This window comes from Acomys minous (genome assembly GCF_964271855.1).
Source record: "Acomys minous genome assembly, chromosome: 1".
NCBI classification, from domain to species: domain Eukaryota; kingdom Metazoa; phylum Chordata; class Mammalia; order Rodentia; family Muridae; genus Acomys; species Acomys minous.
In genome coordinates, this window is record NC_140483.1 from 53,559,934 (window position 1) to 53,840,319 (window position 280,386).

Here is a 280,386-nt window from a genome sequence, read left to right on the forward strand (position 1 = left end):
TGGCGGCCTTTGCCGTGGGCCTGCCAGGCAACGCCTTCGTGGTGTGGCTGCTGGCCAGGCAGCGCGGACCGCGCCGGCTGGTGGACACCTTCCTACTGCACCTGGCAGCCGCCGACCTGGGCTTCGTGCTCACGCTGCCGCTGTGGGCTGCGGCAGAGGCGCGCGATGGCCACTGGCCTTTCGGCGACAGCCTGTGCAAACTCAGCAGCTTCGCGCTGGCCGCCACGCGCTGCGCGGGCGCGCTGCTCCTAGCGGGCATGAGCGTGGACCGCTACCTGGCCGTGGGCCGGCCACTGAGCGCGCGGCCGCTGCGTACCCCGCGCTGTGTGCGAGCCGCGTGCTGCGGCGCCTGGGCTACGGCGTTCCTGGCGGGTCTGCCCGCCTTGCTGTACCGCGGCCTGAAGCCGAGCCCGGACGGCGTGGGCAGCCAGTGCGTCGAGGAGCCCTCGGATGCCCTCCAGGGCCTCGGTCTGCTGTTGCTACTACTGACCTTCGCGCTGCCTCTGGCTGTGACCCTGGCCTGTTACTGCCGCGTGTCGCGCCGCCTGCCGCGCGTGGGTAGGGCCCGGAGCAACTCGCTGCGCATCATCTTCGCGGTAGAGAGCGTCTTTGTGGGTTCCTGGCTGCCCTTCGGCATCCTGCGTGCCGTCTTCCACCTGGCGCGGCTCCGGGCGCTGCCCTTGTCCTGTTCGTTGCTGCTGGCGCTGCGCTGGGGTCTGACCGTTGCCACCTGCCTGGCTTTTGTCAACAGCTGTGCGAACCCGGTCATCTACCTCCTGTTGGACCGCTCATTCCGCGCCCGGGCCCTGTTCGGGATGTGCTCGCGAACCCGGCGTCAGGTGCGCAGGATCAACTCGGCCTCCTCTCTCTCCGACAGCTCAGTGTTGTGGGGCCGGTCTCCGAAGGTGAACGCTGCCTCCGCTGCCTCGTAGCCTCCCCCGGGGCAGAGCAGGTAGAGCAGCCACGGAGCTCCAAAGAGAGGAACCACACTGAGGGTGACGGTGCTCCCAGATGCGCCTGGGGACTGTCCATTGGCTTTCTCAGAACGAAGACTGGCTGTCTCACAGACTGATAGGGACAGGGAAGGATGGGGGTTGTTTCTTAATTTTCCCCAGAGCAAGAAAGGTTGTAGACACCAACCTGGAGGTGGGAGGGAAGGGGGTTCCCTTGTTCAACCCAGACTCTGAATGGCCCTTCTTGTCTCTATTCTTCGCCCTGCCAAAGCTGTCTTCTGAAAAGTTTCTTCTCTGTGCCAGCTCTTTAGCAGTGCCAGGAGTGCTCTCTCGCTCTGGTCAGGGCTCTGGTTACCTGTGCCCATGTTGGCTTTTAGTTTTTCAAAGGCTCGCCGAAGACATGGTGACGAAGCCCAGGGTGAGCTGCCTAATTTGGTCCTTCCCACCTGTTCCCTCACAGTACCTCCCCTGGAGGAGTGGTGACGTTGTTTCCCTTGTGGACTCTGTGGGACTCACCTTGGAAGTTGTTCAGGCCTTCCTTTGAATGCTGGGATCCGAAACTTGTCAGTGGGTATTCAGATTCCCCCCTCACTCAACCAGGGACCCCGGGTTCTTCTGTGAGTTCACATCTCAATAAAAACTTCTGTTGTAATAATATAAATAAATAAATATATATATAAGAAAAAAAACGTTTTAAAAAAAACAAGCTAAAAAAACAAAAACAAAAACTCTAGTTGGCGACCATGTCTTGTACGTGAACAGCCAGAGGGAAATGGATGGCAGAAAGTGTGTCACACGGTCAGGCCAAACGCAACTCAGTTGTTTAGACACTTCAGGGGAGGGCCAGCTGCACCTGAGAATTTGTCTTTTAAAGGACATCTCACATCTTGAAGGTTGCAAGATGAAAAGGGGGAAAAAATGAGGAAGATGTACAGCATCTGCCTGCCAGGTGTCATTTCAAAGAAGAGATGTCTAAGTTTGATTTTTAAATGTGGTCCAGCACCACCACCACCCACTCACCCACCAACCCATCCTCACGCTCTTGGGAGCCCTTCCGGGACAAATGTTTGGAATTAACCGTTTCAGACTCTGGTTTATCCTCTGAGGCTTCTGGAAGACTTATAAAGTAAATCTTTGTATTTGAGAGGATTTTGGCTTAGGAACATTTTGATCATCGAGAGAAAAGGATTCCCTGACCGGAGCAGCTCTCAGGAACACCTGGGAAGCACATCCCGGCTGGGTTGGGGAGTACCCACACGGCCGGTGGTCAGTGCTAGGTTGGGTCTGAAGACTGGCATTCTCTCAGGCTGTTTGCCCTTTTCTCGTCCAGCACCACTGCATTCTCGCTAGCACTTAGGACCATTGGCTTTGGGTATATTTAGCATCACAACCCACTTTGACTCCATCTTGCTGCTGCTGTTGTCAAAAAGAACATCTCGGCACGTCACCCTCCGTGTCCTGTGAGCAACAAGGCTTGTAGCCTACAGGTCACTTGGGCCAGCAAGATGTGCTTTGGGCACTTTCAAGTCTAAGAGCTCAGTCTATACCATAATAGCCCTTCCTATCCTCACCAGTGCTTCCTGGGGTGAAGGCCCCAGGGGTGTTGGGACAGGGGTGCTGACCCTCATCAAGGTGTGTGTGTGTGTGTGTGTGTGTGTGTGTGTGTGTGTGTGTGTGAAGACCGAAGCTTACAGAGCAAGTGTTGCTCTAGGCTTCTAGGACAGCTCTGCCTTCTAGGTGCATCTTCGCTTTCTCAGCTGAGCTCCCTAAAGACAAAGACAGAGAAGGCTTCTGGAACCCAGAACCCACAGGAAGTTTTTATCTGCCCCACCACCCCCATGCTTACTGAAAACTGACAGTCTGGGCCGCCCCCCTCTGCTCCCAGCACAGAGCTGTGCACTGCATGAAGAGCAGGTCCCTGTCTTGGGGTGCAGCACTCAGATGGGCTGTCAAGTGCTCCTTGGAAATCTTTCCTTGTTCTGTGGAGAATGAGCTTCCACATCCTGGTGATGGAGATGAGGCGTGGATGCAGGAGCTAAGAATAGCTTGTGGAGGGCAAACAAACTAAAACCTTATGGTGAGCAGCTGTCCATCTTCGTCAAGAACTTTAAAGACGCACATATTCCTATCCCTTAAAAACCAGACTCCTGAAATCTGGTGCCCCATATTTGATCACGTCCCCTGGATGGCGAGGCCTGGTGGCACTCAGAGGAAGGACAGCAGGTTACCAAGAAGAGACTTGATACCCTATGAGCATAAGCAGGGGGAGGAGGTCCCCCTCAGTCACAGACATAGGGGAGGGGAGTAAGGGGAAAATGGGAGGGAGGGAGGAATGGGAGGATACAAGGGATGGGATAACAACTGAGATGTAATGTGAATAAATTAATAAACAATATTTTTAAAAAGATGTCCAGACTCCTTAACTGTATAATTATTTACTTCTACTCTTTCCCAATTCAATAATCCTAAACAATGAAAGATGGATTGCTGAGTAAGAGAAGTTTTTAAAGATTTAAACCTAAAAGGAAAAAAAAACCTAAATTTCAAAATGTAATGCTATGCTTTCATGACTATGAGAGACTAAAATGCAAATTTTAAGATGTCATTCGAGGAGAAATCAGGAAATGTTGACGGGTAAGTTTCCAAGAGGAAGAAAGTAAATTTCAGAAGTTAAATAACCTCCCTACACTTTGATTCTAAGGATGGAAAAATTGTCAGCACTGGTTTTGTTGGGGGGGAAATGTTAAAGTGTCCCTTAATTAGGGTTTTATTGCTGTGATAAAACACTATGCCCCCAAAAAAAACTTGGGGAGGAAAGGGTTTATTTCAGTGTACCGTTCCACATCACAGTCCATCACTGAGGGGAGTCAGGGCAGGAGCCTGAGGCCAGGGTTGATGCACAGGTCATGGAGGATGCTGCTCACTGGTTTGGCCCTTGTGTCTTGCCCAGTCTAATTTCTTATACCATCCAGGATCACCTGTCCTGAGGTATCACCATCCACAACAGGCTGGGCCCTGAAATATCAACCACTCATTGAAACCCCCACAGGCTTGCCAACAGGTCAGTCTAGTGGGGGTATTTTTCTCAATTAAGATTTTTTTTTTAAGCACCGGGAGTGATGCACACCTTTAATCCCAGCACTTAAGAGGCAGAGGCAGGTGGTTCTCTGAGTTGGAGGCCAGTCTGGTCTACAAAGTGAGTTCCAGGACAGCCAGAGCTATACAGAGAAACCCTGCCTCAAACACAACAACAACAATTTTTTTTTTTTACCTCCAAAGACCCCAGAGCTTGTATCAAGTTGCTATAAAATTAGGCAGCACCATCCTTTGGATCAACATAATCTTTTGTTCTTTTGTTTGTTTGTTTTTGTTTTTTTCCAGACAGGGTTTCTCTGTGTAGCCCTGGCTGTCCTGGACTCACTTTGTACACCAGGCTGGTCTCGAACTTACAGCGATCCACTTGCCTCTGCCTCTTGAGTGCTGGGATTAAAGGCGTGGGTCACCACTGCCTGGTCTTTTGTTCTTTCTTACCCTTTCCCCTTGCTGTTCACTAATAGAACCACCAGATATTTTATTTGCATGTTTAACCCTCTGATAGGAATATGTACTCTATGCGTACAGGCATTTTTCAGTTGATATCATGCTGTGTCCCTGTGCTGCATGCCTAGAGCACAGTCCCCATGCAGCAAGTAAATGGCCAGTAAATGACTAGATAAATGACAGGGACCAGGTCATCATGTGACATAATGTGAACAGTGAAAGAAACGATGTTGCATTTTATGTCTGATGATAGTTATACTTCATTAAAGGGCACAGGGAACAGCTAGAAGAAAATGCAATAAGTGTGAGCAACATCTGTGTTAGAATAAGAGTGCCACAGAGCCTTTCCCCTGCGTTTATAAGCATTTTAAGGGCCATTAGCATCTATTGATACTCCCAATACAAAGAAGCTAGAATTAGACCAGGACCTGGCTCCCGCATGGTCACATTCAGTTGTCTGTCCCTGGGCCCCTCACCCAGGCTTCTAAACTGAAGCTGGGGTGATCATATCTGCTCTGCTCTATCACAGATCAAAGGAAATGATGTTCTTGAAAGTGCTTTGTAAGTGATGGTATTTCAGACAGATGTTCCCTAAGAGCATGTCCTCCGGTTAACATGTTCCAGGCCCTGCTGTCCCTCTCCATCCTTTTACTGTGCAGGGACCCATGGGGCTGCCCTGGAATCAAAAAGGTCAACATCTGGCCCCAGGCTGATCCCTAACCCAGCAGGTAAAAAGCTAGAGTTCCTGGGGCAGGAGGATGATGACAAAGGGCCGGGGGGTGGGGGGGGGGTGGGGGGGGTGAGGGTGGAAAGGGCAGGACTGGGAGGGAAGAGGAGAGAAAGAGAGAGGGAAACTCCAGGCAAAGGCTGGCACATGGGCCCTGTGTCGTTCTTAATTTGCCTTTTGTGACTAATTCCGACCTTTCCCTCACCTCCCTCGACCCTACAGGTCTGTTTCCAGGGCACAGTGTGGGAACTGGGGCCCAGACTGATGAGTGATCTGGGGAGTTCAGAAAGCTGGCAGAGCCAGGGTGTATGTTAGTGGTGTGTGATATGACTCAGCTCCCCTCCCCACCGACGGCAGAAGGACCCCGGACGCTGTGAAGGCATCACACTTGTGGGATTTTTATCAGGTCTAAGCCCCTGCTCTCCCTCAGCTGAGAAGCCAGCAGGAAACTACTTACACACCCCACCTGACCCCTGACCCCAGATTTAGCAACCAGGACAACAGATGACCAGATCAGGAGATTCTGGTAACTTGGAGGGAAGGAGAAAGCAAAGATGTGAAATCACACTCCCTCTCCATTATCTTTAAGATCAAAAAGAATTTGCATGCTTGTGTTACTCCACCTGAGGCGTGTGCTTACAAAACCTCACAGGATTTTAGCACTCTGGCTAGTTTTGTCCGTTCAAACCAAGCCAAAAGACAAAACAAAACAAAACAAAACAAACAAACAAACAAAAAAAACCCTCACAGCTATGCCTCCATTTCTGGACTATAGTTTGCTCCAGATGTAGTCAAGATGACAACCAAGAAAAGCCATCACAGAATTCATGCCCACTACTGAAAACATGGTCAAACCCCAAGGCTGGGTAAGTCAGAGACCCAAGGAGAGGACCTGCTGATGTGCTGCTAAGTGGTCACGTGCTCAAACTCCCTTCTGAATACTTAGGTTTACGCTCAAACACTTGTGCTCCTTTCCCTTTTGTCAAGGAACTTTTTGCTGCAGTGGGTGGTAGTTAATGAACAGTCATTACCGCTAAACATGCCCAGAAACAACCAAAACAAACAACAAAGCTGGGAGGTGTAGGCGCACGCCTTTAATCCCAGCACTCAGAAGCAGAGGTAGGTGAATCTCTGAGATAAAGGCTGAGTTCCACAACACAGAGGCTACACAGAGAAAGCCTCTCTCCTCCAAAAAAAAAAAAAAAAAAGTGCTGAGAAGAAATGACTAAGTACCCAGCCTTAACTGAGACATTTATTTCAACCCTCCCCAGTAAGGATCACAGAACAGCAAGGAGAGTGGAAGGGCCAGGGGACTGGAAGTGCTAGGACACGCCGTCCTCTGGACACGGCTGCTGCGTACACAAGTTGGTAGCAGCTGTGGTTAACTGCCCAGATCAAGTCAGTTGAAGATTTTAGCATGGAGGGCTAGGGCCTCCAGTAGCTCCCTCTAGCTGGGGAGCTATTGGCAGGTGATAGCTGGCAGGGAAAAAAGAGTCACTTTTCTTGGGGGGCGGGGGGGCGCGTAGCTGGGGAGGTAGACTAGCCTTGCCCCAGAGGATGCCGCCTGACCCATCTGTATATGGGCAGCACTGACTGGACTCAGTGGGTTATAGAGAAGAGGGCGTGAAGTTAGGAGAGAGATGTGTTGGGAGGCTCCAGAGAGAACTGGAGGAGGGGCAGCGACGGGTATAACTAACGACGCATTATATACGTGTCGTATAACATTTTCAGAGAATAAAAAATATAGAAAGGGGAAATGCAAAGAAAAACATGAAGACATATCACGCTATCACAGATTACAGAGCATATTAGTCTTTTCCTTAAAGTTTTTTTTATCTTCTATGTATATGTGTCTGTGTGTGTGTGTGTGTGTGTGTGTGTGTGTGTCCACAGAGAACAGCAAGTGCTTTTAACTACTGAGCCATCTCTCCAGCCCTGTGTGTGTGTGTGTGTGTGTATGTGTGTGTGTGTGTGTGTGTGTTGTGTATACTACATATATAGTTAGCTATAGAAAAGAACATATATAGTGTCTTTTCGACCTAAGTTGGGGCAAATTTATATAAACTACTATAAGTCTGTTGTGCACACAAGTATGTGTAGTTTCTGGCTCAGGCTTGGTATTAAAGTAGTTACTTGTTAATATAGGTGTGTGTGTGTGTGTGTGTGTGTGTGTGTGTGTATACAAAGTAATGCTAGGGCTTGAACCAAGACATCCAGCCTTGCTAGGCAAGTTCTCTATCACCAAATTACAGTCTTGACCCTGCTACTCTACGCAATACACATTATAGCCCAGGCTAGCCTTGAATTCATGATTCTTCTGCCTCTGTCTGAGTGCTGGGATTATGCTGTGATCCCCATGTGTAGGTTGCAGTTTGCCTTTCTTAATAATGTTGCCTTTTATTGTGTCTTTAAATATTGTTTTAAAAGAAATAATATAAACTGCTCATTTTTTTTGTTTTTGAGATTAGGTTTCTGCGGAGCCAAGGATGGCCTTTAACTCATGATCTGCCTGCCTCAGCTTCCCTGAGGCAGGGATGTGCTACCATGCTCAGCTACCTTTTCAAGTTTTACTCATATAATTTAACCCAATAATTCAGGATAAGCATCCTTGTATAAAATTATTTATGCTCAGAAGCCAGGATGAGGCGAGGAGGATCATGCATTTAAAGCTGCTCTGAGTTATACAGTAAGACCCTGTTTGGGAGAGAGAGGCCATATTCCACCCTGGACACATTGCTGGAAGTGAAATTATTCATTTTTTAAAGAGTCTTTTTGCATAGTTCAGTCTTGATCTCAAGATCCTCAGCCTCCACATGCTGGGGTTTTAGGAGCGTACTTACACATTTTTGACCCTTAAAGCAAACATTCTGTAATGTTAGAGATTCCAACAGCCTGAGGTCTCTGTGTGTGTGTGTGTGTGTGTGTGTGTGTGTGGTTTGACCCAGGGAGATGTGATAGATAGGGGTGATTCATAACAGCTCTCTTGCCTGTTCTCCGTGATGTGTGTGCACTCCCCATCTCCACTCCACACCCCTCCCCCAAACAAGTCTGGTTGGGGACCCCCCTACTCTAGATTCTAGAATCATGACGCCACAGCAGGGTGACTGGCTTACCAGATCAAAATCAAACCTCCCCCGTCCCTTCCCCTTGCTCTCTCCTTTAAACAAAGTGCCCCCAATCTCAAGTCTCCACCTCTAAAAGTATTATCACTACAAATAAAGCTGTGATAGACTGAGACAGCTCAAGAGCCTCTGCTCTAACTGCAGCAACTTTCCCTTCTGTACATCTTCTGTAGAAACCTTCTCCGGTGTGGGTGTGGTCATACGTTACACTGCTGCACTCGTGTGCCGTTTGGCTTTTTCTTTCTAGATGTATTTTCTTATTGTATGTGTGTGGCGTTTTGCCTGCAGGTGTATGTGTATACACGGTGTGTGTGCTTGGTCCCTGAGGAGGTCAGAAGGTGTCGGATGTCTTGGCTCTAGAATTATCAGTGGTCCTGGGCTGCCCTGTGGATGCTGGGAATTGAACCCAGGACCTCTGCAAGAGCAGCCAGTGCTCTTAGCCTCTGAGCCACCTCCCTAGGCCCCGTGTTTAACCTTTTCTTTTGCAGAGCACTCTGTATGATTTTTTCCTGTGTCTCAATCTAGATTTCAGAACTGTCACTCTGAAAGCTTTGTCTGTGGCCAGAGCCCAGTGTGACCAACCATGCCTCCTTTCCTAGACAGTGAAGTCACTCAGGAGATTTTGCTATAATAACCATGGTTATTCCCTCTCGTAGGGGAATGGCTTAGAACATTTGTGTCAAAAGCCAACAGACACTTGCTGCCTGCCCCTCACCTGGGCTCCTTCCCTTTGCTGGTCTGTGTGACAGTATCACACAGAAGATAGAACTGTCCACGGCAGGGACTGTGGGCTGGTGAAAACACCGCATGGAAAGCATTTCGAAAAGCAGCACAGCGCGCTGACATTCACAACTCCTTCCGCCACTGCCTGCGTTCAAGCCTCGGCTCTGCATCTCACTGGCCTTGTGACTTTGGCTAAATTAGCTATTCTCTTCTGTCTCCCAATCCTCATTTATAAATCAGGGATAATGTCTACCTTAGAAGGTGGATGAAAAGGTTAAATGTGTTCCTATCTGGAGAATTTAGAATTATCTCGAACATAATAAGTGTTGTATGTGCTGTAATTGACAGTAACGAAACAAACAACAGACTATTTGCTGAGCGGCATCACATGCTACGGCGGTTCTGGATTATTGTCTCTCACAATTCATCAAGTAAATGAGACTCTTACTTTGTAATTCCATGTTCCAGAAAGCAACAGACTACAAACAAAGCAATGTTTCTATGGATAATTTGAGTATCCATTCATTCACAAAAAGACAGAAAATGCGGAGTTAGTAGTACAGAAGAGGGACATAGAAGCCTATTGGCCCTTAGCTTGGGGTCAAAGGAAAAAAAAATCCCACTGAAACTAAAACTCATGTGATGGCTTCTAAACTGTGAACTGGTCTCCTGTGTATTTCCTGGGTTTCTGGAGAGTGACTGGTCAGTGTGTCCGTGGGATAGAAGGTCATGAGTGGACCAAGGACACTTTGTCTCCCCGTTCAAAATGTCCTTCCAGAGGCTAGAGTGACAACTCAGAGGTTAAGAGCGCTCGCTGCTCTTGCAGAAAACCTGGGCTCAATTCTCAACACCCATGCGGCAGCTCATGGAGGCCCAGGAGCATCTGTAATTGTAGTGCCAGAGATCTGACACCCTCTGCTGGCCTCCACGGGTACCAGGCACATAAACACCCATGCATATAAAATAAAATTGCAATTGTAGCCTTTATTTATTTATTTACTTACTTGCTTGCTTGCTTACTTTTCTGTTCAAGGCAGGGTTTCTCTGTTTAATAGCCCTGGCTGGCCTGGAACTTACTCTACTGACCAGGCTGGCCTCGAACTCACAGAGATCCACCTGCCTCTGTCTCCTGAGTGCTGGGGTTACAGGCGTGTGCCATCGCACTTGGCTTAAAATGTTATTTTTAAATATGGCCTTCCAGAACTCAGAGAGAACCCTGAGCTGAGAGGACCTTCTGTCTCCACAACGACAGCTCCAGTGAAGTGTCACACCCCCCACTGACAGCCTGCTGCCCTCTGTCCTGACACTGGGACAGATCAGAAGACTTCTTTGTGGTTGGATAAAAGGACTTCCTGAACCCCTTATAGCTCAAGTATTCCAAACATCCTGCCTGCCCATGCTCCTTCTCCAGATACTTATTTAGCATATTGCTTTTATGAAAACCTTTTTTTTTTTAATTAAAATGAGTATCAACAAGAAAATATAGGGCCCTATTAATAATCACTAAGTCTGGGGCTAGGGGTGTAGTTCAGCCGGCACAGGGCTTGTCTCGCATGTGCAGAGCCCTGGGGTTGAGTCCCAGTACCATTTACCAGGCATGATGGCTCACGCCTGTAATCCAAGCACTGGGGAGGTAGAGGCAGATAGACCAGAAGTTCAAACTCATCCTCTGCTACTCAGCAAGTTCAGGGCCAGCCTGAGCTACATAAGACCTTGTCTCTCGCAAGTCTACATGATCGGTAGAAAGGAATTCATTAGACAGATTGAACCCTTCCCCTGAAGCCCCGTTTCCTCACCAGCAGCTCCCCACTAGAACTCTTTAGTATGTGTGGCTATGAGCAAATAGACACACCACCGCTTTGACTTAAGTGAACTCACAGAGGCCTGGGGATGGGCAGGGGTTGGGGTCAGAGCTCGAAGACAGAGGGAGGAGGAAGTCGCACATGGCCTATTTCCACTAAGTAGACAGCTACTGTCTGACCTCAGTGAAAACCACCTTCCTCTTTTCTCCTCGTACCTAAGAGACCTTAAGAGAGACCAAAGATGTTAGGTATTAATTTGTTGCTGGGGGACCCAGCCACAGCTCCGGTTTGGCCCCCGACACAGGAGGTGCCTGGCCTTTTGAAGCAGCCTAGTCACGAAGCCACAGGAAGTGGAAGATGGTTACTGCCAAACAGGTCTGGATCTTCACAAATATAACCATGCAGAAAGCTAAGCATTGTTTTCCTGAGGGTTAGAAGTGAGGAAGAAGAAAATGGGGTATTGCTTTTGTAGGCTAAAAATGTAAGAAAACATCTCTTTAAAAAGCACTACCATTTACTGGATGAGTACTATGGGCAAAGCATAATGAAGAAGTGTTTTATGTGTGTGGGCTCACTGTCACGGCCACAAAGGCGGGCAGGAGAATGAGGATCCCAACCCACCTACTTTACAAAGGAAGAAATTGAGGGTCTCTGGCATAATTTCCTGTAGCTTTCTATAGAGTAGGTCGATGCTACCACACTGAGCCCAGCAGACCAGACTGATAGTCACTCACCAAAGTTCAGTAGCATGGAATCAATCAGATTTTCTCAGGAGGAAGAGACAAGAGCTAAATCCTCAAACTGGATCTTTTAACTAGGAAGTTCCATGGAGCTGCCCCTTAGGTAAAGTGACCAGGGTAAATTTCCCACCAGACGCTCGCCTTCAGCCCCTTCAGCTGACAATCTCTCTGCTTACCCGGGTCTTACAATCCTCCAGGGCAGCCGGGTGTGGTCGCACATGCCTTTAATTCCAGCACTCAGGGAGGTAGAGGCAAGTGGATCTCTGTGAGTTCGAGGCCAGCCTGGTCTACAAAGCCTGTCCAGAAGCACTCTGATGCAGTACAAACACACGTGGGAGGGCCGGTCGTTAGTTTGCAGCCCTGATGGGACCTGGGTCTGTCCTCTGGCCTGGAGGGGACAGCCACTGCCAGGGAGGAAACAGGCAAGACTAGACCAGTGAGTCCCGAGACCCCATTGTAGCTGACTTCAAGGTTTTCCTGAAGAACCCAAAGGCTTTTCCCGAGGGGCCTGTGGAAGGCTTAAAGCTAAACATCCTTGGGGGCCAGGGGTCCTGTGTTGGATGCAGCCCCAGATTAACATCTATCTCTCCACTACTGCATTTAGTTTCACCTTAAAAACAGAACAAAACGAAACACAATTCACTCTTACCTTACAATTTCAAATCTTCTTTGGGCCTCCAGAAATGAGAGGCTGAGAGAAGCCACAGGGCTTGGTGGCAGGTGGTCCTCAAGGGGACAGAAGCTAGGTGAGGTCCAAGTCTCTATTAGCATGGACACAGGAAATGAGGTATCCCAGCTGGGATAGACCCTCAGCCCTCTCCCCATCACTTCTATCACCTCCTGTGGGTGGGTTTAGACCTACAGAAGACCTTGGATGCAGACCAACTGTGGCCAGGACTCGTGGCAAGCATCACCTCCTAACGTTCTCGCCTGGGAGGATGAGCTTGAATAGGGACAGCAGGAAATATGTCAGTGATCAGTGACCCACACAGAGCCACAAGGACACTTGTCTGTGGCCTCTCAAGTACTACAGAAGCCTAGAGGGCCAGGACGGAAGGGCTGGAGAGGAAGGGAAAGATGGAAGCAGAAAGGGTGGGGAAAAAACATGCAAGAGAAGACTAATGGGAGCCCTGGAGAGGACTCAGAAAAATCTAGAAGCTAGAGCAGAACCCGATGGCCAGAGGGTGCTGGGGGAGTGGCCTGTCTCATGAAAGTCTGGGGTATGACCTCGGGGCTGGGCCTGTCCTGTCTTCAGCAGCAATTCAGACTCAGTGCCCTGGCCACTTTCAGTTCTTGTCCCTGTGGCAGCCAAGGGAAGACCCCGGCTTGGCCCTGCAAATCAGTCCTTCGCAGTTCATGGAGCTACCTACCCTCCTGGAGCCCAGCTTGGATCAAGAGTTCTAGCTACAGCTGCAGAGGTCTCCAGGCAGTGGCTGCTGGGACCTGCCCCAGCTTGCAGGATGCGGTCAGAAGAGGAAGCAGGCTTTGGCCCAGTCATTCTGGGGTTTCCAGAGAGCTTGTTGCCAAGACATTGATAGGACAGTGTCTGGGTGGCTAACCATGGCCTCTCTTCCCTCACCTGGCTCTTAAGCGTCCAGGAGGAGACAATATGGAGTGAGCTTCCTCCTCTACCAGGCCTGAGGATGGACAGACAGAGCAGAACAGCTTCTGAAGGCAAGACAGAAAGGGCCAGGGGGTGGGGGTGGGGGGTCCTCCCTCTGAAGGAGGCTGCTGAGGTACAGACGACAGGCCCAGCTTCCAGAGGGCTGTGAGAGCTCCCTGTGCCCGCGCCTGCACGGTGGGCGAGAAGTCAGTTTCCAGTCTCCTTCTAGACAGTCCATCAGCTAGAAGAGGGTGTGGGCTTTGACCCTTTCCAAACCTACTTTATTTAGGGGTTCTTTAATGCTTACACCTCCCTTCCAACCCACCTACCCTAGATAGGAGAGAAAGGAGGTTAATGGGAACAGGAGATAGAGACCATTTTTATACTCAGTTCCTGGGGGGGGGGGGGGCAGGGAGCAGGGCAATTCCTCTGCCATAATTGGTAGGATTTCAGCAGACCAGCAATTCCACCAAAGTTGCTCCTGGAACCTGAAACAGCAGCCGGAACCTGGAGCAGCAGCCAGAGCCCAGAGCAGCAGCCGGAACCCAGAGCCTTGAAGCCTTCGCTGGAGTGATTCTCTCTTGGAGTGTCTCAAAGTAGAGTAACGAACAACACAATACCAAGACCCAAAAAGCCTTGCCTCCTGTTTGGGCATATATATAAATACATGCAACATACATACATACATATACACATATATAAATACATGCATACACACACACATACATACACACGCAAGCACACATATATATCCTCTCAGAGTCTGTACTAAGATGTGTTTCAGCTGGCAAAAATCAAGCCGCCTTCCCCCCCCCCCCCCCCCCCCCCCCGCATGAAGTGGTTCCTCTTCTAGTGGATAAACATCACCTGGTCTGTTCCCCATCCCACACTGGGGATCAAAACAAAGCCATGTGTACATCCACTACAAGAGAGCCTTTGCCTCTTCAGCTAAGCAGGAAGAAGAGAAAATGAATGGAGTTTAGCTGACTCTCCCAGTCTGCACCTTCCATGTACTTCCTGCTGGTCTGAGCTTGGGTTTCTGACCCTAGAATTCCTGCTTCTCCTCTGCTTCTCCAGCCCTGGGTTTTGACAGTGTTCAAAGCTCCTGGGTGCTAGGCTTGGAAGGCCTCTGCTGCGACATGGACAGCAGCACAGCCTAAGGGATAAACATTTATTCAACTGCTTGAGATTTTGTTTGTTTTTTGAGACAGGGATTCTGTGTGTATCCATGGCTGTCTTGAAACTCAATCTGTATATAGACTGGGCTGGCTTGGAACTCAAGAGTTCTGCCCGCCTTTGATCCCAGAACTTGGGAGGCAAATGCGCGCACCACCACCACCCAGCCAACCGCTTGAGTTTTAGCCAAATGACTCAACATGTCTAGCCAATCTTTTTCATGAAAAAAAAAATGCATTTCCAGCTTTTATTTAAAAAAAAAAAAACAAAAGTATGTCCTTGTGATAGCATTTGTGGTGGCTGCCCCACGACAGCCCGCATTTTCATGCTGAGTTCCCTATCTACTTTTGGGCTCATCTCATCTTCCTTCACCAACTCAAAACCAAAGCTAAGAATGAGTTGCAGGACCATAAACAAAACAGTTTGATGCTTGAGGGCCAGAATTCTTATACCTGACATTTTTTATTTCTTAACCACTCAGTCCCTTTGGCATCTAACGTTTTCAACAAGCGCCGAGCCACAGCAACAGAAGCTGGGTCGTCACATTCTAAGCCAACTTAGTAGTTGTGCACTCTGGCCCTTAGTTTCCTCAGATGCCAGATGGTAACAGTAGCACAGCAAACCTTACCCTACAAACCTAGACCCTTGTGTTGAGGTTAAGAATCACCATGGCAACAAGCCTCTGGGCAAGTCTTTGCCCTCAAAGACTTCTAGATTAGGTTAACTGAAGTGGGAAGTCTCACCCTAAATGTGGATGGCTCCATTCCATGGCATGGAGTCCTGACTGCATTAGAGTGGAAGGGACTGGCTGGGTACCAGCTAGTACCTGCTTTATCACTGTGGATGCTCCTGCCACAGAGTCTCCCCTACTATAATAGACTGCCTTGCACTGTGAGCCCAAATAACCCTGTCTTTTCGTAAATTGCATCTGCCAGGTGTTATTCTCCCAGCACTGAGAAGAGTAACTAACATAACCACCTTAGGCCAATCGGCTGATTAATTACTCTGAGACAGAGTAGTTAAACAAACAAACAAACAAAATACTGCCTGGTGTAGTGATATACAACTTTAATCCCTTGGGAGGCAAAGGCAGGCAGATCTCTGTTAAGTTGGAAGCCAGACTTGTTTACATAGCAAGTTCTATGCCAGCCATGGCTACATCCTGAGACCATGTATAAAACAAAACAAAAACAACAGTAACAAAAACCCCAAACAAAGAGCACCAAAACAGCATGGTGCTGGTATGTGGCAAGGACCCTCTTTAGCTGCAGCAGGATAAGGGCATCACACTGTGAGAGGAGCAGACAAGCTATCAGCAGGCTCTTCAGCCTCCAAAGCCAGCAATTACCACACTGAGGGCCCCACCTTCATGACCTCATGTTGCGGGAGCTTTTTCTTCACAGTCCCAATCTCCTGGAGTATGAAATTATGAGATGCATTAAATATTATACAAATGCCTAGGCCATATTTCTAGGTTCTTCTCTGACTAGCTCATAACTTAAAATAATCCACTTGTTCTAATCTACATTCTGCCATGTGGCTGGATACCTGAGCCCAGGTCCCACGCTTCCATCCTCCTCACATCCTGCTGGCTGAAGCTTCCTTGCTTCGCTCTATCCCAGAATCCCTCTGTCTACCGGATGTCCCACACCTCCTATTTCCTGTGTAAGCTACAGGCCATCAAATTCATAACTGACATTGGTACATCCATACAACACACAAGATACTCCTTCTACAAACTCATCTAATCCTGATTACTACCCAAGACTCCACCTTTAAAGTCATCGTTTGAATTGGGATATCAGCTTTGTAACACATGAGCTTTGGGGGTAAATTATTCAACAGACAGCACATATAAATTGCATTGGTTTTTTTTTGTTTTTTTGTTTTTGTTGTTGTTTTTGTTTTTGTTTTTTTATGCCTAGGAAGGAAGAAATGGTCCTTTTTATTTTAAATGTAGAATCTAAAGGCTTAGGGAAGGTTAGTGTCTTCAGTGCTCTAGGCTGCTGAGGACTCTTGTTCCTCATGCTCAGCAAACACACAGAATCTCAGACTCCATCAATGCAGGCGATCTGGAGCCCAAAGCTCTCATCCCTGCTGAGGTTCTGTCACTTCCCAAGGACATGCTGTGATGCGATGCTCGGGACACACAGCGTTTGCACTCCTGTTCTCAGTGTATCTTATCACTTTCCTGACGCCCAGAGACTCCCATCCCTACCTCTGCCCAGAGTTGGTACCTTTAGAAGATTGTACTTCTCACCTAGAGCAAAGGTATCGGTGAGTATGTGGTGGGGCCAGGGCTGGGGCCGCAGATCTGTGTTTTGTAAGCCATCCTATTCTGACTAGTTGTAGAAACTTGCTGCTGTGATAAAATACTTGACAACAGCAGCTGAAGGAAGGCGTTGCTGGCTCCCAATTTGAGGATACAGCCCACCATAGGGAGGAAGATGCAGTGGCAGGAGTGTGAAGTGGTGGGCCACAGATCACTGGACCACAGTGAACCCACAGTAAGGAACCGCAGAGTCCAGCTCATGGAACACTACCAGCCACATTTAGGGTATGTCTTCCCAATTCAGTTAAGCCAATCCAGACTCTCCCTACAGATGTCCCCAAAGGTTTTCCTCACAGGTCATTCTAGGCCCTGCCAAGCTGACAATATTAGCTATCACAAGTCTACCTCTTGTCACCTTGACACAAACATTATGATAAATCCATAACCTACTCCTCATCCTCATAGGCTCAGGGCCATATCATAATGAAAACTGGACTTAGTCTAACTTCAAAAGTCCCCATAACTCTTAGCATTCCCAATACTGTTTTCAAAGTCAATTTTTCCCCTGATATTCAAAGCACCCTCGAGTTCCATTGAAATAAAAATACATTATATATTTTCAATATACAATTGCATGGAATGAATATCCAACTGTGAGGAATGGGGTCATAGGAAGAAATGATGGAACGAGAGACCAAACCCAATCTGGGAAAACATCAAATCCTGTAGCAACATGACTGGCATCTGGGGCTCCTGATGGAATCTCTGGATTCCATAGGGCTTGGGTAGCCCTGCCTCTTCATTCTCTGTGCCTATAAAACACATAGTCCTCTCTCTTTCTCCTGGGCTGGCTCTACTTCTTGGCAGATGGCCCACTGTATTAGTCAGGGTTCTCTAGAATCATAGAAGTTATGGAATGACTCCCCCAGATAGAGATATAGATATAGATACAGATATAATTAATTGGAATGACTTACAACTGCAGTCTAGCTAATCTAACATCGGTTAGTTGTGCATGAAAAGTCTAAGAACCAGTCCCAGGTTGGATGTCCCAGCCAGTCTTCTGTATATGCTGGAATCCCAAGAAGTAGGTTCCAATGGCAGTGAAGGAATGGGTGTGCTAGCAAGGCGAACAGACAAACAGCAAAGTTTTCCTCCTATGTTCAAATATAGACTTTCAACGGAAGGTATGGCCTATATTAAATGTGTCTTCCCACCTCAAGATTTGGATTTAAGGTGTGTCTTCCTACCTCAAAGGTCAAGACTAGAAGTGGAGTCATACACTTCCAGTGAAGCAGAACATCTCTCCCAGGTGTGCCCTTCATTTCTGGATTATAGTTCATTCTAGATATAGTCAAGTTGACAACCAAGAACAGCCATCACTCCCATATCCTTTGTCATCTCCAACATCCCCAGGGGCTCCACTGCAAGCAACTTGGGGCCTCACTTTTACAGCCATGTGCAAAAGTGTCTTGAGGCCTCCTTGCAAGGGACTCTGACCCTTCTACACCCTGCCTGGCTGATTGGCTTTTAGGGACTTGGGAGCAAGCCTCCATGAACTCCCTCATGCTTGCATCGTCTATGCCTGGTAATTCAGTATTGTACGGATAAAGTTACACAGTTCCGCTGACAGCTTGAGAAGCAGCCAGGGCCCCCTTTTGGTGGTGGTGGGGTGCAGTACTCATACTTGTGTGTATCTTTGGACTTCGAACTTTGTGTATGACACTTTCTTAGGAAAACTGTTTTGAATCAGAAACCATTTCAGGGCTGGAGAGATGGCTCAGTGGTTAAGAGCACTGTCTGCTCTTCCAGAGGTCCTGAGTTCAATTCCCGGCAACCACATGGTGGGTCATAACCACCTATAATGTGATCTGATGCCCTTTTCTCGCATGCAGGTGTACGTGCGGATAGAGTGCTAATATATAAGTAAATCCAAAAAAAGAAAAAAAAAGAAAAAAAAAAAAAAGGAACCACTTCAGTGGTATTCTTGGTTCAAGTGATTTTCTTTTGGGTACGTTTGCATTTTCCCAAGTTGGAACCTTCATTGGATGGGATCTTGCCCTTAAGGAATCTTTGGTTGTTTATTTTTTGAGACCGGGTCTCATTTTGTAGCCAGAGCTGGCTATGGAACTCACAGAGATTCACCTGCCTGGGCTGAGGATAAAAGTATGCAGCACCACCCTGGGTAGAAAATGTGTTTTTAATGGTGCTGACCCTTTAACAGTTACTGCTGCTTTCTTACACTCCCTGTGGATAACTCTAAGTGTGCACACATATTTCCTTGCAAACTTTACATTCTTCTTCCTTCTGTTCATCCTCATGATTGATCCAAATGATCACTAGGAGCAGCCTGCGTGGGAGAAGGCCACAGGCCGAATGCATGCTTCTATCTTGGGAATTCTCCCATCAGACACGTTAGCAAGTCACTTCTCAGTTCAGCCTCAGGGCACGGGCAGAATGAAGACAGATTCTTTGACTGAATGTAACTCCAACGGCCTGGGGCCTTGTTCCTGGTGGAACCCTCGATCCCCTGGGAAACCTCCTCAGTTGGGCCTCCACTGTTCTGTTCTTTTCAGCACTCTGGCTGTCTTAGTTATGGTGAAGAGACACCGTGACCAAGGCAACTCTTACAAAGGATAGCATTTCACTGGGGTGGGCTTACAAGAGGTTTAGTCCATTAACATCGTGGCAGGAAGCATGGGGCCGTGCAGGCAGACATGGTGCTGGGGAAGGAGCTGAGAGCTCTCCATCTTGATCCACAGGCATCAGAAAGGGCCCGTGTCCCACGCTGGGCGGAGCTTGAAGCATAGGAGACCTCAAATCCCACCCCCAACAGTGACATATTTCCTCCAAGGCCACACCCACTCAAACAAGGCCACACCTCCTAACAGTGCCACTCCCCGTGGGCCAAGCATTGAAACACAGGAGTCTGTGGGGGCATTCCTACTCAAACCACAACACTGGCCTTTTTAACTCCTACCAGAACTAAGCTCTATTTACAGCACTACCAGTCTATGGCTTCTGGAGTTTGAAGCTGCAAACTCTTCCATATTACTCCTGAAAACCAGCAAGCCTACAGTTCATAAGGTCAGCCTGATCACAGCAATGGCTTCTGCCCCCCCATCACCCCCCACATCTTGGTTTCAATTTTCTATGTTATTTTTCTAGCTGTTGTGGCAAGATGCCCAACAAAAGAAAGCAAGAAGGAATTGTTTATTTTGGCTAAGAGTTTGAGGGTCCCAGCAACCACACGGTGGCTCACAACCATCTATATGAGATCTGGTTCCCTCTTCTGGCTTGCAGGCAGAACACTGTAAACATAATAAATAAATAAATGTTTGGTTAAATTAAAAAAAAAAAAAAAGGCCAGTGTGGTGGCCATGCACTCATGAGGCAGAGGCAGGCAGATCCCTGTGAGTTCAATGCCAGCCTGGTCTACAAAGCGAGTCCAGGACAGCCAGGGCTACACAAAGAAACCCTGTCTCAAAACAAAACAAAACAAAACAGAGTGTGAGGGTAATAATTCTTTATCAGAGGAAGATGGGGCAGCAAGAACGTGGCCGAGTTGCATCCACACTCAGGAAGCAGAAAGCCTAGAAAGTCCCTGGCTGCCATGAACAGCAACCCATTTCCTAGGTGAGTCTGGACCTGGTCAAGCTGATGATCAATATTAGCAATCACTGATAATAGTGGCAACCCCAAAGGTGTCCTTTGCCTAGTTCTAAAAGTTCCCAACGTTTCCCCTCTTGGGTCTTTTCTCATTTTATAGTTTTCCCACATCATCATGCTAAGGGCTCCTCAACTTTTTCCCTCTACCTTTTCTTGGGCTTTAAAGCTGACTGCTCACCAGGCAGGACAGGATCATTGATATTCTAAAACAAATGCAGCTTAAACTGAGCTCTCAAGCCAGGAACGTGGGACTCCGTCCCCCATCCCTCCTTGCTGCCCACTGAAGTCCCTTACCAACTCAAGCCAGGTCCACCTCCTGCACAGCTCTCGCATCGCCCACTCCCACTCATTGCCATAACCTAGGCTTAGACCCTAGCCCCTCACAGATGGCCTGTGTGACTAACCTTTCCTGGGAAGATACAACACATGTCTACTTACGCCAGATAGGGAACCCAAGACAGGCCCAAGTAAAGGGTACCACTAAAGTCCAATTTGGTGAACCAATGAGTTGTGTTGGGGTTACTGACAGGGGCAGAAATGGCTCAAAGACAAGCTGCATCACAAAAGCCCACCCCTAGCATGGCAGACAGCTCACAAAGCCAGGAACAGGCTACTGGCCGTTCTCAACAGGTTAGAGAGTATCTTTTTAGGTACCTTTAGTCTAAACCTCTTCCAGGCAACTTGGTTAGTTTCTGTCTCTTCCAGGCAGCTAGCTGGTCTGGTCTCAGGGTTTTTACAGTTTTGCTTGTCAGAGAATTTCCTTTGTAGCTGAGCTCCCTTTAGTCTAAGAGGGAACCTCAGTTTTTATAGCTTACTGTAGCATGGAGGAGCCGAGTGAATCTGGTCAGTTTCAGGGACTTCCTGAAGTTGTTTTGACTTGTTTACCTTCTTAGGCAAGGAACTTCCCTGCAGTATGGAATGTCGAATGTCTCAAATGTCTGGAGGAAATTGTTACACAACAAAAGGTCATCGACAATCCAGATTTCCTTAGAGCCAGGGTCTGCTCTCCTCCGCTCCTACTCAAAGTCATCTGATTAATGTGTTGCCTTGCTCACATTACCTCCTGGGTCAGTGGCCTTCAGGAAAGTGAAGATTATTTTTTATCATCTTGGCTAGACTGCAGAACACAGGATAAGTGGTCAAACATTGTTCTGGGTGTTGTGGTGAGGATTTTTTTTTTTTTCAAAAGATGAGATTAATCAGTGGGATGTAAGTAAAACAGACTTCCTTCCATGGGTAGGGTGGGACTCATTAAATGGCTTCGTGTGCGTCCATAAGCCACGCTCTGTAGGTTCCGCACTTGTCAGGGTTCACATTCTGGTGACTTCCCCCACCTCTTACCAGGTCTGTTTCTCTTAAGTACCCTTACTAGTACATGTAGTTTCTCTTAGGTTTCTTCAGTCAACTTAGTTCATACACTCATCAGGAAAAGGCATCCAGCCAGAAAAAAACAAAACAAAATAAGCAAACAAACAACACCGGTTCCAAATAAGCCCATATCTGACTACAGAGAAATGACTGGAGCTTGGGTGAGCCTTCTAGACAATTCCACACAACTGCTCGCTCTGCTCTCGGATGGGTCTCTGCCTGTCGCAGCCTCCCGCCTCTTCTCCACCTTTATCTTAACATTCCCTACAGCTCCTAGGACCTGCTGAGTTCCTTTGCTAAGATGTCTTGTACATCCTGTCTGTCAAAGTCCGCCTTAAGATAGCGCACTCCTCTGGCCAGGCTTTGGGGACTCTCAAGTAGGGTCGGCCTCTACTATCCTTGGTTCATGGCCTTCGAAATTACACTTGCTTGAACTCTCCAGTGAAGGAGTCTGAACTTAGAACCTCCATGCTTGGCGCTGGCAAGGGCTGCACAAATGTAAATAGAACCAAGGAAAAGAGGAAAGCGCAAGTTTGAATGAATGGATGATTTCGCCCGCACGCCGCAAGCAGCAGGAGGCGCTGCCTAGGAGTGTTATGCCCTGCCTCTCTGCAGCCAGGGCTCTGCCGGCCGCCCCCAAAGGTACGCGGCTACGGTCGCAGGAGGATAAGCGACCCTAGGTCGATGGCGCCGCTGTCCCCACCGCGAGAAGGGATAAGGCGAGGAGGGGAGGGGCGTGCCGCCTCCTTTCGTTCTTCCAAGCAGGGGTCTCCGGAATGAAAACTGCCTCCAGCCGGGCCTGAGCGAGGGGATGAAAGGCGGCCCTAAGACCTCTAGCCGAGCCTTGTCCCGCCCGGATTTTGGAAACCAGCCTAGCCGGGGGTGTCCCTCCACGCGGCCGCCCGAATGCGGGAGATAGGGGGCAGCGCCGCCCCTCGCGCTGTTGCTCCCGCAGAGCGCACACATGGGCTGGCACTGACCCATCTCAACGTGAGGCCCCGCCCCGCTCTTGGATCGGAATCTCGAATCCCTTGTAGCATCTTCCCCTCTCTCCACTGGGCCTTTGGTATGCCCCAGGGGACAGATGTCTTGGGATCTTTAACATTTGGGATGCTGCAAATGCCGAAGTTAAATGAAATACCTCCGGGGAGGGGAGGCCCGGGGGAGCCTTGGGAAGAGGGAAGATGGGCGGGACCAACAGGTCTTGAAGCAGCGCGCCGGGCGCGGGGGGCGCAGGGGCAGGCGCTGGGCGCCAGAGCTCGGTGGGACAGGTAAGGCGAAAAAGGCGGAAACTTAGTGAACGAAGCGCGGGAGAACTGGGGGAGGGCGGTAGGATCGAGCTCCTGAGCCGTAGACTTCATCTTCAGCAAAGGGGGTCTTGCAGGGAAAAGAGGTACTTTTACTAAGAGGTCGAGAATTCCCGAATTTCTACCCCAACACTGTTTCCAACGCCTCAACCTTTCTCCTTCGACCCCCTTCCCCAGGCCGGTGGGTCTCCTGGCCAGGTTCCGGAAAGCCAGAAAGCAGGCAAACAAAAGGAGCCGGAGTCCCAGGCCGGCCAGGAAGGAGAGGGCGCAGTGGGGGAGGGGCTGGGGGGCAGGACAAAGGGGCTTTTTACGGAGAGCCTTAGAGGTTTGATTTCAGGGTGCATCCCCGGCTAGCCCGAGTTCTCCACCCTGTCTCAGTTGAGGTGAACACCTTTCCCAGTGGCCCGAGAGAAGAATGGAGAAAGAAAATAGTTACGGAGGGGGGGATGGTCTTCCACCCCTCCTGCCGGGAGAGTCCGCGACTTATTTCCCTTCCTTCTTTTCCCAGCTGTGGGCTCCCGAGGCTGGCCATTGATTTGTTAATTAATTCATTAAGTAAAGTTGTGGGAATGCTGGTAGCTGTACTCTGCCGGGTGCTGTTGGGGATGTGGAGATGCTAAGGTTGAAGGACTTGGTTTTAAAAACGTTGACTTTTACCGTATTAGAGAAACCTGAAAGAAGAAATGTCGAGGTAGCGGGGAATGGGTGCAGAGGCTGAATATGTTTGGTTACAGGTCTGTGGAAAAGAGTTTGGGCATGAAGGGCTGCCTTTCATCAAGATCGAGTTCCAGTGCTAAGCAAGGAAACCCCACTTCCTCACCTGTCGTTGGTCTTCCTGGCTGCCCAGTGCTCTGGGACTTGGGATCAAGAAAAATGTCAGCTTTCTGGTTCCTAGAGTTGGGTGCTGGGTTCCAGGTTCCAATTGACCCCAGGAGTGCCCACCTGCTCCTTGGTGTTGTCTCTCCCCAGCCTCCTTGGCAGGAGGATTGTTGGTTTGTCAACCTCTGAGATTCTGTTGGGTTGGGGAATGCTAAATGTGATGTTGGAGTATTTAAAAAGTAGGGATCAATGCAAGCAGGTTGGTTTGTAAGTCCATTGGTGTGAGCAAGGGCCTGTTAACCCACCTTCAATAGAAGCCGGTACCAGCACTGGGTTTCTGCAAGACAAGCTCCATTGCACAGTTTACCTGCAAGGAGGCGGGGTGGGGTGGGGTGGGGTGGGGGGGCATAAGCAAAACTCTTCCTGATCAGTGCGAGGTGAGGAAGTTGCCACTTGGCTGCCAGGCTTGCCTCTTTACAGGTTGCATATTTCTTTGGGTTGGGGGGAGTTACGTTCTGCTTGAAGGGGTTTGAGTTGGTGATGTCCCTGAACTGGCTTCTGCTCAAGTCTGTTCTTGAAAAGCTGGTTTCAGGCGGTAAGAATCGTTACTGAAGGCCTGGAGGCTTTTCCTGGAAGACGGTTTAAGTAATTTATGTCCTGGTGTGTAACAGGCCTTAACCTGATTTCACTTTTTTTGGTCCCTGAATTCAGATGGGGTTACCTGAGGTCAGAGTTCTTAATTGGGTCCACAACTTACACCTTAGGCTGGCTGCAGCAGTAGAAACAATACCTGTGACTTTCCCACGAGGTCGGTTATATGTAAATGGTTTCGTACAGCGGGCGGTTTGAAATGTCTTGTTTAATGTTAATAACGAAGTATCCATGTTACTTTTTTTGTGGTTTGAGAACTGCATTTCAGAATAATTGGACTTCATAACTGGTCTTTATTTTATGCCTTAAAAAGCTGAGCTATGAGCTACTTCTAGAAACTCTACCATGGTCCCCAGCTGGAATTGGGGGTGGGTGGTGGGTGGAGGGCCAAGGCGTCTTAAGCCCAGGGTCAGCCCCTCTCAGACACTGGAAGAGCATGCAAACCTGTTGGGGGATGGGAAGGGACTGAAGTATTGTGGAAGACTGGGGAAGGGGGAGGGGAGGGGCTGGGCTGGGCTGTGCATTCTTTGGGAGGTTCAGAGAGCATGCTCCCCACAGTGGGGAGGGACTGTCCCCTCAGAGGGCCCCTGGGCCTCTGCATGGAGGAGGTGGTCAGCCTGTACAACTCTGGGGCTAGCATTGTTTGGAAAGAGGGTGTGTACAGGAATGTGAAGGTATGGGAGGGAGGTTTGTGTGTAGAAGGAATTGGTGAAGGGTGGTGGCAGACTGAGACAGAGCTCTGCACAGGGGAGTCTTAGCAGCCGGCTAGGGCTTGGAGAGTGAGGGCCGGGCTCTGTAGGGCCTGGGAGAAAGAGCAACTTGGGTGTGGATTGAGCATCAGGGTCTTAAGAGGTGAAGAATGAAAGGTGATGGGACAAAGACGCGAGAGATGCAGGCCAGTCTGCTGTATACACTTGGAGCCTCTGGGAGCAGGCAGCCCTCAGCCTCAGCTCTGCTCAAGCCTCCACAGCAATGTGCTCTGAGCAAGTTTTCCTTTGCTTGAGGGTTTGTGGACTGAGGGGCCTGGAGGCTGACTTTGCAGGGACCAACTTCCATCTTAGTGACTGATCCCTTGCGTTTGGAGAGTGGGCTGAGGCTTGGAGGCTACTGTGGCTCTTGTTTGGAATAAGGGATGGTTAGGCTGTTTGGGCCAGTGCCCCGTGGACAGCTTTGCTGGGTGTTGGAGTAGATTACAGATGTGATGTGATGCTCTTGATGTTGCTGGGATTAAAAAAAAAAAAGCCCAGTTTGGTCCTCTGTCTCTAGCACTCTCTAGTCTCTGCAAAAGCAATGCTGGTCTGTTTTTGTTGTCCATTTGGTTTTGTTTCTTTTTGAGGCCCTGGCTTGTACTCTACTAGTGAGTTAGGGATGCTCACAGCTGTCTTGTCCTTCCGGTTTGTTTTTGTTTTTGTTTTTGTTTTTGTTGAGATCAGATCGTATCATGCTCCGTGGCCCACGCTGGTCCTCAGTCTATATGGGCTCATGTGATCCTCCTGCCTTAGATCATAGGTAGCTGAGACTTCAAGTGGCTACAGGTACCTGCCACAACCTCCAAGTCAGGCTGAGGTTTTTAAAATCCTAATCTGGGAAAGACCGACTGTGGTCCATTGCTGTGTGTAAGGAGAGCAGTGACCCTTGGGAGTCTGTGGGTTCCTGGTAATGCCCCCTGCAGACAGTGACTTTTTTACTTTTCTGGGGGGAGGCGCTTAACATTCCTCAATTTCTAGAAAGAGAAAGTGGGGTACAAGGGAAGCAAGAAGAGCTATGCGGGACAGGAGGGCCCTGAAGTATTTCATAGCTCAGCATACTGTATTCGGGTTCTTTGTGGCTAAGGAAACTTGATTCTATTGCCTTCTGGTTCTCTTTCATGGGGAGCCCCTTTTCCCTGCTCCCCTCGGCCCGGAAGTGCAGAGGCCTAGGAGCTGCCTACCTGCAACTGCCAGCCGCCAGATTAGTTCAGGGAAGGACTTGCTCACCTGCTCCTCCCCTCTGACTCAAGTCGTAACAAGTAACCTGGTTCCCCTGGCCCGGCAGCCTGGGAGGGACAACAGGCAGGCGGGGACCTGAGGAGAGGGAGAGCCAGAGGGACGGCCAGGCCAGCAGTGTGTAGAGAGCTTGCCGGGAGCAAGATCACCAGGTGGCCTGCTTGTGACCTGGGAGACCCCGAGTAGGCATGAGAGGTGCCTCAAAGCCCTGATCTGGGAGCCGGAGTCTGCCCTGATCTGGAGTGAGCTCTGGAGCAGGTGAGAGTGGGGCAAGGAGAAGCCGATCTTTGGGGTTGACTTGCAGGCAGACCAGGAAATGGAGGGAGTCCCAGCCAGATATGGTTATCATTCTCCTACCCCTAAGGTCATATCTGGGCTCAGATATAGTAGGGGACTCCTACTGGGTTTGGAAACAGGGACTCTGTCTCTATGAGCTGAATTTCCAACAGAGATGAGCTGGGACAGAGAGGACCTGGCTTTGTGAACGTATTAGTAATGGGGAGGACACCCAGTGACTTCCGTGAGAGAAAGTATGGTGGCCTTCTCCTTCCTTCCTTCTAAGCCTGGCTTTCTCTGGGGACAGCTTGGAGTAGGCGAGTTGCATCTGGGCTGGTCAGTGAGATGGAGACTCCTGAGTTGGGAGGGGGTGGGGGTGTTACCTGAACTGTCCTTATCTCCCACACCTAGGCCCAAGCTCTCCTGGGTGGGGCCTGGGCTGCCCCTGTGGACTCTGGGTAAAGTTAGAGCTGGGTTCTGTGGTCTGTGTCTGTGTGAGTATGGTTCTCAGCCTGATATTGCCCAGAAGGTCCTAATTCAGACGTAGGGGCTGGAGAAGGCCTTAGACCTGTCTAATTGTTATTGTCCTTGTGAGGCTAAGTGGGGCCTAGGGAGGCAGAGACTTTCCTTGCCTGTCTCTGGAAGCTGCACAACTGAGTGTGGAATCTGGGCCTCTGAGCCTTTGCTCTTTTCCCTCCTTTGAGCAGCATGTGAGCCCAGAGTTGACCCTGCATTATATTGGGTCCATTGTGGATCCCAGAGCCTAAAGGAGAGAAAACCTGAAGAAGGGGAAGGCACGCTAAGACACCCTTTAGCTCAGAACAAACACCCCTCTTGCCTGCAACAGTCTGAGACCTCCCTTCCCCCTGCTCCCCCCCCCCCCCCCCCCCCCCGCTATAGACACACATACATCACCACTGCCCGGCAGAACCTGAGTTGTTTCAGCCTTTCAAGGCAACTTCTTAGTGGTTAATAATTAATTAACGAGTGTGACTAATTGATGGCTTCCCCTCCCTCCTCCCTCCTTCCAAAGCAGAGGGCTCCAGCTGCCAGCTGCCAGCCCTGCTACATAGAGTCTTGGTCCTGTTTCCTAGTTTTAGATGATCGTGCCTCATCTGGGGAGGGTAGGAGGAAGGCCCAGCTGCCTGCTTCTCTAGGGTAGAAAGAGTAAGGATGTGAGGTCAACGGACAGTCCAGGGGTTATGGGCCAGTCTTCAGTGTGCTTGTAAAGCCGCCGCATCAACTTTTATTTCTCTTATTCTCAAATTCATTTCTCTAGTCTTGCTCGGAAAATGGAAATCCGAGAGGACAAAGTACATGCCACGTTTCACGGTTAGCGTTGCTGCTCTCGGAGCATTGATAAGCTGTGCTGTTTACCTAGTCATTAAAGCTTTCTTTCTGCCTCAGTTGGCAGACATGGGGGGGAGCTTAGTGGACAGGGGGTATCGCCTCCTCTGCCGCACTACTCCGTTGTCTATGATGCAGAGAAGCGCCCCCCCCACCCCCTTACTGCAGCGAGGTGGAGGCAGCAGGATGAGCCCCAGACAGAAACTCTGAAGGACTCTTGGACTCTTGCTCAATGGGCTGACTCAGTGAGGAGGTGGCTGGCCGGCCTCTCCTTCCAGACCTCCGCCTGGGTTCCACCCTCCCCTCCCCACTCCTGTGCTAGCCAACAGCTGCCACCCCTGGCCAGCTGGGATCCCACGGAGGGCGTGGGTTTGGGAAAGAGATAGGGGTGGTCACAGGTGGTGTCTGTGTGAGCCGTGTGCTGGGCTGTACCTACACCACCAAAGTGCCATCCAGCCGCAGGGAGGCAGAGAAGCAGATGCTGTCCTTTAGGCTGCCATTGCCTCCACCAGCTCGTAGCATTCCAATAGACCGCCTCCATCCTAACCGTGGGGTATAGGGCGGGCAGGTTGACTGCCCCTTGAGAGGTCTCCTAGGTGTACTGGTGATTTGGGATTAAGTACAACTTCCTGTTTCCCCAGCCTACAGGTGAATGACCAGCTCCAGACAACATGGTGCCCTGGTCCTTGGGCCCCACACCAGCCTTGGCTTCATACTCACTGTCCAGACATTTTTTTCCCCCAACCAGTGGGACAGTAGGCCATTCCTCATGCCTCCCATGCTCTCAAGCTGAGGAGAGCCATACCTCATGAAGACATCCTCTCGTCCTCTCCTTGCTTTGCCATCCTGTCCCACCCTCCTGACTCCTCCTTTTCTTCTTCTTTTTTTTTTTTTTTGGTTTTTTAAGACAGGGTCTCTCTGTGTTAGCCTTGGCTGTCCTGGACTCACTTTGTAGACCAGGCTGGCCTCGAACTCACAGCGATCCGCCCGCCTCTGCCTCCCGAGTGCTGGGATTAAAGGCATGAGCCACCACGCCCGGCTCTCCTTTTCTTCTTGACTCTGTCCTTTTTCTTGTTTTTTGTACGGCCACCAGTGCAGTACACACCCCTTTGAACCCATAGGACTTTCTAGGGGAGGAGACGTAATGAGGGAGGAGAGAGCTGCACCCTCGGAATGTCCCTCCACCCAAGAGAGTGCTCTGAGAGCCCCTTACCCCAGATCATTCCCAAAACAAACTCCTCACTTTCATCCCCCCCCCAACTTCTTCCACCCCCCACCCCCAGCATTGAGCCACAGGAGGCTTCATTGTTCTCATCTTCTCTTAAAAGCTGGGGAAACTCCAGACTACCTATACATCCTGGCCCAGGCTGGGACCGGCGCAGCCCCTCCTTCCTCTGTGCCCCCTCCTCCCAGAAACTCATCATGGAGAGTAGTAAGGATGAGGTCAGCGACAGCGACAGTGGCATCATCCTGCAGTCTGGTGAGTGGATCTAGGAAATTCCCCTGCCCTGGTTCCTGACTCCAGAGTGAGTCCCCAGGCCCTTTGGTTAAAATTCCCAAAGGGCTGTGTGGGGGAGAGGGAGGGGCAGAGGTGGCACGATTGGAAGATCTGGCCCCTTAAGGAACTGCAGTTTTCCTTGCTGGGAGGCACTAGGCAGGAGTTTCCATCCTATCTGGAGCAGGGATCTGTGCTGTCCACCTTTAGCCCCAGCACTTACTAAGACGTTAAACTTTTCTCCAGCTAGTGTTAATGTTCTGTCTCTCTACTAAGCCTGGGCCTGTGGGTCTGGGCTGGCCTGGTTTTGGTAGACAGAAGAGGAGACGATGCAGTTCTGATCGTGAGTCCTTCACCTACACAGATCACCTGGTGGGACAGCTCTCCCTTTGAACTATAACGATACCGACCTTGGGGCAGCCAAGAGACATGATCTTTTATGGTTGTGACATAAACCATAGCAGCTAGGCTATAATTTATGGGCAAGCATGAGACTGTATGGGTGTGTACGCCCCTAGCGGTGGTCAACAGTGTCCTAGGGAGGCCTTGCTTCAGCGTTCCTGAGTGAGCGTCCCTTGTCTTCCTGCAGGCCCGGACAGCCCTGTCTCTCCAATGAAAGAGCTCACCAACGCAGTGCGCAAGCAGCAGAGGGCCCTGGAAGCGAGGCTAGAGGCTTGCTTGGAGGAGCTTCGCAGAGTCTGCCTGAGGGAGGCGGTGAGGCCCCTAGAGTCCCTGTCCCCACAAACTTAGGGTTCAGTTGAGGAACCCTGAACTATGTTTTGGGATACCAAGGACAGGAGGGAAGCCCCATCTTTGAGGGGATTGGAAATTAGACTGAGGTCTGAGCCTAGACTCTCTCTCGTGTACCTGGACACTGCATAGAGTCCTGAGCAGGGGTCCAGGTACAGGAAAGGACGGGATGAGGAGCTGCAGAGGGACCAAAGAGATGAAAACACATTTGATAATTGTACCTGGGGTAAGGGTAGCCCTCTGGAGGAAGTGACCAGAGGGAACGAGAAGACAGAAGGGAGAGAACACAGTGCGCTTTAAGGATAGAAATAAAGGGCTGGAGAGATGGCTCAGAGGTTAAGGGCACTGACTGCTCCTCCAGAGGTCCTGAGTTCAATTTCCAGCAACACATGGTGGCTTACAACCATCTATAATGTGAGCTGATGCCTTCTTCTGGTCTGCATGTACACCTGCACTATATACACAATAATAAATAAATAAATAAATAAACAAACAAACAAACAAATAAATATTTTTTAAAAAAGGATAGAAAGAAAAAGACAACTGTGACATGGTGGGAGGAAGTGGGCAGGGGTACAAGTGGCCTGGCCATTTCAAAGGCCTCTAGAGTGTCAGGCCCATGCAATGTGGGGCTGATGGCAAGTTTTAAATGGTTGACCAAGGGCTGGGCAAGTGGAGAGGAGCCTGACTTGACTCTGCTTCCTTCTAGGAGCTGACCGGTTCTTTGCCAGCAGAGTATCCCCTTAAGCCAGGTGAGAAGGCCCCCAAGGTCCGGCGCAGGATCGGAGCAGCGTACAAGCTGGATGAGTGGGCTCTGCACAGAGAGGTGAGGGCAGGGCGGCTAGCGGAGGTGGTCACTGAGCCTTATCCTCAAAGGCTGGCTACGGAAGCAGTCCAGGGCTTTGGCAATCTCTATCACCCATTGTGGGTGCTGGCTGAGTTTCTCATGAGTAGTCTAGATGGCTCTGAGTAAGCTTGCTACCTCAGCAGCTGGAAAGCGAGTTGGGAGCTCAAGGGAAGATAACTAGGCTTGGCTCCAGCGGGCAGTGGATTAAGAATACCAATAATCAGCCAGTGGTGGTGGTGCACACCTGTAATCCCAACACTCGGGAGGCAGAGGCTGGTGGATCGCTATGAATTCGAGGCCAGCCTGGTCTACAAAGTGAGTCCAGGACAGCCAAGGCTACACAGAGAAACCCTGTCTCGAAAAACCAAAACAACCACCACCACCACAACAACAAAAAACCCCAATAACCAACCCAAAGAGGTAGTTGCCTGTTCAGGGCGGTTGGTTGGTGTGGCGAGAAGCCTGTCTTTTCTCTTCCTATTTGGAAGGAGGGCGAGGAGGGTGGCTCTGGTCTTAGGTGACCTTCCCCTCAGAGAGATTCCAATGGGTTTGGTCCTTTGGTGTCAGGAAGGAAAGTGTCCCATTTAAGTCCTCTCCCTGCCTGGCACAGCGGCTAGCTGGGGTGAGACAGTCAAATCAACTTTTCATGATGACGAGTTGCCTCTGGGCCCCTCCCAACACTCCATCCACCCTTTGCTGTGTGTCCCCTGGACACTGCTGTCTGCTCACCACTGGGTCAGAGCTGCTGGAGTCTTCCGTCCCCCAAGCACCAAGGACCCTCTTGGCCCTCACTGCCAACCCCTCCTTCAGGACCCCCTGAGCAGCCTGGAGCGCCAGTTGGCTCTGCAGCTTCAGATCGCCGAGGCGGCTCGCAGGCTGTGTACAGAGGAGAACCTCAGCCGACAGGCGCGCCGGCAGCGGAAGCACGCTGCTCTGCAGGAGGAGAAGAAGCTTCGGGAGCTTCAGCGTTGCCTGGGCGACCGGCGGAGGAACAGTGAGCCCCCTCCCACCACTGTGCCCTCCCTGGGCAGAGGTGAGCTCGCTGTCCTGAGCCATACAGGCCTCACACAGCTCTAGTGGGACGGCCAGCACAGCCCTGCACTGCGTTTTGGCTTAGTGCCTGTGTTAATTGTTTCACGTTAGCGCCATCGTGGGTCCTCCTTCCTGGGTCCACACAGAGCTCTCATTCCTTACCTTAGTGCCCCACCAAGGCATCTCCGCCCTGCGAGACATCTCCATTACATTTCTTCCTTTTGCATACCCAAAATGCATCACTTCCACAAGACTTTATAGACAGAAGGCATTCTTTGCTTGCCCATAATCCAAGAGTTTGTTCAAACTCAAATATTATCTTCTGGGAGAAATGCAGCAAACCAAAGACTACTGTGATGCACTTTCCTCTAGCTCAAATTAGACATCTTTTGTCAGCAACTGTTGCTATGGTAGCCAATTACTAATGGATTCAGTGCCATTTATTCATGGGTATTTAGTCTGAAATCAGTTGTAACCCCACAGTCCCCTCTATGTCTATAACTGGCATGGTCAAGGGTGCTGATCGTTCTTGTGGCTTAGTGCCTAAGCCTTGACCCAGAAACGAGACTGTGGGGCACCCCAGAACCAGAGCCAGCCAGAAATGACTTCAGTGTGTCCAGTCTGGTGAGCTTCTGGTGAGTGTTGTTGAGCCCCGAGGTGCGACTCTTTTCCTTTGCCCTGACCCAAATCCTGCTTGTCAGGTCAGGACTTGGGTTTTTTTGTTTTTTTTTTTTTTTTTTTTTTTTTTTCCCACTCCCAGCTCTGCCCTGCTCCCTGGAATCTCTCGCCCTGGCCCTGGCTGTGTCTGAAGGAACTGGTGCCTGGGACCAGCTGCTGTTCACCATAGCCTTGAGTCAGAGCCTCAGGCTCAGCTTGGAGAGCAACAGCCTCCCCCCTCCCCCCCCCACCCCCCCACCCCCACCGTGCCCGAGTATCTATTCCTGCACGACATCTAGTTCTTGCCCAGCTGTGCTCCTTTTCCCTGGCTAGACACACAGTGGAAGCCTGGAGGTCCTCTCCGGTCCGCATGTTCCATTCCTTAGGCAGGCATCACTTTCAGCTTCTGTGACCTCTAGTAAGAACTGTGTGAACAGACAACAGCCAGGTCACCCTTCCTGGTTCTTCCATATCATGGCTGACCAGAAGACCCTGTCGAGCATTACACTGACCTGGGGCCTAGTGGCCAGACCCTATTCTGTTTCCAGTGGCTCTGGCCCCAGTACAGGACACCACTCTCACCCCCCCAAGACTCTTAAGAAAAAAAGGTATTCTCTGTCTGCTCTCCCTCAGGCCCTGGGTATGGTAAGAAGCTGCTGGCTGAGGCATAGTGGTCCCCAAGGGCTACCCCTGTACTTGAAGGAGCCATTAGTGGTGGGATGTGTCCTGTCCCAGTCGTTCTGCATCCCTCTGGTCTCTCTCCAGCATGTACTGTTTAGAGGCTCCTTTGCCCGTAGGTGCTCCCCTTGCTAGGAGCTTCTGCTCAGAGCAAGACTTTTGGGGGGCAGGGATGTGAAGGTCACTACTGCCGCCATTGGGACTGATGACACTCTTTGTTGGAAGTAGGGGAGCAGGCCAGGACTTGCCTAGGGCTCTGGCTTGCCCCTGTGTAGGAGGGAAGAAGGCCAGAATTCTCAAGGCCTTTAGTCCAAGAGAAGAAGAGTGAGTGCAGGGGAACCAGCTGGCGCAGCCAGTGACTTGTGTGGCTCCAGCACACACCCGGCCCTCCAGATGGGCCTGAGGTTCTGGGTTCTAGTGTCCTGACTTGGGAGATAGTTCTGGACTAGTCAGTCCTGTTTTGTGGCTCCTCTGTCAGTTGTATTCACCTAGAAAGGAGGAAGCCGAGAGAGATTAATAATTAGTTTGAGGCTAGAGGGTGTTTTGAATTAAAAAGGAAAAATAAACAAACCAAAAAAAAAAAAAATCAAAACGAAACCCCACCCACCCCCTTTGCACACAAGGGTTATTCAATTTGAGAAAGTTATTAGCCAGGTGAGGGTAATTAGCTAGCTCTCTGCAGGTGGCAAGGATCGGTCAGGTGTTGAGCTATTTTTTATGATGAGCGAGCCCAAGAACCACCCCCTTGTACTCTAATGCAATGGTTGCTCAGTGTTTGGTGACTGACAGTGTCAGTCTTGAGCAACCCTGTCTAATAGGAACTCTATGGTGATGGAAATGCTGTGCCGTGTCCAACACGGTAGTAGCTAGCTGCATGTAGCTACTGAACGTTTGAACTCTGCCTCTGTGACCGAGGAACTGGACTTTTCATTTGAATTGGTGTAGCCTCGTACTGTATGGTTTGGTTTGTTGGGCAGCGTAGCTTTGTAAGTCTGGCTTCATAGTCACATCTTTACCATGGCTGCCCAGGGAGACTCATGGTAGACGGAGGAGAGGGGGATGGAGGGTGGGGGTGGGGGCAGAACCAGGACTGAGTTGGGACAGGGCTGAGACCGTGAGCGTTTCAGGAGCCACTGGTGTTTGGCAGCTGGCCCTCCCAGTTTCTACCCCTGCAAAGTCAACTTGTCTCCAGACGTCCCTCATAGCATTGAACCTATTAGCCCACCAAAGTGATGGCCTTGTTTATGTGACTGTTAGAGGTGACAGGGAATAATGCCTTTCTTCCCAGACCTTGACATTCTAACCAAAACCTACTATTTAAACCTGCATTGTCTGAGAGAACAGCACTTGGATAATTTCTTCAACTTGACATTTGCAAAAAGTAAGATGCTTATCTTTAAAGATTTGGTAAAAGACACAAGAGAACCAGAATTCAATAAGAGGGTTTCTCCCACGGACCCCAAAAGCAAAAGTTAGCTGTTGCAAAGTCTCAGCTGGCTACCGGGGCAGCCCAGCCACAGAGGCTAAGAACTGCCATGACAATTTTCTCCATAAAGATCTGGATAGTAAATAATTTTACACTTTGTGGGTTATAGAGTGCCTTATCACAGCCAACCCTACCGTGTTAGTGCTGAAGCAGTCGGACATCACAGATAGGGAGCTGTGTCTCAATACAACTTCACTGGTGAAATCAGCTCTGGATTTAGTGAACTAGATTTGGTCTGTGAGCCAAAATTTGCCAACTACCCCTCCCTTTCCTTTTTCATTTCTTTTTAAACTTTCTTTTTTTCTTTCTTTCTTTCTTTCGAGACAGGGTTTCTCTGTGTAGCCTTGGCTGTCCTGGAACTCACTCTGTAGATTAGGCTGGTGTCTAACTCAGAGATCCACCTGCCTCTGACTCCTGAGTGCTGGGATTAAAGGTGTGTGCCACCACTGCCCAGCCATACCAGCCTCTCTCTCTCTTAATAGTAGGTTTCAGGGTGGTTGGTACTGTTTATTCCTAGAACTTTCTGGTAATGACCTGACCTGTGCTGGCTGACAGGAGAGCTAATCAGGGGCTGTGGCTCAGAGCACAAGCTCCAGTGAGACTGTCTGGGCAGCCTTTTTGGTGGATTGACCCAAACCTCCTTGCTGGGTGGGGTAAAGCTTGGTTACATGGACATGTATCTATCTTAGCTGTCATGGGGGTCACATGACTTAGTGTATGCAACATATTTAGGAAAGTATTGGCACAGTAAAAATATTAGCCAATGTTAATCTTTTCTCACTTACATTTTCAAACACTTGAAATGACTTCTGGGCTCCATCGGGGTCACGCAGATTTAGCGTCAAACTCCAAAGCATTGTATCCGTTCAGGGGCAAAAAGCAAAAATAAGGTTCCTGAGTGACAGCTGCTGTTGTTTCACATGGAACTGCCATGCTCCATTGCCCTCCTGCTGCCCACAGTCCAGATTCCCGCCCCCACTGCTTTCTCCGGTACTCTAGGAATTCTTCTATTTGAGACGACAGGACTGAGTTGTGTTTGTGGTGTTTGAAGATTATAAACACACTGGCGAGGTGCTTCTCATCCTGTGTGCCTTCGAAAATGGCTCTTGGCTTTTCTCTTTTATTACCTGCCAGCCCTGCTTTTGTTGGCAGAGGACACTGTGTGGTCCAGGGCATTGAAATGGCTTATTCAAGGTCGTGTGGTTAAAGTTAGAGCCAGGATTACAATTGCATCTCCTGTCTCCCAGCCCCTGGCTTGTGAACCTTTTTTCAACCTCTGAGGAATAAGTTCCCCATTCACACATCGGTGGCCATTTCCCCGTGGTGGTGGGGGACTCAGTGGCTGTTCTGAGAGAGGACAAACCCTGGGCTAGCGGTTGCTCACTGTTGCCTGACTCTGGGCTAATCGGCTCACTTCTCTTTCCCTCCCTTTTGATTGGTCCAGAGCTCAGTGCTTCAGATGACAGCTCCCTGTCTGATGGGCTACTCCTGGAGGAAGGTAAGATGGACAGTTTGGGGACACAGGCAAGACTGTGGACATTTGCAGAGTTTCCTAGAGGGGACCCCCGGTGAGACTGGAAAGTTCAGGGTGCTGATGAAGGCAGGGGTACCAACTAGCTCTGATGCTAGTTTCTGTGTGCCCAGGCACATGCTCCATTGAGGGCAGGGGATGTGCTGAGCTCCTCTTTCAATGGATCCTTTTGATGAAGAAGGGGTGAGCTCTAGCCAGGCCTATTAACCCTGGGTGTCTCCCCTTCACTCTGAGGTTATACTTTTGGGTGGAGCCGGTTAGGGAGAGTGAATGGTCTGCTTAAAGCCATTGCCATGGTTGAAAGGTAGCATCGGGGAGGAAGTACAAGGCTGTGGATTAAAGATCTCGTTTAAAAACACTGAGAACATCAGGGTCAAAGTGGACTGAGAAGGTGATGCAGGCGTGCCCAGGGTGTGCCCAGGCCAATAAGGAAACAGGGCACTTAGGTGAGGCAGGAGGAAGTGAACTAGTTAGCTGCAGATGGGCACCCAGAGCAAATGCTAGAAAGTGGAAGTGGAGGAGCCGGAGGGGGGTGGGGTGGGGGTGGGGACGGGCGACACAGGTATAAGATTAAAATATGACTGGGAGGGAGGGATTCCCGAAGAAGCACGAAACAGCTTTTCTTATCTGGGTTTGGGGCTATGGCCTGGAGCAGTAGGTCAAGGTGTTGAAGAGAGAGAGCAAGGCAAGGGCTGTGGAGGTTCTTGCTAAGCCGGTTTCCCCAGCCTCTGTCTTTTCTACTCCTGCAGAAGACTCTCAAGTGCCAAAACCTCCCCCAGAGTCCCCGGCACCACCTTCACGGCCTCTCCCACCCCAGAGCCTCGAGGGCCTGCAACCAACAGGACCTGAATCTGGCGGCCTGGAACGGGCCCCCATCCAAAACAGTCCGTGGAAGGAGACCAGCCTGGACCACCCCTATGAGAAGCCTAGGAAGTCTTCTGAGCTCAGTAGCGAGCCCAGGTCAGGTTGGGGAGGAAGGGAGTAGGGGAGATCCCAGAACAGATGGAAAATGCCAGGGTGGCCCAGACAGGGGATATAGGTCAAAGGAGGTGATCGCTCTTTAGTCATGTGATGCTAGAGGTGTAAGAATTGGTAGCTTGCTGGGGGTGCTGACACATTGCACTGCTCCCTTTGGGGATCCCTGTCTCTTGAGTCTTTAAAGATGTTGCTGTCACTGACTTATCTCCAACCCCTTTGCAGCAGTCCTGCCACCACTCCTCAGGACCAGCCCAGCCCCTCCAGCCTGTGGCTGCTGGATCCTGCCTCCTACCATGTGGTCCCCATCCGAAGTGTTCCTGGCCAGCGGCAGGGCCGCACCAGTGCCCCAGCCACCCCTGAGATGCAGGGCAGGAGGGGCCAGTCGCAGTCTCTGAGGTAAGACAGCTGCCCCCAGGGGTTTGGGGGCCTTTCCATTCACACTCCAAACTACACAGGACACCTGAGACACGCTGGACAGTGGTGGGTGACACATGGCCAGTGCCTTGGGAGCTCTTTTGCATCCGTCTCTGGGGAGCCTCTCCAAAGAGGCTGGTCTTCAGCAGAGCCCAAAGCATCTCATCCACAAAGGATGCACAACTTGACTTGAGATTTCCTACCTTGTCCTGTTTTCTTGCACTGGTGGATATTGGTTTATTGTCGGTCACTGACAATGTGCAATTCTCTCTTTCAGTTGATGTACAGTTGGTTCTCATTATTCATGGTAGTTACGGTCTATGACCTTGCTGTAAACACAGTCTGCCCATAGCAGCGGTTCTCAACCTGTGGGTCATGACCCCCTGGGGGGAACTGAATGCTCCTTTAAAAAAAAATATTTATTTCTTTATTTATTATGTATACAGTGTTCTGCCTGCACACCTGTCCACCAGAAGAGGCCATTAGACAACATTATAGAGGGTTGTGAGCCACCATGTGGTTGCTGGGAATTGAACTTAGGACCTCTGGAAGAGCAGTCAGTGCTCTTAACCTCTGAGCCATCTCTCCAGCCCGTGGATGCTCCTTTTACAGGGGTCTTGTAAGACCATGGGAGAATACAGATACATTACGATTAATAACAGTAACAAAATTACAGTTATGAAGTATTGGGAAGGTTGGGAACCGCTGGCCTATGGGGAAATACAGGTTTTGAGGACAGTGTTGCTCATTAGCTGATTGGTGTATATATCCTTGTTGAGCATGAGTTTCTGTTTAAAGACAGTTTACTTTGAAGGACATTTTATTAATGTGTCTGTGGCTTCATTGACACTGAGCCCATGCCCAGTGACACGTGAGTCAGTCTGAATGAAGTTGGCCAGCAGCCTTACTCTTGCTACAGGGCACTTCACAGTGTTCTTGGGCTTTAGAAACTGCAGAGAGCACTTCGGCATCACTTGAGCCATTCTGAATATAAAGTAGCCAGGTATGGTTAATCCCAGCACTCAGGAGACAGAGGTAGGTGGTCCTCTGTGATTCCAGGCCAGCCTAGGCTACATAGCAAAGCCCAGGATAGTCATCAGAACAACATTGAGAGACCCTGTCTCAAAACAAATAAGCAAGCAAGCAAACGAATAATAATCATAAAGTGACATGCCCCCCCACATACACACACAATAAATAATACCATAGGAAGTAAAAAGGAGGAAAGTACATGAACTTCTATTTAGCTCTATTTCTGGTGGACCACAGCTGGGACTGTAACCTCATGAATGATGGAGAAGCACTCTGCATGCCCCCAACTGTATTTTTTTGGTTTTGTTGTTTGTTCGTAGGTAAGAGTCCCATATATAGTCTAGCCTGGCCTAGAATTCACCATCCTCTTGCCTCAGCCTCCCTGGTGTTGTCTGTCCCTTTATACTTCTGTACCAAGTAGCCTCTGCTGGGGACCTATGTATTCAAAGTAACCCAAATCCTCTGCTGCACTCAGTAGGCGTGAACACACCCCAGTCACTATCCTCATTCAGTGCTGGGACAAAGTGCCCAACAAACACAACCTGAGGAACAAAGGTTTTAGTCTGCCTCCCAGTCCCAGGTGCTGCCCATTAGGAGTCAGTTGGTCATAGTGCGTCTGCAGTCAGGATGCAAACAAATGAATGCTGGCTCCCAGTTCACTCTCAGTCCTTTTAATTCGCCCCAGGACCCTGGCCCGTGGGAAGACGCCAACCATATTTAGGTTGGATCTTCTCACTTCAACTAACCCAGTATAGAAACCCCCTCACAGACGTATCCAGGGCTCTGTCTGGTAGGTGAGTCTGGATGGAGCCTGCCACGTTGATACAATTGCCCATCACAAAAACACTGCGTATATGGATTTTGGAATTAGCAAATCGTTTTTAGCAAGTAGGTGGGTTGGCAAATGCTAAACCTTCGGATAATGAAAATCATCTGTATGTTTCTTTCCAAGCCTGGGCTATCTGGTAATAGTTTGAGTCAATGAAATATGAAAGGATAGCATCAGTCATAGTGACCTGGTACCACCAAAGCCTTATTGGGTAGCATTGAACAGCTCAGAAGGAAAACAGTGTATGCTATATTTTATTGACTTATCAAGGTTACTTTATAAACAATATCGTTGTGTAAAAATTTTAAAGGACAACCCAGCCCCATACCCAGAATATAAGCCGAGCAGGGGCTTGATTTTAGACCTCCGTGATCCTGCCCTCTGGAACACATGAAAGCTTTTCACATTTAACTTAGATGCTTGACAGTGTCTAACCAAACAGTCTGTATGAAATGCTGCTGAATACAGTGTACCCTAGATGGCTGAAAATCAACATAAGGGTGCTGGAGTGATGGCTCAGTGGTTAAGAGCATTAGCTGCTCTTCTGGAGAATTGGGGTTCAATTCCCAGCACCCACATGGCAGCTCACAACTGTCTGTAACTCCAGTCTCAGGGAATCTGACACCCTTACACAGACACACGTGCAGGCAAAACACCAATGCACATAAAATAACACCACTTAAAAGAAAATCAGCTTATATATCGAAAATGCACAAATTATTTTTGCCAGACTAGAACAGTATAGCAATATGGCTTGAAGGGAGGGAATAGGCAACCTCTCCATGTTAGGACAAGACTGGGTTCTCTGATCTGAGGACGTCTGACCTCAGTCAAAACTAGCACAAGGCCAGTACCTTGGCCTTGGGATATAACACTAGCCTCCAAGGTCGTTGTGGCCCCCTCCTCAACGCTTTACTGTTTTCCTCTTCAGGGTGGACTCCTTCCGAGCTGGTGCGGAGGGCCGAGGGCGCAGCGCCTTTCCCCGCCGCCGCCCCACTCATTACACAGTGACTGTGCCAGACTCCTGCTTTCCACCCAGCAAGCCCCCGCTGCCACACCCTGCCTGCCACTCCTGCTCTGAAGACAGCGGCTCTGATGTCTCCAGTATCTCCCATCCCACCTCGCCCGGCAGCAGCAGTCCCGACATCTCCTTTCTAAGGCCCCTCTGTCCTCCTGAGACACCTTGTCACCGTGGGGCCTGGGGCCCAGCCTATGGCAGAGAGCTGGCCACTCACTACCCTAAACTTCTGCTGCCGCCTGGGTACTTCCCAACGGGGCGCTATGTGATGGTGGCCGAGGGCCACCTGCCGCCCAGTGAGTGGGAGCTGTGCCGTGCAACCCTGGGTGCTGCCTATGATGAAGAAGGTGCACCCCTGCGCTACCAGCGGCTGGTGCCTTCCCATAGCCGCATTGTGCGCACGCCCTCGCTGAAGGACAGTCCTGCGGGCCGGGGACTCAGCAAGGCAGCCGTCTCGGAGGAGCTCAAGTGGTGGCATGAGCGGGCACGCCTCCGGAGCAGCCGTCCCCACTCGCTCGACCGCCAAGGGGCTTTCCGCGTCCGGAGTCTGCCTCCTGGGAGGGAGAGCTTTGGGAGGGCCTCCGGACCCCGGACACAGGTATACAGCTTTCCCTGGGGAAAGACATTAGACCAACATACTACTGGCCCCGTAATCCCCAATTAGGAAAATCTGGCAGGAAAGAAAAAAAAAAATCTGTCTTCTTGGCTTTGGAAGGCACTTCTGACTTCTCTGAGGTGCCTCTTAATTGTTCCTGCTGTGCCTAGTGTCTAGTGCAAGAGTACACACCAATGTGCCCTGGTAGAGATCATCCACACAGATAACACAGATAGCTGAGAGATTCCCCTCCTGCCCCCCCCCCACAATGGCTTCACAGATGATCCACAAAACAGATAAACTTCCTCATAACCAAATGTGCAACCCAAATTAGCCCCTGGAATTTCCTGACTTGAAGGCCCAGGACAAAGGGAGAACCGGGGAAAAAGGGTTTGTAAACAAAACAAAACAAAACAAAACAGCTCACTGAGTGGCAAGCTGAGAAGTAGATGGTCTCATAGTTAAGAGCTAGAGTACCAGGTTCGAATCCCAGACCCGCTTAAACTATATGGCCTCGTTTACTTAACTCTTAGGCTTCCGCTTACAACAGGTAGAGTAAATGACCCCACTCGCAGGGTGGATACGAGGCTAAAATGATTTAAAGCAATGCTCAAGAGTGCTAGCTCGGTGCTAGCTGCATCACCGAGGCTCCCACAGGCCAGGGGGGTCGGTTGTTGCGGAAGTAAGTCGGATTAAGAACACTGACTTGGGTGCAGCCTTGGTTTCTGTAAGCCCCATTTCTTCATTCTGGGAGTGAGGTAGCAGGCATGAATCCTTCCTTTATTCTCCGGTCCTGATTCAGAAGCCTCTGCAGGGGACACGCTCTAGAAGTTACCAACAGGCTGCTTCTTTGAGACCCCAGATTCCCAGCAGCCCAGCTGCAGCCCCCTCCCCTCCCCCAGGTTCTTTGGGCTGTTGCAGCTGCCATCCCTGGCTGGGCAGCACCCTGGCCCAGTCCCAGGCTGTACACCCTCCAGCTGACGTGCCTTTCCCTTCCTGCGAGCTTGGACCTGTCTTTTGGTCTAGGCTTGGCCCATCCCAACCTGTCAGACAGGGACCGCCCAGGAAAGGCAGGGAAGGAGGTCAGGATGTCCCATGCACACTCCGAAGAACCTAGAGTGGTGAACAGATCAGGGGTGGTGCCCTGGGGCATCATCCCCCTGGAGGGCCAGAGCAGACCAGCAGGGCTTCCCTGGTGATGGTCTGTGTCTTTAAGCATTTCTACCCGGTTTGCTCAACTGCCTCTTCTTTCTCTCTTCTGCCTGACACAGGTGCCCCCGGTGTGTGTACTCCGGAGGTCGCCAGACGGGGCCCCCGTGCAAGTCTTTGTGCCTGAAAATGGAGAGATCATCAGCCAAGTGTAACTCCTCTGGAAGCTTTGGCCAATGCTGGAAAAGACTTGTATATTGGAGCTGGGGTTGAGACACCCCACCCCACCCCATCCCCCAGACTTAAGTGCTTCTTTCGTCTCTCCCCATCTCATCGCAGGCCGATGACTCCGAGCTCAAACCTTTGGGTCTCTTTTTTTTTTTTAACACGTGTTTTTCAGAAGTCCTGACTTGAGGATTTATGTCTGTGATTTGTCTTCAAGGTTCCTATAATATGATTATGCTTCGTTTCCCCCCAGAGTCTGGCCTTCTGGATTTAAGGTCTCGCTGGGCTAATAGACAGCATTTGTCTCCTTATGCAGGACAAGTGACATAGAGGGCCCCTTGAGATTCTGCAGACGCTCTGGACCCTCTTTTACTGCTGGAGGCGGGATGTGGTACTCTCTCAACAAGGGCTCTTGTTTCCCAGATGCTGGGCGGGACTCTCCTCCCCCACTTTATGTGCTCTATGATGCACACCCAGTGGCAGGTGAGAGGCCAGTATAGCCTGCCTGGTGGAGCCTTCTCTTCTGATATTTTCCTGACTCCACACGTCCCCATTAGTGTCCTCACCACTGTTCTGTCTCCATACCCGGACCGCTGAACCTGGAGTCTGAGGCTGCTATATACTGTACAATCAGGGGCTTGCATTACAGGGCTGGTTAGTGGGGAACGCCTCACTCACACAAGCCAGCCACTTCTGGGCGTTGTGAGGCTGGCTGTCAACTGTGCCCTCTAAAAATCTTCATAGTCCTAAAAACCAGCACCTTGAAAAAAAAACTATATTAAATACCACTTCTGTGGCTTGTTTGAGGTGTGAGGAGGCGGGCCCCTTCAGTTTTCTGTCCAACCAGCTTCTTGCTCTGGGAAAAATCCTTGTCCGTTTACATCTGGAGCAGCTCATCAATGACTCCTGAAGGATTGTCTTTAGACAACGGGAATTCGTTGTCCCAGCTCCTGAGGCCAGGCAAGCCAGGAAGCTGCCTGTGCTCAGACCATTGGTGCACTCACCCGTTTGATCTTTCGCTGCCAGGTCGGACAGCCACTTAGGCATCTTGCCTAGGAGCAACTAGAAAGGTAGTGATTGTGATTTTGTGTGGCCTTCCCCACTCCAGCACTTCTCCCCCAGACTGAAAGAAGCACTGATGCCTGATTTCTGCGTTTCTCCTGCTGGAGAGAAATCAGGGTGGCCATTACACTGGGCTTGGCGGTAGGAGCAGTGCCGGGAACTTGGGAGGCTAAGGGGGCGTGGCAGGATGCACAGAGCATTTCTGTCATCATATTCTCGCCACACCGTACTGTGGTCCCAGCCTCTCCACATGGGGTTTGACTGCCCTGCCTTGTTTTGTCTGGCCTCTGAGCCCCCTCCCCACCAGAATATAGATGTCCCCACCCCGGTGTATTCTCTGGATCCCTAAGTGCCTTAGATCCTAAGTCACAGAGCTGGGAGACCTCCAAGCGCTGGTCCATCTGATACCTCAGCGTCCTTCACATTAACTTATTGGTCTTCCCTAACAGCTATTTTCATGTGGTTGCCCTGTGGCAGTGCCCTCAACCGCAGGGCTGAAACTGCCACATTCTTCAATAAAGTCTGACTGGCCCAGCTAAGGATGAAAGATTCTCTGTGTGTGTGTGTGATGAGTTTTTTGAACCAAGGCTGTGCCCATCTCCTTGAGATGTCTGTCTGACCTCTCCAACTGGTCTGGTCATGACCCAAGGGAGTAGGAGGGGTGGCAGAGGGAGAATCAAGCTGCTTCTCTGCCCACAGGGAATCTAGCCCAGCCTTTTGAGGTCTCCAGGGCCTGAGAGCTTGGAAGTCACTTCCTCAGAAAAGATGAGGCTTTGTGACTGTCTCATCTTTGGTTTTGAATGGCCCAGACCAAACAGTGTTTAAGAGGTTTATGAAAACTGTTCCTGGCTAGGTGGTGGTGGTGGTGCACACCTTTAATCCCAGCACTCGGGAGGCAGAGGCAGGCAGATCGCTGTGAGTTCGAAGCCTGCCTGGTCTACAGAGCAAGTCCAGGACAGTCAAGGCTATACAGAAAAACCCTGTCTCGGGGTGGAGGGTGGGGTGGGGCGGGAAGGAGAAAAAAAATTGTTCCTGTGGCTGGAAAAATAGACTTTCCTTGGGTAAGGACCCGTTCTGTGTTTCTGCAAAGAGCCATAGTGCCTCTCTCCACCAGGGTGGGTGGGGGCTGCAATTTTCCCTGCTGCCCTGTAGGGGGTGCTCAGGCCCTGGGAGCAGAGTACCTGCTATGGCTACTGCTGGAGAGCTTGTGGCCTGAGTCTGAGGTAGCCCAGCATCAGGTAAAGGGGTCTCTGTTTTGCCTGTTCCTCTCCACAATCAAGGAAGAGGTAGGTCACAAAGGGTCAGGCAGATGGCTGCTCCACTCCTGCACTGGGTGCCCAGCCCTAGAGACTGTGGAAATCTGGCCTTCAAGAGTCTGGCTTCGCTTCGTTAGGCCTGGAGGTGGTATGGGAACAGAAGACAGTTCCAGGGCCTCTGGTGAAGTTGTGGATCTCCTTAGCGCAGACCTGAACATCAAGCTAATGATCAACTGTGGCCAGTAGGAGGGACTTGATTTTGGATTTCACTTATTTTGTGGTGAGTTTGAACTTTATTTTGCTGTGTTGGGGATAGAGCCCAGGATTTCCTATATGTTAGGCAAGCATTTGAGTTTGTATTTTAGACACTTGTTATCTGTTAGGCCCAAGGAAATGTATTTTTAGACAAAAAAAAAATGTGTATGACTTTTTCTTGCATGTGCACCAGGCGTGTGCAGTGCCCACTTTGACTAGAAAAGGGCATCAGACATCCTTGAACTGGAGTTACTGTGAGCTACTGTGAGGGTGCTGGTAACAGGATCTGGGTTTTCCAGAAGAGCAGCCAGCACACTTAACAGTTCCCACCCCCAACTACAGGAAAATCCTGACCCAGTATCAGAGGGTTCTGCTATTGATAATCTGTCCAGGAGGCAAGACAGGTTGCGGGTGGGGCTGGGGGTGGGGTTAAAAAGAAGAATAGCAAAGTTCTAAGCAGCCAGCTGTGAAAAGTGCCAGTGTGAGGTACTGGTTGGGCAGTGGTTCTTTCAGTTCTGGTTCCCGGACTGGTTCTGTTGGGCCATGTCTGGAAGGAGCAGGCATGTGGAGCACTTAACTCTCCTCCCAGGGACGATGAATCCCAGGCAAGAAGAAGCCTCTCTGCCAAAAGCAGCTTCAGGATTTGCCCTTAAGACATCTAGAGCCATAGATGGAAAGGTCCCCAGAAGCCAGCTTGAGTCGGAGGTTGCCACAGGAGATCCTTGGATGGAAGATGTCCACATAAGCCATAAGGAATCAGGGTCCTTTCAGGAGGTTGTGCACCTTCCCCTAAAACAGGGGAAGCTGACCACAGGGGCCCAGCATAGGCACTGTTTGGTCACTTCTTGTAGATCTGTTGTTTGTGAGGCTCTGCCCCCATGCTGTGGAGAAATTTAGAGCCCCCCACACACACACACACAAGCTAAACAAATGCTCTGCTATCTCCAGCCCAGTCCTTTTCTTGTACACAGTCAGGCTGCCTCCTGAAGCCTCCCCCTAAACTAAACCTGCATCCTGCATTGCTAAGAAGACCAGACTCTCAGCAGCCCTCACTGCTGGTGCCATCGCAAGCTGGTGGGTCCTATCCTGGGTGTGCAAATGAATCCACAGCCCTCGGAGAGAAATCTGAACAGAATAACATTTCAGCCGTCACTTAATGATGTCATCTTAAAGCCAAGTTTATCAGGTAGGCAGTTTTCTCTAGGCCTGGGCTATCTCTCATCTTACTGCAGCAGTTTGGAAGTGATGATGGTAGCCTGGCCCCTTGCTGGAGATGTCACGCGAAGGGCACATGTCTGCTTCTTCCACCTGCCTCTACAGGCCTGACCCTTTTGCAGGCTTGCCTCCCTGAGAAGCCTGGAGCTGAGCTGGCCGCTGATGTGGTCTGAGATATCTGAAAGCTCACCTAGAGACAACTAGCTGTTCAGGGGAGCCAGAGCTGGTCTTTCCGTACCACCTACAGGCCAGCAGCCTCCGAACTGACACCTGATGTTCAGACCAGCAGTGTCCAAATTCCAAGTTCTTATGCTCCCAGTCCTTGAAATTTTAATTTTACTTTATTTATTTATGGTGTGTGTGTGTGTGTGTGTGTGTGTGTGTGTGTGTGTGTGTGTGTGTGTATACATGTGTACAATGTCCATGCATGACATGGCATGTGCGGAAGTCAAAGGACAACTTACAGGAGTTGGTTCTCTCCACCATGTGGGTCTAGAAGACCAAATTCAGGCTGTCATAGTTGGTAGCTAGCATCTTTACCTATTTTATTGTGTTGGCATCACACATACACACACACACACACACACACACACACACACACACACACACACACGCACACACACTTTTTTCTCTTCCCTCTTCTTCTAGACAGTTTTGCTACATTACTCAGGCTCAAACTCAGGCTGTCATACCTGGTAGCATCTTTACCTACTATGTTATTCTGTTGGACTTTCCGCCCCCCCCCCCAACCCCCCAACTCTCTCTCTCTCCTCTTCCTTCTCCTTTCCTTCTTCTAGACCTACTCTTGCTAAATAACTCCAGCTTGTGATTCTCCTGTCTCAACCTCCTGATTATCTAGGATTACAGGGATGTGTCACCACGCCCTACCCAAAAGCCTATTGACATCTTCACTTTGATGGCAAGTAGACATCTCAAAATCAACATGGTCCATGCTCCAACCGAACCCTGTCTTTATTACCACCTTCAGATTCCCTCAGATCAACAAATGGCAACCGAATCCTTCTAGTTTCTCAGGCCAAATTTTCAATTTTTTCCCCTTGAGGCAAAGTCTTGCTATGTGGCACAGGCTGGCTCAGAGTTCACTTTATAGATCAAGCTGGCCTCACACTTGCATTGATTCTTCTTCCTTAGCCTCTTGAATACAAATGTGTGTGTGCCTATTTGTTTTGTTTTTGTACCTAATTTTACTTTTTGAGACATAATTTTACTACGTAGCTCAGGCAGGCTCAGAACTCAACTTTATAGCCCAGGGTGGCCTCAAATCCAAAGCTGCCCTACTTCCCAAGTGCTTGGATTACAGGTGTGTGCCACTATGCCTAATTATTTTTGTGTTTAGTAGTTGTATTAATGTTATTTTTCTAAAACTGTATTTGTCTCTTAGTTTTGGAGGGTCCAGGAAGCAATATTGATATTGAACCAAGGTATTAATATCAAATCACTATGTGTGTCCTGTAGCTATTTGGCCCCCTTGTAGGGTCTAGCTTGATTCAAAGCCAGCCAGCCTGTGCTGAGGGTCCAGCTGTATCTAAAAATATCCCACTACCCCTACCCCTGGAATGTACTTACCCCTCCCAACTAGCCTGCTAAATTCTGCTTTTGCAAAAGATATAAAAAGCACTTGCGCCTGCTTTTCAAGGTCTTCAGCTTGCAAGAGCTTGTCAAACCCCGATGAACATCTGCTCAATAAAATTCCCGTGTGTATTGCATCGACATCAGACTCCGTTTCTCTCCGGGGACTCCGGGTGTAGACTAGAGATCTCTCTGGAGGTCTCAGTCTTACAGTTTCTCTCTTAGCTCTGCTATCACGCAGATAATTGAGACTCATATTTTTCAATAAGCTTCACAGAGCAATAACTAAGCAGTTATTACTCTATTCTTAACCCTCTAAGCTAATCTGGTTTCCTCCCAGGGTACAGCCCAGATATACTTGCACTTGGTAGCTTTCCCTGCTCCAGCTCCTCTCCTGACATCCCCTGGACCCCTCTTGTGGCTCCATCCTCTCTTCCTCCCCTCCCCCCCCCCCCCAGCTGGCGGGAAGGCCAGCCCTATTCTCCCCCCTCCTCAGCAATTGGCTGTAAGCTGTTTTGTTGGCACACCAGGGGACAGTTGGGGAGCAGGGTTTACACTACATTGAGACAGATATCTCAAAACAAGGATTACAGCCAGATATGGGCAGGAGTGGGGCTGGGGGTGGGGCTGAGGGTGGGAACAAAGGAATCAGCACTTGAATTACAGAGTAAGCTTATACCTACATGGTTGTACCAGGGCCTTCAGCATGTTAGGCAAATGCTCTACCGCTGAGTTACACTCCTAACCCTAAAAAAATCTTGACTTCTTTCTAGCTTTCATACTCACATCTTGTCCATCATCTATTTCCACTGATGATCAAAATAGATACCAGGCCCGAGTGCTTCCTGTGGGCACCCATCTCCCTCTGAGGAAACTACCATTTCTCTCTCTGGGTTATTGTTTCCGTTTCTCAACTGATCCCCTTGAAGGATTTTTGTTTTTCCTGTTGTTTCAAAGACAGATTTCCTTACTCAGTCCAGGCTGGCCTTGGAGGCTCGGATATTAGCTGAGGCTAACCTTGAACTCCCGGATCTCCATTCTCTATCTTCCAAATGCCAGGATGGTGGGTGTGCACTCCAGCACTGGGCCCACAGGTGGGAGTGGGGGTTAATTTACTGAAGACCCCTCTGCCTGGATTAGTTTGTTGAACCCCACGCCACGGAGGCCCATCTTTCCCATTGCACAGCTGAGGAAGTTAAATTGCACAGCTGAGGAAGTTAAATTGAGAGTTTCATTCGCTGCAGGCCGTAAGGCTAAGCCCTGCCTGGAACCTTGTGTCTTCAGGGGGCACAAAAAGATATGAAAGGGCAACAGAGACCTGAACTCAGGCCCATTATCTACACTGCTTTGTTCCTGCCATGGCCATAGCCTTCAGCTCTTTTGCCTTATCCCTTCTGGACTCAATGTGGGATAACCAGGCTTTTCTCCTAGCCCCCTTTCCTAACTTCCGTCTTCACTTCTCATTGCTGCATGCCCTTAAGGCTGTACGCATCTCCCCTTAGTTGGCAAGTCCCAAGGCTGACTTGAGATGCAAAGTCCATTCGCGATCGGGTTTCAAAGCCAGTGTTGGACAGTCCTAGAATCTGTGGGACACCGAGAGTGACTTAAAGGTGTCGCTCTTCCCAACCATTCTTGCATCAGTGGCCACCGTCTGATGCAGAAAGTCTCTTAAGTCTCCACCTGGATGCTTTCCATGCTGGCTTCCGTGTGTACATGAGAGGCGCCTCATATGCCCATGCTGCACCTCAGTGGTTTTCTAGTCCTCTCAGTGGAGGGAGAGGAGAAGGGGGGGGGGCTGATCCCTTCCTAGCCCCACCTGACACAGCTAGCTAACCTCCTCCAATGACACCTCTTTTCAGGACTGTGCCAATCAGAAAAGGACGCCTATAAGTTAGTTCTGGAATTTATGGAACCGGGACAGATGGTAAGGAAATTCTTTGAGACTCTTTGAGAATTGAGGAGCCCAGTGGGAACACTTGAAGGTCCATGCTGCCCTAGCCTACGCCCTGGAGCCACCTGAATGTCAGCTTGTTAGTGGCTCTTGAGCTGGAGACATCTTGGGCGCCAGGGCCTCTAGACAGGGTGGCAGTACCCCTTGCTGTAGACTCTTTGCCCCTCTGACCTCAAAAGGCTCCAAAGGCTCAAAATACCAGTGATGTCTAGAGCTGGGGCATAATCCATACTTTGCGCTAGTTGAGTTGAGGCTGGGCATAGTGTGGGGTGCAGGCTTCAGGTTCTGCCCTGAGATGCGTTTTGTCTTCTGTCCTAGTCCCAGTCAGACAAGCTCAGTTTTCTGAATGCCGTGGGAATTCTGAGCAGTCTTGTACGTGACCAGGCAAATGGCAGCATGAATAACTACTATCCTAAAACTCTTCTGGCCAAGAAAATTGAGGTAAGAAAGGACATAGCTCTGAGTTGGTCACTCTGGCTTGAAGGTGACAGTCCTAAACCTAAGGGTGGCATCCCTCTTTGAGGTAAATTCTCATCTTTCCTGGTCTTTCCAGACATTCATCTTGGAAGAATCCACCGAGATCTTGGACAATAATGTGCGTCAGCAAGCCATGCTCAGCATCGTGGCCCTGAGGTTTCTTCCCCGTGGGCCCTCTCCTGGCCTCTGGGACTCTGATCCTGAGAGCATGCGGGTTGGGAGGACAGGCAAAGTTTGGGAACTTGACCGGAGGAGAAAGGTGGCAAAGTCTATGGCTGCCACTTCATCTGCCTACATCCTGGGACCAGGGAAAGGGAACTCTTGGGAATCTGTTAGGACCTCTAGTGTAGGAATCCCCCATAATCGATGTCCTCTCACCCTGACAAGGGGTCACTGGAAAGTGGCCTACAGTTTTCTGTGCCTCAGAGAGTAGCAGAGCAGTTTTCCCCCAGAGGGTTCTGAAAATATACCTCAGCCTCACACAGGACCCCCTAAATCCCTTGTTATTCACCACTTCTCCTCCAAGTCAGGTGAAGCCGCCTTTCCACTTATGCCAGAAGCTGGATCTGGTCAACACCAGCATCACCAGCATATTCTCCCTGCCACTCATCATGCCCAGCCTAGACCGAAAGGAGAGCGCTAGTCTCTACTTACAGGTAACCCCCAAACTGTCTCTTGCCGAAGGACTCCATGGGGACGAATTTGTCTTGGGGACCACCTCTTGTTGGCTTGACTTCCTGGCCTTCCTCCTACTCTGACTCCTCCCTCAGGAGTCCAAGGCCCCATGGTCTCCATTCTCCTTGCTGTCATCTGGGTTTCCCAAGGAATGGTCACGTCCCGTATCCATTCTCTCTGAAGCCCACATGCTATCCATACATAGCCTTAGAGAGTCTAGCATCAAAACCTATAGATTATAGAGAATAACTGGCAAAGGGACTGACTAATTTCCCCAAGGATATTTGGTTTTAAAATGGGGGCTGGTGACATACCTCAGTGGTAGGGACGTGCTTAGCCTTGGGTCCAAGAGGCCTTGGGTTCAGTTCCTAGAATTGCAAAGATAAAAGTGGCAGAATGACTCGCTAATGCTGAGCATCCTCAGGGGCTGTCTTAGTTGGGGGAAAAAGTGCCCTACAGCCTGTATTGCACTATTGGCTGCTATTGGAGATGGGCCTGGTTCTACCTTCAGTAAGGCCAAGAAAGGTCAATACTAAGGAAACTAAGGTGTGTGAGCATCTACAAGGACAACACAACCACACTGGCTCTCTCTGTCCCTTCACCCTGTGGAGGAGATGGAGGGAGTGTGGTCAGGAGGTTAGGCAAGCATGTGCCAGTCAGTCTACTGTGCGCTCGTGCCTTCTCACTTCTCAGACCAGCCAGGCCTTGGATGATATGCTGCAAGCTCTTGTGATGGAAGCTACGAGCCCCAACATGCTGATGCTGCAAAACTTCCTGGAGGTAGGTATCTGCAGATGCCAGAACCACGCCCTCTTTCCTGTGCTCTGTGCCAGGTAAGGTAAGGAAAGGAACGTGATGAGAATCTGGGTGTCCCTCCAGTTTAAAAGTTCCCCGGCCTGAGCATGCATGAGTGTCACCGGAGGATGCAGTCCCCCCAGATGTTCTAAGGATAACATTTAGGAACCCCAGCCATCAAGACCCTTTTCTGTCTAGAACCCGGTCCTGTTGGAACATTAGCAGTGATTGTAGTTATATCCAGGTTACACTTGACTCTTCTTAGTGCATTTTTGCTTGACATCACTGCTCTGCGATGGGCAACAGTGTTCACCCCTTAGGCTGCTCTTTGACTTTTTGATGAGTACCCCTAGGAGACCCAAAGCATTACAATGCACTCCCCACACCACCACCTTTACTTGATTTAAAACATTCTGTTTTGACAAATTTTGACCTCCTGAGGACGAGATTGAATTAGGAAAATAGCCAAGAGTCCCTTGAAAATAAAATTCGTGAGCAAAATGGTTATTGATCATTATGCAAAATACTGATATTTTGCATAAGATTCTGTATGACTACAAGTAAAGAGATAAGAGTGTTTAGGTATCTTACAACCAGACGAGACATTTATTCTCATTTGGGGGGGGGAGTGACGTTGTGCTTTTGAATGAACTGTTGCTGCTGTGTCTGCTGAGAGGCATTTCCGTGCTTTATAGACACCTCATTGTGAGCGCAATAACAACCCCTCTGTTGTCGCTGGAGTTCATGGGGGAAGGGAGGCGCTGAGTCCTGGTCAGGGTGAAGTCCTCAGGATTCATTACTAGGCTTCTTGTTCTCCGAAGACAAATGGTGCCAGGCGAAGTGTGTGTGTGTGTCTATAAATACAGCACTGAAATACAGAAGTAGGGAGATCGTGATGAGTTTGAACTAAATAGGGGGACTTTGTCTTAAGCATATATGTAATATATATTTATATACACTACACAATAATAAAAATAACAAAAATAGCACCATGCAAAAGTTTTCAACCTTTCATTAAAAAATGGGTTGTTTTTATTTTTTTATTAATTTTTCAAAATACCTGCCTGGATTTTATTTCTCTCTTTTTAAAATTGAAAATAGATTTTGTTTCTCATACAATATATCCTGATCATAGTTCCCCCTCTCTCCACTCCTTCCAGTTCCTTGCTATCTCTCCTCCCCTCAGGACCCACACTCTGTCTGTCTCTCATCAGAAAAGAGCAGGCGTCTTAAGAGACAAAAGCCAAACATGACAGAATAAAATACAGTAAGACGAATCAAAACATTCTATATCAAAGTTGGATATGGTAACCCAACAGTAGGAAGAGTCCCAAGGACAGGCAAAAGAGTCAGAGATCTGTATGCTCTCTTAGTGAAGAGTCCCATAAAATACTATGCTAACGAGCTTATGACGTATACGCGGAGGATCTGGTGCAGACCCATGCAGGCCCTGTGCTTGCTGCTTCAGTCTCCGTGAGCTCATATGCACCTTCATCCCTGCTGGCTCCTACAGTCTTTCTGCCCCTTCTTCTGTGGGGTCCCCTGAACGATGAGGGGGAGGCATTTGATGGAGACATCCCTTTTAGACTCTATCTCTGCGTAATGTCTGGCTGTGGGTGTCTGCATCTGATCCCATCTGCTGCCAGAGGAGGCCTGTCTGATGATGACTGGATGAGGCGTTGATCTATGAGGAGAGCAGACTATCATTGGGAGTCATATTGTTTTCTTCTTTTTTGTTTTTCTGTTTTTTTCTTGCTTGCTTGCTTTTTGTTTTTTGGTTTTGTTGTTGTTGTTGTTGTTTTGTTTTGTTTGCCACACATGTTTGGTTTTACACTAGGTCTTCAGGCTACCTAGTCTCTGGTTCTTGGTTACCCAGTTTTAGTTCCTTCTCATAGAGTGGACCTTAAGGCAAATCACACATTGGTTGGTTACTCCCACACATTCTATGCCACCTTTGCCCTAGCATGTTTTGTAGGCAAGAGAGATCATAGGTCAAAGGTTTTGTGGCTGGGTTGGTGTTCTCTTTGGAAGCCTACATATTACCTTCCCACACTAAAGAGACTAGAATGTAGGCACCAGCTTGATTTCTGTGTTTCCTGTGAGTCATGCGGATGTTATCCTTAGCACCGGAGCCCTGCTATCAGTCTGTGGAGAACAACCCTTTGTCTTAGCCTCAGCCTGGGTTGTTTGGGGAGTTCCACGGAACTCTCTCAGCCAACAGCTCAATTGAATACAACATAGACCCACCACTGGAAGCCTTGCCCAGCTATAAGAGATGGTCAGTTGAGACTCTGAATCCCTTGCTACTAGGATTCCTCATTAGGATCACCTTCATAGATGCCGGAAGTTTCCACCCCACCCCACAAATATCCCTCAACTTCAGCAGTCTCCTTCCACACCCTCTTCCTCCATCCCGTCTCCCCTGGCCCCGATCTTTCCTGCTCACATCCCCATCTGTGTCTAGCTAGATGATGTGGCACACACCTTTAATCTCAGCACTCGGGAGGCAGAGGTGTGTGGATCTCTGAGGGCAAGACCAGCCTCTTTACTAAACAAGTCCCAGGACAGCCAAGGCTACAAGAGAGGCCCTGTCTTGAAAAAAAAAATCTATTCTATTTACTCTTCCAGGGAGATCTATGAACTACCTCCTCAGACTGTCCCTCATCTTTACCTAACGTCTCTGAATGTATGGATTGTAGCTTGGTTATTATTTACTTAACAGCTAATATCCACGTATAAGTAAATACATACCATATTTGTCTTTCTGGGTCTGGGTTACCTCACTGAAGATGTTTTTTCCCTCATTCCATCCATTTGCCTGCCAATTTCATGATGTCATTTTTGTTAATAGCTGAGTAATACTACATTGTGTAACTGTAGCACATTTATCCATTCTTCATTGAGGGACTTCTAGGTTGTTTCCACTTTATGGCTATTATAAAAAAAAAAAGCTGCGATGAACATGGCTGAACAAGTGCCCTTGTAGTAAGATGGAACATTTTTTGAGTATACAGCCAAGAGTGGTATAGCTGGATCTTGAGGTAGATTGATTCTCAATTTTCTGAGGAACCACCATATCGACTTCCATAGTGGCTGTGTAAGTTTCCACTCCCACCAGCAATGCAGGGCTGTTTTCCTTGCTCCACATCCTCATCAGTGTGAGCTGTCACTTATATTTTATTGATCCTAGCCATTCTGATAGGTGTAAGATGGAATCTCTAAGTAGTTTTGATTTGCATTTCCCTAATGGTTAAGGATGTTGTACATTTCTTTAAATGTTTCTCAGTCACTTTGAGATTCCTCTATTGGGAATTCTCTGTTTAGATCTGTACTCCATTTTTAATTGGATTATTTGTGTTTTTTAAATATCTAGTTTCTTGAGTTCTTTATATATTTTGGATATTAATCCTTTATCAGATATGAAGTTGGTAAAAAATATTTTCCCACTGTATAGGCTGCCATTTTGTCCTGTTGGCAGTGTCCTTTGCCTTACTGAAGGTTTTCAGTTTCATAAGGACCAATTTATTAATTGTTGATCTTAGTGTCTGGCGCTCTGTTCAGAAAGTCATCGCCTATGCCAATCAGTTCAAGGTTCTCCCTCACTTTCCCTTCTCTCAGGTTCAGTGTCTCTGGTTTTATGTTGAGGTCTTTGAGCCACTTAGACTTGAGTTTTGTGCAGGATGATAAATATGAATCTATTTGCATTCTTCTACACATGTAGACATCTAGTTAGACCAACATCATTTGTTGAATATGCTGCCTTTTCCTAGTGTGTATTTCAGGCTTTATCACTAAAAAAAAAAAAAAAAAAAAAAAAATCAGGTCTCCATAGGGGTATGGGTTTATCTCTGGGTCTTCAATTTGATTCCACTGAACAATGGGTCTGTTTTTATACCAATACCAGGTAGTTTTTATTACTATATCTCTGTAGTACAACTTGAAATCAGGGATGGTGATACTTCCAGCAGTTGTTTTACTGTACAAGATTGTTTTAACCATCCTTTGTTTGTTTGTTTGTTTGTTTGTTTTTGTTTTTCTATACAAAATTAAGAACTATCCTTTCAAGGTCTGTAAAGAATTGTGTTGGAATTTTGACTGTAATTGCATTGACTCTACAGATTACTTTTGGTAAGATGGCCAGAAAATGGGTTATTTTATATGCAACAAAATTTGGATTATATTTGCCACCTTGTTTAGAAATTTTTTCCTATAAAATTATGGTAATGTAATGTGACACAATTTATTTTAATTTGACTTTGAACAGTAGAATAACACGATTTTTTGGGGGGAAGAAAAGCTACATAAAAACCATATATAAAGAATTTAAGCGGAGCTCCCCTATGCAGAGGGATAATACCTCTACCAGACACCATAGGCTGTCAAACAAAAATCCTAGTGCCGGGTGTGAGTTTCCTTCCTTCAGGTTGTTGGTCAAGGGCACAGCCACAGACCCCTCAACAATACAGTCTCCTGCCGTTGCTCTTGGTTACTCAGCAGCCTTGATGGTAAGACTCTATTGTTATAAACACTACAAACTTGAGTCATTGCACATGAAGAAATAGAGCTTAGGGCTGCCTTGGACTCACAGCAGTCCTCCTACCTCTATCTTCTGAATGCTAGGGTTACCTGTGTGAGCTAACCAGCACAGTTCAATTCTAGATTTTTAGTATACATCTGTGACATGTCTGGATTACCAGGTATGAGTGGCGCTCTCCCTCTCTGTCTCTCCCCCCGCCCCTTCTCTCCTCTTCCTCTTTCTTCCCTGCCCCCTCTCTTCTATTCTCCCTAATTCGTGGTATTGAACCCAGGTCCTCAGGAAAAGGCTAAATCACTGAGTCACAGTTCCAGTATATTTGTTTGTTTGTTTCTTTTCCTTATACATTCTGGTTTTTTTTTTTTTCATTTCTTTTTCTTTTCTCTTTCTCCCTCTTTTCTTTCTTTCTTTCTTTTTGTTTTTTCAAGACAGGGTTTCCCTGTGTAGCCCTGGTTGTCCTGAATGCACTCTATACACCAGGCTGGCCTTGAACTTGAAGATTTGCCTCACATTGCCTCCCAAATGCTGGGATGAAAGACGTGAGCCACTGCTGCCCAGGCTATCCCTCTTTTCACATGACTCTCTATGACAGGGTGAGCGGGGAGCTGTTGCTCAGCTCTGATCCCAGATCCAACTTTTCAAAAATGAGCAACCAACCAGGACAAAGGTCCCTTCCTACTGGTAGGAACTCAACCTAAAATAACAGTAAAAATGGCACCTCACTGGACAGCCGGAGGAGGATGTGAGTTCTTGTCCACAGAATCCTTACTGGAAGCACATTATTATCGAGCCCTAGAAACCACTGGCTCTGAGTTCATCCCTCAGAGAGCATTTCACTCCTGAGCCTGGCCTAGGGTCGGGGTTATTATATATGCTGCTGAGATGTCTCCAACTTCCGCTTCCTCCTGTTCCTCCTTGTCCTTGAAGGTGTACCTCGCTCTCTTTTGAAGCATTTCCTGTGTGAAGAGACTCACTCAGAAGGGAACAGACTGAGTGACTAAGAACTTGCCTTACCAAGTTCACGGGTCCAGTACTCCTCTCTAGTGCCCACTATAGCTTCCTCCTGCTCATCTTTCTGTCTGTCAGCTGTAGACACGGGACAAGCTAGGAAGGGGGCCCCGCTCCGCCGCCATGTTGATGTGTCTCTCTGTGCCTTCTGCAGATCATCTTACCTTGGTTAAAGCTGTCAGACAAAGTGCATGTGCAGATCCGAGCCTTGGGCACTATTTCCCGACTGCTGAGGTTTATTTGTCATTTCCCTGATGTGTCCGTGAGTATTTCCCGAATAGTGCAAGGCTGACCCAGCATGCCTTGCTCTCGGGGCAGGGGTGCTGGTTGAGCCCCCTGAGTTTCTGCAGGGGCAGCTGGGGGAGTCAGAGTATGTGCTACTTCTCTGCGTCCATGTTTATTTATGTCCCGGATGACCAAGAAGCTTGATTTGTTCTTTGGTTTGTCCTGGAGTTTAATAAGCTTTGATGAGCCTGGTTGGGATCCTTGGCCTATAACAGGTAGATGGAGACCCGCTGAGTAATATGTTTCAGGGCTCTGGCTGTTCCTTTTTTTTTTTTTTTTTTAAATATTTATTTATTTATTATGTATACAGTGCTCTGGCTGCATGTACACCTGCAGGCCAGAAGAGGGCATCAGATTGCATTATAGATGGTTGTGAGCCACCATGTGGTTGCTGGAAATTGAACTCAGGACCTCTGGAAAAGTAGTCAGTGCTCTTAACCACTGAGCCATCTCTCCAGCCCCCTGGCTGTTCCTTTTGCTGTGTGTTGGCAAGGGAGGTTTTTCTTAGCCAGGACAGTGTTGGGGTAGGAAGGGATGGGACACACAGAGGCAATAATAAAGGGATGCAGAAGGAAGCAGTTTGGCATGGGTGACCTTAGGCGGGAGAAGCCCCCCCCTCCCCAGGATGAAAAGAGGTAACCATGTCTGCTTCCTGTCAGCACATGGCATCGTTCTCCATCACGGGGAAGCTGATAGCCACCTTCGGCCTCTTCTGCCTGAATCCCAGCCAAGACATCTGTGCAAGCGCATTAGAAGCCCTGTATTACGTGTTCACCATCCTTGGGCTTCAGAGAAGTAAGTGACCTGCGCTCGGGTGGCCGCTTGCAGCTGGATCCACGGACTCAGTGGATACCCGCATTGTTTCAGGCATGCCATAAAAGCTTGGCCCCTCTAGCAGGGGCCTCTGAGATGTGGCATGATATGCCACGATGCCTAGAAACCAGGTCATCAATTGATCAAATCTGGAAACTTTACTCTGATAAATGCCAGCCCTATCGCTATGCCCTTTTCAGTGACCTTCTTGGGAGGGGCAGCTAAGCTTGAAGTCACTTATGAAGTCCACTTGGACCCTCAGTACTCCCCATCTCAGCCATATGCACAACACTAGAGAAGTAAGCATCTTTTCTTGGTGGAAGGACTGTGGAAATAATAATAAAAAAAAGATTTATTTACTTATTTATTATGCATGCATACAATATTCTGCTTGCCTGTACACCTGAACATGCACACCAGAAGAGGGCACCAGATCTCATTATAGATGGCTGTGAGCCACCTTGTGGTTGCTGGGAATTGAACTCAGGAAGAGCAGCCAGTGTTCTTAACTGCTGAGCCATTTCTCCAGCCTCCGACTGTGAGGATTTTTTTTTTTTTTTACCTAGCCCTTCTGTTTCAAACGGCCATGATCATATGGGTACCAGGGAATTTGCAAACTCCCCCAACAGCAGTTTCAGAGACCCCAGCTTCTTATGATTTGGTGGGTGCACTCTGCTAAGCACACAGGAATGACTCAGTCCACAGGGCGGTAACAGGGGCCAGCGTGAGCCCCAACCCACATCCTCCCTTCACCGTTCACTCCCTCCACTCCTTTGGGTCAACACTGTTTTGTCCGCTTGTCTCTATTGCTCTCAGAGGTTTGGAAGAGAGATGGGACGTGGTTCGTTTTCTCTCTTAAGCCCTCGCCCCTTACTTGCTGTTTTTGGATTGGAGGTGTCAGGTCGAGGACAGAGAGCATCCTGAAAAACTTGCAGAAGCATTTCCGTGGAAACTGGCTGGCCAACATGCAGAACCTCACACTGGTAACCCAGATGCTCACGTGTGTGGGATGCCCAGAGCGGGAGAGAGAGAGAGGATGCTGGGTAGTAGATTATAGACGTAATAATCCCCACAAATGGGAGTGTTTACAGAGTCCAAATTCTCAGGGACAGGAGGCTAAAGGTGTAAAGTCCGTTCTCTCCTAGTGACACCTGAGTTGTGTCTCTGAGGTCCCCAAGAGTGTTTGGGGAAGAAGGGATGATGTCCTCAAGCTCAGCTAACCCAGATCACCTCAGTCAGATATACAGGAATCACCCTTTGGTCCTTCCTCCCCACATGCAACTCCATAGCACCCCTGACTGCCCTGCCTCCTCAACATCACTTCAGTCTGTCCACCCTGCTGCAGCCCCACATCGCTTACTCTGAGTCCCCCATCTTTTCTTGCCTGGTGACTACAGCAGCCTCTTACTGAATATTCCATTTCTAGCCAGCTCTCATTCATTCAGGAAAATGTTTCTAAAATACAGGCGTTAGCTCCCTTCAGACTGTATGCGAACTCCCTATTGTCCTCCTCAGCTGGTCCACAAGGACCTCTGTGGTCTGGTTCCTGCCTTGCCCTTATTCGGTCTTCTTATTCAGACTGCTGGCCCCAGTCTTCCATGCAGGGCATTGTACTCACACAGAGGTCCTTCCCACGGCGGCCTTCACGTAGTCCACCTCATTGCTGGAGCCTGCTACCCATTCTCTTCAGGAGTGGATGCCAGGAAGACCCTTTCAGTCTTTCCAGCTAGTTCCAGTGCCCTGCCTACAGCCAGTATTAGTATTTCCCTTCACACCACCTTCCCCCTTCCCTATCTGGGATAATGGTGAATATCCCAAAGGGCAAAGACATGGAGCATCTCATTCACAGTCCTCCCTAGATCTCAACCATGGAGCCACATACAGTGCTGGTACCCATGTTGCCTGCAATAAACATCACATGTGCAGATTTCTGTCAGAGGCATGGCTGGCTTTCTGCTTGCTCTGGAATTCTGTAAAGTCACTAGGCATAGGACATGTTTCCAGTGGCCTCATCTCACTGCACATCAAGCTTAGAAAATGAAGGTCCTTTAGCATCGTCCTCTGTGTCATATTGTCTGGACTATTGCTGTTTCCTGGGGACATCAGAGTTGGTGGCTCTCTAGAGATGACTCACACCACTGAACCCTGCGTTTTGGGTCTTTGCGGATGCTGGATGCTTTGGGGCAGTCTTCAAGTGGGATGCTGGCATGGAGGGCTCCTCTCTTCTCTCAGTTCTTCAGGAAATTCCTGACCCCTGAGGAGAGAGCCGATGTGATCTTGGTGTCCATGGAGGCCATGACCAGTAACATCAGGGAGGATGTCCTTGCCGCCGCTAAGATGTTAAAGATGATCCTGAAGTACCCTCTTGCAGAAGTTGCCAAGGTAGGCTTTTGGGGGAGTCATTGCTTCGGTGTCCTTCTGCTCTGTTTTGGGGTCTTGTTTTATTTCCTATCAGCTTGAGCCTGAGGAATCCAAAGTCCCTTAGCCCCAGAGAGAAGAGCCTATATGGCAAGTTGTTTTTGCAATAGTGCAAAAGGTAGTGTTTTTGTGTTTGTGTGTGTGTGTGTGTGTGTGTGTGTGTGTGTGTGTGTGTAAGAATGAAGTAGTGATGACCAGGCCTTCATCTCTACTAGGAAGGCAAGAACCAGATCAAAGTTATAGTAAAGAGTACCATGGCCTCACAGGACCAGAAGAGACCTTGGTCATCCCTTCTCTTCCAGAAACTGTAAATGTGTATGTGTGTATGCGTGTGCATGTGCATGTGCTGTGATGTGTGCAGTGGTTCTTTCATGTAGGCGGAATTGGTTGATGACAGGTGGACATAGCTGATGAAAAAGGTAGATACAGTTATAGGTATTAGTGACCAACCAAATGCTTGACAGAAACAACTTTAACAGGGAAATGTAGCCAGGTCATGGTGGTGCACACTTTTAATCCCAGAACTCTGGCTTAAGTGCTAGCATAAAAACAGGCAGATCTCTATGAGTTTGAGGCCAGCCTGGTCTACAGAGTGAGTTCCAGGACAGCCAAGGCTACACAGAAAGACCTTGTCTTGAGAAGTCAAAAGGGACAGGGTGGGGTGGGGTGTTTTGGTTTACAGTTTCAGAGAGTCTCAGTCCACCATGACAAGGAAGACATGGCAGAGAGTCTCTGTACATGGCAGCACTAGTGCTGGAAGAGACTGTTCCGATGGCAGTTGCCCAGGAACTAGGGCCCAAGTTGCTGCCTTCAGAGGCCTGCTGCTAGCGCTCTCTCTTCAGTAGCTAGGTCCCTAAAGGTTCCTCAGTCTCCCCAAATAGTGCCACCAGCTGAGCAACAAGTGCAAAGCCTGAGCCCATTGGGGGCATTTCTGTTTTGAGACAGGGTTTCTCTGTGTAGCCTTGGCTGTCTTGGACTCACTTTGTAGACCAGGCTGGCCTCAAACTCAGAGATCCGCCTGCCTCTGCCTCCTGAGTGCTGGGGTTAAAGGCATACACCACCACCGCCTGGCTCATTGGGGGTGTTTCTGACTCATGCCTTAACAATCTGGGTATCTGTAGATGCTCCTTGACATCTTGATAATAATAATAAAATAAGAAGAATAAGAATAAACTCACTGAAAATAGTGGGAGCTGAGAACACCCCTAGCCCACCAAACAGCCTGGCTTAGCAGCACACTGTAGTGTTGTCCGTCTCCTCTTGTCATCTGGAGGCTAACAAACCTGTAGCTCCCTGCCACCACCCAACATCGGCAGAATGCTGTCCCACACATATCATCTCCCCAGAGAAGACGAAAGTTAGTTCAGAGTCTTGTTTTAAGGAACGTGCGTTGCTTTCCTGCCATCACGAAGTCGGGAAACCACAGGGCAGGAGCTGGCTGTGTGTTTAACGGAGATAAACACTTAGAAGATACAGCCACAAATAGGAGTGGAGTGCAGAGACCCCTCTGTCAGAGGGAGGACTAGGACTGCTCTCGATGAAAGTAAGACAGGACAGTTTCACTCCAGCTGTTCTGGTTATTAAATCATTTTTAAAAAGATCTTAGGAATTGATAGCCCCATTGTCATTTGAATGGCTTGACCCGCCCCCCCCAACCTTCTCTCTTGCTCACCATATCTCTTTAGAGGGGCCGATCAGCTTTCTTGTTTCTGTTGTGTCTCTCTGGCCTGCAGAAGTATCTGGTCATTTGCCTCAAAGCAGACCGCCGATGGGCCTGTAGAGCTGAAGGTGAGCCTTGTGGCAGCCAGACTCCTCTGTAAGCAACACGGTCACTGCATAATCAGAAGTCAATAATGTACGTTGGAGTTATGCAAGGGGGAAAGGGTGAGGCACTTGTCAACTGTCTTAGAAGCAGTCCTGAGAATGTCATTCCATATTTGCCACTGGCTTGTGTTCCATCCTCTGCATCCTGCAGAGAAGCAGTTCTCTGTTTTTTTATCATTTTTCTCCTGTTACACTCAGGCATGGATTGGGTCCTTGGTTCATGGTGTAAGGCAGAGATGAGAATACACCACAATCTTACTCAGACTTTTGAGCTAGACAGGTTCTTTTGTGTGTTTTGTTTTGTTTTTTGAGACAGGGTTTCTCTGTGTAGCCTTAACTATCCTGGACTTGCTTTGTAGACCAGGCTGGCCTCGAACTCACAGTGATCCGCCTCCAAGTACTAGGATTAAAGGCATACACTACCATCGCCAAGTTCTTTAAACAGAGCTTTTTATTTGCAAATGGCTTACTGAAAAACAATTAAGATCAGGCTGGAGAGATGGCTCTGTGCTCAAGGGCACGTACTGCTCTTCCAGAGGACCTGAGCTCAGTTCCCAGCACCCACACTCACTTGTAGTTTCAGCATCAGGGGATCCTTTGCTTTTAGCCTCCACAGTTGCTCTGTGTGTGTGTGTGTGTGTGTGTGTGTGTGTGTGTGTGTGTGTGTGTGAATAAACACAGAGTAATAAGAAAATGCATGACAGGCGATGTTCTCCTCCAGTGGATCTCAACCTCTTTAATGTTGCGACCCTTTAACACAGTTCCTCACATTGTGGTGACCACCTCCCTCCCCACTATAAAATTATTTAATTGCTACTTCATATTCGTAATTTTGCTACTGTCACAAATGTAATATGACCCTTGTGAAAGAGCCATTGGATCACCAGAGGGGTCTCGACCCACAGGTTGAGAAGCCATGTTCTAGCCAACTCACCTGTGCAGATGCTGAGGCAGATAAAAACGGTCCCTCTTGCTTTCTAAGCGAGGATACAAAAGACAGGGAAGATGGAAGTCTTCCTCCGAGTCACCCAGGTAGTAAGCTTGGAAGTGACATTCAAATCCAAGAGGTATGGTGACCCCAGAGTCCATGCCACGCAGAGTGCAGCAGCCTCTGCTCCGTATGCCTGGCAAGAGAAGGCGGTCTTTTAAGGCAACGACCATATGCTCTTGGCTCCTGTTTCCCAAGTCATTCTTCCTTCATTCCTCATGCCATGCTTTCCAGACATGGCACAGCCTTCCACGGCTGCTTTCTCTCTGCCCCTCGGAAAGTGTGGGGGCCACAGGTCCACAATGGGAGCAGCTGGCCAGGCCAGGGTGCAGCAGGACAGAGATGGTCAGACGTCAGGACTTGGAGCTGACACTAGGCACTATACAGTCTACAGCAACCACACTTTAAAACAGTGACCTGTGACTCCGGCTCAGCTGGCGTTGCGGTCCAGGAAAAAAAATAAAGCCTCTCTCCTGCTCTTCCAGGTGCCAGAAATCATCCACTTAATTTACAACGACATAGACAGAGTCACCGAGAGAGAGGCCCAGAGCACCATAAAGATCGTCTTCCAGCTGCTGGTCCAGTCCTACACAGACGAGGTTATCCTGACTCTGTTCAAGATAAAGGACCAGTCACAGAAGTGAGCCACTCTGTCTGCTACAAACTTACAAGCCGCTGGCTGTCCTGTAAATAGCTTATTTGTGTGTGCACGTACATGTTCACATATGTCTGCACACGTGTGCAGATCTGTACACATGTGTGTGGACGCTAGAGATGACGTCGTGCATCTTCCTCAGCCACGCTTCGACTTTATTTTTCTGACACAGGTTTTCTCACTGAACTTAGAGCTCACCAGTTCAGCTCGCTGAGCTTGTCACCAGGCTCCAAGGACCTGGCTCTCTACTACCCCCACCCCCCCCAGTGCTGGGGTCACAGATGTGTGCTGCCGCACACAACTTTTTATGCGGGCTGCAAATAAATCTCTCCAGCCCCTGGCTTATTCTTACAACATATAGAACATTGAATAATTTTTTGTTTACTCTGAGCAGAGTGGTTCTAAGAGCTATATGCATGCTTTACTGCAGAAAATCTCAGAAGCACATAAAATTTAGAAAAGGCAAAACAAAAAAAATGTATTAAATTTCGGCTGATAGCACCTTCTGTTATCATTTGGGTATGATTTATAATTTGTCTGCCTTCTGAAAGGAGCATTTTAAAAAACTATTTATAAAGCCAGGTGTGGTGGTGCAAGCCTTTAATCCCAGCACTTGGGAGGCAGGAGCAGGTGGATCGCTGTGAGGTTAAGGCCGGTCTACAAAATGAGTCTAAGACAGCCAAGGTTACACAGAGAAACTGTCTTAAAAAACCAAACCAAACCAAAAAAACCCCCTATTAATATATAATATATGTATTGCATCTACATATATGTATACAATGTATATGTAATAATATATAATATAGAAATTACAATATATATAGTTAAGCCCATACGGTATTTACAAATTTGTGTGTTTTTTCATTTAATGTTTTATTACAGAATTTCCTAAGTTAAAACCCTTTATTAAGCAAAATTGTAATGGCTTCTTGATCATATGTTGTAAGGCAGTTAATACCAAATTTACCTTTCTGATGTATAGTTATTTGAATTCTCTAAATGTATAGTCACAATAATCGTCACCACAGCCATGATGTTTGTTCATGATCACGCTCCTCAGCTCCCTTGTTCTACCTTTCCAGGGCCAGCCCCTTCTGTTCTCTCAGCTGCTGGCAGCCACTGGTCTGTGTTTTGTTTTGCTTTGGTTTTTTGTTTTTCAAGCACTGGCCTGTCTTCTATCCCCATCATTTTGCCTCTTCTAGAATGTCCTGTATCTACAACCGTATAATATGTGAATGGCTTAGCAGGTAAAAGTGCTGCTACCAAGTTTGATGACCCAAGTTCAAACCCCGGGACCCATGTGGTGTAAGGAAAAACAGATTCCCACAAGTTGATATATATATACACACACACATAGTGTGTGTGTGTGTGTGTGTGTTTGTGTGTGTGTGTGTGTGTGTGTGTGTGTGTGTGTGTGTGTGTGTGTGCATTTTGTCTGCATTCATGTCTGAGCACCATGTGCATGCCTGGTACCAACAAAGGCCAGAAGAAGGTGTTGGGTTCTATAGAACTGGAGGTTGTAAGCTGCCATGTGGGTGCTGGGCATTGAACCAAGGTATTCAGAAAGAGCAGCCAGTGCTTTTAATGGCTGAGCCACCTTTTCAGCACACTGCCCATAGAAGCCAGAAGATGGTGTTAGGTTCCCTGGAACTGAAGTTTTAGGTATTTGTGAAGCTGTCTGGTGTTACTACTGGGAACTGAGCTTAGGTCCCCTTTCTTGTGCACGATGCGCTCTAAACTGCTAAGCCATCTCTCCAACCCCCCCAAAAGATAAAGCATTTTAAAAAGAAAAAAGAAAGTTTCTTTATATTTGTAGTTTGTTGAGAGTGTTTATCACAAACAAGAATTAAATTCAGTTAAACCTTTTTATTGTATCTATTAAAATGATTGTGTGGTTTTTCTTTATTGCCCTGTAACTGTAGCAAATTGTGCCTTTTAGACTAAGACTCATTTGTTTTTCTGTTCTTTTAACTAATATCTATCTAATACATGTTAACTAATATGTAAATAATAGATCTAAAATCAGTCTCTTTTATGTAGCATGTAGTAATATCATTTGGGTGTTTGGTTGTTGTATGTGTTTGTGTTTTGTTTTATTTTTGTTTTTGTTTTATGATAGTGGGGATTGACCATAGAGATTCATGCTTGTTGATCAAACACTTTATCATAATACTAGATCATGTTTTTTATCCAATCTGAAAATCCCTAACTTTTAATTTGTATATTTAGGCCATTTACAATTAATGTAATTAGTTGTTTATTTGGATTTATGCACCACTTTGATTTTTTTCTATCTGTCTGTTTTGTATATCTATACCCTGATTTTCTGCATCTTTTTGAATTACTTGAATGCTTTCATATATTCCATTTTTCTTTACTCATACATCCATTGAAGTAGATTTTGCCTTTAAGAATTTATATGGCCACACTGATGTCTGCTAATAGCTAATATCTATAACTTTAAGAAAAGGCACTCAGGAGACAGGCAGATCGCTGTGAGCTCGAGGCCAGCCTGGTCTACAAAGTGAGCCTAGGACAGCCAGGACTACACAGAGAAACCCTGTCTTGGGGGAAAAAAAGACAGACAGACAGACAGACAGACAGAAAGAAAGAAAGAAAGAAAGAAAGAAAGAAAGAAGGAAGGAAAGAAGGAAAGAAAGGGAAGGTCTTCCAACAGCTTCCTTTGGCTTCCTTGCTTCGCATGATAGCTGTCATTTACCTCATATTTACATATATTGAGGAAACTGCCAAAAGTTTTTATTTTTAACAATCATGCATATTTTTTAAACTAAGAGGAAAATATTTACTATTTCTGTTGCTTTTTATAATTGAAGTTTCTACTTCCCTATAATAAAACTTCTCTGCAGCTTAAAACTTTTTATTAAAATTTCACCAAGAATGTATCTCTGGGTAGCCATTGCCCTTAGTTTTCCTTCAAATGAGACTGTTTCATATTTTACATTCTTCTTAAAAGATTATTTTCACTGAATATAAAACTCTGGGCTGACGGTTCTGTGTCTTTCTCACATAGCTTCCTTTGTCTCAGGATTATTTCAGCCTCATTCTACACCTGAGCAACCTGAGAGTGACAGTGGGGTTTGTGTTGGCTTACATGCAGAGCCAGGGCATCCCACACTTGCTGCCTCTGAAGGATCTTTTCCCAGGTCTTTTATGTTCTCTTTGTTGATACATAGCACAGTTACCAGGGAGAGAGATGGGGGGGGGGGCGGAGAGGAGAGAGAGGAGAGAGAGGAGAGAGGGAGGGAGAGAGAGAGAGAGAGAGGGAGAGGGAGGGAGCCAGAAAACAACAGTGACAATAAAAGGAAGGTCTAGGCTGTGGTCAAGTCGGTGAGGCCTTCTGAGGGTTGTATAGGCCCTGGCAATTGATCCCCAGAACCACAAGCACAAGGTAAAACAATAGAACAAACCCTCAACAACAGTCAAGATGTTTTCCTTGCCCTACCTACCAAGCACATATTTTTGTGTTCAGCCTGCGGCTTCTGCTGGGCAGCTCTGCTAGTCATCCAGACAGGGTTTGGGAAGAGAATGAACAAAGACCTACTCATGCTGTCTGACTCATAGGGGCCCATTTCCCCACTGCTCAGGGACACAGAATTTCACCAAGAGGTTCTGTTGCCTGTGTCTGGGGCACAGTTTTGCTCTGGGGTCATATGTAGGTCAAAGTTGGGAGATGAAAGAGAAAAAATAAAATCAAATCTGGGGCGCCTACTCAGTACATCAGCTTTCCACATTCTGGCTTCGTTCTCCAACCTGTCTGCTTTTTATTAATTTTTCAGAATCTAATCCAATTAAAGTTTTATCAGTTAGATTGAGATAGTTGATATTGTTATCCAAGGCTTCTGTATCTTCACTAATTTCTGTCTGTGTATCTGTTAGCCACTGAGAACAGACTGATGAAAGATCTTTGTGTTTGTAGTTATAATCAGTGGGAGCTAGACTAGAGAAAGCTTGCTCATTCTTGGTAGACAACAGAAACTAAAATCACTTGTTATTATTCTAATGAATGTTCTTATCATGACAAGAAAGTTTCTATTTTATACTGCTAGTTTAAACAAACAAACAAACAACAAAACAAACAAAAATACCCCCAAACCAGGTATGATGGAGCACGCCTTTAATCCCAGCACTTGGGAGGCAGAGGCAGATGGATCTCTATGAGTTCAAGGCCAGCCTGGTCTACCAAGAGAGTTCCAGGATAGCTGGGGCTACACAGAAAAACCCTGTCTCAAAAAACCAAACCAAAACAAAACACCCCAAACCAAGAATCAACTTTAAATTTCACCAAATGTCCAATGACATACTTGTACAGATCTTTAGCAATTTTAAAATAATGATTAGGGAACATGATTTTTAAACCTTTTTAGATTCAGATTTTTGATGTGTACAGACTAATAAGATATGGTTATCAATTTTGTTATGTGTTGAATGGACATTTGAAATAAAATGTGTAAAATTATTATACAAGACTGTTTAAAATGTATTAGTAAGTTCTCTACATATGAATATACTTATCTTTATATTTATTTGATCTGTTAAGTTCTTGATATCATGTTGCTAGATTTTATCCAATCTGTCAAAGCTAGGTATTGTCCCCTTAGATTGTTTTTTAATATTTCATTGTGTGATTATTCCACACTTTATCTTGCCCATTCTTTTGCTATTTGCTCTCAATGTTCTTGCTGGTGTTGTGGTGCCAACATTCTTGTGCTGACACTGTGTTTAGATTTACCACCTCATTTGGGTGTCATCCCTTCTTAAAGAGTTATTTATTATTATGTATACAGTGCTCTGCCTGCATGTACACCTGCAGGCCAGAAGAGGGCACCAGATCACATTATAGATGGTTGTGAACCACCATGTGGTTTCTGGGAATTGAACTCAGAACCTTTGGAAAAGCAGGTAGCACTCTTAACCACTGAGCCATCTCTCCAGCCCCGCCTTCTTTGCATTCCATGCTTTCCTTGTGAAATGGTTTTTCCTCTCTCTTGAAGTCTGTCCTTTATTTACTCTCCAGTAAGATTCTGGCCCTCAAACCAGACATTTGTCCATTCATGAAGTCCTCCTTAAACAAGAGACTTTCTATGAAACCCATAGGTTGACATCTTGTTGTTGTCCAACCTTGGGAAGCCTGACCTCTGACTCTTGCTCTCCACTGTGGCTGTTAGGAAGTGGCTGTGAGTCTAACTGCCTTGGGCAGCCATTCTTTACTTTGCCTTTGTCACTAGAGCACATGTTGTGCCAAAGACTGGCTTTGACACCAGAGTGAACTGAAGCCGGACACAGATAGACAAAAGGGGGCCAAAAGGTAGTGGCTCCTGGCTTCTGGGGAGCCAGAAGCTGGCTAGAAGCTCTGAATTCTCTTTAACTCTTTAGTGGTTAGAGCTGATGGCTCTAGCTATCACATCTTCTGGTTGTGGTGAGAAACTCAAGGGAAAGGGAAGGGGAAGGGAGCCAGAAACTGATGGCTTCTGGTGAAAAAAGAGGGGGTTGGGGGGGGGAAGCTCTCAGGCTCGAGCAGCTCCAACACTTCAAGTATACATATAGACAGTCAGACATACAGACATGCAGGCTTATATACATTCATTATATACAGACAGACAACCAATTAGACAGACAGACACATATTTGATGGATGGTGGATTGAGCAAAGCTCTAACTCCAATCAACTACTCACATATATACAGACACATCTGGTGGATGGAGCAGACCTCACAACCTTCAACCAACAACAGCATCATATATATATAGTGTTGGTGGATAGAGCAAAGCTCTGACAAGCAGGCTCTAATACATCTACCACAGACAGACACATTCACACGAGTTTGATGAGTAGAGAAAGTTCTAATGAACTGGCTCTAACAACTTTTATTATTGTCGTAGCAAAGCTCTGTACATCAGAAAAAAGTTACCTCATGGCAGTAAAAGTAATTATCACAGAAACAGAGAAGGTGTTAACACAGAGGGAGTTACAATAATCAGGATTATTTACTACATGTTTCTCTATTAAAACCAACCATTTTTAAAGGTTTATTTATTTATTAATATGTATATTAGTGCCCTGCCTGCATGTACACCTGCAGGCCAGAAGAGGGCATTAGATCACATTATAGATGATTTCAGGAATTGAACTCAGGACCTCTGGAGGAGCAGTCAATGCTTTTAACCTCTGAGCCATCTCTCCAGCCCAAAACCAAACATTTTTTAATCTGTATCTTCATTACATAAGTTTATTGTGAATTCAGAATAACAGCTTTTTTCATATCATAAGTTGTCAAGGTTTAAGATTAACAAGGTTGGGGAGGGGGGCACAGCAGGATTATTGTTTGTTTTTCCATTAAGGCTTGAACTTGACTAAACATTTTCCAGCTATCTCTTAGTTCCAACAGTTTCTTATAAGTTCAGAATAATATTTCTGTCTATGGTTCCACAATTAGTTAATTATCTATTTTCTGCTTATGGCTTATCACGGTGCACACTGAGACCCAATGACTTCATTTCTAGCCTAGAGGAATGTTTACCTAGGTCATAAATCTGTCTCAAGCCTGTTCTTCCTAGTGCAGTTTATGTGTCAGTGATGTGTAAAGATTCATAGACTCTCAGCAGTTGTTGTTATTCTGCAGAAGGGTTTAAAGCCATCTGAATCAAATCAGGAATTCTAGAAAGTCATTATCAGGAATTATGAAATCATCAATTCCTCTAAACATTATTACATGGAAGTACATCTTCAATTTGATCTGTAGGAAATCTACTTAACCAAGTGGATAAATACATAGCAAACAGTACACAGTGAAGGTCTCTACCATACCAGAGAGATACAGCCATGACAGGCATGGAAAGTCACTGGGGCCTGGCTGCACGAGGGCAAACCCATAGCAGGCTACGCAAAAATGGTGGGCTGCCAACAGAAGCTCACTTGCTTGCCATAGGCCCTTTCTGAATGCATGGCTCCTGACAGTGTTGCCCACAATGAAATTCTCCTCTCTGTGTTTAGTGTGTGTGTGTGTGTGTGTACACGCGTGCACATGCTTGCATGCGTGAGTGTTTATTTAGTATGTGTGAAGGCCAGAGAATAGCTTGCAGGAGTCAGTTTTCTCCTTTCACCTTGTGGGTCCTGGGGATAGGCATCAAATTTGTCAGGTTTTTATAGCGAATACTTATACCAGATGAGTCATCCCTTGTCTCTTTTGGCTGTCCTGGACTCTCTTTGTAGACCAGGCTGGCCTCGAACTCACAGTGATTCGCCTACCTCTGCCTCCCAAGTGCTGGGATTAAAGGCATGTGCCACTACACCTGGCTCATCCTTTGTCTCTTAATCATCTTTCTTTCATTTAATTGTTCTTATCTGATCTTTCTTTCTCTTTCCTTTTTTTTTTTTTTTTTTTTTTTAAAGACAAGGTCTACTCTGTTTGTTCCAGAACATACTCTATAGACTAGGCTGGTCTCAAACTCACCGAGATCCACCTGATTCGGCCTCCTGAGTGCTGGGATTAAAGACTTGTGACATTACTCCTGCCTTTTTTTTTTTTTTTTTTTTTTTGGTTTTTGGTTTTTGGTTTTTGAAGACATGGTTTCTCTGCACAGCCCTGGCTGTCCTGGACTCACTTTGTAGATCAGGCTGACCTACAGCTGAACTTATAATGATCCACCTGCCTCTGCCTCCCAAGTGCTGGGATTAAAGGCGTGTGCCACCATGCCCGGCTACTCCTGCCTCTTCTCATGTTTCAAAAAGTCCCAGGAGACTTCTGGAAGGTATTAAACAGGGTTGATTAGAACTTTTACTAAGTCATTTGTAAGAAATATTTTTTCAGGCATTTTCTTTATTTTACACATGGTTTTGTCAGATCTGGATATGGAAAGATATGCAAGGTGAAGAAAACCAAAGACATCTGTGCAAGTGTGACTTAGAGAGGACACTGTGGAGCGTGGGACTGAATGGGTGCTGGGAAGGGAAGCCACCAGCTGGGCCTCAAGTCACCTGCTTGCACTGGGCTTTCTAGGCTGGAAGGATGGAGGAGTTTGGAAGATTTTCCTTCTTCTCTCTCTCTCTCTCTCTCTCTCTCTCTCTCTCTCTCTCTCTCTCTCTCTCTCTCTCTCTCTCTCTCTCTCTCTCTCTCTCTCTCTCTCTCTCTCTCTCTCTCTCTCTCTTTGTGTGTGTGGGGTAGGGTCTTGTGTAGCTCAAGCTGACCTCAAACTACCTATTTGGTTGAGGATGACCATGAACTCCTGAATTTTCCTCTTCCACCTCCCAAGTGCTGGTATCATGGGTGTGGACCACCACACCAAGCTCGTGTAGCGAGGTAGACTGAACCTGCCCGGGATCATGTATACCGGGCAAGCATGCAATCAACTGAGCCGTATCCCCAGTCCCAGATGCAATGTTGGTGGGAGTAAGGCCGGCTTAGACACAGCCACAGGGTAGGGACCTGACCTGATGCACTCAAGAGCACTCAACAAGCCTTGGTATTACATGTTTTCAGGCCCATAGGCTAAGTGAACATTTTCCTAGTTTGCCTGTATACAGTGTAACAGAAAATGGTGAGGTCTGGAGGTGATAAAATAGTGGGAAATTTTTTAAAAGAGAAGTGACAGGATAATGACGAGGAGACCCGGAAGGGAAGAATGGAAGCAGGGAGCTGGGGCGGGGCTAAGAAGGTAAAGATCCTTCCAGAGAGCACTGTAGAACAGAGGAAGGTGGGTTGCCTGTAACTAACTGTTGGTGGCTTTCTGACTCTACAGAGGGACATACAGATCCTGGGGGATCCTGGCTTCCTTTCCAAAAGCCTACGAAATGATCATGCGTTATCTGCTGCAGAAGCTAATTTCACCCCAGGCACCGAAGGCCCGGGAGACTGGCCACAAAACACAGATCTCAAGACTGATTGTACGGAGGGGGAGGGGGAGGGGGCTGGGCGCTGGGCGCTGGGAAGGAAGCACGCTGGGGTGTCTGCTGGGCTGGCTGGAGCGCTCAGAAGTAGTGCCATTTAGGGGACGCCGAGTTTACTTGGGCATTCTAACAGCAGAGTCTCCAAGCTGGGTTAAAAAGAGAGCTTTCAGCCAATTGACTCTCCTGGAACAGAAGAACCAGATTCTGTCTCGGGGGGTGGTGGAGGTGGGGTGGGGGGGGTGGAGATGCAGTGGAGTGAGGCAAACACCCCAGGCCTGACCGAATGCTCAAGGACACTGAGAGACTAAAGCAGAGCCGTAGCCACAAGAGCGCATAAAGAGGTTCTAGAAGCATCCTGGCTGATGCTCAGGCTCCACTTGCTAGCAACATGAGCGACTTCGTTGGGCAGGCCTAGCGAGGTGATAGGGACTCCGGGTGATAATAAAGATGACGACAACACCCTGCACCCCTCTTCACTCCAGGCCACCAGGGCCATCCATGAGTTGCTGCTAGTACCCAGCCAGCAGTCGGAGGTGCAGACTTTCTTCGCCTCCCTGTTCGTGGCCCTACTTTTCCGAATCTCTTCTCTGGTGATTGAGGGGAACACTGCTGACCCAGATAACCTGCATGAAACTGAGTCTGTGGACCCTGTGAGGTACCGTTGGGCCCTGGGCCAATGTGCTAGGGTGCAAGTGTGGGCCCCCAGCGCCTTGGCAACCTCACTAACCTGGTGCTTTCACACCGTCCACACTTAACTTTATTACTTACGCATGGAGTCAAGAAGCCTTCCTAGACTTTCTTGAAAAGATTCTTTAAAGTGGCTGTCTTTTTGGAGGAGAGAGGGAGGATGGGAGGATGGGAGGATGGTGGCAGGGGTGGGGGTTGGGGAGTGGGGGTTGGGGAGTGGGGGTTGAGGGTGGCAGGTTTATAACTCACAGGATAGGTGGGAGTCCTATGTGGGGTTAGGAGGGCGTGGCTGGCAGTGACTCCCTGCTTCCTGCTCTGTCCTCAGTTCTTCCATAGAGGCCTTGAAGACCTTAATGCGCACCTCTGGTTACACAGACCACATGACTTATATTCAGACACATGGGGGCTGGGAACTGCTTGTCAGCCCTGAAAGACACTATAATGGAATTACTCTGCTGGCCAGGTGAGCTGCATCCAGTCCCAGGGTGGAAGACCTTCTCCTGTGGCCTGGGTTTCACTCTGAGCACCCTATTGCTCTCTCAGATCCCTGGTGGTGATGAACTGCTGGCACAATCGCCCCGTCTTCAGCTTCCTCATTAGGACCCTCCAGGACCCAGAATGTGCCAATTACTTCACAGCCCTGGTGTTCCTGACAGAGGTGAGTGGAGAAGAGTGGGCAGAAGGCAGTGGAGACAGTGCCATGGGAAGCAACTGTACCCAGGGGAACCTCACCCCCCCGCCCCTCCCACCCCCCCATCCCCCACCACCACCCCAGAAGGCTTCCAGAGAGCGAAGTGGCCTGGTCTGTCCTTGCCACAGATGGGCTGGGGCACACGGGGAAGACTTCTTTACTGGCTTCCTTTGAGTCATATGCCATTAGCCTCCTCAGTGCCAAGACTTTGACTCTGCCTCAATTTTGTGCAGCATCAATTTTTGCTCGTCAATGACTTCAACTTTGACTAGCTGCCCTGATTCACTCTATAATTCAGACACTGGGCAGGGGAAAATGTGTAGAAAATTAAGAGATGTGTATAAATTGTATAGCACCGTTAATCATTACAGGGCCTAAAGGGAGCCACTCTCATGCTTTTGCTTGTATGAAGGTAGGTGTGTGTGTGTGCGTGCATGTGCGTGCGTGTGTGCGTGCGTGCGTGCGTGCGTGCGTGCGTGTGTGTGTGTGCGTGCGTGCGTGCGTGTGTGTGTGTGTGTGTGCGTGCGTGTGTGCGTGCGTGTGTGCGTGCGTGCGTGCGAGTGTGTAAGGTTGAAATCATTCTCTGATATTCTATGTCTGGCTCTTTTTATTGCATTTTTTTTTTTTTTTGGTTTGTTTTTAAATTGAGTTTTTGGTCAGTCTATAAGGAAATGGGTTTCATCGCAACAAGTGCTGATAGAATATTCTGTTTCTAATTTGACAGTATAAACAATACTGTAATAAACACCTCTATGCAAAACCTTTCCTGTATTCTAGATTATTGCCTTCCCTATTGACTGTAATATGTGGAAGTATGAGTTTCAAAAGTGAGACTGGCCTCCATGGCTTTTGATACAGAGGCCCAAGTGCTTCCCTGACGCCAGGATTGGGTAGGCTTTTGAGATCAGTTAGCTTCTTTAAAAATTCAAGCTACCTGATTATAAAAGTTATTACATTTATTTGCTTGTTTGTTTGCTTGTTTGTGTGTGTGGGGGCACACATGTGGAGGTCAGAGATAATAGGCAAGAGTCAGTTCTGACCTTCCACTATGTGAGTCTCAGGGACGAAACTCAGGTCTCAGTCTTGGCAGCTAGCACCTTTATCTACTGATCCATTTCACTGGCTTTAATCCACCTCAAACAAAAGAAAAAAAAAAGAGAAGTGGGTTGCTTTTGAATGCTGACAATATAATATGATAGCAATAATACTAAGATATAAACAGTGCTCTTCATTCTAAGATGCTAGCAGACGCTTGCCGAGTAGGCTAAGGATTCTCTTGGAGGATGCAGAGGCCTGACTAGCTGAGGATGCATTCAGGAGTGGGTCTTGGACATTGGTGTAATCAAAGGGCAGACAGTTAGGTCCTTAGTCAACTGTGACCCCCAAAGGGGTCTGGATCCACAGGTTAAGAACTGCTGCTCAGGTGGGTGTGGAACTCCACACCACCTCCTCCTGCTTCTGGGTGCCTTCACTCTTCAGAATTGCTCTGGCATAGGTTCAGGCATTAATCTGGTAGTAAGCTCCCTCCCTAGTTTATAGCTGTGGTCTAGAAACAGCTGGTCCTGAGGAACACTCTAGAAGCTCCCTCAAATGCTGATGCCCAGCTGAAATGAGTAGACACCCACATAAGCACTCGCTCGGCTGCTCTCCTTACGGGAGCACAGGCTGGAGTGGGGTTAGCCTGTTTGGGGTAGGGCTTTCAAGTAGAGAGACAGGTGAGACCCATTCTCCGCAGCTGGAGGGAAGCTTAACAGTTTTACAGCTGGAACTAAAGGGACTTAGGTACTAGCTAAGAAAGTAGGTCCAGTTCTATAGGTGAGAGACCGTGGGTGTGAACACTCGGGAACATTTTACAGTCTCTTATAACTCCTTGAGCATTGTTAAACTCCATCCAAAGGCAGCAGACTTTAAAACAGACAGGGCTGTATGCTTTATTTCAGAGTACTTAAGAAACTGAGTCCGGGTGCTCTAATTCTCATTTTGTAGAGGAGAAAACTCAGGCTCAGAGAATTTAAGAGATTTGCTCAGCTAGCAAATTCTGTATATCTGTAAATTATGGTATATCTGACTGCTGGCCTGACAAGAACAACAACAAAAAATCTTTGCCTTGAGGTCCACATGGTAACACACACACATCCACACACCCACACACATACACAGGCACACATATGCACACATACACAGATGCACTTGCACACACGCATACGTACACACACAAACACATACACACAGGCATGCACGGTCCTCTGTCTTCTGCGAATCCTTTCCCTGTCTTTTGCCCATTATCCTATTGAATTATTTGTCTTCGTATCTAAAGACTTGGGCTTCTTGAAGTTCTCTGTATCTTCAAGTCCAGTTCAAGGTCTGCCTCCTTTGTAAACTCGCGTTCACAATGCTTTGTAGTCTGTGGCATGTTGGTGTTTTCTTTGAACTATTCTCCGGGCAGCTCGTGATCATGTCTTTAAAGGCTCCCCAACTAAGGCGTCAGGATTGGCGACTGCTACGTGCATTTCTTATTTCTGTCACTCATCATCCCTTTTCAAAAATGAGCAAGGAAGACTTGCACCACGAATGAGTAACTGAGTGGTGAACTTGTCGTTTAAACTTTGGCCAGGGCCCTAAGAATGTTCTTTTACTAACAAGACAGAATCCAGAATTGTCCCCTTGCCTATCTTTCTGTTATTCTTGGCTTGCTCTTGCCAGCTGTTCCACTGTCCGGATGTGGCAGATGTTGTGGATGAAGTTGCCACCAACATTATGGCAAATTGGTTCAAGTGTGAGGACCTAGCCATAGCACGCCTATTCCTGCAGATCACAGAAGTCTTCACAAAGCACAAAAACACGGTAAAAATGGGATAGGGGCCGAGGACATGTCACCCGGAGAAAGTATAGATGGACCTGGAGAGACAGCGTGGCTAGTTATAGAGTGACATACTCTTGGAGTTAGAATACAGGTCCTCTGGTGGCCAGTCCTCCAAGCACAGGATCTGGGTGGGTTTGAATCATTCATGCTTCCTCCCACCCAGGAAAGATCCTGGAAGAGGTCCATCCATAAGTCACTTCAGAGAATAGATCCAGCCAATTCCAAAGTCCCAGACGTAATACTATCCAGGTCTCTGGAGCTTGGCATTGCCAGGAAGTGAGGAAAGCAATGATATGGGGGAATTTACGGTGTAGTAGACAGAAAAAAAACTGTCTTCTGACCTCTGCTCATAGAGTGCAAGAAGGCTCGTGGCCAGGTCCCTTTTTGGTAGCCTAGTTTGACCACCATCCAGTCTAGGGGCCATTCCAGGGTGAAAAGCATAAGAGCTTGTGCCCCAGTGGTCTACCTGAGGGGCGGGGTTGGTGGGACGGGCTGGTGGGGAAAAGTTTCCTGACCATACTTTTGGGCGGCTGTCGCTCTGCAGATAAAGCACCTCCAGATCCTGCAGCCCTGTGTGCTGAGCTGCTGCTACTCCTCCAACAGTGACCTGGTGATGGAGGCCTTCTTCATGCTGCAGCGCATCCTCAAGGACCTCACCTGGTCTCAGGCCTCCCTTTTCCTCCTTCAGCTGACCTTCACTTTGGTACACTTCTTTGAGGAGGTAAAGCCCCAAAGGGGTTGAGAAGTTTTGCTCTCCTGCCCTAGGTGGCTGTGACACAATGGAGAAGGCCTTTCATTGACCCCAGTAGTGTTCTTGGGGGTGTGTGTGGACTGAGTGCATCTTTACTTGTGCTTTATAATAGTCAAAAGAGGAGGGCAGCTGAGAGCAGCGCAGTGAACAGAGCTGTGCCAATAGTCAAAGTAGATGGGGGGCACGCATGCAGGAACCTGGTTGGTGGGTGCTGAACTTGGGGGTCTTCTGACCTGGGTGACCAGTGCAGGTACAGAGGTGTCTGTGTCTTCCCAAGAGTGTATCTTCTTACCCCAGGAGTCAGAGCAGCTGCGCCTGATAACCTTCAAGATCTACGCAAGTATCCTGGCTAAGGTCTCGAAGACGACCCTCATCTTTCCCTTGAAGCACCAGATCCTCAACCTGCTGATCCTCCTTGTGTTGCACCTGAGGGACACAAATGCCGACGTGGTGGAGGTGAGAAGCCGGACGGTGGAGCCTGGCATTCAGTTCTCGCTGGAAGTTAATACAGAACATGGTAAGCCCTTGGACAGGGCTGTGACAGGATTGTGTGACACCGAGGGGGCCCACTAGACTTTGGATGCTGGAGAGGTTCAGTGACATGGTTGGCTGTTGTGCTGTGTCTCCCCCTGCTCCAGTTAGACCTAGCTAGCTACTAAGTCCCAGCAGACATTTGTGGGCATGCAAATTCTGATGTAGGAAGTCTCACGGTGGCACTAGCTCCTCTCTCTGCTGCTTTGCCTTGGCCATGTGGTCTTTCTCTAGACTATTCTGCTCTTGTCTTACCAGTGAGGGGAGTTGGGGGCTCCCACAGTGAGAGAGCTCCAGTCAGGAGCTGAATGCTGGGCAGAGCAGAGAGACCTGGCTTTTGATGGGCCAAGCTCTGGGTGCAAGAGCCTGGAAGAATGCACTGCCGCTAAACACTTGGAAACTGCTGACTTGATTTGTAACAGGAGATATCTTAGCTACATCCAAGGATGCTGCTGAGCACATGACAGAAAGGATGAGTCCCTCCTGAGGAAGTCAGTGATATTCTGGCCAAGCCAACCTTGCTGTAGAGCAGGGACCACCCAGATGAGGACCTAAGACACTGAAGGACCTGGGTGAGGTGGTAATACTTCTGTGAACCCAGCACTCAGGAGCTTAACGTGCTGATTTGAGGCTAGCCTGGGCTACACAGCAAAAGCATGTCTCAATGGGGGAGAAGAGTTTAAAAAAAAAAAAAAGACTTTGGAGACATTTGTTTTCAGGGAGTCTGCTTTGGGGCTGGAAAGCCACAGGGCCAAAGGGTGTGCTGGAGAGAGTCAACATTAGAAGTGTCACTTTGACTTCCTCACGGGAAAATAAGAGGTTTTCAGTAGAGCCAGATGCCTGGTCAAGGCTCCACCTTTCTCTTAAGCCTGGATCCCTGCAGGTTCCACCAAGGCCAAATGAGCTGCTACCTGTCTCCCTCCAGGGTCCCTCTGCACCTTTGCCCAACCTCATTCACAGAATCTCCAGTGCTGAACCTCTTATCTCCCCAGGTCTGCAGGCTCAGCCTCTGCAACATAGCTGCCATCCTGGGCTGGCCCAAACTCAAAGGGGTCTTCGCCAAGAGTGACGCATTTACCATCCTCAGTGCCCTGGTAAGCCAGCAGCTAACTCTTCACTCTGCCCTGTGCAAGGGAGCCAGCCCCTGACCCCACCCCACCCCCCACCCCAGCCCTAAACCGTCTGACTCAGTCTCCTCCCTGTAGCTGGGGTTAGCAATTATGCATCACTTACTCAACAGGGCATCTGCCCCGCCCATCCCCCTCACCCCCAGTGCTTTCTGCCTCCCCTGGAGAGCTAGGTAGTTGGTTGGTAATCTCTGAGTACTTTGGCAAAGGGTCAGGGAGAGAAATGCACTTTCTAATACAAAGGCAGGGCATTTGGGCCAGTTTAGGCTTGAAGAAAGATGACCTGCCGCCTCCCCCAATGACCAGAGGAGGGGTCATCTTCATGGGGGAGGGATGGGAAATGGGTAATGCTTAGTGTATTCATTCCTTTTCTACTGCTATGATTAAACACCACGGAGAGTTTAGTTGAGCTGACAGTTCCAAAGGTTTAGAGTCCACAGTGGTGGAGGGAAGGTGTGGCAGCGGCAGCGGGAATCTGAGGGCTCACATCTCAAGCCATGAAGCAGAGAGAGCAAACTCAGAATGGCATGAGTCTTTTTTTTTCTCACTTTTTATTTTATTTTATTATATATATATATATTTATTAATTTTTTCATATTACATTTCAATTGTTATCCCATCCCTTGTATCCCCCTATTCCTCCCTCCCTCCCACTCTCCCCCTACTCCCTTCCCCTATGACTGTGACTGAGGGGGACCTCCTCCCCCTGTATATACTCATAGGATATCAAGTCTCTTCTTGGTAGCCTGCTATCCTTCCTCTGCCTCCAGGCCTCCTCATCCAGGGGATGTGGTCAAATATAGGGCACCAGAGTTCGTGTGAAAGTCAGTCCCCACTCTCCACTCAACTGTAGAGAATGTCCTGTCCATTGGCTAGATGTGGGTAGGGTCACAAGTCTTTAACCTGCCTCCAGTGACACACTTCCAGCGAGGCCACACCTTCTAAACCTTCCCAAGAGTGCCATCAATTGGAGACTAAGTATTCAAGTGCCTGAGACTATGGGGGCAAGTACACCTAGACACCAGTAGAATTGAGGACTCAGTGTCTGGGGGCGCTTTGTATACCTCTCCATTCCCTTGGCTTGGTCAATCTAGGAAGGCTTCATGGTAGCAAATAAGGTTTCAGAAGCTGGGTGAATTTTGTTTGTTTGTTTATGTTTTTTTTTGAGACAGGATTTCTCTGTGTAGCCTTAGCTGTCCTGGAATCACTTAGTAGAGCAGGCTGGTCTTGCACTCAAAGAGATCTGCCTGCCTCTGCTCCCCAAGTGCTGGGATTAAAGGCGAGTGCCACCACGCCCAACAAGCCGGGTTCTGAAAGCAAGTGTTCTGCAGTTGGGATGTTTTCCGTCTACCGCCCTGCTTAGATTGTCTAAGAGGCAGGAGAATTGGGCAGCACACCCCTTCAGCTATGTCATCTGACGCTGCTTCTTTCAGCTGAAGCAGGAAAGGAGAAGGGCGCTGTGGTTTCTCAAGCAGAGTGTGGCTCTCTTCAAGAGCCCGCAGGGCTCCATCCGCCAGGTGGCTGTGTGGTTTACAGGTATGCCGGGCCTCTACCTTCGCGGAGCCACTGTCTCTTTGAAGTTGGGTTTTTCAAACCGATGGAGGGCTGGGCATGTGAGGAGTTAATTACAGGACCCAAGGTAATTATAAAGTCCCTGGTACTGTCCTCCATCTGCTCCCCTTCCCCACGAGGAGCACCTGGTTGGGGAGAATATCTATTAGCAGAATGGGCAAACTCCTAAGAAAGCAGGGCAGCATAGCTCCCAAAGGGTAGAGCGTCAGACCTGTGCGTGGTCCCTAATGGAGGACATTCAAAGACAGGTGGGCACTACCTCCTGCCACGCCTTGGACAAGCATCTTTGGAGTGGAGTTTATTTATGCCTTTACTTGGTCCAATTGCTTAGAACCCTTCGCAGAATCGGAGCAAGTCCAGCCCTAAGGCTGGTAACCAAGGGTGAGAAAGACAGATAAAGGGACAGGGTGAAGACTTGTAGCAGAGAACGTACAGGTAGGGCTGGCTGGCCCCTTGTGAGGCCACTGAGTGCCTTGTGTGCCCCTGTAGGTCAGATCCTCCGCATCCTTGACGGGGACGAGAAATATGAAAGTGAAGCAGAATATGCAGGTGAGTGGTCACCTCATTGCCTCGTGCTTGAATCTTATCAGAGGGGTGGGTTGGAAATGAAGGCAGGAGGGTTCATAAGGACCATCACGCTGAGCCGGGAGGTGGTGGTGCACGCCTTTAATCCCAGCACTCGGGAGGCAGAGGCAGGCAGATTGTTGTGAGTTCGAGGCCAGCCTGATCTACAAAGCAAGTCTAGGTCACTGTCTCTGTCTCTGTCTCTCTGTCTGTACAAAGCAAGCCTAGGGCAGTGTCTGTCTCTGTCAGTCTCTCTCTCTCTTTCTCTGTCTCTGTGTCTCTCTCTTCTTCCCACATTTCATGACACAGTGACTCCCCACTCCCCCATCCTCCGGTGTGACTGTCTTGGGTTGCAGTTCTCCTGGGGGGGGGGGGGTGTCAGAGGACTTCACACAGAATGGAGAAGGAGGCCAGAGCTAGGGAGGGACGTGGGAGGACCAAAAGAGCAACCTGTCTTGTGTCTCCCTGAGCCTGGGGTAAGTTTGGGGTCTTGAGTGTCCTGAGTAGCATGGACTTGTAGAAGAAATTTTATATTGTACAAGATGGGAGTTTGCCGCGTTCTTCCAAGTGATGCCGGGGCCCTCTTGCCCAACCCAGTTACTTTTCTGTTCACTGTACCACCCCCTCTATCTGTTACAGCCTTCAGGTACATGCAGAGAGACTCTGACCCCATAGTCAGTTGCCTCACCGTGCAGACTTTATACATCCTAGAAGCCATGGAGAAAGCGGCGCAGGCTAAGACCCCTTCTTCCTGTCCCTGGATGAGCAGGTTCCAAAGGAGACACTGCTGAGCCCCACATGCTAGGGTCCAAGACAAAGGCTCACCACCAACACCATGACCACAGGCTACCTCCCCTGAGTCCTGCACTGGATGTGGTGTGTTCCTGTAGAACTCGGCCAATAAAAAGAGAAAGTGAACTTTTTTTTTTCTTTTTTTTGTGGAGCTGGATGTCAATTTGTGGCAATGAGCTGACTTGTATGCAGAAATTGTCTGGGTCAGGCTGGGGGGTTTCTCTGCTCTGCTATCTCGTGCCCACTCTCTTTGAGCCACGTGACCTTAGGTGGTTTTCTTTGGACCAACTTGAATTACAGGCTACACCGTATTAGACTCATGAGATATCTAGAGTTCATTTGTATGGGCAGTTGTTGGTTTTGGTTTTATACATTATACAAAGTCTTGCCATGTGGCCAGGCTGGGCCTCAAACTCAGGACTCCTGAGTGCTGGGCTTGTAGGTGTGTGACTCGCAATACCCAACCATAGCAAGATACTGTCTTGCTGTGTAGCCTGGGCTTGTTTTGAACTCTTCTAGTGGTAGGGCAGTGTTCTTACTGATAGATGGCGGTGTACCCTCTGGCTAGTTGAAGCAGGGAACTTAGGGGTGTTTTTGGTGTTTGTTTTGCGAGCTCACAGAGAGTGTGGTCAACTGTGGTAGGTAGGATCACTCTATAAATGCAGCACCATAGCTGCCCCTGGGCACTGCCCAAACAGTGACCGTGGCAGAATAGTCACTGTTCTGCCAAAGAGCCACACGCGTCCTTCCCCTTCCATGATAAGGGGACAATGCCTGCTCATCCTCATGCTCCCCTGTTGCAATCATTCTGAGATCTGCCCGACATTGGGTTCTTGAGGTGAGGAGGGGTCTATTTGGGGGTCCCCTGTGGCTCCTATAGCCCCTCTCCCCTCAGCACCCTGTCTCTTATCCTCACCTTCAGCTGCTGGTAAAAGCTTGCAGAACAATGAGCTAATTTCTTCAGACAAACGCAGGCTCCATCACAGCCATCGCTGCGAAGAAGCCTGGTGTCACAGGCTCAGGCCGTGACGTGCCCACCTGTCTTGTCTCAAACAAAACATCTAGTAACAGGCTTTGGGATTAAACCCTCCAATACTAGGTGTCCCCTCATCATACTTGTGGGGCATGGCGAGTTAAGTCTACTCTCCCAGAACCCACAGAAAAGAGCAGAGTGGGGCCTGGGGGGAGGGGAGGAGGGGAGGGTGTGCATACGTGTAACCCAAGCACTACAGAGGCAGAGACAGGAGGATCCTCGGGGCTTCCTGGTCAGACTGAATCAGCAAGATGTTAATTAAATGAGCCCTGTCTCAAATAAGGTGGAAGCCAGGCGTGGCGGCACATGCCTTTAACCTCAACATTCAGGAGGCAGAGGCAGGCACGGCTCAGTGTGTTTGAGGTCAGCCTGGTCTACATAGTGAGATCCTATCTCAAGAAATAAAAAATAGCCTGGTATGGTAGTGCACGCCTTTAATCCTAGCACTCGGGAGGCAGAGACATGTAGATCTCTGTGAGTTTGAGGCCAGCCTGGTCTACAAAGCGAGTCTAGGACAGCCAAGACTACACAGAGAAACCCTGTTTCGAAAAATGAAAAATAAATAAATAATATAATATAAAATAAAAATAATTAAAATACAAATACATAAACAAGGTGGGGTATGACTGAGGCCTCCATATGCACATACACAGGCATGGATACTCACACACATATGTGTAGAACACACACACATTTAGAAATAAAATAAATCTTTAAATGTATTTATTTATTTAGAGATAGGGCTTCTCTGTGTAGCCCTGGCTGTACTAGAACTCACTCTGTAGACCATGCTGGCCTTGAACGTAAGGGATTCACCTGCCTTTGCCTCCTGAGTGCTAAGAGTAAAAGTGTGTACCATCATGCCCAGCTTTAAATACTTTTAGCAAGATCAGCAGTGTTCTTGACCACTGAGCTGTCTCTCTAGCCCTCCCATATTTAAGAATCTCTTAATTTTGGATCCTTTACCGAGGATGTTGGTGTCCCAAAAGGCTGACCTGAATTTGGAAAACCTGTTGCTGCCAACCCTCTAGGACATGAGGGGAGGAGTCAGTGCAAGGAGGAAGCTGCTGAAGGGCCACCCTCCATTATCCACAACCTCCCTCCTCCCTTCATCTACACACCCAGCTCAACAGCAGCTGGCCACACCCAGTTGTCACTTCCCACAGTTCACAATGGGCTGCAGCTGCCTGTGGAGTAGAATAGAATCTTCTGTAGAATATAAGCTTTGGGGAGTAGGGGTGGGGCCGGAGGCTGGCATGGGTGGGGCTCAGTTGGCCAGCCAAAATCAATGATCTTCACCAATGCGGCTGTCCCATTATCCAAGGCAGAAGGCTCTGTCCTTGCCCAAGAGGCTGGGGACATAGGGCAGGACTGTGCACAGTGTCTCCCTTTTGTAGCTAGGGGGCCCCTCCCGCTTGCTTCTCTGCAGTAGAAGAAGCCTCTTTCAGAATCCCTTTCCCACTCAGCATCGAGCTCTGGCTTGTTGGGTTAACCTAAGCAGCAGGGGCTTGCGTGGGCTCAGAAGCCACTTGCTTTTTTACTTGGGAAACAAAGCAACACAAGATGCTCCTGGCTTCCTGGCTCCTCAGAAGTGATGAGGCAGAGCCTTCTAGGTTCAGATGGTATTTAGGAGCAGGCCAGACACACAAGAGTGTACAGAGATGGCTAGGTGACAAAACGATGCACTTGGGGCTGGAAGGGTAAATCAGCAGTAGGCTGTGTGTGCTTGGCGTGCATGAAGCTCTGGGTTCCATTCCCAGCCCTAACAGTGATCAACGGTGGTGGAAAATACACCTCTCCAAAGACTGAAAATTACTGATCCAGTAATAAAATCACAAGCACCGCACAGCCGGTTTTGTATATGAGTATTTCAGTATATTTACATTTCTGTCTTCTCTCTGTAAGTGAAACAAAACACGTCCAGTATGTACCACACATGGGGAGCCTCAAGTCTTAGAAAAAGCATGCATTGTGTTAATGAAGGAAAGCAGGGGCTTTGATGGGGCAGGCTGATCAAATCCCAGCCCTGCCCTGAGAGTCACTCCCAATTCGTGACTGTTCTAATTCCATACAGAAACCATCACCTATTACCAGGGATAGGGACTGTCTAGCGAAGAATGCACTGAGCAGTACCTGTGGAGGGTGGACTCAATGCTATGCCTGCTCTTGAACAACTGTCCCTGCAGGCCACATGAAGGGTTGGGAGGAGAAGGTAACGTACCCAAGGAACCCTAAACCCTAAGCCCATGGGGCCCAGTCACAACGGCCAGCGTCATACACCTGCCCCTATATAACATCCCACCCCTAAGAAAGAACCACCAGTCACAGGCCAACAGCCTGCTAGGCACACTTGTGTGGACAATGGTCATTCGCTTTTTATTTATGACAAGTTCTCAGAACACACACATCCAATTGCAGAACAGAAATGTACAGCATGAGGCTTAAATAACTTTCATACACTATGTACAGTCATCAGCAGAGGTACAAAACATATACACACCTTGTGCTACCACGTCACAGGAGAGCGCATGAGCCAAATGAGACCCTGCAGCCTGGGCAGGGGCAACGGCAGCTGTAAGAGCTAGTGGCGAGGCAGGGCAGGGCAGGGCAGGGCGGGGCACCAAGACTTCAGCGGTCTTTTTCTGACTTGCAGCAGCGGCAGCACCACCACCAGCCTCCCACTTTCTGACAAAGCCTTTAGGACGCAGGATTGAAGGTGGCGGGGAAGAGGCAAAAGGAGGTCAGCTGGGTGCTAGAGATGAAGAAGGGTAGGCAGAGGGACAGAACGATGATGTCAAAGAAACAGAACGGTCTTGCAGAGCGGTGAAGACCCCGGAGTCAGGAGGAGGGTGGGGACGGCTGGGCTCAGGAAAGCCTGTGGGAGTGCTGGCTGCTGAGCTCAGCAAAGGAAGCCGCAGGAAGAAGTTTCTTGTTTGAAAGTACAAAGGGACAGGCGCCCCAGGTTTGGGCCACATGAAGGGAAGGAATTCAGTGCCCCTACAGGGCAGATCCTGCCCACACAAACATACCAGGCACAGCTAAGAGGGCGTGCCTGTACCCAGCCCAGACTCCAGGGGAGGCCTCCAAGAACTGGGAGAGGGCAAGGCAGAGATTCACCGACTTCACATCAGCTTCCCGCCTGGGCTACCGCCACAATGAGAGGCTCACAGACACCCCAGCATCTTCCCTGTGTGGTTTTGTGCTTTAAACTGCCCTTTGCCCACCAAGCCACACAGCCTCAGACCACTGCAAGCCTGCAGTTGGGGCAAGGCTGGGAGGCCACTTCCTAATCCATAGCTGTCCCTTTTCAAGTGGCTGGTGATGGCACTCTGACCAACCACATGAAGGGCTGGGCTGGGTCAGCCTCTTGGTCTTTGCTTTCTCTCCCCCTCCTTTGGACAGTCTCGAAAAGCTGCCTCCAAGCATAGCCCTTCCGGGAGCTGGCTGCTGTAGAGTCAAGTCTTTCCAACAAGAGCAAACACTGAATTGGTTAATACTGGAACCGGTCCTGGCCCAGGATTGTACATAGGAGGACTAAGAGAGCGGGGACAGTAGACACTGTCCATCCAGATGGAAGCCAACCAGCTTTGGAAGCATGGATGTGGGGGTTAGCTCAGGAGATGGGAGCCTGGGTCCAGGCTCTTCGGGCTCAGTATGGTGAGGTACAGCTATACTCAGGTTTTTAAAAGCTTGGGGTATGTGGGTTGAGGGAGGGCCCCACAGCATACAGATGTGGCCTGGGCCTCAAGTCTCAAGATGGTCACAAGAAGTAAGTATGACAAGTCCCAGAAGTGCATGGCTGAGTCGGCTACAAGGCATGACATCCCCAGACTAATTTGAGACTCAGCCCATCTGGGAGAAACCACCTAGGCCCAAGTTTGCCCGAACCATCTACCCTGCTATTGTGCTCAAATCACAACTAGTTTGTGCTTTTAACACTTAGGACGTTTGTGCAACGAGTGGAGCTGGGGGTCCTGCCCCTGACTATGAACCTTGGACACCCGTGGAAGAGTGGACAGGGGCTCCCACATTCCCAGAACACAGCTCAGAATGGCTCGGGGACAATGCGCTCAGAGCTCTGAAGTATTTCAAGTTTAGTCAATGACACTTGCTGGGACAGCATAGCAGCCCCGCCATGAGGTAGTGACCCATCAGAAACGGCAGAAGGGGCAGTGACGGTGAGCACCTCTCGCGGGGCTGTAAGACCACACACTTGGTATAAGAACTGGCCTTGCAGCTATACAGTACAGGTACCCCAGGCTGGGGTAGCCCAGCCCATGGGGTCGGGACATAAGTCTTACATTTTTTCTGTAGTTTGTAAACAGTCATGCAGATGGGTTCTAGGTTTTCTTACAGGGTGTAAGATCCAGGCTTTCCGTTCAGGTGGAGATAGGTAAAGGAGAAGATGTGGTCACGTCTGAGTGCTAAAGACATTTCTTAACACTCCCAGGATGAACAGAGGAAGGAGGGTCTCTGGTCATTGCAGACAGATTTGTCCAGGTTCCAGCTGACCCGCTTTCTAGGCGCGCCGCTCTGAATATCCACTTACCCAGACTTAACACCATGTCCAAAAGGGCCACCGATAAGCGGGACAATCTTCTCAATCTCAGCCTCAGACACAGCTCTGGGATGGCTCAGAGAAGGCCGCGGCGTCCACAGGCCCTAACTTTCCCATCCCAGGGCCACGTGGACAGGCACCAACGTACCCGCCGTAGAAGAGCTAAAAGTGCTGATGCGCCACGCTAGCTCTCCAAAGTCTGCAAGTCCTCTGAGTGGAGCTGGGGTTCGTGGCTCCCGGAATGAGACCAGGAAACACAAGATCAGCGAAGCAATCAACTATGGACCAGCTCAAGGGTGGGGAAGCCCCTCTCAAGGCCAAGTCCTATGAATTCAGAGTTGTTCCAGTAGGGGGCGCCAGACACCGGCTCCACCTCATCCCAGCAGCTGAGCCCACAGCACCAAGGGAAGAAGCAAGGACAGACTCAGTACCTCCTCATGTTAATCTAAAAGGGAGGGCCAGTCTGGTTTTAAGGCTTGAAAACCTGTTTCTAGAAAAACTAAAGGAAAAGAAGCTGAGGAGGTGCCCTGTCCCCATGGGATGGAAACATAATTGGCTGGGGAGAGGGGTTTGGGCAAAGTACCTGGTAGTCTTACTATTCAAGCCTAGTGGGCATTCCCCCACGCTACATCCCACTGGGCCACACAGGACTCTGGGGAGCATTGGTTTCCTGGTCCTGGGCTGTTAGGGTGCAGTCTCTGACCTTCAGGGACTGGGGGCACAAGGCCCAGAAGTAGAAGACACATGTGGGCTGCGGGCATGGCAGGCATAAGGCTGCCCAGCATGATGCCAGGCCTCAGGATGGAGGAAGGCACTGTGGCATCAGGCTGCCTAGAGACCTGGCCTATGCTAGAAGATATGCCGGGGTGGGCAGCACGAGGGCAAATGGCCAGAGCTGCAAAGGGTGGAGGGGAGCTCTCCCTCGTTTGCAGAGCGAGCAGAGTCGGGGGGCGGCCTTGGAGTGCCAGAGAGAAGACTTCCGCCAAGGGCGGAGGGAAGAAAAGGGGAAGAAACTTCAAGTCAGTTTTCCAGGAGGCAACAGCAAAACATAAAAATAAAAATAAATCAATAAATTAAATAACTGCAGTATCGCTGACCTTCTCCCCAGAGGAACTGTTTAAGCAGTTCCACTGAGAGACTCCAGCAAAAGGGGACTTCAAAGAATGTCTGGGCCCCCTTGGGATTGGTTCTTGGTGGCCGTTGGGTTTTAGGGTCAGCTGCAGGACTCAGCTGCTTACATCTGGTTTCCATGGTTACCTGAGAACTACCTTGGTGGGCTCAGAGGCAGGTGTAGTGGCTCCAGCGGCGGTGGCGATGGGGACACTGGAAGAGGCTAGCTTACTGGCAGATAGATGGGTGGGGTCTGGAACCTGCTTCTCCCTCAGTCTCAAGCTAAGCTGAGAGCCTGGAAGAGGGGCAGGGCTGGCTCCGCAGGAGGCCATGTGGCCAGCTGGGAGAAGAGCAGGTGATGGGGACGGTGGAAGGGTGGGGTAGGGGAATCATGCCCTTTGGCTTCACAGCTTGATTCCCTCCTCTGCCTCTCCTCTCATAGGAGGCAGGGGAGGGACAGAGGGGACAAGAGAAGCAGAGCAAGAGCAGGGCCACACCCTCTGTCCTCAGTACATCTGGCTGGTCTGATCTGGTCAGGCCACAGCTTCCTGTCCATGCTGTGTAGGCTGCTGGGTCTGAGGTCTGGCCAAACTCGGTTCCAGCTTCAAGGGTGGGCTGCTGGTAGCCTCCGCATGCTCCAGAACTTCACTGTCAGGTCACTGCAGAGGGGAGGACAGGGGGCGGGGGGGGGGGGAGAGGGTGCTCAGCTGCCAATGTGAGCCCAGCTGGCTGCCCCCAAAAGTAAAGGCTGGGCAGATTCCCCACCTCCCTCACATATGGCTGGGCTATGGCAGATACAGCTTAGGAGCAGTGGGGAGCACACAGGGAAGGGTACCAGGCAAAGGGAGGGCCTGGGTTATCGTCTCAAGACCCTGCAGGACTTTCCTGTGGTTCTGTTTTGTCCAGGCCTGAATGCCTCCCCTCTGCTCTCCGCTACCTAGGGTTCCTTCCCCGCAGCTCATGCTTGCAAGAGGGGCAGGCAGGGCAATCTGTTGGGTCGAGCAAGGCACGGAGGGAGAATAAGAAGGTCAAGAGTAAAACAATCTCATACCGTGAAGAAGCAGCTCAGATCGAGGTGGGGGAGGGGAGGGGGGAGACAGGAGAAGGCAAGAAGGGGGAAGAATGAGAGAGGACACAGGGAAGGCCGGGGAGGGTCAGGGCAGGGTGGTGGCGCGGCCCTTTATGGCCAGGACTCGGCGAGGAAGGCAGGGAGTGAGTCCTGGGATGTAATTCCACAGCTTTACCCGGCAGTCACTATGAGGGGGGAAGAGGTAGAGAGGCATAGAGGAGAGGTAGGAAGAGATGGGAGGGGAGAGGAGGGACGTGGTGGGAACAAGGAGAGAAAAGAAGAAACCCAGCTGAGTGGTGTCCCTGGGGTTGGGGGCCTGGCACTGCCTGCACAGGGGGAGCAGAAGTTTGGGAGTGGCAGGGCGGTCCGTAGCTCCTGCCCAGGAGAGAGACTGGTTGGGATCGCTGGGAGGGCAAGACCTGGTTTGGGGCCCAGGGGCTCCCTGATCCCCTGCCTAGTGCAGCACCCAGGACATTGGGTGCTGGGTGCTTAGTGCTCAGTGACGATAAATGGCGGATAAGCACAGAGGAGAAGCCCTGTGGGGTTCTGCTCCATGAATCGGATCTGTGGGGACAGCTGCCCAGCCCCGAGCTCTAGCAAGGGGGACGGGAGCAAAGCGGCTCTCTCTGCCTAGCACCCACCTGGAAGCCGTGAAGATGTGCTTGCTGTTGGTGCAGATGGCATTGATGGGGCTGTCATGGCCCTTGATCTCACCAATGGGGGTGAAGTTGTCCACATTCCAGACTTTGATGAAGCCTGCCCGGCAGGCGCTCAGCAGCATGGGCCGGCCAGGAACAAAGGCCAGGGCACACACCCAATCCTTGTGAGCATTGGGGATTTGCTGTGGGAGGGTTCAGGGATGATGAGGTGCCTGCACCGCCCCACCCCCAGAGAGGGGTGGGGCAAGGAGCACACATATCCATCCCTCTTGCTAGCAGTGAAGGGATACCACCTGGCTCCTGGCATCTACAGCTATTATGCAGACAGAACTTATCAATTCCAGGAGCCAGGCTGAGCTATGCTGTGCCAGGGGACTCAAAAGCCCAGAGAGGGTTCATCTGCCCAGTTCCCACATTCAGACATCTGAGTCTGTGCTGCCGGAGAAATCATCAGCTCACAGAAGAACTAGGCTAAAGTCACTAGGTGCTTCACATTCATATTGGAAGCAAGGGCTTTGTTGAGAGCACGGTACAGACGGCACGGCCCCAGTGCCATCACCATAGGCCGCAGGGAGAGCAGGAGGGTGGGGGCTGGACAGCAGGCAGTCTTGGAGGGGCTCTGCTAAGGTCTGTGGTGGGGGAGCAAGGAGGGAGGGACGTGCCCTGGCTCATTCCTCCCCTCCCTTCCCCCGAACCTGAATGAGCTCCTGCTGTTCCAGGTCCCACTTCTTGATGCCGTTGTCCCTGGAGCCACTGAACAGTATGTCTCCTTGGATGGCCAGGCATTCGATACCATCATAGTGAGGGGGCTCAAAGTTGTGGGTTGGGCCAATGGTGCCTACCACGCAGTCGCCCAGCTGGAACATCTGCAGAGCCCAGAGAGGGGCATGCTTGGGGGCGGGGCTTGAACACCGTGGGAGGGGCAGAGCCCAGAGAGGGCAATGCTCAGGGCGGGGCTTGAACAGCGTGGGAAGGGCAGAGCCCAGAGAGGGGCATACTCGGGGGCGGGGCTTGAAGACGGTGGGAGGGGCAGAGCCCAGAGAGGGGCATGCTCGGGGGCGGGGCTTGAGCACCGTGGGAAGAACATTGCCATAGTCCCACCACCTCCATCTCCTTTTACTGGCTTCTTTCTACTCTCTGGCCACACAAAGTATATCCATAGAGAGCCAATCCAATGAGTGGGTTTTGTAGACTTTGTACCCCCACCCCCCCACCCCATTTACCATTTTAATGGTTGCTTCGTTCAGAGGCTCTACCTGCAATCTTCACACATTTAGGTTGTTAATTTATCATCATTTACAGACTAATTCTATGCCCTCGACTGTCTACAGACATCTATCTTCCTGTCTTCTCTGAGATGCCCTCTCCAGCAGCGGTTCCCAGAAGTCTCGTTGTTTACTATGTGTTCCCCAGGTCACAGAGGGTAAAGGTAGAAATGGAAAAATAGTGAGAACAGAACAGCACCATTGGGGCCTCAGAGCAGAGGCGGCCCCAGCTCGTGTCGAGGCAGTTAGCTGTAGGTACCTTGACATAGTGGTCCTTGGAGCCAGTCACCACGAGGTCATGCTGGTTGGAAGTCTGGGTGACTGTCAGGCACATTACTGGGCCAATGTGGCCGGTCAGTTTGCCAATGGGCTGGAATCTGCAGTGAGAAGAGGCCCAGCCGGGGACAGTGGGTTGGAGAGAATCTGACCTGGAATAGACAGGCCTGGCCAGTCTCCCCTTCAAAACAAGATCAAGGCTTGCAGAGGCTAGGGGCAAGCTCATAAAATTGGGACTGGAGGCACAGTCCAGGGCCTGCCCATCCCGGGGTGGGTCATCCCATGAAGAGGCCTGTGGACCTTCCTTGGGCCACTTCTCAAGACATTTCACTGACCTGTTGAGCTCCCAGATGCGGACAGCATTGCCAGAGGCAACGTACAGCATGGTGCCTGAGGGGCTGAGGGCCATCTGGTTAATCTGATGCTCCCCCTGAGCACTGGTGATGGCGCGTGTGGATGCGGCTATACAAGCATCTCCTGAGATCACCTGGCCTGAGGACCTACCCAGAAAGGGGGAAAAAATCAAAGCTAAAGGTCAGAAGGATCTATCCATATAGGCCAGGGAACAAACAAACTTCATTCAGGTCAGCTGGAGAAAGCCACTTCTTCCAGGACGCCTTCCCTATCCAGGCAGAATAGCTTCCCCTAGAAGCAGGGCCAAAGGGAGAGCTACACTCTACCACACTCTACCCAACCGGTCTCTATGGTCTGTTGGTGTGCGCGGATGGGTTTGACTGCAAGGGACGCATCCTGAACCTGGCTCAAGTCGAAATCACTTAACTTCTCTGAGCTTCCGTTTCCTCAGTCTCATTTTGTGTACTACCCACTCCCCACCCAAGACCTCATAGAAGAAGAAGAAGAAGAGGAGGAGGAGGAGGAAGAGGAGGAGGAGGAGGAGGAGGAGGAGGAGGAAGAGGAGGAGGAGCAGCTTTAGGTTCAAAGCAAAACTGAGTGGAAGGGAGAGTTTCCCCACACACCTCTTTCCTTCCCAGCATGTAAGCCTCCCCCATTGCCAACCCCCAAAGCACAGCCTCTGCTACAACAGGCAAACATGACGCATCGTCACCCAAGCTCATCGTGTATAGTGGGGCTCATTCTGCGTGTTCTACATTTTATAGGTCCAGGCAGATGTGTGACATTCCCTATGACTATTGCCTCATGCAGAATAAGTTTCACAGCCCTAAACATCCTCTGTGCTTGCTTTTCAACTCTCAAACGGAACAGTTTGTGGCTTATAACATACACGTAAGGACAAAGCCTGACTTCGGGAGGGTTTGCGTCCTGACACGCAGGACCATGCTAGGTGGCGCATCTGTGAGGCAGGTGGCTGGCCTGGCTTTGGAGGCTGCTGCCACCTGCTGGCTTTTGAATTCATTGGGACATAGGCAGTCCATCGCAAATGGTAGATCTTGGAGGGCTGAGACAAAGGTGCAGGCCTGCCTTTGACCAAGTAGGCCAAAAGCTCCCCAACCTGCTGTTCAGAAACTGACCCCCAAGCTACCATGTTCCCCTGGAGTCAAAGCAACTCTATGGGCTAGTAAGGACCTTCATGCCCACCTAAGAAGGCTGTGCTGTGCTTAGTGGTCACGTGAGCGGGGAAGCACTTTTCTCATGGATGGACGTAGTGGGAGGGTACTTACGTGAGTGTCCGAATGCACTTGGCTGAGTCTCGGATGTCCCACACCTTGATGTAGGAGCTGGACACAGAGAACACCAGCCCCGAGTGGCTGCAGTATTTGATAGACACCACGTTGTTGGGGTGGCCCTTGAGAGCTGCGATCTCCTGCCCTGTTACCAGGTTCCACATCTTGCAGCTACGGTCTGCCAGAGACAGGGAAAGGACTATGAGGAGGAGGTGACGTCAGTCGCAGGGTGGGCTGGGAAGCTCCCCGAATGGAGAGTAGGAAGTCATGTGTAGTGTGGAAAGTTAGAGAGACATTTCAGAACTCCAAGTCTCAGAAGAAAGCATGCATACGTGTATAATCTCATAAAAACTCGGGAAACAGAAAAGGGGCTGAGGGCTTGAAATGACAGTCAATTCTCTAGACATTGCTGAGGTGTCCTGGGCTGAAAGAAAATGCCTACAAGCCTACTGCTTATTAAATGGCCAAGTAACAAGCAACACAGATTGAGCCAATCAATCACACCTCAGTTGTGTGTGTATATAAATGCGTACGTGTCATATATACATGTACACATATTCACATATGCACACACAGGCTTCTACTGTGGACTCTGCTGGGAACTTGTTCTTTCTTCTGGTCAAATCTTTAGCTTTGTGTGTGTGTGTGTGTGTGTGTGTGTGTGTGTGTGTGTGTGTGTGTGACTCAGACTGTGAACTCGTGCTGCTTAGACCAGAGGAACTGCATGGCACAGACAACACGGGTGCTGGGTGATATTGGGGAAGAGAGTTGAGATGTTGTAATTTCAGAGGAGCTTCTCAAAATGTCTGAAGGTGGCCTGGAGGGGCACGGGGACAGAAGTACAGCTACCAGGATCACGTGGAAGGGAAGGCTCGGCTAGGGGTGTGTTGGGTGGGAACCCTGAGCCAAGGCAAAAGAGAAGAGTGGTAAGCAAGTTCTCCTCACAGCGTCAACTCTTGGGGAACTCTGTACGCTGTACCCTTCACAGCCCACTTGGGGAAAGGAAAGTGGAATGGGTTAGAAAACCTAACCCCGCTGGCCCCCACAAGTCTCCACGCACCTTTGGACCCTGTGAAAAGCAACTCATCGGTGGCATCCAGACAGAGGATGGGCTTGGTGTGGCCCTCGGCCATGGAGACACACTGCAATGGGGCCGTCCGTGCCCCCTTTACTCCTCCAATGGGGGTGATGATGCCCCTTCCCAGGAGAGAGGGAGAGAAGATGTGCCAGTCAGCCAAGCAGACCATGGCCAGGCCGACTGAGGCACATGTAAGAGAGGGGTCTGGGCTGAGAGGGGACCATGAGTAATGAGGGATTCCGGGGCTGCTAGCAAAACTCCACCAATGTCTGAGAGCCAGAAAGAGCTAGGGTTGCCGTCCTTAGCGCTGCAGGAGAAGCCCATGCCAGGCGCACTGGAGGAGCAGGGTGGGGAGAACCAATCTAACTTGAAGCTAGAGACAAGCATGCAGCTAGCTCTGCTGGGGCAGGGCGGAGGCCCAAGTGCTAGAACTGGCCTCTGCAGCTCCCATCAGTCTATAGGCTTCTTTGGCAATCAAAAATGGGGGGACAGGACGAAAGAGAGAGCGAAGGATAGCCAGGCTGTCACCCTCCCTACACTTCATTTGGCAGCCAGCGTTCTGGGGCTGGCACCTTCCAGAAGTGAGGCAGATGGACACCTACACAGAGCTCCCCCAGTCGGACCAGCATAGCCAGACCTGTGCCTGTCATTTACAAAGGGATATGTCAGGGCTGGGCACACATCCGTTATCCCAGCACTTGGTAGGCTCAAGCAGGAGGATTGCTATGAATTTGAGGCCAGGCTGGTCTATATAAGGAGCTCCAGGCCAGACTGGCACATACAGGAAAACCTTGTTAAACACCAACCAACCAACCAACCAACAAACAAAAAATCCTCAAAAAACCCCCAGGGGATAGATCACCTCAGGGGACTGCAGCCCAGCTGGGGGCTGGAACCAGCCAGGCTAGACCAGGAATGGCACCTGCTTGCTCTGCATAGCACTCTGGGAGCAGGAATAAGGCTGAGCCAAGTAAGCATGAGGGTTTTGCTCTATCTACCTCTTGGGATTGTGGGGATGATTTTGTTTCTCTCAGGAAGGTCTTTTGGGAAGAGCCCCAGCCAGGTTACATCTACAACCACATTTGAGCTCTTCAAAGAAGAACACTGTTGCTGACAGTGGCGCAATGGCTGGGGGGTTTACCAAGGTGACTGCTGTCCCACTCGTAGCACTCTTGAACAACCCTGGCAGACTTGCCAGGTACAACACCAGGATACTAGTCAGGCATGCCCACTTGCCAGATAAGCACATTCAGAAATAGCTCCCGGAGCTGCTTTTGCTCCCGCCTTGTGATGTCGGTTTGAGCTGAGTTAGGCCGGGACCGCCGTGAAACTGTATAGAAAGGAGTCTGCGCTCTGAAAAGGCTGGTGTATTACAGGTAACATCTGTTGGCAAGGTCTCACTGCACCGTAGGATCAAGCAGTGGTGCTAACCACAGGGCAGGCAGAGTATGGTGAGCAGAGAGCGTGCGTAGAACGCTAGAGGGAGCTCTTGGCCTTTAAGAGAGAGCCTTCTACTGCCAGGGTCCCAAGGCTCACCCCTTGCTGTGTGTGTGTGTGTGTGTGTGTGTGTGTGTGTGTGTGTGTGTGTGTGTGTGTGTGTACACCAGCCTCTGCTTGTCCCCATGGGCGGAAGGGAAGGGAGACACCCACACACTGCATGCTAAGAGATACAAGCAGGGGCATTGCTTCCCTTGGTGCCCCTCAGAGCTGAAGTTTGCAAGACTCACCCACCAACACAAGCTAAGTAACAAGAACTGCAAGCGCAGCCACCATAGCCAATGACTAGCAGGCCTCATGGTAAGAGGCCCTCGCAGGACCTCTTAAAAAAGCTGTGCTTCCACTCCAGCCCAACCCCGGCCTCCATGTCCCTCCCCCACCTTGCCCAGGGCAGGAGGGAGAAGAGAACAGAGCTAGCCACAAGCGACTGCACCCTCCCTCCCCCCACAGCAAGCTCTTCGCTCTAGCCAGGCATGGCATAGACTGAGGCCATGGGGTCACCATGAGAGGAAGGAACCATGGGGCAAGTATGGGTCTCAGGTGGGACACAGATGTGGAAGAGGCCGGGGCCAGGAGAGGAGGGGCTGCATGCTGAGGACAGGTGTACAGGCAGGAGGGGGCTGGTGCAGCATGAGGCAAAGAGAAAAAGAAGAGAGAGGAAGAAGGGGGAGCAAACACGAGAGACATTCTGTGTGTACCTCAGGACCTCCGACAAAGAGGAGTCGCTGTCATCAGACCTGGGAAGGGCAGAAAATTAGCTGGATTAGGGGAGAGAGGAAAACACACATAGGAATGGAGGTAGTAGCGGCAGCAGCAACAGCGCAGGGAGGTCAGAGGGCGGTTATTCTCTTCGGGGAAGGCAAAGAGAGGCAGGGAGGAAGGCCTTTGAGGAGTGTGGTGGGGTTGGGGTGGGGACAGCCTGGCCTGGGAGCTGGGAGAGTCCTCCAGCAGTTGACTACCACCGGGGGTCTCTCAGCTAGCAGGGTAGGGGTGAGGAGAGGGCCACAGGAGGTGTGGGAGGCCAGCCCACTCTTGGGGAGATGGTTCCAGGTCTCTTTGCTAGTTCCAAGCTCTATGGTTGGCCCACTGCATAAGCTGGGGCCAGCTGCATCACCCCAGCAATGCTCAAGCCCATCCAAGGCCACAAGGAGGCCCCACTGCTCTTTCCTCTCCCTGAGACCATGTCTAGAAGCTAACTCTGTGTTGCATGTGGGTCCCAAGACTAGACCACTGGATAGGATCAGAGACCAGGTTAGGATGGACAGGGAGGTGAGAGAGAGAGAGAGAGAGAGAGAGAGAGAGAGAGAGAGAGAGAGAGAGAGAGAGAGAGAAAGAAGAAGAAGAAGAAGAAGAAGAAGAAGAAGGAGGAGGAGGAGGAGGAGGAGGAGGAGGAGGAGGAGGAGGAGGAGGAGGAAGAGGAGGAGGAGGAGAGAGGAGAGGAAAGGAGAAAAGGAGAGGAGAGGAGAGAGGACAAGTTTAAGTTGGCTGTAGCAGCACATGCCTGTAATCCCAGCACTCAGGAGGCTAAAGGAGAAGGAGAAAGGCTTGAGACTAGTCTAGACACATGACAAGACCCTGTTTCAAAAACAAAAGATACAAACAGAAAGAACTAAGCAGTGAACGAAGTGACTACTTAAGTCAACTGCATGGCCCAAGGGAGGGCCAGGCGTGTCCACAGCTCCTTTTGTAGGAGATGAGCTGAAGTAAGTTTGTCGAAGGACAACATCCAGGATGCTAACCCGGGAGCAGCATTTTGAGGCAAAATGGGATAGTTATCTGAGGGGCAGGGCACGGTGTGTACTGGGGGCAATGACAAGCAGTCTATAACTTGGGCTCCCCTGAAGGTCACAACACCATTGCTTCTTGTGGCAGAAAATGTTTTAGGGGAAAAGAGAGGAGTCCTTTGGGGGAACTACAGAACTGAAGATGCTCACAGTGGGCTTTGGGGAGCACAGAAATGAAACCAGGAATGATGGGGTCCTTCCCCAAGGAGAAGTCCCACTGTCAGGGTTAGCTAGTTAGAGTCAGTGGCCCCAGATTCTGGGCCACTTTCCAGGCAAAATCCCCTGGGCTCTGCTTTGGACCACATTCTTATGCCAACCAGGGAGGGCAGACACTTCTCGGGCTGATTGACAGTTCGCATGGAATCATGTATATACAGCAGAGCAAAAAGCAAGGTTGAGCACCTTCTGAATACAGGGATGGCTGTGAACAGAATGACCCCCATGACAACCACAGCATAACAACAGGAGCTGAGAGTGCAGGTGGAGCCGAGCCTGCCACCTGTACTTACACCTCAGGGCATCACTTGGAGGTCTCTGTCCACTGGGGACAAGGATGATCCTTGTGTAAAGCCTTTGCAATCAGGGAGGACAGTAGTTGGAGTGTAAGGAAGAGCTTCAGAGGACAGCAGAGACAACAGAAGTGGATAGAAGAGGCATTCTAGAATACCCGCCTGGTATGCTTGCCCCACATGGCCGCCACTCCTGACTGTCCCACCCTAGGAGGTAACTGCCCTCTTTTCCTTTCCTGACATCCCAACATGCTTGAGGCGGGGAAGGAGAGACCCTTGGTCAGTACAGAAGAGATGAGAGTATCAGAGCCTCGTGGCTCACAGGGAGCTGGAACAGGATGGGATGGAGCGAGTCCGCCCAGTTAGCCTGCCCCCACAGGCTCCCTCCCAGCCTCAGTGTTCTCCTTGGCTCTCCCTGGGCCTGCTCTTACTTGTCCAGTGCCGACCCCTGGCTCTGATTGCTGGTGAGACGAGAGAAGACATTTCGGTCATTGCGGGGCCGGGTGGGAGGTGATGACGGAGGTGTGAATCCCATGTCTGCGGATCTGGTAAACAAGGACGGAGAGAGTCATCAGTGATGACACCCGTGCTCCTCAGTGCCCATCGTCCTGAGCTTCCAGCTTCTGAACCCCTCCCCCCTGCCCCGCCCCCCGCCCGAGAGGACAGGGCCTGCTGCATAGTGACCTTAGAATTCCTTCCCAAGTCAAGATCCTAGAAGCTGTTCTTTTAAAAATGTATTTTACTATTTTATGTGCGTGGACGCTCTGCCTGCATTTACATCAGTGTACAATGTGTGTGCAGTGCCTGCTAAGGCCAGAAGAGGGAATCAAACACCCTAGAACGGGAGTTACAGGGAGTTGTGAGCCCCTGTGAGAGCTGGGAGTTGAACCCAGGACCACTGAAGAGCAGCCAGTGTTCTTAACCACAGAGCCATCTCTTCAGCCCACAGATGCTGTTCTTACAATTACATCCTCATAGCCAGGTGCGGTGGCGCACTCCTGTAATCCCAGCGCTCTGGGAGGCAGGGGCAGGAGGGTCTCTGTGAGTTCGAAGCCAGCCTGGTCTACAAAGCAAGTCCAGGACAAGGCTTGGCAGGACAAGCCTTGGCAAGCAAGCCAAGGCTACACAGGGAAACCCTGTCTTGAAAAACCAAACCAACTGGGTGTGGAGGCACACACCTTTAATCCCAGCCCTCGGGAAGCAGAGGCAGGTGGATCACTGTGAGTTCGAGGCCAGCCTGGTCTACAAAGCGAGTCCAGGACAGCCAAGGCTAACACAGAGAGACCTTGTCTAGAAACAAAACAAAAGGAAACGAAAAACCAAACCAAACCAATCCCTCCCCCGCAAAAAAAAAAAAAAAATCACATCCTCAGTGTATTTGGAGATCGACCTACTTTGAAATTTGTCTGTCACCCCACAATCACTGCTCCTGGTCATTTTCTGTGTGATCCTCGGGCTTACATCGAGCTATGAAGAGTTTGAGTAACTCAAATGATTGCTACCAGCTGAGGCCGTTTCCACCCTGGTTCCGGAAGCACGTGCCCTGTGGATGCCTTTATTTATTACTGGGTCGTTGGGCTTGTTAACGACGGTTTTGATTTCTGTTTGTTCTGACCCATGATCTCACTGTGTAGCCCTGGCTGGCCCAGAACTCACTGTGTAGACCAACCTGGCCTCGACTTTGCAATGACCCTTCTGCCTCTATTTCTGGCTACCGCGCCTAATTGTAGCATAGTGCGATGGTGCTCTCCGATGCTGCTAAGCCTTAGAAAACTGGGGAAGATCAGACAAGCTTTGTTGGGGCCTGAGTTACAGTGTTGTGGTTGCGCTCAATATGAACAATCAATGGTATACAGTGACCAAGGTGCCTTTAAATAGACACAGACATAAAACAAGGTGATGCTGACATCATTTAAAACATGACTGGCTCTTCACAGGAACCTGGCCCTCCATCTTCCCTAAGACCAGTGGCTCTGATTCACCGATTCAGTGTTGAGATCATGCACCTGTGAGCCATGGGAATGGACAGTTCCTTTGAGGAAGAGTCTCTGACCTTGACAGCCTGCTCATTCCTCTCTTTGGAAAGCTGTCATTACACTCGCCTCACGGGTCAGACCATGAGTTTAGCTTCATCCTCAGACCACAGCTTCAGCATGTTCTCTGAGTTCACAGATAAGTCCATCAGGGTACAAGTGTGCAGGTGTGCGTCCACTCAATTCCTCTCCGCTGACCACATGCAAGCCAGTGCTATGGGCATCTGCTTTGGTGACGAAGGAAGGCCGGGGGAGGGGGGGGGTCAAGAGCAGACTTTTTTCTTGCCTCTCACCAAAGCAGGCTGTGATGGTCACCCTGAGGCCCCAAATGCCTCATTATTTAGCTGGGAAGACCACCAAACCTCTTAAGGTTAAGTGTATGACCATGGGGCCATAAAGGGTCATATATGTGGGAACTCTACAGAGCTGGGTCCCTGTGTGTCTGACTAGCAGGAGACGTCTACATGATAGTCCCAGCTCCCTTCATAGGAGGAAGCCTTTGAAAGAGTGGAAACTACCAAGGATTTGAATTCACAAAAAGGGCCAAGGCACATTAGGATGATACCAGTCAAAGCTGCTGCAAGCCATCTAGGTGAAGTGCATGTTGGGAGTTTTCAGCTCATGGCTTAGCTATATGCTTTCAGGAGCCACGTGGAGATGGCGCAGGCGAGGGCTCATGGCAAAGCTGAATGACTGAGGCCAACTAGGCCATATTTGCAAGTGTGTATGATCGTCCACAGAGAGGAATCTCACAGCCACTCATGCATGTGTGGCCTGGGCTGGCAGTAACTCTGGAGCAGACTCTAAAAGACGTTCTTACCTCATGGGCTGTCCCCGGTCATAAGACTTCCTTCGGGTGAGAGGGGATGTGTCTGTGCCACCTCGAGACTGCCGAGGGCTAGAAAAGAAGGGGTCCAGTGAATCTGAGACCTAACTTTCTGCCCCTCTTAACCCCATGCACCTGGATCCCCCTCCTTACAAAGTGCTGCCCCGGGTGGGCAGGCTGACGGTGCGCGAGACCTTGTCCCGGTAGTAGGGGTCCCGGATAGAGAAGCCCACTCCATCCTCTTTGATCTCAACGAGGGAGGCCAGGGACTTGGTGATGTTTTTGGTGGAGCTGTCCAGTGGGGGTCCCAGGCACTCCGCAGACACAGCCTTCATTTGTGCAGATAGCCTGGGCTCACCCTAGGAAACGAAGAAGAAGGAGTGAACCAATCTGCCCAACTGATGGACTGACCCTAAATGGGAAGTGCAACCCTAGGCCCACGGGAGCCTGAGATTCAAGCAAAAAAGAAAGCCTGGTCTACATAGCAAATTCCAGTGCCCACCCCCCCCCCCCCCGGATTCCAGGCAAGATCCTTCTTGGCAATTTCATTTGGGACTGGGCAAGGAGGGGAGAACTACAGTCATAGGGATCAGGCTGTGAGAGGCTGGCCCTGCTAAGCCTGATTTCCAGCATAGCTTACCTTGAACTTGAAGTCATCATGGCTAGTGGAACCTTTCATGGTAAATGACTGGGAAAAGCTGAGGAGGAAGGCAAGAATATTTAGGACCATGATAATTAAACTGGAGCTCTCTAGAACTTAGACAGATGGGTCCCAAAGAGCCTGCAAACCCAAGCTCAGCCCTGGGGCCCTGTGGCAGCCCCTCCTCCACCACCCCCCCAGGCACATGCTGTGAGGCAGCCACTGACTCCCTAACTTGAAAACTCACCTCCCCTCAGAGAACTCTGAAACTTCCTCATCTGTGCTCGCATAGCCATTCTCTGAGAGAGGGAGTGAAGAAAGAAGGAAGAAGGAGGTTGAGAGATCCTATCAGAGTATGGGGAAACGGGGTCACAGCCTGTCTCCAGCATCTTACCCACTAGGATTAGACCAAGGCTTCTGAGAGGAGCCTGAGGCAGGGGAGCTTTGGGAGCCCCGAGGGCCTTCCCCACACCTAGGCATACCGTGCTGCACATTGTAGATGAGGGCCTGCAGCTCAGGGTGTGCCTCGGCCTTCTCACGCAAAGCATCCAGGAGCAGGTGGTTCTGGGCAGCGCCTGTCATGTCTGTTTGCTTTAGGCGTCCTTCCAGCAGCCGAATCTGGGCTTCTTTCTGTGCTACCTGTAGTCCCTGGAGGCAAAGAGCAAGGCTTGGGCTTACCCTTTTCCTGGCCTGCGGTTGATGATGTAGCCCCTAGACTCCTATACACATATTAGTGACTTAGCGTATGCTCTGTTACGGGTGGACTTGCGACCCTCACTCATATGCAGAAGCCCCAACCCATGTCATGATCCCTCATTCATATGTAGAAATCCCAATCCATGTTACCTCAACATGTGACTCTACTAGGAGACAGGTTCTTTAGAGTGGGAATCAGGGTGATACGAGGCCATAAGGATACGAGGCCTAATAGAGTATGACTGATGTCCTTATAATAATAGATGATGACAAGCCACATAGAGGGAAGAGCATTTGAAGACATGGGAAGGCAACTACAGTAGAGAGAAGCTTCAGAAAAAAAGCACACCGCTGACACCTGGATCTTAGACTTAGTAAATCCCTATTGCATCAGCCGCCCAGTCTGCAACATTTTGCCATGGCAACTGTCACACACTAATACAGTCCCCTAAGACACAAAGCGACACTGAGAAGCCACTTGGGGTCTAGCTAAGAGTCGGGCAGGGTGGCCTCCCAACCTCTTTCCAGTTAATTATGTGTACACTGGCTGGTGTCTATCCCAGAGATCAGGCCCTAGGACAGAAGGAAACATATTCTTTGGCCACTGATTAAGGAGGTGGGCCCAAAGACTCCAGGTGTGCTAGTAGGCAAGAGGTGGGGTGAGGTGGAATGTAACATTGTTCCTGTTCCCCAACCCCTGATGGACACACACTTCTCCCTCTACCTCCAACAGACCCAAGCCTAGTCCTGTTGTGGATGGGCCTGGGCCTGGTCCCCTTTAATTGAAGCTCTGTAGTACGCCAAGCCCCTTAACGTGCAGCATTCCGCACAACCAGCTACAAGCCCTGTACTGTCAACGGTCTGGTTTTATAGCCACAGAACCTGAGGCTTGCAGGTTCAGTAGCTTGTCCCAGCCTGTGAATGACGCAGGAGGGAAGGAGCCAAACCCATGGGCTTCACCCCCCAAGGGTGTGTGATACGTGCCCTGTCCCAGGGGAGCTGCCAGCTCACCTTGTCAATGGATGCTTTGAGGAAGTTGTCTAGCAAGAGGCGGGCTTCAGCCAGAGAGCAGGAGCTAATGACCACCGACGTGTCCGTTGAGTCCAGCTCCTCCTTTAGGAGACCAAAAAAAAAAAAAAAAAAAAAACCAAAAAACAAAAAAAACAAAAACAAAAACAAAAAAACAAAAAACAGAAACCCAGTCACACAGGGCTGCGCAAGCCCACTCACTGCTATCCGCCCCCCCCACCCCCCCAACCCCCGCCCAGCCAGGCTGGATCCTGTGGGCACCTTGGTTTCTTCCAGCTGCACTATGGTAGCTTGGCAGTCAGTGATGCTGTCGTTGATGTAGTCAATATTGGCTGCCAACACTTCAATCTCCTCAGCCAGCTCCTGTAGTCCCTTCTCCTCCTCTGGGCTCTCAGCCTGCAGGCGCTCCCGCTTCCTCCGCAGTGCCTCCTGTAGGAGGAAGAGCTCCTCCCTTTTCTGGTGAAGGGGGGCAGGAATTAGGTGAGGAGGAAAGTGATGGAGGAGGCATCTCAGGCACAGGCCCACAGCATCTACACCAAGCCACCCACCTGTGTGGGATCGGCCAGAGGTCAGAACATGCAGGAGGAGCGGAGGGGTTGGAGATAGGGGAAAGAGTGCGGAGCCAGAGATGTGGGCAGTGACTGGACATGTGGAGAGCTGGATGGGAGAGAGATGGGCAGGGAGGTTGCACCTTTATGAGGCGCTCCATATCAGCCTCCAGGTTGACAATGGTCATCCTCTGCATGACGATGTCGATGATCCTCCGTTCCAGGGACTGCCACTTGAGTCTTGCCGCCTTACTGAAGCTTTGGCTGGCTCCTTTCTTTTGGAACTTCTTCCTGGGAGGCAGAGGCAAAGGGGCTCTGGCTGACTGCTCTGAACCTCTGCAGCTCTACTGAGCTCCCTCACGGAGCCTGACTCAGACAGCCCAGGCAGCAGAGAAGCTTCCTTAACCTTCACACTCCCTCACTCTGGTCCTGCCCACCCGCACCACTCATACTGCTCACCTGGCTGGGCGGGTGCCGTTGACACTGGCTGCAGGGTGGTCCCCCAGGAAGTGGTTGATTTTTCGGTTCCACTGACGCACTATGCTGGAGACAGAGCGAGCTCCCGATTCAGCCTCCGAGGAGGTAGTGCTGGCAGACACCTCAGCCCCAGAATCCAAATTGGGGGGTTTCAATCCTACACGCCCGGCCACTCGCTCAGACATGGGCTTTGCCAAGCGTCTCAGTGCAGAAACCTGGGGGGTGGGGGGGAAGTGAGGATGAGAAGAGGGGGACCCAGTAAGCAAGGAAGCCCGGGGAAAGTGAGGAAAATGTGGCTTGAGGGTGTTGGGGGAGAATAGAGGCAGATCTGTGCTGGCCTGAGCTTGGGGCTGTCAAGGGCTAAGAAGTCTACAATGTAAAATAAACATGACTCTCTGTCTCTGTCCGTGTCTCTCTCCACCCCACCCCCCTCTCATGTATTTTATGGGTGTGTATGCATATATGCATCTGGCTATGCATGTACACGTGTTCCCAAGTGTGTGGAGGTCAGAGGTGAACATCGAGCATCGTGCTCTACTACTTTCCCCTTGACATTCTGAGACGGTGTCTCTCAATTACCCTAGAGCCTACCAATTAGTTAAGACTGGCTGCCGGCAAGCTCTGGGATCCACCTGTCTCCCCCATGCCCCAGTTTTTAATGTGGGTTCTGGGGGCTCAAACACAGGTCTTTATGTTTATGTGGGGAGTAATTTAATGACTGGGCCACCTCTCTAGCCCTTTTTGCTCTTTTTTTTTTTCTTTCTCGATTTTGCTCTTTTTAAAAAAATAACTAGCCAGGCACTAAAGATAAGATTATTATTCTGCCTTTTAGGCTCGGCTCCCTGATTGAGAAGTCATTTCTCACAGGCTGCTACAAAAATTGGCACTCTGTGCTTAATGAAAGGAGAGCCAGGCCACAAGTGGCATGGGCTGCTACCGTTCCCCCCACCCCTATCCCCTTCTCCAGAGCAACTTGGAACCAGGGCAAGCCCTACATCCAGCCTGCCTGCTGAGAGCACTCACCTCCTGGGTTTTCCTCCTCAGGACTATTTCCTGCTGGCGTTTCTGAGACTCCAGGGCCCGTATCTGAAACTGAAAGAAAGAGGTTGGGCCACATCCAGCCACCACCAACCCTCTTTTTTTGGAGGTGGAGATTAAAGACAGGGTTTCTCTGTATATCCCTGGCTATCCTGGAACTCACTCTATAGACCAGGCTGGCCTCAAGCTCAGAGATCCACCTGCCTCTGCCTCCTGAGTGCCTGGAGTAAAGGTGTGCATCACCACTTTCTGTCCAGACAGGACTGGGGACAGGCTGGGTACCTCTGAAGCCAAAAGCCCAAGATTTTCTGTGTGGGGTAAGTCTCACCCAGTCAAACTATAAGTAAGATGGTACCCACAAGGGCATCCTCCTGGCCTTCTCTTCTCTTCTATCATGAACACGAACCAGGTCTATGATGCCCAGTTTTCCTAGGCTATTCCTGGGCCTGAAGTTCCATGTGTTTGGTTTTCCTAGTGACCTTGTCCAAATTCATGCCCTTCTCTGGACACAAGTTATTTCCTTGGACATATAGGGGCCAGGACAGAAGCCATCAGTGGCTCTGCCTTTCTGATAAGCTGCACTCTGCTCCAAGCATGGCTGTAGTCATTTGGAACAGGAGGAACTGGAGGAAGGGGGGTAGGTGATGGGGGAAGGCCTGGAAGCTCCACAGGGCTCTCACCTCCTGCCTCCGTTGCTCCTTCTTGAGCTGGGCAATCTCCCTGTTCCTCTTGGTCTCCACCAGGCGTCGCCGCTGCTGTTCCTCACGCATCTGCTTCATGAGGGCCACCTGGGATGGCAGAGGCAAAGGCCGGTGAGGAGGGCTGGGCAGGAGTGGCCCATGTGCCTCCTCTCAGGCTGGTTGTGAGGACACGGGTCGGGGGTGCAGCCTTCTAGGCAGCACTGACTTTGGAGGTCGGAAAGATACAGTTTCCTTCCCACTTGTCCTCAGGAGCTACCATACCTTGACAAGTTGTTAAAGAAGTGGCCTTCCCACTTAAAGTCTACCCCAGGCCTACTAAAAGCCACTGTCCTCAGCCTGGCTGAGGTTCCAGGGCCAATCTCATAGTGACAGTGACACAATGCATGGCAGGATCCGTTCTTATGACACTCTTATGAGAAAGGCATCTCTCCTGATTTATTAAAAAAAAAAAAAAAAAAAGGAATGAGCCTTTGAGACAAATGACTAGCAGTCTCAGAGCTGGGAATGGCTGGCAGCAATGCCGCAGCTAGAGTGGCTAGAAATGCTCTGCAGTTCTGAGACTTGGAGCTGGGTCATCTCATGTCCCAGCTCCAGGCTCATCGGTATAACCTGCACGTGTGGCTGCATCCATCCTTCTTAGGTGGTGAGTGAGTGCACTCCAGGCACAGGACTAAGGCTGAAATGAGCCTCAGTACTGAGACACCAATGCCCTGCCAGGGGACCCTGAAGCTGTGGCCCTCACCCTGTTAAGGTCCCCAAGACACAGGCTCTGTTTGCTGTCTTTAGCGGATCCTCTTTCTACCCCTGCTAGGGCACCCCTGGGATAACCCTAGGATCGTCACGAGAGTGTCGTCCAGTGGACAGACTTGGCCCTAGAAGAAGGGCATCTGAGTCTAAGGACAAAGAGCATGCGCAGCTGTGGATTCCTCCTCGGCCTTTTGGACCACGTCTTGGTGTTTGGCTCTTTTTCCAAGTTTCAGAACCCCATGAGAGTGTTCCCTTGTGAGGTTTTCCACAGTCATAGCCCCCTTGAGATGGTGGGCTGGCTAAGGAGAGGTCAGGGCTACCCAGAAGAGGCACCAGGAAGAAGTTGGGGGGGGGGGGCACAGACAGATGGACAATAGGGCACGAACAAAGGCAAGTGTGTCAAGGTTGCCTCAGTAGTACCTGTAGAAGCCCCCGGGGTCACAGTGAACTACAGACAGCCGGGCCTCTCTGCATTACCAAAGGGTTCCAGGGGCCCAGGGGACTCTGTGGGTGTTTGAATCCCATGTCCGGTTACTGTCAATGGCATCATGTCTTACAGAGTGGAGGCACTGAAGGAGAAAGTGAAAATGGTGCTCTCTGGGGCCATGCTGGACTGATCACAGCAAGTAGGGGACTTCTTCATCAGTGGATGGAGGCCCTGGACCTGCTTGGGGACAGAGCCTCCTCAGGTACAGTTCCATTTCCTGTGCCTCTTTCCTGTGTTCAATGGTTAGGATCATTCACGACAGCAGTAAAGACATAGTTACTAATGGCTCCTGTTCCATCCCCAAGGGACTCAGCTTGCTGGGGCTACCACCTTTGCCAGGCTTCATTAGGGGGCTAGCCCCAGAGATTAGGCCAGGGCTGTGGAGAGCTGGGAGACACCAGAAGCTAAGGACTGTGGCCGCAAGGTCCAAGAGTGATGGAGGATATACACAGAGCAAGGTTCTACGGAGCCCAAGCAGGAGCTGAAACCATGCCTGAAACCAGATACCGGAAGTTTAAGACCTGAGCCACTGACATCAAGAGAGCAGATCCTGGCCAGGCACGGTGGTGCACGCTTTTAATCCCAGCACTCAGGAGGCAGAGGTAGGCAGATCGCTGTGAGTTGGAGGCCAGCCTGGTCTACAAAATGAGTCCAGGACAGCCAAGGCTACACAGAGAAACCCTGTCTCGAAAAGGGAGAGAGAGAGAGAGAGAGAGAGAGAGAGAGAGAGAGAGAGAGAGAGAGAGAGACAGAGACAGACAGACAGACAGACAGACAGACAGACAGGGAGAGACAGCGCGACCACATGTGCGAGCACACTCAGATCTTACAGACTGTTGTGGCAAGGTAGAAAAGGGAACCCATAGCCACCAAGAATACACACCAAAGGCAGAATTTGCATCCCAGTAATACGTCCTAGCAGCAGGAATTGCCTTCTCCGAGCCTCAAATCTCCAGGAACACACGGAAATGGCACTCTCCTTTCCTATGTAACCAATCATGTAATATGCCTAGCTAAGAGCTGGCCATGATTATATGTATAATTATAACTATGATTAGAGGCAAGGGTTCAAGGCTTTCTTGTGTAGTACAGATTCCCAACACAGGGGGCAGCATTGAGCAGGGTGCCTGCAATGAGCCCAGTACCGGAATAAGGTTACTAGGCAGGTGTGCATGGCTGGGGCAGGGGGATACTGTGTGATCAGTGGAAGATGCACACTTGATGGCAGCAATAGTATTTAATGCGGAATATGGGTTCTAAGACACAGCATAGGCCCCGAGGCCGCACTCGGCATACCCTCTGCCTACCTTGGCCTTTTTCATCTCAGCTACCTCCGCCTGCAGCTTCTTCAGCTCTCTTTCGTAGCGGGACTGGTTCTTGAGCAGCCTGGCATGTTCCTTTTGAGCAGCCTGTAGCTTCTGCAGGTCCCGGTTCATCTCCCGCAGCCTCTTCTCATAATCTGCCTTTATCTTGTTGGCCTTCTCTTCCGTGTAGCACTCCATAGTGCCTGAGAACAGCGAAAAGCCGTGTCAGAGAGAGGCACGCGCCACATGGCCCCCACTCAACGTGGGCTCACTAGGAAGACAGGTGCTGGGTTCTGATTTTACAGCTGACCCCACGCCTGAGCCTACTTCTTCACTTGCACAATGAGGATGTGGGTTCAGCCACTCCCCTAGGTCCTTTCCTGCTCGCACATTCAATTGCTCAATTGTGTTTTCAGACTGAGACTTTGGTTTTTCTGGAAAGGTGGTGCCAGCAGGAAGGAGGTTAACAAGAAGAGCGGGTGTCACGTGTGACTGCAGCAGAAGGCATACGCTGGCCCCTCACCCAGACACTTCCCACCTGAACTGCGAACAGACATCTCCACTGAGCAGGTCCGAGACCAAGCTGACTTGAACCTCTTACTCCGCCTCCGGTCCAGAGGCTCCCATCCTGAGACACGGCTCCTGTATCCCCGATGCCTCCTGTCTACACATCATCTTGGGTACCTGACCCTGACCACAGCTTACCACCAATGCAATCTGCCCCCTAAGTGATCTAGCTTTCACATTCATCCTCCCATACAATAGCAAAAATGTTTTAAAAATGATTTCAAGCTGGGTGGCGGTGGTGGCGCACACCTTTAATCCCAGCACTCAGGGAGGTAGAGGCAGGCGGATCTCTGTGAATTCAAGGTCAGCCTGGTCTACAAAGCGAGTCCAGGACAGTCAAGGCTACACAGAGAAACCCTGTCTCGAAAAACCAAAACCAAAAAAAAAAAAAAAAAGACAGCATATCACAACAGCAGGCACACACCATTCCCTGAGAGATATGACCCTTCTGTGACTACTCTAGACATTGTTCCACCCAATGTGCTGGGCGCATGGTTGCCTCAGGGCCTTAACAGCTTTCATTCCCTCTGTCTAGAATGTTCTTTCCATTGCTAGTTCTGCTCTTGTGATGCACCACCTCTTTCAAGCCTTACTCCAAAGTCCCCTTCTCTATATAGCCTTCAGTGCCCTCCCCTGACTGCCCCTGTCTCCTTTCCTTGCCATATTAAAAAACAAACAACAACAACAACAAAAACCCAACCAGCTTAGGGGTTCCATCCCTACTAGCAATTCTGCGTACTTTATTCTGTATGCCCCGAGAGTGTGCACTCCAAGAGAGGGATTTTATACACTAAAACAACGCTAGTCCCTGGAATAACACCTGCTCTCTAAAAGACGCTCAGCTAAGATTTGCTGAGTAAGTGGATGAGGAAATGAATCACAGGCTGAGTAGGCTCCAGAGCAGGAGGAGGAGGCACAATTTGAGAAGTCTTAGAAACTGAATATAGTGGGAAGCGGATATCTTAGTCACTTACCTAGGGAGACAAAGGATAAGGATTAAAGATTTTAATCTATAAGATGAAGGAGACAGAGAGAGTGGGGGGGCATAGTGGCACCCCTGTCTATCTACCAGGGAGGCTGGGGCAGAAAGACTGGCAGGAGTTTGAGGCCAGCCTGGGCTGCACAGCAAGACTCTGTCTCTGTCTCAAAAAAGGGCTGGGGAGCTGTGAAGACAGCTCATCAGATAAAGGCACTTGCTGCCAAACCTGACGATCAACACTCAATCCCTGGCACCCAGATGGCGGAGAGAGAACAGAATTCTTCTGCAAGTTGTCCTCTGATCTCTACATGAGATCTATGTCACATGAGTGTGCGCGCGCATACACACACACACACATACACATGCACACACACACACACATACACATACACACGCACACATGCACACACACACACATACACACACCCTAAATGTCATTTGAAAGCAAAAGTAGCAGAGAACCTGGGTTAGACACAAGAACTTTTTAACTACGGGCCAAAGGCCACAGCGTGTCGCTCAGAGGTCCCTGCTCAGGAGGTCAGGCTTTATCAGAACTACGGTGTCTTTTGACAGGACACGGGGTCAAAATAGAGAAGCACCACGGCGCAGGCCTCACTGAGGTTCTGCAGCACACGGTCACGCTCCAGCTGTGTGTCCCGGATCTTGTTCTGGAGCAGGATGAGCTTCTCCTCGTACTGGTGCTTGAGTGTCTGCAGCCGCCGCTGGCTGTTCTCCAGCTCGTCAATCAGTTTCTGTTTGATCTCAATCTCGCAGGTCAGGTCCGCCAGGTCCGCCTGGAAGTTCACCTCTGTGGGGCCAGACAGAGCCAGACTCAGCCCCGTGCCAGGTGCAGGGGCTAGGGAGCAAACTGGCCGGGTCGGGGGCAGGGCTGCGGGCATCCTTTGGTCAGCAGTGACCAGGAAGGTAGGTGGAGTGCTGCCAGGTGAGGCAATACATTTAATGAGCAGCCTCAGAAATGCACAGTGGGGCTCAGGAGCGTGTCGATAGACCTCCATCACCATGCCTGCTGGCATGGGACCCTGCTTGGGTGGAGGAAAGTAAAGAGCCTCAGAACACCTTTGTCGGGCTGTGGGTGAGAGATGACAACAGGACAGAGATGACAGATGTCTCCACACAGAGAAGAGGGTCTTAGCACCAGCCAAAGTCATTCAACACCCGTCTCCGAATCCCCCAAAGTGGGTCGGGAACTGCTCTGAACATGTTCAGTGCTGACTCAGGGGAACCTAATGGCTTTGCATAAAGTAATAGTGAACACTGGGTCCATCAAGCCTTGTGAAGGGTCAAACTGAGCACAGTGGTGGGCGCATAAGGAGAGCTAAGAGCTTCCTACCATTTGTCATTACTGTTTTTGTTGGCTTCTCCTACAGGACTCAGCCGTGCCTAGACAGGCAGTCTGACCCCACCCAGATCCATTTGAATTGCTCCTTGGGAGCTCAATTCTAATCAGCAGTCCCACCATGGAGACTGGCCACAGCAACTCATCTGGCCAGCCCTAGCCGACATACCCTTTTCCTCAGGGTCGGAGTCTGAGTCTACCAGGCTCTCTTCACTGCCTGAGTCTTCATCCTCATCCTCACGCCCTTCCTCCTCCTCACAGCCGCTCTCATCTCGCTCTTCCTCCTCCTAGGCAGAAAGCACCATTAGGGCTGTACCTGCCTAGTGAGATGGGAGCCCCAAAGCAGAGACTGGGCCATATGCAAGACCTCAGGGGTGTCAGCAGGGGTGGGGGCCAACCGTACCCTCCCCTCAGGGAACACCACTCCTAGTAGCCTGGGCACAGCCCTTGTAGAAGATGCTCAGTCTAACTGGCATCATCCATTTGGGATGAGGCAAAGGCCCTAGGGATGGAGATCACCATGGCAACAAGTAAGCATTATCAAGAAACTCAAGGACCAATTAAAAAGCAACTCGTGCTTCCCACCCCGCCCCCATAACATTGATGGGGTCTCTACCCCAACAGGGACATGCTGGTGAACCCAAGGTGAGGAAGGCCAGGGGAGGTCCTCACCTCCTCAGCCTCATTTTCATCAGTCTCCTCACTGTTTTCCTGTTGGAGTTTTGCCCGCTTCTTGAAGGCTTCTTTCTCTGGGCTGCTTATGGAATGAAAATGAGCCAGATTAGGGACCAACACCACAGGGTGGCAGCGGTTTTGTTGAGAACCGGCGATTCTTCTCCAACATCCACCCCACACCCCACCCCACCCCACCCCGACTCCTGCTCTATCTCCTGGGATTAACCTTGGCCGGAAAGCACACAAGAGAAGGTAGGATAAGTATCTTTCCTCCAGATTGAGTAAATACTTGAGAAATTCCCAGACATTACTGGTGATGGCCCAGGGGCGGTCCTCCCTGAACATGGGGGGAGGGGGTAGCCTTCCCAGATGGTGAGTGTTGGAGGGTATCCACCTTGGAATGTTCTGGCTATAGCCGGGAGGTGGTGATACTGCCCTCACCTCTTTCTCCGCTGCCTGACCTCTTTCTTTTTCAGCCGCTCCAGGTCCTGCTTGGCCCTGCGGATCACTTCAGAAGCATCTTCCATGGTGCTGCCTGGGCTGCCCCCGAAGGCTGGACCTGCGGGAGATGCTCCCAGGGAATAGGGATTCCGAGTTGAAGCCCTCGAGAGGCTTCTGCGGAGGGACTCATTCATGGCCTCGCTCTCCAGGAGCTTGGTTCTGTGTGGACAAAGTGAGTGGGCGGGGTCAGGTGAGGCACGTAAAATGGGCGTGGCCTAAGCTATCCTGCCTGCTCCCTTGTAACCAGGCTTACCGCAGCTCCTCAATCTCCCGGATGTAGTTCTGGAGCAGAGTACCAATGGCCTCATTGCTATCACCTGGACGGAGAAGATAGACAGGTACAAAAAAAGAACAACAACAAAAAAACATGTGACAGAGCTGGAGAGATGACTCAGAGGTTAAGAGCACTGACTGCTCTTGCAGAGGTCCTGAGTTCAATTCCCAGCAACCACATGGTGGCTCACAACCGTCTATACTGTTATCTGATACCCTCTTCTGGCCTGCAGGGGTACAAGCAGGCAGAGCACTGTATACATAATAAATAAATAAACAAATAATTTTTAAAATGTGACAGCAGCACGGACTGGGGCCATGGCTCTAAGACTGGTGGCCTTGCATGTGCTTCCAGAGTGGTTGCTCACTTAGGGTTTTACATAAGGAAATTTATGTGAAGGAAATACTTGAACCTAATCATGGTTATATCCAAGCATGGTTAGGTAATGACGTGAAATTGGAAACAATGTAAACACCCATCAATAGAAGCTGTTCAATAAATTATTCAACATCACATATGGAGCAGCGTGTAGTTGTTTAAAAATTAAGTGACTTTGAATACAGAGATTTATAAGACACGATGCTAAACGAGAAAAAGGAAGTCATAAAATAGAAAGTATGATCTCATATACAGAAAATGCAATGCATATATACACACACGTACACATGATATATCCAAATGCGTTTAAGGTCAGAAACAAATGTACTGAGAGAGTGTGGGAAAGCACGCACTCAGCTGCCCAGAAAGGACCCTTCTGGAAGCAGAGAAGATGTGCGTGGAGAGCCTGCTGAGGGGATTTTCACTCACTGCCTAATGTACTGTGTGTCTCTTACATGCCTAAGAAGGAGGCTGTGTGTGTGTGTCATGCTAAATTGTTGGGGAAATGCATAAACCAACTAATCTGTACATTGGCTGGCTGCTAGAAGCTGCTTAACGCCAAGGGTAAGGAGACATGCTGTTGGCTCCAAGCTAGTCGGCTGTGCCCCAACTTACCAGCCTTGGCCAGAAGCAGGTTAGCCTCCTGGCTCATGAGCTGTGTGACCCGGTTGTTGATGGCATCAATGGCCTCCTGCATGGCCTTCACTCGGAGCCGCAGCGCCCCATTCTCCTTCTGTAGCATGGCATTCTCCCGAAACAGGTCACTGTAGCCCTCCGCACCGTCCTCCCCAATTACCCGCTTGCCCTGGCATGGAGACAGGTGGGGGGGGTCAGGGGGGGTCAGGTGCTAAATCTCACAGGAGGGGTACAGTGACAATCCTCTTCCGGGGCAGGGTAGCACTTCTGGTCTCTCTCTTTCTCTAGGTTTCCTTATAAGGCTCAAAGCCCTTACACAGCCCTGGACATGGGGGCTGGCTGAGGGCCCGCTGTGGACTCACTGCTTATAATCTCAGTGCCTGAAAGTTTGATGCACGAGGATCACAAATCCAAGGTCAGCCCGGGCAAAGTGAGCTCCAGGCCAACCTGGACCACATAAGTCTCCTCTCAAAAACAAAACAAAAACAAAAACAAACATATAAAACCATTCTTCTCTGACAACAACAAAAATAAAAGTCCAACTTTTTGACTTACCTTTCTATCAACCGCTTTCATTGTCCTGGAATGCTAACCAAGTGACAACGCCCTACCTGGGCCTGGTAATCGGCATACATGGGTGTAAGACAACAGGGAGTGGTGGGGAGTGGAGTGGAGAAAAGCCACAGATAGGCTAAAAAAGGACACCACTTTTTTTTTTTCCAAGATGGGGTTTCTCTGTGTAGCCTTGGCTGTCCCTAGACTCTCTTTGTAGACCAGGCTGGCCTTGACTCACAGAGATCCACCTGCCTCTGCCTCCTGAGTGCTTGATATTTCTGCAGTGTTTAACTGTCTACCTTAAACCAGACAGTGGTAGCACACGCCTTTAATCCCAGCACTCATGAGGTAGAGGCAGGTGGATCGCTGTGAGTTCGAGGCCAGCGTGGTCTACAAAGTGAGCCCAGGCCATCCAAGGCTACACAGAGAAGCCCTGTCTTGAAAAACCAAAAAACAAAACAAAGCAAAACTGTCTACCTTAAAGCTGAAAAACAAAAACAAAAACAAAACAAAACTGGGAACCATCACCAAGACACTGGGCTTACAAAGTTGTCTCATGTATAAATAAAAAGTTAAATGTTGCAAACTAATGACTTTCACCTTTTTACGTCTTCCTCTATTTTTGCCCACAGATGTTGCTATAGTCCCTGCTTAGTCAAAGAGGAGAGACTGTTATAAGGGTAAAGTCTCAGCAGTGCAGTTTGCCCTTACTTCCTTGCCTTCAGTCTAATTGTCTGTGTTCTGAGTTGGCAAAGGAAGTCAGTGGCTCCTAATTGCTTACAAACAGAATGTGACTATAAATGTGCAGTTCGTTTGTGTTTGAATTATGAAATTTCTTCATATAATAAACCATGACATTGCTACTCACTCCAGCCAACTATACTGCCAGTTGTTGGTAGAGACAAATTTTTCCACACAAGTTGAGACTTCCTTCTTGATGCTCAGAAGACTTGTCAAATAAGTTGCATTCTTCTGAAACCAAGTACAAACCCACCCATCTGTGTGCCAGATTCAGACTATGGGTCACCAGTGGGTGACGTCAGCCGTGGCTATTCAGAATTAGACATGCCCCTCAAACCACCTGTTTTTCTCCTTTCTGTTATATTTTCTACAGCTTACTATCCTACCCAGAATGCCTGCCGGCCTCCTCCTGCTGATATCTCATTTGTTTTTCAAAATCCAAAAGAATGGCCCCTTGTGTGAAGCCCTACCTGACCATGCAAACAAGTGGGCTGACTCCTCAGCCGTGGAGCACGCTGGGCAACTCGTGTGTCCCCACTGTCAGTGACTCCACTGTAATGGAATGATCTCACCCGGTCCAACACAGTACATTCAGTGGACATAAAAGGCCCCAGGAAGCACCTTCCCTTGACCAAACACACATGCTGGAAAGCCAGGGTGTTCTAATTCTTAGACTTTGCATTCTAAACCTAGACAGCTTAGCCTGAATTGGATTTGCCATAAAACCCAGCACTGGGAACCACATCTGATGCACAGTGATGTCTAGAAGACATGGGGATGGTTGGGTGCTGGGAAGGTGGGAGGCCCACTCAGGACCTGGTCGCGGGATGCTACAGGGCAGGGTGTGGAGCAGAGCATCAGCTCCTCGTCGGAGTGTCTGAGGGAGCCTGGGAGTGCTCACCGCTTTGTACTCCATCAACTCCATCTGAAGGCGTGCAATCTCAGCTCGCAGTGCGCTGATCTGCTGGCTGGTCTTGTCCTGGTTCACCACCACCTTGTTTTTAATGTTGCGAGCCCGGTTGGCATATTTGAGCGTGTTAAGCGTCTCCATGAAGTCCCGATCCGAGGGGCTCACACAGGCGATCATGATGGTCTGGCTAAGAGTGCAACCAGGCTGAGTGAGGACAAAGTCAGATCCAGGGCACTGTTCCAAAGCAGGGGGTTTGTTTCATTCTGACCTTCTTCCGAGCCCCCTGCCCTGAGCCCCATGCAATTTAATGCTTAAAGCACCTAGAAATGGGAGGTAGGATGCTGGACCACCTGGCTAAGAGTTTCCATAACAACAGAGGGAAACTCTTTTTTTTTTTTTTTTTTTAGATTTATTCATATATTATGTATACAATGTTCTGCCTACACATATACCCGCAGGCCAGAAGAGGGCACTGGATCTCATTACAGATGGTTGTGAGCCACCATGTGGTTGCTGGGAATTGAACTCAGGACCTTTGGAACAGCAGTCAGTGCTCTTAACCTCTGAGCCATCTCTCCAGCCCAGAGGGAAACTCTTGAATAAGTCAATAAGGGGAGATGCCTAGCTGCAGAACACTCTGCCTGGAGATGAAAGTATGGCAGAGAAGTGTGACCTCTCTGTTGGCCTGGCATTTCCCATTTCTTGTCTCATTGGGCTATATGGCTTCCTCTAGGATTGTCTCTCACTGCTGAGGAACAATGAAATTGAGTCTACCTAGCCACAAGTCACTGAACCCCTCAAGGTTCCTGCCTCAGAGTCTGCAGCCTAGGCTAAGAAGCACCGCCCCCCTTTCCTGGAGGACTCAGGCCCTAAGTCCAGGTCAGCATCTTCCATCCAGGAACATCATCACCCTTCCTGGACATTGGTCATCAGATACCTGTTGCCCCCAAGAGAGTCCTGGAGCAGCCGAGTGAGCTTGGAGTCCCTGTAGGGCACGTGCACTACTTTCTTGCTCTGGTCCCCCAAGGCGCTGATCACATTGCCCAAGGCCAGCTGTGGGAGAAAGAGCCTGCGCTCAAGAGTCATACGCAGAAGGCAGTGGCCACAGTCCCCAGCCATCTGTACCCTTTGCACCAGCAGCACTTAGGCCCTTGGGTGGGTTTAGAGACTGATATGATAAACTGAGGCTCGAGGGTGAAGGAAGGAGGGAGGAGCCAACAGGAGTGACTCTGGGTGCTCCAGTCAGAACCTAGAAGAACCCCAAAGGTGGTCATTGAAGCACATAGTCTGCCTGGGCCTTTCTGACTGGCTCTTGGGGCTGGTGACTCTCCAGTGTGCCTACCAGACCACAGTTGATGGAGATGCCCTCTTTGGCCCGTTCGCCGGTGGCTCCTGTCCGCTTCAGCCGCTCGGAGCCAGCCAAGTCCACAAAGTGGAACTTAGCAGTGAGGGTCTCATACTCAGTGCTCGTGGGGGCTGCTCCGTCTGGAAGCCCGGTCACCGTCTCAGTCACCTGCGGCAGAAGGTAACATCTGGCTCATCCATGCCCTGCCTTCTCTTCCTCTGCTAGCCTCCCACCTCACAGCACTACCATCTCCAAGAGGGAGGAGAGGCTTTACAGTAGCAACCCCTCATGTGGGCAGTGCACCCAAGGGCAAACACTGTATACATGACCAATGACCATTACCCCATTGTGGAGATGGGGTGAGAGGCTGAAGAAAAATAAAGGAAAATTGAGTGATAGAGGCAGGTCCCACCTCTGGAGCTCTAGCTTAGACCACACTCCTCCCCCCCCCCCCCCCCCCAGTTCGCTTATCCTGTCCCTAGGATACCCCTAGAGCATGTAGCTCTTGGGCCCCCAAGAGCACCTCACCAGGTCAGGCTGGGCACACACGCGCATCTGGCACAGGTGGATGGTGAAGATGGCGTGGGACCGGGAGCTCTGTACATTCATCTGGGTGCTGGCTGTGGTGCGTGACAGGGCTCCCTGCTTCAGGCACTGAGTCAGCTGGGAACAAGTGCAGAGGAAAGGAGTCAGGATGCAGGCGCTGTAGGGCTCTGGCCTTTAAGGAAGGATGCTCACGTATAAAAGATGCTCACCTCCTCCTGGGAGTTGATGAGGCGAGAAGTGACACCTGTGGTGTAGATGCCACCGTTGGCATCCTCGTGGATCTTGATGTTGGACCTGCGATGGCGAGCATCGGGGTCACGGGTGCTGTCGAACAGGTCAAGGATCTCTTCATTGTAGAGCTGGGATGGAAGGAAACCATGGCTGGGTTCATGCGGTACATGGCCCAGAGGCCCGAGGGCTTCTCAATTTGATAGAGTGGGAACAAGCCCTGGAGTTTAACTTGCTGAGCCCTGATCCTCCTCGGCAGTGTCACCCTGAGGCTGCACATGCTGCTCTACTCCCCGAGAAACAGTATCCAGCATCTCTCAGCACCAAAGGGAGGCTGAGGACAAGGTCAAAGGGATGCAGGTCCCAGGTGTTAAGGCATGGGGAAGCCATGAGCCTGAATTGGGAGGATCTTGTTATATTGCCAGGCTAGAAAGGATGGCACAAAGCTATGAAGGAAGGTAAATCTCTAAGAGACCAGAGAGACGGTGCCCTGAGCTCTGTTGCTCTGACCACTGTGGCATCCCTGACATCCCTGACATAGAAGGGATGGCATCTTCGGATGGGGGAAGAGTGGCTGCATGCCTTGCTCCATGCTCAGGAGCAGGGGGAGCAAGAATAGGTACTGTGGCCCAGCCTTCTGTAAGATCATTGTGCGAGGTGGCCAGGAGTGGCCAGCCCATTTCAGATGATGTCTGCCAAGGGGATTCCCACGATTAGAAGATTGGAACTGTGGGAAAATTCAACTGGTGAGAGGCTGTGTTGTCAAAGGCTGGAGGGCGGGCAGAGTGGGAGAAGGGCAGCAGCCAATAGAGTCCTACAGAGTCAGGAAGAGGGGCACTGGAGCCTTCCTCAGACATCCGAGGCTTTGATGGCCTTAAGAGGACAAAAATACCTCACAGGAAGGGGAAGAGGAAACAGAAGGAAGAGATGGTGGAGACAGTGCCATGGTGTCTGTGTGTCTTGTATTGGTGTAGACACACTGCATCAGTTAACCCCTTGTGGTTCCCCCTTTGGCCTGGATTTACTAGCATGTCCTTTGAAGTTCTCCATGGCAACAGGATGGCAAAGGGAAGAAAACTCAGAAAAGCTCAATGATGCACAGACAGCTAGAAAAACACACGTTCATGCACACAAACATGCATACACACACATGCACACATTCGTGTACACACACGCATACTCACGCACACGTACACAACCACATATGTATATACACATGTGTACATATACACAGGTGTAACCTGAAGGACTAACATACAGATCCCTTATAGGGAAAGCAGTAGCCATGGCGCACAGGAAAGACACAGGGTGGCACAAGCCCAGCCCCATTCATCCCTATGAGGACCAACAAGATCCAGGAAAAGCATCAAGGTTGGGAGGTGAGAGAGCAGGTGGTCTCAAACCCATAAAACACATCAGAGTGGGGCTCCTTGGTAGAGGACACTAGATGTTGGGAATCTGAACTGCCCAGCCACACGTTCCAGAAGAGCCTAGTCAGGTTCCCGTGAGTACCAAAGTGGACCACCTTCCTGGACCATTCCCCCAGGAAGGCCATCTCCAGGGTAGAGCATCTATTTACAGGACTACTGAGTTGTCAGCACTGCCCAAATGTTAAAAACAACAACAACAACAACAAAAACCAGAGATCCCGTCATGTACTCCCCAAAGCTCATGGATGCACAGCACAGGCTGGTTCCTCCCAAAGCTGGAGGACCAGAGATGAAGGAAAGCCCCTGCTGGAGATCCTGCTTTACTGAAAGGCCAGGATGAATCTCAGCTCAAAAGATACAGGTAGATGTGTGGTGACAGAGGAAGGGCCTGATGAGGGCCAGAGGTCAGAGACAGAAGCAGGCTTCCAGGCCAGACTCACTAACTCCTAAGGAAAGAGAGACATCAAGCCCGCTTTGCAGAAGAAGTTCAGAGTGGTGACATGACCTGCCCTAGGTCAGAGCCAGAATCAGCCAGTCTGAGGAGATCTTAAGCCCCCTCCAAGTGTTTCTCTAGCCCTTGCTTGGATACTCCCAGCAGCAGGGAGTTCATCTCCTATAGCTGTCTCCAGAGTTCCCTTGGTTCTTTTTTTTTTTTTTTTTTTTTTTTTTTTTTTTGCACTAGTAGGGGCTCCAGCTTCCATGGTCTTATATTCCAACATAGTTCCCTCCTGACCACCCTGCAAGGCCACGGTACCTCCAGGAATTGGGCGCTGACTTTGAACTCAGGCCCAGTCACACCCTGCTCCTGTGCCCGCCGCTTGCGTTCGTCGATGCCCCTGAAGAGGTGTGCAATGGCTCTTGGGATGATGCCCTGCTCCTCTTCTGATGTCACTGTGTCGAAGCCGGTGCCCATAGTATATGTCTTCCCAGCCCCTGTCTGCATTAGCAAAGACAGAGTGTGTGTGTGTGTGGGGGGGGGGTAACCAGTACCCTCTGGGGAGCCAGCAAGCCTTGGCTGGACCAAATCCTGTCACCCATCACCCCGATCCCAGTTACCCTTTTCTACCCCAGAGCCATACTCCGCAGAGTTCGATGAGAAAAGCCTGCCTCTGCTAACCAGCCATGCAGCCACAACTCAGGTGCCAGACAAGACAGCCCAGCTGGACCTTGACTAACTGCCCTCTCTCTCTATTGGGCTTATCTCCTGGCCTGGGTGCAGGGAGGACTGAGGCTGAGAGGCTCACTGGTTGGGGGTGGGGGTGGCTTACCTGTCCATAGGCCAGTACTGTGGCGTTATAGCCCTCAAAGCAGCCTTCGATGAGCTTGCTCACACAGGTCGAATAGATCTGCTCCTGCCAGGTGTCCAGGTCAAAGACAAAGTCATAGGTGAAGGCCTTGTCCTTCCCCAGCAGGACCTGGGGCTCCCCAGGGGTAACAGAGGTGCAGATGTGACAGCCTTCAATCTTCTCCTTTGATAGCTGGGGCCGGATCCTGCCCAGGGTGGAGAGAGCCCTGCGTCAGGTCCAAGTGGGTGGAACAGACTTGTTTCTCTTTACGCCACAAGCCAGGAAAGGAAGGAAGGAAGGAAGGAAGGAAGGAAGGAAGGAAGGAAGGAAGGAAGGAAGGTAGGTAGGTAGGAAGGAAGCCCCTCGGAACAGCTTCAATAATGCATATGAGTATTGCCCAAACCAGTAGTTGCTAACATTGATTGGGCTCTTGGTGCCCTGAATGTATGTTAAGTACGTTCTATATAAACTAAACTAATTCATGGGATCTTTGCGGTAAACCTTCAGGGTATCTATTTAGTTGCCTGGTTGTACAGATGGGGCTGAGAATGCGTCAATGGCTAGCCCAAATTTGCATAGAGGAGAGTGAAGGGGCCAGCCCTGAGCGAAGGCACTTCTCCCTCAGCCCCGCCCCCAGAGGCCCAGAAGTCAGTATCTACTCTGGAGCAATAAAGCTTAGGGCCAAGGTTGGGGAGAGGACAGGCCAGGTAACTCTCCACAGCTCTGGATCACAATCCCCTGGGAGAAGTCCAGAACCTCTGCCATGGCCTGTGGAGGCTGTGAGGGTCTTTAATGCACCAGCCTAGGTGCCAGGGCCTGGTGTTACTCTCAGACCCGAGTTTTGATTCTTTCCAAGACTGAGAGGCCAAAACCAAACACAACCAGGGCAGCCTAGGTCAAGTGAAAAGTACCCTGCCAAGGCAGTGAGAGGGGACACCGAGCCAGCCACGGGCTTGACTCACATCCCAGATCGTGGCTCAGGGGAGGGATCCCTATGTAGAGGGAGAAGTGGCATCAGTATGGAGTGGGGAGCCAGCCATGGGCAGAACTGTCTCCATCCAGCCACCGCCACCCCCCCCACCCCCGCCCCATTCCCTTTTCTAAGCTGCATCACCATGATGAGGTTGCCATGGCAACCAAGCCTGAGCTGGTAAGCATGTGCGTGCAGAGACTGGTAGAAAGCACCCTTCTAATATCCATCCTAAAGAAGAGTGGGGGTAGGCTCTACTGCCATGGGCTCACACAAGTGGCCCAATAGGCCGTGCACTTACAATGAGCTTCTTGTCAAGCCCCTCTCCCTCAGCCAACATTTACCAAGAGAAGAAAGGGACAAGAGGAACCAGCACCTACTGAAGGCCTAGAGGCGCCTAGCTGCAGAGCCCAGTGCCTGCAATCACCATCTTGTCCTTTTCCCAGTTGACTCAACCCCCAAAGACCCGCTCAGAGCTCTTAGCTGGGTGAAGAGGCGCTCCCAAGCCTGTTGCTGTAACTCTGCTATGGATACGAGGACTGGGGAGGGGCAGGTGTGTGTGGGTAGGGGGGGCGGGCACTCAGTCTCTACCCATATGTGGGGGTCTGGCTTTCTTCAGGAGTGTTTTCTTGGAGGTGCAAACAGTCATTTTAGTGAGTGGCTCTCTCCAGAAAGAAATAGAAGCCCAAAGAAGTCCCCACTGTTAAGAGTCATACCAAGCTGGGCCTGATGGTGCATGCCTTTAATCCCAGCACTCGGGAGGCAGGAGAGGCAGGCTAATCTCTGGGAGTTCAAGGGCAGCCTGGTCTACAAAGCGAGTCCAGGACAGCCAATGTTACACAGAGAAACCTTGTTTTGTGAGTGGGGGTGGGGAGAGCCATACCAAGATGGGAGCCCAGCTTCCCAGTCTGTCACCTGTTCCTGAACTGGTTCCTGACAGAAAGGGCAAACTGATTCTTATTTGTTCTCTCTGGACCTCTAGACCAGAAACTTCTCCCCACACTCCCCACACCCCAGATCTCAGGGCCAGCAGGCTCCTTACCCTGACTTTTACTTCCGCCCTAACTACGGCAGCTGACACACACAAAACTCATGGCATGTCAGGCAATGCCTGTGCACTGACGCATCTTAACTCCTGACCCCACAACAAGCCCCAGGGGGTCTTTCCGAGTGTCCTATTGGCAGATAAGGAGACTGGGATGGTGTCATCAGAGACACAGACAATGAGGAGCCATTCCAAGCCCAGGCAGGCTGAATGTACTAGCCCTTCCACAGCCTGGCAGTACACTCACTGCTTCTGAGGACCAGGATTTGGAGAGTGGAGGGAAGCCTCAGACACCCCGGGAGAGAGCACAGGCAGCTGCAGAGAGTGAGGCATGGCAGAGCATAGGAATCGGAGCTTTGGCTCTGCCCTGGGCCTGTGCGGCCTAAAACTGGATGCTTCCTCCCAGAGCACGTGAGTGCACAGTGCAGCAGCCTGGGAGGACCCTTCAACTATGTAGACAAGTATGAGCTCCTGAAGACACCCTCCCACCACGTGGCAGCCCGTGATGGGATTTCTGGATCCAGTTCAAATACCATTTAATTACTGCAGGCAGATGGCAATGCCGGCGATTGGAGAAGATTGAATCAACATCCCTGGAGACAGAGGGAGCAGGCCTCCTCTCAGAGCCCTCCCAAGTCTTCAGTAGCCAGTCCCCAGAGCTTCTAAGGGGGCAGCAGAGAAGAGGGTGGAAGGGGCTAGAGAGATGGCTTAGTGGTTAAAAGAAGAAGCACTTGCTGCTCTTCCACCAGAGGACCGAAGCTCAATTCCCAGCACCCACAACGCAGCTCACAACTGTCTGTAATTCCAGTTCCAGACGATCTGACACCTCCACATAGACAGACAGACAGAAAGACAGACCGATATGCAGATGGGGTTTTATGTAAAATAAGAATAAATAAATAAATCATTTAAATTTAAATTAAAAAAAAAGAAGAAGAAGAAGAAGAGAGTAGCCAGGCAGTGGTGGTGCATGCCTTTAATCCCAGCACTCGGGAAGCAGAGGCAGGTGGATCTCTGTGAGTTCGAAGCCAGCCTGGTCTACAAAGTGAGTCCAGGATAGCCAGGGCTACACAGAGAAACCCTGTCTCAAAAAACAAACAAACAAACAAAAACCCACCAAAAAAAAAAAAAAAAAAAAAAAAGAGGGAGAGAGAGAGAGTGGAAGAGAGCAGTTTAGGAGGGGGCAGAGAGGGTCAGCTAGGGCTTTAGGTACCAAGAGTTGTAGGGGTCTCCCTGGGATTCTTCTTTTGGTCCCACGCATCCTGATATGAGGGGTTCTGTATCTATCCAGGATGCAATTTGTGAGGAGATTTGCTCGGGGGCGGGGCGGGGGGGGGAGGGGGGAGAAGGGGAAGGGAGACAGAAGACATAGGCTCTGGGTGAGTCACTAACTCTTAGAACAACTGATCTGGACAAGGGCGAGTGTGTGTGGATAATGAGCTGCTGTGGGTGCAAGCCAAGAATGAGGATCGCACAGATGTTCCCATGTGTGGGTAGCGGGCCAGCCAACACCCACCGTTACTAGGGTATATGAGCTAGGGCACTGATTCCCACTTCCCAGCAGGAACCACAGCTAAGTCACAACAAGGCTGTCACTGGTCTCTGGTCAGGTTGAGACCACAGGCGCTCTGGCACTCTCCTACCTCTCTCGCTGTTTCCTCTGCTTATAAACTCCACCCCCACATTGCTAGTGACTTCCTCCCACTGTCAAAGCTGGACTGAGCGCCACATGTCCAGGCAGCGCCAACCCAGGAACTGGGCTGCCCTGCCCTCGAGGGCACACTGTCCTGTGACAGCTGAGCTCATCTCTGGTGCCTGGTGGAGATTTTGAACCCTCAGCCTAACAGGGCCAGAGACAGGAGACTCTGTCCTGCCTCTCAATGCCCAAGCCTCAGCCTGCACTTGGGCTATATAGATCTATACAGTTTTAGCTTTTTAAAAGCAGCATTACCCTCCCTTCTAGCACCTTCTTCCACTTGGTCCCTTTCTGGATGATGTCCCTTCTGTGGGTTGTCCTCAAAGTAGTAGTGACCTGCAGAAGGGAGAAGCTTCTCTTTACAGCAGTGTGGGCACAGATGGAAACCGCTCAAAACTGTAGTCTTCCCAGTGGCATGAAAGAGGGGTCAGTGGCCAGGTTTTTACAACTGTACCATGGGCCCTGGGACCTACCAGCCAGGCCAGGACTGGAGAGAGGCGAGCGGGGCGTGTACCTTAAGCACATGTGAAGGCAAGAAGGATTCAGTTGAAGAGCCGACTAATCTGGGCCCAGGGGTCGGAGGTGGGGACTTATGGAGACTGAAACACCAACCAAGGACCATGAATGGATTGGACCTAGGACCTCCTACTCATATGTACCGGATGGGCAGCTTGGTCTTCATGTGGGTCCCCTAGTAAGGGGAGCAGGGGCTGCCCCTCACAAGGACTTTCTTGCCTGCTTTTTGATCACTTCCCCCTGGCAGGGCTGCCTTGCTGAGCCACAGTGGTAGAGGATGTGTCCAGTCTTGATGAGACTTGATGTGCTGGGATGAGGAGGGGGGCTCCCCTTTTCTGAGGGGTAGGGGAGTGGGCATATGGAAAGAGGGAGGGAATGTGGGGCCAGGAGGAGAGGAAGGAGGGGGCTACAACTGGTATCTAAAAATGAATAAATAAATAAATAAAATTACTAATAATGATGATGATAATAAGAATAAGAATAAGAATTTTAAAAAGACTCAGTTGATCAAGACAGACTAGCTTACAGTCTGGATATGCCACTCCTAGGTATATTCCAGAAGGAATCAAATGCAGACCACAGAGATGCCTGCACACCCATGTTTACTACAGAGCTTTTCAGAACGGCCAAATTACGGCAATCAGCCTAGGTGCTCATCAGTAGATCAACAGCTAAAAGAAAATGTACAAATATACAATGAAATACTACTGTGTCATTGCCAAGAATGAATCATGTTATTCGCAGGAAATGGGCTGAAAGATCCAAGAGTTGCTAAGTTGGCCCAGGAAACCCTAATCACGTTTTCCTGTATATGTAGTATTTGAACTTAAAAATAAGACTTGAAGGGAAGAGGAGACCAGAATTCTGGAGGAAACAGAAGCATGAAAAAGAGGTGGGTGTAAGATCAAAGTACACGAGACAGGCATAGTGAAACCGATTACTGTATGATTAGAATATATCCAAAGATAAAAACATCTGGGAGTGGAAAAATGCAACATTTAAAACAATTAAATTGGCAAACTATGCCCTGCAGCCCGGTTGCCTATTATTATCAATAAAGGCTCACAGCCTAATAATCATGTGACATTTCTGCCCAGGGACAGTGTGAATCTCACTGCAGACCATCCATTCTTTCTCTCTGCCCTGTAGGGAGGGAGGTCCGCGGGCCCCTCTCCGAAAGGCCCCCGGAATCTCGCAGAACAGAGCCAGCCTATTCGCCATTTGGCAAACGGCAGGCAGGGCAGTGCAGCCAAGGCTTTTCAGAGGCAGGATCTGGCACGGTGGTTGAGGTCGCTGCGCTTCCACCGCTCACAAACGAGCAGTGGCTGGCGTGATGTGGGCGGCTGTCCCCACCCCCGCAGCGCTGAGCCGCAGCAGAGAGACTTAAAGGCGGGCGAGGCGGGACAAAGGCAGCCAGCCGGAGCCCAGGGCCGCGGGAAGAGCTGAGCTCAGCTGTTCCTTGGCTCATCAGGAGCAGGACAGGGCGGAAGCGAAGGGCAGAGGACGCAACGAAGGGGCAAACTGGGGTGGGGGCGGTGCTGAGAGATTGCCAGGGGCAAAACACGTTCTGTGCAGAGGGTAATAACTAGGTGAATCCGGGCACGTGCCTGGGACCCCAGAGCCACCCTCAAAGTTTAGGAGGAGCCTCACCCTAGGGCTTCTAGTGACATCATACAATGGCGGCCAACCACCACCCCTCCCGGAAGCTCCGCCCAGCGACCTTGGGCTCCTAGGGGTTGGCTGTGCTTTTTTTTTTTTTTTTTTGGTAAAACTAGTGGCTAGGTATCTCCCAGAGTTCTTAACCTACTCTTTTCCCAAGTCTTCAGCCAAGGCCTCCCAAAGGTTTAGCTTTTTACACTTAAAAAGACTTTTTGCTGATGAGAAGTAACAGGAGGTGACATTAAAATAACCAAGAGCCGTTCCAGGCTCAGAAACTTTAAACAAAACAAAACAAAATTAAAATAAAAAAGCCAGGCCGTGGTGGTGCAGGCCTTTAATCCCAGGCAGAAGCAGGAGGGTCGCTGTGAATTCGAGGCCAGCCTAGTCTACAAAGCGAGTCTAGGACAGCCAAGGCTATACAAAGAGACCCTGTCACGAAAAAACAAAAAACAAACACTAACAACAACAACAAAAAAGAAATTAACATTTATGTTTGTGTGTGTGTATATATGCATGCATGCATGTAGTATACATGGGTGTAGGTGCATGTATGGCAGGGTGCACATGTGAAAGCCAGAGAACGGCCTCCGGAATAATTTTATTTCTTCCATTATGCGGGTCTGGGGATTGAATTTATCAGGCTTGGCAGCAAGCACTTTTACAAGCTGAGCCTTCTCTTCTGGTCCTTAGAAGCTTCAGAAAGATGAGACTGAGTCTGACTCCTGATTGCTGGGCCTTTTACCTGGACCCCATTTCACCCAGTACTAAACTTCAGTAAAGGACTAACCACCCACCTAGGGACAAGACAGCTTCTTGCTAGATGCCATCAGTCACGTGCACATGGTAGGTGGTCGAATTATATCATGCAGTTTATGATGGGGCAGTTTTGTCTCTATCCTGTCCACTAGGCTCAAGGTCATTTGGCTAATAAGGAACAAGACCATCTTTTCCAGAGGCTTGAGCAAATTAGCATGCACACAAACACTCACTTGTGTAAGATTTGCACCTGAGGAACTTCTAGACCAAGAGGCACTCTCTCCCCAGACCTACCCCCCTCAGAGGGCCAAAATAATTAACATCCCTCGGTAGGAATTTCATGGGGGCTAAAAGCATGCCTGTTTTGTTATAAGAAGTCCTTTCTCAGATCTTGGAAAAGCACCCTGGGGCGCTGGTGGGAGAGCTCCAGAGGAGCTATATAGGAGCCTATCACCAGCCTCTGGCAGTGCTATATCCAAGATTGATAAAAACCAAAGGCCCCTTAGACCCACTGGCTCCCTCCTCATGCCCAGCCTGAACCCGCATGCCTAGTCCCAAGCACAGGTGGCAGAGTGATGGCCCAGCTGCCATGCTCACCTCCATGCTGTGTGTGTATGTATGCAAGGAGCAGAGACAGGACACAGGAGCCTCATGGTCTCCAGTCAGCCCTGCATACTGAGCCACTTTACTATGCCATGTGACCTACCAAGGACCAGCTCTTCCTCATCAGTGACTGGGCAAGATCAAAGAGGAACTCAGCTACAGCCGGAGGGATCTAGATAAGCTAGCAAAAAGAAAGGACTTCCTGCCTGTAAAGATTGTTAAATCCTGGAAAGGCAAGCCTGAGAGAGCCAGAAATCATTCCTTGGGGGTAGAGGGCTTGCCATCCTTCCCGCCTCCTCCCACGCCCTAGCCGCATCTGAGGAATCTACTGAAACGGAGAACCTGAGTGCCAAGTGCGCTTAGGCACAGGTAATGTGTTGTGACAACACTAAGAATCAGGGGACACATGTCCCACTTTACTGAAACTCTGAAGGTGACATTTCACAAACCCAGACTCCCACAATCTATAAAAATTCAAATGAGCCTCATCTGTGCCCAATCCTGCTACAGTCACCAGGCCACCCCTAGACAGAGCCAGAGGGGTCAGGCTGGAGGGACGGAACCCTTTAGAATCCCTGCTGATCCCACCAGCAGCTGCCTGCCTGCCTTCAGGGAAGGCATTCTCACTACTTTGTAGCTAAGGAGGCTGAGCTGGGTCATTTGTAGAAAGCAGGCTTCCTTTGCCCTTTGTAGCACCTCCCCCCCCCCCCAACACACACACTCTCTCTCCTCTCTCCCTCCCTCTCTCCCTCTCTCTCTCTCTCTCTCTCTCTCTCTCTCTCTCTCTCCTAGGCAGCCTGGCAACCTGCCAGCTCTGGGGAAGAAGCAAAAATCCTTGCTCTCTCAGGGGAGTCTGGCTTTCAGACGCCCAGGGCTTTTAGCTGACTTAGCCCAGACAAGGGCATCTTCCCACAGGATCTGGTCTTCTCTCCACCAGGGTGGCAAGATCTAATTCAGGATACTGACTTTTCAGCAGAGCGAGGGAAAGCCCAGCAGAAGTAGGAGCAGAGCCACCAGGACCCAAGGACAACCAGTAGATAACAGTTTGCCTATAGGAACCTCCCCTGGCTCTTCATAGTCTTCTAAAGACCAGCCCTCCTGTGGTTGCCCTCTGGAAGAAGATCAGGCTGGCTCTGCACCCCCAAACAAGAAGGCTTTGTATTGTGGGGCCAAAGGGCATGGGTTTATGAGGACCTGGTGAAAAGGGTCAACACTGCCTGACTTCTGCCTCTGAGATTATGGGGAGGGGCCATGACCTCCACACAATCCTAAGGGGGCACTGGGGGTGTCGAGGACACAAGCCCCACCCCCTGCACGGGGGATGTCCTCAGCATTACTTTCAGTTTACCCCAGAGTCCTGGCCATTGAGTTCTGAGTCACACTCAGAGGCAGAAACAGGGGAGGGCACCTGCTCTGAGGCACCTGCGGAGAACCTTGTCCGTGTCCTCAGCATCAGGCGCCCACCTCAGAAGAATTGACAGCTGGCAGGGGTGGAGGCAGCAAGCCGATGAGTGAGATGTCAGAAGCCAGAGAGCAGGAGCCTGGGAGAAGGCTAGCCCTGTCTGGGAGAGGGAACCCCAAGCTGTGAGAAGGCCCAGGCGTTTCCTGAGATGGGACTGGGTCTGACTCCTCTGTTTTTGGAGCCTGTGAAAAAGGGCAAGGCCAGCTCAGCTCAGCGAAATGCTGCTGATCTCTGCTTTCTCTAACCCACCCCCATCTTTGGGCATCTGGTAGGGGTTTTCCATGACCTCCCAAGAGACAAGAGACACTGAAGCATCAGGCTTAGCCCAGATCCCGGAGCTGTGCCGGCATCTGCATCTGGTGGTGGTGGTGGGGGCAGCTCACTAGGGGCTGGGCCCAGGGGACACTCCCCAGCTGAGGAATGCCAAGCAACAGGCAGCTGGCTGGCTGGCTGGCTGGCTGGGATGGAGGGCGGTGGGGCTCCCTCCGCCACGCTGGCCATGTTGCCATTCCCTATTGCAAGCCTGCAGGCAGCTGGCTCTTTGATGGGGTGCACCTCACAGAAATAGGGCAGCTCAGACTAGAGAAAGGACAGGTAGTTTGTCCTACTGCCATGCCACCAAGGCAGAAAGCCAGGCATTTGGAGATAGGGACCATAGCCCTATCTCCTTTCCGTACCCTAGAGAAGCTGGAGGTAAAAGAAAAAGTGTGTAATCCCAGCACTTGGGGAGGCAGAGGCGGATCTCTGGGAGTTCCAGGCTAGCCTGATCTACAAAGCAAATCCAGGACAGCCAAGGCTACACAGAGAAACCCTGTCTTGAAAAACCAAAAGAGAAGGAGGAGGGGGAGAGGGAGGAAGGAAGAAAGGGAGGAATGGAGGGAGGGAGGGAGGGAGGGAGAGAGAGAGAGGAGAGAGAGAGAGAGAGAGAGAGAGAGAGAGAGAGAGAGAGAGAGAGAGAGAGAGAGAGAGAGAGCGCCCACACCAAAGACCAGGATAATGCAGCCACTAGGCTCCCACCTGCTCTATGGCTTCACAGCCCCTCAGAGCCTCCCATCCCCCAAACTGAGCTGAGGCAGCTAATTGGCAGAGTTAGCTCCAGCTGTTCCAAGGTGGCGGGGCAGGAGACACAGCTTTCCTCAATGTCCTTAAGGCACGGATGTCCAGAGGATAATGTGAGAAGCCTAGAGACTCAGGACACCTGGGGCCCTGCCTTTGACTTGAGTGGCTAGCCCATAGTGGTTCTCAACCTGTGGGTCACAACCCCCTCCCCCTCCCCCCACCCTCCACGCCCCAACACACACACACACAAATCACTAGAAAACACACAGATACTTACATTACCATTCATAACAGCGACAAGATTATAGTTAATGGAGTAGCAATGAAAGTAAATTTATGGTTGGGGTTTCACCACCACACGAGGGACTGTCTTAACAGGTTGCAACATTAGGAACCACTGCAAGAACATCCCTGCCTTGAGAGTGGCAAGGTGGGGCTCAGGCAGGTGGCAGGCAGCCTTAGGGACCTACGAATAGGGGAACAGGAGCTTCTCCCACACAAAAGAAAACAGCAAGAACCTGGGAGCTCTGGCCACGGTGGGGTGACGGGCAGCTACGCCCAGCAACCGCTAAGGCAAAAACTTGGAGAACAGTCACCCTTTGCCACACCCCCTTTCACCGCCACAACAGGCCAGGGCAATAAAGCATCCGAAGAAACTGAAGGCCAGAGACCACGGCGCTCAGCCAGTTAGCAGCTGGACGGAGAAGGGGGCAGATTAGGGATGTCTGGTAAACATGTGCTTTGGGAGGAGGGCGCCCTGAGTTCAGAATCCAGTCTTTCCCATCCCTGCTCCCCTGTGTGTGCTCATGAGAGTAGCATCAATTATTTGGTCAGCTGAGCACAGGCACAGTGCCCAGCACTGAGCAAAATTTCAAGCAATTATGGTATTTGGTCACAGTTTTCTTTTCCACTACAGCATGCTTCCGTGATGAATAGATGGGCTGAAATGAATTCATTTTTACTAAATAGTTATTATCACTTAAACTAGAGAGGCACCTCTTAAGCGCACTTAACATAGGGATTTGGGTTGCCCCAGGAGCCTTGTTGCATTTTTGTTCCCTGCAAGGGCCTTATGTGCAGCACTTTGCTGCACAAGGAGCAGATCAGAACCAGCAAAGTGTTCTCACTCTCCAGTGGGTAAAATGGGGTCCAGAAAGACCCGAGGGAAGGGACCACACGACCCACCTGGTAGACAATTACATGGGCTTAGCCCTGCCCTTTGTCCTCAGAGCTGTAAGAGTAAAGGCGTCAGGTTTGTGTCACTTCTGTTGGTGTCCTGGCTCCAGCCCCACCCTACCTCTGCTTGGGCTGTTTTCAAAAGCTAAGGTCCAATCAAACAGGCTGGCTGGGTAGCGGAGGGGGCCGACTTCCGGGGGCCTGTGGTTACTCCACTCCACTTCCTTCTGATGTTATAGGCCCTGTTTCTGAAACAGGAGGCCACTACCAAGATTCTCAAGTCTCCACGCAGCCCATAGAGGGCTCAGTTTTCCAGATCTATAAATTGGACAGCACAGGACACAGCTGGCGGTGAACTAAGTACTGCTCAGGGCTTTGGAACCCTGAAGGCACCCCCACATAGCCACCCCCCACACACACACATAGCCCCCCACTGCTTCTTCAGTCTTTACTCCCTACCCTTCCTGACCAAGTCTTGATTAAAAATTTAGGCCGTCATTGACCAAGATTTCAGAGAAGCCTAATACTTGGGAAGTAGCTGGCGAGAGAGATCCCAGCTAGGAGAGGGCAGGGGTGGAATCTAGCATCGTCCCCTGGGTCCCTGGCTGGTTGTGGGGCTGGCCAAGGCACCTCCCCCTCCCCAGCACTCTAAAGGAAGGAAGCTGAGCAAAGTCAGGCAGAGATAAAGGGAAGGGGCTCAGCAACAGCAAGGACTCTCCTTATGGTGGAGCTCAGAGCTGGGGGCTCCGAAGGGTCTTGAATAAACTCTCCGCGTGGCTTGGCTTCCTTCCCCAGTTTCAACTTTGCCAACTTGCATTTTTTTTGGCTACTCCTCCTCCTATGCCCCCCCATTTGTCAGCCCTCTGTTTCTGCTGCATGGTGCTTACAGCTCTGACTTCATTGGACACCCCTCTCCCTTACCCCAGGTAAAGGCCGGTCCAGCCTTTAGAGCACAGAGATTAATGGCTAAAAGGATCAGCAGGCGGAGGGGCTGATAGGGTATCTGTACTGTGAGGTTGGCTGGCCTGGGTTCAGGGACAGATGGGTCTGACTCTACCTAGTGGTGGTGGTGGGGGAAAGACCACAATGTGAGGATTTGGGGGCCTTGCTCACACCTGACCTTGTCCCCCACATGCTGAAAGTTCCCTCTTTCTGACCCTAGGAGTCCAGGCCTCCAAGCAGCACTGTACACTGGCAGCTTTATCTCCATCCCAGTTACAAGCCATGAGCCCCCACTCCCCGCTTTCTAGCATTGTGGGGCCTCTCTTCCCACACACACCCCTGATGGGCTCTGTCTCACTCCCTGTCCACAGGGCCCGATCCCAGCGCTCACCCTAAGTGATTCTCAGGGGACTTCAGAAAGCAGACAAGACAGGAAAGGCCTCCATGCAGTCAGGAAGACAGCTCCCAAACCCTTGCTCCTCATACCTAAGCCACTGACTGTAGCCCCAAACCCAGTCACTTCAGTGGCACCAGTGATTTCTGGAGGTGGGGTGTGGAAAGAGATCCTAAACCAAGGAGAATTCTCCTTAAAGCACATCCCTGGCACCATCTGCTCCCTTTCCCAGTCCCACCCTCAGCTCTCTGATTAGAACCTGGGTTCTGGCCAGGCATTGTCTGCCTTGCGCGGCCTGCTGCCCATTGAGGGCTGGCGTGTGCCGGGGGCAGGCTGATCAAGAGCCAGACCCGGATGAGTGGGCGGGGCTGTCACCTTCTTGGAGCCCTTGGAAAGGCTAGTTCTTCAGATGTTCAGTTTCTCCCGCAACTTCATCTACACAGGTGACTCTGATTGGGACGAACACCCCCAAAGACCCAGGTGCAGAGGGCAGGCGGCATCCCTTCTCTGTGATAGGGGGCCCTCCTGATGGTGGTTGCAGGAAAGGAACACCAGCGGTCCCCTTACTCTCTACACAGGTGCCCACGCCCCTAGGATCTTGGAATGGGAATCCCATATTTTACCACGCCAGGCCCAGACTGGGGAGTCTGAATCGAGGGGAGAAGCCTTTTGTTTGGCTCTTGCAAAATGGAGTCTAAAGGAAAGTCCTCCCCCCCCTATGGATAGGGTACCCCATCTCCTGCCCTGTCAGTCCTGGTTTACACTGGTTTGGGGGTTAGAGCTCCGTTTTCTTTTTATGGTAGGTAGCTGTCCTCTCCCCATCTGCTGTAGATGCCATATTTACATATTTCCCTCCCTCCCACCCCCACCACCTTCTTCCGGCTCCCCCCTCGACCTCCAAGGGTTCCTGCTGCAATGTCAGCCTCAGTAGCAGGTCGGCTCCGCCCCCACCAGCCCACCAAGCACCTGCAGGAGGGCTCCTCTTTGTCTCAGGCTGCTCCGTGCCAGGGAGAGCATGCACAAGTGCTGTGCTGAGTGCGGTAGGAGATGCTGGGCTGGCGGCCCTCATGCTCTCTCCCTCTGCACCTGAGCCATATTCTTAAACCTCAATGCCTTCTCTCTGGGTTGCACAGTTGGTCAGGTGGGGGCAGGGTGCATCCGCCCTGGGGTAGGAAGAGGGGGACCTATTCCATCGATTGATTTCTCTGATCTTGTCTAGAATCCACTTCCCAGGATCCCTGGAATCTGGGTCATCTCTGACCCAGGGGATTTTGACATTTGTCTCGGAGACCCACCCTAGACTTTGACTGCGCCTACCCCTGCTCCACAAGGCTGGAACAGAGATGTACGTTCCTCTGTGCATCCCCGAGGTGGCGACCGGCTCCTACACTGGTACTCTCCCAGTGAGTCCTTCTCAAAGAGAAAACCCCAGAACCAAATCAGGAGAACCAGTGGATGGCACCTCCACCCACCACAAAGAACAGAGGTTTGTTTAACTTTGTAGCATAGCATTTCCTGTCCCTGCACCTGTGTGCCCCTAGAAAAAGAAGCCACCCAGTCATGTCCTCCCCCCTCCTAGTGTCTGCCAGATCACTTTTAATACTTACAGATACCAGCAAGGGGACCCCAGATAAACCTAGGCGCCCTTCTCCTTCGCTCAGTTTCACCTCTGTGCCTGTGACTGTAGCATCCAGGTCATGTCACACCCTGACACCCCTTTGGGGTTAGTCTCTCAGGTACACCTTTTCCTCCCTCCCCTAGCTCCGTCTCCTTTTGGGGGCAGGACTAGCGGGGGTTCTCTCCAAAAGCCATTGGCACCCTGTGGAAGGCCAAGGCACCATTCCAACCCTTTCATGGGTCCCACAACCGATCTTTGTCTGTAGTACCCGCTGCCAGGATGGTGAGCTGGATCAAGAGCACAGAACTAGCTAACTGGGGTAGATGGTGGGGGTGGGGGAGGATTCCCTCCTATACCCCAGAATGAGACAGCGACCTCATGGGGGAGGCGAAGAGGAAACACACGGACGCTCCGGCCTGGGCCAGGGCTGGGTGTGAAATACCGGATTTCCTTGTTTATTCGATATTCTGATCATTAAGGGCTCCCAAGAGGGGCCAGAAATTACCACCCAAACAAAGCCACCTTCCATCCGTCCGCCGGGCCGCCGCTCCCCTGCGGCAGCCGGGCCAGCGCGCGTCGGCCCCTCCTCCTGGACTGCAGGCTCCAGTTCGAGCAGTGCCCGCGCCCCCCGCCCGGAGTCCACGCGAGACAAAGCTCGAGTCCCCTCCTCGCACGCCCCTTCCCCTCCATCGGCCCTCACCTGACGGCCACTTTGACGCAGCAGTCGCCCTGGCCAGCCATGGTCCTCTGGTACCAGGGTCTGAGCGCGGATCAGGGGCGGGGGTCCGGGGGCCACTGCTCCAGGCAGCGGCTGCGGCTGCGGCTGCGGGAGGCGGAGGCACAGGCAAGGCTGGCGAAAGCGACCTCGCACGCTGGAGGTGACATGCTCGCAGAAGGCGGCAGAGGGGCTCACCCGCGGCCGGCCCCACGGGGCTGGTCCCGCGAGTGGCCTCCAGCCATCGCGCGGAGGTGCTGAGCTAGCTGACAGCAGGCGGTGAGACCCGCAGCTCCCTACAGCGCGGCACACGCGCGCACACACCTCCCACCCGGGGCCGCCACCTCCCGCCGCAGCGCGAACAAAGGGGGCGGGGGCCGAGCCGTCTCACGACCCACCCTCAGCCCCTCCAAGCCGCGCAGGGTCCCGCCCCTCCCTGGAGCCGCCAATAAAAAGCCCCAACGAACAGCAGAGGCGGGACTTGAGCCTTTAAAGGGACCTCTTGGCTCAGGTCCATCGGGTTGCTGGGAGGGGCGGGTAGGATTGGAGGGCTAGTGGGTGAAGGCGGGAGTGGCATGGTGGACTGTCGCTGGGAAATACAGCATTCGGGAACTATGGCCCTCGAAGTCATGGTACCTCAGTCTCAGTGGGACCTTCCTTTCCTAAATGAGGAACGGGACCGAAGAGGAACAGTCCAAGGTCACACAGTGAATCTGTGGCTAGGCATGGGTAAGAACCCGGGCCTCCGGACAGTGTGCTGCACCTCAGAGCATCCCACAGAGATGAACGATTTGCAATTTGAAAAAGCCAGGAAAGTATCCCTTCTGCATTTATTCCTGTAAACCCGCCAACCTTTATTGAAGGGGATTCTTGTTAATGTCTAAGTAAATTTCCCCACCTCCATTCGTCTTTTGCTTTGATGGTTGGCCAGCTCAGTCTTTCCCTACTAGATAAGGATCCCACTGACCTTTATGACCCACAGATGACCCACTGGGCCTGGATCACATGCTGCTTTGTGACAGTGTGGGCAGAGGGTCAATGTGGGAGGCCAGAGTTGTCTCGGAAATACTAGGAACAAAGGGGCACCTGGGAATGAAGACACCTGGGAGAGGGCTGGATGGCAACGTGGGAAGGAGAAGGAGAAACCCAGCAGCTACCATCACAAATTTATATAAAGGAGAAGGGCTAGCCCTAGAGACTTCAACACAGGGCCTTGAGACAGGAGGAGACCAGTTCACCCCCAGCTCCCCCCCACCACCCTTGCTTCTGAGCCCCCACTCCTCCCTGCCCCCCAAACTCCCAACATTAGGGCCATTCACAGGGCCCTTTACCAGCTGCCCTCCCTTCACTGGCTTCACCCAGCTCCTTCCTCTGGAAAAGGCCCAAGAGGAGGACCCAGCTGCAGCTCAAGATGTGGATGGAGAGACCTCTGGGGGAGGGGGAGGCAGGGGAGTGTGACTCCGGGCTTCTTGCATCAGCCTCAGATGATGAAACCGTGTGAGAGATTTTGGCAAGGGTGTGTGTTAGGGTCTTGAGGATCCAGTTCTTGGTGCCGTCATTCCCCCCTACTCCTCCCCCCCCCCCGCCCCCCATCTGTGACTGCTCCACCCAGGAGCCCAGACCTCTGGGATAATTTGTAAAGAAAATTTCAAAGTCATGTCAATACATGGGTTCTACCCTCATAGCAAACTGGAGGAGAGCCATGTCCCCAGAGTGATTGGTGGCTCCTGATGGGATCCTACAGAGTTTATCGATATTAATATCTGAAACCGGAAGCCAGGGAATCACAGCTCTTCAAGCCAGAGGCAGGATGTTGAGGAATCGAGACCCTCCCTGTCTTCCAACATGAATAGGATGTGGAGAGGTGAGTGGTGCTAGCAGGTAATGTTACGTTTATGTTCTTGCTCACCTCCTTAACCTTAGGAGCGAGGCGCTAGTGTTCTTTTTCAATTTTGCAAGTGGGGAAATAGTCTCTTAGGCAACAGGCAGAGGATCTGAACTCATGCTGTGCCTTCCCATCATCTCTAAGGGAGTGCTTGTGGGGAAGGGAGCCGGACTGGCCCCCCGCTTTGCCTGAAGGTGCCACAGGAGCTTAGCCCTCCTGGATGATAATGTTCTGCATTTTACCAAAACGCTGTCCCTCCTACCCATCCCTGGACTTCTTTGGTACTTAACTCGGGTTTCCTGTTTGCCATAAGTCTGCTCAGACTTCCAACAGTAGGTGACCCTTCTGACTGATACTTCCATTGCTGGGAAATGCCTCCAGAGCTGTCCCCTCTGCATCCCCTGACGTGCGTGCAGGGTGTCCAGCTGGGGTGAACAAGAGGGCACACGGGCTGCAGACCCCAGCCTCCTAGCCGTTAGAGTTTCAGGGTTCTAGTTACCCCATCCTCTTCAGCAGCTCCATCCTGGGCGGCCACCAAGTAGCAGCTGAGTGGCTAAGGTCCAGGCTCCTAGGCTCTGCTGTTCAGCAGTGAGAGACTAACTGGGCTGAGGTCATGTGGGGATCCAAGGTGAGAACGAGGCTTAAGCTGCAGTTTGGAGAGATTTAGATTAGGTCACAGAAAGCCTAAGACAATCTCTGCCCCTCTAAGCTCTATCCAGCGTCAGCGACTGCTGTTTCTTTGCTGTGTTCCCACCTCCTACCTCTTCCCAGCTGCTCCCCTTTTCTTCTCTCCTTCCTAAACCCTGACGTTTCTCAGGAGCAGCTACTGTATGCAGCCCTCCATGCTACACACACACACACACACACACACACACACACACACACACACACACACACCTGGTACACACCCATGATGTTTTTGAGGATCAGCTACTGTATATGTATATTCAGTCTCTCAATGCTTTACACACATACACACACACACACACACAGAGACCTGGTACACACCCATGACATTTCTGAGGATCAGCTACTGTATGCAGCCCTCCATGCTTCACACACACACACACACACACACACACACACGCACACGCACATGCATGCGTCTACATACACACACACACACACATGTTGGGGGGGGGAGAGAGAGAGAGAGAGACAGACACAGAGACAGAGAGAGAAAGAGAGAGAGAGAGAGAGAGAGAGAGAGAGAGAGAGAGAGAGAGAGAGAGAGAAGGGAGAGTTGGCCCTGAGCCCCTAACTGGACTACAGCGTAAGCTCCAACTCCTATTCTGAGCTGAGCTCCTTCCCCCCAGAGACTTAAGTCCTCCATCATGTCTTCTGACAGGAGCTGTGGGCGTCTGGGCAGATGGGAACCTAAGGGAGGTGTGGGGAGCCCCCTCCAAGTCAGGAAGCTCCCACGCAACTGTAGTTAAAATACTCCAGCAGTGACTTAGGGCAGCCATCTGGCCTGAGCTCTCTTAGACACATTCCACTTTTTAACAGCCATGCTCCAGGAACAAATAAAAAACACTGAAGGGATCCCTGTAGTTACCCAGGAATGTCCCCAAAGGTAGTCTGAACTTGAGTCTTACCTCCTTCCCCCCCAAGCCCCCCCCTCCTTCAGGCTTGGCTCTGGGTGACAGCATCACACAATCTAAACAAGCCTGTGTGTAAATGAAGGTGGAAGATAAGCAAAAGACCTGAGGCCCACCCCAGCGCCTGTGCTTGCTTCCATGGGAGCAGGCCTGTCCTTCAGCAGATGTCCAGCTACAGCCTCCAATGTCCAGCCAGAGACAGGACCCAGGCCTCACCACCAGCAGGAAGCCCAGGCCCCCAGGAAAGGTCCATTGAGCTGCAGACTCAGGAGATCTGAGTGCAAGCATGGACTGAACCTCACTTCCTGTGTTTAGGAGGAGACAGACTCAGCCGCAGAGGAAACCCGAGTCTGTTATAAATAGCAAGGAAGGCAGAGAGCTGCCCGTGGCTTTCAAACATCCATCAGTCTTAAAACAAACTCTGTTTTTGGCTTCAGATAATAATTAGGATTTAATTAATGCTCTATGTAATCTCAGATGTGTTTCTATTTTTCTTTCTTTCTTTTTTTTTAAAAAACAGTCTTTCCATGAAGCACAGGCTAGCATTAAAAGTCATGATACCCCTGCCTCAGCCTCCAGAGCACTGATATTACAGCACACCCCATTGTACATGGTTTGTTTGGTTGTTGTTGTTGTTGTTATTGTTGTTGTTGTTTGGAGACAGCATTTCTCTGTGGAACCTGGGCTGTTCTGGAACTCACTATGTAGACCAAGTTGGCCCTGAACTCAGAGATCCACCTGCCTCTGCCTTCTGAGTCCTGGGATTCAAGGTGTGTGCCATCATTACCTGATTACACATGTTTTTGTTTTGTTTTGTTTTGCTTTGCTTTGTTTTATTTTGTTTTTGTTTTTCGAGACAGGTTTCCTCGTGTAAGTCTTGGCTGTCCTGAACCCACTTCATAGACCAGGCTGGCTTCGAATTCACAGAGATTCATCTGCCTCTGCTTCCCATGTGCTGGGATTACACGCGTGCACCACTGCATCTGGCTTGTACTTGGGTCTTAAACATGGTGACCCTTCTACTTTGCCGTGCCTTCTAACAATATTGATGTGGCAATTCTCAATGTCACTAAGTCCTAGACTTAGAAAGAACCCCAGGGTCACATTGTTCAGCCATCTTATTTTCAAGTGAAGAATTGGAGGCCTCGAGAGGTAAAGAGACATGTCCAAAGTTGCACAGTACAGTAAAGTAGGAGCCGAGTTGCAAGATTGGATATTGGTTGCTGTGCTGTCCCGGGGTAGGCTACAAGGCAGTGTGATAAGGACCCCAAGACTAAACATCTGCAATTAGACTGTCATGAGCTTATAGTCCTGACAAGACTTTGGTCTGAGGCTGAATTGTCATCTTGTGAGTCACGGAGACCTGGGCTCACATCCCAGTTCTTCCCCGTATGAGCTATGTAACCCTGGACCAATGACGTAAAGACGCTCAACATCAGCTCCTGCATCCCAAATCGAGGAGGATCACATTCTCATTTCAGGACCAGTGTGAGGTCACAATGAGGGAACCCAGTGATTGCCTCAAAAATAGATGTCAATCCTTCACATTGTCCTTGATGCTCTATCTTTTCTCCAACAGACTCCACCTCTGTCTAGACAGAGGGGTAGAGTAATCAAAAAGAAGCACACCAGGAGGGAGGGGGACAGAGCTGAGAGGGGACAGGCCATGAGGATACAGTGGGTCATTAGTGTGGGAGCAGGGGTGGAGTTCAATGGTAGGAGGATTGCCCTGCATGCTTGGAGTCCGAGGTTCACCATCTACGCAGTCCAGTCTGTGTGAGATCTGCTGGGTGGACAGGCAAATCTGCAGGCACTGACCCACCCTCTGATGACTACACGGCAACACCTGGGAGCCACGCTGCTTTCCAGAAGGAAGCCTTAGCCTTGTGCACCCATCTGTACACAGGTAACCCAGGGCCACCTCTCTGGGGGCTGGCCCCACAAAAGGGGAGAACTCAAACTCACCCTGTAGCCATGTTGGACTGCGCTGCACACGTGTTCTCATCTAACTGTCACAATCATCTATGAGGTATACGATTATCATGCCTGCTTTTCGAAAGAGGAAATGGGTTCAAAGGTCACTTGGCTAGGGCGCTAGTCTTTAGTGCAGTTAGTATAGTTCCTGCATTGTGCCTTCCAGCTTAGGGCAGGACTACAGGTCCTTATTCTTTTCATAGTAAGTGGCCATGTGACTTTAACCAATAAAAGGCGAAGGTTTAAAGGCCCTTGTCTTTGTCACACATGTGCTGTCCAAAGACCACACATGCGAAGTAAACTTTTTTTTTTTTAAGAATGCATCACCACTTCCTGGTGTGTCTGTCTTTCTTTCTTTCTTTCTTTCTTTCTTTCCTTTTTTCTGTGTTTCTTTCTTTCTTTCTTTCTTGTGTATACAGTGTTCTGTTTGCATGTACACCAGAAGAAGGCACCAGATCTCATTATAGATGGTTGTGAGCCACCATGTGGTTGCTGGGAACTGAACTCGCGACCTCTGGAAGAGCAGCCAGTGCTCTTAGTCTCTGAGCCATCTCTCCAGCCCAAGAAATAAACTTTTCTTGCGTTCGGCCGCCGAACTTGTAGGTTGCGTGTGCTCCTGCCATAGCCTAACCTGCTCTGATACAGTTAGTAAAAGAAGCTAGAGTCTGGAGAAAGATGCCAAAGGGCCCGAGTGACTGCCAGGGCCCTAGCCTGCTCACAGGTAGAAGCCCCTGCTGGGATCTGAGCTCCTGGACTCCTTGCAGGTGGGTGGAAGAAGACAAGTCTTTGACCAGCTCTCTCCATTCATCCTGATCTGACTAAGATTTTACTAGGTTTCCCTGTCACTGGGTTGTGGTGACTAAAGACATTTGTGGCTACATATTAATCCTTTAGGGTCTGGTAGTTACACTGGCTGTGTCTTCAGGAACCACCCGGAGCAGTCACTGGAAACCTGCAAGGGCCTTCCTCTGCATGCCATCTCAGGAGGGACAGTCCTCAGACTCGGTCTCAGGATGCATCTGTACTCCTCTCTAGCTCAGAGACTGGCCCTGCTCAGGCCGCTCATTCCTTTGGGACTTAGTTACTCCTCTGTGAGATGGAGCTGCTACAAAGGCCTGCCCAGAGATGATGAGACAAACCCATTCTAGAGCATGAAGACCCCCAGACATAGTGAGAGAGTAAACGGTTGCCATTTCTGAATGCTGCACCGGAGGAGCGTGCGGTAAATTCTGCTTCCTGCTGTAATGTGGTGCTTAGAACCCTAGGAAGCGGGCATACTTATCCACACAACAAACAAACAAATACAGTAAGGTCATGATACAACTCGCAGAGCAGGGCTCAAACCCAAGCAAGCCGATGGGGATGTCATCTTGTGTTGAACTGCCATGAAGGAAGCTGCTGGGCCTGCCCACCAATAGCTGATGGGCCCAGAAAGTGATCAGAGCACCTTAGGAAAGCTCTCTCACCCTAGGAAAGCTCTCACCTTAGGAGGTATGGGGGTGATCACAACAGCCTTTGCTATAGGCCCTAGTACTCGCTGCCAAGGAATGGGTACAGAAACGGGCATATTCATGATGGGATGGATACTATTCAGCAGTGAAAAGGGATGCACTGCTGGTTACATTATTGATGCACAGTAGATGACTCTCAGGTATACTCAGTGGACACAGCAGACCAAACAGCACACGCTGTACAATCTCACTGATAGGGAAATCCTAGGAAATAGAGTGGCTCCAAAGTGCCAGACGATAGATCGATCACTGGTAGACTCACAAAAGGAGGGATGTTAGGGCAGTCGATGGCATGAAGAGGTCAGGAGGGGCTGCAGAGGGGCCCAAAGACAGGCTTTTAGGCGGTCAGTGTATATATGTAAGGCAAAGATGGTCTGCCAGGCATATGCATTTCTCAAGGTGAAGCAAACTCTTGTACCTGTTAGCTATGTGCAGTTCACTGTTAATTGTATGCCCGCAGAAGCTGCTTTGTGTGTGGAGGTTAAAGGTCATCACTTGGTATCTTCCTTAACTGCTCCCAGAGTCCCTCACTGAACTGAGTTCACCCGTTCAGCGAGGCTGTTGGCCAGTGAGCCATAGGCATACATCTGTTTTCACCATCCCCTTTCCCTATCTCCCCACCTCCTGAGCTGGGGCTACCTACACATGCCATAGTACTGGCTTTTTATGTGGGCGTCTGTGAGTCTAAACTCAAGTCTTCATGCGTATGCAAGCACTTTACCAATGGAGCCATCTTTCCATCCCAGCAGAGCTATTTTTAAAAGGTGACTTCAGTCCCCCCCCCACCCCCCCCCCCCGTTGCACAGAGGTGAAGAATCGATGACTTATTTGGGGTGGTAGAGACAGAGGGCTGTGGTTCTCAACCCCTGAGGACCTCTCTCCCCTGCACCACATGGTATAGGGAGAGCCCCTCTGCTTGTCAGAGGAGAGCAGTGATAGGGAAATAGGAAATAGAGAGGATGTGGCATAAAGCAGGAGAGGAGGTCCAAGAGAGGCATCAGGTTAGTCAGGCAAGCCAGGAGAGGGACAGCGGGGGTGGGGGGAGGCGGGGCGGGGTGGAGAAAGGAGGAGCATGGGTAACAAAGGCCCCCTAGGCCTGAGGGTGAGCAGCAAGCCTCCAGGATGGCTCTCCAGAGGAGCTAGGACAGCACTTTTCCCTCTGATGAAGTTCACAGAGGCCACTTCTGTCCTTGAGTTATTGATTTTCGGTCTCCCCGGACGCGTCATTTCCTCAGCTCTAGTAGACGGTTGCCTGAGCCAGGCCCTACCCAGCAAATTGCCAGCAAAGAAGCACTTAACACTTTACACTCTAGGCTAACCTGGAGCATGCCAGTACTCCAGAAGTGCAGCCAGCCTGAGGATGTTACTGGTCAGGAGTGGACCCCGGCCCCAGGCAGCATATGCTGGATCTCGTGGGTCATGCTAGGAACAGTTCAAAGGCCCTTTTGATTTAGACTGTTGAGTTGGCTTGAAGTGACATCACTCTTAAACAGTTTGCCCGTGTCCTTCCTTAGCTCCATGTTTCCTGAAACTTGAAGTGGTGGACAGAAGAAATGCACGCCTTAAGCAGAATCAGTATCAGGAAGGTCAAGGGCGGGTGCCCAGAAGTATGAAAAGATCCTCTTTTTTTTCTTTTTTCTTTTCTTTTCTTTTCTTTTCATTTCCCCTCCTCTTTGTAATCTTCAGAGTAAATTGGAGGACCCAAAAGGAAGGCTCAGACTGGGTGGAGCAAAGACTTTAAGTCATAACCAAAATTAGAAAAAGCCCAGAGGGGCAGGGCGGCGGCGGCGGCGGCAGCGGCGGCGGTGGTGGTGGTGGTGGTGGTGGCACAAGCCTTTAATCTCAGCAGTGGGAGGCAGAGGCAGGCAGGTTTCTGAGTTCTAAACCAGTCTGGTCTACAGAATGAGTTCCAGGACAGCAAAGGCTACATAGAGAGATCCTGTCTTGAGAAACAAAACAGAAGAAAGAAAAAGCCCAAAGTAAGAGGCCCATCTTCTGTGTCGCAGGTCCCTGCTCCTGGGTTGATGTGAGTCCGCTGTGCCAGACAAGAGGAGCAGCGGGTACTGGGGGCCTGGCCTTGGCTAATATCAAGTCCCATGCTGTCAATCTGACTGAGCCTTCCTTCACATAGAAGAGATTGAGAGGAGCACGCCTAGAGTACCAGCCCTCGGGAGACTGAGGGAGGGGAGTTAGGAGTTTGAAATCAGGGAAGGGCGGCGTAGCCAGGCCCGGTCTCAAACATCAAATCAAACCAAAACGTGCTTTGCACGGGGTGTCCGTCTTGGTGAGCACTCATCCAAGCAATTCTGGGTGGTCAGAGCAGATGTGGACAGCTTCAAAACAAAAGCTAAAAACCAGAGCTTAGCGGGAGACCTAGCGCTCTTGAGCTGTCAGTCCCAAGGCAAGAGTAACTCCTGGCTGGGATCAGAGATGCTGGAAGAGCAGGGACCAGCCTCTGGGAAACACCAGGTGGGGAGTCAGGGTCAGCCTGGGGAGGCAACATCTTCTACACTGGTCTGAAGCAGGAGTCAGCCTCAACACACGTCCAAGATGAGAGCTACAGAGACCTGTGCGGGAACCAGCCTGGTGCTGAAGAGGACAGTTGCTGCTCAGCTTCCCCTAAAAGCTCAGGATTGTCCCCTTCAAGTCAGCTTCCTCCCGCCTTAGAGGTCCGGCCCTCACCCACAGCATCTGATAGAACCAAAATAATATTACCAAGAACCAGAGGAGGTGGCCAGGTGTGGTGGCGCTGGCCTTTAACCTCAGCACTCGGGAGGCAGAGGCAGGTGGATCGCTGTGAGTTCGAGGCCAGCCTGGTCTACAAAGCGAGTCTAGGACAGCCAAGACTACACAGAGAAACCCTGTCTTGAACCCCCCCCAAAAAAAAAAAGAATCAGAGGGGTCAAAGCAGTAAGCAGCACCCCTCCATGGCCTCTGCATCAGCTCCTGCCTCCGTTCCTGCCCTGGCTGCCTTCAGTAACGATTTGGAAGCAATTTGGAAACATAAACTAAAGAGACTCTTTCCTCCCCAAGTTGCTTTGACTACCGTGTTTCATCAGAGCAATAGAAACCCTAACTAGGACTTGGGCCCTCACACAGTTACATCTATACCCTAAGGTTGAGCAGAAATAGACTTATAAGGCAATGTGAAATCTCTGACCCTCATGTGACACAGCAGCCAGGGACTAAGATTCAGTTTCCAAGGCTGCTCTAACAACCGCAGTGTGGCCATTTCTCTCCTTTATGAATGCTGGGTGATGGGCTGGCATGTAACTTCGTGGTCAGACACATTCTTAGCATATACAAGGCTCTGCATTCAGCCCCCAGAACTACAATAAATAAATAAATCCTGAAAGGGCAGCCCTGTTCAGAGCAGGCCCTGTGAAACCCCCAGGAGCCAGAGCTTAGAGCTCTCCTAGCTTTGATGGGATGGCCCCTGAGCCCACTTTTTCTGGCCTTTGCACAGAGCTTTGCACCTTCCAGATTGAAGAGGCTCCCCTCATCTCTACAGTCTTTGTGTTCATTTTGTGCCCACCCCTTCTACGAAAGGCAGTCCTGTCCCTTCTGGCACAGTCCCCACCCAGCAGCTGGGCTCTTAATCTGCATAGAACTATCAGGAACAGAGAGGGGCCTGGCAGACACTGGTGTCCCCCAGTGACAGAAGGGGACCCTACCCTGCCTCCATGGTACACAGATTCTGTTAGGTGGTCCTGAGGGGACATCTGTCTCATCTGCAACCTGCCCATTCATCAGCCCACTTCCTCCATCGTCCTTTGCTCCAGGGCTTTATTTGTGTAGTCTTCTGTTAGAAACCTCTCCTTAGGTAAACTGAAGCTGAGTAGAGGATGGAATTCATACATGACAAATTAGAGCATCACATGTAGACAATTGTCTGAGCTTTTCAGAGGGATAAAGAATTACTTTCTCAGAACCCATGTGTGCATTTGTACCCTGTCAGTCAGACTAGGAGGACAGCACAGATCTGACAAATAGAGACTCAGTTAAGAAAGTGGAAGGTGCCAAGCAAACTGCTAGGTTTAGTTCCCTTCTTGGCCCTCTTGTAAGGTGCACAGACTTAGGTCAGATATCTCTCCATGTCACAGTCGCAAAACAAAGATAATGATCTCTTTTTTAATTGCTAAGGATACTAAGTACATTAATATATAATCAGAATCGAAACAAGATCTGTTATATTGTTAGAATTCTGCACATGTTGCCATTCAAGACACTCGGGTGCTTCATCCAAGCATACCTTTTGATGGTGTTTCATATCAAAGGAAGCACTGTTTGTTTGTTTGTTTGTTTGTTTTTGAGACAAGTTTTCTCTGTGTAATATTCCTGGCTGTCCTGGAACTCTCTTTGTAGACCAGGCTGGCCTCAAACTCACAGAGATGCCACTTCCTTTACCTCCCAAGTGCTGGGATTACAGGCGTGTGCCACCACACCTGGCCAGGGGGCACTTTTATATAGCTTGCATTTACCTCACTAACTGTGAGTCGGTTGACAGACAGCGGAAGCACCAGTGAGTGGGTTAGACACTTTGGCACTCCCTCCATCTGGAGGCTGCAGTGTGGAATCCAGCCTTTTTTTCCCCCCCCCTCAGATTCTCACTATGTCTAATACTCACTCTAGGCTGGGTTCGAACTCATAGAGAGCCACTTCCTCTGTCTTCTGAGTGCTGGGATTAAAGGGGTGAGCCACCATGTCTGATAAAGCAGAGATTTTTCCCCCCTATCATCTGTTCCTGGCCTAGAAGGCTAGGCAAGGTGGCTGAGGTACCTGCCAAGCTGAGCTGGTGACACTGGGGGTGGGAGATGGGGGGAATGGACGGGTCTACACTTCTTAGCTCTTTGAAGGTTTTTTGGTTTGGTTGTTTTTTGGTTTTGTTTTGTTTGTTTGTTTGTTTGTTTGTTTTGAGACAGGATTCCTCTGGGTAGCCTTGGCTATCCTGGACTAGCTTTGTAGACCGGGCTGGCCTCGAACTCACAGAGATCTGCCTTTTTCTGCCTCCTGAGCACTGGGATTACAGGTGTGCGCCACTGCTCCCGCATTTTTCTCAGCTCTTTGTAACACCTATTTAACAAGCAGCTCCTGGATCACCAATGTATGGTGAGGAGTATGCCAGGCCCTAGAAGGATAGCTGTGAACAAAGCAGGGCACAGCTCCAGCTTTCAGGGGCCTAAACTTCTGACTGGGGTAAAATGCAGTTTCAGCAAGACTGCGCTTCCTTCTGGGATGGAGAGATGGTGTCTACATTTGGGGGCCAGGTTCTAAACAGCTTGGCCACATCCTGGGAAATGACAGCAAAAGAGGTTTGAAGGACGGTTAGGGGTCCATCAGGTAGGGGCTCAGGAAGATTCTAGAGAGGCACACTGGAGCTCAGAGGTAAGGGCTCCTCCCCCCCTGCTCCCCCCCCCCCCCCAGGGTGGTGTCTGGTAGAGTTGAGCTGCACTTGGAAGATGGTACTAAGAGGACGTGCAGAGATGGGGGAGGGTGGGATGGCTGGCTAGGGACAGTATTTTGCCTGAAGCTAAGACCCAGCTTTCAGTAGGTCTAGTAGGAAGGGGCGTGGGGTGGGTAGATCAGTACAATTAGAAAAACTGAGGGGAAGGACCTTGCGGTGGTTTCTCTTTACCAGTGAGGTGGACAAGGCATGGTTGGAGGTTTGTGGGAAGGAGTTGAAACTGTTTCACTGACAGGGCACCAGGAAGAAAGGGCACGGGGTGTTGAAACTGCTGCACTGACACGGCACCAGGAAGTTTTGGGGCCTAACCGGGGCTAGGGCCCGGATGCACAGGTCACCAAGAGTCACCTCTGCCCTGTGCTACACATCCTGGGGCAGGCCCCAGGAGCTCAGAAGCCCATTGTGGGCCTTACCAGGAGGTTGCACAGCAGGCTAGCGTTGTTACCACAGCAACGGCCATGGAGCAGGCACTTGGCCCACCCACACTTAAAGGAGGAGTGGACAGAAGGAGAGAGTGTCCTGTGAAGGGGAAGAGGGACTGCAAGGCAGTCCCAGCTTTGCCTTGCTTTAAGCTATACACTACAGGTATGTCTTGCCATCGTGCGGCACCTCTGCTTCCCCATCTTGAATGTGACCAGGGTGAGCGTTGAGTGGCTTTTGTGTGAAAGTGCTTTGTAAACACATGGGAAGCCCTGGACAGGAGATGGTGGATGAAAAGGGAGCCCAGACGGCACTTGGCTGGTAGACAGCAGCTGTTAGTCAGGGTTAGGTGGCATGGAAGAGGAGCCATGGAAACACAAATAGTGATAACCATGGCCATAAACTACTGCCACTGAGGCTGGCATTGGCATTGGCAGTGGACTCTGGACAAAGTCATAGGGTCACTGATTCAAAGAAGGTTGGCTATGATGTAACCAGGGCGTGGCATGGCCTCTAGTGCCGTCAGAGGGAAAGTAAAGATGGTCTGGGACTCTTCTGCAAGGTCCAGCCTCTCTGAGAAAGGGGATAGAGGGAGTCCCCAATGTTCTAATAAAACAAAACAAAACAAAACAAAACAAATAAAATAAAATAAAATAAAACAGACAGGCAGAAGCCAGGTGCCCATGTCAGTCCTGGAGCCTTTAATGTCCAGCTGGTTGGAGCGGCTTTATGACAGACAGACCCTGGCAGCGAACAGGCCTTTGTGAATGATATCGGAAGCTCTGCCAACCCCTGCTTCTTGCTGGTGAGAAGAAGAGCCTGTCTTGCCCATCCATGGCCTCCTGCCTGGTTGAGGTGGTTCCTGACCACTGCTACTCAGCCCACGCAGCTGGCTACTAAGTGGGAGGCAGGCTGCTGGGCTGGCTGGCTAGCCCTTCTCCACTCCAGTGCCCTCTGGCCCTTGGTCATGGCAGTTCTAAGCTTGGGCCATTCTGGGGAGGCTTCACACACATACATAAGGGTCTTTTGGGAGCCCCCAATGCTGGTTCGGGCTGTCCAGGGAGGACCTGAGGCTCAAGCCTCCCAGGACATAGCCCTGCCCTCTGGGGGTTCTCGCTTCAGTAGCTCTGTTGCCGCCACCTCTACTTCCTCTGGTTCCATCTGGCAGGCATCTGCCAGGGCCTGGCCTGTTGCCATGACGAAGTTAGCATCAGCTGCTAAGGAGTCTAGTCCTCCTCGAACCAGAGCCTGCAAGGGGAAGAGGAGGTTTGGGGGGAGGGGTGTCTTCCAGGCACATTGCCTTCTGGGGCCCTCCACCATTGGTCCTACCCTCTTCTCATGACAGACTGTACAAGGTTACCCCTCGGAGTGGCCCTGCCCCACCTTACCTCTTGGATCAGGACGGCCGTAGCTGGAGCTGTGCACCTGTGAGCTGAGTTCCTGGGAACGCCCTCCTCAAAGCTTCTGTTGTGAGATGTTTCTAGAGACCATGGCAAGGAGCCCTCTCTCTCCTGCACAGGTGGCTCTGCCTGGGGGAGCTGTTCCAAACACACAAAAGCAAAGACAGTACCTCCCCAAAAAAACAGGTACACTGGAGCCCACAGCTCATCCAAGGGGGTCTCAACTAAGACCCACAGGCTGGGGAGGTTACAGGAACACAGGACCCTTCTGTTATGGGTGGACTGCTCCCTACAGGGCCCCTCCCCTGCCAGAGCCCCACTCCTAGCATCAGGCCAGGTGAGGTCCATATGGCACTTCCTCCCAGGCCTTTGCCTCTGTTACCTGGCATGGGGAAGGAAGCACCTGGCCTCCAGGCATTCCTTTCTGGGTCACCTGTCCTTTACATTTGTCCACACGGGATTTGCTGTGAGGTCCTGTGGACAAGTTAAGACAAGGTCATTGGGGCTGCTGACTCCTGATGGGCCAGCCACAGAAGATAGCTTAGAGGGTAGACACATGTTGAAACCTAAGCGACTCCAGGCCAGGCAGCCAGTTCTCCTTGCCTAGTGCTTTGTCATTACGGTCTGGGAGAGGCTGAGGGCCAGACTCACTAGCAAGCTCTTTTCCAGCATGGCTATGTGAATGCTTGCTAAAGTGTATTGGGGAGCAAGGAAGTACCCTTATTACTACTGCACTCTGCCCTCCCGGGGAATCCTACTGTCACACAGTGGCCCAAGACCAACAGGGAGACTGCATGATCACCTGCTGAGGACTCTACAATCCAGGGCTCATTTGTATGGCGGGGGTGTGGTGGGGGTGTGGGGGTGTTTGACATTCCAGGGGCCTAGTGAAGGGGAACCCCAGGCTAGCCTGCACAGAGTGGGGTGTAGGCCTGCATAAGGCTCTTAGAGTGAGCAAGCTTTCCCCACCTGTTTTACTCAGCTTCCTTTCTGGAGCCTTCCTCAGCTTCATAATAATACTCCCCTTCCCAGGGTCCAGTTAGTGCCCATCTTATCATAAAGGTTCTAAGTGGCTCTCCCAGGCTCTAAGTCGGGAGGGAGCACCTTCAACCCCCCTCTAAGAGAAGGCTCAGCTTCTCAGTCACAGAAGGGACTGACCAGAGACCATGCAGGGCTGACTGAAGGGTCCTTCTCTGGTAGCAGGCGTGTCTGCCACTTCCGGGAACTCTCTTTCATAGTAGATGCTGAAACGGAAGCAGAGCAGGCTGAAACCCATTCACTGAGGCACCAGTGAGCATCCCAACACAGTGCAGGAGGCTTCGTTCCAGGGCAGAGTCTGCCAGCGCTTGAGTCTAGCCGTCCTTGAGTTTGGGCAAATGGGCCAAAGTCATGGCTGCCTCCACTTACCCCTGCCCTTCTCACATTCTGAATACTCTCAGCAGTCTTAGGATCCTAGTTCTCAACCCTGACTACACTAGTGGGCTCACCTGGCTGGGCTGTGAAGACCATCGGCTGTGACCCCACTTTAGACACCGGCTGGCCTATGAAGACCATCGGCTGTGACCCCACTTTAGACACCAGCAGTTTTGAAAGTTCTTAGATATTACTCATGTCCAACTGAATCTGAGAATTACTCTGGGCTTTTCCAGCCCATGGTCATCAGTAACCTTTCTGTATTCTCAGTACACCTAATTGGTCATAATTGGTCACAGTTATACCACATGGCACACACCCTAATGGCAGAGCCCAGGTCTGATGCTTCTGTGTTTCCACACTACCTAGCACCATGGTGACCCAAAGACATGGGTACCCTTCAAGTATCCTGGGCTGCATTCGAGAGTCCTCTTTGGACTGGAGTGAGGTGTTGGCAGTCCTGGCCAGGAAAGTAGCTGCTCAGTTGGCTTCTTCCTCAAGTGACCACTGCTCGGCTGGCATGTCCAGAGCAGAAGCCTCGCTGGGAACCCAGCCCTTGTGTTAGGATGGCTAAGTGGCCCTGCTCCCCATCCTAGGGTATTTTGTGACACTTATGTCACAGCCCAGGATTACTGTGATGGGAACTACCCAAATCCAGCAACTGACCTTACCATCCAGAGGTTCTGATGGTACATGCTGCTGCCAGAGACCCTGCCTTAAACTACGCTATGTGACCAGTAGTACACTTTAGTGCCTTCCTACTGAGAATCACAGAAAGGCCAACGGTGACAAGAGGCTGCCCCCTGCTGGTCAAAGATAACCCCTTCCATCCAGGTTTACCTCTTGTGTTAGGAGAGCAGAGTGGTCCCCAAGGGCACACAGCACACAAAGGACATTCTGTACATTTCAGGGTGCCTCCTTCCCTCTCAAACCTATCTCAGGGGGCTGGAGAGATGGCTCAGTGGTTAAGAGCACAGTCTGCTCTTCCAGAGGTCATGAGTTCAATTCCCAGCAACCACATGGTGGCTCACAACCATCTATAATGTGATCTGATGTCCCCCTCTGCCTGCAGATGTACATGCAGGCAGAGCACTGTATACATAATAAATAAATAAATAAATCTTAAAAAAAAAACCTATCTCAGAATTTGTACACCCATGGCCAGAAGTTATCACCATTACCTGGAAAACACTGTGTGGTTTCTATGGCTGCTGTTGCCATGGGCAACATTGGCGTTGGCGTTGTTGGTATTGGCACGAGCAAGAGGGTGGGTGCCTGGGTTATGAGGGAAGTCCTCTAAGAAGACGGGTGACTCCAGTTCTTCCATCTCCATCTCACCAAATTGGAGGGGTCTTTGGTTGGCCATGACAGGGGGTAGAGAGTTGGTCCTTTCCAGGAAGTTGTCCACTTGACCAAACAGGCCTCCAGTCCTCTAGGAGCAAGGGGGGGAGAATGGAGAGACTGCAATCAGTGACTGGGCATGAGGATAAGGGGTTCATTGGGGCTGAGGGCTTGGGATGGTGATGCTAGGAACAAGTGATAGGATTGGAAGATAAATCTGCAAGGCCAGATGAGAATAGACCCGAAGATGACACTAGAACATAATCCACCCTCAGTAAGGTCTAAATGTGATGGACAGACAGGGCATACCTAAGGAACCATACAGGCAACACACACATGGAAACATGGCACACTGGATTGGGAGTGTTCAGAACTGTGTTTTAGCTCCCCTCTAATCAAGTGACATAGGACATTACACGTCATTTGTTTGGGCCACCATTTTGTGAAAACTCAATAGAGTTTAATGGGGTTTCCATGAAGAATCTTCAACATCCAACTGTAGCAGGATATTTGATCATATTGTGAACCCTGAGATTGTGTTGTTTACTGGAAAAACCCCAGCACACTCCTTTAATCCTAGAGCTTTCTGCTTGAATAGTGTAAACAGGATTAAATAAAGTCAACCATAGGTCAAGAGGTGAAGCCAGAAACCACTTGACAGGAGTGAATATAGGGGAAAAACCATAGAGAGTAAGAGGAAGTTAGGAGAAAGGATAGAGAGACACACAGGAAGTAGAAAGGAGGCACAATTCAGTTTGAAGGTTTTTGAGATGGTGAGAGGAAAGAGTCTTTTTTTCCCCCCTTCTGGACCATCACTGAGGAGGAAGGTCAGCTGGGTTCTTTCTCTGCCTCTATGATCTAGCAGGCTTTCGCCCCAGCACTGGCTCACCAATCTTTATTGGTAAAATCTAATGGTTGAGATTTTGTTCAAAACAGCGTCCAATGAGTCACAACTCTCCACAGAACAAGAGTCAGGGCTAGACTGAATGGAAACAAGACCCTTGGGAGATGGAATTAGATGAGGACTTGTGGGTAATGTAGGGAAGGGTGTATCATAGATAATAGTTTTGGGTCATAGATTCTGAGTCCTGGAAGATGTAGGCGGCAAGGTGTAGGTATAGCTTTAGCTCCCATATCCGTCTCCTCCACAGCTACTGACTATGTCTGGTCCCCCAGAAATGGCCATGATCCTTACTCACCCGGAATATCCCCTCTTCCATGGCAGCCTCCACCATGGCTCTCTCCAGTTCCTCCTCTGCTGTCAGGTCTCCCGAGATGGCACGGTGGATCTCAGGAGCTGCCTCTTCCTCTATGGTCCTTAATCCAGCCTAGGGACGGTAAAGGGACAAGGTAACACTCAAGTCCAGGAGAGGAGACCAGAAATGCTTTCCCTGGCCCCACGCAACCTATAGCTCCCCTGAAACCTGTTCTCCATCCTGGACCAATGTCACTGGACTATGAGGCCCCATGGTCCTGCTCTGCTCTGGGGAAGACAGTCTACATTCTGAAAGGTTTCTAAGGAGTTTTCTAAAGTCCTGTGGGTAGAGATTTTTATACCTATCCCACCCAGGCTTCTCAGTGGAGAAGTCTCTTGGTTTTCAGTCAATGGAACTTTCAGTAACAACCAATAGAACAAATCAAAATGAGTGTCACCTGATCATTTTCAAAGAGGACACAGCATCATGTCTGTGGCATTCTTACCTAAAGTGTATATTTTCTATCTAGTATGAGGAAACATCAGATCAACCCAACTTGAGGGTCAGCCTGACCCATGTCCTCAAAAGGATCAAGGCCATGTTAAGAAGAGACTGCTGAGTGATTCCAGAAAGCCAGATACCAAGGTGAAAGGGCGTGCATGCAAAGTGTATGATTTTGAGAGGGCGTTCATGCAAGGTGTTTGAGTCTAGGAGGGTGTGCATACAAGGTGTGTGATTCTGAGCTCAATTAGTTTTCTATAAAGGACTGTTGGAGCAGCAGGTGAAACTAGAACAAGGGGAAGAGTAGAGGGTAGCAATGCGTCAACACTGGTGTCCTAGTCTCAGTGGTTTTACTGTGTCTATGTAGGAGAATTATGTAGTGTAGATCCAAGTTTTCTGGAAGTTCACACAGAAGTATTCTGAGCTGATGGAGTTTCATGTGAGAGATAGTCTTAAATAGTTCATATAAAAACTTTCAATTATGTAAAGTTGTTTCAACACCACAAAGGTGATTAGAATACATTATTGATCATACAGCCCAAGTGTGTATGTTTATTGTTTGTTTGTTTGGTTGGTTGGTTTTGGATTTTTGAGACAGAGTTTCTCTTGTGTATCCCTGGCTGCCCTGGACTCACTTTGTAGACCAGGCTGGCCTCAAACTCACAGCGATTCGCCTGCCTCTGCCTCCTGAGTGATAGAATTAAAGGCATGCGCCACCATGCCTGGCTTTGTTTAGTCTTTTTTCAGATAGGGTTTCTCTGTGTAACAGCCGTCTGTCCTGGAACTCACTTTGTAGACCAGGCTAGCCTCGAACTCACAATGATCCACCTGCACCCGAGTTCTGAGATTGAAGGTGTGCACCACCACAGCCTGGCAATGTTTTGCTTTTAAAGGTTTTTTTGTTTTGTTTTGTTTTGTTTTGTTTTGTTGTTGTTGTTTTTTTACTTTATGTGTGTGAGTGTTTTGCCTGCACCATGTCTGTGTCTGTGCACCATGTGTGTGCAATACCCACAGGGGCCAGAAGAGGGCATCAGATCTGGAGTGACAGATGATTGTTAGCTGCCTTGTAGGTGCAGGGAACAACTGAACTTAGGTCTTCTGTTGAAGCACCAAGTGCTCCTCATAGGAGGAGCCATCTCTCCAGCCCTGCGTGTCTACTTTTAAAAATCATGTGTATTACAGTGAACACAGAAAGAGAAAAAAATGTAAACCCTATGAGATAAAATTAAAGTCCTAAACATTTCTTCTCATACTCAGAGGAGCCCACCCTTGGTGGGGGCAGGTTCTTCTTTCTTTGGAGACCACTGTGGTCTCGCCCTTGAAGAAATCAAATTTCCTTTGGTCCAGTCACTCAGAGATGAGGAGCTGCCGTATCTTCTTCTCCATCCTGGACCAACCTGAATCATCGTCTCATTCTGTTCATCTGGGCTCCCTTCCCTTTGCTTCCATCCCTGACTGTTGCTGAAAGGACCGGGAGATGAACTTGGGTCAGCAAGGATGTCTCTTGGAACCCACCTAGGTTGCCCTTACCTGTATCTGAACTGTGTCCTTTTTGGGTCGATACCCATAATATTCCTCCTGGCGCTTCATGAACTTCCGGAAGTGTTCCTGGATGAGGAATGTGGCGTAGAACTTCCCCACCGTCACCTCATCATCTGTAGACAACCAAAAGGGAGGTGGTGAAGACCAGTGGGAGTCTCATACTAGATTCAGAAGGGGGAGCCAGGGGTCGGGGCAGCAGGCTTGGGCACTCAGTCCATCCTGCTGAGACCGTGAGTGGGCACCTTCCACCCTGAGTTGGTGTGTCTCTGTAAGATACTTGTGGCATCTGCCTACGGTATTAATCATATCTAGATGTCATGTTCCCAGGGGACTTCTTGAGGAGGCTTCTCAATCTTTCTGTGTCTATCCTAGACGCTGGTCTCCCAGGGCAGCACCCACCTCCTATTGGGGGGATGACTTGGTCCAGGAGCTTCATGCTGGTTCTCTTCCAGATCTTTTTGATGATGGCTCTCAGCTCCTCATTAGCTTGCTCAAAGTTGCCTGGGGAGGTGGGGGATGGGGTTGGGGGCGGGTAGAAGAAAGGTGGGCGTGGCCCTAAATTGACTGAACCTGACAAAGCCTCAGAGAGCTGCTGTTTGCTCAGCACACCTTAGCTCAGCGGTGTTTGTTTGTTTGTTTGTTTGTTTGCGGTTCCTACCATACTTTGAGCTGGCAATGGGATGGGGGCATGGGCAGCCCAACTCTTCGATCCTGCACTTACTCACCCATACGCCTTGGCTTACAATGATTAGACTGGTAAATTTTGTAAGCCGTCATCTCCTTTTTCCTCTCTGTCAAACTTTCCCCACATATTCAAATCTGTCCCACAGTCTTGCTGCTCTGCCTTGTTCCTTCCTGAATCCTAGCTTCTGGTTTGTCTTCCCAAGTACCCTGCCCATGGACACTTCCGACTTCATTGGCCTAGACAGGGGATGTCCCCAAAGCCACTGGAGCTCTGACTGAAGACTCAGGAACAGGACCTCAATCCTAACCCCATTCCTTCCCCTGCTCCCACCACATGTTTTCCCAATTTGGGAGCCTGCAAGTTTAGTGGTGTCAAGTGTGAGCTCTCATACCTGCCCTGTACTGAGTCCTACCTCTGCCCCACCCAGAGCCACTCAGGGGGCACCCTAGCCCTGAGGGAACACTGTCACGCCTCTGGCCCTCACACAGCTGAGGAACATGGTACATAATCTTAGTGACCTTGCCATGCAGAGCGTTCTCAGAGTCCCTGCGAGACCCGAAGGGCACAAGGACTTGGTGGATCATATCGTGGCCTGTGCTTCCTTCCATATTTCTGGGAACCCATGCCTGAATCCCCACTCTCAGAGAAAGGGGCACCCGTGAGAAGTCCCTCACCTTCCGTCTTGATCTTGAGGGCTGTGCGCACCAGGGCAAAGAGTGTGGCATTGAAGGTGACAGTACCATCGCTGTTCAGGGGCATGTTCATGCCCACCAGCCTCTGTGCAGGGAGAGGTAGGGTTTGCTGATGCCCTGGGACTAGGCCCAAGTCATCAGGTTATCTTCAGCCAGTGTGGGATAGAAGGGGGTGGCTGTGAGGGCAGTGGTGTAGGGGATGAATATGTTGATTCATGACACTTGAGCTCAGCAGGGAGGGTAGGATCTGGAATGTCCGCCAAAGCCCACGTGTTAACAGTTTGGATCCTAGGGTGCTGCTACCAGGAAGTGGTAACACCTGTAAGGGGTTGACCTACAGGGACGGTTGGGGGTCCCTGAGAGACAGACTTTCTTTCCTTGTTGGGTCTCAGCCATGAGATGAGTGGTTTTTGCTCCACCACGGCCCCCCTGTGTTGCAGCCATCCCCCACAACCAGAGGCCTAAACGCTATGAGTCTGTCTGCCTTACAGATTGGAAGCCCTAGTTGGGGGGCTAAAGCAGCTCTTTTCTCTCTCTAAGTTACTTGTCTCAGGTCTTTGTTAGGGTGCCGGCCAGCTGACTGACAGAGTGACCCAGGAAACCACGGCTGTAAATGCTTCTTTCTGTCAGGCCCTCTCTCATCACCCAGCCAGCCCCACAGCACCTGTTGATCTTCCGTCCCTGAGAGCCACAGCTGCTTTGCCTCACTGGTTACCTTACATGCTACCCTGTGTGGGCAGAACTTCCCAAAGCCCAGAGGGGGCTGGATCCTCCTCAGCAGGGTCACCACATCCAGATGCTTGATTCTTCCCCTGTAGGAGGACACACAGACAAGTGTACATGCAGGCACGGCACCCAGAGCATCCCTGCCTCCTACTCAGTGAGTGAACAAGGAGGGCAGGGAGCCAAGGGGGGCCAGGAACATTTCCTAGTTTTTTGTTTTATTTTGCTGTTTGTTTTAAAGACAAAGTTTCAGTTTGTTTGTTTCTTTTCAAGACAGCGTTTCTTGGTGTAGCCCTGGTTGTTATGGAACTTACTCTGTAGACTAGGCTGGCCTCGAACTCAGAGATCCATCTGCCTCTGCCTCTGCCTCTGCCTCTGCCTCTGCCTCCTAAGTGCTGGGTTTAAAGGTGTGTGCCACGACCTCACATCTCATTTCCTAGTTTTTAACCTTACTTAAAAAGCTAAGTAGCCTAGTACATTATTTTAAATTATTTTATTAGTTCTTTGTAAATTTTATACAACATGTTTTTCTTATGCCCTCTTCTGGCCAGCAGGCACACATATTTACATAATACATACGTATTTTTTTTTAAGATTGTGTTTTACTTTTTGTATATGAGTACTCCATTTGTATGTACCCCTGTATGCCAGAAGAGGGTGTCAGACCACATTACAGATGGTTGTGAGCCACCATGTGGTTGCTGGAAATTGAACTCAAGACATCTGGAAGAGCAGGCAGTGCTCTTAACAGCTGAGCCATCTCTCCAGCCCTTGTTTTGTTTTGTTTTTGTTTTTGAGACAGGGTTTCTCTGTGTAACAGTCCTGGCTGTCCTAGACTAACTTTGTAGACCAGGCTGACCTTAAACTCACAGAGATCCATTTGCCTCTGCCTCCAGAGTACTGGATTAAAGGTATGCTCCACCATGCCTGGCAAATAAAAAAAAATGTGTAACCTATTTTCCGCCTGGAAGGCTGGGAGTGGAGGTGGCTACTAGCCTATGTAACCCCTGTGCTGTCAGTAAAGCCAGGTCATACCTGGTTCCCCCAAGCTCCCCCAAGCAGGATTAGAGGTAGTTAATAACCTAGGTAAGCTCTGAGATACCTGTATGACCTGACCCAGACCACTCCAGATCCCTCCTCCTAGGCCCTTAAGATGATACATGCAGCCTGTCACCAGACCCTGGCTTCATGGAGAAGTGACGTGTGCTCTGAGAAAAGTTTAGATGTAATCACGCCTTCTTGTGCACACGGAATTGTGTTATTCTAGGAAGCTTTTTTCCAAATTGTACAGTAATTAAATATGACTAAAACAAAATTTCCAGTGTCAGACTCTAAAGTTACAACCAACACTGGCTACTGAGTCATGTTGAACGGGATTTCCTTCTTGCCTCACATAGATTGTTACCCTGCTGGCCATAACATTTGCAGAGAACTCCACACTGTCTGTATCCTAAGTGTTCAGTGTACACACAAACATATACACCACACACACACACACACACACACACACATACACACACCAATACATACACAGAACACAAATACACACAAACACACATTTACAAACACACACCCTGGATGGGGAGACCTGGTGGCACTCAGAGGAAGGATAGCTGACCAAGAAGAGACTTGATACCCTATGAGCATATACAGGAGGAGGAGGTCCCCCTCAGTCACAGTCATAGGGGAGGGGAGTAGGGGGAAAGCGGGAGGGAGGGAGGAATGGGAGGATACAAGGGATGAGATAACAATTGAGATGTAATATGAATAAATAAATAAATAAATAAATAAATAAATAAATGTGATAACTGGGAAACATTCAGCAAACATGACCTTACTACCTCTTCTGTCAGGAGGAGAAAGAAAAAAATGCTTTCTACACTTTACTGTGTAGAGAGATGCCTGAGGATCAGGCTAATGGCAATGAGGGATCTCACTCAGACAGTCTGGGTGGGGCCTGGGACTCTGCATCATATGCAATCCACTCTCCAAAATGGCTGGTGAGCAGAGCCCACAGTGAGCAGGCAGGCCCGGGGTGCCTGGTAAGAGCTCATTTCTCACTCCTGAGTCTCCAACTAGAAGTTGGGTGACCATTTCCTCAGAAAGTCAGGGTGTCCCTCTGAGACAAGCTAGTTCCCCAGGCTGGAACCTTGGGTAGATTAAGGGAGGACAGAGAGACCCCCGAGTGACACTAGGATGGAAGGGAGGGGAGTGTGACAAGTACCCAGCACTGCACGCAGAGACTCACTTAGCCTCCGGATCATATTCAGCCCAGATGGCCTTGAACTCATCCAGGTGGTGAGGGCCCAGAATGGACCAGTCCCTTGTGAGGTAGTCAAAGTTGTCCATGATGACAGCCACAAAGAGGTTGATGATCTGCAAAAAGACAGGGGTTCCCACAGCACAGGCAGGTGATGCAGGGACTGGTGTCACAGTGGAGGTGGGCACCAGGGACAGACTGGGCATGGGGCTCCTTCCTTATTCCAGCCGCCCAGCACACTCCCTGCCTCTGTTCTTGCCCAGCATGTACTCTGGTGAACATGCACTAAAACCAAGCTAGGGTGCCCCTTTGGGAGCTATTCTGATCTCTAAGATTTACTCTGCCTCTTCTGGGCCCATGCCCCTCTCACTACCCCGGACTTTTCCTGTCTACACTAGGGGTCCTTTGAATTGTCAGGCTTGCTCACACATGGACTCACTCCATCAGAGCCAGGACACTACTAGCTCTTGTTCATGTTTCTACCCCCTGCACCCAGCCCAGTGCCTGGCAAACACTAGACATTTAAAGGTTTTGGGGGGAATACAGGGAATACACAGGAGCACCAGCATGAGGGTGCCTAGTGGGTGCCTTCCTCACAGACAGCCCTGCCTCTTCCAAGTGACTTGATGCTGTTCCTGATCCTAACCTGGATCTCTTGAAAGACTCATTTTAGACTCTCAGTTGTCTTGTAACATGGCTATTTTCTGTGCTGAAGGGTAATTAGGATTAAATGTCTCTAATGGAAGCCTCTACCTATTGAGAATTAGTCTGTCACAGCCTTCTGATTGCAAACTATATATAACTATATAAAACATGTATGATCTATACCATACTCACTGTCAAATGGACTCCTGCAGTCCATTAGGAGCAAGAAAAAAAAAAAGAGTTCAAAAACAGGCACCTCAAAAGATCAGAACAAGCCACGGTCTAAAAGGAGCTGCCAGTGCCCCTGAGATGTTTCCACTGCACCTCACCCCTCCAGCCCCGCCCCGGCTAGAGCCTGCAGACTTCTCACCAGGAAGGCACAGAGCATGTAGAAGCTGATGAAGTAGTAGTAGGCGAAGTTGGTGCCGCACGAATACTCCTCACCGGGCAGGTAGTCAGACTCTGGGTCGCACTGCTTTCCATAGCTGCAGGCCAGCAGGATCTCTTGCCAGGCTTCCCCGGTGGCACACCTGAACGGAAGAGAGACACTGTTGGCCTATGCACATATGCCTGGCCTGCACCCCCGCCCACACCCCCGCCAGGTCGGATCCCCATAAGTCTTAGGGTGGAGTCCACTTTTTGTTGTGGCCTCTAAATTCCACCTTTATACAGGGCTAAAGTAGAGCCAAGGTATAGAGAAAACCTTTCTTGGAATGGGGGTGGCTTTTACCCCTGATTAGAGCCACAGCAAAAGTGGGTGTCATGGATCAATGTCAAGGGTCATTGAGGCCTCATCACTCTCAAGAGAGGGATGTTGGACCTCTGAACTCTGCTTTGGCTGGGGTGAGTAGGCAGCCTTCTACCCAGGAGGAATTCAGTGGCCAAACATCAATGCAAGGTTTTCATAATGGTGATAGCAGGCCAGGCAGGGAACACCTCTAGTGCAGGGCCTGTATGGGACCAGCACTGCCTGGAGTGCAGAGGGGAACCCAGCAAAGCTAGAGGACTCGTGCCTGAAGAGCAGCAGCACAGCTTGAGGAAATGTCTGGAAGTTGTTGTTCCGGTTTATTTGCGTCCCGTCCACCATGGCGATCTTCCCGAACATCTGCAAAGCAGCACAGCCAACCAGGACGCAAGCGTCTCCTCAACTCATCTCCCGCCACTTCTGCTGCCTGACCTGCTCTCCACCCTTCACCCTCATTTCTTCTTAGCACCTTTCGCTTCAGGCCATGTCAGATCTGACTCCAAATGCATTGGATTATTTTCTAGAACGCGTAACGTTTTTCCTATCAAACGTGGGAAGACAACGGTCTCTACAGCAAGCACTGAGTGAGTCAAGGTATGGGGAGGGGTCCCGGCGGAAGGCCTCTAACTGTAGACCAGATCTGGCCTCTGATGATGTCCCTCCCATGCTAGGGTCTCTCCGGGGCCACATCCTGGCTGGTAACATCAGAGCCTCTGGGGCTTCAGTTCTACCTCTTCTCTCAGCTTGGAGCTGACTCATTGGCTGCTGGGATGTGAAAGCTCAGTGTTCAGCTGCGTGATTGGTCGGCCCGTACACCTCTACCTTGGCTAAGACTCATCCTTCAGCCTGGCCCACCTGCCTCTCACCTGCATGCCGATGACCGCGTAGATGAAGAAGAGCATGACAATGAGCAAGGCTACATATGGCAGGGCCTGTTGGGGGGGGAGGGAGAGGGGGGAGCGTCCGCTAAGCATTTCACCTGCCCGCTCTGCAGCCCCACAGAATCACAGCCCTGGGCCCTGCGGCGTGTCCTCCCTCAGATCACCGGGGACCTGGCTCTGGAACCTTGAGATCCCACCTTGGGCTAGTGGCATCCCTGGGTCAGTTTCCAGGATCCCGTTGGGCTGGGCACTCGCACCTGGAAGGACTTGATGAACGTCCACAGCAGGGTGCGCACACCCTCTGCCCGGCTCAGCAGCTTGATCAGTCTCATGACCCGGAACAGGCGGAAGAAGGCACTGGAGATGCGGGCGCTCTCATCTGGGTCCTGTGGGGCGGCAGCCCCGGAGGTCAGTTTCGGGGTGGTACTCAGAGATAAGGGGCAGGGCAGGCAGAAAATGCAGTGCACGCGTGGTGTGTGTGTGTGTGTGTGTGTGTGTGTGTGTGTGTGTGTGTGTGTGTGTATGCGCGCACACGTGCGTGCACGTGCATGTGATATCCATAGCAGGAGGGTTCCTGATGCATTCATTTCACAGCCAATATTGTCTCATAGCCTTGGACCATCTTGGGATTCAGGGCTCTGGGGCCGAGAGTCTCCAAAAGGTTTGGTGTGTGGTCCAAGCTATATGCAGTAAGCCTGTGCTTGCGAGCGGGGCAGGGATTCTTCCCAGGGTTCGGGTGCAGCTAGGCCCACTGCTGGCTTCTTGTTCATTTCTCCTTCTCTGCAAACCATTACTAAGTTATCTGGTGGCTCATAATGTCTGCCAGAAGTGCCCACAGCTTTACCAAGCTGCTTACCATACACTCAGTGTGGTCATCCCCTCGTCCCACTCTACTTTTTAGTGTTGTAAGTTGGGCAAGTTTCCTGCCCTTTGTGCCAGCCTTAGTCCTATTCCCTGTGCCTGCTAAACTGTCCTGGAGGTCCTGTGACAGACTACGCACTGCACTGTCATCTATAGAGAGGGTGTGGGGAGAATCCTCAATCCATTTCTCAGGGCTCTAAGGAAGCCATTACACCATGCATGTTCTACCACAGCCCCCACCTCTACCCAGACCCCAACCCTCACTAGGCCTGCGCTAGGGAAAGGAGCTCTGATTTCTGAAGGCACCCCCCCCCCATGCAATCCATGCAGCCAGCTCGGCATGCAAGCTGCAGGGCAGGGCGAACAGGCTCATGCAGCCTGAAATTACAACGTTCCCGCAGCCTCCACCCAGGCAATACAGTCCCCCGCTGGAGGCCAGGAAAGTCTGTGGAGAAAAGAGACAAGGGGAGGAAAAGGGGGAGAGAAACACATGGGAGGGAGGTGAAGAGAGTTGTCAGAAAGGACAGACACAAGGAGAGTTAAAGAGAGAAAAAGACAGGCAAAGGGGCGAAGACCTCAAGTGGCCACAGTCAGGGGCAGAGAGTGGGTGGGAGGGAGGACAAAGCTCTATGGGAACCATGAGGCAAGAGGCCTGGGTGAGGGAGCGAGAGGGGAGGGAAGACTGGACAGAGACAGGTTCCATCTCATCTTTGAGATACATCTATGGGTGCCAAGGGCTTGGGGTCTTCCTGGCTCTCGGTTATGTGGCACAGGGATCATCCTTGCCAAGGGCATCCTTGGAAATACCTGCTCAAAGTTATAAGTAGATTCCCCCCACCCCCAGTAACCAGGGTTGATGCCCTCTTAGAGGGTGGGGTGGGGGACACTGGAGACCCCTCCTCCCACTAAGGTTCCCCTGACTCAGGACTGGGACAGGGATCAAGGCTCACATCTCAGAGACCTGGCTTCTTAAGAATGCATGGTTGGGCCTATGGCTGTGGCTGTCTTTTCCCTGGCCATATTTTACGAGCTGCCCATCTCCTAGAGTCCTGGGTTGGTGAAAGCAGTAATTGCTGAGCTTCCATGTGCCTGTAAGTAGGCTGGTTCCAGCACTCAGGCTCTCTGTACCACAAGCCTCAATCCTGGCTGCGTGTCAAGATTCATCTGGAGAATTGTGCTGGACATATGTGTGCCATTGCTGAGGCTCCCCAGGCCAATGGAGCTGGTGCGTATAGAACAGCCTGGTTTCAGAGGCTCCAGTGCACACCAGGAGAGTCTCCTGTGTAGCTGGATGACAAATGTGTCCCTTACTTGTCTAGTTTGACAAGTAACCACACACCTCAACTGGCCTTTTGACTTACAATAAAAATCAAGTAAAACTAGACACTGTCTCGTCAGTGCCATCAGCTACATTTTAAAGGACGGGGAAGTGCACATGGATAGGGCAGGGTGGGGCTGGCATAGAAGTTCTGACCGACAGGTGAGGCCTTTCTCTAGTTTGTGTGCCAGGAATGTGAATCAGCCTTATCATGTGTCGGACACAGATCCCTGGTAAAGGGACATTTTCCACTTTTGAAAATCTAAGGATGACCCCGACACTGTCCACAGCCAAGAGAGCGGCCTCCGATACATGGACCTCAGAACTGGGGCTGTTTGTTCTGGCTATTTTGAGTTCTCTCATCTGCTAGTCTCAGACCACAGAGCAATGTTTTGCTGGCGGACACTGAGCATAGGTGGAAACACACAGCACATATGCACAGTACGCATTATTTACTCTCTCTCTCTCTCTCTCTCTCTCTCTCTCTCTCTCTCTCTCTCTCTCTCACACACACACACACACACACACACACACACACACACACTTTTCCCAGAGCCCACCCTCTATCAGCCCTGAGCAGATGGAGCTGTCTGTCACCATTCTGTGATGAGGTGAACAGGGTCCCCAGGATCCTTCCCTAGTACAACAGACAGTTGGTGTGGCAGCCAAGTCCCCAGAAGGCGCCACTTCCCCGCAGGGCTGAGCTTTTGGAGCCTCAGCTCACAGCCCCTTCCTCCCAGACTTGGGCTTCTCTCAGCTGGGCCCCCTCTCAGGCATCTCCAGGGTTGACATGTCTTTCCCATCAAGCTGGTGCTTTGGGCAGGAGGTGGGAAGCTCAGAAGGAGGCCCTGCCTGGGATGAGCCCCCTTCCGTGATGAGCTAACCTTTGGGGAGAGTCCCACTATCCCCCAGTTGGAACGGCTTAGGCAGATGAATGCCCTTCTCTGTCTCTTCTTCCTTCCAGCTTCCTCTGCCCTTGTCTGGCTCCAGGGTGTGGCCCAGTGACTACCCAAGGGGACAGTGTCTTTTGCTGTCTGCCTCTGATCTTTAGATCTCCGCTCTCTCCCTGCTCAGCCCTTCAAAATACACCCCAAGTTGACCACCTCTCCCCAATCCTTACAACCGGAAACCCGACTCCATCCTCTGCCATGTGGACTCCTGGAAACCCTTCCCGCCTGCTCTCCTGGGTCAGCCCTGGTTCCTCCCAGCATAAGCTCAACAGGGAAAGCCACAGTGACCCCATAGGAACTAACGTCTGGCAGAGTTTACACCTTTCAAAGGGCTTTTCACTATCTGAGAATAGAATCCAAGGTGTAATCCTGACCTTCAATGCTCTTATCTTTGCCGTTCCCCATTCCAGACAAGGGGCTGCTGTTCTCAGCCTCCAGCAGCCGTGCCCCTCCCTCCGGCCCTTGGCACATTCTCCTTTTGCTCTACAGCAGTGACTCCCATAGCTGCATGGTTTTACTCCCCCTCTTTAGTCAGATCTTGGCTCCGCCCTCTTGTTCGCTTCCATGCTTCACCCTTACCCTTCTTTGTTTAATCTTCAGGTAGCCTGTCATGTGATAGGTTTTATTGTCTGCTGCCCCCCTACAATCTCTTCCCCTCCTCCCTCCCTGGGCCTCTAGCACCCAGAGCCATTCAAAGCACACCTAGGTACTCAGTAAGTGGTGAATAAGACGCATAAGTGACTGGATCCCTGGAGAAGAGCCACCTTTTCAGTCACTTAGATTAACATCTCAAAAGTAGAGATCTCTAGCAGGGAGTGGTGGCACAGGCCTTTAATTCCAGCACTTGGGAGGCAGAGGCAAGTAGATCTCCATGAGTTCGAGGCCAGCCTGGTCTATGAAAGTAAGTCCAGGACAGCCAAGGCTACACAGAGAAGCCCTGTTTCAAAAAACTAAAAAAAACTAAAAAAAAAAAAAAAAAAAAAAAAAAGTAGAGCTCTAACCCTTCTGTGACTTGCTCAAAACCTTTGCTGACTTCCTTTAGAGCCAGTGTGCCCATGAAGTCCACACCCTCCCCTGCCTTGTCCAGCCCCCTTCTCCCCTCTGCATTTCCATACGGATCTACTGAGGCACCCCAGCATGTCTGACCTCTGCACATTCTCTCCCACATGCCGTCAGAAATTTCCCTGCTTTGGGCTTGCAACCCTTTTCAACTCCACCGCTACCTCTTACGCCTTCTTCAAGCCACAGCTGAGCCACTGTAGTTCTTGATTTCTATTGTGTTGGCACACCTGAGGCATCATCCTGCCCTGCAGGACATAGCTCCTTGAAGGCAGAAGACTTTTCCTTCCATAGTTCTAACCCTGGGGTACCATGTTGTACTTGTCATGGGTACTCCACAAACATTTGCAGAGTGAACCAGAGCCCTACCCAGTGAGGACTCTGCCCATCCTGTACTCACATCGATCTCACTCAGGATGACATCGATGATGCTGCCGATGACGATTAGGAAGTCAAATACGTTCCAGGGATCTCCAAAATAGCCCTGGGAAGGAAGGTCATGGAAGAGCAAGGCTTGAGTTGTGGATAAAAGCAGCTCTGACAGCCAGCAGGGTGGGGAGCCGGGAGGGGGCAGATGGATGGATGACATCAAGATGCTGGGCAGACCAGGGTTCCATCATCCCAAGTCTGCTCTCCTTCTGGTTTCTGATTCTCTTTCTCTGAACAGTGGTTCTCAACCTCCCTAATGCTGTGACCCTTTAATACAGTCCTTCATGTTGAGGTGACCCCCAACCATAAAATTATTATTATTTTTGTTTTCTTTTCTTTTCTTTTTTTAAATTATGCAATATAGTATGTGCCTGCATGTGTGACAGCAAGCCAGAAGAGGGCACTAGATCTCATTACAGATGGTTGTGAGCTACTACCATGTGGTTTCTGGGAATTGAACTCAGGCCCTCTGGAAGAGCAGCCATCTCTCCAGCCCCATAAAATTATTTTGTTGCTACTGTACTTTTGCTGGGTGTGGTGGTACACACCTTTAATCCCAGCACTCAGGAGGCACAGGCAGGCTGATGGCTATGAGTTTGAGGCCAGCCTGGTCTGCAAAGCGAGTCCAGGACAGACAAGGCTAACTCAGAGTGACCCTGTCTCAAAAAACCAAACCAAACCAAACCAAACCCATAACTCTACTTTTGCTGCTGTTATGAATCATGATGAAAATATTTGGTGTGCAGGATGACTGACATGTGGCTCCAAAGGGTTGCAACCCACAGATTGAGAACCTCGGCTTTAGAACATCAGTGTGAAGAGGGTTGTTGGGGGTTTGGTCTAGATGGGGGAACCTCCTTCACTCCAGAGCCCCACTGAAAACTTCCACCCAGAGCTTGCCAGAACAGAACTTGGTTGGACTGGGATGGGACCGTGGGAATGAATTTGAGGCCCTAAGAAACAAAACGAGATCCTCTCCTAGTTCGAGGCCTTTGCTTCAGAAGCAGAAAGTAAGGCAGGGAACGTGAACAGGTCCACGATGCAGTGCCCAGCATCTGGTATGCCATCAGCCCATGCTGGCTTCCAGAAGCTTTGTTGGGCCGGCATCTGACGGGAGACACAGCAAAGGCCTGAGCAGCCCCAGAGAGGAAGTCTAGGTTGAAGGACCTTTGGCAGAAGGAGGGGAGAGTCTCTCCTCCCAGGCCCCATGGCCCAGTCACTCACCCTGGGCTTGAATGCTATGAGCTTGAGGACCATCTCCAGGGTGAAGATGATGGTGAAGGCCACATTGAGAATGTCTGAGATGTGGTTCATCTGTTCCGACTGGTTGTAATGCTGAAGAGGTAAAATGGGGGGCCAGGCTTACCAACTGCAGATCACAACCCCCATCCCCTCTCTCCATGGGCAGCCCCTACTGTCCTTGGGCTGTTACAGCTCAGTGAGCTGGAAAATTAATAATCCTCTGATGTCCACCAGAGCTTAAGGATACCTTTTGTGCCCATCCCATCCCATAATAGGCAATGGCAGAGGGGAGAGTGGAGGGTCAAAAAACCACAAGACTGACCAAGTATGGCTCAGGGCTGCAAAAAATCTTTTAAATATTGGTCCTGGGTGACCAAAACTGGCAGTCTACCAGCTAGGGCTTTGCACGGTCATCATGGTACAGGACTAAAGAGAAGACCCCTCGCTTCTGTGATTGACATCACTACTGTCTAGTGGGAAACAAAACTATCTAAGATTCCTGTATCCTATATGCCAGCTACCCCAGTGATGGGGATTGAGAGAGACCCTTCAGTCAACGCCTTGGCTTCTGTGACCACCTCTAGGGACCACTTGAGACTCTCACTCTGCTTTTCTTTTGTTTTTTTAAGTTGGTGAAATCCCAACACCTTCTACAGAACCTCCCCAGTCGGATGAGAAGGGTCTGCTGACTGCCCCACCCCCTCAAGCAGTACCACCATGTCTGCCGCCTGACTCGGCCCCAAAGAACCCATTGCTTCTTTTCCTCTACATGACCAGGGCCTGCAGCTTGGTGAACCTCCTTTCCTATGATCCCATGAACCTACAGGGTGTGCTCTTCTCATTGTGAGATTGTGTAAATGTGAAACACTGCCCATAGGCACACGTATTTGAACTCTGTCCCCAGACTGTGGTGCTGTTTGAGAAGAAGTAGTCACTGGGGTAAGACTTGAGGTTTATAGCTAAGCCTTGCTTCCCACCCGGTCTCTGCTTCCTGCTCTGCTGAGATGGTCCCACCACCATGTAGCATCCTGCCACTGTGCCTATCCTCACCATGGCAGACTGTATTGTATCTCCTCCAATCATGAGCTGGGGAAAAAAAAAACCGCTCTCCTCCCTTAAGTGTTTCATATAAGATGTTCAGTTACAGTTATGAGAAAAGCAGCTAGCCTGTATTGAACGTGTCTTCGGCTCCTAGGAGCAGGGTACCTAGCTGTGAGATGATATTGTATAGGGCCTACGGGACCAGATGTTTAATTAAAGCACGATAGCAATGCTACAGACTATGATCTATATGTGGTTTCTCCTCTCCTAAGAGGGGCATGACACCTGTCTTGTGAATCCTAAACCTTTCCCCCCCCACTCCTTTGAGGTCGGAAAGGAGTTTCCAAACAACTCACACCCAGACTTACAACAATGAAGGGAAAACTGAGGACACGTGTCCTGCTTCCCACATCTCTTCCTTACCTGCAGCAGCCATCTCCTGTTTGACGAATTGCCACCATAACAATTGAATTAACTCCATAACAAATTAGCCATAAGGCTGGAATCGGTTCATTCCTGAATCCTGCAGCTGGCATGCAGCAGGCATTCTAGAGACACCCGTCGGGATGAATTGGGGACTTCTCTATGTCCCTGCCTTGCCCAGGCCCTGGGCCTTAGTCTGGCTAAACCCTCACCTCCTTACCTGCATTCCCAGGCAGATGGTGTTGAGCATGATGAGAGCAAACATCAGGTACTCAAAGTAGGAGGAAGTGACCACGTACCACACCTGATACTGGTATGGGTTTTTGGGGATGTAGCACCTCAGTGGGCGGGCCTTCAGGGCATACTGTACACATTGGCGCTAGGACACAACAGAGCAGGACAGGTCAGCACCAGTGAGAACTGTTTCAGCTTGGAGACAAACAGGGTACAAAGACTAAGGGAGGGCCCAATGGAGGCTCTCTTTGCAGGCCTGTAGGGCTCTTCTGCTTTTCGTCTCTGGCAGGTGGCTCCGTACCTGGTTCTTGTCCAGCTCACAGTTCTTATATTCAGTCTCCCCCTGCTCCTGGAAGGTGACAATGACAAAGCCCACAAAGATGTTCATCATGAAGAATGCAATGAGGATGATGTAGATGATGAAGAAGATGGCCATCTCCACTCGGTTGTTGTAGATGGGGCCTATGTCCTCCTCATTGGAGTCTATGGCCTTGTACAGTAGCCTTGGAGTGGGCAGAGGGAAGAAGATAAGTAGGGATGGCATAATGAGACCGAGAGCCAGGCCAGGAGGATGGGTATTATCTCATTGGCCATGGGAGCCGAGAGAACTTTCTGAGCAGCCAAGCAATGTGAGAGAAGGCAGAACTAGTCTAGGGAAGGCCAGAACCCACCCTGCCATTGTCCTGCCTCTCTGTGGGGCATATTAACTGTTAAGTCAACCATTAAGACTCTGCTGTGGGCAGAGAGACATGCTTTTCTAAAGACACTGGGCATATTTTGTCAGAGTCCTCTGGCCAGGCTCACATACAGTGGCATGAGTCGGGTTTGTTGAGCACTGCCACAGGCAGGCATGGTAGAGTGGGGGCTTCTGGTTCCTTGGCACCACCCTACCTGTGCCATGCAGGTCTTACTCACTGAGGCCAACCCTCGAAGGTGGAGACTGTGAAGAGTGACATCATAGCTGAGAGCACATTGTCGAAGTGGAAGTCATTGTGCATCCACTGGCGGGGACGCAGCTCTATCTGCGTGGGGTCTCCATCCTTGTATATGTAGTAGTAGCCCCTGGCACAGAGGGCCCCAGTCACCCCACAGTGTGGCTGGGATACCTCAACCCCACCCACATCCCCTGGGCCATCGGTAGTGACTGCCAGACAAATGATGGCCCATTTCTGGGACAGAAAGGAAAGATGATGCTGGGCATTCCCTCCCCACAGCTACTAAAGGCCTGGGATTCTATAAATTGGTACCCAGTTCCCATCCTGAAGGTCACTGCGCTCCTTGTATGAGCCTCTCAGAGCCCTCAGCTGGCAAAGCCTAGCTGGTGTACCTGCACTCCTCTTCGGTCATCTTGGATAAGTCATTGCAGCTGTAGAACTTTCCCTGCACCCAGGAAGGAAAGGGAGGGTTGGAGACATGGTCATGGAAATAGAGTAGAAAAGCGGGTTCTGTGGGCGCTGGGTTGGAGGGAGAAGGGGAGGAGGACTGTCTGGAGGGAGGACATGTTCATTCTTAGTCTGAGGGCAAGGCCGTCATCATCCATCCTCACATTCCCTAGAGGCTTCCCATCCAGCCCGGCTGCTGCCTTAGATAGGCATCTGTGGAGTAGCCAAGGCTGGACCTGAGGATGTGAGTATACCCAGCCCAGCTCCTTTGACAAAGGTGGCCACGGAGGCTCCCGTCACAGTCCACACTGTACGAGGGAGAGGACGTGCCCCACCCTCCCCTTTCCTCTTCTGCCCCAGGGAAGCCCAAGGCTGCTAAGGAAACAAGAGCCATACAGATGGACCCTCCCACTAGGGATCTGAGAATTTACTTTGTCCTCAGAGTTAGAAAGCACATCCTGGACAAGGCCCGATCTCCCCAAACACGCCTTCAGCAAGAGCACATTCTCCTCTAGTCGTTACCACATACTGAACACCTGCAAAAGCTTTTGTTGGATGCAAGGTCACCCTAAGACTAAGTGAAGCTTGAAATGCATGGATTCTGGTCCAGCTCCTTGGAAGGGGATTCCGCAGGGGATTTAGCCACAAGCAGAGGTGCAGGGGAGATGAAGAAGATTCAGCTGGAGCAAAGAAAGAACTAAAAAGCAAATAGCTTGGGGAATTTTGGCAAAGATGGAGTCATGATAACATAGAGAGTTAAGAACAGACTAAAACTGCTCAAGATTATGTTATAAAGCTTTATAAAAAAAATAATAAAAGACTCTCAATTATTTGTGTGATAGCGGTGTTAAGAGGAGTTTATAAAAGCCAGTTTTATAAAAAGAACATTAACAAGGTGAAGGTTGGCGAGTGGATGAGAAGAAAGGTAACTCAGGGTCTCTGAGTAAGAGTAGACACAATGGCAAGGGTGCTCAGAGGAGCAGAAGCTAGTTTTAAAAACCATAGATTCAAGAATAAATTAATAAAAAATTAAAAAGAAAACAAAAAAAACATAGATTCGGGGTCATTTGCTTTCACAATTTGGGGTTTTCTTGCTTGAGAAGTGGTGGGCTATGGTCAAGGCCTCTGAGCTGGCCCAGGTGGAGATGGATCAGGCGGGGCCTCACCTTGAACAGCTGGACTCCAATGCACGCGAACATGAACTGCAGGAGGGTGGTGACCAGCACGATGTTCCCGATGGTGCGGATGGCAACAAACACGCACTGCACCACGTGCTAGAGAGGTAGAGGCAGTTGGTAGGTGCTGGGCTTGCCCCTCTCCACCTCACTATCCTGCCCAGGGGACCCAGGGAACTCAAGTTTTTGTCCCCTAGTAGAGCTAGGCCCATGAGGAAAGCTGGCTGGCCTGCCTCAGTCTCACCACCATAGATGGACAAGGTGAGACCCTGTGTTGAGGACCTGAAGTCAGGCAGGACTGTAGACCCCTCCCCTAAAGGGGCCCTCTCTCACCTTCAACCCCTTCGCTCTGTTTATGGCTCGGAGTGGTCGCAGCACCCTCAGAACCCTCAAGATCTTCACCACAGAGATGGCACTGGACCTGCAGGAAGCAAGTTGGTTTGGGGCCTAGAGTGGTGCGTGTGCTCCAGTCAGAAGGCAGTAGCCAGGAGCTTTGTCACCTCCTATCCGGAGCTTTCCACCTGTGGCCTCCCTGACCCCAGGGTAAAGCTGTTCCCTTTTCAGTGTGGATAGTCTCATTGGCTTACTTCTGTGGATATAGACTCTGTCTCTTTCACTAGACTAGAAATGACCAGAGTAGGGACTATGCTCGCTACTCTCGGGACTGCCTTCTTTTTGCCTCCCTTTCTGGTCTCCAGGATTAGGACTTAGCATTGTCACTTTAACCCAGCTGGGGAACCTCCCCTCCCCCCAAGGATGTTCCTAACCACAGCCCTAAGCCACCCTCATATTTCAGCCTGGAGCCCAGCCACCCACAGGGCTAGGACTCCTGCTCTGAGGCACAGGCACAGGCACAGAGCACAGAGCACCCACGCACCACCAGGACTGGGCCCTGTCACTGCTTACTCGAGGCCCATGGAGATGAGCGACACGGCCACCACCAGCAAGTCCAGGATGTTGAAGTAGTTGCGGCAGAAGGAGCCTTTGTGCAGGAAGGCGCCATAGGTGGTCATCTAGGGAGAGAGGCAACATCTGGAGCAAGCAGCTGGAGGAAGAGGCTTTCCCAGACGCCTCATCTTGGTCTGCTCTGGAGAGTGTCCTGTTATTCAACTCCCTGCTGTAGCCCATGGGTGCTCCCTCTGTTCCCTGCTTCAGATAAATCCCTGGGCATTCCCAGAGCACCTGTGCCAGTCTTTGCCCTCAGAGGAGGAGTTCTTTTCTCCCGATGCTAACATGGGCCTCAGCTCCTTCTTTTTCCCAGGGGTGGGGAGCCTGGCCCTCCTACCTCCTGAGAGGCAGGCTAGATGTCTTCAGGGTCTCATACTCACGACCTCATCTTTACTACCCTGCTGGTGTAGCTTGATTTCAAGGTCTAAGTCTAACACCTCGTTTCTGACATTCTCCTTGACATCTGCGCAGCTACTTTCTCCCTCTGTTCAACTGTCAATGGCTAAAGATCTGAAAAGGGAGCACTTCTTCCTCTGCTCTGCTCTGGTCCTTATATGCAGATGCCCTCTCCTCTTCCATCAGAGGATATAAAGGCCTGTGATTCTGGGTTCCAGTCATAGATGCAGCCTCCTCCTGCTTGTCAGAGTCTGCTACTGTGATAGCCTGAACCTAGTGTGCTCACCTCAGCAACAGGCAAAGAGGGCTGTGTTGTAGAAAGCCAAACTGGGGCAATTGTCTCTTATTTAGATAAGAGAACTTTGCTTTCTGTGCTAGTCAATAATCCAGGGTCCCTTATATTCACTGCATAGGCCAAGATGACCTTAAATTTGTGATCTTTCCAACTTTACAGATTACAGGTATATACCGCCAGGCCTGCTTTTAGGCAGCGCTGGGAATCCACGCCAGCTCTTTATGCATGAGACAAGTACTCTATCAATGGGTCCACACCCCCAGCCCATGTGAGATTAAACTTTAACAAGCTAGGTACATCGGCTCACACCTGTAACCTCAGCACTCAGGGAGGCAGAGGCAGGCAGATCACTGTGAGTTTGAGGCCAGCCTGATCTACACAGCAAGTTCAGGACAGCCAAGGTAACACAGAGAAACCTTGTCTGAAAAAAACAAAAACAAAAGAAAAAACAAAAAACGAAACTTTTAACAAAATTTCAAAAGCTGGGAAATCCTGATTTATAAAAACATTTGCTCTTTATCCGGTACAGTAAGGTGGGCATTGGCAGCTCTCCTCTGCCTCAAAGGTGGAGGACATTTCCAGACCTGTAGCTTGCTTCTCCAAATAGCTAAACTCTATAGCATGTAGCAGCTGCAGTAAAACCAGTATACGATGCTACTGAACTCTCTAGGACACTCCCCAATGGTCACTTCTTTGAGAACTCTAGAAGGAGAAGAACTTGCCAGGTACTTGGAGTAAAGGTCTAAGGGCAAATCCCAACTTCCAGGCTCACTTAAGGGTAACAGTGTCTTCTGTGCAGAAGGGTAACTGTGCTCTCCTGAGAGGTGGCAGCCACAGTGGGTCATCTTTGTTTCCAGCCTTCCATTCAGCCACCTGCTCCCTTGTCTTGACCCCCCTTTTGCCCAGGATCTGAAGCCCTGGGTGGTCTCCTGGATGCAACAACCCTTTCCTACCGTTATCCATCTCTATCTTCTTTCTCTCCCACTCCTTACCAGTGTCCCCAAGCGAATCATTGGGTATAAATTGGGGCCACTCAGCCCTGAGAAACTTCAAACCCATAGATGTCCATCCTGCAGTCTTCACTCACCTTCAGGACAATCTCCACGGTGAAAACAGCAGTGAACACGTAATCAAAATACTCAAGGATCTGGAGGTGGGACAAGGTAGAGGCAACCAGTGAGAGAATTGCCAAAGCAATGGTTTCACCACAACCATCATCACTATCACCACCACCGCCACCACCATTGTCACCATCGTCACTGCCATGACAACCACTATTACCACCACCACCACCACCATTGCTGTCACCATCATCATTGCCATGACGACCACTACTATTACCACCAACACCATTACCATTACCACAACCATTATCATAAACACCACCACCACTACCACTACCGGTAACATCACTACCTCACCACATAAATTATTACCATCATTAAACAGCCACCACCATCATCATTGCTATGATCACCACCATCACTGTCATTACTATTACTCTCCCTGCCACCACTAACATCACTACCATTATGACCATCGTTGTCACCACCACTACTGCTGCTACCGCCATCAAATCACCAGCGCCAGCACTGTTCAGGCCGGGCAGTCAGATCTGGCCAATCTTGCTTCTGCTGGGTCCAGCACTGTTTAAGAACTGCAGCGGGAAGTCCCAGCCCTCCAGAAACTTCAACTCTAAGAAACTCTGATGCCCTTGTGGCCACTGAACTTAGACTCCAGAGTAGAGCAGATGCTGAACCAGCTGAAGGGACAGGCATCACCTGGTTCCTCATGGAGTCGGCCCGGATGGGGTCCTCAGCAGCCAGTGCGGCACTACTGAGCAGGATGAAGAGCAGGATGAAGTTGGTGAACCAGGTGGCATTGACAATGCGGTGACATAGGACACGGATCCTGGTGGGGAGGGTTGGGAGGATGGAAGCTGTGAGACGCAGGAAACTCGGGCCTCACTAACTTCTGTCCTATAGAGGGACACTGAATCTACTTGCTGTGTGCCCCCCCCCCCACTCCCTCTTGCCGTGGTCAGGGCATGAGTAAAGCCTTGCAGCTGGACACACAGGACTCGGCCCCCACTTTGCTCCTTTAGTCTTTAGTCATATCTCCCAACAGAGCCCTCCATCATCTGTTCCTCTACCAGTACCCACCATCAGGAGGATTCCAGCCCAGCATGGGACAGGCTGACCTCCTTCCCTGGGGCGAAAGAAACTCCACAGAATCTGTTTATTCCTGAGCTGAAGAATGTAATGCAAATAAAAGCCCCAGTTCCCCCAGACCTCTCCTTGCCCTGGCTAAAAGTGACCTTGGAGGGGGATTAGCAACCACAGACCCTTCTTAGGTGTAAGTAACTGGTAAGACTTAAAAGCATCATTTTTCTCAGATATACTATCATTGTATCCATTTTAAAGGTATTTTAACTTTTTTGTACGTGCTAGGCATTTGTATGCTCATGCATGTTAGGGAAACGCTCTGTCATGGAGCTACCCATCCCCCCACCCCAACATTTTTGACACAGCACAGGGCTGCAGTCTAAAGGAATGAACCGTGCATAGGGGAGGGAAGCCACTGTCTTTGAAAGCTCATCAGCTACCAGACATGGCTGCCAAAGCACTACCTACTTGTTGGTGGGGCTGAAGATGAAGAAGGAGCTGGCCTCAGGGATGGGTACCGCTTTCTCTTTCAGCTGCAGCTCAGCCAGAGGGCGTGGTCGGGGGCTCACTGGGATCTCAGGCTCATCTTCCTCATCATCCCCTGTGGGGAGAGGCAAAGAAACGAGGGGGTTTTCTACACGGTGACAGATTCTTGGCTTCTGTGCTCAGAACCTCCACTTCTAAGAGCCCCTGAGGCTACTAAGCAAAGGCTAATTCTGGGCACTAGGTATTAGCAGGGTTCAGCCGGGGTCTTCCCCTCTTGGTTCGTAGTGCAGAATCTAGTTCCGAAGTCCCACAAACTTTCTGCATGTAGGGCCAGGAGCAAGATTAAGGAGTGTAGTTCCTACATCTTCTGTCTCGGGGCTAGACTCACAACATCTTAAACAGTAGTTGGTTGCCACAGTTTCTGGGCCTGGCTCTGGCCCTCCCCTCATGGAGCATCGGACAAGTCTGTCTCCTCTCTTAACTTCTCCTTCCCAATCATAAAATTGAGCAAGGAGAAGAGGGTTGTGGGAAAAGAGAGTTCGTCGAAGAACTTTCGGAATGCACAGAATGGAGCCACTATCCCTCTTGAGCTGTGGCCAGGATCGTGCCCTCCCCACATGAAGCAGAAGGCAGAGCTAGTCCCAGCTTATGCCTTGAGTTGTGCTCTGCTTGCTTCCTCCACCGACAGTGCCTCCACCCCACCTTGTCAGCCCCGGGCAAGACCCTGGGGGATGCCCGGAGTGACTGACTCTGCCCTCTCCATGGAGGGTACCTGTGGGTTCGTCAAGCAACCTGCATCACCTGCCACTCTTCTCTGATCCTAAGGGGCCCTGCCTCTGCCCTAGCATGACACTTCCACCTAACTGCCCGGCCTGCTATGGCTGTTTGACTGCAGAAGGGTTCATCCTAGTGTTTGCATCTTGGCAGCTTCCCTTGATTTGTTGTTGTTGTTTGCTTTTTGTTTTGTTTTGGTTTGGTTTTGGTTTTTTCGAGACAGGGTTTCTCTGTGTAGCCCTGGCTGTCCTGGAACTCACTCTGAGGACCAGGCTGGCCTCGAACTCAGAGATCTGCCTGCCTCTGCCTCCCTGAGTGTAGGATTACAGGTGTGCACCACCATGCCGGGCTCCCCCCTTAATTCTTTATTCCTTTGTCTGTGTTTGATTTGTTAGTATTGCACATATTTTTTTCTTTTTATTTATTTTTTATTTATTTATTTATTTTTTTGAGCACTGGGTATTGAACCCAAAGTCTCACATGTGGTAGGCAAGTCCTCTACCACTGACCTATATTTCCCTGCCTCAGCCAGTGGGGGAGCTGGAATTACAGGACTGCATTAGAGGCCCAGATTGTACAGAACGTTTGTCATAAGCCACTCCGACTTATTTTTGGAAAGAGGTTAGATATAAATATATTTTGTGGCCTTGGTGAGACCTCTCTCCAACCCACATGTTCTCTCTCTACCTTCTGTTCTCCTTTCTCTCAAGCCCTTTCTCATCACATCAGATTTCCTACGGCTGTCACCCTCCCACCTGCATGCCAGCCACGAGCACCTTACAGAGGATGATCATTAGCGGACACAACTCCACCTGAAATGTTCTCAATATTTATTCCCACCAGATATTTGAAGAAATTTTGTCAGCCTTACTCCCCACACTTCGCTTTGCAGAATCATTTCCTGTGATCATGTATTTTGATTTGTGGAAGTCCTACTGTGTGCCACTCAGAGCATGGGAAGTCCAATTGGAGCTTAGAGACACTGAAGCTAACCAGTCGATTCCACAATAAGTAAAATGCTCAGAAGGACCCGGGAGGGAGCTGGCAGAGCCTGAGAGCACTTGTGCCCCAGGCTCTTCCAAGAGGCCACATAGCGCTAATCCAGCCTGGCTCTGCTTCTGCCATGCATCGTGCCCTTGGTCCAGATGAGTAGGGTTCACACAGAAGCCAGTGATAACATGCACTTAGGAGATGCTTGCATCTGGTCTGCAGCTCTGGTTCACACACCCTCCTCCCCAAGATGCCCTTGTGGATTTTCACACAGTGGCAGTCTGGCAGTCATGGTTTTTCTCGAGATACAGGGTAGGGAGTGATTACCCCATCAGCATATCAATGCAAATGCCTTTTTTTTTTTTTTGGATATATCCCAGTGGGCAAGGAGGACTTGTATGCCCACCAGCCCTGTGCTCTTTGAAAACTGGGTGTTCAGTACTGAAGCACATAGCTGGAACTCAATAAAAGTAAATTAAAGCGTGTGTGGAATATTATTTTTGCTGTTTATATTGCAGGGAGAGGCAGGCTTGCAAGGCAAAGGGAACATCTCCAGGGTCCTGGCCTCCACATGGAGAGGGGACACACAAGAGACACCCATATAGAGTGTTAGGCATCCATATGTTGCCCCTTAACAGCTCCCACACTCGAGGGTCCTTACCTGGGAAGTCGGCTGAAGGGTAGGGGTCTTTCACCTCGTTGACGTTAGATTCAAACTCATCAATTTTCAGCTGTAGAAAGGAACAGGGAAGGTGGCGAGGAAGCAAAAACTGATGCCTGAACTTACTGGGCATGCTCTGGGCAGCCCTTGTTCAACTTCCTGAATGTTCCCTACAATCTGAGAGGTGAGTGGTAACAGGGCCATTATGTCTTACAAATAAGAAGCCAGGCCCAGCAAGGGACACAACTTGTCCAAACCTGCGCTGGGCAAAACCAAGACAGCCTGTCGCCTGTCCTCACTGTGTCCTCCTTTGGCTCCCTACAAGAGAACTGAGTTCCTGAAGCCAAGCTGTCCAACCTCTTTGCCGCCCAGGACCCTCCTGGATCATGAACTCTTTCCTTGTTCCCCATAATGGTGAGTGGGGCCAGGCTGGAACACGCAGGGCAGAGCTAGCAGGCGTGGAAAGCCAGGCTCAGAGTAGAACAGTGGGAGTGGGCAAGTGGGGGCGCCTTCCTGCTCTGCATAGGATTCTAAGGAAGTCTGGCTCCTAGGCTGAAGGGCCTGTCCCTCTCCACCCAGAGGTCCCTGGAGGAGATATAGATGTTGGCTCTGCCCCCTACAGAAAGCAAGGGGATTTGTCTCCGTGTCTCCTTACTGTCCCCAAAAGTGACAGGGGGAGCAGGGGACTCCCAGAGGCCCTCCAAGCAGCCTGTAAGACTCCCCATGCTAGACGTCACCTTGGCTGTGGTGGGGATGCCTTCACCCTTGGGCTTCTGCTCCAGCTTCTTAGCCAGTGTGGACTTCTCTTCTTCTGACTTGTCTGGCAGCCCCCTAAAATAAAGCCAAGGAAATCTAAGCCAACAAGAATGGCGCCAGGGACAACAGCACCCTCAGGAAGGTTTCACACCGAGGGCTCAAGGGGAATCTATGGAGGAAGGAGAAGTCCTGGCCACTAAATAGGAAGGGCAGTAGGCCTGGACAAGCCTTTTCTCTGTGGTATTGGGTGTGACGCTCCACACAAACTAGACTCTCACTGGCCATCCGCAGTCAGCGTTTGATGCTAGTGACTGAGTGGAGAGTAGCTTTTGCACTTGTGTCATGTAGGATTCTCACTATCTAAGGCAGTTCCAGCCCTGGAAATGTCTGGGGCCTTTGCTGGCCCTTCTTCCTTAACTCTTTCCATCTTGATGCCAAGCAATGGGAGTCCCATCCTCGCGGGCACATGAAGCGGGCTCCTAGCTGAAATTCAGTTACCTAAACTGTGCCCCTCCAACCTCAACAGCTTTAGCACAGCCTGGGAACTGAACTGGCTAGAAACTCAAACCTTCATCCATCCCACCCAGTTCAGACCGGTTGACGCGGATTCTACATTTTACAAAACTTCCAGATGGTTCTTTTGCAGGTTGAATTTGAGAAACACAATCTAGATAACCTATCCTACATCTAGTCCTGGAGGCACCAGGCACACAGAGAGAGACACACACGACCAATCACAGATGGACAGATCTGCAGAGAACTGAGAAGTAAATGACTCCCTCTGAGAGATACCGTGGCTCAGTATCAGGTCCCACTCAGAGAAGCCTGCCCACAAGGGTGGGCGCCCCGTGGCCTCTGCTCATGTGGCTGAAGGAAGAATCCTGCCTACAGCCCAGAGGCCATAGCTACAGCCCAGCATTCCAGCTCTCACCTAGAGGGTGCAGCACTCACTTAGACATCTTCCTGCGCTTTCTCTCCTCAGCCTTGGCCTTCTGGGCGGAAGTCAGACTCTCCGCCTCTGCCAGGTTGTCCACAGCGATAGCCAGGAAGACGTTGAGCAGGATGTCTAAGGGTCAGCTAAGGAGCCTTGAGTTGTGTGTGGAAGGCAGTTTCAGGGGAAGGAGTTTTGCCTGCTCTTGCGTTGTCAGGCCTTAATCCTTGAAGGGGCAGTTTCTTGCCAGAGCTATATCCCATGAGAGGGAGGGTACAGGCCCAGGAGAATAGACAAGTTCTCAGGGAAGCTTTACTGCATAAAGTAACCATGATGAGGCCTGAATACACCCTAGCCTTTGAGTCTTTTTCTTTTTCTGCCAGAACAGACTCCAGATCTCTGTCAAAATCCTTGGGAAACCCTGGGGGTGACAAAGCAAGGGATGCTGACATCATCCCTGCTCACTCATTACGGTGCCAGATTCCGCAGCACAGCACCAGGACCTTTCGGGTGCCCTTAGCATCACTCTGCCCATCTGCTTCACTCTCTTGTCTGCTTATCTCACCTTTGGGCCTATCCTAACTTAATCTTCCTGGTCCCAGTGCTCAGATTGATCCCTGATCATAGCTTTGTGTTAGCTTTGGTTATCAGCTTGCCCACCTGGGAAAAGGGAACCTCCACTTAGGAATCCCCTCCATTGGGCTTGCCTCTGGGTATCACTGCGGGGAATTTTCTTTTTTGTTTTTTTTTTTGTTTTTTTGTTTTTTTGTTTGTTTGTTTGTTTTTTTCAAGACAGGGTCTCTGTGTTAGCCTGGGCTGTCCTGGACTCACTTTGTAGACCAGGCTGGCCTCGAACTCACAGCGATCCACCTGCCTCTGCCTCCCGAGTGCTGGGATTAAAGGCGTGCGCCACCACGCCCGGCACGGGGAATTTTCTTAACTGCTAATTTGATGTAGGAGGCCTCAACCCACCCTGGACAGGTGGTCCTGGATTATATAAAGAAGGTGGCTGAACAAGCCAGAGGAGTAGAGCTAGTAGACAGCATCCTCCATGGTCCCTGCCTCAGTTCCTGATTCCAGATCCCTGCTTGAGTTCCTGCCCTGACTTCCGTCAAGGATGGACCACGATATAGAAGTATAAGCCAAATAAAACCTTTCTTCTTTCTAGTCGAAGGGCACCTTGGCTCCTCCTTGCCTGCCTCCGAGCTTCTGGACCAGGCTGCCTCACCATCTCCATGGTTTCTCTGCTAAGCCCTGGGCTTCTTCCCAGCTGCTTGCGGCTTCACCAACCTCACAACCAGTTGCTCCCATTACACTCCAACCTTTCTGGTGGAAAGAACTACACTGTTGCTGCAGTTACATTCGCTATGTCCCATGCCCGGCTCCCGGAGCCTGGGAGCCAGAGGGACTGACTGCCTGGCACAAGGAGAGCCCCGATTCTCCACTTTAAGCCAAGCGCCCCTCCCCCCCACCATGTTCTTCTTTGCACCATGACCCAAAGTGGATACAGTTGCCACAGACGAAAAGGATGATGAAATAAATGCACACAAGCACGCCGGGGTAGGTCGGGCCCCCGTAGGCCATGATCCCGTTGTACATCACAGAGTTCCAGTCTTCACCCGTCAGGACCTAGGTGGAGGGTGCATGAGATGGGAGGATGCATCGTCCACAAGGTCTTTGTCACCTGTCAACTCTCCCAGTCCCCACGGTGGTCCAGGTGACCGTTCCCTGCTGTCCTCATTGCCTGTCTTTCAGGCATCTACAATGTTATCAAGGTGTGAATGGCTTGGGGGGCGGAGGGGATGGGCACAGTCTGAAGGGCTGCCTGGGATGGTTGGAAAAAGTCTTATCAAGCCCCTAGACGGCCAAGGAGTTTGATCATGGGGCCACCACTTTGTTCTTAATCCCCAGGCTGAAGTGGACCGCACTCAGCCAGGCCTCTGTTATCCAGGCTTCCAAAAATAGTGACTCTGTGAAGTCCCTTGGAAAGCACCGTCGCTGGCCAGCCAGGAAGAAAGGCAGCATGAAACCGTCTCTGGGACTGACTCATTGTCCCCTACCACTCCCGCTGGTACGGCATGGTGGGGTGACTTGTGAGATACTGGTGACATGGAAAGGAGCATTTCCATGTCCTCTGGGAGCCCGTGGCTCTGAAGGTCACTCTCTGAATCACAGCCGTGACCCCCCTGAGTGGCTTCTGATAAACAGATAGCCCTTTGCCTCTAATGTGAGAACTGGGTCTCGGATGCCGGTGTCATTCCCAGCTTGCAGAGGGAGCATTCACCTTGTCTGCCTTTGCCCTAGACCTGTGAGCAGCACACCTCTGACTCCCGGTCTACCCCGAGTATTCCATCAGCTGCTGTAGCATTCTGCCAGGCACCGGGGACCAAAAGGTACCAGACAGACTAGGCATCATTAGCTTCAGAGAAAGAGACAAGTATTATAGCATTACAATAGCCCAGCGTGCCGGTGATGGGAAGTGGGAGGCCGGCAGGTCAAAGAAGGCTTCCTGGTGGAGGTGGTGCTTTCCCAGACATGGAAGCAGGATCCTGGAACCTCCTGGACTTCACAGACAAAGCACTTACCTGGAAAACACTGATGAGGGCCTGGGGGAAGTTGTCAAAGTTGCTGCGCCGTACTTCGGTGTCCTCGAAGTCGTATCTGCCTCCGAAGAGCTGCATGCCCAGCAGGGCAAAGATGATGATGAACAGAAAGAGCAGCAGCAGCAGGGAGGCGATGGAGCGGATGGAGTTGAGCAGTGAGGCCACCAGGTTGCTCAGCGATGTCCAGTACCTGAGGAAGCGAAGCAGCAAGCTGGGGAGTGGGCAAGGCCCTTCTCACCGGGGCTCCCAAGCTTTGGAGGGCTGAGAGCGACGGCTCAGGACTGGGGACATAAGGGGAAAGGGCCTCCTGCGTTGGAATCACTGGCTTCCTGGCGTATGCGTCTTGCTGAACATGTACCTCAGGTCCCACTCCACAGTCCTCAGCAGGGCCGAGGACGAACTTCCGTCCTCACTATCAGCACGTGGTAAGAGTAAAGACCTGTGCTCATTGCCAGGACTGGGCAAAAACTTGAGAGCACAGGAGAACCCCTTCATCTGTGATTTCAGTTGCCTAGAGTCTGTGGAGGACCCCATCATAGCCTATATAAATGCAGCACATCTCCTATATAAATGCAGTGCTGTGATATGTTTTCAGAGAGAAAGACCATAGTCACATAAATTGTTACAAGATTGTTATCATTGTAATTTTGTGTTGGTGGTAATGGGTTAGCAAAAGACACGGTGTGCGTAAGGCACTGTTTACAGTTGCAAGCACCCACTGGGGACTTGACAAATCCCTATAAAGGGGGGGGGGAGAGCACAAATAAAGTCAGTCCTTTCCTCTCTCCTTGTCTGATGTCCCCATCGCCCTTTCTGCCTTGGTTCCACGCCACCACCCCCACCCCACTGCATTTCTTTCTTTCTGTCTCTTCCTTCCATCTTCTGGGGCTTCTCTTTTCTCCTTCTTCCTCTTCCCCACTCCTCCCTTCCCCCTCCCCTGACCTAGATGATGGCGAGATGATGATGATGAGCAGAGGCCTGGACCAGGCCAGTTGCCTGCACTCACTTGGTGATCTTGAAGAGCCTCAGGAGGCGGATGCAGCGGAGCACAGAGATGCCCAGAGGCGTCATGGCTCCCGACTCCACCAGCAGAATCTCCAGGATGCCGCTGCACACCACAAAGCAGTCGAAGCGGTTGAAGATGGACATGAAGTACTGGCGCAGGCCCAGGCCGTACATTTTCATCAGCATCTCGATGGTGAAGAGGGCCAGCAGCACGCGGTTGGCGACATCTGCAGAGGGGGGCGGGGCCTGAGCATCGCTTCCTCCCCTCTTCCTCCTCCAAGCCTCTGTCCCAGAGGAGCCTCTGCCAGCACACTCCCTTCCTTCCCAAGGCACTAAGTCTTTTTAATGCTCAAGACATAGGAAAGGGCCAGCTAGATGGCTCAGTAGGTAAAGGTGCTTGCTGCTAAGCCCGATGACCTGAGTTTGATCTTCAGAAGCCATACGGTAGGAGAGACCAGAGATGTTCTCTGGTCTACACACACACACACACACACACACACACACACGCACGCACGCACGCATGCACGCACGCACGCACGCACGCACGCACAAATAAATAAATGTAAAACAGCAACACTGAAACCCCTAGGAAAACCTGGTGAATTTTGGCCATCAAAAGAACCTAAAGCCTGTAATCCCAGCACTTGGGAGGCAGAGGCAGGAGGATCTCTGTGAGGTTGAGGTCAGCCTGGTCTACAAAGCGAGTCCAGGATAGCTAAGGCTACACAGAGAAACCCTGTCTCAAAAAACAACAAACAACAAAAGAACCAAAAGTCTGTCTTTCCAGCAGGCTAATCAACACCATATTTAGCGAGAAGAAACTTGTGTAAGTTCATAAAGGTTGGCTGGTCCTTCCTCACTAAGTATAGTCTCTTTTCCTGGCAGAGGACAGCTTCATAAAACTGTTCTTGTGAGCTGAGCTTTGCCTGGGGCCATCTGGGATGCCCACTAATAGCATCTTTTGTCTTTCTTAGCTATTTTACCTCTTTTGTTGTTGTTGTTGTTTTCTAGACAGGGGTTCTCTGTGTAGCCTTGGCTATCCTGGACTCACTCTGTAGACCAGGCTGGCCTCAAACTCACAGAGACCCACCTACTTCTGCATCCCGAGTGCTGGGATTAAAGGCATGCGCCACCGCGCCTGGCTACCTCTTCTTTTCAAATGGTCTCTTCATGTTTGTTTATCCAGCTCCCTTTAAGGTCAGTTCCACGTTGCCAAATCCAGCAGACACGGACTCTCATATACTTGCTTATCCCACAATTCTGTTCATCATCTGCTTGCTCTTTCAAATATCCTCTTCTCCGACTACCACCTTGGCTTCTGTGACACCACGTTCTTCCTGCATCCTGTCCTCCCTGTATTCTCCTAACGCCCGCTGCGCGCATCCTTTACCAAGCCACTGATGCTAGACTTGAGCCACACACGCTATCCCCTGACCATCGCGTGGGTGATGCTCTACAACCACAGATCCCACGCTGCGCCCGCCAAGGACTCCCGTCTTTAGCTCTGCAGTGGCGATCCAGCCTCTGTACTGCTACCCAGACCCATTTTTCCACCAGCTTCTTTGACACCACCCTTAGAATATCTCCAAGGCACCTCCAACTCACTATGTCCAGCACCGCAGGCATGGATCTTGCCTATTGTTCCACACCTGCCAAAACTGCCTGGCAACTGACTGTCTTTGCCATCTTAGAAAGTGGAACCACCACCACCTATTTGCCTGCCCAGTCTAGGAACCCCAGATTCACCTCTTGATGGGTAGTGATCCATCTTCACATGGGCTTACTAACACCACGTGATAATGTGTAGCACATTCAAGTGGCTCTCAAGAAGACTGGCTCTAGTAAACGAGAGAGCAGACGGGTGTGTGCACGCGTCTGAACTGCAGCCTTGTTTTCTCTTTGAAACTTTTACCTCTCACGCCCTTGCATAGGCTTGAAGAGCTCAGTTGCCAGCCCTGAGGGTTTAGATCTGGTTCTAAAATGTCTCTGCAAGTGTGCTCATGAGCTCCCCGCCTTTGCCACCAACTGTGCTCATGAGCTCCCCACCTTTGCCACCCAGAGCCCTTCCTGTCATTTGTTACAGTCCAAGTGTGCAATGTCCCCCACAGGTTCGTGTGTTTGAACTCTCCGTCCTCATCTGGTGGCATTGTTTTTGGATGCCTGTCAAATCTCTAAGAAGGGGAACCCCACTGAAGGAAGTGGGTCACTGGGGGAGGGCCATGGGGTTTATGGCTCTGCTTCCTCTCTGTTCTTGCTTCCAGGCTGTCGGCACCATGTGGACATCCAGCTCCTACTCCTGTTTCCACACCTTTCCTGTCAGACTGGGCTGGATCCTTCTAAGGGTGGTCCAGAATCGAGCTGTCCTTGAGGTGCTTGTCATCGCAATGAGAAAAATAACCAATATCTCATTCCTTGAAATATCATTACAACCCATGCTGCATTGGTGTTTGTAGCTGAAAGTGTACTTAGCTGTGGGAACTGGTTCTTTTTTTTTCTTGACTGGTTCTTGGTCACAGTCCAGAGCTCTGCAGACGGTGGGACATCCGCCGCAAGGACGAGGCTGGCCCATACATCTCCTACCAACACTGGGTCATTCAGAGCCTTGGCTCTGATCACACTGTGTTCATGCTTATATTTTCCCTGGCTTCCCTGTACCCAAAGGTTGAACTCCTAATGCATCATGACAGTAATCAAGGACCCCATGGGCACATAACAGCTCTTGTTGTCTGGCACATAGGGACTTCTGGAGCTCCCTTAGTTCATCAGGCTATTCTGAGCATTTTCCTTTATTACATCTTTTGTAAGGATCCCCACCAACCTTTGGCCAGCTGGGATTTATCTCTTTGCCCTTCAGATTTGCGGGGCATCAGCATCTCCTCTTTTAACCTTTCTCTTACCATCGTATATTTTCTCTTTCATTGCCTTCCCTGGGCTGGAAGCAATTAACATCTGGCTTGTCCTATGGATAAGCATTCTCCTTAAAGTAACCAGTAGTGAATTGACCATTTGAGGTTCTTCTTTGTCTCCTACATGCAGTACACTCACTGCATAGTTGATGAAAAAGTACTATATATTAATTACTATATATTAACTTCTATATACTATAGGATTTGAAGTACTTGAAGCTCTCAATTATTGACAGTCTCATATATAATTGAATACTTTGCCTAAATATCTGAGGAAGCACCTGGAAATTGTCCCTCTGTACCATCTCCACTGCCCAAGGTCAGAACAGTGCCACGAGTGAAAAGATGGGCATGCCATTTTGCCTTTTGAAGCCTCTATTCTCCCACTGTAACAAGAAGTGGTTGGGCCAGTGGTCTGGCACCAGTAGCAGCACACAGTTTCTAGAAGGCGATGACATCAGTCTTGTTGCGTTCTGCACACCCTTGGCAGGTGCAAGCTTCACACCCCAGTGCTCATTCCTGCCTTCAGTCCCTCTGACTCACCTTGCAAGTGGGTCAGCCAGAGTGGCTGGTTGTGGTGCTCTGAGGCAATAGACAGGGTGTTGAGGGCAACGATGAGGATGACCAGCCAATAGAAGACCTTGGACTTCACGAGGTCGTGGCACTTCCAGCGGAAGACGCGGTTCCACTGTCTCCAGTGCCGACTGTGGGAAAATAGGGATCTGTTGCTCTCAACCACACTCCAGCCACGGCATCTCATCACTCACTCTCCTCCTCGGGCACACAAGAAGAAAGAAGGGCATGGGCCATGGAGCTGGACCAGATTAAACAACTTGGCTTCTTGTTAGTAAAGTTCTGCCTTCCAAATGAGAATGATAACAATGCTGATCTCCCAGGCAATTAAATGAGAGAGTGCAAGCAAAACGCTTAGCATGGCATCTGATGTAGACATAGACCAGGAACACCATGCATTTTAATTTCCACTAAAGAACACTGTGGTGCCAATTCTATTCATTTTTAAAGGAAAGTTTACTAACTCAAAGACGATTTCCAGATGGGTGTGTGGGAAAGGTGTTTTCATAGCACATCTCTTTTGGTGAGTGACCTCATGGCATTTACTAAAGTTCAGGCTCATCTCCCTTTGACCCAACAATTCTACTTCTAGAATTCTGCCCAGAATGGTGCAAACTGTACCAGGAGAAATGGGTTAGATATAAAATGGAACGTCTATACCTTGAGATATTTATAGCCAAAGTTGTTTTGAAAAAAAGATGTGTGTGTATGAGGCGGGGGAGGTGCTGGAGAAATGGCTCAGAATGTAAGCGATCTGGCTGCTCTTCCAGAGAATCCAGATTCCAGTTCAGTCCCCAGCACCCATGTGGTGTCTCACAACCACCTGTAACTCCAGTGTCAGGGGATCTGATGCTTTCTTCTGCAGGCACCAGCTGTGCACGTGGTGCACAGACATGCATACAGGAAAAACACCCATACATATAAAGCAAACAAATAAATACATTTAAAGGTGTATGTTTTCATGTATGTACATAATACACACAAATATGAAAATTGACCTCAACAGAAAAGTTTAAGGGAAAAAGTCACACGATAGGATATATTCATTTACTCAACAAATAGTCTTCAATATCGCCTATGTACAAGGCACTACTTTAGTCTATATCATGACAGTATTTAACATAAATAAAACTATTATGCATAAAAAGCAAAACAAGAATATTCTGGTATGTGTGTGAGTGTCTCTGTGTGAGTGTGCTTGTGTGTGTGTGTGCGTGCATGCAAGATGAAAGCACAGAAAGGATCTTAGGAGAATACATATCTGTTACCATGGTTACTTCTTTGAAGGGCAGCAGGGACCTTCGTCTTTTCTTTGCTGCTTTTCTCTTTAATCTTTAAAAAGTTGTTATTATGCATGAATTTGAAAAAGGACAGAGGCTTCCTCCCAAAACAAAGATAAGAGCTTGGAGTGTCCTCTTGTCACTGACTCCTTAGGGCCACCTCCTTCCTACACCTTCCCTCTTGCAAGCTCCCACCCCCTCAGAGGGTATAGCCAAATGTTCTTGCTGTCTCCAGGGGCTCCTGTTTCACACAGAACAGTGTATACATAAGTCATCTACTCAGGGTCCTCTTTGATCGTACACTCCTTGGGCATCTAGCCACTGCTGAGTCCTTAGAGTGAGAATTGGCCCTGTTCTCTCAGCAAGGCCTTTCTAAGGACTCAGCAAAGTGCCATGAGGAGAGGTAACTGGGCTCTGGCCCCACATCCCAGGGCAGGTACTCACATGAACTGGATGATTTTGGTTAAGCCTTCGATTTCATATAAGCTCTCTGTGTCCGAGCCCCCTTCATCCAAAGACAGCTTGCCTAGGGTCAGGGTAGATGTTGCTGTAGTTAGCAGTTTTCAGGGTCCCTCGAGAACAAACACGTTTGGTTAGCCATTGTTGGGTAGGACACCCGTGACTGTGGGCTCTTGGTGGGTCTGGCTCCCACTGTGATGTCCTGTGACCCAGATTCTTGTGAACTGGAGGGGCCCATCTACAGGGCATGGAGCCACCATGCGCAGGCTGCAGGATGATTTGAGAAGAGCCAGGACACACTTGGGGTCAATCATCTTGAGGTGTAAGGCTTTATACAAATCGTCATCCGCTGAAGGCAAACATTATGCCTTCTCAGTGGGCTGTGGTGGCTGATTTTATGTTAGTGCGACATAGGATAGAGTCATCGGAGAGGAGGGGACTCCAAGGGAGAAAATGCCACCATAGCACTGAGCTATAGGCAAGCTTGTGGAGTATTTCTTAGTTAGTGGTTGATGTGGGAAGGCACAGAGGCCACGGCAGGTGGGGCCATCCCTGGACTGCTGGTTCTGGGTTCTAGGAAAAGCTAGACCGAGCAGACCTGTAAGCAGCACCCCTCCATGGCCTCTGTGTCATGGAACTGTGAGTGAAAATAAACCCTTTGCTCCCCAAGTTGCTTTTGGTCATGCCGTTCTGACATAGCAGTAACAGCCCTTCCTGTAACAGCCAGGCTTTGGGGGGCTACGTTGGGATTGCCCTCCCCAGGGAGTGACTGGGGGGAACTGATATGCGTCAGGCAGGCAGGGGGGTATTGGCCATGACTCTGAGCCCCAACCTTCTCTCAAGTCCTCCACATCCATGACTTCGCCCTGTGTGATCCAGCTCATGTATCCACGAAGATCCTCCTCCAGCTGTTGCTTCTCCCGGAGCTTCTGGAAGGTTCCCCTGGACTTGGCCTTCTCTCGCTCCTTGGTGAATTCTCTAAAAAACAAAACCAAGGAAGTAGGAGGGAGAAGAGGGAAAAAAAGGCACAGCCCACAGAGCTCTCTGGGCCCAGGTGACACTCCTGCATCTAGACGTGTCCTTTTCTGGCCCGGGGCACTGTCTGTGGGACAGGAACCCTCTCTCCTTTTTGCCCAGCCCCACCTCCAGACACACCTTCAAACAGTTTTATAGACCTCTGGCTCCTTCCCAGTCCATCTCATTTTTTCCTTGGGGTTATCCTTGGGTGTCAGGGGTTGACAGGAATTCCATTATTCCAATGTTATTCCAAATTTGCCATACATCTTGACCTTTTAAACTATTCTAAGATGATCTATGATTACAGACTTGAGGTCTGAGAAAATTCTCTTGGACACAAGGGGTTTTCACCCGGAATCAAAGGGCCCAATTAGGGGGAGGGTGCAAGGCATCCTGAGACAAGTAGAGGGCAGCACGAGGCCACCAAGCAGAATCAGCATATCCCGTCCCAATACCAGCTCAGTTGTTAGCACTGATTTAACCCAGGGGTCAGGAGTGGTCTACCTGCAGGACAGCCACCTCACCCTGGCAGGGTGGTGTCCAGCTCTTGACCACTTTCTGTATGATGTTTTTGGAGGTACAATGAAGCCCACCCACAGATTGCTCCTCAGGCTAATGTTGCAAAGTGCACAAAATAAGAACCTAGAATTACGAAGGAACTGATCAAACTGAAATGTAGTCTCAGAAGTAGAGCAAACGCCAACAGAGGAAGGCAGGTGAATCTTCATTAGCTACAGGGGCCCTGTTGCAGGTCTAACGACTATCGCCGTTTCACAAGCAAAGATGACTGTAAACAGGAGTGCAGCAACTGACATGTGACATGATTTCCATTAGGCGAACCCACGGTCACTGCTAATGCCACTGTGGTTAGCTGCCCGCATCCATTATTAAAGGAAACACTTCTGTTAATGCAACAGAAAGTAAAGATGTGTCTCCCCTAACTGACATCACAGGCTCCCAAGTTCTATCTCCGGGGGGCTGCCCTGGGAGAAGCTTCTGCTGTCGGGGGGCCTAACCCCATCGCTGTAGCTAAAGTGGATGCCAGAAGAGCCTCTCTGCTAAGAACAGCACTCATTAGCGATGGGGGTTTGTATGTGCTGGACTCTGTTCTAAGTACTTTAAACTCATTTAACTTTCATGACAACCCTAGGAAACAGGTCCTGAAATTACTATTTGACAGGTGTGGACAGTGTGGCACCAAGAGGCTAGAGAATCAGACAGGGTCCCACAGCCAGTAAGTGGTAAGCGATACAAGGATGACACAGGCAGTGACACAGGGATGACATGTGCTCTCTGTGCTCACACACATCCGGGTCCTGGAGTCTAGGACCCACAGGCTCACACAGGGGTGCTGATGCTGGAGGACAGAAGGGAGGAAGGATGGGAGAAGGCTTGAAGGGAAAGATGTGCAAGCTTGAAGGATGCGGGGCTGAAAGAGGAGCTGAGAGTGGGGACCGTTCCTTCCTCCCCTCCACTGGCAGTGGCTGCCGACCTTCCTTACCCGCTCAGGACACCCAGCACCAGGTTGAGGATGAAGAATGAGCCCAGCAGAATGAGGGTGACAAAATAGATCCAGGGCCACTCATTCCCGATGGCATCGTTGACCTGGTCCAGACAAAAGTGTGAGTCCAGTGCTCTGACTGGAAGGATAATTCCTGTCTCCGATTCTGTCTGCCCAGATTCAGTGAGGAAAGTAGCCATTTGGGCCTGAAGAGAAGATCTTTTCTAGCCCAGGGACCCAAGATCTAGGCTGAAAGTTCTTCTCAAAGGACCCCTTGCTGACTGTGCACCTGGCCCAGGCTAGGCACCACTCATCTAGTCAAGGGCATCTCTGTTTCTTTACAGCCAAATCTTTCCAGAGTGACAATCCTCTGGGACCCTAGCCAAGTGTCCTGACATCTCTTAGCGTTTCCCCATCTATCTAGTGTGAGGATGGTAGTGTTCTCCTCCTAGACTTGTAGCGGAGGTGAAATAGCATGTGTGACATCCCTTTGACATGTTTAATCATCTGCTTCCCTAATGGAAGGCTTCGAGAAATGTTCATACTAATCTTTTATATTTGCAAAGCGTTTGGCAGTTTTACAACCCCCTTCCCCAACACACGCAGGCTGTGCCACATTGTTCTTGAGAGTTCTGGATTGGAGCCAGGAGGGGGAGAGCTCAGTTCTTGGCTCGGCTGCTCATGAGGCTCACTAACACAGTTAGATGATCTCTCTGAGCCTCAGTTTCCTTATCTGTAACATGGGAGTGATGTTGTTTGTTGTTGGAGCATGAAATAATAAATGCAGTAGAGCTAAAAAAAAAAAACCTTACAAAGAATTTGCTCTAATAAGAAGGTTTCTGCAAAGATTATTATACACCAACAATGCTACAATCCTTTTAGTTTCCCTCTAGCTCTATGGTGTAAGTGGTATTTCTTTATAGATGAAGAGACTGGTACATAGTGGTATTTACCTAAGAAAGCCTCTTGCCCAAGGGCAAAGACAAAGACCTAACTGGCTTCTCATCCCTTGAATGTCCAAGACACAGGACACTGGAAAAGAGTCCCTGACTTTCTAGAGAAAATTCAGGCACTGAGACCAGAACTCATGGAATTCCTAGTATCCACCCCTCACCCGCTTCTGGGATCTTGCAGACCTTGTACCAAGGGACCCGCCCCAGGGAATACCAGGCAATATCTCGGCACGAGACAAAGGCCATACTCCTGTATGTATGTCCAGGTAGGGCGAGACAGAACCACTGGCACTGGGCAGAGGCTGACTTCTGGGGCAGGGCTTATAAGCCCTCCCCTTCCTGCCCCCTGATAAGCCTTTAGAAGAGTGGGATGGTTCAGAGGCCCAGACCCACCCAGTAGAGGACATCGGTCCACCCTTCCATAGAGATGCATTGGTACACGGTGAGCATAGAGAAGCCAAAGTTGTCAAAGTGGGTGATGCCATGGTTGGGTCCAGGCCAGCCTCCTCGGCACTCGCTGCCATTGATGGTGCAGGGGCGTCCGGAGCCAGTTCTAGCACAGGGTGATGGCTTCTCGTTCTCCACTGTAGCCACGATGTCTGGAGGCAGAAGGCAGTAGCATTAGACAAGTGGACAGTGACTGGAGGCAAGCTGGCCAGGGACCACTGGGAAGAGCACAGTAACAGATCTGAGAGCCAAGACTGGCAGCTGGCACCTCCTGGTGGCAGCCGTTATCTTTTAGAAGAACTAAAACAACTTTGGAAGGACTACTCCTAAGATGAACTGCGCCTTGATGCTCAACTTATATTGCAGGAGCGACCAGAGGGGCCTTTGTACCTTCTGAGATTGAAACGGTGGCATTTTCCTGCTGGGGTTCACTAGGGACAGGGGCTCCCATGTTCGGACCTGAGGTTCAGTCTGGGGAGGCTGGGAGCTGTTCCCCCGGCACCTGGCTGAGCTGTGCAAGTCTAGGGAAGCTGCTACCAGGCTTCAGATTGTACCCTTCTGTGTCCCTCCAAGGAAGTCTTATTTTCTCTAAAACTCCCCTCTCTCCCCCTTCCTCCCTCTCCCCCTCCCCATTGCTGTGTGTATGCACTACTACAAGTGTGTGGAAAGGCCAAAGGTTAACATCAAGTGTCTCCTTCAGGTCCTCGGGCTTGTATAGTGAGCGCTTTACCCACCTATGTCCCCAGACACTGAAGTCCTCTTTCGCCCTGGGGACCCTAGTGTAGGCCATGCTCAGAAGTTTCCAGGAACTCCGAGTTCCTGAGGCTAAGGGCAAGAGCCAGAGAGCCTTCTGAGTCATCTGCCTCCTCAAAGCTACCTTCATGGTGATGTTAAGATGTTGCTGGACACTTGCCCCCCCTACCCCGTTCTCTCAATGGAGAGTGGAGTTGTCTTGTAGTCACATGACACATGATGTGGCAACACCCTCATGCAGAGCAGATGTCAGCTCTGGCCCACTTGCTTAAAGCCAGGCATTGAGGAGTCTTGCCAAAAAAGAAAAAAGAAAGAAAGAGAGAGAGAGAGAGAGAGAGAAAAAGCAAAACACTGTCACTCTTCTCACTAAGTAGATTTTGTTGAGGGAGAATACAGTCATTTTTACAAGAATATGTTCCTGTTCTCACGTCATCAGCTCATTACCACTCTTAGAAATGGATTTAATGTCATTATAGTTATTTTGATTGACATTTGAATATCAGTGGGTCAGATCTACATAAAGAATGCTCTTTTCAGGTCTGCATTACCCTGTGAGGATGTGAAGGGGTCCTAAGGTCAGAAAGATGAGAACAGCTGTGTTAGGGAGCCGTCCTAGACTCTAGGACCCAGAGTCTGCATGGGCCTCAGTCTGGGTTATTTTTGACAACCCACAAACTGCCTTCCCACCCCCACCCCCACCCCCAACCCCCTGGGTCTCAGGGTTCAGTCTATACCCTGCAGGCCTGATTTGAGAGACAGCTCAGACCTAAGTAAACTATGGCCACAAGGAAAGTATGAAGAGACGTTCAGGCTGGTCCAGGCTGGCACTTCAATCCACAACTGGCCCCGGAAGCCTGGACATCACTGAATTGTACAGGGTGGAGCAGAGCAAGCTGCAGCCAAGCCTCTCGTCTCTGATCCCGGTGGCCTTGTCTTTCCTCCCACTCTCCTGAGTCCAGGAGATGCCTGCTTCTGTGGTGGGCAGTGGGGAGGGGCTTGGCTTTGACCCAGAGTTTCTTTCCCAGCTGTGATGGCCCCATTCAGAGTCACACCGGAGGCCTCTACAGTCCAAACGGCTCACCTGTCCCAATGAAGTAGCAGGTCTTGTGCATCTTGCCCTTGAAGAGCTCCAGCCCTATGATGGCGTAGATGATGACCATAAAGAGGACAAGCAGGGCGATGTGGAACAGGGGGAGCATGGCCTTGAAGATGGAGTTGAGGACTACCTGAAGGCCTGCCACAGAAAGCAAGGAGAGGGGGGGAGAAAAGAGTCGCTCCTCCTCAGAGTTTCATGGCCTTCCCTCTACAAACAGTGGGTTACCCAGGTCAGAAGGGGCAAAAGGCGGGGGGACTCGGGAGAAGAGACGCTGTCACCCACTGGGCACCCCTGACACCAGTCGCAGGGGTCTGAGTACACGGAAGGCTCGCAGGGCCTTCACATCCAAGCCGGCTCCTTTGCTGCTCATGGGGGCGGTGTTGGTCTGAATAATGTTAACTTGTTCCAGAATCACGGTGAAGACACTGGAGGGGGAGAAAATGGAGACAAGGCGGGGGGCGGGGTGTCAGCGGTCAGATGAGCCAGAGCCCCAGTGCTCTGGGACCTTGTATCCCACCGTGCGAAGGACCTGGGTGTATGGGGTTCATGTAGTTCCCAGCTGTCAGCACTGAAGAATTGTATTGAATCAAGGATTCTGAGGCCAGGTTCAGCTTTGGGCTTCTGGTGATGAATGGTTGCCAGGTACAGAAAGGGAGGATTCAGGCTGAGAAACAAGTGTGCCATGCGCACAAGTCCCTGGTGCCAAGGAAGAGTGCATGACAGTAAGATGCAGGTTAACTCCTCACTCGTTTGGTGATTCAGATAAAATGCCCAGGGGTGGGGGTGGGGCTAGGGGGTGAGAGTGGGGGTGGGGGGTGGGGGTGGTCTCTCCTGAGGTCTCCCTGAGACTGGCCTTCCTGCCACTGATGAATGTGCTCCTGTCTCCTCTCTTTTTCCCCTTCAGAGTTCTGAAGCCCATTAATCTCTCTTCTAGGAGCATTTTTAGGCAGTGCCCACCCCCCCACCCCCCCACCCCCCCACTCCGAGTCATTGATGCTCTGTGAAACAACCATGCTGCTCGCTGATGCTCTGTTCATCTGTCATGGCTTCCAACCAGAGCACCTGCTAAGGGCCAAGCTGAGTCTGAGAATGCCTCAGTTTTCCTTGTCGTGGTGAGAGGAGCATTGAAAGACCAGCAGGCCGGGCGTGGTGGCGCACGCCTTTAATCCCAGCACTCAGGACATAGAGGCAGTCAGATCGCCGTGAGTTCTAGGCCAGCCTGGTCTACAAAGTGATTTCCAGGACAGCCAAGGCTAACACAGAGAGACTCTGTCTTGAAAACAAAACAAAACAAAAATACAACAACCAAAAAAAGAAAGACCAGCAGATAAGCAACATGACGTTAGTTGGCTGCAAGTGTAGTGGTTTGCGGTGCAGGCTTCAGAGAAGGATGCCTCCATTTGCATCTTGCTTGCTGTGTGACCTTGGGCAACCTTCTCAGTTCTCTGTATTTTAGTCTTTTCACTCATGAAATGGAGGAAACGGGTGAGTTGTCAAAGAATGTTACATGTAAAGCACATAGTGAGCCCTCAATAATTGTGGCTGTTATAATTAGGCAGTGATTGATGAAAGTGATGACATAGGATCACAAAAATTCTTTTGTTGAAATTCTGACACCCAGCAACTCAGAATGTCAGCCTGGACTTGGGGCGATTAAAATGAGGTCACTGAGGTGGGCTGTAATATGATTTGCCGGTTATACTTATAGGGGAAAATCTGGATGTACAAAAAAGATATCATGGTGCATGCTCAGAGACAGTCCCCATAGAGACACAATTAGAAGGTGGCCACTTACAGCCAAGGAAGAAGGCCTGGAGACACCAGGCCTGCCCACTCTGGACTTTGAACTTTGGCATCTGCAACAAATCCTCATTGTGTAAGGTCTCAGCCTGCAGAATCTGATGTCCACCCCAGTGCACTAATGCAGGCTACTAGGTGTCCATATTTGTGTACTCGGATAACATGTGTGCAGTGTGGGTCTGTGGAAGTGACAATGGCGGCCACTGAAGCCACACCATGTCCTCTTGCCTATAGTGGGTGAAGGTGAGGGAACTTGCAGGGTCCGGCTGGTGAAGCGGTTTGTGACCTGCAGGCAGGTACTGGGGTCACTGGTTCATTTCCCACCAGCACTGACCACACCCCAGGATGGTCCAGCACAACGCTGAGATCCTGTCTTGCCTCTGGGCGGCTGGTAGAATCTGTAAGCCAAATCCTCAGAGCGAATCTGGCTGCAGTCCCAAAGCCCCAGCCAACTCTTACCCCAGAAAGACAATGATGAAGTCCAGCACGTTCCAGCCGCTGCGCAGGTAAGCATCCTGGTGGAACAGGAAGCCGTAGGCTATAATCTTCATGGCAGCCTCAATGGAGAAGACGATGAGGAAGAAGTACTCCAGTTTCTCCTGGAGGGGAGAAGGTGGTGGCAAACGTGGTGTCACATCTTCCTGCCGCACACTGCATGGTGGCCCCTGGCTCTAGCCTTGATCTGCTCTCTGGCCACTCCTAGAGGCTCCCGTCCACCCTGATAGCTCCCCACTCCCTTCAACTCTACAGTCCAAAGCTGTCCCCTTAATAATAATGTCTTCCATGGCCGCCAAGTGCGATTGGAGCCACTTTCAACCTTCCAGCTCTTCTTCCAAGCTTCATGCTGCCTTCTCACCATCTGGCTAAAATATCACACACATGCTTTTGTTGTGATTGTTAACTCTTTCCTCGCCAGAATATAAACCACAGTAAAAATTTTGGTGTCTTAAAAAACCCAGTTATGTTATGTAAACATTTGTGGTTGTTGTTGTTGTTGTTGTTGTTGTTTTAACCCCAGGTGTGGGATATGGGGCTGCTTCAGACTGTCCACAGCAGCAGATTATTTGCCTTGTGTGTGCTTTGGCAGAGGCATGATTCTGCCCACTGAAGATGGTTTAAGTCTGGGGCGCTCTAGAGAGGTATTAAAAGCAGAACCCAACGACAGGGGTGTGGCTGTTCCTACTGCTGCTTCCTGCTCCTGCTGCTGCTGCTGGTTTGTCAAGAGACAAGAAGTTGGAGATATCCCGAGGAGATGAAGATTGGACTTGCCCCAAGGAATTCAACACCCCTGATCAGAAGGAAGGAGTCTAAAAAGATCTCAATGCCCCCCAACTAGCATTCTGTCTTTCCTATCTTGTATTGGGGTGTTGGAAGAGACTGGAGTAGAGAAAGATGATAAGAACCCAATAAAGTAGCCAAAAAATTCCACAACAGGGTGGAATTTCTTTTTGCCCATTTCCCTCCTCACTTGCAGGACCTAGAATTGAATGAATGAACAAATGAATGAATGAATGAATGAATGATCCTATGCTGGCTAGTTTTTTTGTTTGTTTGGTTGGTTGTTTGGTTGGGTTGGATTGGTTTTTGTTGTTTGTTTGTTTTTGTTTTTTGTTTGTTTGTTTTTGTCAACTTGATACAAGCTAGAGTCATTTGGGGAAAAGGACTTTTAATTGGGGAAAAAAAACCCCTGCCTCACATGATTGGCCTATAGGCAAGTCTGCCAGGCATTTTCTTGGTTAATGATTGGTGTAGGAGAACCCAGCACACTGTGAGTGGTGCCGACTGTGAGCAAGTGGGCCTGAGTTGTTAAGGACAGCAGGCTGAGCAAGCTGTGAGGAGCAAGCCAGTGAGCAGTGTTTGTGGCTTCTGCTAAAGTTCCTGCCTCCAGGCTCCCACCCTAAGTTCCCCCAATGACTTCCCTCAGTGATGGATTGACAGTTGTAAGATGAAAAAAGCCTTTCTCCTCCAGGTTACTTTTGGTGGTGGTGTTTTGTCACGGCAGTGGAAACCCTAACTAAGACAGATTCCCCAGGTGACTCACCGTGTGGGCATTTCCCCTCCTGCCGCTCAGTAGACTACAGGTAGGAAGGAGAGTGGACCCAGTACTCCAAATGAGCCTGTCTTGCTAATCAAGGTCTTTTGCTCTTACTTATTTCCCTAGCATCTCCCTTTTCACATCCACTACAGCTGTCTACAGGCAGCTACCACCAGGCAGGGGCATGAGAAAATGGAGTACCCTGTGTAAGAGGATGCCCTATTGGTGAGGGGCTGAGGTTTCAGTTCAACCTCACCCTGATGATGGCCTTGCTGACTCCTCCATCCTCGGCTCTGTAGCCTGATCCTGTGGGTCACCCTTTCCCTACTCAGGGCCCAGAGCTATTTCTAATGGAGAAAACAGTTCCCTCCTGGCTGGGCTCCAGGCTGAAACCGCTCTTCTTACAGCCACCTGAGCCTGGTCCTCCAGGCTCCTCGTACAATCCTAGACTCCTGACAGGGAATCAGGGCTGCACACTCCCAGCACTGGCTCCACTGGTGCATATAAAGTTGTTTTAACAGGAGAGGGCCTGTGCCCACAGCCCAGTAGCCCCATTACAATCAGTCACCCATCGGCACCCATTCCCAGTAAAGCACCTCAGGACTAGGGCCTTTCCAAGGGCCCTTCAGGGACCTCTTTTTCTTTTTGTTGTTGTTGTTGTTTGTTTTTATTTTTCAAGACAGGGTTTCTCTCTGTGTAGCCTTGGCTGTCCTGGACTTGCTTTGTAGACCAGGCTGGCCTTGAACTCACAGTATGACTCATGTTCCTTTATTATGGGTACAACCAGATAGGCAACCTGGCCACCCCAAGAATGGCTTGGAAGAAGTGGAAGGAGATACGGAGACATAGACGGGTGAGATCTGTTCTTTTTTTTTTTAATCTTGCCCCCCAACTCCTCCTCAGTTCGTAATCTCAAAGCTTTCTCCTTCCAAAAATAAAGCGTACAACTGAAAGGCACCTCCATACTCTCCCATTAATTAGGCTGTTGCTAGGTCGCAGGTTGAGCATCATGGGGGTGGGGGGCAGGGATTGTGGGACGAATCCTGCCTCTATACAAGAGAGCTAGCTGCCAGGGGCAGTCTGGATATCATCCCTGCTGAGAGGAATGTGGTGAAGGCATTGTGGAGAGTCTCCCAGAAATTAACTGGGTGGTGGCCTCCTCTCCGTGTGGTAAGCATTTAGGAGTGAGGCCTACCTCTCAGGGGAAGGTATGTGTTAGAAGAGCGAAGTTAAGTCAGCATGTAAGTTTTCAGGTTGATTCAACACCCAGGAGACAGACAGGAGAAGTTTTGTTGAGTGAAGGGAAAACAGGACTCAAAATAGTTGCAGTGCTCACAGCCTGGGCGGCTGGCCACATATACCAGAGAGCTGCCTGCACCTGCTGCTGTCTGTCTGTCTGTGTCTTGGCCACAGAGCAAGCTTGTAGGGGCTACGGGCCTCAGGTGGGGAGTCACTTGGGGTTTATAGCCCACCAGCCCCAAGACCCAACGCTCTACGTTCACACCACTCTGTAACCTAATCCTGGCGTGCACACAGCATGACCCTAGCTGTGTAGACATGGACCGGTAAATGTCCATTCTTGCTCCAGTGGGAGAGTGTCATCAGTGTTACGCTGTGCTGGCCCCATGCCTCCTCTCTAGCCCATGTGTCATCCACAGAGGAACAAGGGCTATTCACTCCCCCCAAGGATTTATTATTAAGCTTGAGAGTAAACCCCTGGGCACGAACTGGCTATCATCCTGTAATCAAAGTCATAGCCTTCCTAAAGCATTTCCACCATTGTCTGTCTGTGGAGACTCCGCTGACAGTCACGCAAGGCAGGAGACATACGGTGTACGTTCTCACTGGCTGTTTCTTTACTCAAGTTCCACTAGGAACCTCAGTTTCCTCATGTGTAAAACTGAGCTGATTCAGTGGTTAAGAGCACTGATTGTTCTTCCAGAGGACCCCAGTTCAATAGCTCACACCCACGTGGGGGCTTATACGCATCTATAACTCCAGTTCCAGAGGATCCAACGCCCTCTTCTGACCTCCCTGGGCACTGCACTCACACAGTGCACATATGTACACGCAGCCTAAGCATTCATACATGTAAAATAAAACAAATACTTTTCTAAGAAACTGCTCTAATTGACGCCCCCATCTCCAAAAAGCAGTCACGAGGAGTAAATGGCATCCTGTAAGGGGGATGTCGCACTGCTCAGTGGGTCACAGGGCTTCTGCACACCTGGCTCTCCGTGGAGCTGCTTCCACTTGCACCATGGCATCCATGAGGCTCTCTTGATTTTCACAGAGCTGCTGGGTAGGGACTACATCAGTGAGTGACGCACCAAGGCATGGTTCTGCTCAACCAGGAACTCATCATGTTTGAGCCTGAACCTCTTCTCCCCTTGAACCTGCTGCTCCTCTCACAGGTCCCTGCCTTGGCCAGTAGTGTCCATTGACTCAGGACAGAGGTCTTTCTGGCCTTGGGTCCCACCAGATCCTGACATTTCTATCTCTGACTCCTGATTCACCCATCTTGTCTCCACTGGAGCTGCCCCTGCCTGTGGCCTGGCTCACCCTGTCAGACTTACTCCCTTTGATGCTCCCTTCTCCCCTAGCCCGGACTCTACTCTGGTCATCACTCCTGGCCTCCCATTTTGTAGTTTATCAGGTAGACCATAGAGTAGGTGGTCCCTTATGAAATGACCCCTACTGACCTTGACTTCTGGCCTAACCATTGTCCTGCAGGGCACTGGCCTGCCAGTGGGATGATTTTCAGATTCTCCTAATAACCTAGGCTCTGAGTGTTCACTTACATAGGCTCATATGATTTCTCTGACTGTTCCTCATGAGGATCTGCCTGGGGTGTCCTCTGTATTGCCTGTGATGTGCTCTCCGGGGCCTCTGTGGAACTGCAGCCTCCTAGAGCCCATGTCATCTTCCTGTGCTTACTGACTATAGGAGTCACAGTGGTTCAGGCCCCAAAAATAGGTGAGAGGGGACAGTCCCCAGTAGGTGGGTTTGGGCTTGGTGCTAGGGTCCTTCATAAGAGGGCTTCTCAAGGTGAGTTCTAGGAACAGGGAAAGGTAGAGCTGGAAGACTGCATACTGCCTACCTCCCAGCCCCAACCCGCCCCCCACCCCATACACAGTTGAAAGAATTTTTGGCTCAGAGCTGGGCCCTTTCTGTTCCTTCTTGGAACACTATCAGAGGGTGAATGTGTCACTGTCTGTTTTCTCACTGGCCCCAGCTTATGATTGATCCCTTCTGGGTCACTCTCCCTCCTTCCTAGCTGATGACGGGTCACTTCGGTTTTGTTTGTTTGTTTTTGGTTGGTTGGTTGGTTGGTTTTGTTTCTTTGCTTTGTTTTGTTTTGTTTTGCAGACTTCGCAACTTAATTTGCTAGCTACCTGTTCATCTACTTAACTGTCTCCTCACATGAATATATAGAGCCATTTGCTCAGTTTCCTGCTGTGCCACCTGCATCTGGAAATGCGCCTGCTATGCATGTTTGTGGACAGTATCAGCCCCTCTTGCCTAAGAGACAAACTATGGGCTTGGGTGGGCCTGCAGATGGCTACTACCACTAAGGCAAGATCAACAGTCTTTGAGGAAGCTTTGTGAAAAGCCCACAACAATGCTTAGCTTCTAAGTGCAGCCAGATAACACCTGTGGGGTTTTCAGTCTCATGGCAGGTCCTATGTGGCACAAGTGAAGTGACTTCATACAGCAGAGCAGATTGGAAGTTATCAGCAACAAACTGGCCCTTATCCCAGACTAGGCGAGATAGTCTTTGACCCTGGGCCAGACTCTTTGCTTTCCTGCTTTCCGAGCTCTAGGGAAGACTAGGAAGCTGCCTTCAAGGTAAAAGCTCTGATGGCTCTACCTTCAAGGGACTTCGTCACCAGGAACCCAGTGCAAGAGGGTCTTGACCTCCCACAGAGAGCTTCAGGGCTGCACTTGGTGTATAAGTCTGAGCCGGGCGGCCTTGCATCTGTGACATGCCTTGCATTCCCAAAGACCTGGGCTGCAAAGACCATTTGTACTGCCTCTCTCCCCATCTCCCAGTGACTCCCACCCAGGCATGGCTCGGGCCTTCAGGAAGATGATGGCAACTGGCCAGACTCCTCTGCAAAGGGACTTGTTCCAGTACAGTCTCCCTGTCTGGGCCACAGGGCCAGCTGTCTCCATCCCTCTTTCCCCTGCCCCACCCCAAGCACCATGACCTGCCTGGTCTGTACTTCTGTGTGAGGGCCTTCAGTGTCCCCCATGGAGGGCTCTGTGTCCCCTCACACAGTTCTCTGAAAGAACTCATGGAGCTTCTGGGAGAAGCTAAGATGCATTGTGAGGTGTAGAAGGGCTTCATCCCTAGGGTCCAGGCATGTGATCTGCACAGACCCAAAGCTTATAAGGAGTCACAGGGGCTAGACTCTCAGAATTCACTTGTTTGCTTCGGGGAAGCCAACGGAATTTGATGGTGAATTTGATGGGAATTTAGTGTGAGCTAGAACTTGGGTTGAGGGTGCAGCAGGGATCCCTTTCTGCCTGGGTCCCCCCAGAGGTGCCTGGGGGCAGGCCTGACAGGTACAACGCAAGACACTTCTGTAGTCATAATAGCTGCCTGTTCCCTGCCTTCACCCTCTTTCTTGGTTCTGGAAGTATACAGGAGGAGTGGCCTACTTATTGTTGAAGAAGTCTGTGGCATGGTACCTCGTTTTTGTTTCTTACTGGAGCTTCACTCCAGGGTGAAAAGTCCACAGAGTGGGGTTCACAATAGCCCCAAGATAAGGCAAGGTCTGAAGGCCCTAGAGTCCCTGAAGGTGGCGTTCATTCAGCTTTGCTCGGGTTCCTGCTCCAATAAGAGCACAGATTGCCCATGACCCCTGTGACCTTAGCACTGGAAAAGCTAAGGACACACAGGGGGCCAAGGTGGCCACAATCACGAGGACAATTGCAGCCACTGTTTTCTGTACTCCAGGCTCAGGGGGGGTGCGGGGTAGAGGGGCTCAGACGTCAAATGAAGGTTCTCAAATAAATTCACAGGCAAACAAAACTGTGGACTGGGCCTGGGTCCTGATGCAGACGCCAGATTTCCTGTTTCCATAGAGAAAAGCAAGAGTATAAGGAGATGGGAGGTTCTGCCGAGGACACCCGCACCAGGATGCCGCACCCCCATCCTGGCCAGCACTTCTCTAGCGAACCAACCTGCTGGGCCTCTGCTCCGCCACACTGTCCACTCATATCTGGGCCTAGACTCTTCCTGACCCTTCATTCTGGAGGGTTTGGACAATGACCAGTTGAGGAGTGAGGGAAGTTGCTATCTTTAGCTCGATGAAACTTTGCTCAATTGGACATGACCTGGGTGGGTCACTCATGTCACTCTACATCTCTGGGGGGCGGGGATCTACATCCCATTGCTTCTCCTCCACCTTAGCCTCTTCAGGTCAAGTGGGCAAACATGTTGGGAGCGTGGAGCTATACAAATAGGGCTGAGTGACAGGAGGGGAGGTAGGGAAAAGCAGAAGGCCTAACCTAGGAGGGCTGGGGACAGGACCGTCATGGGCGATAATAACAACTTAAGCCTAGTAAGCAGTGCTGACCTGCTGGGACCTGTACTAGCCACACGTACACGCCAGACCGTCATGCGTGGAAGTCCTGCACAGTAAACGCCCTCTCACCCACTTTGCAGATAAGCAAGCCAAAGCACAGAGGGGATGCGCAGCTTTCTAGAATCACACAGCCAATGGGCAGAGCTGAAACATGGACAGAGAGTCTAAGTCACGACCCTGTAGCCTCAAGCAGCACGGCCACACTGGAGAGGGAGAGACGTCTGCATACATTTGTTGGAGCTTGTCCACAATAGCACATTGTCCCTGCAGGCCTGGTCACAGCATGACTTTGTCTATGGACTGTCAGGGCTAGAAGGGCAGAGGAGGAAAAGAATAGAACTCATTGCGTAATACCCGTGTACCAGGCTGTATGTGAGGTCACTTCTCAGAGATCTAACAGTTCTGAAAGGGTAGGTACCAGCCCCTGCTCACAGACAGGGTGATGGAGAGTGTGTTTAGGGAGGTGCCAACAAAGGTGAGGCTTGTCTGACTTGTCATTTTCTTGCTTTTCTCCTTGTGTCCCTGGAAGGCTGCAGAGTGTGGCATATACCAGGGACTCTCCCAAGGCTTTTGTTGTTTAGCCCCATGTGTTGTGAAGGGTGTGTGTTGGAAGGGGGGGGCAGGTGGAGATTTGGTGGGGAATGGGGTGTCTAGAAAGGGAGCAGAGTCGATACAGTGGGGAGAGGTGTGGGGCTCTGCGAGTCTGTTTTATTCTTACAGATCTGTATTGGGAGTTCCCTTGTACATCAACATTGGGAGCTTTATGTTGAAGGTCCCTGAGTTTCTCAGCATGGGTGACCCAGCCAGGCAAACCCTGGTCACTAGATTCCCAGGTCACTCTGGAACAACCTGGCCCCAACCCTCTGAAAGCAAGGCCAGAGCAGGGGGCCCTGCTAAAGGACCGGCTTCCCCAGAGGGTGAAGCAGAGCAGGCCGCTAGCTGCAGGCAACAGCAAGACATTCTGGACCCTATAAAAAGACAAATGTCCTGGCTGCCAGTGGCTTAGCCTCCAGCCTGCGGAGGACGCCGGGTGGCAACCTGAACCCCAGGAATGTGGCAGAGGCATGGAATGTCCTATGATGACTTAGGGCTGGCTGCTCTAGAGCCACAGAGGGACAGAGTGGGTGGCAGTCTGGAGAGTAACTCACAGGGTCCCCATGAAGCAGACAATGTCTCCTATGGCCATTAAGAAGAAAAAATAAACCATCCAGATCTTGGAAGTAGGGTGACATTATAAGACTCATAATATCAAGGCGTAATTCATTATTATTTTGTTTAACATTTAGTTAGTTAGTTAGTTGTTAGCTAGTTAGTTAGTGGAGGAGGGTGAGTGTAGAGGCCAGAGGACAGCTTGTGAGAGTTGGTGCTTCCCCTTCACCACGTGTGTCCTGGGGATCTTACTCAGGTCACTAGGCTTGTCAGCAGGTACCCTTAGCCACTGGGCCATCTGGCCAGCCCCACAATGGAATACTTTATAAGTTATTTAACTGTCTAAGGCAGGAGTCCTTAACCTCAACCCTAACTGGCATGGGGTCAGATAATTCTGGCTGTCTTGTGCCAGTACGTGCATCCCTGCCCCCAACTCCATGATTCTAAACATTGCAGATGTCCCTTGATGGGCAGATGTCCTCCTCTTTTGAAAAACACTGCCCTGAGAGGTGATCCTGTGTTTCCTACTCACTAGTGGGTCCTGTGGAGATGATAGCTCTTCCTGGTGGAAAAACAGGTTAGTTTTCTTGCCTATAGGCTGTGTATGCCCCACAAGTCCTACCATATTCTTTTATTGTTGTTGTTTTGTTTTGTTTTGTTTTGTTTGTCAAGATAGGGTTTCTCTGTGTAGCCCTAGCTGTCCTGGATTCACTCTGTAGACCAGGCTGGCCTTGAACTCGCAGAGATCCTCTTGCCTTTGCCTCCAGAGTGCTGGGATTAAAGGTGTGTGCCACAGCTGCCCAGTGCTGCTGTATTCTTTCACCGCTGAGAGCAGAGCAAGAGGGGTTAGAAACACCTTCAACACGAAGCCCCTAATATCGATGTACAAGGCCCAGCAGCCTGAAGGGTCCTCGTTCTCACAGAAACCTCTCTCAAGAATACAGATTATTCCACCGCTAGCAAGGATGCTGAGGGAATATGGAGATTACACAATATGTCCAGGAGCACATCTCCATGAAACGGCTAGGATTCAAGAGCATCCATTCCAGTCCAGATCCATTGCCCTAACCACCATGCTACACCGCTCCTCCAATGTGGCTGGTGTGGGAGCCCACGCCCCCATCCACCAGTGGACCATAAAGCTGTCCAAGATAATAACAATCTGACCACCATCTTGCTGCCCTTTGACCCACTGTGCATTGCCAGAATTCCTTGCCTTATCTGGGCCTCAGTTTCCACTCTGTTTGGGGGAGGACCTGCAGCTTCCTTGCTGATGTAGAACAGGCAGAATCAGAATGGTAGCCCAGGCCCAATTCTCTCATGGAATGCTGGAGGGAAGGAAGGGGAGAGCTGAAGAAGGATTTGGAGGGGCCAGCCCATGAAGCCCATCCCTTCTGACAAGCACCAGGGCATCCAGTCACAACCATGAGTCCAACTCTCAGACTTGACTTGTGCAGGACATTAATAGGAAGCCATTTTTGCCTGCCCCACATCCTAGCTGGTCTGGCACGTGCCACAGCAGGAGACCTTTGCCATCAAATACCCTGGCTGACAGAACCAGTTGTCCAGGGTGTAGACACAGGGAGCTTTCTTAGCGACACTACCACTCGTCTGTCCCCGACTCTGAACCCCCAGTGGCCTTCTCATCACCCCCAAGCTCTGTCTCCACACACACCAAGCCCCATCTGTCCCACTTCATAAATCTTTCTCAAGTTCATCCTTTATCTCCATCTCCAGTGCCTGTTTCAGTTCCGGCAGGGGCAGCTTGGTGTGCTTCCCCTGGCTCCCATCTCACCCCAGTCCATGCCCCACGTGAGGGCTTGAAAAGCTTTTTAAAATGCTACTCTGATGATTGGAGAGATGGCGCAGTGGTTAAGAGCGCTGGCTGCTCTTCTAGAGGACCTGGGTTCAGTTCCCGCCACCCACATGGCTGCTCACAACTGTCTGCACATGGAATAAAACAAGTAAAATTTTAAAATGCAAACTCCCTTTGCCTGTGTAGCTCCTTCAACCCAACCCCTCTTTCTGCTGAGCCATTATACCATGAAGGCGTACTCCCACCCCATCTCTCACCCCTCACCAAGTACTTGCTGTGCCACTGGGGGCTGGAATGGGGTGGGGGGGTGGGGTGGAAACTCCACTCATACGAAAATAGAAAATTTTTGTTGTTGTTGTTGTTGTTGTTGTTTTCAAAAAGTAGGAAACCCCTACTCATAAAGATGCTAAAACAAAAAGTCAATTCATCTTTTTTCCACATCATCTTCCTGAAATTGCCATGGCATTAACTGCCTCTTGACTATTGGATGGGCGAAGTCAGACCTTTGCGAGCACCTTCTGCTAATCCCTCTTCCACTATCCTCACCACCCAACAGGTACCATCCTGTGACCCAGCTAGATCTAAAGAAGAGGAGCCAAAGCTGCTACTGCAATCCACGGTGAACAAACAGAACCTAAGGGCATCGAGGCCTCCACCGCAGGAGACGCTGTGTCCCTAGATGGGCCCTAGACTCTCAGCTATGCAGAGCATCCCACTGTGTGACCAGGCCAACATGGGGACATCCACAACCATGCCCATCTCTGATACATTAAAGGATTTATATTCTAATTAGGCCCTCCCACTCCCAGTTTCTGCCAGGGAGCCCAGGGCTTAGAGTCAGAAGGTGGCAAAACTTGAGAGTGTGTGAGATCTGAGTCTCCAAGCTCCCAGAGTATGGGTCACCGATTCTTCTTACAAAACATAAATTCAAAGGTGAAATTTAAACGTCAATGCTGTGATTAAGAGCATCCATTCCAAGGAGTGGCGCTCTGAACAGATACATAGCCACAAGGTTGGCCCTGCTCGCATCTTTCAGGACTTAGGGTAAATATTCTATCTTCCGGGAGCCTCTCTGATCCCAAGGCTACTTTAGAGTCTCTTTCTCAGACCTCACATGTTCCTCATTTTATTTTTAAGTACATATATAACTGCCTAAACTGTAATTATTTGTGTAATTAGCTTAATTAATTGAGCTCTGTGAAGATGGGAACTGTCCTCTTGATTCACAGTGGCATCTCTGGAGTATTTCCAGGCACCGAATATACAGTTATAAAACGAACAAGATTAATTCAGACTTCATCCTAGAGCTTCCCTTATTTAAAGCTAAGTGTTGTTGTAGACAACTGGAATGTTGCCAGCTTTCTGCAGACTCCCAAGTAGCCAAAAAGTATAACAGAGAGATAAATCCTTAATCTGCTCTCCTCCTGCTCTGCCCACACTCATTGTCCTCTTCTGGGTGTCAGGGAGATAAACAGATGATGGACAAGTGGTGCTGAGAGGGTCTCGGGATGCTTTCTTAGGGCCCCCAGAGTGCTTAAGGGCCCCCAGGGTGCTTAGGGGCCTCAGGATACCTAGGGGGCCTCAGGGAGCTGAGGAGGCCTCAAGGTGCTTAGGGGGACCTCAGGGTGCTTAGGGGGACCTCAGGGTGTTTAGGGGACCTCAGGCAGAAGTTGACTTTGACCTGTTCTCTTTGGACTTCATAATAGAGGATCAGATGAGAGTTCATCTCAGGTGGTTAGTGTCCCCTGGAGTGCTGACCTGCCATGTGATTCTGGCCAGCTTGCCCTCCTGTAGGGCACTTGCTATGGTATGCCTCTGAGCTCTAGGCTTGACTCTGCAGCTCCAGCCCACAGACTAAAGGGAAACACCACAGGACTGTGCGGCAAACTATTTTGTTTTCAAGACGGAAGATTACATAATCACTAAGGTGTGATTTAATGTCTGTAAAAGAAGGCAGCTTCTTCCAAAATTGTGTGTGTGTGTGTGTGTGTGTGTGTGTGTGTGTGCGCACGCGTGCATAAACATGCATGTGTGCCCTTGTGGGTGTATGTACATGTCCATGTATGTGCAGGTGCATGTGCCCATATGTGTATATGCATACAGAGACCAGTGGACAACCTGAGGAGCTGTCCACCCTGGTTTTTGAGATAGAGCCCCTCACTGGGAACTAGGGTTCACTGATTCAGCTGGGGTAGCTGGCCAGTGAGCCCCAGGGATCCTTTTGTCTCCACCTTCGCAGTGCTAGGATCATAAGCACACACTGCCAGAAACATTCCAGTTCTTAAAGTGCACATGGAGCCAAACTCCGAAGTCATGGGGTAGGGGGTGGGGCATGAACTCTCCCTAAATCCACAGACTTGGAGAACTGAGCTTCTTACAGAAGGCCCAGCCACACACAGCGGAGATTGCATGGGCCCTGCCCTCCTTCAGTTCTGCTCTCTTTCCAATCCAGGAGCTTGGTTGTTTCTATTCCCAGCAAGCACACATTTAGCAAGCTTCTCCCCAATTCAGAATAGATTACCATGGAAACCAGCCTGAGAAGAGGCAGAGATGCACGCTTTTTCTTTTTGGCACTGGATCCATGCAGATGGGTCTCCTCTCTGCAAGCCCTGTGGCTTCAGTACAGGGGAAAGCCCCAGAGAACGGAACTCTATCTTCCTATCCTGTTGGTGTGTGTGTGTGTGTGTGTGTGTGTGTGTGTGTGTGTGTGTGTGTGTCACTAGAGTGGAAGCCTAGGCCTTCTGGATGCTAAGCAAGTATTCCACCATTGAGTGACATCCCCTGCCAGCTCTCTGATTCTCAGCCGACTTCCCTGGAGGTCCTCGCTCTGTTTACCACCTTGTGGATACAGCCAACAGAAGGGGCTGAAGAAACGGCTCCGTGGTTAGGAGTGGGTACCGCTCTTACAAGAGACCTGAGTCCAGTTCCTAGCACCCATGTTGGGCAGCTCGTAACTGCCTTTAATTCCAGCACCAGAGGAATCCAGTGTTATCTTCTAGGCTTTGAGGATACTGTAAATACCCACACAGAGTCATAGATATGTACAAAGAGTTAAAAATTAAAAATTTTAAAAAATAAATATATGAGCAAGTCGCAAAGTCAGTAAGACCAGGATATGTGGCCCTATTAGATGCTTATATGGGTGCTACCCTGCATGATGTACCTAGTCTCCAATCCTCAGGGATTTCAGGTGAGCTTTTGGTTTCATTTATTACACACACACACACACACACACACACACACACACACACACACACACTGTGCAGAATTTGCTGTGTTGTTGGTGAAAAAGTAGGAGAGAGTGACACCATAGGCCTGCAATGCCCTTTCCTGCAGGTTCCTCTATCATATGCCCCTATTAGGCAAGCTCAGTGAGAGCAACATTATGGATTCTATGCAGGGGAGGAGGTTAGTGTTCAGCATCCCTGGTTGACCCTGCTGCAGCCCATGTCTGTCCATTGGTACTACTCCTGGGAGTTCTTGGGAAAGCTCTATGAGTTGGCACCTTCTGGGTGCCTGGCATAGTGAATACTGACTGATGGGTATCATGGAATTTGGCTGAATGGGTATAATCTGGTAAGCTTCAGGGCCACTTAGCAGTTTGACTATGTGAGGCTATCAGTCTGCATTGTTGGGGAACCAAGACACCAGCATCTCCTCACCAAGGCAGAGTTCAAGAGTGACTCCCAGCCTGGGGCTGCAGAACGCAAGAGGAAGGATAGGAAGGCTTTCTTACCAGGCCGAGGTTCAGAGTGTTGTTGTCATCTTCAGGCATGGGTAGGTACACTGCCAGGGCCACACAGTTGGCAAAGATGGTAAGTAAGATGATGCTCTCGAAGGGTCTGGGGGTACCAGGGTTAAGGAGGGCCCTTGAGTGATCCGTGGGATCTGTGGGGTCGCGGGCTAGAAGATGCCAAAGGCCACTCTGGGCAATTCGTATAATACTAAGAGATAGGCTACACAACGATTTGGGGAGCTTGGAACCCCCAAAAATGGCCAGGGAGGCTGGGGGTTGACTTATGTTCAGGCTGAATAGCACTAGGAAAGAGGGGGAAATGGAGAGAAAAGCCAGATTTTCAGAGCTATGTGCATATACTCATGTGCATAGGCTTGCACTCACACATCCCCCTCACAGGCACACCTGCCACCCCCACCCCAGCCCCAGCAGCCAGTTCCAGAGGGTGCCCTGGGATCCACCGTTCCTGATTTGCTGGTCATTTAGAAAGCCAATGTGAGGGAGGAGAAAGCAAGAGTCCTTGGTGTCTAGTTTGGGGTGCAGAGCAGAAGTCCTGCTATGTAGATAGATGTGGATCAAAACTCCGTTCTTTTCCCGGAAACGTCAGTGTTTGAAGCGAGACAGGGAATGGGGGTGGCACAAAATCTAGATCTGTGGGAGGAGTGGGATCAGGAGAGTAGAGAGCGGGGAAGCTGCTCTCACAGGACACAGGCAAGGAGGGAGGCGCCTGGAGGTGATGCTGCCTGGCACAGTGTAGCTCTGAGGATCAGGCCTGAGCCAGACCCACTGTCTCTAGATGGTTCCACATCTCCCTTACTCTTCCGGTTATCCTCCCCACCCCCACCCCATGCTTTTTTCCCCCCAAAGAACAGCTGATGGAATCCCACTCTCTCAGAGCACGTCAAAAAATATTTCAAATATTCCCGACTCTCTCAGAACCCACTCAACCAGGCCTCCTCTCTGTAGCCCCTCCTTTCCCCCCAAATAACCCAGATATTTTCACCATTCATCTTCCAGAACTCATGCAAACCCAGAGAGGGATGGAGGCCCCTGTCTCTAGGGCGCTACTTCTGAGCTAAAACATCCAAGTTTTGCTCGCCAGCATCCAGGAGGCAGTAAGGGCAGGCCCTCCCTCAAATCCATTTCTCCAGCTCCATTTGTAACTGCGACTTGAGCCAGTGGAAGCTGCCCCTGGCTCTGTCACTCTTTTCCACCCTCCCTCTGTGAAGGATTTCCTCAGGAGCTGCTACATCTTTCATCTTCTTATTCAAAACCTTGAGTGGTCCACCCCCCCCCCCCCATGATGACAGAGGCTTGGACACACTTAGAAGCAGCTCCCGTAAGCACAGGCTCTTCCGGGTGGTCTCCTCAGGCTTCCAGAGCTCCTCATTCCACTGTGGTGGAGACCTCCCTTCCTGCCTTCACAACAGTCCCTTATGCTGGCCTGAGGTAACAGGTTGATCCTGCCACCGCTGCCCCCCCCCCTGCCCGGAGACACACACACACACACACACACACACACACACACACACACACACACACACACTCCAAGAGCCCATTCACCCCCGATGCTAAAAGCCTGAGCTCTGTGATCACCCCATACCACCTCCCACACACACCTCCCACACCCTCCACACTGCATCTTGTTCAGGTGGTTAAAAAGGATACTTCCATTCTACAATGCTGATGCAGGCCTTCCTTAGAGGGTTCTGGAGAGTCAAGCAGAACAAGGCCCGGGGCGGCCTGGGCAGAATCTCAGGAACAGGTTTCTTGGGCTGTTTCTTCCTCAGGCCTTCATCCTGGGGTGAGGACGGCTCCATGGCTTCCCTGACAGCCCTTCTCCTTTCCCTCACTCCCCCAGTCCACGGCCCTCTCCTCCCTGTGTCCCCAATGCCCCCACCTTGGGGACTGGCCCTGACTGAGCCTGTCCTGCTGAGGCAATCAGACAGGGAGGGCGTGGGGGTGGGAGGATTACTCTCTGGACTCCCAGCGAGTAAAATTAGCCCCTGCTGCCCAGCCCAAGCTCCCAAGGCCAGGCAGCTGTCATTCCTTCCAGTCCAGCCAGTGACATCCCAATCTGCCCCCAAGGAGGGCAAGGGCTGGGTGTAAAGGGGCAAGATTTGAGGCACTGGAAGTTGTTCTTTATTATACCCAGGCTTGAGATGGGGCAGGGATGGTGGGAGACAGGAAGGCTTCAAAGCTGGGGCAGTGGGGTTCAGGGAGAGGAGCCTGTCTGTGGTGTACACTGAGGTGAAGTCCCTCCCACCCTATCCCAGCCCAGTTCCATGGCTCTGTTCAGAGAATGTGCTGGGTGGTAGCCCTAGCTCAGGATAGCTCCACCCACTCCTGTCTCAGATCCTGTCAGGATCGGACCAGGAAGCCTCTCACCCTTTACCACCACACATCTTCTCCTGTCAGACAGGGAGCCACTCTCCCACTAGAGTGAAAGTCTCTCAGGCAATCTTGAGTGTGCTCTGCTCTCATATGGCCCCTGGCCCTCATGTCTCTCGTTATACAAGGTCTGTGGGCTTTCTCTCAGGAACCCTAAGCCTTCTAGCACACGGGGCTCCGCGTCCACTAAGCTCTCTGGAAATGTCATTTAACTGCACGAGCTGGGAAACACCCATGCTCCCTTGCAGCAAGTATTCTGGGCTGGGGAGGCAAATGGAGACGAGGAACAAGGTGGGGGGTGGGCATAGACAGTCATTCAGGAATCGCAAAATGCAACAATCAATCTTTTTATTTAGCCCTTGCTGTAAACACAGTGTCAGTGGACCCTAGAAGCTTACAGGTCTTGGGGGTCGGGGAGGGATGACATCCTTAGCATGGGAAAAGGCCAGAAAACTATACTGAAAGGTAGGAGAGGGGAAGCGAAAGAAGTGAGTGAGGGCGTGCACCCACACCCACACCCACACCCACACCCTCCAAGTCTGTCAGCTCCAGGGTGCTGAATGCGAGCAGCTGCCTAGCCTCCCTTCCTCTGAATTCCTGCTCTCTAGAGGCAATCAAGTTCCTTCCTTGCTAGTGTTTGAGGCCATCTTGTGGAAGGTGAAGGCATGGCGCATAATAGTCAAAGCGCAGCCACCCACCGCGGGACTTGTAGTAGACAACAGAGCCGCGCGGAGGCGGGCCAGGAGCTGCCCAGGGCTCCGCGGCTCGATGTACTCACCACCTCCTGGGATCCCTATCTGGCCCTTTCTACCTCAGGCCCGCGCGTCTCACAGACCTCGAACTTCACCATCCTGCCCGGCACAGAGGACCCAGAAGCCGCCATGCTGTTTCCTAGAGGGACAAGTTAAGGCCTCTGGCCAGATCAAAGGCTGGGTTTCTCCGACTCCAAGAAAGGCGAGGAGGAAAAGGAGGAAGACCCAGTGGACTTGGCCACCAGAGAAGGGGGCTGCGGCGCATTGCCATGACCCTTGTGGGCGGGTGGCGGGGAGGTGGCTGCGGGTGGCTCGCCGTCGGGGGCGGCGCTCAACAGCTCCTGCAGGTATTTGATGTAGCGGATAGCGGCGCGCAGCGTCTCCACTTTGCTGAGCCGCTTCTCGGCCAGGGCGCCTGGGAGGTGGCCCCGGAGGCGCGCGTAGCCCTCGTTCACGCACTTGACGCGCTGCCGCTCGCGCTCGTTGCGCTTCTGGATGAAGGCGGGCTCGAACGGGTAATCGTAGACCCCGAAGGCGCCTGGGAAGGGCATGTAGGGGAACACCCCAGCGTAAGTGTCATAGTAAGGCGGCTCAGCGTGGCCTGGGTACAGCAAGAAGGGCACGTTGCCCAGGGGCTCGGTGGCTGCCAGCGATGTCTGTCCCGCAGGGGCCACAACACCCAGCTGCATGCCACTGGGGGCCCCGCAGTCCACCAGGGCTCGGCAAAAGTTACTGTTCATTGTGTCCCGTGGAGCTGGACCCAGAGTGAGGCCCTTGCTCGGGTTCTGTATGGTCCTGACTACGGGAACAAGTCACATGGCTAGCAGCTCTGGGGCGCTGCGAGTTGTTAAGGCTTCCTTTTGTCTTTTTGGGTTGGCTTAGACTTCCTAATGTGGCTCATAGCTCTGGACAAGTGTGGCGCCTTGCAGCGGATCAACAGGTTCCATGTGCTGATCTGAGGTTTCTTGCCTTCTTCCTTGGCTCTCAGTGGTCTGTCTCTTCCTTCAGCCCAGCCCAGCTCCTGGCTCTAACTGCGAGCCTCCATAACCAAATCCCTCAGCGCCCAGTTCTAGTTCTCACTGGTTCTTATTGAGGGGATCCCCCACGCTGCGAGGAAGTGGGCGGAAGTAGTGGTAGGGGGAGAGGCAGCAATCACATCAGCTCAGCAGAAAAGGTCCCATAGCTTTGCTAAAAGTAAAGAAAAGCAAACATGTCAGCAAGGAAAGGCCTTTGCAGGACCCCTGTCTCCAGAAATGATCCAGAGGGATTTGGATTTGGAGAGCTGTTGATCTGAGCTCAGATCTTGTGTTCACACCTCAATCATCAGGTGACATCGTTGAGTCAGATTTCCCGTATTTGGGGAGACAGAATACATCTTTTACAGTTCCTAAGATACGATTATCAAATGAGTTAAACATATCCTGGAGCACCCTGGGAACTGACCTAGCTGATAATGGCGCCCATTTCCTTTGTCATTTCCTTTGAGAATACAGATCACGGCTACCTTCTGGGGCCTTATATCTAAAACAGGCGAAGGAAAAGCCTAGTTGGGGGGAGGGGACTAGTAAGATGGCTCGTGGTACTCACGTTGTATCTGCCTAAGCCAAGCCTGGCCCCTAGCATATAATAGACGCTTCATGAATCCTGGCTGAATAACCAAGAAAGAGGATTAGGCCAAAAACTGGGTTTGCCAGGGTGGGGCATAATTATATGTAGCTTTCCCCGGGTTTTAGAAAACTGTTATTTTGGAAATAATTGGTCTGTGTTGAGTTTAAATGCCACCAGGTTTCATCGGCTGTGCTTATCAGATTCGAGTTCTATGCTCTGCCTCTCCGGCCCTGCTCCCTGCCCTCGTGCGTGTCCTCAGTGCTCCTCACAGCCCCGGTGGCGCTCGTTGCTCTGTTCCTCCCCTTTGAGGACCAGGCTCAGAGTTTTACTGAATGGGTGAAGACGCGGCCTGAGTTGAAAGCGAGGGGCATCACGAGGCTTTGGCAGTGTTCAAGTCTTGCCTACGGGGCAGGAAAGAGCCAATCCTCTCCCTGCCTGAGAAGCTGGTGGCGATCTCAGATGACTGGGTGTCTTCTGTGTCCTCCTACTCTTAGCAGGCCCCGAGTCTGTCCACTGTTAGCGTTCTCCTCCAGGCGGACTGAGAACAAAGAGTGAACGAGGATCCAAAGCCTCACAGAGACTCGCACTTGCTTGCAGGTGGAAGCTGGTGCGTGAGACATCAAGACCAAATTTCATCTCTCCCTGCCACTCTAAGAAGACTTCCAGAGCCTCCTACTGAGTGTAGAAGAACACCCTAGGAAATATTTTTCTCTACCTTGGTAATTAGGTTATTACCACTACGGCAATCTCCTGACGTTCTTAGTTCATTTGTGATTCACACCTTGGCTAATACTCCCATCGTGGGGTGTTGAACACTTCTCTGCTTTGCTAACCTTGCTGCCCATGGGAGAGTTCAAATACAGCTCCTGCCCACACTGGTGAGCTTTCCAGATCCCGCCTAGGCTGTCAATATCTGTGTATCTGTGAATTTACTCAAGCCATGAGCCTCAACAGGCAGAGCCAGGCTTTTGCCTCTAAAGTTAAAATCCCTCACACAGTGCAGGGAACATAAAGATTGCCCAAGATACTTGCCAGTATTGTGCTGTTTCTTTAAAAATTTGGGGTCCAGAGCTGAGGAGATGGCTCAAAGGTTAAGAGCACTGGCTGCCCTTCCAGGGGTCCTGAGTTCAATTTCCACCAACCGCATGGTGGCTCACAACCATCTATAGTGGGATCTGGTGCCCTCTCCTGGCCTGCAGGTGTAATGCAGGTAGAGCACTGTATAGATAGTAAATAAATACATCTTTTTTAAAAAATTGGGATCTAGACTTGATTGTTTATATTTGATTTGATAGAGGGCAGAAGTTTGTTTGTATTCATGACAATTTTTAAGAGCACAGCTGGGATGGAGAAATGGCTCAGAGGTTAAGAGCACTGTCTGCTCTTCCAGAGGTCCTGAGTTCAAGTCCCACCAACCACACAGTGACTCACAGCCATCTAAAATGTGATCTAATGCCCTCTTCTGGTCTGCAGGTGTACATGCATGGAGAGCACTGTACACATAATAAATAAATAAATCTTTTTTTTTTTTTTTAAAGAACACAGCTTACCTTCTCATGGTGATTCAAAATTCAAAGAACTCATTTTAAAAATAAATAATCCATGCATTAACATATATTTTTCATAAAACTACTCTAAAAGGTGAACACAATAATCCCACTCCATCCAGCAGACTTGCCATGAAATCATGATAATTTTAGCTATTATTACTTATGATGTGTAAGACTCTGTTCTAAGTTCTATTTTTAAATGTTCTCACACCATTCTTGTGAGGTAGTTCATATCACTTAGTTTTGCAAGTGAGAAGACAGAGGCACATAAAGGTTAAGTCGCTTGTTCAAGGCCCTGTCACTTGTTCTGCTGAAGGGATGCCCCACTACAGAATACAGTTAGGGTGCTAGCTTACCCTGAGAAAGGTCACTTTGGTCACCCCTAGGAAGATGTCTTGCTAGGGGTGGGGCATGGAATTCTTGGAGCCAGACATCCTGAGCTCACTCTTGAGAACATGATGAGAAACCTCTTTGCCCAAGTTTAAGCAAAAACAAAACAAATAGGAGCAGTGGCTCTCTTCTCAACTTCTACAATCTATAAGGCTTTGAGAACTTGCCCCTGGGTTCCCTGGCAGAAACGGCTGCCAACAGCGCCACCGTGTGGTAAGAAGGAGAAGTGCAAGTGGCGGATGACTACAATTCAGGGCCTGAATTGATTATCCTATAAAGAAGTTCTAACTTCCTCTCAAGGCTCCTCTTGGAGCCTGAAGGTCCTAGGACCAGCAAACAAGAGGTGAATGGATTTCTGTCAACTCTACTATTTTTTTAATTGAGTTTGTTAATCATACACCTCACACAAACTTTCATTGCACCTATATGTGCAATTATTATGTTTTGTTATTTGACTTGAATAAAAATAAAACGTGCATGGACCTAGTGTTAGGCGCCTTACTAGATAAAGGGATGGTTCTGAAGTAGTGAACAGTAGCCTTCCCTGTACGTCTTATCCCAGATGCCTCGCCTTTCTCACTGTTCTTCACTGGAGCTGGAGTTGGGGTCTGAGGTCAAAAGATGGCTGAATCACCCTTTCCACAGGGCAATGGCTCTGGGAAAGGATTTGAGGAATGCAAGCTCTTCACAACTCTGCTGCTTTTCCTATGGCTCTGAGAGCTCCCTGGACAGTGCATCATGCTCAGTGGTGCTTCCTGTCAGCGATGAGACCACTTCCTGAGGTCCCTGTCCATTCAACTGCCCTAAACCAGAAGCATTCAGTGGATGGAACCTCCGGCTTTCAGCAGCATCTTCCCATCGCTGAACAAGGTGATGACTTTCCCCAAAGTGTCCACAGCCAAATAGTTTGATCAATACAACCTGTATTCTCCCCCTCTGGCACCGACAGGGCCCTGAAAAGCACTGTGGTAAAGAAAACTGTTTACGTTGAACCTGAAAATTCAAAAAGAACTACACAACACTTTAAGAAATTCTTTTGTTGTTGTTGCTGTTTTGTTTTGTTTTGTTTTGTTGAGATAGGGTTTCTCTGTAGCCTTGGCTATCCTGGACTCATTTTGTAGACCAGGCTGACCTCGAACTCACAGAGATCCACCTGCCTCTACCTCCAAGAGTGCTGGGATCGCAAGTGTACACCACCATGCCTGGCTGACTTTTGCCAGATTGACTTTAAGAAATTTGTAAGCCTTAAATACACTTTCAGAAACTCTGCCTAAAATATCCAGATTAAATGCTTGAAGATAGAAAAAGGCCGGGTGGTGGCTGCATGCATTTTTAATCCCAGGATCTGGGAGGCAGAGACAAGCAGATCTCTGAGTTCAAGGGCAGCCTGGTCTACAGAGTGAATTCCAGGAGAGCCAGGGTTATACAGAGAAACCCTGTCTCAAGGAGAAGGATGAGGCACAACTCTCCCTTGAGGAGTATGTCTAAATAGTCTATAAATATTTTAGAAGGATAACCTGGCCACTCTCACAAGTACATATTAAATACCTTCAAATATGCATCCACGTGAGCAGCCATTTTGAAATGGTTTAAGCTACATGAGATATGGTAACTACATCTATGGGACCAAGCCTAGGAGACCAGCAGTCCCATCCCATGACTGCAAGCTCACCTGTACCTTAGAGGGCCCGGAAGATGATGCTGTGCCCTCTGGGTTGACATGTCTTTGGTCTGCCCAGAATAAAGTGAGTCCCCTGCAAGGATCTCATGTTCCTTTCCTGCTGCCCCCTCTTGCCTCAGAGCTGGAGATCCCTGACTGCTCCCCAGCCCCATTTCTGCAGCCGTCTTACTGGTGACTCATCACAGGCATGCTCTTGGTCCTTGCTGCTTTGCCCAGCACTCTGGTTTCTTAGCTCGTGTAATCCTTGCACCTGAGAGGAATTAGGACATCATGTGTTTGCGGAAGAGGAACTGAGGCTGAGAGCACCATTAATGGTCCCAAATCTTGGTTGCAATTTACTGGGGTCTAGTTGGTTGATGTATGAGGGTCTTCCGGACCGGACAGGAGTACCTAGGCTTTAATAAGGGTCATGATTATTAAGGGGTCTGTTAGCAGCTGGAGTTGGATGAGGGATCTAGTCCCTTCTAAACCCTCAGCCTTGGTACTGTTAGGAAGTCAAGGAAGATGGCTTCCCTCTCTACAGGAAGGGCTCATCCCCAGGACCGGGAGCGTAGCCTCAGAGAGCCTGCCACCCTGGAGGCCCATGGGAAAGGCAGCCTGAGGCAGCCATCCCGGACACTAGTTTGTCCAGCGGGCAGCTCCTGTCTCTGGCCGAGCAGCCTTCGCTCTGATTTCTACGAGCCTCCGTCTTCTCATTAGCAAAATGAGAGGCATGGTATTTGCCTCTAGGGTTATGTACAAGAAGCACACAGCATCCCCTAAGAGCCGAGCTCTGGTCAGTAAGGCAGACCTGGGGTAGAGCTACCAAGAGCTCCAGGGCCCCTGGTGGTGGCTATGAAAAAGCTCTAGGTGGCCGGGCCCTCCACCTACATTGCAGCTGGCAAGCACCCTCACACCATACCTAACAACTCTCAAAAATCACATCTGTCCCGACAACCACATAAAAGGAAAATTCTGTGTGTTAAGTCCCAGTTTCCCCCTCAAACATCAGAATGAGAAGAGTAAAGGAAGTCACCCGATTCCAAGCCAAATACATACACAGGTGTGCTCTGCCTGTCAGCGCACCCCCACAAACGTCCCCTGAACTCCTCCTAGGAATTCTTTGTGGGCTGGGTTCAGCTGAGAGATTGCTGTCCCCAGCCTCAGAGGAAGGCAGGACTGCACCGTAGTAGCCATGCCTAGTATACACTTAGTACACTTAGCATACACACAAATACCAGGCACTGTTCTAAGTGTGCCAGAGAACCACTCCAAGGCTTTAGTGTCGGTACTGATAATACCCCTAGTCGCCGACCAGGAGTCTGGGGTACGGAGTAGCCAAGTCCCTCGCACAGGGTCACATGGTTGGTATAGACAGGTTGATTCATATCGGAGCAGCTCCTGAGTAAAACCCGCTCGCTCTATATGACGGAGAAAACCAGTCCCACCCAGGAGAAGCCAAGGAGAGAATAAGATGCCCCACTGTGGTGGAGAGGGAAGCTTCCTGTGCCTCATCCCAGCCCAGCTCCTAGCATCTGGGACATGTGGACAGCACTGTGTGTCTGATGCCGCCAGGAACTGATGATCAAGCGAATAAGTCGGCTAAGCCATTTTGTGAACCCGAGTTCCAGACTGACATCAAAGGAGGGCCGTTGTTAACCTGCATCATCATCCATCGCCCAGCCACCCATCAGGAACCATCCTCTCTTTAGTTTGGGACCATTTTTTCCAATGTCTTTTCAAGCCTGCAATGAACTTTGGGAAACATTTGGTCTCAGTTTATCATCGGGGGTGGGTGTGGGGTGGGGTGGGGGGCACCTGATAGACTCACCCACAGAAGTGATGGCCTGCTAGCCTAGGAGCCAGTAGCAACTTAGAATTCGGAGTATGGGCCAGACTGGATAATGATAGCTACACATGTGTGTGTGCTTGCATGTGTGTGTGTGTGTGTGTGTGTGTGTGTGTGTGTGTGTGTGTGTCTGTGTGTGTGTATGCATGTGTGTGTGTGTGTGTGTCTGTGTGTGTGCATGTTGTATGTGTGTATGCATGTTGTGTGTGTGTGTATGCATGTTGTGTGTCTATGTGTGTGTGTGTCTGTGTGTGTGTGCATGTTGTGTGTGTGTACATGTTGTGTGTGTGTGTGTATGCATGTTGTGTGTGTGTGTATGTGTGTGTGTGCATGTTGTGTGTGTGTGCATGTTGTGTGTGTGTATGCATGTTGTGTGTGTGTCTGTGTGTGTGCATGTTGTGTGTGTGTGTCTGTGTGTGTATGCATGTTGTGTGTGTGTATGTGTGTGTATGCATGTTGTGTGTGTGTCTGTGTGTGTGCATGTTGTGTGTGTGTATGCATGTTGTGTGTGTGTGTGTGTGTGTGTGTGTCTGTGTGTGTGTCTGTGTGTGTGTCTGTGTGCCACTGATTCCCACTACAGGATAGGTACTGTCTTATCACGTAGGAAAGATGTAGAGAGGAAGTGACTCTCCCAAGGTCACTCTGATGATTACATTTTAACTGGGAATCCAGAGAACCGGGTGTATGCATTGGAACAAGCCAGTCACTGGTCAGCCCAGAGAGGAATCTTTACGACTCCAGGAGAGTGAGCAAGGCTGGGATTCAGAAGAGTGAAAGTGCATTTTGTACGCAGTGCTCATCCAGCTAACCCTGGCCACTGCTTCCCGCGGTACATCAAACATGAAGGAAGAGGCTATGGCGTAGGGGCTTGTTCTCAAGCTAACTCCTACTGTAAGACAGAACTACCCCTTCCACTCTCCAAGGTGGAACCTCCTCTTAAGAGTACAGCAAGTCCTGTGGGGTGGATGTCAGAGCACTGAGAATGGGGGCAGGAGAGGCTGGCAAACCATGACCAGGAGTCTGGGATCTGGCTTGAAGGGACACCTACTGGCCTCCCAGTGCTGTGTCCCCTGTCCTGGGCGCCACCCTCTGGCATTCAGGAAGACTTTGGGCTCCATCACACAGATCTCAAAAAAAAGGCTGCACGGAAAAGGAGACCTTCCTGTGGATAGCGAAGGATGGTCAGGGTGAAGCAAGCAAGTTCTGCTGAAGAAATCCACTGTGACCCCAGAAATTCTAGGAGCGTCCCCTAGTGTAGAGCAGTCAGCCTGTAATCTGGGGTCATGGCCTGAGATCTGGGGGGGGGGGGGCTGAGAGTAGACATTGCATGGGGAGCCACCCATCATCACCATGGCTGTCTGCTTCCTTGAAGGTCCTGCTCTAGAGCCCAGGGCTCAGCTCATGTCTCTACACCAGCAGTACTGTGGGGTCCATCCCATTGCCCACCCAGGGGACCGAGGAAAAAGGAAGCCCTGTGTCCATATCCACAGAGGGTTCCCTTGCAGGTTTCACCAGGAGAAATCCTCTGGGGACCACAGAGAAAATGTTTGATGTCTCCCAGGGAAGACACCAGACTCAGAACTTATAGGTGGAAAGTGACTCGGTGCTCCGGGGCTAAGTGGCCTGTAGCACCTGAAAGAAGGGGCTGATGTTCATGTCAGGGTAGAACTACATTGTCTCCGGAATCTTCCACAGGGGGGTGGCGGGAGAAGATGAGGTTAGTCCAACTAGGTCCTGAGACCAGGTTAGACTGCTCTCCTGGTTTCCCAACTGCCGCCACCTGGTATCCCCTTCATGGTGGCTGAGGTCATCACCACCTCATTCACCCAGGCTGCCACCGAATTCCCTGATCTGCCTCCTTCACCTTCTTATCTCTTCCTACCTTGATTTAGGACCTGGAACCAGCCAGATCTGGCTTAGAATCCTGACTCGGGCACTTCCCGGCTTTAGGAGCATGAGCAAATCTCTTCTATACCTCTTCTTCTGGTTGGGGTTAAGCATCAGTGCTTGCTATGGCTAAGGTCCAGAAGGACCAGGCCTCTGAAAGCTGCCTGGCTTGAGTGCTCAGTAAACAGTGGCAGCTGCTGCTGGGGGCAGTAGCCGGCGTCCATGCTCTGGATGCCCAGATTCATCTGTCTAAAACACTGCTTTGGTCATGGTGCCTTCCCCCAGAAAGACAGCTGATACTCCTGTGCTTCTGATCCTCTTGATTGGCACGTAGGGTTCTCAGTGCCTTGCTCCTTCACCACAGTCCCCATCAGCCCTTAGCTGCACCACAATGCTATTCTGCTCTCTTGCTTCCCTCTATCAGCCTTGGGTCTGCTCCTCCAGGGACATCAGCCACTCCCCTCGACTCACCCACCCACCACTCCTCCTCCTGCTGGGACCTGTTTGAGTATCTCTTTGTCCACAGAGCCTTTTTTGCCCTCTCCTGTTTCTATTCTTTTTCTTTCCCCAAAGCCTTTGTCCATTGGTCTCTCTCTGGTCATGGTCTGTGTGGGACAATGGTGGCGGCCTCTTGCATGGCCATTGACCTCGCTGCACATTTTTGGATCGTGTTCTCTCTAGAGAAGGCAGATGCTTTCCTATAAAGTGCTCTATCCTGTAGGGCTCATCACTGTTCCTGGCAGGTTGGAGGTGCCCAGAAAGTAGCCTACGATGAAGGGGAATGCATTCTTCCTGAGCACATGCTAGTGAGCTGAACGAGCTATGACAAGCAGGAGCTCTTGAGAGCCACCTCGGTACCTAGTGTCTGCAGTAGAGCAGATACGCGGAGGTCCAGAAGGAGATAAAACTCACCACGCAATCTCTGCCTCCAGATAAAGGCCCAGATGTTCCTGGGAGGAAACCTATTCTTAATTGACACAACGCTGGCTCCTATCACAGACAAGGATGACTGCTTATCAGACACCTAGCGTGCGCTAGCAATCTATTTAATCTCCTGTGCAGTTGGGGGGGGGGGGGAGGCAAAGCTGAGGGCCCGGAGAGCTGAGGCGCACCTCAGGGAAACTGTGAGTGTGGTAAACCTCAGTGTTAGAAGCTGCAAAAATATTTCCATGACATCCCCCCTCGCTGAATGGCAAACGCTCATTTCATTTTCACAGCAGTGCTGGGAGGTAGCACCTACTGACTGACCCTGTTAACGGGTACTAGAGGATATGTGAAGAGGCAAGTGGCCGGTGGTTACGCAGCTGCTGAGTGCCGAAGCTGAGCTTTGAGCTCTCACAAGTTGCCTCAAAAAGCCTTGCCTCCTAACTGCTGCCCACACTCTGTGGGGCCAGCTCCCAAGTTCAGACCCAGCTCAAGGGTCTTGAGCCCTTGACCCTTTCGCTTCTGTCCAAGAAAAGCGTCTCCCGGCTGATCTCTCTGCAGAGCACCCGTGGTGATCTGTAGGTACTACCAAGCTGTAAGCCGGCCCCAGCAGGCTCTCTAGAAGTCAGGCCCCATGGACAAACATTGGCTGGTGGCACTGCCCTCGGCAGCACAGCTAATCCCACCTTTCTACCCCACCAAGAGGTGGGTGCTGCAACCCCACCAGCAGGTGGCTTGGCTCTATTTCTTCTCCTTTGGGTAGGCGAGCTGTGAGGGGGTGCCTAAGCCCTAAGCAAACAGCCGCCTCCCTCCTCCAACTCTATTTCAGGATGGAACACACCCCTTAGCCTCCACCACACACCTATCAGCTACTTGCCTGGGGTTTGATCTTCGGTCCTGTTTGAACTGCTGTTTCTGGGGCTCCTGGGACTGCAGGTGACTGCAGGAACTCCAAGCTGTCTGTGTGCCTCTCTGCATCTCCCTTGGCCTCTGGCTCAGCTGTACTGCCACAGCACTGGGAACCAGGTACACTTCACCTGATTAAGCTTCCGTGTGTGTGACACACCCATAAAGGGAGGGAGGAGAGGAGGGGGCTCCTGAGAAAGGGGATAGGCCGCTCCTGGCCTGCTGTGATTGGCTGCCCTGAACCTGGGCTGGAGTCTAGAGAGGCCCCCATGCAGTGCTCCAAGTGCTGCCCATCTGAAGGGCAAGGGGAAGTTTGCATGTGTGGTGCCCAGAAGTCGGGTCTTAGGAAGAAGACTGCAAACACGCAGAGGGAACACACGGGGGCTTGGGGAGAGGTGTCCTTTGCTTAATGGAAATGATTCTACAATAGGTTTCATGGTACCTGTAAGGGTCGGGGCTGTTCGACGATTGCCAGACCCTCCTAATCTGAATGGAGGGGTGTAGAGCTGCAGTGGCTCTCCAGGACAGTTCCAAGGCTAGTGATGGTTGTGGGAGGGGGAGGGGCCTGGCTTCGCCCAGCTGGAACTGCCAAGGACTGCAGAATGCAGAATACATTTGCAGAACTACCCAAAGCCAAAGCAGCGGAGCCCATGAAGGTTTCCTTTGGACTCCTAGAGGAGAGTGGCCTGAAGAGAGGGGAGGAGTTTGCCTCTGCACGTAACCTAGATTTGGCTGGGGAAGAGTAGCTGAGGCAGAGAGGAGGTCTAGGCTAGAATCTGGGAGTCCCAGTAGCCAGCTGCCTCACCCTTACACTGTGTGGCTTCTCTACAGATGGGAGTCTAGGCAGGGGCTGCAGACACAGCAAGGACCCTTCTTCCCATCAGTAATGGGAATCCCTACTTCCCACCGCAGAGAGGGATGCTGAGAATAGTAGACGGCAAGCTTACCACATCCCATGCCTCTTGCGTGTGTACATTCATGCACTCGTGTGTGTGTGTGTGTGTGTGTGTGTGTGTGTGTGTGCGCGCGCGCGCACAACACTCATTTCCCTCTTAGAGTACCCAGTGAAACGTCACTACCAGAGAGAAAGAAGGCAGTTTGACCTGCCGGAGATTGTGTGCTAGGAAGAGTTTGCACTTGGAGTTGGAGCCTGGTTCTGCAGCTACGGGTGCAACTACCACTCCTTACTGCTCAGTGGGGCTGGAGGAGGTCCAGGGTCCACCATAGGTACATTCAGGCCTGGCCTGGGCTGCTGTTGTACCACACTGGAAGCCCAACACTGGGAAGATCCCTGCTGGTCCCTTTCACTCCATATTTCCTTAATGAAGAAACAGAAACCTAGAGAGAGAAAGTCACTGACAGGTGTCAGCTCTGAAGGGACCAGACGTCAACAGTTGAGTTGTGAACGCAGGCTGCTTCCACCACATCTGTTGTTCATTCCCAGCATCCTTTGTGTCATGAGCCCAATACCAACCATGACATACGCTCAATCGCGTGGTCTTTTCTGCCTGCTCTCAGTATCAATAGATATAGGGCCATCAAGTAGTGCACTAGTTATTTCTTTGGAATACTCAATAAAATGTGTAAGCAACTGAGGAAAATGCATTATTCCAAGCACGTCTCAAATCACCTCACTCCTGTGACCTGACCTTTTGGGAAACCACAGGCAAGGTTGGTGGGCTCCGTAGTCATCTAAAAAGGGGAAAAGGGGAGTCACTGAAGAGCTTGTCCTTGCCCAAGGTCAGATAGTGAGTAGCAGTACTTGCTGGTACTGGGACCAGAGCCTTGACCCTCTGTATCCCTGTATGCAGTTAGTTATCAGCAACTCTTAGCATCTTTGGGCCTGCCTGCCCCAGATACTATGTCTGGAAAAGGATACCAGCCCCAGCAAATTCTGAATCAAGTCTCAATGGGGTGGTCTGGCTGGCTGAAAGCTGGCCAAGATGACCTGATGGCTGCTAGTTTCTGGTAACAGTGACAGGAGACCATGTTGAGCAGTCACTGTAGTAATGTTAACAGAAGCCACCCACACTCACCGTGTGCCCCTGTGGAAGGGTCGGGCTAAGGGTCTTTGCATCAGCAATGTTGTCCTTAGGGCCAGGGTGGAGGGAAGTGTTATTCTCACCACAGTGAAGAAAATGAGGCAGGTAGAGTTTTTGTTTTGCTTGTTTTTTAGGGTATTTGCTCTGGGACAAAAAGTCCTGAAAAGATATGTTCTAAGAAATATTAATAGAATATATTAATTTTTATTAATAATCATCCATAATATCAGATAATAAGTGTGGGTATTCATGTGATCCAATGTGATGCTTTGTTATCCTTTAGGAATTTCATGCATACACCCATAGATCTACACATCCAGTGCTTTTCAAGTCCCAGTTATGTAGTACATTTGTATGTATATGTGCAGGCGTATGTGTGCCATGGAGCATGTGTGTCTGCGGGCAACTTGTGCAGGTCGGTTCTCTTCCTTCCCCATGTGGGACCTTGGGATTGAACTCAGGCGGTCAGGCGTGGCAGCAAGTACTGAGCCATTTTGCTGGTCCAACATGTAGAGTTTAAAACTCAGTTCAAAGGTGCTTGGTTATGACTGGCTTGTACCCAACCGCTGGCCTGTATGTACGCTTTAACCTCCCCTCTTGCTCACAAGTGAAGGAATGATCTCACACAGAGACTTCTGCCTGGCCCATCTGATGGCATCCTTTATAAACATGGATTGCAGGTTGGACCCTGGCTGTGGGACTAACACAGACATTGGGGACTGGCTCTGAGGAGTAGGGCTAACCTCAGCTGGGGCCCACTGCTCACTCTGCCTACTGACTTGTAGAGCTGTGGAGGGAGTTCTTGGACCTTGGGGAGCAGATGCACAGTTTTAGGCTTGCTTAGCAGCAAGCTCAGGCTTGGGGTGTCCTCCTTACATGGCATTGGTCACTCCTTCCAGCTCAGCTTGCTCTTCAGCCCTGTGAAATAGTACTAATGAGCTGGCAGCTGACAGGAAGCTTGAGTTAGCTCTTGTCCGGCCCTCCTGGCAAGAATAAAAGCCCCAGAGAGGGCAGCTCGGGATTGTGGCCTGCTGGAACCTAAGACCTGACACCCATAGATAAGTGTCTCTCTGTACGGCCTGCCTAGTGCCCCCTCTGCCAAGGGCCTGCATGGACCCAACCCAGGAGCTCACGCCAACTGTTCTGGATCACAGGCTAGAGGGACAGGCGGACAGTGGCCCTCCATAAGGAAGAACTCATGTACCTTAGGAACCCTGCCACCCAGGACGTTCTGAAACAGTCAAGGAACATGACTGTGAGCAAGGTTTCTGGTGGTTTCTAACAAGACGGGTCAGTGAATGAGAAATGGTGAGCCTGGTCTAGGTCAGCGATAGCGGGGAGGAGGCGGTCAGCTGCTCACGTATTTGGTGGTGAAGTTGGTTCGGGCTGTTTGGCTACCAGAGTTGCATCAAGAATGAACCACCCCCAGGTTGTTGGTTTGAACCACTTGGTGGGTGGGGGCACCACGAATTAAGAGTGTGAAGGAGACCGTCTGGGGCAAAGGTAAGTCTAATCATAAGCGTGCTGGTTTTGAACAGGCACTGGGGCGCCTAGAGGACTGCTCCATCTGATAGCCAGAAAGACAAGTCAGGAGCCTGGGAGTCGGGCAGATCTCGGGGTCAGATTCTGTGACGAACACCAGGGAACCCCAAGAGAAGGAACTTCTGAGCAGAAGACTTCTGACTTAAATAGTAGATTGTGCCCAAGTAGGCTTGAGGGCAGAAGCCTGGGAAATAGCAATGCCCGGAGAGATGTGAAGGGATGGGTCATTGGAACCAGGCGGTGACCTCTGTGAAGGACAGAGAGGGTCAAGAGCATCAAATGAGGCAGACGGGAGCGGAAAGGCTATGACTAGGGACGTCCTCTGTAACTGGCAGCTGTGGAGCCCCCTGAGTCCTCTGGGAACTGTTTCCAGGATAGGGTGGAGGGTGAGGTCAGCCTACAGAAGACACAGAGTGGGCGACTGGAAAGGGATGGCAGCAGGCAGTAACAGGGAGGAGTCTCCACTATGGCCGTGGCTGGACCTGGACCCTATGAAGGTCAATACCCTAGTGAAAGGGGCAGGCTGGAGGGTGGCGACGAGGAGACAGTGTCCCACTGTGAGACAGTGAAGCACCGTGACCAGGGTGGGCTGGTTTTGAGCTGACAACAGCTAAGTTCAGTTAAGAGAAGTATGAATGGGGGCTGGAGAGATGGCTCAGAGGTTAGGACCACTGGCTGCTCTTCCAAAGGTCCTGAGTTCAAATCCCAGCAACCACATAATGGTTCACAGCCATCTATAATGAGATCCCGTGCCTGCAGGTGTTACATGCAGGCAGAACACTGTATACATAATATAAATAATGCTTTATTATTTTTTTTAAAGAGAGAAGTATGAATGGAAAAAAATTGCAGACACAGGTAGGGGGATCCTCAGATCACACCTAAGGCCCTGATCTTCTTGAAGTAGTGAGCAAGGTCTTCTAGAGTATGGTGAAGGTAAATGCAGACTACAGGATGGCTGTGCAGTGAACACCATGACCCCAACATGGCCCCACTTTAGCCTCTTCCAGCCATGCTGAGCAGCTCAGGAAGGGCTCAGAGCAATTGGGCTGGGCCACGTTGGCTTTGCTGGCAGGCGTGTGAGGAAGTACCCAGGAGCGCAAGGATGACGGATGCCCTTGGCCAACTGAGAAACGCAGTGCTAGGCCACAGGAAGCAACTGGCCTGCCTCCACCTCCACTCCCTTCCCTTTGATTAGCCTCTACCCATGGATAGCCAGTCTAAGGTTCCCGTTTCCAAGGTGGAACCATGCAACTGTTCTTCTGGGTGGGACCAAAGCGGTGCGCAGCAGGATGCTGGTGGGGTTGAGATCATTTCCCATAGGACACTGCAGTTGTGCTAATTTCTCATCATATGAGATACAATGGAGAATGCTGCTTCTGGTCTTTTCCATTCTTGGCTACATAATCTCTCCTCTGGAGGCAGGAGCTACTGCCAATGAAATGCACTCTGGAACCCATGTCTGAAAATCAGGTTGGTTTGTTCTTAAATGTGAAATTCTAATACAATTAGATGTTTGGCTACATTGAGATCTTATGTACATCTTCCTGTACTGGACTTACTTACGCCGAGGCTGGTTTCTAGCTGGCATCAGGTGCTTGCTTCATACTAAATCCTTAAAGCTACCAGAGTCAAGGCAGATTTCTGCAGTTACCCAGGACTCACAGATGGTACCTAAGGTCTCTTTCAGGTAGAGCAGCTGCAAAGGGGAGGTCTAGCCATCCCAGATTCTAGGTTACAGGTGAGTTATTGGTAGATAAATCTGCGTCTTTTGCAAAACAACTGCATCAAAATCTGAAGCTTCCCCATCAGGAATGAGCAAGCCCTAGGAGGGGCTGAGGAAATGCCAGGCCAACCAGAAGCAGAGGAAGGCAATCAAGGCTGGTCCCGCCCAGACCTTGCACGAACCTCCCGTTATCCTCACCTGGGACCTCATGCCAGCTGATGCCTGCTTAGGATCCCACAACCAGCTTCCTTACTGGTTTCATATCCACGTCTGAGCACCTTCTAGAAGCCCCCACCTGCATGCCCCACTCTTTCCCATCCCCTGACACTCAGCAATGGATTTCAGCGATCTGTGCAAACTGAAACTCCCAACTCAAATTGCTCTCTTGTCTCCAAGCCCTCACTGAAGGCTTCACAGACGTCCTCTGCGCATGTTCATGGGGACAACCCCAAAGGACAGCCACTCCAACCCACCAGATGGCTCCTTACAGGTGACACCTCCCACCATGCACAATCAGGGCTGAGCCGACCCAGTGTTTGGCTCTGCTGAATAGCCACCCTGAAAGCTACTGACTTCCTTCTAGGACACACTTTTCTTTTTTTTTTTTTTTTTAAAGATTTATTTATTTATTGTTATCTATACAGTGTTCTGCCTGCATGTACACCTGCAGAAGAGGACACCAGATCTCATTATAGATGGTTGTGAGCCACCATGTGGTTGCTGGGAATTGAACTCAGGACCTCTGGAAGAACAGACAGTGCTCTTAACCTCTGAGCCATCTCTCCAGCCCCGGACACACTTTTCTTGACTACCCTCTTTATCTGGGGTTCACTTGGGGACATTTTGCAAGGAGCACCAGGTAATGGGCCTGTAGGGTATGACAGCAACATCAGGCAGGCACCTTGTGGTTTCAAAGGTGAAGTAAATACAAATCCTCCCGACTCCCTATGATGTGCACACGTGCAGGCAGTGCCCCAGCCTGGGCCTCTTCCCTCAGCAGGTGGCAAGAGTATATTCTGGCTTTGCAAAGCTCTGCCTCTGTCTGAACCCACCTAGGACAATGCTCTGTCCCCCAAAAGCGACAGCACACCTAACCAGAACACTTTCTTATGGCTCCTCATCTCCTTTGAAATCTAGAACATTTGAGAAATAAAACAATTTAATGGCTTCCTTGATTTACATACACCAGAAAGACAAACATTTCTCTCCATGCATGATACAATGAAATTCAGGGACAAGTGGCCATCCCAAGGACAGGAGCCATGGGATTAAAGACCCTGATGCTCAGCCTTGTGATGTGTGGTCCAACTTTATGGCTCCGCAGTGGCAGTCACTGGGGAGAGGTGGGAGGCTGTGTGGCCTCCTGAGATGGGAGTCAGGTGACAGCTGCTGAGTGTGCGGGCATGCATGGGCACTGCCATGCATCGATGGACCAGGAGCTGAGGAGAGGGAAGCAGGCTTCCAGGTGGGCTCTGGAGACCACCATGGGCTCAGTGGCACCAGAACAGTTCCTGAGGCTGGGGCCAGGCCAAGCTAAGATACTGGCACTGGAGGAAGTGGAAATGAGGACCACAGCATCCCGGAGCACAGGCTGAGCGCTGGGTCATACTTTCCTCGCACCCACCGAGTTCCCGATGACACAGCTCCATCTCCTAAGGGGCTATAAGATTCCCTAAGTGGAGCTGGGAGGTACAGTAAAGATACGAATGACTTCCACTCAGCCTTGTGGCCATCTGGGGTGTCTCTGCTCCCTTCTGCCTTGCCCTTCCCTCCCTTCTTCCCAGGGACCTAAAGAGACACTAGAGACCAGAGGCCCAATCACACCCCCTAGTTATAACAGTCAAGCACATTTCCAGAGAGGGAGAAGGGCAAATGCCATGGGCTTTTGTAGGGAAGACTTCAGTGAGGAAAGGGACCTGGCCACTGGCTCTGTGCAGCCCCAGAAGCTGGGAGCTGTGGACTGGGTCCCTGATGCCACCGTACCAGGCATCTAACTGAGCATCTTGTGCCGATCGAACACTGTCTTCCGCTGCTCCTGCACCTGCAGCTTCCATCGCTGCTGAGCGCCTTCCACTCGTTCCAGGACAGTGTTTGCTCGGGGTCCTCCAATGGATGCAGCAGCCGCTGCCATGGAGCGTGCATCCTGCATTGGAAAGAGAAAGGGGAGCGATGTGAAATGCAGATGCATGGGTCGGGGCTCTGGATCTTTAAAGTCTGGCATGGAACCAAATGTCCCATGAGCACTTCTGAATTCCCCAAGGGCTGTGGGCTGCAAGAGGGCCTAGCTTTGTCATCTGAAGACCACAGCAGTGTGCCTGGCCCATTAAAAAAAAAAAAGCATTAGTATCTTCAAGAGTCAGAAGGAGCATTTTCTGGAGCCCTAGTTATTTCAGCAGAACTGGCTCAAGTCTAGGTCCCCCCTAAACCCCATAGGCCCATTCCCGAGTCTCAGGAGAAGTACTGAGTATAGGCTTCCAGGCCTCATGTAAAAAGGCCAAGGCTTCAAGGGCTATGTACCCAATTGCACAGGACTGCACACCTCTCCTACCTATCCTAATGCCAAGGGGATGTCAGGAAGGCCAGGGACCAGGGTCTGGCTACCCTGACATAGCTCCTCTTTTCCTGGTGGGTGAGAGGCCTCTTATGGAGTCAGCAAAGGTCACAGTTGCAGGATCTCTTGGAGAAGGCAGGTGGACAGACGGACCAAATCTCTCTCTCTCTCTCTCTCTCTCTCTCTCTCTCTCTCTCTCTCCCTCTCTCTCTCTCTCTCTCTCTCTCTCTCTCTCTCTCTCTCTCTCTCACACACACACACACACACACACACACACACACAGGCTTGCTTCTCCTGAGAAAGAGAAGATGGGACATCATTTAGAGTCTGGGAGGGGTAGAAATCTGGAGCTCAGGCCCAGCATTCCTTTTCAGGGCCTGCTGTGACCATTCCCTGCTTGGCAGCTCCGCTCCCCCTCGGCCTGGTCCCCTTTGCCCTTTGCTCTTGGACCCACCTCGCCTCTGTCATCAGTCCTCCCTTAATTATCACTCCTCCGCCTCTGAAGCCCCAGAGCCCATGCATTTCCTGCAGGACCCAGAGATGATCTTTGGGGGAGAATTAGAGCTGAGGGCCAGGCCCACAGCCCATGGGGATTTCCTCCCCAGCTCTCCCCGCCTCTCATCTCCTGCCACATATCTCTTAAAGGATTAGTGCACCCCTCTAAGCCCAGAGCCGCCCAGTAAATGCAACTTTGCTTCTAATGCCCCGGGCTGGCATAGCTTCTGTCACCACACAGCTGCCAGGTTGGAGAGCAGGGCGGAGCGGGAAGGTATAGACGGGCTGGCAGTGCAGAGAGGTGGCTGGCCTGCAAAGGGGCTGGAATAGGCCTATCCTTGAAGCACAGCGCTGGGCAATTTGTCTTCAGTTCACTTGTTTCTAAGGTAACTTAGAGATGGTCTCCTGCTCCTGCTCAAGACCCTGAGTAAGGGGTGAGGGGTGGGGCGGCATCGTTGGCAGGCCTGGTGAGGCCCAGGCCTGTAATCCCAGCCACGTAGAAAATAGAAACAGGAGGATAGCAAGTTTAAGGCCAGTAGGAACAACTTAGTGAGATGCTGCCTCAGGATAAACCACATTTAAAGAGCTAGGGATGGGTCTCGGTAGTAAATAATTCACTCACTGAGCATGTGTGAGGCTGTAGGGCCAATTTTCAGTAACACACCTAAACCAAAAAACAAACTCAAACAAAACTCCTAGTCACATCTCATAAAATTCCTTTAGTGGCCCAGTGTGCTTGAGCACTGTAGTGTGATGAATGGATGTGTTTGTCAGAGGGAGACCTGTTCTGTCAAGGGAACCGACAAGCACAGACACGGCGGGGCTCAAGAGGCCTCCTTCTCCCTGGGAGTTCAGTACAGGGGTGCTGACTCAAACAAATCTGGCTTTGACCTCTATCAGATACATGGCTTAGGTGAGTCGCCTCTCGGAGCCAGTCTCTCCATACAGGATGGAGACTGAGGCAGTCTCAAGGACACAACAAATAGAGGAACATTGTCAGTGTCTACAGATAGTAAGCATTCAAGGTCAGTTCAAGGAGTCCCAACTGCTGGTTCTGGAGTCCACTGAGGCAGGGTTGGGTGTAAAAAGCAGGCCTCTGAATAATCACCATGGCCAACACCACCTTCTCTCTCTGTTCCTCCCCAGACTGGCTGCACAGCCTGAGAGGCCTAACGTCTCTTAGCATGACTGTGAGGTTGGGGTGGGCACTGAAGACCTGCCTGCATGGGAAGCAACTGGTCTACCCAGACCCCATTCCAGCTTTGGAGGCCTGGAGGGCACTGCTTTCCATACCCCTTTCCTTCTCTTGTCCATTCTAGGCCCAGTGTTGCCCTGGAGGGTTCTGGCAAATGAATGGCTGGACATGAACCTGGGAGGGCAGGCCCAGGGTCACCTGGGGCAGACTGGATCCTGTAGAAGGGCAGCAGCTCTGCTTTTGGGTGCTCTGAGGAAATGGGAGCCGGAGCAGAGCGTTAAGGGAACGTGTTACGACTCACCTCATTATCACAGCTACACTTTGTAAGCACTCATGTGAAGTCTCAGCAGATAGCTCCCAAGTGAGAGAAAGCTGCTGTTGAGAGGCCCGGTGTCCCCATGGCTAACAGTCTGATTAAAACATACTAGGGTAGCCACATCTGTTCCCAAGAAGACCAGGGCCTCAGGCTTGCCTGCTCAGCAGTAGAGCTGGCAGGTGACTGGAGAGTGGTGGCCGGGAGAGAGGCAGCAAGGGAACTCATCATCATCTTTAACCCCCCTCCTCCCTTCTCCCATCAGGGCTGGGGTCTGAGGAATGCAGGGAGAGAGGGGATAGTTAGGGTAGGGGTGGATGGAGCCTCTCCCACGGGGGGGGGGGCATGAATATGGATGGGTTCCCAGAGGCCCCCAGCTGACCCTGACAAGCACACACTACGATACACCACACTCTTCCCAGACACTTCATGGGGGTTACTCACAGACTACTACTGGCTAATGGGTGATATCCTCTCCACCTTGTGCACAAAGCAACTTAGACTCCGAACAAAAAGTCACCTTGCAAGCCAAGGTCTTGCACACATACCCGTATCTCCTGTCTTAGGGCTCAGTTGCTTCCATCTTTGGCTGGTTTTTTTTCCCAAGAGGAAATCATATGGACAACCAAATTAGCAGGCACAGCTCACTCCAGGGTCAGATCAAAGACACATGTCTTCATGTGACCTGTGACCAGAGGCCCACCTCTCCAAATGAAAGCACCCAGTGCCTGGCAAACGCCTTCAAGGCACGATCCCAACACTGATGCTGAGGCAAGAGCTACTATGTCTACTCTGGGTTTAGAAAACTACACCCTGCGATCAGCAGCAAGGACAGTGAGGGGCAGAGCTGGGACCCCAACTAGGACTATTCTCAAGTGCTGTGCAGTCCAGTCCCAAGATGTTCTGCAAGTCTGTTGAATGGCACACCTTCCTCGTCTACCACCAGGGTGAGAGGGCATCTCTACAGTCTGGACCAGTGTTTTCCAGACCCCAGGTCGCCTAGGGTTCTCAGTACAAGCTGCCCACCCATGCACAGACAGGAAGATGGGCTGTTCTTTGGAGAGCCTGGCTTTCTTTTCACCTAGTCCTCCATGTCCTTAGATCCCATCACCTTTATCCTCTTTTTTGGCTTCCTTGGACACCCTCTCCCACAGAAGTCTCACAACTAACTCTATCCACTGCCCACACTAGGGAGAAAACTTTGAAGACCCTGTCAGAGCTCAAGGGCGAGCAGCGGAGACAGCAAGAGCCTCAGAGAAACCCTTGTTTCTCTGTCTTCAAAGGGGGCCAGCTCTGTACATCTAAAACAGCTATGTTGCCATTTCTGTCCCCCACAACATGCTGGCTTCCTCCTTTCAAAGGGCGTCTGAGCTCAGGGATTAGGCCTAATGCCACTGGAATCCGAGGAGGCAGCGCCCAGCAGCCAGGCCCACTGAGGCTCCGCCAGCACGTTCAAAGGGAACGCGAATGACATCCTTTCATCTTCCTCTGTGGACAGGGCTGAGCTGTGGGGGGCTCCCCCCTTCTTTGCCAGGCCCCCAGCCCCTGGCAGGAGAGCTCCTACTTACAAGGATTGGGGTGATGGAGCCCAGGATCCCCCCCTGAAAAAAACACTCTGGATATCAAATTTCACTTATGCTGGGGTCCCAGCCTCCTTGCAGCGGGGTAAGCGAAGCACCTGAGGACTGACACTTTTTTCTGAGGCCAGCGGCTATATAAGTTCACATGACCTTTCAAGGAAACCTCAGGGTTCACAACAACTTTCTCTTTTTGAGCTGAAAGCTAAGTCCCTTTGGGTCAAGGGAAGCCTCTCCTTAAGCAAACACTGGCCCAGGCCACTAATCAGCTCAGAAACATAGCCAAGGCCCTAGCTTTGCAGCCAGTCAGACGGCAGCCATGGGGACTGTCCTTGTGTGCACTGAATGTGGGGGCAACATACCTCCCCATATCATCCTGGCCTAGAGTTGTCAAAGGCCCTGTAAGAAGGCACCCTTAGGCTACTCCGGCTCAGGGCTACTCCCTGACAAGGTGCAGTGCTCACTCTCCCACCAGCCCTCAGAGCAATACTCAGGGTCCCTCTCTGCCAGGAAGCCTTCCCACCTAACACAGAGGCCACTTTTACTAAAAATGCCCACTTTTTACTAAACCTTAAAGAGGAAGATTTTCCCCCAAAGTACCCAGCTTCCCCCAAAGACTGTCATCCCACAAAGTCAGATATTAACTGCCTGCCCCTGTGATCCTGGCCCAGTCATCTGGTTTCAGCTATCTTTGGGGCTGAAGTCTATGGACAGGCCAAAGGTCTTAGTACATCTCCCCACAGTACCGCCTGTAGGATCAGAACACAGCAGGAGAGGATGGAGCTGCTGAGGCACAGGCACCTACGCCTGGACACCATGCAGACAGACAACAGGAAGTCAGGGGATGGAACCGAGAGGCCATGTAATGCGAACACAGTATTTTCTGGCCTATTCTGAGGGTACTGGATGAGACTCATCCTGCCACCACTGTCTCCCACCCCCACCCCCCTACCCCCACCATGCCTCCCACCCCCACCCCCCACCATGCCTCCCACCCCCACCCCCCACCATGCCTCCCACCCCCCACCCCCCACCACTCTCAACCCCTGAGTCTGGGACTAAGCAGAGCAAGCTGACTTCAGGTCAGAGTCTCCAAGAAACTCAACACAGCATTTTATGACCCTTAGAAGCCTTGGGTGGGAGGTGAGCAGTGTCCTCCTGCCTGTCCTTTGCAGATGGGGATCAAGCTCATAAGCTCTGCCTTAAGTCCGCAGGAACAGCCTGCTGCAACTCCTTCAATGGCTAGACAGCCATCTTTCTTAGAGAATCCTACCCACCAGGCCAAACCTGCAGGCAGGGAGCGCCTACCCTAAACCCACATCCTCAAGGCTCCCCACAGAGAGGCCCCAAGTAAGGAGCACCTAGGTATCTCGTAGGAAGAGAGCCCTAGGCTCAGACGTAGAGACGGCAAACCACCCTTCCCCTGGCTCCGTATCTAGGTTGGGACGTCAGGAGGCATGGCATGGCCATGCCCAAGAGCCATGCATTCCTAGGGAATCATGGCGCGAGCTGTGTAATCATCGGCTGCATCTCTCAATTATTCCCCCGGCCGGGACTACAATTACCACATTACCCCTAATCGCCCCATGTTTATTAGTGATGCTCCTCTCTTATCAGAGCTGCTATTACTCTACATTAATAACTGGGTAGGCAAGAGAGCTTTCCTCCCAAACACAGACCACCCAACTGCCAGGGCCACCACCTCCCTAGTCCCACCTATGGGGGGGGGGGTGAGGCTCGTCACCTCTGCCCCACCTTCGGCCAAATCCCCGGCAGCAGGAGGCTAGTGGGAGTGGCAGCTCCCAGTGCCTGCCTGCCTGTCCCTGTCTTCACTATCTGGTCTGGTCCAGATCCTACCTCCTGAGAAGCTTCACACAGACCCGAGTGCCAGGGTCCCCCACTCTGGATTTGAACTTGTCTCCAGTACAGAACCTTAAAACCTCTAAAACTGTAATTGCTTAGGGCAGCTTGCCATGGTCCAGGCATGGTCACCTCCAGTGACCCACAATGCACAACATCGATGATAGAGAGTTGTCTTCTCTATCATCAAACTGTGTAAGAACACGCCTGAAACGGTCCTGTTGAATCTCCCACTCCAACCTGTAGGTCCTTCTGTCACAAACATCCAAAAGCAGCTGGCCTATTCCACCTTTTCTTTCTTGTTTAAGTTAGCCATCTTCTGGTTTCTTTAGTGGAATCTCCCAGGTACCAGTTGGACATGGCTGAGGCACATGCCCACTGTGAGCTCCTTTGGACCCACCTAGGCTCCTGCACCAAATCCCCACTGGTCTGACAGGCAATGAGCTGCAGGGACAGAACTCAGGAGCACAGTACTCAGAGAGGAATGTAAGCTGCCTGTGCCGCGGTTCCTATCCCCTCATCATGTTAAGTCCAGACCGTTAGTCTAACATTTAACGCCTTCATTCATCTGGCTGAACTTCCTGGCCAGCCCTTCTTGCCATCACTCTTAGTACCTACCAGACCCCTCCCTCCCCTCTTTTTAAATTTTTTAATGTTCATTGGTGTTTTGCCTGCATATATGTCTGTGGGAAGACAGATCTCCTGGAACTGGAGTTACAGAGAGATGTGAGCTGCCATGCGGGTGCTGGGAATTGAACCTGGGTCCTTTGGGAGAGCAGCAGCCAGTGCTCTTAACCCGCTGAGCCATCTCTCCAAACCCCTGTACCTATCCTATCCTATTCTATCCTATTCTAAGGAATCCAAGGTCCTCTGAAAAAGCAGCCAGTGCTCTCAACAGCTGAGCCATCCCTTCAGCCCCCACACCTATCCTAGCCTAAAAAATCCAAATTCTGCATTTGCACGTGCCGGCACTGGGCACCACCCACCTGGCCCCTCTAGCTTCTGAAGTCCTGCCTCTGCCTCAGCCCCCCAGGGCCAAGCTTTGAACTGAGCAAGCAATTGACAGATGTTTGTTGAATCCCCAAACAAGAGAATAAACCTGCCGCCTCCGAGTCCTCTGTATACTTGTCACCAATCTGAGCAGGCAGCGTATCGTGTGTACCTACGTGCAACAGGCCCTGGGTGAACCACCCTCCACCCCAGCTCTTCACCGCAGCCTCGTAGCACCATGTACGGAGGCTGCCTGGTGCCCAGAGTCAGGGAAGTTCAGGACCACCACCTACTGCATCTGGAGGGGCAAAGGGCAGTGTGCTGCTGTGTCTTGGTGAAGTATGGGGAAATGAACTGGGAAAAGCGACCTGAAAATGACAGGGGCAGGGGGGAGGGGCACCCCTGCCTTAGGGTTTAGCTCAGAGACCCACATGCTGGGAGCCCAGAGCCATGGTTACCTCATTCTCCTCTTCGTTGTGCAGCTGCTCAGTGTAAGCATCTGGCTTTCGAATGAGGGGGTCCACCAGCATCAGGAAGGCCATGTAGAGTAAGAGGGCCCCTACCACAGACAGGTAGATGACGATGATGATCTGTGGAAGAGATGAGCCTTGTTCAGTGACCCAGCATCCATCCGTGTCAGCTGCCAGCGACCATCAGGTTGGACACTGGTGCCGGAAGGTGGTGTAAGCCTGGAAGGAAGCGGGTAATGACCCATACCGCGGGCTCTATGCTAGTTTCTGAGTCAGTTCTATGACAAGGAGCATTCCAGAAGGCACCAAGATGACAAGAGGAAGCTCTGGGGTGAAGTGAGAGGGCCCAGCTGGCTATACGAGGCCTATATCAAAGGGTAGAGAGAATCACGAGAAACTAGAGTAGAGTGAGGAGGACAATCTGAGGAGAGAGCAGGGACTATGAAGAGCGAGCCCGGGAATGTAGGCTGGGCTCACTGTAGGTGCAGGATGGGAAGGGGCAGCTTGTATCCTGAGGGGGAAGGGGTGTTGGTCCATGCTCAGCACATCACTATGCAGGATGAAAGGATAGTGAGAGACTGCAAAATAATAATGATGATGATGATGATGATGATGTAAAGGGCAGACTCAGTAAGACTAATCCAGTGTGATATGTGGGTTTGGAGGCTTTTTAGGTGGGCCCCTATATGACATCCAGCACTCATGGTCTCTCTACCATGTCACTAATGTCTCATCAAGATCACAGAAGCATCTCTACTCAGCCTGAAATGGTCCTGACTGGGACTGTGATCACCACACTGGAACCACAAGGCCAAAGAATTCACCCAGTACCCCAAAGCCAGTAGAGGAAATGGCAGAGATGAAACGTGGACCGTAAGTGCTTTTTCTACACCACCCCTGACCCCACCCCTCCAAAATGCCTAGCCACTGCTGGCTTCTGATCCCAGCAGTGTCCCTAACTGTAAAAAGGGGTTTAAAAACAAACCAACCAACACTTGGGGAGGGGCGTGGGGGCCAGAGATGGCTCAGTCAGTTAAGTGCTTGCTGCGAAAGCATGAGAAACTGATTTGAATCCCCCAGAACCCACATTCCAAAAACTGCAGGCATGATGGTGTATGCCGAAACGCCCGGCGCTGGGGAGCGGAGACAGGGATAACCTCCAGTTCCACCTCAGAAGACAAGGCGGAAAGTAATACAGATAGACACTCAGAGTTTACCCCTGGCCTCCACACAGACGTAGACACACACAGAAAGTGGAGAACCTCAGGACTTTTTAACGTTGATTTTCAGCTCCATCAAAAGCCATTAGTTGGACCCAACAGTAGCAGTTCATGCCCCTTTAGCAGGGTAACACTCAGAACTGTTGCTTACACCCAAGAGATGGGGTAAGGATGGGGGGGCTTCACAAGTGCTTGGGGGGCTACACAGGTACTTGGGGGGCTATACAGGTGCTTGGGGGGGCTCCTCGGTAGATCAACTGTGACAGATTAGGAGTTTATGTTGATGTGGTTCCCGTGCTGGAAGCACCTCCCCTTCCACACAAGGAGGAAGTGACACTGGGCTATGAACTGAAGGTCTTGGGCATCTAGACCTCTAAAGGGTGGGACCTATGAAAAAGTTTACACCATTAGGAGAGGCTGCCCCAGGGAGGAGGGTGAACAGAGGGCAAACTGCACAGATGACAGGGCTAGGGGAGGGCAGAGAGCCATTTTCTACATCAAGGTGTGTGTCGGGGGGGGGGGGGGTTAGTACAGGGAGTTACAATCCAGAAAGGACCACAGCTCCCTCGGTAGGAGGGTCAGTGTGAAGACTAGCGCCCCTCTAAACATGCCTCAAAAGCAGGAGCCCAAGGGAGACTTTTGTGTCTTTAAACTCAGGTGAATTATTTAAACCCAGGTGATGCTATTTCTCAACTCATCAGAGGAGGGCTGGCTCAGGGCCTCTAGACAGGTCGATGAGTCCTGCCCCATGACAGAAGATGGACAAGTGCTTTGTCGCACCCTTCTCCATCTGCTGTGAGGCGACCATATCTATCACTTCTGTCTTCAGTTGGTTAACAAGGAAGAAGTTCAGGAAAAAGTAAAAGCCCCTGAGTCTGATGTTCAATACGTCATGTGGTCACGGACGCTTTCTCAAAGGATGGTGACATCATTTTTGGGTAACCTGCAAGTTCCCTAGGAGTTCACCTCTATTCCCAGCACTGTGCATTGTACACAGACCGTCAGGTACCCAGAGCTGTAGTCAGCTCCCCCACCTCTCTCTCCCTCTCCCTCTCCCTCTCTCTCTCTCTCTCTCTCTCCGTGGTTCTCAACCTGTGGGTCATGACCCCTCTAAGGGTCACATATCAGATATCCTGTCTTTCAGATATTTACAATATGACTCATAACAGTGGCAAAATTACAATTATGGAGTAGCAACAAAATAATGTTAAGGTTGGGGTCACCACAACATGAGGAACCATATTGAAGGGTCACAGAATTAGGGAGGTTGAGGACCGTTGCTCTGGAGAGAAAATGGAGTCTTGAGGAGCTGTAAAAAACTCTCATTTCTTATGGTAGAGGAGCCACTGGTGCAATGTCAGAGAGTCCATCCCCATCCAAACCCTGCCCAAAGATGTGGGAACCAAGTTCCATATCTGCATTAGGCTTCGGAATAAAAAATTAAAAATTAAAAAAATAAAATCTCGGGATGGGGTAAACATATGCAGCCCCCAAACCCCAGTGGTACCTTGATGGTGGTGGTGCTGCGCTCCTCGTACCTGCACTCGCAAAGCAGGCAGTAGGCTTCCACATCGTGACCAGGCACGGGCATAGGCTCCACCACATGCAGGCAGTTGCTGCAACACAAATAGACCGGGCTGATGAAGGTCCCCACACCCTGAGGTCCAGCAAGGAGGTAGCAGGGTGCTAAAGGGGTAGGAAAACCCATAGGTAGGAACCCCCAGGAAGGGCAGAACCCCTTTCCCGGCTGACTGCCTCCTTCCTGGCCACTGTCCAGTGTATGCCTGCACTTGCACAATACTCATTAATGGTCCTAAAGCCCCACCCTCCATCTGCCTCCCCCCACCCCTTTTGTGCTGTTTTCCCTGGTGGCTGCATCTGTTCCAGCAGGCGGCATTCAACTCGTGGGTCTCCAATGTGAATGTCCCATCAGTCTTCTAGCCTGGTTGTAAACTGGACTCTCTAGGTTCATCGATGACGGTGTCTACCCCTGACTGCCCCATAGGAGCCATAAACTCTGTATCTGTGCACTCTGGGCCCTGTCCTCAATCCTGCACACTGACTGTGGGATCTATACTTCTGAGACGGGAGTCGCAGACAAGTAACTTGCAGCCCCTCTGCTGCCGGTCAAGTCAAACCTGGGAGTCCTCTGTAACAATGCTTTTCCTTCACCTGCAAACCCATCAAATACCCAGGCTTTTATTTCCTCCTTCTGTCTTCCCTCCCACTGGCTCGCCTCAACTGAAGCTCTCACGATCTCTCCCAGGCAAATGTTTTGTGTCTTCCTAGCTCCTTTGCCGCTAGTTTGGCCCTGCCTAGAACCACCTTCCCATGGTGGCCAAGTGGCCACACCAAAATGGAACTCCCGTCACATCATCCTTCAGCTTAAAACCAGGCAGTACCTCCATAGCTCATCCAAGGCCCAGGCAAACACACTGCTCCATGTGGTCTTCACAGCCCACCCCATGTTAGAGCAGGACTGACCTGTGGGCTACCCTCAAAAGAGGCACATGAGCCAGGCGGCAGTGGTAACACACCTGTAATCCCAGCACTCGAGAGGCAGAGCCAGGTAGATCTCTGTGACTTTGAGGCCAGCCCGATCTACAGAGTTCCAGGACAGCCAAGGCCACACAGAGGCACATGAAGCTTGGAGCATGTGGCCCCATCCATGTCCTTTTCTGGTCAGATGATTTAACCTTCAAGCCTAAGGTCCTGACTCCCATCCACACTGCCAGTTCCCCTGCCTCATCCCCACCACACAACTCTTAATCTTTCTCTACACAGCCTTGGCTGTCCTGGACTCACTTTGTAGACCAGGCTGGCCTCGAACTCACAGCGATCCACCTGCCCCTGCCTCCCAAGTGCTGGGATTAGAGACGTGTGCCACCGCTGCCCAGCCGCAACTTAATATCTTCCATTTTTCTGTATCTCTGTGTTGAGCATGGTGCTGGCCAGGGCTCAGCGAGTGCCAAACATATCACACGCTGAGAGTTCTTGAGGCCCCGCCACCCATTGTCACCAGCAGTGCTCGTGAGCAACATGGGCAGATTTTGCACTGAAGTGAGGGAAACAAGCTCAGGACAGCAAAACCAACAGCTCCACTATGCTTGTGAGGCTTTGGGCCACCTCCTGTGGCTGGCTCAGTCTCACCTCGGCTTGAGCCTATCTATACAGCTAGGCCTCATTTCCAGACTTTCTTAGATCATTCAGTTTGCAGGCCAAAGACCCTAAAGAAAAAAAACATTATCACTGGGAAGAAAATAAACTCCTCAGAGGGTCTAAGAGGTGACTCAGGCATCATGTGATAGTGCACAGTCAGCCTGCCTGCCGCTGTCTGAACCCTGGGTCTGTCCCATCATGTGAGATGGCACATAGAGACCCTGGTCATTTTAAAAGGTTCTTCTAGTTCTAAAGAAAGTTCTCCAAGGGTCAAGCATGGCTCCCGGGGTACAATCAGGCCTGATATTCTAGGCTGTCAGGCTGGGATTTTGGCAGAGGCACCAAGGGTATGCAAGAATATACATTGAAATAGGAGTGGAAGTTCCTTAAAAAAAAACAAAACAACAACAAACAAACAAACAAAAAATTCCATTTCTTCTTATGTCCACTATGTGGCACCCATCAGTTACCTAAATTTCTTTGATCCTGGTTCTGCCTCTTGACTAACAGGAGCAACATTTATCCCCCTACAGCAGGAATAAGAGGTCTCCTTGCTGTACTTGTGGACACTGCCTCTGGGCCCTACACATGGCCTTCTCTGGGAATCACTCACAGACAGGGCTAGTTTCCATTGGTCATCATGAACCAAACACAGTGGTATACACCTGTGATCCCCACTGCTCTGGAGACTAAGGCAAGAGGATCTCGAGTTCAAGGCTGTCCTGAACTATGTGAGACTGACTCCAGAAACCAAAGCAAAGAAAACCAATCTCTTGTCATTCCTGTCCAGAGCTACTGCTGCTCTCCCTTCTCCAACCAATGTAAGCCTGCAGGAAGCTGAGTCCACACAGAGCGGCAAGGTTACTCCACGGCTCCAGTGGGATCTGGGAAAGCCCCTAGAAGCCCAAGGTGTAGTGTCAGGAAACCACCTTTAGTTCTTTAATTTGGGACACTGGTACCCAGGGAAGCTGGCTGCAAGGGGATACAGAAAACAGCATCTCTGTCCTTCCTGGCTCTCCTGGGAGTCGCTGAAACCCTACAGACTTTTTTGTCTTCCTAAGAAGGGCTTCCATTTACCTTCTGGGGACTGGGCAGGGGACGCTGGGGGAAGAAAGTGAAGGAGAAAGACAAGCTGGCTGTAAGTCTGTGCTCTTCCGTTCTGACTGTGGTGCCAGCAGGTGGCATACCTAACCTCTCTGGGCCTCAGTGTCCTCAATGATAACGGAAGCTAAGCTTGATCAGCCTTTCAAACTGTGCCCTTTTGGGTAGCGCTGGGAACGCTGTGCGGGAGGCGGGCAGTGGAAAGGAAAAGCTTGCAGTTGTGATTTCACTCCTCATGCAGCTCGTGTTTTCCTGACGGGGGCTTTGTCTGTAGAAGGATTCTACTTTAAAAAGTCAGCCTTGGGACTTGCAACACTTCTTAACAGACCCACCAAGAGGGCCTTTTTACACGCATGTGATTATATACTTTCAACACTAGATGGCAGAATACCAGCAACACACCAAGACATGTAGCTATGACACTGGATGCTGGCCTTAATCTGAACACCAGCAGGGGAGCCATGGGACACAGGACTCGAAGACCCAAAGAGATCTCTAATTCTAGCCTTTAGCACTAAGATGCTAGGATCAATGTCAATCTCCACTCCACCAATGGGCACCAAGTAAACCTGTGACGGCTCTCAGGCAGGGTCAGTGCCACCAGGCCCTAGGATCCCTGGATCTTACCTCCAGACTTCAATCTCTACCCAACACCCTTCACGGTACTGTTCTGGCACAAGGTTCTTGCTGTGAGACTGCTCATCAGATAGCCCTCAAGTCTGCTTCTAAATGGAAGGGATAGACTACAGCTTGAAAGGTTCAGGCAGGACCCCATCCTCTGGGCAACAAAGCTTGGGTTTTCAGGCTATATTATAAGCCCAGGACAGTGTTGCTATAATTTGCTGGTAGCAGAATCTGCCTGTGTGAAGGAAGTGGGGTCAGTGCAGCGCCTTTGCTGATGAGCAGAAAGCCACTGGGGTCCCTCCCAGACCTCCATTATTTTAGGACCATCAGTTCAGCAGAAACACAAGAATTAGACTAGTGCTTCAGGAGAAGGGTGCACTTTCCAGGGCTATAGAATAACTTCCTCTAGGAAGGGATAATACATGATTATTAACAATATCAGCTAACATTATATAGCACTTAGCATGCACAGTACCATTATAACCGTTATATAGATTCGCATAAAACACATACACTTCACACTCGGAGCATTGCCATACTTTATGCATAAGGAAATCAATGTGGGGCTGGGGAGATGGCTCAGTGGTTAAGAACACGGGCTGCTCTTCCAGAGGACCCAGGTTTGATTCCCAGCACCCACATGGCAGCTCACAACTTGCTGTAACTCCCATTCCAAGGGATCCCACGCCCTCTTCTGGCCTCCACTGGTACTGCATGAACAAAGTGAAAAGGAGGCAAACACATCCATAAATACATACATACATACATACATACACATACATACATACTTACTTGAAAAGCAAATCACAGTGGAGACTAAGTAATCTGAAACATGACTAACAAATGGCACAGCTAGACTGGGATCCAGAGAGGGTGGGTCCAGAATCTATGCGTCCACATAGAATGCCTCTCAGAGAACCTGACTGTTACCCGGAAGTAAACTCTCCAGCTGTGCTCTGGATCAATGGCATCATGAGCACCTAAGGACTCCAAGCAGGGGTTATCCTCCGCCACTACCATATTTGCTGAATCAAAATCTTGGCAGGAGAGTGCCAGGACTATGTGTTTTCCCAAAGCTCACCTAGTGATCCTTGATGTGCAAGTAGTAACAACCGTGGCCCATCCCCATTCAATGCAAATGCCCTAGACGTATGTGCTCCGAGCCTTCAAGGATGAAGCTTCCCATCCTAAAACTACCAGCACTGGAAATGTTTCCTTAACTCACACTGAGGTTATTTCCTTGAAGATGATTCTTCCTTCTCCTCCTCTTCCCCACCCCTCCTCCTCCTCCCCACTCTTCCTCTTCCTCCTCTTCTTCTTTTTCTTCTTCGACAGGGTTTCTCTGTGTAGCCTTGGCTGTCCTGGACTCAATTTGTAGACCATGCTGGCCTCAAACTCGCAGAGATCCGCCTGCCTCTGCCTCTGCCCCCTGAGTGCTGGGATTCCAGGTGTGTGTGCTGGCCCTACTTCTACACTACGAAATCACCCCAAGCCTTTCTGGTTCCAGTCGTGACAGCATTTCTCTCTGTCCTTGTCCCTAGGTAGCTCCCCTTTCAGGAAGATTCTAGCTCCTTAAACTACTCCTTCTGGAATACTGCATTTATACTTCCTCTCGCTGGTTTTCTTTACCTGAACAAGTTCTTGGTCATTCATTCCTTTTAAAGTAAAGGGCTAAAAACGTGAATTCAAGACCAGGGACATAACGGGAATAGTGTAAGATCTTTGTTTGGACCTGAGCCTATGCAATTATAAAATGAGGACAATATCCACTTACCTTAGAAGATTGCTATAGGACTTGCACAGCATACAGGCAACGGAGCTTTGCAAAAGTGGACACTACACACACCTCATTCTACGTGTGTCAGTAAAGATTTTAATTCAATAAGACAACAAATCCAACCACCTCAGTTGGAATTCAAGATACCTAGCTTTTGTTATCAAATGGCTAAGGATATAAACTATTCCTCTGTAGACGTTCCACAGAAATGGATAACTTATCTCTAGAAAAAGAAGTCCAAGGGGCACTGATAATTTCAATCAGGTGATGTAGCCAAGGCTTTACAATGTCTTACCAGTCCTTCTGAGACACATTCTGGTTGTAAATGTGCCCACTGATGTTTCTATAAGGTGGACAGATGCATTTGCACCGGATATCTTCAGAGCTCTAGGAGGACAAAAGAAAAGAAAAAGAGTTAACAGCAGGGAAGATTCCTGCCTGGGTTTAGATTCTAGACAATTTAGCACATTTTAGCGCTCTGTTCTGTAAGGTGGCTATATATATGCTTTTGAATTTTCCCATCCCCAATTCATCCAGGATTGGCTCTATAGGAAGACTTACATCACAGTATGTATGGTCCTCGGATGGGTGAGAGGTAAGGGTGGTGCTGAGGCTATCTCCGTGGCAACCCCTCCAGTTAGGACTCACAGAAGTTACCTGAGGTTGCCTTTCACAAAGTGGTGTGTTGGGGAGGTTTTTGGGTGGAGGGGGCAGTGTACAGCAACCAAAATGACAGGCTTTTTCGACCTTGTGTATTTTCTTTCTGAGAGGCTAGGCCAACAGATTTCCCCCCTAATTCTGTCTAAACTTTAAATTCCCTCGTTAGAATGGGGAAAGGGTTAAAAAAAGAAAAGCGGGATGTTACCATGAGAAGGTTCTCATCAGGAATTCTTTGAAGAGTAAACAAGCAAGCCCTGATACTCAACCTTACTTCAGTGCCTTAGTGATCGTCAGAATCTGAGGCTAGAGCCCCATAGATCACTTACACCCAGCTGCTGGTCTCCTTACCCTAAGGAATGAGGGTCGTCTCCGGACCCACCCAGCAGATGGGTCAGCTTTGAAGCAGAAGCTCCCATCTGCGCATGCCTTTATCCTCAAGAGCATTTTACATCATTGCATGATTTGCTTATCCCCGAATTGAGCAGCAGATTCAACAACAGCTGTTTTTACTTAGGGCAAAAGAAAGACACAGAGAACTTGGATAACTTCTCTAAACAAACTTTCTTGCTTGCGCGGAATTCCACCTAGGGCCAGTGTGGTGCGGTATGATAGGAACGCTGTGTGCCCTACACCCTTAGGAAGGCCTGCAGCTTGCCCCACGCAAGGTCCTCCCAAGTGTGGTCCAAGTACGGTGGGTGAGGGGCAAGGGTGGCGCTGTGGCTACATCCGCGGCAGCCCCTCAGGCCTGGCGCTAGAGCAACAAGGCGCTGCTGGCTCACCTCCCTCACCTTGTTGGCTTGAGCTGGGGGCACCAGCAAGCACCCGACCACAGCCACCAAACACAGCAGCTTCATGCTTATCAGCTTTGCTGAGCCAGCAAGACTAGCCGCCTGGGGAATGAAAAGAAACATGGAGTCGGAAGAAGGGAAGGTGGTCACAACACAAGCAGCACCCTCGGCCCCCTTTCGGCTTTGCCGGTCGAGAGAAGGGGGCTGAGTTCCAGGATTCCTGGGCCTTCTAAACCCTTCCCTCTCCCCCAGCAAGTCCAGCTCTCAGAAGCTGTCCGTGCACTAACAGAGGGAGTATCTGGGGTTACCGCCGCCCAGAGCCCCCAGATCCTGTCAGCAGGCCCCATTCCGACCCTCGCTTCTCCTCCCACGGCCATCACTGTCTCCACAGCCCCGGTAGACCCGCTCGGGCCCAACGAGAAGGCCGGATTCTGACTGCCAAGGGTGCTGTACACCCTGCCTAAGAACTTGGGGTGACTAGGAACCCCCCAGGGTCCTACGACCACCGCACCCCTCCCCCAATGCCGGGTCCACTAACCTGCAAGCTCCGCCGCAGCCGCCACGGACCAGCGGCTCCACCCCTCCAGCTTCTATTGGCTGAGAGAGCCGCCACTCAGCCCAACCTCGCTAGTCGCCAAGACAACAAGACCCACCTTCCCCTGGTGCTGGAGGCTCCCTCTTCAGGGATAGGAGGGCATTTCTCTACCAGGACTTAGCAAGAAAAGGGAATGTCTATTTTTCCTACTGAGAACAGAAGATCTAGCACGGTGGATCCTGTCAGCTCCTCCCAGAGTGCTTTGTTTTTCCTCGCGTTACACTATCTTCCTTTTGCTTTTCAGGGAAAGCATTTTGGAAACAAAGCTAGTAACAATAGTACTGATTTAAAAACAAGATCAACGGCCATTGTCCTTATTCACTGTCTGAAAACATGATTTTAAAAGCTACATTTTGGTTTTTTTTTTAAACAGGGAACTCAAGGGCCCAGTCTATATTCCTACACACAAAGATCCGCCCCCCCCCCAAGGCAAAATAGGATTAGTAATAGGTGTGGGAATAAACGGGGGGGGGGGGGGGGGCGGGGGCTGTGCCTCATTAGCCCTCACTGGTTCTAAAGGCCTGCCAAATTGAAACAAAGTGTACTAGGCTAGGCTGGGAAGAGGGGGAGGTTGCAAGCTGCACAGAGACAAATGTGAACTTTTCACCAGCAGTGAAAGAAAGTGGAGTCATCTGAGTCCAGGGCCACTGCAGTGAGGACACTTGAGCTTTGGCCTCAGCCCTGCTTGGAACTAAGCACCTGGGTTACCCTAGAAACCACACCTTCTCTCTCTGGGTACCAGTTTCCTTAGCTAAGAGTCTCTTCAGCTTTGATGGGTTGGGTTTCCTGGAATGTAATTTAGTTTAGAACATCCTGTGTCACGGAAGAGCTTTTCCTCCCCTGACGTATTATTTGAGCACTAGTGTGTCAGGCACTGCACTAGAGACTGACACTGACTGGGGGACGGAGTGGCAAACCTTGTCTCTGCTCTTCTTGTAGAACTTGATATTTACTACAAAGAAAACAGCGGCCAAGAAGCCATTACAGTTTAGGGTACTAAGAGCTTTGTTGGGAAAAGAATGCAAAAGCTGGTGGGAAACTTAGACCTAGAGCTGGATGAGGCCAGAAGGGTGGAGAAGGAGCGTTGGGGGTAACTAGAGGCTCCCTGAGCTGGCGGAGCGTGATAAAACTATGGTACTGCTATCAAAGATCTACTTGCTACTGCCTGAACATGTGACTATGTTATCGTTTCTAGTAAGAGGACTTTGCAGATGCAATTAACAAAAAATCATTAAGGCCTTTAAGATCAAGAGAGTATATTGAACTATTCAGACAGGTCTAATCTAATCAGGGGAGGCCTTAAGAGAGGATTTTTTTTTCTACTGTGACCAGAGAAAAATGTGACCGTATGTCAGGTGCTATGTCGCTGGCTTTGAAAGTGGAGGAAAAAAAATTGTGGGAAAAGGAACGTGGGTGCCTTAGAAAAAGGAAAAAATTGGCCTTCTCTAGACCTTTTAGAAGTCCTATAGATATATATCTTGATTTTATTTAGTTCCCTGTCACTTATGTCAGACTTAAGACCTATAGAGCTGGCCAGGTGATGGTGGCGCTTGCCTTTAATCCCAACGTTCAGGTGGGTAGAGGCATGCGTATCTCTGTAAGTATGAGACCAGCCTGGTCTACAAAGCGAGTAGTCCAGGACATCCAGGGCTACACAGAGAAACCCTGTCCCCAAAACAAACAACAAAACAAAACCTACAGAGGTGTAATGCATTTTTGTTGTTTTAAGCCACAAAGTTTGTGACACATTGTTACAACAGCAACAGGGAGCGCAAAGGGTGCAGAGTAGTACAAATGGATGGAAATGCTCACAGGAAAAGCATAAATGAGTCAAAACGGGTCTTCTTGCACCTGTTTTTACCCCAACAGTCTTAGCAGGACTTGGCCCATATAAGCTAGGTTTTGGAAGCCATGCTAGCACAGAGAGCCTGAGTTCCTCCCCACCCCTAGCCTTACTGTTGGCGCTTCTGGTCAGGGGTTTGACCTGTCATCACCCCTGAACTGCTCATTTTTCACAGGCGTCAACTTATGCCCTTACCTTCCCCCTAATACCCAGCATAGCTTATCTGTCCAGTGTCTCCCCGCCCCCCAGTCTCAGGCTCCTAGCAGATGGCGACCTTCCTAAATTGGCATTAATAGCTATACCACATGATCATCCCGCCTAAACAGAGAATAAAGGCCACCAAATAGATGCCAGTCGTGGGGTGTTCAAAAGGTCAATAGCTGGGGACAGAGAGTAGCCTTTATACAAAGTGGTCACTCTACCCACAGATGGCAGGTCAGGTGCATGGGGACCATCCTTGAAATGGATTGGGTACCATCCTCAGATTATCCTAAGTAAATGTCTTGTCTTTGACCCAAGCAGGAACTACCAAGCATCAGGGAGACTGGGCTAGTGATGTAAGGGCAGAGGTGTCCTGCAGGCATCCCCTCTCAGTGACTCACAGACATACTCAGTCTCAACAGCATCTCACTGAAGTGATCTTTACTAAAGAAATAATCATCCTAACGATGCAAATCTTGAAGTAAATTCTGCCCAAGGCTTAATAAATGATATAGACCCTCCCGTCTACCGTGTATGCATACAGAGGGTCGTACATAGCCCGCACATTTATATTTCAGCTGTGAACTCGCCTAGCCGTCACTTGCTAGGCATCTCGGCCTCAGGTAAATGGTCCCTTGCCCAGAGTTTCTATTTTTCTTGGCTCAGCTTTGCCTCCACACATGTGCTTCTGGGTGTAAACTGCATGAGTGTGAGAGGCAATGGAATCAAATTCACAAACTCTGGTTTACTTAAAGAGACACCTGCCAGAGCAACAGGGCCTCAGTTTCCCTGGATGGAGATTTACTTGGGATAGCATTTTTAAACATCTTAGTCTCGCATCCTCCTGCAATCTTTTAAAATTTACTTAAAACTTCAAAAACTGTTTGTGAGGGTTCTAGCTATATTATCATTATCAAAATTAGAACTGAAAATTTATAAATATTTATTTTAAATTACACACACGGGCACCTTTTGATAATCTGAGGGACAAGAGTGGCATTGTTTTACTTTTTTGTTGTTGTTGTTGCCCTTTCAATATCGGATTGGATGTGGGAAAGCTGGCTTCTCACATTTACTTCTGCATTTTATCCTTCCTGATACATCTAACCTTGGGAAAGCGCCATTATACGTGTGTGTAGGAACCAGGCCCGACTGGGCTGCCTGCCTGTCTTGCTGTTTCATGTCCTGTTTCTAGCAGCTTCCATGTCTGTGTTTATCTTGGTTAGTTAGTCATGTTTACTGCTCTGAGAATGCGCCCCTCCCTTCCTCGAGACTTTTCCTCCTGTTTGCAATCACCTCTTGAGGGATTTCACCTGGGAGGAGGATTCCTGTTTTGCTGCCTATAAGAAGGCTCTTTGGAACTCTGAAGGAAACGATAATAATAAACCACTGCCCTGGTTGCTGCTGTGGCTGCTGCTCTCTTAGCATGAAGGACCCGCTGTGTTATTGTGTGTGTGTATGTGTGTGTGTGTGCGCGCACGCGTGCGCATGAGTTAAATCCACAGTCCCTCGCCCTGGACTCGGTACCGCGGTGGCACAGACGCCACACGTGTATAGGGAAATCAGACAGGAAAAGGCAAATAAATTCCTTGTGCTTCTAAGGGGGAATGTTTTCAACGTGTGAATTCCCTGAGAGTCTCTAGAGACTCACAAAGCTCCGCAGGCTGCTAAGACCTGAGAAGACCGTAAGGTTTTCCACAAAAGATAACAATCCATGGCTTTCCCAACACTACTACGTCATAGTAGCTTTCAGCATTCATTTTAGAAAACACATTCTTGGGAATTGTATCGAGGAATGTTATAGTAGGTTAGATGCAACCTGTGTGGGGAAATGAGAATCCTATGGATAAATTAATGTGGGAACCCTTAAAGTAAATTCACTACACATACTTTGCTTTAGGACTTTTTTAGATACTTACTTCAGTGTGGTGAAAACATTGTAAATTTCTTAAGCTTTGTTATTACATAATAGTGTTTGCCTGTAGTTTTTGGCCATTAACTATACTTGTTTCCTTATTTTCAAGGGGTTTGTTTGTTTGGTTGTTTGTTTGTTTGTTTTGGGACAGGGTCTCACTATGTACCCTTGGCTGTCCTGGAACTACATATTTAGACCAGGCTGGCCTCGAACTCACTGAGATCCGACTCCCTCTGCCTTGGGAGTTCTGGGATTAAAGGCGTGCACCATTACACCCGGCTCCTAATTTTTTTTTTCAACTTTGCTTTGATGTGTGTTTTCACACAAACTCTAACTGGATCCTTGTTTTGGGAGGTCACAGGTGCACAATGTCAACAGGGATCAACTACCACATGATTTAATAGGGGGATTGGTTGTTCAGACAGATGTAGGCCACCAGCAGGTCTTATAAAAATAGTTTGTAGGGGTAGATGATTAATGTCTCTTATATTAGCTGCATCTTGTTTTGAGTAAAATTCTTTGAATTTTTCTAACTTAACTGATAGATAGCAGCCACCGGAGGACCAAACAAACACCAGCAGGAAGTCCCCCTCAGGACAGCCTCACAGTCAGAGGCCAGACGTGGAAAGCTGATGATGTTTTACTCCTTACAGACTGAAGGGGATATAAGATAGTGTTTCTAGAGACAACACACACACACACACACACACACACACACACACACACACACACGGGAAGTAGGAAGCAGAAGGAGCTGAGGGGAGAGGAGGAGAAAGGAGGTATGGGGGGCGGTGCAAACCAGCTGTGGCCAACACCTTTAGTCCACGGTCCCAACATGCTTTCCACTGAGAGTTTTAACTGACGCTTTAGAAGCAAGGAGACAGGAGTTCTGGAAGGACGTCCAGCGACTGAGAGGCAATCCACACAGGGTCTAATGCTCATCAGGGTAAGCTGGTATATCATATGGAGGTGTCCCGTAAGGAAGTGGTCACCAGTAGGTGGTGGTACAAGGCAGGTTATCTGGTAGGGACCCTGAGTAGAAACTGTGTCAGAGGTCACTCACTGAGCCCTGCATCTGGGTGTGAACGTACAGTTTATATTTAAAATGGATGTGGAAGCAAGAAGAAAATATACGTGTTCACCATGTGCCTTAATCCGTCATAACGTCACTCTGCCTCTCTTCTGTTTAATTGTTGAAGACTCCATAGAGATCCGAGTCGTGTCACATATCTTGTTTTTCTTTCATTTTTCTTCATGGAGATACAACAAGTGTGCAATAAAATGCATGCGCTGGCCCAGTTTCCTTCTCGGTGACAAAACCCCTGAAAAAGTCAATTTAAAGAAAGAAATATTGATTCTTGGCTCCCGGTTGCAGTGTTTTAAGTGCATGAGCATTTATTTGACTGCATTGTTTTGGGACCTATGACGCCGTTGAATTCCATGTCCAGGGGTATATGATAGACTGAAATTGTCCTCTTCATAGAGAAGAAGGAAGGAGGCAATGTGAGAGGGAGTGAAAGAGGGAACATAAGAGCTAACTTCTCTAACAAAGCCCTTCTTTAGACTCATTAATGTGTGAATTAGATTAATTAATTCATGTGTTTTAAACCCTCATGAGTTAATCCCATCCAAAGGCTCCATATCTGACATTTTATTTCCTTTTATTTTATACTAATGGGTGTTTTGCCTACATGAATGTGTGCGCACCATATGTATACAGTGCCCTTGGAGGCCAGTAGAAGGCACTGGATTCTCTGGAACTGGAGTTAACAGATTATTGGGAACCACTCTGTGGGGTCCGGCAATCAAACCAGGGTCCTCTGGAAGGGCAGCCAGTGCTCTTAACTGCTGAGCCATCTCTCCAGCTCCCGTGGGTGCAGGCTTCACTGTGCGCACTCTTGTTTGATTCCGTCTTCTGAACTCCCACTGGAACCAACAATGGCGTTGAGCTCGCCAGCATTCCAGGACTTCTCTAGCCTTCATTTACAAACTTGCCCAAGCGACTTCAAGGGCATCTTGAGTACATTCTCAGGCAAAGATACAGCAATGACCACAGTGCCAGCTTTCTTTGCTGCTCAGACCGTATATTGCTGCAAAGAACGCGTGACACAAGCACGTAAAAGCAGGTGTCTTAGTGAGGGTTTTATCACTGTGACATGTGACACAAGCATGTAAAAGCAGGTGTCTTAGTGAGGGTTTTATCGCTGTGAAGGAACACCACGCCCATCGCAACTCTTATAAAGAAAAACATCTATTTGGGGGCTGGCTTACAGTTTCAGAGGTTTAGTCCGTTATTAGGGCACCTGATGATAGGCCCAAGGTCATCTCCCGAGATGCCATCAGAAGCAGTTATTAGGAGCAGAAGACCCCAACAACCAGTGTTCCCCCACAGTCTCCACCCTTTTCTGTCCCACTTGGAAGACAACGATTATAATTTGTGTGTGGTTTTTGTTTGTTTGTTTTGGGTTTTGGTTTTTCCAGACAGGGTTTCTCTGTATAGCCTTGACTGCCCTGGACTCGCTTTGTAGACTAGGCTGGCCTCGAACTCACAGCGATCCACCTGCCTCTGCCTCCCGAGTACTGGGATTAAAGGCGTGCGCCACCACCGCCCGGCTGTTTGTTTGTTTTTAAGAGATGGGTCTCACTATGTTGCGCAGGCTAGCTCCAAAATCCTGGGTTCAAGCAGTCTTCCTGTCTCAAAATTCCAACTAGCTGGTATCATAGGCTCCACCACTATACCAGCTCAAGTTATTAAGTTGATGAGGAATAATGCCAAAATCTTCTAACTTACCTTTAAAAGGCATAAACACACCCATCTGGATCCTTAACATTTTACCTAGCAGCACACGTGACAAGTCATAACTGTGTGATGAAATACCAATGGTCTGGGAACAGCACTTCCCTGGAGACAGACAAGCTGACAGACTTACACATTCAACAAACAGGTATCGGATGCCTGTTATGTGTCAAACTCTACTAGACACCCAGACTCACAAGCCACTGCAAAAATGGAAAGGTTAAGTATTTGCCCATGTAGATGTAAAGGGCAAGTGCTGTGTGTGCTTCAGGGATACTGAGGGTGGGGCTCACCAGGGGGGAATTCCTTCTAGGTTAAGCCCCACCCTAGCCCCGCCTACGGGTGACCTGACATTCCATCTGTCCAATCCCAGTCATCCTAATCCACGTGGCTCCACCTCAAATCTAGACTCCAGGGCCCTTTTACAGCCTTACAGGACAGGTGGCGCCCCCGAAATAAGGACATTTCTGTCCCAGGCCAGCAGCTGTCACCTGAGAAAGATTAAGATTCTCCTACCAGGCGACAAAGCTTGTTGTGCCCGGGACAGATACGGCTCAGATTCCCAGCCTGAGGTAATTAACCCGGAGAAAAATGTGACACATCTCCCCGAGCGTCTGCCCTGCAGCCGGCTGCTTACTAGCTCTGACCTTTCCTACGGAAGGATTTCTCAGATAGGATCCTGCGGCAGACCCTCTGTGTTTTCATGCTGTGGGGGGTGTGATTCCCCCACCCATACCCCATAAGGACCTCAGCCCGCAGCGTCCCTGCCCAGAAGGCCGTGGTCGCTGCGGAGAGACGGCTGGAGACCTACAGCGGGGTGCTCCAGCTTCTGAGCTCCAGGCTCTCAGGAGGTCACCCCTCTGCGTCCCGTCTGGGGGCGGGGTAGGAGGCTGTGTCCTGCTGATCCCAGGAGACATAGCAGCACGGACACATTAATCCTCTGTTTTTTACACATAATCACTTCACACGCAGAGATTACCTACCTCAGATTGCATTCATAGCTGCCTGGTCTCATGGCTTTAAGGCTTTCAGTTAGCGTTCTGGAGAGCATTGAGAGACCAAAGGCGAGCCAGGACTTACTGATTCTAATCTCTCCAAGCTGCCACTCACCTTCCGTCAAAGGTGTCTTTGTGGGCCTGTCTTCTCATCTGTTCAACTGAATTAAGATGACCCTTAGGCATCTCCTTACGATGTGGGTTTGGGGGTGGGGGGAGGTGCTCTTTAGAAAGTTATGCGTTTCTCTGGACTGAGGGTCTCACATCTCCCTCTGGATGCTCCCCAAGAAATTATGGTTTGGTTTTAAAATCGATTATAATTGGCTAGAAGAACCTCCAACTTATTGCTTGGGCAGATACAGGTAGCAGGTTGGGGAGGGCGGAGTCTGCTTACACACCCCGGGACTGAGGCCTCACCTCAATAGTAATTTCTATAAGGGTCCCTGTGACCAGAGCCATCATCAGCAGGAATTTGGGAACTGTTTGGAAACAATCACTCACTCAATAGGGAAACCGAGACACAGAGGTGGGGAGGTGATTTGCCCAGGCCCAGAAACTCTCAACTGGAAGCAGCCCTGACATTTCTTTGAGGCTGATACAAATTGGGGCTTCCCTGACCTGGGCCTCCATTCTGGCTCCTCAAAGCTCCGCCTCAGCTGAAAGTTTAGGATTTTGAACTTTTTCCGTCATCACAGGTTCATTTTTCTACTTCCCAAACATTTTGAATTCCTCTAGCAAAGCCAATTAGAGGCAGGGGACTTGGGAGTTAAAAGAGTAGTGGCTGTGTGGCCAGGGCTTCAGGGAGGTGAGATCTTCATGGGCACTACAGACCTGGGACCTGATCAGTTTACAACTTGCTGTTAATAGAGGCCGTTAATCACAGCCAACTGCAGCTGGCTCAGCCCAGGGTAAGGACGCTGACCGCCTGCCATCTTAGGGAGGGACAGGCAGGAGGGAATGTGGAGGGAAGGGGTTCCTGCAATTCCCATGACACATGAGACTCAGTCCCAAAAGGGACCTGACATGATAGCATCGGTACACATAATGGGTGTCTCTTTCAGCCTAGCCAAATCCTCCTTTAAGTGCCCCAACCTGAGTGAGATACCTAACCCAGTGTCTCGCAGGCATTAGGTGCTTAAATTTAAATACCTTTATATTTTTCTTTGTTTTTAAAATATATTTATTTGCTTATTTTATGCACACCTTGAAGAAGAGACTGGGGTTGCCATATCGCTTTAGTTACAGAGCTTTAGTTTGTATGAATAAGACTCCTAGACTTGATCTCTCCCTATCACTGTAAATTAATAGCGCCCAGGGGGCTGAAGAGATGGCCCAATAGTTAAAAGTGCATACGGCTCTTGCAGAAGACTCAGATTTGATTTCCAGCACCAATGACTGGTTGTTCACAACCTTCTGTAATGCCGTTCTAGGAAAGCCAGCACTTTGGGTCTCCATGGACACCTGTACTCATGTGCACCTATGCCTTCCCATACATACACTTAAAAATAAGAATTAAATTTAAAAAAATAAGCAGAGCCTGGAACTTGGAAGGTTTTACCCTAAATATCAAAGGGCTGTGGGGCGAGTTCACTAGTCTCCGTTGCTAGTTACGTGGAAGAAGCCTAATGTGGTCAGTCTCCTTCATTGGTACTCAGAGAGGTTTTTCCTGGTAGGGAAATGGCTGTGAGATAAACAGCCAGGTCACTGGGCTCAAGATGTCAGCTTCATGTCCAAGAGCCTGCTTCTCTTTCTGGGGTCTTTGATGATGTCTATACTTCTCCAAGCCTTAGACATTCATGACAGCTGCCACTGAGATCTTTAAGTTAAAGCATGCACTTTTAACTATCAGGGGTCATCTCTCCAGCTCCGGCCTCTATTTGTTTATTTACAATGATAGGGATCAAACCTACGCCCTCACTTCTACACACTAAAGCTCTGTAACTCAGCCTAGTCTCTTCTCTAAGACCGCTCTTGGGTCTATTGGACCGTCAAGACCGGGGCTCTGTTTGGACTGGATTTCTAATACTCCAAAGACTTTTTGATAGCTGTGGTGGTTTATATTGGTTGTCAACTTGACTGCAGTCTGCAATCCCAGGAAGCAAACCTTCAACATGTCTGTTGAGGGATTTTCTAGGGAAACTCATAGTAACCGTGGGTAGCACTATTCTGTGGCCTGGGACAGGCCTGCTTTCTGGCTGCAGATGCAATGAGACTAGTTGTTTCACTCCCGACGCTATGACTCCCTGATGTGACGAGCTCACCTCAAACTGTGAGCCAAAGAAAACCCTCCTCCCTTAAGTTGCTTCTGTCAGATAGTCTGCTATAGCAACCAAAAGAAAGTAACTAATAACAAGAGTAGGGGTGTTGCTGGCATAAGTCTGACCATGTTGGAACTGGTTCGTGGGAAGAATGTGAAAACTTTTGGAACTTGGAGTTAAAAAAGCCTTAGAATGAGGGCCAGGCATGATGGCGCATGCCTTTAATCCCAGCACTCTGGAGACAGAGGCCAGCCTGGTCTACAAAGTGAGTCTAGGATAACCAAGACTACAAAGAGAAACCCTGTCTTGAAAAAACAAACAAACAAACAAACAACAAACAAACAAACAACAACAACAAAAGCCCTAAAATGCCACAAGCTCAACTTTAATGGGCTACTCTCATGGGAGTTTGGAAGGCCAGAATGTTGGAAAAAATATAGTCAGCAGGGATAGGGGGAGTGGGGCAGGGCAAGAGGGGGTGGGGGTGGCTGTGCTCATGGGGTTTCAAAAGGAATAGGGCTGTTGGGAACTGGGCCACAGGCCATTTATGTGGCCAAGAATATGCCTACATTCTGCTAGTGTCCTGAGATCTTCACTGAGGTAGTACCTAAAACTAGTCAGCTAGTTTGTTTGGGGGAGGGACTCTCAAGAGAGGCTAGCATCCGGGCTGTGTCACGGTTGTCGTTCAGTGCGCTTGCGCAGGTGAGAGAGCTGTAAGAATATATGTGCCCTTTGGGGATGAGAGGATGGAATTTAAAGTCGCAGACAAGGCTGATGCTGAGGAAGAAGCTATACTTGTTAAGGAGAGTAGCCACTGTATGAAGCTAGGAAGATGAAGAGCAAGTTAGAGTGGAGATGCAGGATGTCGGAGATGATAGGACCATGAGATGCCTGCCAAAGAAAGCTGTAGGCATGAAGTACAAGTAGCCTAAGTGTGTGTGTGTGTGTGTGTGTGTGTGTGTGTGTGTGTGTGTGTGTGTAAAGAGTGTTGCTAACAAAGCCCTTTGGAATCTTTTCTTTTCCCCCTTTTCTCCTTCTTTCATTTATTTATTTAGTTTTGTCTTGTTTTTCAAGACAGGTAGGTTCTCACTTTGTAGCTCTGGCTGTCCTGGAACTTACTATGTAGAATAGGCTGGCCTTGAACTCAAAGAGATCGGCCTGCCTCTGCTTCTTGAGTGCTAAGAGTAAAGGCGTGTGCCATTAGGACTGGCCTTTCAGAATCCTGATGGTTATTCCCTAAGGAGCCCCAGGAAATGGACAGAATTCCAGGCTTGCCTTGCTGAGTTTTGGGTTCTCTTTGGTCCTGGTGTTTCTTGTTATTCTGCATTCCTCCCTTTAGGGATGAGAATTTTACTGTGTGTCATTATATATTATTACAGGTGCGTGACTTGCTTTTCTGATGTTACACAGGCTCACAGTTAAGGGATGGCCTGAGTCCTAGGAAAGATTCTTCACTTACACATTTGAACAATGTTAGAACTGTTAAAGACCATGGGGACTGTTCTGGTTACTCTTTCAGAGTGTGGAGATTGAATGGGAATGCCCCGCCCAAAGGGAGTGGCACTATTAAGAGGTGTGGCCTTGTGGGAGGAAGTGTGTCACTGTGAGAAGTAGGCTTGAGGTCGCAGAAGCTCAAGCCTGCCTAGTGGCTCACAGTCTCCTTCTGCTGCCTGCAGATCAAGATGTAGAACTCTGAGCTCCTTCTCCAGCACCATGTCTGCCGGCATGGTCTCATGCTTCTCGTCATGATAACAATTGGTGTCTCTTTACAGCATTAGAAACTCTAACTAAGACACAGAGGCTCCAAGTTTGGATGCCAGCACTGATGTTGGGTGGCCCATGACTACCTGTAACTCTAGCTCTGGGAGCTCCAACACCTTCTTCTGGCCTCTACAGGCACCTGAACATAGGTGGCACACACTCACAGACACATGTACAAGCACATTAAAAAAAAAATAAATCTCACAAAAGGATTGTGAGCTGTTATGAAGCTGGACTGAATACATTTTGCATTATAAGGTGACCATGAGCCTATAGGGACAAGGGGTGGAAGATTATTGCATAAGAGTGATGTTTTGGCCAGGTGCAGTAGTGCACACCTATAATCCCAGCACTCAGAAAGCAGAGGCAGGTGGATCGCTGTGAGTTCGAGGCCAGCCTGGTCTACAAAGCAAGTCCAGGACAGCCAAGGCTACACAAAGAAATTCTATCTTGAAAATCAAACAAACAAAAAAGTGATGTTTTGATGTCAAGTTGTCAAGGAATGGACTTGTGGCTAATATTGACTGTCAACGTGACAGGATCTAGAATCACATCTGTGCGAGTTAATTGGGGTTGGAAGACCCACCCCGCATGTGGGTGGTACCTTGGCAGGGACTTGAGTTCTTGAAAAAAAAAAAAAAAAAAAAAAAAATATATATATATATATATATATATATATATATATATATATATATATACAAGCTAAGCATCAGGGTTCGCCCCTCTTTACACACCTGTACACACTAGCAGCTTTCTGACTGCAGACACAACATGACCAGCTGTGTCACACTTCAGCTGCCATGATTTCCCTGTTTTGATGGACTATGCCCTCAGACTATGAGTCAAAAAGCCTTTCCTTCCGTAAGTTGCTTTTGTCAAGTAACTAATACAGTAGCCTAGTAGCGTTAAGGAGACAGTAGGAGAAGCCCCAGGACCTCAGGGCTTTCTATCATCCTCAGTCAGCTTGTTCTTCACCCACACATGGAGCTATCACAATCTACCACTTCTTGGAAGTCACAGAGGAATAGTCATATTTTTGCTAACTAGCTATTTTCCTTTCCTGTTTGTTTTTGTAGTGTTGGGGATTGAACCTAGGCCCCTTTGCACCCTAGACATGCGTTCTGCTCCCGAGCATTCATTTACTCTTGACTTTAGAGCAAGAGCAAGTGAGTATAAGGAGAAAGGGCTATATAACTTGGATGTGTCCAGTAGCCACTGTGTATCTAGAACTTACCATCTGCCAGTCACTCTTTTATGAATTACACAAATAGTCACCCATTTAGAATCTCCCAACCCTTATGAAACAAATACTTTTTATCCTCTGGTTTTTTAAAAAATGTGTTTTATTGTTATTTTTCCTATTGCTACCATAAAAGAACAAAAACAACTCAAGGTAGGGAGGGTTGATTTTGGTTCAGATTTCAAGGATTCAGTCCATCCTGATGGGAAAGCCATGACGGCTGTGTGCGGCACAGATGGTTACACTGTATCCGAAGTCAGTAAGAAGAAAGCAATGAATTCTCAGCTGGCATTCTCCTTTCTATTTAGCCCAAGACTCAAGCCTAGGGAATGCTGCCACCCACTTATGGAGTAGGTCTTCCCACTTCAATTAGCCTAATGAAGCTCGTCTTTCAGAGGCATGCCCAGAAGCTTGTCTCCTAGAAGCTTCTCGTCTTCGTCTTGTCAAGCTCACAAGCAATATTAACCACCACAAATATCGAATGTGATGTGGCAAGAAGTTAAATTACTTGGCAAAAGTCATGGAGCAAGTATGTGGCAGAGCTGGGTTTCCAACCCAGATTCCAGAGTCCACTCTCACAGCTATCTAGAAAGAATGGTCTGGAACCTTCTGCTATAGGTGTGTGCAGCCCTCCTACAGAGGCCGTTGCAAGTGATCGCAAACAGACACTCCATCTCCTTGGAGCGTCTCAGACGCCACCTGTTTCTCTTTCTGTACCATTTAGCAGTTGGCCCATGCTTCCTGGTTGAATTTGGCTGTTGCACCGAGTGAGACATCCACCAACTCCGTAGGATTAGAAGTGCTGGTTACATAGCTATTAGGAAAAATAAAAAGCATCAATTGACGGAGCCTCTCTGCGTTACAGACCATAGAATGTGGAGTCCTCTTGCTGTCTTCCCTATAGCCCAGTATTTCTTGTCACCAGGCTCTTCTTGCTTGGCTTCCACACGCTCATAATCTTTTGTCAGACCTTTAGAGTTACCGTTGCATCATCTGGTGTCAGCTCGCACAGAGCCAGGGTGTTAAGAGCTCAGTTTTTACTGATCTGAAGAGTGCCCTCTTGCACGCCCAGTTGACAGCTTTCCTTTATAAGGGGAATTTGGCACATTCACTAAGTGTTTACTGAGCCAGTATGAGCATGTGAGTTTGATCCCCATCCCCATGCAAAGGAGCCAGGCATAAATCTCCACAGAAGGGCCCTCATGTTTCTTGCCTATGCATTTCAGGGTTTACAGTTTATGAGGCCAGAGCTTTTGGAAGGATGGAGTTTCTGAGTCAGGTTTTCAGAGATTTGTTGAGGGCACATACAAGGATTTAAAACAAACACTTTATCTAGCCCAGAGTTCTGAAAACTTCTTCCATGAAGGGTCAGAGAGTGAATGTTGTTTGCAGACCACACTGGGTTTTACAATTGTAAAAAAGTGTTCTGTACAGTTGGAGAATGAATTATAAAAGCCATACTTCTAGTTTTGAATGGGTAAGTTTAATAAGCATATAGCAAACCAAAGTAAAAGAGTAAATAGTGCATAGGTAGATGGGTGAGATAGACAGACAGACAGACAGACAGATAGATAGATAGCAAAATTTCTTCAAATCAAACACTCAAAATATCCAGCTGAAATCAACAAGGAAAATCCCTCTAAGGCAGCCAACTGGGATTCCCAGGCAGTCCACAGTGCACCCTAGGAGGAGGCTCCCAAAGAAAAGAACAAATAGCAACAGATAGAGATGACATCCTCAGATTGGGCACTCGGAGCATCCAGCAGAAACCGTCTAGGGAAGTTGAGGCAGTCCTGATTAAGCTTTCTCTTCATGGATGAACTTCGAGGGGCTGAACCAGCTTTTCTTCCCCTCCACACAGGCACTTTTATATCGTAGGATAAACAATAGTAATCCCTGTTGGAAATAGGTTACATTCTAGATGCTCTCAAGGGGACACAATGCCTTTACTCTTGGACTATTTTTGCTGTTCTTTTCCCTCCCTGTCACAGTTTGAGGGACATCCCCAGACTTGGGTCAGAAGTAGGTCATCCCTGCTTCCAGAATCAGCTTGTCAGTGAGATCAAACCAACAATTTATAAATATAATAATGCACGTTGCACAAAAAAGCAGCCATAGACGGTGTGAAAATGACCTAGTTTGTCTGTAAGCCATAGTCTGCTGTCCCTGATAGAAGATAATTAGGAATGGGAACTATGTGGACACTCCAGCAGGCAGCAGTGGTGTGCCGGCAATTTCTGTGCATGATGCTAATTGGATAGCATGTACCAACAGGAAGCGCTGCCTCTCCTATACATCAGAGACCACAAGTGCACAGAAACTGATGCCTAGGATGCTGTCTCAAAAGTAAGGGTCCCTGTAGGTGTTTAGGCAACTATATTCACCCCTGATCTGCTCAGACATCTCCCTCCCCAGGGAGAGAGTCCCACACGACAAACATCTTATGCTCCATGTGGGAGCTCAGAGCTTCACTACATCCTTTTCTGATGCACTCAGGAAGAAAGTCCAAAGTAAGTCCTCCCTAGGTTGTGTGTGGCAGCTGGGAGACTCATTGTCCGGGGCCTGCTGCCTAACAGTACTTAGGAAGTCCTTGCTGGAGAGGAGCCCAAAGGATGCCCTCTATCTTCCACTCCAAAGCATCTACATCTCGGTCTCTTCCATCCTCACCCCTTTGTTTAAGCCTTCTTACCTATCCCTCCAGCTCCTCCAGGAAGCTTCCCAGATTGCTCCCTTTCTGAAGTCTGGACAGGGGCCACTGTATCCGTTCCCATTCTATCTTCCTAGTCCTCTACCACCACCATTGTTACATTCCCTTGGGGTCACCATCTCCCCTCAATACTCTGTCCAGGAGAGTAAATTAGACCTGAAACCATGTGAAAACAAGGACACCAGCCCTCAGCACAATACGTGGTTTATGGAAGATGCTCCGTGAATGTCTGTTAAACCAGTGTCAGCGGGTGAGCAACTGTTTCCATGGCTCCCATAGCAACGCCCTTCCCTGTTATAGAGCCAAACTTTCCCTTTTAGCATTGGGGGGTGGGGAAGCTTCTGGTTTTCTCTGAAAGGGGTGCATCAGGACTCACTGCGTCCTCCAGATAGCTCTGCTCTTAATTAGGGTTAAGAGTTTCACAGTCCAGCAGCTTAAAGGAAGCCTTCAGCCTTCCCTCCCACCACTGGGGAGGACATGGGCCAAGCTTGTAGTCTAGAGGTTCTGGAGATAGCCCTAGGCATAGCAATTGTCTCCCACAGGGCAAGAAGGACTTTTCAAATACCATCAGACAAACTTTTCCAATGCTCCCAGAATGCAGAGAGGAGCAGAGATGTCTACTGCAGAGCCTGGGACATAAGTTGAAGGTGACATTGAGGGACTTGGTGCCCCATCGTGTCTCTGCTTAATAACCACCTATGAGGGGAAGAGGACAAGGAGAGACATGGCTCCAGTCTGCTCTGACAGCTTCTCACCAAGCCTGTCACTCATCTCTTTGGAAACTAGCCCTAATCTCTTTTAACTCCCTGTCCTCCCCCCCTTTTTTGAGGCCCACCATAAATGGCCATAAGTGCATCCCTTGTACAGTATCAGGCTTGTTGCTAGGGGTCGTGGCCTTTCATAAGATGACCTTTGAGATATTCTTGGTGGGCAACCAGAGCGAGCCATCCTGGCAAGCCAGCCCAACTGTGGTTATGAGCAAAGCAAGCCTTGGTTACAAGCAAAGCGTGTTTATGGGGTATTAAAATAGATTAAGAAAAAAACATGCATCATTCTTTCTATCTCCGGACCTCTGCCTCCTTGGGACAGGGCCTTGACTTGGAATTTTCCAGGGTACCTTTATCTCCAGAGTCTCCACAACTCCATGCCATGGAAGAACCCCCACCCCCACCTGCACCCCCACCCCCACCCGCTTTGCTCAATCCCTGATAATTCCGGCTTCTTCTTTCTCCCCTCCTTACAGTCATCCCTAGAAGAAAAGCTGAGCCTTCAACTCAGCTCCCAGACAGCTCATGCATGGGGCTAAATCTGCAGCCTCTATGGCAACTGCTGAGGCCCGATCACTAAGGAAGGGCAGTCTCAAGTTCTGAGATCAGCTTTGCTGGCCGGTGAGCTTAGCCCCGGCATCAGTAGATCTGGGGTGTCCGTGCTTACTACCCTGCCCACCTTGCTGTTCTTCAGCGCTGGCACTTGGTAAACACATGATTAGGATAATCTGCTCTGCTCTCTGCCCTTAAGTATCCTATCCCCTGGCAGAACGCTCAAGGCTGAGTAACTCCCGGCAGCACCCAGGTGGAGGCACAGCAGAGGGAGGAGACCTGGTCCTTCCCTTGCTGCTCCCACAGAGATTATGATGAGTGGATACAGGTGGCAAGATGTGCAGCCCAGTGCTTGGCCAGTGCTCATAGGATTCTAGGGTGCATGGAGATGGGCATAGAGGGAAATCAGCCAGGGGAGCTGAACCAAAAGGTCTCTAACAGAGACGGGAATTATCAAGCTTTGAAAAGCGATGCCTGGCAGAAAGAAAATTACAAATTGAGGGCTCACACATTGCCCCATGGTAAGGAGAGGGCCCTCTGTCAGAAGGACTAGAATGCAGTACTTCTAGGTTAGGCTGGAGTAAAATCTGAGATCACCAGGATTTTCTCTCTTTAGCTCAGATATGGAAGAAGTGATAAGAAAGGAGGCTCTGGAAAAGGACTAGAATCATCTTTAAAAGCATTATTATTATTATTATTATTATTATTATTATTATTATTATTAATTTATTTTATAAAATAGTGTCTTACATAGCTCAGACTAGCCTTAAACCTACTGGTAGTAGAGGCTGGCCTTGAAGTTCTGTTCCTTCTGCCTCTACCAACCAAGTGCTTGGATGATATTTGGGCACCACCATGCCTGGCTATATGACTTACACTCTTAAGACTAAGTCTCCATGAAGCCAAAGGGTCCCGTGTGTGTGTGTGTGTGTGTGTGTGTGTGTGTGTGTGTGTGTGTGTGAGTGTGTGTTTCATATCCACACATACTAAACAAAATGTTTTTCTGGGGGCAGAAAGTAGAAGAAGCAGGATTCATGCATGAGTGTGCCAACCGTAGCAATGTAAGCTGTAGGTGAGGCATGAGTGACCACAGCTGTGACACCCTGAGCACCTGGGAGTCCCTGGCCAGGACAAGGATCTAAAGCAGTGGCCACGGCTCAGGATTACTAGCTTGTTTTGTTTGATACAGGATTACTCTGTGTAGCCCTGGCTGTCTTGGAGCTGGCTCTGTAGGCGAGGCTAGCCTCAAACTCAGAGATCTGCCTGCCTCTGCCTCTGCCTCCTGAATGCTGGGATTAAAGGCATGCAGCCCCTCCCCTCCCTCCCTCCTTCCTTCCTTCCTTCCTTCCTTTTGTATATAGTGCTCTGCCTGCATATATACCTGCAGGCCAGAAGGTGGCATTAGATCACATTATAGATGGGTGTGAGCCACCACGTGGTTGTCGGGAATTGAACTCAAGACCTCTGGAAGAACAGTCAGTGCTCTTAACCTCTGAGCCATCTCTCCACCCCAGGATCACTAGTTTCTCTCTCTCTCCATCTCCCTCCCCTGCCCCGCCCCCCCCCTCCGCCCCCTCTCTCTCTGCCAGTGTAACCCTGGCTTTCCAGGACTCACTTTGTAGACCTGGCCTCGAACTCAGCGATTCTCCCACCTCTGCCTCCTTGAGTGCTGGGATTAAGGGCATGTGCCACCACGCCCAGCTAGGATCACTAGTTTTGAAAGACCTCATGGCATGTCTTTCAGAAGGAGAAAGAGCTCTTCTCCACTCCCCCTTTCTGTGGCTCCCTCGCTTCCTCTCCTGCAGACCCCAGCCACAGTCCCCTCTCTGAAGCACTTTCCCACCCTGAAGCAAGTCTCACCCACACCACCTTCCTTCACCTTTGCTCTCACCCACGCCCCTCCAACCCAGCTCTCACCACCCTCTCATATCCACTTCTTCCCCTGTTCAAGAACTACCAAGCTACAAACAGAAAGCTGGTGTGGAACTTTGACCCTTAGTGCCCATGGAGAACACACACAGCTTCCAGAACTGCACAGCTTTCAGGGTTTCTGATGCAGTCTGCCTCTGTTTGAGCCAGTGAACCCATTGGCTCATCTCAGCGGAGCATCTGCACCAGTACCAGCCATGGGTTATTCTGTAGAAAAGCCCAGGCTCCATTTTCCTCATCTTTGGGCCTTAACCTTGTGATTTACTGCTGCATCATGGCTCCCTGCCATTGACACATGATTTTTCCAGGCCACTGGCTGAGTGCTTCTTCCTCTCTCTCCTGGTTAGTGTTTCAACACCAGCCAGGGGCCTTTGGGGAGGGTAATTTCAATTGAGAAAATGCTTACATCAGATTGGCCTGTAGGGCATTTTCTTGATTGTTGATGGATGTGGAAAGGCCCAGCCCACAGTGGGCGGCACTTCCTGTGTTGTGTAAAACAGCAGGCTGAGCAAGCCATGTGGAGCAGGGTGGTAAGCAGCATCCCTCCATGGTCCTTGCTTTAGTTTTCCCCTCCAGATTCCTGCCTTGGGTTCTTACCTTACTTCCCTTCGTGAGGTGCTTGGGAGTAAGTCAAATGGACCCTTTCCTTCCCAAGTTATGTTTGGTCATGGTGTTCATTACAGCAACAGAAATCTAACTAAGATGGTTCTCTTTTTCCCTTTCCTTTGGCTTCTCTCTCTCTCTCTCTCTCTCTCTCTCTCTCTCTCTCTCTCTCTCTCTCTCTCTCTCTCTCTCTCTCTCTCTGCAACCCCATCCAGCTGACTCTGGCTGGCCTGCATTTGCTGTGGAGTCAGACCAATTGGGCAGAAGGGGAGGGTGGAGAACAGGCCATTGGTGGGGAGGAAATTGGCACAGCTTGCCAAGAAGCTGCTCAGACACATCTTCCTTCATACAGTGCTGAATTAGGCTCAGTGGGGGAAATTCATTGTTAGATACGGTAAGCATGCGATCCTTGCTCCAGAGAATTCTTCATTAGCGCTTTAGACAACCCTACCAATAATTACTTAATTATAAAAGGATATGCTTGGCCCAGCAGCAGATGCTGTGGCCCTCACACAACCCACATACATCTAGCCATGGGCCTGCTCACCACTTCCACTCATGCGGGTCCTCTCTCTCCTAGATGTGTGAGCTACAGACCTGCCCTCCCTCCATCTTTACTTTCATTTAATTTTAGTCCAGGAGCCAGAGAGAGTGACATTAGTGATGTGTTATGCCTTATCATCTCCTCATCAAAACACAGCAGTGGCTTTCCATTCAGAGTCAGAGGCAAAGTCATTTCTCTGTCAGACCTACAGCCCAAGACGACTGCCATCTGCTTGCCTCTCCCATGAAGGTGCTCGGCCCTTCTCTCTGCTTAGTTAACTCCTCCTCATCCATTCATAGCCTGCAGGTAGTAAGTGGAATTCAAAGTGGACCCTTCCACTGGTCTCATCTCTTTCACAAATGGGGCATTACTAATGTGTTTAAGTCACAGGACTGGGAAATGTCAGGGACAAGTCTTGAACCCAGGTCCACATAGATGTAAGCTCCTCGCTACTTCTGGAGGATCCTGAATATCCACAGTGTAAGTCAGGAAGTGACGTTGCTGCTGGTTCAAGACACTTCTCTCACTACAAGCTTTCTGTTATCTTAACTTCCACTTTGCTTGTGGTCTTGGTCTGTCCCCCGCCCCCAAAAGTTGGTTTAAATTGATCTCAGAAAGTCAGCCAAGAAATGATAATTCCTTTCTTTAAATTTTCATGACACCCGGGATATAAAGGCCAGTGTATTTGCTATGTAGCTGAGGCTAGTCTGGAGCTCACTATGGAGCCCAATTTGGCCTCACGTTCATGATCTCTGTGAATATTGGTTGACAGGTCAGCCTGACTCACAAGTGACTGTTTAAAGTTGTGTGGTTTGTTTGTTTGTTTTCTGTGCTGGGGGTCAAGCTATTCCTGCTTCCTACAGTATAGGTACCCAGGGCCAGGATGAGGAGAAGCTGATGAAAGCCTTCAGACCGTCATCTGTAGATCCACCATAAGATCGAGGGAAAACCAGCAGATGAGATAACTCTTTCAGGGAACCGCAAGGCTCAGGGAACCATTCCTCATTCCCAGAGTCAGATCACTGTGCGATGTGAGGAAATGGGGCTGGGAGTCCTGGGAGATGAAAAACAGAATCATTAACTCCAGGAGGGACACAAGGCTGGACCAACAATGAATATCAGTTTGTCAAGTCCTCAATTCTGTGAAGCCGCCATGCTGGCACGAGGTTGTGCCTGATTAGGGGCACAAATTAGTCACCAGGCACCAAAGTCCTTTTCCGTCATGGGCATTAATGAGATTCAGCTGGCTCCTGTCAGTCCCCTAGCAACAGGCATCTAACACAGCAGGTTGACAGATGGTGTCCTGGGGCCCACTCTAGGTTAGCTAAGGAACTCCCTGGGCACTTCCCAGAATTAAATGTTGAGAGGTGGGAGGTAGGAGAGTTTCAGGACAAGGCAGCAGGGACCTAAGAGAGAGGAGTACATTGTGTGTGTGTGTGTGTGTGTGTGTGTGTGTGTGTGTGTGTGAAATCGGCCACTGCAGGCTGGGCAGCTGGACAGTGAAGCAGTAAGGGCTGTCACGGAGCTAAACAAAGACTTCCTGCCTTTGACAACTGGTACTAACAGTAGTCCTCTCCTGGTGAGAGATTCCTTCTTTCTTTCTGTTTATTTTTCCAACATGGTCAAGGCCCTGCTGGAGAGGAGGGGGGGTTGTCTGCCTGTCTCTGTTCCCAGTGGGTGCTCACCCTACATTCACCTCCCCTTATTCTCAATTCCCTACCTACAAAACGGGCATAAGAATCCCACCTCATGGGGGGACGTGCTTACGTGATGTTGGCACTCAGGGCACTTAAAATCACACATGTTTATTTGATAATTTATTACTTTGGTGGGTGTGCTTCGGCACTTGTGTGAGGTCAGAGGACAATGGACGGAAGTTGCTTCTCTCCTTTCATCCTGTGGGTCCTGGGGACTTGAACTCAGGTCACAAGCTTGGCAGCAATCGCCTTTACCCCCTGAGTCATTTTGGCAGCCCTCAGTCATGGTACTTGGCTACTGACCTATGGTAGTCTTCAGAGCCACTTGACCTTGTCAATGTTCCCTAGATTCTGAAAACTCTCTCTAGAACGCTGAGTTTGACTCCTGTAAGAGGACCCAACATCCGTTTCTGGGTCTTGATTGAGAAACTGAATGGGTAGTAATTAGGTATGGTGAGGACATATGCTAAGAATTAAATAAAACATAGGGGTTTAGATAGTGAGACCTCCCAGAGCTGGCTCTTCCATCTTGCAGAACCAAATGCCTGTACATCACCAAACACATGCCACGCTCCACCCTTACTTTTTAATGACTCGTGTAGTATTTGTGTTGGGGATATTTAAATATTTCATGGAGTTTAATTAATTTGCCTCTCAAATTCTGGTAGGGTAATTAATCCCACATTGTTTCCTAAAGCTCCACCAATAGAAAGCTTGTTCTCTACGGTGCCTCTCTTCCGTTCTTCCATTGCCAGTCAGCTCTGGTCTCTACTCAGCACCTAGGAGGGGTGGATGACTCTGGTAAGCCACTTGGTGGCCCTGTGACTGCTTGGTAGTATTGTCATTGGGCCTGAGGTAAGAGAATCCTGTCTCCTCCTTCATGTGCCCCCCCCCCCTGCTTCCAGGATTTAACCAACTATGTGTCTGAACTGGACTTCCTATCACAGTTTAATTCCATCAAGTCCTAGTGTTTGCTCATATTCACGGTTCCCATGTCCACACACAGCCCTCCACAGTCCTGTTATACAGAGCCGGAACAGGCACCATCTCCCCTTGAACCTGACAGTTACAGGCAGGTCTCTAAGTGTCTCCAGACATAGCAATCACAGAGGCTCCATGCAAAAAGTCTTCTTTGATGCCAAGTTAGAGTCAGGCAGGCCACACAGAGTTTATGCTTATTAGTGTCTCTCTCTCTCTCTCTCTCTCTCTCTCTCTCTCTCTCTCTCTCTCTCTTTCTCTCTCTCTCTCAAATTAACACAAGCCAGAGTCATCTGGTAAGAGGGAAGTCAATTGAGGAACTGCCTCCATCAGATTGGCCAGTGGATATGTCTATGGGACATTTTCTTCACTAATGATTGATATGTGGGTGCTGCCACGCCTGGTCAAGTGGTCTAGGTTGTATAAGAAAGCAGGCTAAGCAACCATGGAGAGCAAGCCAGTAAGCAGCATCCTTCCACAGTCTCTGCCCCAGTTCCTGCCTCCTGGTTCCTCCTGCCTTGAGCTCCTGTCCTGGTTTCCCTGCATAATGGACCATGACTTTTAAACCAAGTAAACCCTTTGTTCCTCCAGGTTGTCCTTGGCTAACATTTTATCACAGCCACAGAAACCTAACTAGGGCAGAAACTCTCTTAGGCGTCAATCATTCAAGAAACAAGAAATAGTTTTAACTCAATAAATATGAACAGCCCTTTCCCCTGACTTCTTACTTTAAAGTGAGAAGAGAACCAACTAGCATGTGGCCCCCGTGAGATTTTCCCACATGGATAAGATCATTTGAATGGTAAGAACGTTGTTACTTTGCATGGACTGATGATCAAAGTCCACACTGAAGACCTGAAAATGAACGAGTGGGCTAAGCAGAGCAGTGTTGTGCAAGCATCTTTCCTCAAACCCATGGTGGAAAGCAGACAATGAAAGGAGATAACAACAAGGGCTCACAGTACTAAATGCCTTGCACAGTTGTACACAGTGCATAGTTCATGTGCGCTAGTTTCCATCTTGGCTTCGGAGAGCAGCTGTCAGAGCCAGGCACGGATGCTGGTGACCTGACAGTGGGATTGTGTCCCCTCAGGCAGCTGCAGTTGCCTCTGCCATCACACATGGCAATTGGAGGCTGTGTTTACTGTCAGGGAAGGGTCCTCTTGTCTTCCAGCTTTTGGGGCAGGGGCCTGTCCCTGAATTTCTTAGTCAGGGGCGTCTCCTCCCAATGGCAAAGCTTCCCCAGAACTTAAGAGAAAGCTCCCTGCTGAGTTCTCAGCCTAGCTGTGTCCCTGGTACCAACACTAGCCAGAGCTCCAGGGCCAAGCCACTGGTCAGGGATAGGGTTTCGACCTGATCTTTAATACCAGCTGTGTGTGGCTAGGCTGCTGGGAATCTGGGAAGTTGGTGCCAGAGGGAGAACAGCTGATTCTAAGGAAGAAGCCATGGTTGAGGCAGGGGGATTTTGTCGTGGAATCTCTCTCCCATGATCCTGGGTACCACCTGGTCAGCAGGAGTGAAGGTTCCCCAAGGACAACCCATGTCCCTTCTAGGCTTCAATTTTCACATCAGGTCCGTCAGTCCACAAGCGTCAAACCTCCCCTCAGTGTGCAACCAGGCTTAAGTACAGGGGTTGAGAGTCCTTGGCCTTGCCCTTGGTGCCCCAAGTCTGTTACAGAAGACATTGCCTCTACCTTCAGGAATATGGAGCCAATGTACGGAGACAGGGCAACACCTAAGGGCTCTTTCTAAAACAGTATATTTTATCTCTCTGCTTATGTGCCTCCCATGGCTCCTCAGCCATTCTCAAATGAATACCAAATGCCACAGCAAAGCACAGAGGACACTTCACAGCCTTCCTCATGAAACCCATGGGATGGATGCCTTTGTTGGGTTCTTTCCTACTTTGTGGAGGAAGAGACCTTGAGGCTCCTCCTATGTGATATCTACTAAGTAAGTGGTTGACCAGAACTCTCTTCTTTATAGACAGAGCTCCTCTGGGTAGGGTGGGACTGGGAAAAGGTAGCTCTTTTTCCTCATCTCCTCAACAATGGTGCTCTAGCCTAGGAAAAGGCCATGTGAGTGAATATGCCTTGAAGGTTCAGTCTTGTTCTGAGGTACTGCGGACTACTGAAAAGTTTCAAGGAAGGAGAGGTACCCTCTGTCCCTTAGGATAGCTCCAGAACTGAGGGAGACAGAGCATGACTCCAGGACAGTCCTGAGACACGAAACTGCAGTGAATGAATGCAGTCATGTAGAAAAGCCACTTGATACAGGGATCACAGGGCAAGAACAGTTAACATTTCAGACAGGAGGGAGAATGAAGTCAGGAGACAGGTCATCGTGTTGAGTTGGAGAACGAGTCAGGTGAGGAGGTGCCAGTGGGCAGAAAGGCTTTGAATGCTATAAAAAGCTTATATATTTGTAGTACACAGGCTCTTCTTGTAGGTGGGAGAGCCAGGAAGAGAGATTCCACTGCAAGCCTAGTCCTGATGGCATCTGTTTCTAACAGTCTGTCAGGCCGCTCTGCTGGTCCAGTTCCAGGGATGAAGGTTTCTACCTCCCTTACTCTTCATTTTTGTTTGTTTATTTTTGCTTTATCTATTTATTTTCCAGACAGGACTTCTCTCTCCTGGAACTTACTATGTAGACCAGGCTGGCCTTGAGCTTACAGAGATCCACCTGTTTCTGCCTCCTGAGTGCTGGGATTAAAGATGTGCGCCACCACACCCAGCACCTAGCTCCCCCACTCTTATCTGCCTTGGGTTCACTCAGGTTTCACCCAGTTCCTCCAAATGGCCTCATTGCTTCTTACTCAGCACCCCCAAGCTCATCCAGAGTTAGTCTCTCCACCTAGTAAAGTACTTTTTGGCTTTGGGTGTTTGAGGTTGACTAGGGTATGATTTAACTAAGAAATGTGTGGGGATTCCAGGAGACTTTACAGCAGTGTCTCTGCCACCATCTCTTGCCAGTCCAAAGCCCCTTTGCCGGAAGGCTGATGCTCCAGGAGTGACAGCGATGTGGTTGTCATGGGCATGTTGCATGGTTGCCATGAGGTCAGAGTAGATTTCACCCTCATCCCAATAGGCTTGTTCCTCTTGCATCAAGGTCATGGTGCATGAGGACTAGCTGATGAAGGAAAAGATGCCTCCTCAGAATCCCCGGAGGCTGGCCTTCCTGCTTCCTGCCCACATGGAACCTCTTCTGGTGTCAAAGTGGGTGTGCTTCCCCAAGAACCCCCAATACCATTTTCAGTGAGTTATTCCCATGGCTTCAGTGGGAAAGGGAAAGGAGAGGATGTTCACCTCTTCCTGTCACCAGCATCCCTGTATTACCCCTCGGGAAGGACCCAACAATTAACCGTGAAATAAGTCCAGTCACAATCCATGAATGGCACAATTACAAGGCACTTTGCATCTGTGAGTTAAATGTATCAATGGGTTAAATGGAATTTTTATTATTATTGTTCATTTGAAAAGAAGGCTTAAAAATTGCAGTCTCAGGGACTTCTCAACTACTGATAGTTCCTGGTGTAATTCTCCACAACCCCTTGGTTTTTGCCGAGCATGGAACCCAGGGCCCTGCAGATGCTGGAAAACCCTTGGGCACAGAGCTGTATTTCTAGTCTATCCCTGGAGACTTCCTTTAATGCTGGGCTCAGCACCAGAGACAAATACGGCCATCGAGGCTGCAAAATGGAAGCCCTTTATCTTTGTATCTACTTTTCAAGGGTCTGGATATCTGGCCAAGGGGCAAGAGTGGAGGAATTCAGTTGTCTCATTCATGTTCCTACTGTGTGGCAGCAGGGATGTGGCTTGGTCACTCACCCTCAATGCTTCCTTCTCTGTAAACTGGGGGTAATACATTTCTATTTCATGTGGGCTACACAAAGTACCCAGTGGAATGAAAGTCAGGCACGCACATGGGGAACTAGTAAGTGCTGCGCTGCGCTGTGATTTCATAGGAATGGGCAAGGGATCCACAACGTGACTAACCATACAGCATCAGCAACGGTAGGCAGCAGAGTTAGCTAGTGTCCTGTGTGGCACTGGCTGAACAATCACCTCCCCAGCCTGGTAAAGATGGAGGGAGCAGGCTCCCAGAGTGGCTTGATGCGTGGTGCTTCTCTTCAACCACAGAGACGAGCCTGGCTGCTTATCGCTTCTGCCTGCCAGGTTCTGGTACCTGTCTCAGAAAGGGATGGAGCTGTATTCGATCCTCAGAATGCTAGTTAAGTGTGAAAACTTGGCTGAGGTTCAGACCCACTCACAAGCTGTGTGATCTCTGTAACTTAGTGTCCTCTCCGAGTTACATGGAATGACCTGCTTTTCCAGTTTGTAGTCTTCCCCCAGCTAATCACAGGAGTATTAGATGGCAGCACTGGCATCTCAGAGACTCTCTCATCAAGTCTATACCATGGGGATGTTAGGGGGGCCCAGAGGGGAACCTCGTCGGTGCCTGGGTCTCTTGCTGCTTGCCATACAATGTGTTTCTCTCTTGTGGAGACCAGAGAGCTTTAGCTTGGAGGAAGGGTGGAGAGTGCATACAAATCCTCTGTTTTATTCTTTAGGCAATAAAGGCAAAGAGTTGGGTTTTATATATAAAAAAGAAAAGTTGGGCTGGAGAGATGGCTCAGAGGTTAAGAGCACCATCTGTTCTTCTGAAGGTCCTGAGTTCGATTCCCGGCAACCACATGGTGGCTGTAATGAGATCTGGTGTCTTCTTGTCGTGGGCAGGCACACATGTGAGCAGAATACTGTATAAATAATAAATAAACCTTTAAAAAAAAAAAAAAAAGAAAAGTCTAGCCGGTGGTATGCAAAAGGTAGTGGGGAAATGCCACCACTGGGAAAGAGAAGGTCAGAACACTAGATCTGTTGGCTTGAGTGATAACCGGGAGATTCCTGGGAGGGGCTGGGTACTACATCCTTTCCTTCCTGGCTGCCAGCAAGAGGGAGGACTATCAGTATCTTGCACAGGGCCTCCGCACAGTTCAAGGTTCTCACTTTCACATAACCTACTAAATGTTACCGGGTATCATATTTGAGAACAGGCCATGAGGTCAGGGAAATCACTTGACTCAACGTTGTTTCTTGGAGACCCAGACTTCCTATCTTACCGCAGGGAGAAAGACCTACACGGGATGCAGTGAATGGAGCGGACCGTCTTTAACGTGGCTCCTCTAAAACATGAAAGATAGAGGTTAGTCTGTAGTGAAAACCAACTCACAGCCATCCCTAGGCCTCAGAGAAGAAGGCATCATCTCCCTGAGCACCAGCAGACACATCTGAAATACTAAGGGTTCCCTAGCGGGCCATGTTCATCTCCTCCCTCTGTACCTTCTACCATACACTGGAATGCTGGGGGACTATGGAATTGGGAACCAGACTCTGGTTCCCAGATCCTGTGACTATCTTCTATCTCCAGTTCCTTCTCCATGCAGCCAGAGTGAGCGTTTTCCAAACTCAAGTTGGATTCTGACATCACTCAGCAGCCCTTTCTAGATAAGTCAAGATCCCTACAGTGGCTTCTAGACCCCCTCCTCCACCCGTCCAAACTCCATTGGGACTGCTTTTTCCTAGCTTCCTAACCCACAGGCATCCTTGGCTCACTCTTGGTTCTTTCAGAGCCCACTCACAGTTTGTAACTGGATGGCCAACATTGTTCCATCCTCCAAGCGCCATGTGGGGAAGTCTCCATGTTTGCTTAAACTTGTATACCCAGGGCCTAACAGGACCTGAGTCTAGGGCTTAGCCGCTGGACTCCACGCTGCAGT

General features: G+C 50.2%; 7 protein-coding genes across 25 annotated transcripts in view; 3 read left to right on the top strand and 4 right to left on the bottom strand.

The window, feature by feature from the left end:
- GPR25 (G protein-coupled receptor 25) overlaps nucleotides 1–1,557 on the top strand; it is a 1,867-nt gene extending 310 nt beyond the window's left edge. The window contains exon 1 of the mRNA XM_084798057.1: nucleotides 1–1,557. This exon is cut by the window's left edge and continues 310 nt beyond it. Coding sequence (XP_084654183.1) covers nucleotides 1–932 — 932 coding nt within the window. The 3' untranslated portion in view covers nucleotides 933–1,557.
- Nucleotides 1,558–20,897: 19,340 nt separating this feature from the next.
- INAVA (innate immunity activator) lies at nucleotides 20,898–44,407 on the top strand. 6 transcript variants are annotated; one of them, XM_084778774.1, is made up of 11 exons: nucleotides 20,903–21,536; nucleotides 22,138–22,337; nucleotides 29,409–29,560; nucleotides 30,165–30,289; nucleotides 31,035–31,151; nucleotides 31,983–32,205; nucleotides 36,470–36,523; nucleotides 37,306–37,516; nucleotides 37,757–37,930; nucleotides 40,741–41,425; nucleotides 42,694–44,407. In XM_084778774.1, the coding sequence occupies exons 3-11, from the start codon at nucleotides 29,503–29,505 to the stop codon at nucleotides 42,784–42,786; spliced, it is 1,740 nt and encodes a 579-aa protein (XP_084634900.1). In that variant the 5' UTR covers nucleotides 20,903–21,536; nucleotides 22,138–22,337; nucleotides 29,409–29,502; the 3' UTR covers nucleotides 42,787–44,407. The 6 variants fall into 6 exon arrangements, with proteins under 6 accessions (XP_084634897.1, XP_084634900.1, XP_084634901.1 ...); XM_084778771.1 differs by lacking the exon at nucleotides 22,138–22,337 and having other exon boundaries at nucleotides 20,898–21,536; XM_084778775.1 differs by lacking the exon at nucleotides 20,903–21,536 and having other exon boundaries at nucleotides 21,613–22,337.
- A 138-nt stretch (nucleotides 44,408–44,545) lies between these two features.
- Nucleotides 44,546–83,292, top strand: LOC311595779 (maestro heat-like repeat-containing protein family member 7). 6 transcript variants are annotated; one of them, XM_084778746.1, is made up of 23 exons: nucleotides 44,546–45,394; nucleotides 46,318–46,555; nucleotides 50,034–50,098; nucleotides 50,444–50,566; nucleotides 50,679–50,758; nucleotides 51,129–51,258; nucleotides 51,971–52,057; nucleotides 57,769–57,876; nucleotides 58,559–58,694; nucleotides 59,607–59,695; nucleotides 60,945–61,094; nucleotides 64,428–64,582; nucleotides 73,355–73,499; nucleotides 73,985–74,157; nucleotides 74,515–74,652; nucleotides 74,733–74,847; nucleotides 77,584–77,724; nucleotides 78,288–78,464; nucleotides 78,792–78,950; nucleotides 80,018–80,119; nucleotides 81,586–81,688; nucleotides 82,214–82,273; nucleotides 82,928–83,292. In XM_084778746.1, the coding sequence occupies exons 2-23, from the start codon at nucleotides 46,468–46,470 to the stop codon at nucleotides 83,077–83,079; spliced, it is 2,676 nt and encodes an 891-aa protein (XP_084634872.1). In that variant the 5' UTR covers nucleotides 44,546–45,394; nucleotides 46,318–46,467; the 3' UTR covers nucleotides 83,080–83,292. The 6 variants fall into 6 exon arrangements, with proteins under 6 accessions (XP_084634872.1, XP_084634871.1, XP_084634874.1 ...); XM_084778745.1 differs by having other exon boundaries at nucleotides 46,341–46,555; XM_084778748.1 differs by having other exon boundaries at nucleotides 46,341–46,555; nucleotides 50,679–50,720; nucleotides 51,133–51,258.
- Nucleotides 83,293–86,481: 3,189 nt separating this feature from the next.
- KIF21B (kinesin family member 21B) lies at nucleotides 86,482–137,498 on the bottom strand. Of its 7 annotated transcripts, none has more exons than XR_014779951.1 (36): nucleotides 137,092–137,498; nucleotides 122,478–122,700; nucleotides 121,964–122,146; nucleotides 119,761–119,910; nucleotides 119,534–119,668; nucleotides 119,003–119,173; nucleotides 118,598–118,713; nucleotides 117,652–117,847; nucleotides 115,434–115,623; nucleotides 114,420–114,483; nucleotides 114,107–114,325; nucleotides 113,663–113,744; nucleotides 113,160–113,277; nucleotides 112,250–112,441; nucleotides 110,091–110,290; nucleotides 107,529–107,636; nucleotides 106,834–106,902; nucleotides 105,793–106,025; nucleotides 105,477–105,624; nucleotides 105,047–105,241; nucleotides 104,768–104,869; nucleotides 103,543–103,708; nucleotides 103,308–103,359; nucleotides 103,061–103,118; nucleotides 102,574–102,779; nucleotides 102,415–102,492; nucleotides 99,993–100,106; nucleotides 97,967–98,005; nucleotides 95,754–95,890; nucleotides 94,691–94,871; nucleotides 93,386–93,550; nucleotides 93,034–93,151; nucleotides 92,205–92,375; nucleotides 91,492–91,691; nucleotides 90,833–91,035; nucleotides 86,482–90,440 (listed from the first exon to the last, which is right to left on the bottom strand). XR_014779951.1 is itself a non-coding variant. In XM_084785610.1 (35 exons), the coding sequence occupies exons 1-35, from the start codon at nucleotides 137,130–137,132 to the stop codon at nucleotides 90,386–90,388; spliced, it is 4,878 nt and encodes a 1,625-aa protein (XP_084641736.1). In that variant the 5' UTR covers nucleotides 137,133–137,498; the 3' UTR covers nucleotides 86,482–90,385. The 7 variants fall into 7 exon arrangements, 3 of the variants coding, with proteins under 3 accessions (XP_084641736.1, XP_084641737.1, XP_084641738.1); XR_014779953.1 differs by having other exon boundaries at nucleotides 113,663–113,747; XR_014779952.1 differs by lacking the exon at nucleotides 97,967–98,005 and having other exon boundaries at nucleotides 113,663–113,747.
- A 13,138-nt stretch (nucleotides 137,499–150,636) lies between these two features.
- CACNA1S (calcium voltage-gated channel subunit alpha1 S) lies at nucleotides 150,637–215,196 on the bottom strand. 2 transcript variants are annotated; one of them, XM_084785739.1, is made up of 44 exons: nucleotides 214,890–215,196; nucleotides 213,222–213,327; nucleotides 199,351–199,490; nucleotides 197,374–197,516; nucleotides 197,077–197,229; nucleotides 195,189–195,394; nucleotides 193,843–193,946; nucleotides 192,157–192,302; nucleotides 191,310–191,391; nucleotides 189,556–189,716; nucleotides 186,108–186,333; nucleotides 185,084–185,291; nucleotides 184,007–184,127; nucleotides 182,519–182,633; nucleotides 181,549–181,642; nucleotides 180,812–180,881; nucleotides 178,369–178,501; nucleotides 177,517–177,646; nucleotides 176,823–176,882; nucleotides 175,003–175,109; nucleotides 174,430–174,517; nucleotides 174,088–174,195; nucleotides 172,867–172,919; nucleotides 172,455–172,601; nucleotides 171,841–172,042; nucleotides 171,526–171,684; nucleotides 169,824–169,934; nucleotides 168,571–168,654; nucleotides 165,232–165,288; nucleotides 164,240–164,368; nucleotides 163,968–164,033; nucleotides 163,370–163,461; nucleotides 162,727–162,886; nucleotides 161,700–161,827; nucleotides 159,444–159,540; nucleotides 158,711–158,813; nucleotides 157,751–157,852; nucleotides 157,340–157,464; nucleotides 155,312–155,440; nucleotides 153,953–154,203; nucleotides 152,517–152,602; nucleotides 151,741–151,832; nucleotides 151,347–151,496; nucleotides 150,637–151,206 (listed from the first exon to the last, which is right to left on the bottom strand). In XM_084785739.1, exons 1-44 carry the CDS (start codon nucleotides 215,039–215,041, stop codon nucleotides 151,033–151,035), a joined length of 5,550 nt encoding a protein of 1,849 aa, XP_084641865.1. In that variant the 5' UTR covers nucleotides 215,042–215,196; the 3' UTR covers nucleotides 150,637–151,032. The 2 variants fall into 2 exon arrangements, with proteins under 2 accessions (XP_084641865.1, XP_084641866.1); XM_084785740.1 differs by lacking the exon at nucleotides 165,232–165,288.
- Nucleotides 215,197–215,813: 617 nt separating this feature from the next.
- ASCL5 (achaete-scute family bHLH transcription factor 5) lies at nucleotides 215,814–217,173 on the bottom strand. The gene has a single exon (XM_084786245.1). The coding sequence runs from the start codon at nucleotides 217,102–217,104 to the stop codon at nucleotides 216,535–216,537; it is 570 nt and encodes a 189-aa protein (XP_084642371.1). The 5' UTR covers nucleotides 217,105–217,173; the 3' UTR covers nucleotides 215,814–216,534.
- A 16,416-nt stretch (nucleotides 217,174–233,589) lies between these two features.
- Nucleotides 233,590–251,873, bottom strand: TMEM9 (transmembrane protein 9). 2 transcript variants are annotated; one of them, XM_084785762.1, is made up of 6 exons: nucleotides 251,767–251,873; nucleotides 251,229–251,330; nucleotides 250,076–250,167; nucleotides 244,627–244,735; nucleotides 241,888–242,019; nucleotides 233,590–234,591 (listed from the first exon to the last, which is right to left on the bottom strand). In XM_084785762.1, exons 2-6 carry the CDS (start codon nucleotides 251,292–251,294, stop codon nucleotides 234,439–234,441), a joined length of 552 nt encoding a protein of 183 aa, XP_084641888.1. In that variant the 5' UTR covers nucleotides 251,295–251,330; nucleotides 251,767–251,873; the 3' UTR covers nucleotides 233,590–234,438. The 2 variants fall into 2 exon arrangements, with proteins under 2 accessions (XP_084641888.1, XP_084641887.1); XM_084785761.1 differs by having other exon boundaries at nucleotides 251,220–251,330.
- Nucleotides 251,874–280,386: the final 28,513 nt, after the last annotated feature.

Excerpts from the sequence above, each read along its gene's own strand:
- TMEM9 (XM_084785761.1), bottom strand. The coding sequence starts at position 251,294 with ATGAAGCTGCTGTGTTTGGTGGCTGTGGTCGGGTGCTTGCTGGTGCCC. Across the intron at positions 250,168-251,219 it reads AAGCCAACAAGGTGAGGGAG|AGCTCTGAAGATATCCGGTG; the intron begins GTGAGCCAGCAG and ends TTGTCCTCCTAG. Across the intron at positions 242,020-244,626 it reads GCAGCACCACCACCATCAAG|ATCATCATCGTCATCTACCT; the intron begins GTACCACTGGGG and ends TCTCTTCCACAG.
- LOC311595779 (XM_084778746.1), top strand. The coding sequence starts at position 46,468 with ATGAATCCACAGCCCTCGGAGAGAAATCTGAACAGAATAACATTTCAG. Across the intron at positions 74,158-74,514 it reads GAGTCTGTGGACCCTGTGAG|TTCTTCCATAGAGGCCTTGA; the intron begins GTACCGTTGGGC and ends CTCTGTCCTCAG. Across the intron at positions 74,848-77,583 it reads CCCTGGTGTTCCTGACAGAG|CTGTTCCACTGTCCGGATGT; the intron begins GTGAGTGGAGAA and ends TGCTCTTGCCAG.
- ASCL5 (XM_084786245.1), bottom strand. The coding sequence starts at position 217,104 with ATGAACAGTAACTTTTGCCGAGCCCTGGTGGACTGCGGGGCCCCCAGT.
- INAVA (XM_084778770.1), top strand. The coding sequence starts at position 22,806 with ATGCTGCAAATGCCGAAGTTAAATGAAATACCTCCGGGGAGGGGAGGC. Across the intron at positions 22,967-29,408 it reads GCCAGAGCTCGGTGGGACAG|CTGGGGAAACTCCAGACTAC; the intron begins GTAAGGCGAAAA and ends TTCTCTTAAAAG. Across the intron at positions 37,931-40,740 it reads GGCCAGTCGCAGTCTCTGAG|GGTGGACTCCTTCCGAGCTG; the intron begins GTAAGACAGCTG and ends TTTCCTCTTCAG.
- KIF21B (XM_084785610.1), bottom strand. The coding sequence starts at position 137,132 with ATGGCTGGCCAGGGCGACTGCTGCGTCAAAGTGGCCGTCAG. Across the intron at positions 103,119-103,307 it reads TCAGAGTTCTCTGAGGGGAG|CTTTTCCCAGTCATTTACCA; the intron begins GTGAGTTTTCAA and ends CTTCCTCCTCAG. Across the intron at positions 100,107-102,414 it reads GACCGGGGACAGCCCATGAG|ATCCGCAGACATGGGATTCA; the intron begins GTAAGAACGTCT and ends CTTGTTTACCAG.
- CACNA1S (XM_084785739.1), bottom strand. The coding sequence starts at position 215,041 with ATGGAGCCGTCCTCACCCCAGGATGAAGGCCTGAGGAAGAAACAGCCC. Across the intron at positions 197,517-199,350 it reads TTCATCATTGTCTTTCTGGG|TGTCTTCACCGTGATTCTGG; the intron begins GTAAGAGTTGGC and ends CTCCCCCTCCAG. Across the intron at positions 191,392-192,156 it reads TGTGGAGGACTTGAGAGAAG|GCAAGCTGTCTTTGGATGAA; the intron begins GTTGGGGCTCAG and ends CCCTGACCCTAG.